The sequence below is a fragment of the Coturnix japonica genome, chromosome 9 (assembly GCF_054131305.1).
Source record: "Coturnix japonica strain WE chromosome 9, WE-NBRP24, whole genome shotgun sequence".
NCBI classification, from domain to species: Eukaryota; Metazoa; Chordata; class Aves; order Galliformes; family Phasianidae; genus Coturnix; species Coturnix japonica.
In genome coordinates this window covers 25640819-25869435 of record NC_140671.1, presented here as the reverse complement: position 1 = coordinate 25869435, position 228617 = coordinate 25640819, and the positions used below count along the sequence as shown (strand labels likewise).

The following is a 228617-nucleotide window of genomic DNA, read 5'->3' as shown; positions in this document are numbered from 1 at the left end:
AAACATGTGGGTCCCCAGCACTCAGCACTGCCCTTTGGAGAGCTGAATTCTGAGATTCACCCACCCACAGCCCCATAAGGTGCATTTATAGCCCTGGTGGTGTCTGCTGGGTGCCTGCCTGCCTTCAAAGCAGCTTTTTTTTTCTTAATCTTTCCAAAAGAGTTAAAAATAATAATAATAAAAAGAAATCCCTGTATTTTGCCTTCGGGGGCAGAAGCCCGTGGGACCTGCAGGCCGGCACTCGCAGTGTTTGTGTTGGATTTGCAGAGTCAGGGTGTCCGGGCTGTGCTATATGTCTGTGTTTGCTTTGCAGGCTCAGCTTCTGCCTACGTGCGCCGCCGGAGAGCCGGCCCCAAACCCGGCCCCAAAACGTGGCCCCAGGGCACTGTGATGCTCATCCCAAAATGGCCCCCGGGGCAGCAAGAGGTCCCCATGGTTATATACAGCCCAGGTGTGCAGCCCCCAGAATGGAAATACGTGGCTCATCCAGAGCCTCGAGCATGGGCATGGTGCTATGGGGAGGTGTTTTGGTGCGTTCCCGTTGTGCCAAAGCCACCTGCTCCCCATTGACATTTCCACCCGAAGGCCAAAAACCAACCAAGAGGCTCCAGCTTGGTGTGGTTTCTCAAGCCGGTATCCTGGTTGGCCTCACACAGGCAGACAATAGGGCTGGGGGCTGCAGGCAGGGCTCACCCCCACCCGACAGCTCCCAAACAAGGAATTTGGGGGAGAAATGGTCAAAGGTGGAACTTTCCCTGCTGGCTTTGCATGGGCCGCACCACTTCCCACGGCCGTGCTCCCGGCCCAGCTCCAGCCCCTCAGGGGGAGTCTATTTTCACGGCCCCCCGCAGCGAAAGCTTTTCTCTCTCTTCCCTTCCCCTGCCCAAGACTTCCTCCGCCTTGCCCCAGCTTCCTGGCCCGCCTGTTTATTCGCTTCCCGCTCCCAAACCCCTGATTTCTTTGTTCGGCCCCTGGTAATTTTCCATCACCGCTGCTGCATCCAGCTCACCGACACCATGCGGCACCACAGCATCAGACTGCATGGTTGGCATCCCGCATTGCCCCACTGCAAAAATCAGGGTCCTGCTTTTGGCCAGGTAGATGTTTCTCTGTCCACCGATAGTTCCTCCTCCACTGGTTTCCAAAGCGTGTCCAGTGTTGGGTTGCAGATGGGCACTTGGTTCCTATTGGACGGGGAAATGAGTTGTAGAGCCATGGAACCATAGAACCATTGAATCATAGTCATAGAACCATAGAATAGTGGAACTGTGGAGTCGTAAAATCATGGAATTATAGAGTCATGGAACCATGGAGTAGTGGAACCATGGAACCATAGCACCATAGAGTTGTAGAGCCACGGAACTGTGGAATCATAGAGCCACAGAATCATAGAACTGTAGAGTCATAGAACCATGGAGTTGTGGAGTCATGGAACCATGGAGCCATACAACAGTAGAATCATAGAACCATGGAACCACAGCATCACTGAACCATGGAATCATAGGATCACAGGATGATAGGGTGGATCAAAGGATGGCTCGAGTTGGAAGGGACCTCCACGATCATCCACCTCCAGCCCTAAATCTATCAGAAAAAATCCCAGGGGTTCTATCTCTAGTGGTTCTGCTCTGGGGGTGGTGGTGTCTCCATGCCACTTTGCAGCATTGCTCTGGCTCTGCAGATGAGAGGTTTTACCCTAATATTTGCCCACTGCCACCCAGCCCTGTTATGCCCTGCTCTAAAAGGACCAGACATGAGCCAGAATCTGGGGGAATCTATACTTGCAACCGCAGCAGCAGCAGCGGGCCTTGCTAATTCAGTAGATGTTATGAAACCAAGGAACATCATTCATGGGATCCATAGGTTTGAGAAAGGAGATATTTTTCTTTTTTTTCTCCCTTGTAAGAGCTTTAGCTTTCTAAGGAAGAACTTCAGGCCCACCAGGAGCAGAGCCTGCTGGGGAGGGAGGCAGGGTGCTTCTGCAAACATTGATGGAACCACACTTGTGCCAGAACCTCCTCTGTTTCTCCCAGAGCCCGGCACCACTCCTGCTCCATATTTCCAACCCTTCCCATGGCTAAGGACTCATCAGAACTTTTTCTGAGGGGATACAGAGCAAAACATCCTGGAGATGGGAACCCTTGGCTGGGGAGGTGAGGAGTCATGCAGGGGAGCTCATGGAGACGTAAAACTCAAACCATGGCCTTGCAGAATGCAGATCCATGGGTGGGCAATGGGAAGTGGGTGAGCGCTGCCCACAGGCCTGGAACTGAGAAGGAAATGGGGTGTTAGGCTGAGTTAAGAGGTAATTTCCGCACCACTCTTTGCTTGTTGCTGTGGGCACAGGCTGATGCAAAACATCCCACATTCCAATGGAACCGACCCTGTGTTGCCACATCCCTATGCACTGGGCAGAGCAGCAGCACCATTTGCCGCTTCTCCCATTGCATTTGTCAAGGTTTGGGGTTTTTGTTTTAGTTTGGTTTGGAATTATTATTATTATTACTTTTTTTTTTTTTTTTTCTTTCCAAGAGCCAGTCCCATCTCAGGGAGAAAATATTTGGCGGCCGTGCCCGACACCAGCTGTGTTTGCTTAGCGAGGGCTGGGCTGCAGGGTGCAGGTGTGGGTGCTATATGAGGGAGTGCTCCAGAAGCTGATGGAGTTGGATGGGAAGAGCATCAGTGCACCAATGCAAGGGGAAAAACGAGGGCTGGAAACAGCAGGCGAAGGGAAATGTGCTCTCAGCCCATAGAGCATCACTGCCTGGCCTGAGCGGCACCAAACGCGGCTCTCGATTGAAGGTGCACTGTGGACACAAGGATGGCCCAGCCATGAGTACGAAGCAGTTGAGATTTCCCTTCATCTTGGGAATTCTCCCTTCATTTTGACAGCCCTCCTGTCACCTTGTGCCTGGCAGCAGGGCTGGAGGTAGCACAGAGCATCCTCCTGCATCCCAGCACAGTGGGCTCACGCAGACAAGCTCCTCGGGAAAGACTAACGAGCTTTAATCCAAGCAGGATTTCGTCTCTCTGCAAGCATTAACATTTTTCAGATATTATTCTCTGCTGTCACCTGACCCGCAGAGACGTTCCAAGGCATTTTTGATGCCTTCATAGTGGTTTTTCTTTTATTTTTTTGGTCTTGTTGTTTTGGGTTTGTTTTTCTTTTTTCCTCTTCCCGGAATAGTGCAAAGCTCAATAACAAAATAAAACACACAAGAGGGGCATTCACAGGGTGAGGAAAATTCCAGGTCTGCAGAAAGGTGGGAGAAGAGCCGAGCCGCTGTTTGTTTAACTCAGGAAACGCCGTCCGAGAAAGCGCCGGTGCCATTGAAGCCGGGATGTGCATTGTGCTGACCCACTTCGGCACTCCGGTTCCCCGCTAAGGGGGGGAACAAAGCAGCCGTGCCCCCCACCAGGCTCAGCCCCATCAGTGCCGAGTGGAGAAACTGCATGGAAAATGCCAACTTGACACAAGGAGGAGGAGGAGGAGCGGAGCGATGCTCTCCATCCACTGCAGTGAAAAGCCTGGGCACTGCTCTTCCAAGAGCCCATGGGTACGCGTGTGGCTGGCTGGGTGATGTGGCCATTTCATGCCTTTTCAGATGGTTTGTTGTTTTTTTTTTTTTTCTGGGTGCCCAAAAGAGGTGCTTCCATGAATGGCAATGAGGTGTGCTGGTGGGCATCCTCCTGCACTGTGGGTTTGGGCTCTTGGGAACATGACACTGGTTGCCCAGAGAGGCGGTGGTACGCCAACCCTGGAGACCCAAGGTCAGGCTGGAGTGTCTCTGAGCACCTCTGTGTGTCCCTGCTCAGTGCAGGGGTTGGATCACACGGCCTTTAGGGTCCCTTCCATCTCAAGCCATTCTGCGATTCTATAAATATTTTCATCCTCCTGAAATGAAATGGGACCGAGCACGACATGAAGCACTAATTGGAAGACGCCACTTGCTCAAGATGGGCTGTGTCAGGGACACACCTTGCTTGTGGCAACGCGCGCAAAGGGCAATATTGGTTCAGAAATGGGGAAAAATGCTTTCAAGGCTTTAATTTTGGTTTAGGATGGGGTGGCTTTCCTTCAAGGAGGTGAGGTACGCCTAAGGATGGCGTGTACTTAAAAACTTCGTGGTTAATTATGGTTGTTGCAAAAAAGTGGATGGAATCCTCAGTAGCGGAAGGAGGAGACAAAAAAACAACGATGCAACATGAGTGGCCCTTCTGTGCCAACCCAATGGGGAGCACTGGAGGAAACACTTCCAAAATATATCATTATGGAAGAGCAGGGTGCAAAAAACATGTCCAAAAGAGCCCCAAGAGACATAGTTCTACACAGACCTGTGGGGATGCCGCTGGGCAGGGAGGACGCTGCGAGCCGGGGCTATCTTTAGTCTAAGTATATTCAGTCTGTTGTTATCTCTGCTTTGCTGCAAAAATATTCCAGTCCAGGGGCCCAGCGCTGCAAAACTTGCTCACTGTGGGGTCCTGCAATACAAAAATAGCCTCGTCTGGGGGCTCAGAACTGCAAGAGGGCCTCTCCCTGGGGGCCCTGTGTTGTGAAAGTATTTCTCTATCCGGATGTCAGGGCTACACCACTTTGCTTGAGATCCTTGGAGGCCCCATGCTGCAAAAATGTGTCTCCTGGGAGATTTCATGCTGAAAAAATACCCAGCAAGAGGCATCGCCCTGAACCCATCCCTGCCTTGCTCAGCTCACACAGCTGGGGACCTCTCACTTGAGATTTTTATAGCAAGGAACTGAAAAATCCTGCAGTCACAGAACTGTGAAACCATAGAGCCATGGAACCAAGGAGTCATGGAACCATGGATCCATGGAATGAAGGAGTCATGGAACCAGGGAGTCGTGGAACCATTGAATTATTCCATAGAACTGTGGAATCATGGAGCCACGGAACCATGAAATAATGGAACCATGAGATCATGGAACCAAAGAACCATGCCGTCACGGAACAACGGAACCATAGAATCAAAGAATCACGGATCATGGAACTATAGAACCATGGAACCCAAGAATCATGGATTCACAGAAACATGGAACCAAAAAGAATCATGGAAACACGGAATCCGGGAACCAAAGAATCATTGAACAATTAAATCATGGAATCCTTGAACCATGCTTTCATAGGACCATAGAATCACAGTACAGAATAATCATGGAAGCACAGACTCAAGGAATAGTGGGACAAAATAACCATGAAATCATGGAGGCATGGAATCATAGAGCTATGAAACCAAAGTTTCATACAACTGTGGAAGCACAGAGTCACGGAGCCATGGAGCATCTTGAGGTGGACCCTGGCTGCTTGTGCAAGGCTCTGGGTTGGCCCAGTTCCTCAATCTGAATCAAGGAGGCTTTGCTGACAGCTATGAGAGAATGGCAGCACATCTCCTCTGTTTCATATATTTTGGATCAATGGACCAACCCATCCCTGAGCGTTCTGCACAGTGCTGGGTTCGAGCAGGGCGATGTTTCCTCACCAGTCCCATGGCCACGGCGAAGAACAAGCAGCTTTCCTGCTATTGAATTGCTTTCCCAAAACAGCTCCTCCTTACATCAGAATCCCTTCACAGGGCATGGGGAGGATGCACAGGCGTTCATCTGCCCCAGCAAAGCTGTTTCTGCTCCAGAGCAAGAAATTTTTAGCACTCTCTGCACAAAAACTGCCCCTTTTTCTATTTTTTTTTTTTTCCCTGAAATACCAGCCCAGGGATCAAGTTCTTAGCAGATTAGCTGGGAAGAAATCACACGGGGATAAAAATATGGGTAGTACTCGTTTTCCTGGTACTCGCATCAGGGCAGCGTGACAGGCGTGAGGAAGAGGGGCCTCCACAATTTGTACCATCTTTGTACCAACCTGGGACCCCTTTTGGCTCCAAGTTGTTCCTTTTCTCAAACGTGGGGTCCCTTTTTGGCAAATGTGGGTCCCCGTGCTGCAAACCCAAGGCCCCTTTTTGCAAGCGTGTCAATGGATTTGGTAAGATGGGGAGCAAAAGTGGGATTCGTGCCTTTCCAAGTTTCCTGCATCTCTTGCAGCTCACAGGAGCAACTCTGTTAGTGCTGGGCAGCTCTTCCCCTTTGGCCAAGCAAAGTGCCAAGCACTTCTGTTTCCTATGCTAAAAGCAAAGCTGCGAGCCCCCATTCTCAGTAGGATGTTTCATGGCTTCAGCATGGATTTCCTCTAGCATGAGGGTCACATCCAGACCCAGAGGGATGTTTGCAGCTCCAGGGCTGCCAGGGATGGGTTTGTGGCCCCATTTCCAAGGGGAACCCAGCACTTGGTGTCAGCTGCTGGGGGCTCAGAGGTGTTCCTGTCCCTGAGACCCCCCAGTGCAGGTGTCCACAGGGGCATTTGTCATCTTCTAAACAGCCCACAGCCCCCAAAGCACTCTGGCTTATGGGGCCAAGCTTAAAAACTATAAACCTATTTACCAGCTTCACACTATACACGTCAGTTCCCGGAGAACACACATGCACTCTTGTCATTTCCAGGAAGGGGAAAAGCTTATTTTGCCCTTAAAAGCCCCAAACGTCAGCTGAAAGCAAGGGGATTTGGGGGCACATGCCACACGTCGGGAAATGTTTTTGAGCATCTGCAGTTTTCTTTCCTCCTCTAGTGAATAAGAAGCCCTTTCTTTGTTGGGGAGCTGGCCGGGATTAGGCTGATGGCAGCTCAGCTCCAGCCAAGGCCAGAGAAGGAGGCTTTAAAGGTGATGCTGAGATCAATACTGGAACTCATATTGATGTTCTGGGGCACCTGAAGATGTCCCAACATACACTGGCTCTGCCCAATACAAGCTGCTTCCCCTAGTTTTCCCCTTTCTGGCCCATTCTACTCCCATCCTTCCTGCTGCTCTGCTTTCCACCCCTGAAAAATTCATGTTAAGAAGTGAAATCCCCTCATAGCCCACATGGACTCTGGGGTAGACCCAACGCATTGCACACCTTTGTGGGCTCTGGCATTGTGCTTTGCTGTTTGCACCGTGGCATTCCACCCCAGGCTGAGCTGGATGTGGGTTTTGTTGCTTTCTTTCTTTTATTTTTCAGGCTCATTTCTCCCGCTGGTGCAAAGGGCTGGAAAATGCAAAGCGACAGCTCTGCCAGCCCAGTGCCGCGCAGCCGCGTCCTGCCCTCCTGCTGACCTGCTGGGCTGACATCATCCGTGGGGCTTTGATGGGTTACCCGCTTTTCTGGGGCCTTATCACTGCTTGGATACAAAATGCAAAGCTGAGGCTGAGACTGGAGATGAGGCGATACCTTCAGGCTTGGTACACTGCATTGCTTGGTGCTGGGGAGGTGCTGCATTGCTCAGCCTCCATCACGTGTTGGAGTACATTGAAATTGAGATTTTTGATGGGTTTTGGGGTTTGTTTTTTTTTTTAATTTTTTTTTTAATTTTTGCTGGGAAAGCGTAGAAGCTCCCATGGCTGCTTCGAAAGGAAGCAAAACCTCTGTTTCAAAGGGAAGGAAGAGGAAGAAGCCAAGTGGTGCACAAATAATCACCGTCGGAGAGACCAAAGCGGGAGGATGTGAGCCCCACGGATGCAGTGCTGGGAATGGGGCTGCTCTCCTGCAGAAACCCCCTGCCCCATTTCTTGGCTCCTGGTGTGGGCACCTTGCATTGAGGTTGGGCCATAGAAGCAGAGCATGGAACACGAGAGCTGACATTTGCCATCTCACATCGCTTCAGGCGCATGTGACGGCAGAGGGAGCTTCACACCAGCCCTGGGTCTCAGCTCTGTGCAATGGGGATCATAGAGCCTATGGTGGCTGGGTTGGATGGGACCTCACTGCCCCAAGTCCCAACCACTGCCAGTGGTATCCCCCACCAACCCTCGTTAATGACTGGATGCTTCCCCTGCTGGAAGAGTCGACTCACAGTGAAACAATGTGAAATCTTCCACCTTGGCCTTATCACTGCAGCTGCTGACAAATATTTGAGCAAAGCAGCCGCTGCTCTGCTGTTCTCAGGGCTTTGCTCAGCTGGAGGTGTTACGAAGAAAGGACAGGCTTAGCACTCACCGTGTCCTCTTGCCAGCCCCACTTTCCCAAGCCTGAATGTAGGTCCATGGCAGAGCAGAGATGCATTTCCAGCTAACCACAGTGTCACTGTGCCCATTCTGGCGCTGAGGACCAGCCTCAGCTGACCTAAGCCCAGCTTACTGCCCAAATCCACTGTTTACGTTCTGTAATTGGAGATAAGAGCCTGAATCCGGATCCGCTCCTGCCAGCCCAGGTGATGCTGAGCCTGGCCCACTGCCATGTTAAATAACCTGGAACCATCTCCCCACGTTTGTTTCCCTTGACAGTGTTCCCATCCAGGAAGGGCAGCAGGGGCAGATCCCAGGGATAGGAATATGGTTGGGATTTTGGTGTGGGCACCTACTGGGCTCCAGGCTTCCACATGAGAGCCAGGCTGGGAGTGTGCGGGTGTTCTGGACGTGGTTGTGTCCATGTAATTACTGATGGGCAGCATGAGAGGTGCTGGGTTTTATACATGTAGAAGCATTCCTTCTTTACTTTGGGTCTTGGGAAAGAAAACACGTAGTTGGGAAAGGCCAGGAACCTCTCAGACCAGTTCTGCCACCATGGAAATGGATGTGCAATCGCCTCTTCCCAACCTCCACCCCAAAGTGACCCCCGTGCTTCCATCTCTGCTTATTTTCCTGCAATATCTTTTCGGATGGCTGCTGCAATGCCTGCAAACCAGCTGATATCTGGAAATAGGGAAAAAGAGCATGAAGCTCTTTGTGAAATCTCAGTGGTAGAATAGACCTATTGAAACAGACAATCCACAACTGCATGTGTTAGATAATAGATTGATAGGATAGGTATAATGGGTGGATGGATGGATGGATGGATGGATGGATGGATGGATGGATGGATTTGGATGGATGGATGGATGGATGGATGGATGGATGGATGGATGGATGGATGGATGGATGGATGGATAAATGGATGGGATAAGATGGATGGATAGATGGATAGACAGGTAGATGGATGGATAGATAGATAGATGGATAGATGGGTGGGTGGATAGATGGATGGATGGATGGATGGATGGATGGATGGATGGATGGATGGACAGATGGGTAGATAGAATGGTGGATGGATAGACAGGTAGACAGGTGTATATCTACATCCATGTAGATATACATGAATGGATGGATGGACAGATGAAGGATTATTATTAAGTATGTTGCTTGCTTTACCTTGTCTTCATCTGAGCAAAACAATAGAAAATGGAGAAGCGGGACCAAGAGCGGGTTGGGTGGGTGGTGGTTGATGTGATATGGTAATGAAAGAGATGAAAGAGCAGTAAGCTGCAGCCTCAGATAGGGCAGTAAATCCAGGACAGCCCAAGGGCAAGGGGACAGAGAGCATGCATAGCATTAACTACAGGTGTTCTTGCTGGTATTGTCACAGCCATAGTTTTGCTTCAGGATGAAAAGAACCTCAGAAAACCCAAGGTGACCCTGCCAGTTTGAGCCAATCCCTGACAACACGTTCACCTGGGTTTGCCAGTGACTCAGTGCCTGTTACTCTCCATTCTGGGCTTTTGTGATGTTGGCTAAGCCACATTTATTAGAAGAGAAGCACTAGGCTCCTTTCAAGGGACAATGCAATGGTGGAAGCCAAATGGAATACTTGGATAAGTCAAACCCCTGTGCACTCAAATTTGTTGATACCCTTTATTTCTGTGGGGTTGTGAAGGGTTAATGAACATTTTAGAGCAGGATGATGGCTGTTGCTTATCTGCATTACAGATGGTTGCAGCAGCATCCTTCTAGGGACACAGATGGTTGGGAGAAAATGTGGAGCTGGTGGGGGATTTTACATGAAAACATCAATTCAGGGAATAAAAGGGGCAAAAAAAGAAAAAAGAATAAGAAAAATGAGGGAGAAAAACTGTAGGAAATGGCTGCAAAATACTTGGAAGTTGGGTTGGTTCGGTGGGGAATGGCTGCCCCAGCCCCAAGTCAGCACTTTGTCACACAGGAGGAGATGCTGTAGGGTTGTGGGCCACCTCGCCAGCTCCAGAGGCCATGGAAAGTCTGTAATGGAAGATTTGGGCTTGGGGAGATGTCTTCTGGCCCAGGAATTCTGTTCTACTTTGACTTTACAGCAAAGCTTTGGGGAAAGGCAGCATCGTCAGCAGGAGCTGCAGCTCAGTTACAGCCCAGCTGGTGCACGTAACAATCAGTAAATAGGCATTAGAAAATAAACTGATCATGTATTGAGCATCCTGAAATGCAAGGAAGCAGAGCCTTTGTCTCAGTGCACAACTGCAGCCATTTGGGATGGCTATCACCCAAACCTGGCAGTCAGACAGGCCAATGGTACCACGGGCATGGGATTGCTCATTGAGACAGGTCACAGTGGGACCTTCAAGGCTTTTTCATTGGACAAAAAATAGGGTTTTTTTGTGATCAGCAAGGACTGGCTTCCTCTGGCTGCAATGCATATGCACTGAAATATGTGTTTTAAGTACACATTGGCGTTCCCCATTTTCCTGCAGTACTTGGAGCAAAAGCAATCCCACAAGCAGGCTTCCCTCTTCCAGATGGAGGAACAACTCACTCTTATCTCCAACAATGCATGGGGGTTTTGTTAGGGCAGGGCTGGCTTGGTTATCTGATCCTCGATTTGCATCTCACTGCTTCTATGACCCAGCAGCCATCACCTTCAGCATCATGGTGCTTAACAGCCCACAGATCAGCTGGTCTTTCTGGAGGCAGCTGTGTGATGCGGAATGCAGTGCACCCCAGCAGCACAGTGCTCCTCAGCCCAGGTATGTATGAGATTGGTTTGCAAATGAGTCCCATTGATTGGCCCTAATCTTTCTGGGGTGTCACTGTTTTGCTTTGGGGGACATAGGGCCCAAGGGCAGCGCTTCCATCATAACTCCCCCAAAGCAAAACAGTGCGATAAGCAACAGGGCAAACATCAAAAACAGGCAGCAACAGCTTTTGGAGTTCTCCCAGAATCACAGAATATCCCAAGAGTTGGAAGGGACCCACAAGGATCCCTGAGCCCAACCCCTGGCTGCGCACAGCACCACAAAATCCCAAACCCTATGGCTGAGTGTCCCAGCACTCCCAGTGTGGGGCCGTGCCCATTGCTCCATGGAGCCGTGCCATGCCCACTGCCCTCCAGGTCACAGCCTTCCCCCTGGTTCCCTCTGTCCTCAAGGGACTGTGCAGCTCCTCCTGACTCTGCTTTGCCCACGAGCTTATTTAGCACATATTCAATGCCTGCAACCGGATCACTTATAAATACATTCAAGAGAACTGGCCCTAAAACCGAGTCCTTCTTGCCCTTGTATGGCAAGAAAGGGATCAAGTAGCAGAACACACGAGGAAGCGGACACGTCAGCACCCAAAGTAAATACACGCCAGCATCACGAGGCCAATCCGACAACTTCCCCAGCCCAGTGTTAACAGCCAGCAGTTCAATGCAGTTCACTCTGCCATTATCTCAGAGCCCCTCGCTGGGCACCAAATAGGCTCCTGTGAGTCAGTGCTGGAAAGGCCAGCAGTTCCCAGCCACTTGCTGTTGGATCCCAGTGGGCTGGAGAAAGAAAGGGCAACAGCAACAGCAGGAAAAGTTTGGGCTTGAGGCAAATGTTGGGTTAAGTGAAAGAGAAGGGTAAGGAGAAAGAAAGCAAATCAGAAGAAGGGATGCAAAGGCAAGATCCCGCCACCTCACATGGGGCAGAGCAATGCCAGGCAGTTCCTAAGCAGAAGAAAACCAACACCCAGCAAACCTGTGTATCCCCACACAGGCTGCTAGGAATACAGCCCCATCCCAGGCAGACCCAGCTCCCAAACCTTCTACAAAACCCACTGCCAGCCTGTTACGATCCCCTGTGAGCCCATCACATTCCCACCACTGAGGCTGGGAAAGGACACGTGGAGCCTGGAGCAAAGACACCACCTCCCTGGGCCCAATTCCCCCTCCCTGCTGGTTCCAGTGCATGAGAAGCTGCAGGGTTTCATTCATCTGGGGAAGGAACGCGGCCGTCCTGCCTCCCGGGCGCAGCCCCACGCAGCATCGCACCTCCCACCCCCCGCTCCCAAGCAGCTCTTTCGTCTGCCCCTCCTGCAGCTGCTTTGCTTTAAATCACTGCAAGCAAAGCAGAAGGCACAGGGAGCCAAGGCAGAGCTCTTCCCAGGGTGATGTGAAGCAAAACTTCCCCTTGGATGGCCTGAAAGAAGAGGCATCCAGCCCTGGGAAACGCCGCAGGCTGGAGGTAACAGGAGGAAAACAACTTTCTGGAGCCTCCAGCAATCGGCTGCACTGGATGGGAAAGCCTCACTGCTCTTGGGAAGAGCTTTATTAATAGGCTGACTTGCACACAGCCACAAATACTTCCAGAGATGCAATTTAGATCGATCTGCAGTGAGGCTGGGTGCTCCTGACCGACCAAGTGGGCAGATCTTCCCAGCTCCGGTGGCAAACAGTGGTGGGAGCGCAAGGAGCTGAGGACATCACAGGGATGGTCAGGATTCAGCCTATTTGATGGTTTTGCAGTGACAGAAATGCACAGTCTGGCCAGCCTGCTGCTCTTCAGGGCAGTGCACCGACACCGGGGGCTGGGATGGGGCTTCCAAAGACCTGCTAATTGCTTTGCTTTCAGTCAAAACATCAGGACAAAGACTGATAGAGGCCTTTGCAAGCTCTTTGAAGGCCCTTTGCAAACCCATTGCCAACACAATGCAAGACCATTGCAAATCCATTACAAACCCAAAGCTACCAGTTCCCCGGATCCCACCCTATTGCAGCAGACGTCCAAGCCCCCAGCTCGCCAATCTCCGGTCAAACCGCCTTCAATTAAACCTTTTCTCTTCATGAGGCCGATGCTACCAGGGAGGCAGAAGCTTGGCACAACCACCAGCTCTGCCCCCTTTGAGCATCCCCCAGGGCACCAAATCTGCCCTTTCTCCATGTAACCTCGCCCAATGGGATCCAGGCTGCACAAACAACATGGATCAGCCTATGGCCTCACCAGGAGTTTGTTAAACCCAAAGTAATTAAACCTAAAAAACGGGGCAGAGAAGGGATGAAGATTCCTTCCTGCAGCGCAGCTGTGCTTCCTGCTGCCAGATGTTGGAGGAACGACGGAGAAAGAGAAAATAAAAGCTGTTCTTCCTTCATCCCACCACTTGCAGAACTCCAACCCAATCCAGTCGGGTCAGCAGAGCCCACCGCCAGCCTTGCCAGGCCTCATTAGGGCTCATTAACGAAGCGTCAGTCTCGCCACGGTTGCAGGGGCTGCTGGCCCGAGCTGTCAGTGCCCATTAGGAGTTGGGTCCTATGGGCTGGGAATGGGACGGGGCTGGGAGGATCAAAGGCGGTGAGTGTCCGGCTGCAGTGGGGCAGAATAATTTAATAGAGAGGCTTACCCGGGTGTTTTACAGGATATTTTTTCCCTTTGCTCTTACTGGTGCTGACTCTGCCCTTCAGTCTTTGCTGCAGCCCCTCTGCTGCCCCCTCCCTTCCCAGCTGCACCATGAGGTGCAGTTTTTGTTTCCAGTTCAACCTGGAATCACTGGCAAAAGCCAAATCCCTGCTCCTAACACACCTAAAGCTCACTGCTTGCTGGCAGGGGAATGGTAAAGCTGGGGACCACGGGCAGCAGGCAGCCACAAGCACAGAGCAATGTGACCCTCTCCCAGATCACAGAATCATAGAATTACCCAGGTTGGAAAAGACCTTGAAGATCATCAAGTCCATCAAGATCCTGCAAGCCTCTTCCCAGCATGCCCAGAGTTGGTGCCCATTAACCAGCACTGCAACCTCAAGGGGTGCTGAGTGCCCTGCCATGCACACAGGTGCAGAAACATCACCCCAGCAGTGCTGGGCTCATCCTGCTTCCAATCCACATTGCATCAGCCAGGCTTTGTCTCACACCATGCAATTCCTGCCACCTTGCTGCATAACCCAACAGCGCACAGGGCTGGGATGTGCATCAGCTCGACTGTTTGCTCTAATGTGGGATATTCGTGGCGAGGAGAAGATGGGGCAGTGATTTATATGGGTAAAAGAAGGCTTTAATTGCAGTGAGGTTAAATCATCGCTCCGAGGAAGGTCAACATGACTAAGCCTGGAGTGATTTGGGACGGCGCACGGGGCTGGAGCAGGGGCTGGAGCTGACCCCAAGTGGATGGAAGTTGAAAGTTCGGCTCAGTGACAGCAAACAGGAGGTTTGAGTTAAAAGCTGGAGGACTGCGAGCAAACTCCCTGGCTGTCAGCACAGCAGATCTCACAGCCCACCGAAATGGTGCAAAAAAAAACCAACCCTGAAAACATTAAAAAAGTAAGAAGCAAACAAAAATAAACAACCCCAGTTTTGTCCATGCGGAGCCCTCCTCTCCTCTCCCACAGCCCATCCTGCAAGCATTCCAACCATGCACTGGGTTGGAGCACCCCCAAAAGAACTCCCGGGGGGTGGGGGGGGGGTGTGTTCTCAGTGCCCGGCCCCATAGAGCCCTTTCAGAGCCAACGTTTGCCAGACTCCCCCCAAGAAGCTGCAAACCCCAGCGGGAAATCCGCTCCTTCCAGCCCCCCGCAGGGATCCAGCGCAAGCCGGGGATGGAGGCGTCGGTGCAGGAGGAGCTGCGTCACCAGGCCATTTCCTTTGGAAAAATACCTGCATCCAAGGCACAGAAATACAACAAGACCCAAAATGTGACATGGCACACTTGCATAACCCACCCATCCCCTTCTCTTGCCTTCTCGCCAAGGCTCTGCCATCCCTGGATCCCTTCCAACAGCCTTCCCAGGGAGGGATGTTTAGGAAATGGGGGGGTTGGCGCTGCTTTGGGGATGGCACTGGCACCCATTGCAGTGCTTGAGGGGGAAGAAGCTGAAGGGAGAAGAATTTGGGAGTGATTTGCTCCAGAAAAGAGGTCAGGGGAAAAACAAACCCTATGAGGAGCAATGGTGATCACCATGGGAGGATGTCCCACGGGGGGGGAGGGCTTTGGGAGTCGGACGGCTCAGTCAAAGCCCCTTTAAAACAGGACAAACGGTGCCCATTGCAACTGAGATGTGGTGGTGCATCTCTGGACCTGGTGCAGGAACGGGGGTGATGCTCACAGGGAGACGGGACCACCCAAAAGGGCTTTTTGTCCCCCCTCAGAGCCCACACGATGCCTCGTAAGGCTGCCGGGCAGCGGGATGCCATGGGCCCACCCAGGGGCTGCAGGTAGACGGATGTGAGGCAGCTCTGGCAGCCGGCCCCGCTCACATCACCAAATATCCGGCCCCATTGTTTGTGGGGATGCGCCGCGTCCGTGCTTTGTTCCCCCCCGGCACCCGCAGGCCTTTGTGTCTGCACAAATATTTGTGCCCTCCCGGCCCACGCGCGGGGCGGCAGGAGGAGATGTGGCTCATAGAGAGACCCCAGACACGTCCGGAGGGAAATTTCCAAGTGGAAACCCAGCCCTCGGCCTGTCCCGGCCTGAATGGCCGCCCCACTGCGTGCACACAATGAGCCTGTGGGCTTTCAAGCTGTTCCCGCCCGACTCCCCGGGGTGAGAAGGGAGATGGCATCAGGCGCGAGGCCGGCCCAGCACTAGGCCCAGAACCGGGCCCAACACTAGGCCTAGAACCAGGCCCAACACTAGGCCTAGAACCGAGCCCAACACTAGGCCCAGAACCAGGCCCAACACTACGCCCAGAACCGGGCCCAGCACTAGGCCCAGAACCGGGCCCAACACTAGGCCTAGAACCGGGCCCAACACTAGGCCTAGAACCGAGCCCAACACTAGGCCCAGAACCAGGCCCAATGCTAGGCCCAGTGCTAGCTCCTGTACTGTGCCCAGTGCTAGGCCTCATGCTGGCCCTAGTGCTAGGTCCTGTACCAGGCCACACTGTACATCCAGGGGCACTCATCACAGCAATGGCATCTCACAGCACAGCGCTGGGGATGGCAGCTGTGGTGTGAGGACGATGCTGAGGTGTGCTGCCGTGCCCAGGCTGAGTTACTCCGAGCCCAGGGTGATGATTGGTACCAGAGTGACACTGACCCTGTGCCACTGTCCCAGCACGGCCATTGGCTCCCAGTACCCACATCGGTGGTGGTCTCACAGGTCATCTTCTTTTGGGGTTGAAAAGCACACGGTTTGGGACAGGTGCTGCTCTGGGACTGACAGGCAATGTCCCTTGGTGGGGCTGCACCCTCCACCGCTCCTCACTGCCCAGTGACAGCTGCTGGCTCCCTGCATAGGAAAAGGAGCCCCCCCAAAAAAAAATAAAGGGAAGAAAAGAGACAATGCTCAGAGCCCGCCGGCTCCATCTCAAGGCCGCTATTGCCCTCTGCTGGCTCCAATGCTCCCAGACCCCACGCAAGGCAACTCCACCCCCGAGCGCTGCGGGGCGGCAGCGGCACGAGCACCACGAGGACCCTGCGGGCACAGCCAACCCCGCCAGCTGCAAACCCTCACAATCCCAACCCCTTCCTGCAATCCGTGCATGCAGACCCGGAACTCCTACAAATCCCTTCTGCAAATCCTCCAGCCCTACGTGCAAAGCGCGGGGTCCCATTGCACATCCAGGAGCCCTTTCGGAGCTCATGCACTCCGTGTTTGCAGGGCTGCCTTCACTCGTGCAGCTTTGCCCTGTGCAGCCCGTTTTGCACCAGCTCTCTTTGCTGTGTTTGCACTTCGCCCCCCACCCACCCCGTCACTCCCCCCTCATTTCTTGCAGGGCTGCTCATTTCCTTTCTCACCCCGCTCCCTACAGGACCAGCACATCAACTCCCGGCCGCTCTTGCAGCGTGCACCCCATTCCTTGCTCTCTCGTGCTCGTGCTTTGCACACCCGCTTTTTGCACACCCCCTACTTGCACGCCCGCTATTTGCACGCCTGCTTTTTGCACACCCGCTATTTGCACACCCCGTGCTTGCACACCCGCTATTTGCACGTCTGCTTTTTGCACACCCCGTATTTGCACGCCCGCTTTTTGCACACCCACTATTTGCACGTCTGCTTTTTGCACGCCCGCTATTAGCACGCCCACTGTTTGCACACCTGCTATTTGCACCCCTGCTTTTTGCACCGCCACTTTTTGCACGCCCGCTATTTGCACACCCTCTATTTGCACGCCTGCTTTTTGAACGCCCACTATTTATTTGCACGCCCGCTATTTGCACACCCGCTACTTGCAAACCCGTATTTGCACGCCCGCTAATTGCACGCCCAATATTTGCACACCCACTATTTGCACGTCTGCTTTTTGCACGCCTGCTATTTGCACGCCCGCTGTTTGCACAGCCGCTATTTGCACCCCTGCTTTTGCACACCCGCTACTTGCACACCCCGTATTTGCACGCCCACTGTTTGCACACCTGCTTTTTGCACTCCGCTTTTTGCATGCCCAATATTTGCACTCCGCTACTTACACACCCGCTATTTGCACGCCCATTTGCACGCCCATTATTTGCACACCCCATATTTGCACTCCCGCTCTTATCACCGTACCCTGCCCCCCATCCCCCCCGTTGTCTCCTCTCCCGTTTCCGGCCCCGCCCCCTCCCGGGGCAGCTCCGGGGCAGCCCCTCCCCCGTTGCCATGGCAACGCCCCTCCCCTCCCTGTTGCCATGACGAGCTCGAGCCGCGGGCGCCGTGGGCGTGGCCTGCTGGCCGTCCCGCTTTCCGATTGGCCGCGCCGCGCACGTGACTGGCGGCGCAATGCAAATGAGCGATGGCCGCGCCGCCGCCCCGTCGGGATGGAGGAGGTTGAGGTTGAGGCCCCGCCCCCCGCGCTGACCCCGCCCCCCCCGGTGGCCCCGCCCCGCCCCGCGCCGCCGGCCCCGCGCGGCCGCAACCCCGGGAGGCGCCTCGGAGATGGCGGGCTGAGCCGGGCCCGGGGCCGCAGGTAACGGAGCGTCGGGCCGCGCCGCTTTGTCTGGGCCGGGGGGGGGCGGTGCGGGGGGGCCGGGCCGCGCACGCGTCCGGGTGTCGGGTGTCCGCGCGCGCCGTGCCTCGGTTTCCCGGTCACCGCGGGGCGTTGGGGCTGTTGGGGCTGTTGGGGCCGGACGCTCCGGTCCCGCCGCTCTCCCCGCGCTGCTCCCCGCGCTCCGGTTCCGCCTCGGGCTGAGTCTCGGCCCGGCCCCGCGCGGCCCCAACACGTGCCGGGAGCCGAGAGCTGAGAGCTGAGCCCGGCCCGGGGCTGCGGGGAACAACCGGCAGCTCCGCCCCGAGCGGGTTCGAGGCCGCGGGACCCGCCGCGCGTGGCACCGCCCCGGTACCGCACGCGGGGATGAACGTGGAGCGGCGGGGAAGCTCCGCGCTGCGCGTAGCTCCGTCACGGCCCCACGCGTGGGGACAGCGCCGGGATGTCACGGCACAGCGCGGGGATAACGGCACGGCCCGGCCCCGCGGCGCTGAGAGCGGAGCGCGGCGGGTGTCACGGGCACCGGGCGGCGTTTGGGCAGCGCGTCCAGCGTGGGGCCCGTCCCGCCGGTGCGTGGCACCACAGCGCCCTCCGGGGATGTGACCCCGCGTCCTCACGCCGTGTAACTCGGTGCCGTCTCGCTGCCGTGTCCCGCCGTGCCGCTACCGGAGCCCGGTGCCGTGTGTGTCCCCGCGGGGCCGGGCCGTGTCCGGGGGGGTCTCCTGGCGTTGCCACCACGACCACCCGCTGTGGGCACCGCGGCTGCTGTCCATGGTGGGCTCCCGGCGCTGCTGTCCCTGGTGCTGGCTGTGACACCCTCCGTGGGGGCACATCGTGGGGTTCCTGCTGGTTACCGGAGCTCTGTGGTGCCCACGGAGCCGTTGGGTGCTGGGCTGCAGCCTGGCAGTGTGGGCACGGCCCTTGCAGTGATGGTGGTGGTGGTTCTACTGCTCACCTCCAACCCCCAGTGGCACTCAGCACACAGAGCTTTCCCCTCCATCCCTGTCCTCATCCTTCCGTCCTTCCCTCACACCCTTCAATCCCTTTCCTCACTCCCTTTCCTCTTCCCGTCCATCCTGTTGCACATCCCTCCCTACACTTCTTTCCTTCTCCTGTCCTCCTTTCAGCCCATCTTTCCTGTCCCCTTATCCATTTCCTACTTCTTTGTGTCCATCCTCCCTCCTTCTGTATTTCTGTCTATCCTTCCTCACCTTTCCCACTTCCTTCCATCTTTCTGTCCACCCTTCCCTCCCTCCATCCCTCTTTGTCTATGTTGTCATCCGTCCGTCCATCTTCCCCTCACTCCTTTGCTTTCCTGTTCCCTTCTGTCCATCCTTCCCTTCTCCCTTTCGTCCCTTTAAACTTTACATCCATCTTCCCATCCATCCTCCTTCCCTCCCTTTGTCCTTCCTCCCATCCTTCTGTCCATCCTTCTATTTCTTCCTTTGCTGTCTGTCATTCTGTCCCCTATTGTCCTTTCCCCCCTCCCTATTTCCTTCTGTTTGTCCTTCTGCTCACCCCATCCCTACATCTCTCATTCTTTCCTCTTTGCTTCCTTCTATCTTTTTCCTGCCTGTTCCCATCTCTGTCCTCTGTCTCTTTGTCTTTTCTGTCTGTCCCCTCGTTCTTTCCATCTGTTCTACCTTCCCTTCCTCTCTTTCCATCCTCTTTCATTCCTTCATGCCTTTTCTACCTCCATGTATCCAGCCTTTCTTCCACCCATCCCTCTATCCATCCCTTTCATACTTGTGTCCTCATCTGTCTGTCCATCCTTCCCTTTGCCCATTCCCCTTTCTTTCTTTCTTTCTTTCTTTCTTTCTTTCTTTCTTTCTTTCTTTCTTTCTTTCTTTCTTTCTTTCTTTCTTTCTTTCTTTCTTTCTTTCTTTCTTTCTTTCTTTCTTTCTTTCTTTCTTTCTTTCTTTCTTTCTTCCTCCCTTCCCTTCCCTTCCCTTCCCTTCCCTTCCCTTCCCTTCCCTTCCCTTCCCTTCCCTTCCCTTCCCTTCCCTTCCCTTCCCTTCCCTTCCCTTCCCTTCCCTTCCCTTCCCTTCCCTTCCCTTCCCTTCCCTTCCCTTCCCTTCCCTTCCCTTCCCTTCCCTTCCCTTCCCTTCCCTTCCCTTTCCTTTCCTTTCCTTCCCTTTCCTTCCCTTTCCTTTCCTTTCTTTCCTTTCTTTCTTTCCCTTCTTCTCTTCATCTTTTTCCTCCTTCTGCCCTTCCTGGCTGCACTTCCTCATCCATCATCCTGTCCATCCTGCTTCCTTCCATCCCTCACTTCCTCCCCTCATCCCTTTCCTCCATCCCTGTCTGTCCATCCTTCCTTTGTCCATCCATCCACACTTCCTTCCTTTCCCTCAGGATCTGAAGTGCCACTTGCACCGGGCACAGGTCGGCTGGGGGCACGCAGGGCCTCTCCCATCTACCACCCTTGTGCCCCCCACCCCACGGGACCCCCATGCCCACCTCCATGTTCTCCCCCAGCTCTAGGCCACTCCAGCCACCCTGCGTGGCCCTGCCACTGCCATGGAGAACGAGCAGGTCCCGGCTCCTCCTCCCTCCAGCAGCGCTGGCGGCACCGGCACGACGCCCAGCAGCACCGGCACCACGCGCCCACCTGCACCGCAGATCTCTGTCTACAGCGGCATTCCCGACCGCCAGACCGTCCAGGTAGGGCTGAATGCACACCCTGATCCCACCCGCCACCCTACAAACGGGACCGTGGTTGGGGTGCTTGAATCTCCCATTGGAGCAGGAACGCTGTGTGCATTAGGAGGCTCTGCTTAAAGGATGAGGCAGAGCAGCATTCAGGGCGAGTGGCCTTGGTGTGTTGTGTCCCACGGCCCCGCTGCTGCCCCACAGGTGATCCAGCAGGCCCTACACCGGCAGCCCAACACGGCGGCGCAGTACCTGCAGCAGATGTACGCCGCGCAGCAGCAGCACCTGATGCTGCAGACAGCTGCGCTGCAGCAGCAGCACCTCACCAGCGCCCAGCTCCAGAGCCTGGCGGCCGTGCAGCAGGTACACACCCTCCCTGGGGTCACCCATAGGTGCCGCAGTGCAATGTACACGCAATGCTTTGCTCCCATCCCCAGGCCAGCCTGGCAGCCAACAGGCAGAGCGGCTCCTCTGGCAGCAATGGCACGCAGCAGGCGCCTGTGCAGCAGCCCACGGTGAGTCCCCAGCTCGCCAGGAGCGCCCCGCAGCCCTCACCCCGGCCCCAAAACCCACTGTCCCATTGCAGATCAACCTGGCCACGTCGCCAGCAGCCGCCCAGCTCCTGAACCGGGCACAGAGCGTCAACCCCGGGGCATCGGGCATCGCGCAGCAAGCTGTCCTGCTGGGCAATGCCGCCTCGCCCGCCCTCACCGCCAGCCAGGCACAGATGTACCTGCGGGCACAGATGGTAAGAGGCGCTTGGCCCCGTGGCACTGTGGGGCAGCTGGGACCTACTGGTTGGCAATGCAAAGTTAGCACAGACCCACAGGAAGCAGATGCTATAGGGTCCCCTTTGCCCCACAGCTCCTACAGCTGTGCTGTGGGGTGGGCTGGATGCATGCAGAGTCCGTCACTCCACCACAGGGTAACCACAGCCTACATAACTTTTAGATTTCCTGTCACCTCACTGTGGAGTAGCCAGGCCCTGTAGGGTGAGCCTGAGATCACAGGGCAAATCACCCCTTTGTGCTGCTGGGAGTTGCCTAGATTTCCCATTGCTCTGCCACGGGGTGACCAGACCCACAGGGTGCCCATCACCTGGCTGTGAGGTGCAAGGCCCCTGAGAGGGCACCTGACCCCATAGAGTGAATGTTGCTCTGCTTTGAGGTGCCCTGGCCTTATGGGGTGCCCAGACCCCACAGGGTAACCACACACTGCTCTGAGATCCTTGGTCTCCATAGAGTGCCCGCTGTCCCCACCCTGGGAGTGCCCAGACTACATGGGGTGTCCACATGGGCTGCATGGGCTTCATGGGGTGTCCCCACCCTATTGGTGGTACCGAGACCCCAAGAGATGCCCAGACCTATAGGGTGTCCCTCACCCTCACTGTTGGAGCCCACTCCAGGAGGGTACCCCCTGCTATAGTAGGGGGGTGTCTGGATCCCATGGGATACCTACACCCTGTGGAGTGTTTGCCCAGACCCCATAGAGGGCCGCTACTCTGAAATGGAGTGCCCAGACCCCAGAGGGTCACCCAAGGGACATGGGGAACAGCAGCACTAAGCAGGGACGTGGGCAAATGTCCCACGTGTCCCACACTTCTGCCATCACATGAAGACATGGGGGGACACTCAGGGTGCCCCCCACAACCCTCGGGGACACACACCCACCCTTCTCTCCCCCCAGCTCATCTTCACGCCCACGGGCCCCGTCAGCGCTGTCCGGCCCGAGAGCCCTGCACCTGTCCCACCGCCAGCCCCACCGCCCGCCCCACCACCCGCCACCCCCCAGGTGAGCCCTCCCCTCTTCCCCCGCTCCTCACATTCCCCTTTCCCCCCAGCCCACTGACCTGCTGCCATTGCAGGTGCACAGCCTGGCGCTGCGCCCCGCTGGTCCCCACCTCCCTGCCCTGGCCATGAAGCCCCCTGGCAGCACTCCACGGGCCGGCCCTCCCCGGGCCCCCCCACCCGAGAACCCCGGTGACCACCTCAAAAAGGCTGAGGGTCCCGATGCCCGCACCCACCCCCTGGCCCGCACTGCCACTGCCCCTGCTGCCGCCCACCCACTCGTCACCCCAGGTAAGGCACCGTGTTGGGGTCGGGCTGGGACACCGTTAGGTGCTGCGAGGGGCAGCAGGTATTCACTCTGAAACCTAATGACGGCCCTCCCTGCTGTTTTCTGGGCACCCCATCTGTATCGGGGATCTGTATAAGCCCCAGTGCCAGCACTGGTGGATCAGAGGGGGAGGAGGTTCCTCCTCATGGCTCAGCTCTGGGGGTGAGGGCTGTCCCCTTCCCCAACACCCACCAGCTCCCTGGGGTTACCCAACCTCAGGGTGCTGCTGTTACCCCCTGGGACAGCATCATCCCAGCCAAGAGCGAACGCCGCCAGGGTGAGGAGCAGCCTCGCAGGGAGGGGGCTTGGGGGTGGCAGCACTGATGAAGCCTTGGGCCTTATCCCCCCACCTCCCCCCACAGCCTACACCCCGCTGCAGCAGCCCCAGTTCCTGCAGCAGCCACCGAAGCCAATGCAACAGCAGCAGCAGTTCGTCATCCAGCAGCAGCAGCAGCAGCAGCAGCAGCTGGCGCCCCGTGGGCAGCCCCCTCCGGGCCCAGCTGCCCCCCAGCTCCAGCCGCTGCCCCCTGCCAGCCCTGGCCCTGCCCCACAGCCCAAAGCAGGAGCCCCCCACGGTGTGGGGACGGAGGGCACGGCCCCCAACGGGCACCCCGGCTGCTATGGGGCACCCCGCAAGTTCCAGCACGCCTCCGCCGTCATCCTGCAGCTGCAGCCCACGGGCAGCACGGTGAGGGACCCCCATAGAGAGCAGGGGGTGCTGGGGGTCGGGGGGCACCTGTGGGCACTTGGGTGCATGCACGATGTGCTGTGTGCATGTTGGCTCTGTGCATGTGTGCAGCTCTTGTGCTGGGTCCATGTGTGTGTGCATGCACGGCCGGTGCACACCTGAGCTATGCAAGCGTTGCATGTGAGCATGAGCTGTGCACTGCTGCCTGCTCCGTGTCCAGTTGTGCCACATGCATGTGTGTGCAACGGCCCTTACACAGCTGTCCGTATGCACCTGGACCGTGTTTGCATGTGTGTGCACGGCTCACACACAGTACGTGTGTAAGGTACAGGCTGTGTCCACGTGCACCTCAGTGCACTCCTGGCCCTTGTTCACATGTACCTGACCCACACACGTGTCGGAGCGTCACCCAGCCCCAACATGTCACACACTCGCGTGCCCCACACAAACACACGGCCCGTCCCTGCCGCCCCCCGCCCACATACGGGGTGGGGGCTGCCGTCCCGTTCCGCTGACGCTGTCCCGCCGCAGCCGCCGTTGGGTGCCGCCGATGCCGCCCGCCGTGACGCTCCTCCCGCGGCCCGGAGCCCTCCTGCCGCCGCTCCGCCCGCCGCCGTTGCCGCCCCCCCGCCCCCCCCCGGGCCCGAAGCGCCGCCGGGAGAGCGCGCCGGCGCGCACGGTAAGCGCGGGAAACTGAGTCACGTGGGGCGCGCCCCCGCTTTGCCCCGCCCCCTTCCCCGAAGCCCCGCCCACCGAGCGGAGCGCGCGCGCGCGGCGGCGGCCAATGGTGGCGGTGGGCGTGGTCAGCGCCCGGCCCCGCCCCGCCCCGCGCAGCCGCCGCCGCCGCCCCGGCCCGGCCCGGCCCCGCTCCGCCTTTGTCCCCGCGCCGCCGCCGCTGCCGCCGCCGCCTTTGTCCCGCCATGGGGCTGCCGCGCCGCTGAGCGCCGCCGGTGAGTGCGCGCCGCCCCGCTCCGGCCCGGTGGGCGCTGACCTCACTTCCGCATCCGCCCTCGGCCCGGAGCCGCCGCGGCCCGGTCAGGTGAGGCCGATGTGTGGGGGCGGCGGCGGGGCCTGGCGCGGCCCGGCAACGAGCGGCGCGGCCCAACGCGGCCTAACGGGCCCTAACGGGGCCTAACGGGCCCGGGGCGGCCCAACGGGGCGGGGGCGGGCGGTGCCGCGTGGAAGCTGACGGTTCCCTCCTCCCGACCCCCCCCCCCCCCGCAGAGCCGGGCGCGGAGCGCGTGGATGCGCCGCCCGCCGCCCCCGCCCCCGGCATGACCTCGGGCAGCGGCAGCGCTGCCTCCACCGTCGCCGGCGCCGCCCCGCACAATGGTGAGAACAAACCGCCGCAGGCCGTGGTGAAGCCGCAGATCCTCACGCACGTGATCGAGGGCTTCGTCATCCAGGAGGGCGCCGAGCCCTTCCCGGTACGTTGTACGTTCCTTCCCCCCCCCCCGCCGCCCTTCCCCGCTCCCCCGCCGCCCCCCGGCCCCGCTGACGCCGCAGCCGCCCGCAGGTGGGGCGCTCCTCGCTGCTGGTGGGGGGCCTGAAGCCGCAGTATGCGCAGGAGCTGCTGGCAGAGCGTGCCCCGCAGCACGACAACACCACCACCACGGACTCCGAGATGGAGGAGCCCTACCTGCAAGGTGAGGGGTTACACCGGGCTGGGAGCACCGGGAGGACCCTGCCCCGCCCCGGCTCAGCCGCCCGCCGCTCTGTCTCAGCAGAGTCCAAAGAGGAGGGAGCCCCCCCGAAGCTGAAGTGTGAGCTGTGCGGCCGCGTTGACTTCGCCTACAAATTCAAGCGCTCCAAGCGGTTTTGCTCCATGGCCTGTGCCAAGAGGTAAGGGGTACATCCAGCCCCCTGCACTTGCAGCCCTGCCTTGCTCTTATCTCACACCCCCACCCCGCCGCTGCCCACAGGTACAATGTTGGCTGCACCAAACGCGTGGGGCTGTTCCACCCCGACCGCAGCAAACTGCAGAAGCCCGGAGTGCCCCCCCACGGCCGCCGCCGCGCCTGCAAAGTGCCCACGCTCAGCAAGGACACAAAGAAGCAGGTGAGGGGAGGGGGTTGTGGGTCCAACCCTGGGGGCGCATTGAGGCGCAGGACCGGTGCTGCCCGGTGGCTCCGTCCCGCAGACGCCGGTGTCCCTCCCGCCGGGCTCGGGGCCGCTCTCGGTGACGGCATCGCTGCAGCTCAACCACAGCCAGGAGGACTCGAGCCGCTGCTCGGACAACTCCAGCTACGAGGAGCCGCTGTCACCCATCTCGGCCAGCTCGTCCGCCTCCCGCCGGCGTCAGGCTGAGCGCGACCTGGAGCTGCACGACATGGAGCTGCCCGACATGCACGTGAGGGAGCTGGCGGGCATCGGGCACCGCTTCCTGCCCAGCGAGCCCAGCAAGTGGAACGTGGAGGACGTCTACGAGTTCATCCGCTCGCTGCCGGGTGAGGAGATTTGGGTCACACCACAGAGGTTCTCCATTGGCTTCGGGGCCGTGCTGTGACTGTGTTGTATCCGTTTCCCCCGCAGGCTGCCAGGAGATCGCAGAGGAGTTCCGTGCACAAGAGATTGATGGGCAGGCGCTGCTGCTGCTGAAGGAGGACCACCTGATGAGCACCATGAACATCAAACTGGGGCCAGCCCTCAAGATCTACGCCCGTATCAGCATGCTCAAGGACTCCTAGAGCTGCGCTGCCGGCTCGCACGGATGCTCCCACCGGGTGGGGAGGGGGGGGACAGACCCGCGCCCCCCCCTCAGCTCTGCCTGTCCTGGTTGGGGGTGGGGGGGGACCCATCACTGAGCACAAACCCCCCCCTCGGCTGCGGGGTGTGTACATAGAGCCCGTAGCGATAGTGGCCCCACTCTGGCAGGGAACTCCCCCCAGCACGACGGGGCGCAGCAGGATGGTTGCCTTAATGCGTGGCCCCGCCAGGACCCGGCTGCCCGCCCCGGTGTGGGGGTGGACATGAGGGGGTGCCTGCAGAGATGGCACTGCCCCCAGCGGGCACCTCAGTAAAGGACAGAGGTTGGTGGGGGCTCAGTACCCCCAGCAGGTAAGGACCCCCCCTCCCCCTCAGCCCACACCGCCGTGTCCGGCTGCCACAGTCTTTCTAAGAAAAGGAGGAAAAAAAGGAAAAAAAAAAACCCAAACCACAGACCCCACAACCCCTTTTTTTCCCCCCCGTTTTGTTTCTAATAAACACTGAAAAAGAAAACTTGACCCCCCCCCATACTTTGCCTCCTTCTCACACACACTCCCATTCCCTCTGCATTAACTGAGGTGTATCCCAGGGACTGAGTCTGTGTCACCTCCCACCCCCCCACTGGGACACCCCTGTCACACACTGTGCTGCTCTGTGCTGCTGGTGGTTCCCATGTTTGTCCCCCTGCCCCACATCCCTGCTGGCACCCAGAACCCAGTAGGTACCAGAAGTGACACAGCAGCAGTGAGGTCCCTGTGCCTGGTTGGGGTCCCAAAAGGGGGGAGGTATGGGGGGGCTGGCACCCTTGGAGCCCATGGCCATGGTGGGGAGGAGGCCCTGGAGCTGGTGCTCACACCATGACAGTCCCAGCTCTCCCAGAGCTCTTTACACCCCCCCCCCAACAGACCAGAGCTGCTCCCTTCCCCACTTCATCATCCACCATCCCCACATTGGGGGAATGAGGGTTGTGAGCCCACCCAGGTGCCACCTTTGTGACCGTCTGCCCCTCGCCTTGTCCCCAGTCCGGTGGCAGCACACAGAGCCCAGCTTTTGTTTCCTTTTCTTTTATTCTTTTCTCTTGTTTTCTTTCCTCTCCCAAACGGGCGCTGCTTTGCAGGGGGACCTGGGGGGGGTCCCTGCTGTTTCCAACCGTGGCCACAGCTGCCCCTCCATCTCCTCCATGAGCCACAATGCAAGACACTGGGGGGGGGGGCATAAGGGAAGAGGTGGGGAGAGAGGGTGTCTCTTCTCTCTTTCTCCTTTATTAAGAAGGCAATCACTAGCTCTAGGGACGCGTGGCCTGGATTTCCAGCTAGGAACATAAAAAAAAAAAGGCCCCAAACGGGCTGGTTGGGGGGTTGGGTAATAAAGGGGGGGGGGGGGAGAGGCGTTAACAGTGTGTGTATAAGAGGCGTATTTACACAGTATTAACATGCTGACAAAAAAGGTTACAATATTGAGTATCGTACAACACCGAGGGGGAAACAAGGAGCCAGAGGGTGGATGGATGGGGGGCAAAGGTGGAGGGGGGAGGGGAAGGGACTCAAATGAATAAACAGAAGGTAATAAACACCCTGGCAAAACAACGAGTTAAGGCTTAAAAAGTGTATAAAAAATAACACAGTTAATATCCAAAACGGAACCAAAGAGTACATAATATAGATGAGTTTCTGTCGAGTCTCTCTGCGGGGAGCAGGGCCCCCCCGGCTCTGTACACAGGGCTATGTACACACAGAGGCACGCGGACCCCTGGCGCTTCCCCGGCTGCTCCCAGCAATGGAGTCCGGTGTGGGGGGAGCAAACCCAGAGGGGAAAACGTCCATAAAATCAAACGCAACCCAAAACAAAGCACCCCCCCCCCCAAACCCTACTCTGCTCCAAACAGTCCTGGCTGGGAGGAGGGGGGGGGTCTGGCGCCCGCTGCGCTCCGTTCCGCGTCTGATTTACTTTCTGTGTTAGCAGCACCGACTTCTTGGCCAATAAATATATATATATATTTGTATCCAAAATGTGGGGAGGCGGAGGGTGGGGGGGAGCGGAGCGAAGGAGAACAACCCCCCTGCAACACCCCCCCCATGAACACTCCCCAACCCCAAGAAAACTGCAGATTCAAAGTGCTCTGAAACCGTCTTTGGATGTCACCAAACCTGCAGCCCCCAGGGTGGAGGCCGGGCCTGGGGGTGGGGGGCAACACGGTGTCATCCCCCCCCTCCGGCAGCAGCGGGGTGGGATGGAGCCCACTTAGATGAGCGAGATCCGCACGGGGATGCCGGGGGATTCGGTCCTTTGAGGAGAGTGCTGGCTGACCAGGTGCTCCACCACCGTGTGTTTGGACATGTGCTTCATCAGGTACGTCTCCTATGGGCAGAGGGACAAAGGGTGAGCAGTGGGGCGGGGGGGGAGGGAGGCTGCACCGTGCCGGGCCCCCAGAGCCCCCTCACCGAGGTATAAGCGCGGCCACACATGCTGCAGCAGTAAGCCTTGGCGTGCTTGATGGCGTGTGCCGAGAGGTGGATCTGCAGCGAGGCCGAGTCCGTGTAGGCCCGGTAGCAGTTCGGGCACTTGTAGGGCTTGTCCTTGTTGTGCTGTCGCTGGTGAGACTGACAGAGCGGCACAGGGTTGGGTTAGGGGGCACGGGGCCGGGAGAGCACTGAGAGCCCCCGGCTTCACACCCCCCATCTGTGGGTCCCGGCACCCTGTGCCCCCTGTCCCCACTGTCATCCGGGTGCAGCTGACCTGGAGGTTGGAGAGTTGTGTGAACGCCTTCTCGCAGCCGGGGTGCGGACACTTGTAGGGTCTGTCGCCGGTGTGGATTCTGCACAGGACGTGGGTATGGGGAGGGGAAGGTGTCAGGCAGAGAATTCAGCATGGCTGGAACCCACAGCCCTGAACCTATAAAGCCCCCAGCACCTACATGGCCACTGAGCTCAGCTGAAAAAGCGGGACTGGGCAGTGACAGCCACGTGCACAGAAAGGACCCAGCGATGGGGCACAGGGGTAAAGGAGACCTTGGACAGACTCATAAGAGCCACATGGGCTGGAGACTGCAGCTGGAGATCGCCGAGGTAGGCGGCACGAGATGCTGAGTGGACACCCCACCTTATCACACCCCACCCCATTGGGGACCCCCAACCCCACACAGCCCCTCCTGGCACCTGGTGTGCTGCTGGAGGTGGGAGAGCTGGCGGAAGGACTTCTCGCAGTACGAGCAGTGGTAGGGCTTCACACCCAGGTGGATGCGCAGATGCTGGGCCAGGTAGGAGGCGTTGGCGAAGGATTTGGAGCAGTGGGGGCACTTGTGGGGCTTGGCCTCTGTGTGCGACTTGGAGTGGATCTGCATCTCCGATTTGGTGAAGAATGTCAAAGGACAGACCTTACACCTGCGAGGAGAGCCCACAGGGGCTGGGCTGGGGCCCTGCACCCCTCATCCCCTCCACCCCATAGCACCGTCGCAGCCCGGCTCCCACACCAGGCACCCTCCTACCTGTACGTCTTGCCCTCTTTGGCCGTCTCCCCTGAGGCCAAGATGGGGTATGGGACCACGAGGACGGGTGGCCCTGAAGGGTTTTCCGCCTTGATCTTCTTGCGGCCCCGCTCCGTCTTGGGTGCCCCCAGCAAGCTGTGGCCCTGGATTGTCTTTATGGAGTCGAGGAGGGGTGGGCTGGTGATTCCTGAGATAAGGGTGGGCGAGGAGGCGATGAGGCGGCTCTGGCTGGTGGAGGTGGGTGTGGAAGGGGTCGTGGTGCCTGTGCTGGACTCGGAGGTGCTGACTGTGGGTGCGCGGGATGCCAGCCCCAACCCTGGCAGCAGAGACAGGTGGATCTCAGTGGGGCACACGCTGCCCATCCCACGTCCTCCCCCCATACCTGAGTGTCCTGCAGGCAGCAGGTCCCAAAGCAGGACCCGAAGCAGCTCCCAGTCCCCTCGGACGCGGTGCCGGTACCTGTGACGGTGCTGGTGGCTGGCCGAGCGTGCAGAGCCACGTCTGGCTGCGGGACTGCCTGCGGGTGGAGGCCGGGCACCTGCTGCAGCTTAGGGAGGGACATGATGGACTGGCCGCTTTCAGCTGGAGAGGGAGGCACCAGGAGGGGCTGCTGGGAGGCCACGGAAGTGGGGGGCAAGTGTGGGGGCCGGATCTTCTCCGCCATCAGCTGCTCCTTGATTTTGTTGATCAGGACGAGGTTGTCCAGCTGGCAGGGAAAAGAGGCAGAGATCAGAGTTGCCCCCGTTCCATCTGTTTTCCCTCCTCCCCCAGGGCTGGGAGGGAGTGTGGTCTCACCTGGCTGGGCATGGTGGGGGGAGGCGGCCAGAAGTAGGGGTTGTTGAAGCGAGGCTCCGCCATCCTGCAGGGAAAGATGGTGGTTACGGGGGCAGCAGCCTGGCAGCCCCATCCAACCTCCCCATGGGGCTTTGCAACAGGAGCCCCCAGGGCCCACCACTGGGCTGAGCCACACCGACACCAACACAGCAACCACCAGGAGACACTTCCAAAAGGACCCTTCCAAAAGACGGAGCACGGAGGAGCAGAGTGCAGTGGGGCAACCGGCCCTTTGGGCAGCTCATACCCACAGCAGAGACAGCTGCTTCCAATGTCACCCATGGGTTCCCCCAGCCCCACACCCGCAGGTATCATTGCTCCCCCCCAGCACCTCGGGGAAGGCTGCAGGACACAGAGCACGGCGCAAGCACGGCAGCGACGCACAGACCCTGAGGAGCCCCATTAAGGGCACCTGCAGCAACCACAGACGGCTCAGCTCGCTCCAGGACAAGCCCTGCTTGCAAAGGGGCTGGGAGATTTATAGAGACGCTAAATACTTTGGAAAAATGAATCCTAAAATCCATCTCTAAGTTAATAGGAAACATCTGAGAGGGGACGGCAAGAAAACGATGGCAGCGGAGCAGCTTGACATCAGCAGGCATCACTGCTGCCCACATCACTGCCAGAGCTGGCGGGGCACAATGAGGCACCAGTGCTCCTGATTCCTCCTCACCCAGCACCCAGTGCTGCTTCAGCCAGAGCTGCCACCAGGCACTGAGCAGGTTATTTTGTCTGCACCCTGAGCTGGGAGCAGCTGGGACCCCCCATGTCTGTGTGCAGCTCCATGAGAAGGAAAGAGTTCCTGGGCACCTTCCCAAGCTCAGCAGGTGACAGAGCTGCAGGGAGGTGACCTCCATTTGGAGCAGAAACCAGGACACGGAGGGAGAAACCAGAACGGCACAGACCCATCCCCACCACAGCCAGCACCAGGAAGAACCAGGCCCGAGATCGGCACCGGCTCCCTGCAGAACAGAGGGCAGGGAGGCCAGGGACAGCGAGGTGCAGAGTGGGACCTGCTGACCTGCATGGCACGTGCTGAGCAGCTTGATGTCCTGGGAGCAGCAGCCCTGCCCCAAGGAGCTGGAGCTGAGGGCAGGATGGGAGCTGCTCATTAGGAACCTCAATCAGGACCTCAAACAGAGCTCCAGGCTCTGGCAGCTCGAGGCACCTGCATCTGAATACCCCCAAGAAACACTTCTGAGCATCCCCTCCTCTGGGGTCAGCCCTCTCTTGTGAAAGCAGAGCCATGCACAGAGTCACAGGGGACCTGCACCAGTCTGTGCCAGCAAATGCTGTCAGAGGTGACAACCCACTGCTTACAACGCCTGTACCACGGCTTGGGATGAGCACAGTACCCTGATATCCCCAGGTTGGAGTTCTCCTGCAACTGCCAGAACAACAAACCCACCACCATGGCCCTGAATCCCACCACCATTATGGCCTAAGCTCCACCACCACAGCCTGAATCCCACCACCACGGTCCAAGCCCTGCTATCACAGCCTGAATCCCACCATTACGGCCTGAGCTTTACCATCACAGCCTGAATCCTATCACCATGGCTCAAAATCCTACCACCACCTGAATCCCATGATAATGGCTCAGAGCTCCACAACCACAGCCAGAATCCCACCGCTACAGTCAGAATCCTCGCACCATCACAACCTGAACCCCACCACCAGCACAACCCGAATCCTTCCACCACCACAGCCTGAACCCCACCACTATGGTCCCCAAATCCCACCACCATGGCCAAGCTCCACCATCACAGCCCAAATTCCACCACCATGGCCCAAGCTTTGCCACCACGGCTCGTCCAGCGGCTGCCCCACAGCGTGGGAAGCTGCAGTGCCCCTTCGATCCTTGCCTGGCCAGAGCAGGAAAACAGGAAGCCAGAGCTATGATTAGAAAAGGTTTTTTGGAGCAGACCCAGTGAGCCGCTGCTCTGCCCTCGCAGCAGGTGCCCTGTGTCCCCATCCCGGACCACACAAAGCTCTGCCCACCCCATCTGCTCAAAGAAATGGAAGATCCCGGCACAGCCTGCAGCTGTGGGGGGGAGAGGAGCACAACCTGCTGCAGCCCCCCACTCCCACCCCAGGAGCTCAACACTGAAGCTGCCACAACCACTGTATTCAGAACCTGCCCAGAATAAAGGGAAAAGAAACAGCCAAAAAAATCCATGCTCCTGTCCCAGCTTCATCTCATCAATTGTGCAGTGTTTCATCTGGAACACAGGGGGAATTGCTTCCCCCCTCCCAGGGCTGAGCTCGGACGGCGGGGGAAGGGGCCAGAGGGGATATAAAGCAGATGGAAAAATACATAAAGTCCCTTTTTCTAGATTCTCAGCTAACTATGAAAAATGGAAGCTGACACACAGCAAAAAAAAAAAAAAAAAAGAAAAAGAAAAATCCATTAAAATGGAAATGATGAAGGGTGGGGAATGGCGCAGCACGTCTCCCCCCGGCTGTGTGCCCTGTGGGATGGAGAAGGTGCTGCTGAGCCCAAGGCGGCATCGTGGACACCCAGCAGAGCTCCATGGGTGCACAGAGCTCCCAGGTGGGGAAGGAAGCGGAGGGAGGTGGACAGAGCAAGCAGCAGATGCACGGGGAAGGGAGAGGCGTCGTGGCGCCGTGTGCAGGGTTAGGGGAGCGCAGGCGGCTGCAGCGAGGCCCGGCGATGGCCCGGCACAGACAAGACATGGTGCACGCCGTGTTTGGTACTCACAGGCTGGCCTCAGAAGCCAGATGGCCGCAGCTGCCTGGGGAGACGTGTCGATGAGGCTCCAGATTGATGGAGGTAGATGATGGCACGGGTGGGTACGAGCGCCAGGCCCCGCAGCTCACTATAGCCTTCCAACTTCCTACCAAACTGCCGCTAAGTCAAGCTACAGTTCTCTAGGGAACGTCTCTACTTTGGCAGCCCTCTCTGTCTCGCCTTGGCTGAAATAAAAAGAAACAAGAGATTCTTTTCACGGACACGGCACGGCACCGCTGCAAGAAGGGGTCGCTCCCAAGGACCGGCGCCGCTGAGCCCCTCAGGGCCAGCAAGCGACCACAGGGCCCACCTGGCACAGGTAGGGCAGCACATGGGGCACGGGGAGGCAGGGAGGGGACGGGGTGAGCCCAGCCGCATGCCTGGGTAGCGCGGGGTGCCAACGGCCAAGCAAGAAGCCAGCAGCCACCAGCACAGCCTCGCTCTCCCAAGCAGGGTCCCCAGCTGACAAGTGTCCATCAGGAGCAAGCTGGGCACGGAGCAGCAAGCGCAGGGCAGCGCCAGGAAGCAGCACCCAGTGCTGGGCAGCACAAGGAGCCCAGACAGCCTCAGACTGCAGCAGGAGGAAGCGAAGGGCCCGGTGTCTGCGGCTGCCCCTGAGCTCAGGGCGCTCACCGCCATCACATCAGGAGGGGACGTGGGGACGTGGCACTGGCACCGCCGTGCCCCCCATGGCCCCTCATCCCGTCCCATTTGTCAGCAATCCATCTGTTCTCATGCCACCAAGCTCCTCCTGCACGCGTCTTCCCCCAAAAGCGCAAAGCCTTCTCGCCCCATCTCAGCCCTGCCACGGCTGCACCATCTCCACCTTCCAGCACGCAGCCGGCACCGGTCGGAACCCATTGCACATCAGGCTGCCTGCAAGCAACCCCATCCTGCAGCAGCTTTACAGGAGAAACCAAAAGCCCGACTGCAAAATCCCCAGCCCCGAGCTGCCGGGTGGGAAGCAGCATCAAAGCCACCCACAGGCCCGTGGGCTGCGGTGCCGTGCCCAGGCGGGCTCCCCGTGCCACAACGCACCGTCCTGCTGCCAGCTCCAGGGACCGTCCCGCGTGGGCTCTGTGCCCACAGGCCCGGCTTTTCCTTAGCAGGAAGAATTTACCCTAAGGCAGAAGGCAGCAGAAGGAACGTGAGCCGGGAAAAGCAGAAACAACACGTGAAACCCGGGGCAGGAGGCTCAGAAATCCCCGTGAACGGCTCCGAGGCGTAGTGTGCCAGAAGAATTCACCCAAGATGGAACCAATTAAACCCCACGTTTCCGCCCCCCGAAGGGCTCTAACTGGTGTTTCTCATTCAGATTTCCTTCCCCGAGCAAAATCAACTGAAAGCCAACGGCAGCTGGAGCAGAAAGCCCATCCCAAAGGGGTGGCGGTGCAGGACGGGGCCCCGAGGGAAGGGGTGCAAGGAGCCGGGTGTGTGCCCACACCACAGGGGTCTGCTCTGGGAATGGAGTCGGACCCACATCCTGCCTGCAGGGCCCCAAATGCCACAAGAGCCCCAGTGTGCGAGGAGAGAGCGGGATCCCAAATGGAATGTGGGACCCAAGGGCTGCACTGCTGCCCAGGGTGAGGTCCCCAGCTGCCCCGCAGGTAGAGGGGGAAGGAAGCGGTGCAAAGGGTGGGCATGGAAGGAGCCATGGAAGGTACTGCTTCCCTCGAAGCCACCCTGGAGACCGAAACGGGGAGCAGGCAGCACGGGACCTGGCAGGCAGCACCTGGCTCACAGCCCCTGAAGGTGGGGGCAGAGCTCACCTGCCCAGGTAGATGGCAAAGCAGCACAGTGTGGACCCAGCTGTGCCATCGAACAGGGACAGCGGGCACCGAACCCCCAGCACCCCACAACACCACACTGCCAACCCAGCACCCACACGGCACCGTGACAGCAGCGACAGCGCGACGGCGAAGCAGAGCTTTGCCCCAAGGCCAGGCAAGGAGGCAGCAAGCAGCTCCTCCCCCCCCCCCAACAAGCCCACTGCCCCAACCCCACGCACACATGCACTTGTCACAACGGCACGGCCAGCCACCACTCTATGGGGGAGAACGCATTGCTCTGCGCAGAGCAGCACACGGAGATGGGGATGGGGCTCATGCGGTGAGTGGGACCCCTGTGTACCCACTGGCAGCCCCTCCCCACACCCCCATGCAGGCGACCCAGCTGGCAGCCCCGTGGGGGGCTCTCCCTGCTGCAGCGCGGTTTGCTTCCCTCCGTGCCCACCTCTGGGAGTACTGGCGTTGCTTCCCCTTCTCCGCGTCCATCTCCAGATCTAGCTGGGAGCCGGTGCCACACGCGGGGCGTTTCTCTACGGGGGGACAAGGAGCACAACTTCACACACCCCAAAAAACACAGACACACGGAGGAACAAAAGCGGAGCGGCTCCCACCGACCCGACCCGTGGGAACGGAGGGTTTGTTCCTGAAAGCAGACAAAAAGAAAAGCTGTTTTCACCCCCAACTCACCCCAGTCTGCGCTGCCAGCAGGGCCTGCACCCACCCAGCCACCCACCCCCCATCCACCCTATGGGCTGCACACCAGGAGGGGGCCCGAAACTTTTTCCTCTCCTCTCCAATCTGGTTTCCATCCCCAGGCCTTGCTGAGGGCTGGGAGCGCAGCCTGCCCCGCCGTCCCCATGCAGAGCATCCCATAGCACAGGAGGGAGAAAAAAGGCCTGGGGATGGATCCAAGGCCAAACCGCAGCTCGCCGCCGGCGTGGCTGGGGATGATAGATGTATAAATACGGATGTGAGCATCCCCAGCCAAACCTATGAGTGCAGGAGGACACTGAGCTCTCCGGGCATTGCTGCTGCTGGAGATGTGGGTCCCCTCTATAAAGCTGCCAAAGCGTCATGTAAAATAATATACCCCACCACCACCACCACCATCACCCCCTCCTCACCAACCAACAACCCTCAGCCGGCTCTGTCAGACCGAACAAAAATGCAGTTAATGGGGAGGGGATGAGACGAAGGGAAAGGAAAAAAGGAGGGGAGCAACGAGAGGGGGGGGATAAATAAAGAAAGCAGGCAGCAGCCCCCCCGACACACACAGCACCGCCACCGTGCAGGATGAAAGGCCCGTAAAAATAAAAGGAAGGCAGAAAAATGTGAGGAATAAAAGGAAAGAAAGCGGGAGGAGGAGGAAAGGATGGGGGGGGATCGGATCAGAAATAAGAGAAAAGCAGCGGAGGGAGAAGCGACCGAGAGAAAGGCAGCCGAGCCCCCACGCTGCATCCGCCGCTCCTCGCCTAGCACCGCACGGATGGGGCCGTTCGGCTGCAATTAACTTTTCCATCAGCCCCTCCGGAGGAAGAAAAAGACAGAATCCAGCAAAGCGGGCATCTTCCTGGCAGCCCCCCCCAACCAACACCCCCCCACCTCTTCTTCCTCCTCCTCCCTTCCTCCTCCTCCTCCTCCTAATGGGTTGGGAGGGATGGGGGGGGCACACGCAGAGGGGTGCCCCCCCCCACAACCCCGGGGAGGGGGGGGGTGAGAAGAAGAGAAGAAAATAGAAGAGAAAATAAATAGATGGGGGGGAAAAAAAAAGGCAAAAGCACGAAAGCAGAACGAGAGAGCGAAGTTGGGCGCGGAGTGAAGTTGCTCCTGCCTGGGGGGGGGGGGAACCTCCGCAGACAAAAAGGCCGAAGGGAGAAGGGGGGGATGGGGGGGATGGGGAGGATGGGGGGGGGGGCGGCCCCGCTCCGTGTCCCTCCGCCGCCTCTCCCACATTCTCAGACGGTTTTATTAAAATTCGCAGACAAAAGGAAAACAAAAATGGCAGCCCGGCTTATTTTTAAAGCGCGGGTCGGAGCGGAGCGGGGGGCCGCCATGTTCTGCAGAGCAACGGGGACTGGGGGGGAGGGGGGGGGATGGGGGGAAAAAAAAATAATAAAAAATAATAAAAAAAATAATAAAAAAAATAAAGGGAAAAGGGGGGAAAAATGAGAAACGAAATAATAACGATTTGGATCTCGAGGAAGAACGCGGCAGCACCGCCCTGCACCCCCCCCCCCCACCCACAACCGCTGTTTACCGGAGCTCGCACCGGGGGGGGGGGTGGTATTAGTTTTTGAATGCGGGAGGAGAGGAGAGGAGGAGGGGGGGGGGGGGGGGAAGAGGAGGGAAAGAAGGAGGAAAAAAACCGAGACACTTCCTATACCGACAGCCATGCTCCCGCGTCCCGCGTCCCTCCGACGCCGCACCGACAAAATGGGCGCCCCGCGCCTCCGCCCGCCCCCGCGCCTCCGCCCCCGACCGCCCAGACACGGAGCCGGGCAGCACCGGGCCGCCCTGCCCCGACCGACCGAACGACAGACCGACCGACTGCCCCCCTGGCACGGCACGGCACGGCACGGCACGGCACGGCGGCCGCGGGGCTCCGTTCGGTTCCATTCGGTTCCATTCGGCTCCATGAGCCCCCCCCCTCCGGCTCTTCTCATCTCCTCTCCCCCATCAGTGCCCCCCAGTTCTTCTCGGTGTACCCCAGTCCTCAATCTCCAGCCCCACAGTTCTCCTCAGCCCCTCACGCCCCTCCTCAGTGTCCCCCCAGTCCCCCCCAGTTCTCCCCATCACACACCGGTTCCCCTCAGTGACCCTCAATTCTCTTCAGCACCCCCCAGTCCTCCTCAATCCGGCCCCTTTCAGTGTCCCCCAGTTCTCCTCACCCCCCTCCTCAGTCCCCCCCCAGCCCCCCTCAGTGCCCCCCAGTTCTCCCCATCACCCACCGGTTCCCCTCAGTGCCCCCCAGTTCTCTTCAGTCCCCCCCAATCCTCCTCAATCCGGCCCCTTTCAGTGCCCCCCAGTTCTCTTCGCTGCCCCCCATTTCTCAGCCCCCCGCCCCTATCGGTGCCCCCCCCAAGTTCTCCCCAGCACCACCCAATCCCCCTCAGTGCCCCCCTCAGGGCTGTGCCCCCACATTGTCACCTGCCTCCTTCACTCCCATGGCCCCCAGCCCCTCTCTGGGGCAATTATTGGATTGGAAGACCCCCCCAACATGGATGGGGCAGCCCCAGCTCTGCAGGCAGCAGTGCCCCTCATCTCCCCCCGCTGCAGACCGACGTTGGGGTGCAGCACTGCCCCAAGTTTGCAGCGACGGTGCCATTGAAAAACAAAAGCAAAAAGCCCCAATTCCGGGCTCTACGTGCTTTCCCAGCCCCCCAAGAGGACCCACAGCAGACGGAGAGGAGCAGGGTTCTCCTCTCCCCCCCCAAGGCACGTTGGAGGGCGGTTGCGCTGTCTCCCCCCATCCTGTTCTGCTCCAGACTAAACAAACCCGGCCCTCCCGCATGGCTGCAGTGCTCTCATCTGCCGGTCCCACTCGGAGCTGTGTGCGGGGATGGCAGAGAGGTGGGCGGTGGGTTCGGAGCGGTGGGGCGGACACCTCCGAGCACACGGGTTGTGTGTTCCTGACCCGACCGTGCACATCTGGGTGCCCTCCGGATGAAGCACATAAAGCCCTTCTCCCCACTCCGGGGGCTGGAGGAGTTGAATCGTGGGATCATAGAATGGCCTGGGTTGAAAAGGACCGTAACCATCATCTCGTTTCACCCCCTCCACCACGGGCAGGGTCGCCAGCCCCCAGACTAGGCTGCCCAGAGCCACATCCAGCCCGGCCTTGATGTACAGCATCCTGCAGTGGAGGTGGAGAGTCCGTTCCCACCTGGGCGGGGAGATGGGAGCGTGTAGGACCCTCCCTGCCCACCCTGAGCCTCCCGTTGTCCCTTTGTCCCCTGCCACCCCCGCCTGCATGTGAGATACATCTCCACCACCGCTTTCACTTCTGTCTGCACAGCCGGGGGGTGCTGGGCTGCTCAGTATCCCTAGGAAGGCTCTGGGTGGCTGGAGGACACCCCCAGACCTGCAGGAAGGGCATCTCCTGGGGATGCTGCGTTTTGCTGAGGCTGCGGGGGCTCTTCCAGCCGCATCCTGGGTGGATTCCAACACCCCCCACCTCGCTGGGTGCAGGCACGGACCCCCATCCTCATCCTACAAGACCTGGGGGGGGCTCCGGCAATGCCCACCTCGCCATCCCCGAGCTGCAAAATGGCACCGCGGAGAGGAAGCGGAGCTGGCTGCTGCAAAGCTCACGTTCAAAAGGAGGTGTTCAAAGGCTCTTCTGCCCCCGGGGCAGATCCAACCGCAATTAAAAGGGAAGGAAGGCAGAGGAGCGCTCGGCGCTGCACGGAGATGCCGCCTTTGCCATAAATCACCTCTGCGGGCGCTTGGGCGGGCGGCAGCCCCGCTCCACCTGCTCTCCCCGAGCCCGCAGAGCCGTGCCCGCCGGCAACGGGAACGGCAGCGGCTTCCCCGAGGTGGGAGATGGGGCAGGGATGCAGTGAGGAGCCGGGCTGGAGGGGTAGGGGATGCTCGAGAGGGGCCGCCCGCTGCCTCCAGGGCACAGAGCTGAGCCGTGGTTACTGCAGTCCATGGCGTGGGGATGGGGGCTGGAAGGAGGTGCTGGTCAAAAGAAGTGTGGGGTGAGGGTTAGGGGTAGGTTAGGGTTAGGGGGCAGGTTAGGGTTAGGGGGCAGGTTAGGGTTAGGGGTATGTTAGGGGTAGGTTAGAGTTAGGGGTACATTAGGGATAGGGTAGGGTTAGGGGTAGGTTAGGAGTAGGGTAGGGTTAGGTTGGGGTTAGGGGGTAGGTTGGGGTTAGGGGTAAGTTAGGGTTAGGGTTAGGGGTAGGTTAGGGTTAGGGGCTAGGTTAGTGTTAGGGGTAGGTTAGTGTTAGGGGTAAGTTAGGGTTAGGATATGGTTAGGGTTAGGGTATGGTTAGGGTATGGGTAGGACTGGTCAGGATGAAGGTTGCTCCTAGGGAACAGTCTGGGAAAGTTGGCTGGGAAAGCTGCATGGGAAAACCCCATTGAGAACTCAGCCCCCACACACCCCAGCTGTCACCACGCTGTGCTGAGGATTGCATTGAGGCCTTTGGTGCCAGCCAGCCCTTCTGATGGGGTCTTTGTCCCTGCCAGCAGCGGCAGCAGGCACCGAGCAGGAAATCCTCCAGGAAATGCCTCTGTCCATCCTAACCTCCTATTTGTTTCTTTTTCTTTGCAAGAAAGCTCTGTCTTTCAGTCAAGTGAGGCTGGAGGGTTGGTGCTGGGCTGAGTTCAGCAGCAGAGCCATCAACCAGCAACAGATGGTTCCTGCCCCACGGAGCATTCCCTGCAACACCCCACGAGTGCTCTCACAGGAGGCAAATAATTACAGCAGGAGGTGGTGAGGGCTGGAACAAGTCGGTGCAGCACTTCCCGAGGTGTTTCCCAAGCAGTGGGACGCACAGCAGCTCGCAGGCAATGACTCACGGGCGACCGCGTGAGCACTGGGGTGGGCGCAGCTGGGGGTGGGAGCGTGGAAGTGCTCCATCCTGGCTCAGTGGGATGCTGTGCGGGGTAAAGCAGAGCTGCAATGTGGGCTCTTCACTGTGGGTGAAGCTCTTGGCCCTGTTGGCATTGAGGCTGTGCACACACATAGTGCCTGGGGCTGCTGGCTGGGAGCTGGCGGTGGTTTTGGGGTGAAAGAAAGCAACCGTGCATTTGTTTCCTTTCTCCCCGTGTAAATGGGAGGGACATTTGGTTATAATTAGGCAATGAGTTAATTAGGATTAATTAGTTAATGTTTGCAAAGCACTCAGGAGATGAAAAGCGGCGGCGCAGCGCGGCTTTGTGCATCCTGGAGGGCTGCGGGACCCCGCTCTGTGCAGGGGCACGTTTGTGTTAACCCTGAGTACAAAATCCTTCAGGTCCCAATCCACAAAGAGGGGATTACAGTGGGAACAGGGCTGCATCCTACAGCCATGGCAGCAGCATGGCACCAATCAGAGCACGGTGGGTCCCCAAACTCCATTGGTGTGGGCTTATCCAGCATCTCCCCGTAAACCCCCTGAGAACATCTTGGCTTTGTAGCTCTGTGGGAAGGAGAGCCCCAAAGCCTCACCTGCCCTGAGCACGCAGCTCCCAGCCCTGCCTATCTGCTCCTTCAAGGCCAAAACCTGCAGCAGTGCAGCGCTGGGACGCAGCTGTGCGTGCTGGGATCTGCCTGTCCCAGCCTGCTCTCCCCGCCTGCACCCCTGGCTGCACCCTTTGAACCACCGGGGAAAATTCCAGCAGCTTGGGGGCCTCCCTTCCTGCTGGCATCCTCTGTGCAAGGCACACGGCGCAGAGCTGAGCGCTCATGCAGCACACAGCAGTGCTTCCCAGCTCACCCACGCTCTGCTCCCTCCCTGGGGTGACTCAGTCTCTGATGGCCCCTTCCAGCCATAACCATAACTCTAACCAACAGAAATCCAGAACAACCCTAACCCTGATCCTAACCCAAACTGTGATCCTAACCCTAACACCAATCCTCATCAAATCAAACCCTAACCCTGATCTTAACCCCAGTCCCAACCCTGATACCAGCCCCAAATCCAACCCCAACTCCAACCCTAATCTCTACCCCAACCCTGATCTCAGCCCCAAATCCAATTCCAACCCTAATCCCAATCCCAATACAAATCCCTGTTCCCTCCTCTTCCTTTCCCTGTTCCCAGCAGCAGAAAGGCATGACCCAAAGAAGCAGGGGATGCACGCTCCCAACTTGCCAACTGCAGCAAGTGCCCGCCGGGTGCTCATACAAAGGTAAGGAGGAGATAACGAAGCCAATTTAACAATTAACTGGGATTAATTTCCCTGTTTGCCCTAACACACATGCCCTGCTGTGTGGTTTCCCTTCATCCACATGTGCTGATACAGCCACTGCTCCCTCCCCTGTCTCACCCACAAGAAGGCTCCGGGCAGGGCATGCTTTCCTTCCTGCAGCACTAATGAAGACAGCTAACCAGCGCCAGTGATGTGATGTGTGCTGGGGGATCCCAGCTCCTGCTGGATCTGTGTCATCCCCTGGCCATCCTGTAGTGAAGTTCCATATTGCCCAAGTTTCTCAGTCCAGTTGCTATGATGAACTATAACCAACCATTAACCAACCCCTCAAAGCATCACAAACCCTAACCCTATCACAAACCCTAACCCTATCACAGACCCTAACCCTGCACCCAGCAACCCCATGACATCTCTCAGTCATTCTGTGTCTTCATGGGCTCGTGTCTGCATTGCTCACGTTTCCCTATCCGGACCCTATGAATAACACTAAACAAAACACTCAAAAAGCCCCAAACTCAGACCCTTAAATTTACCCTAACCCTAAAACTAAGTCTAACCTGAACTCTAACACAGTCTAACACAACCCTAACCCCAACCCTCACTCTAGCTGTAACCCTAACCCTAACTGTAACCCTAACCTGAAAGTAAACCCTAACTAACCTGATCAGCTCTATCCCTAACCAGTCCTGACCCATACTCTAACACTTAACCCATTGCTAAGGGGGAAAACTGAGTCATGGGAAGATAGAGGACAGGGGAAGTGTGGGACACCCAAGTCCAGCCCCAAACCCACAGTGCTGCTGCTGGGTCCAGCCCACACCAGTCAGTGCAAGTTGGGGTTTGGGTTAAAGATGGGGTTGGGATTCAGGTTGAGGAGGTGGAGTGGGTGTTGGGTTTGAGGGATGGGGTTAGGGTTGGGCTTAAGGTAAGGATTGGGGTTTGGGTTAGGGTGAGGGGTTGGATTTGGCTTGGATTTAGGGTCAGGATTAGGGTTGAGTTTGGGGTAAGGACTGGGGTTGGTATTAGCACAGGGGCTGAGGATTGGGGTAGGGCTGAAGTTAGGATAAGAGCTTGGCTTCAGGTTGGGGTTAGGATTGAGATCTGAATAACTGGGTTTGGGTTGGGGTAGAGTTGGGGCTCACGTTGGGGTTGAGGTTGGGGTTATGTGTGTTGTTGTTGATGATGATGATGATGATGATGATGATGATGATGATGCCAGCCGTGCCGTGCCGCCCCTTCCCCGCTCAGCTGGCGTTCTGACGATTGAATTCCAACTTTCCCCGGTCCCCAGCAGGTCCTGGCAGGGCGAGCAGCCCCGCATTCCTCCGGCAGAAACACGGGCAGAAATAACAAACCCCCGTTGGTCGGGGCTTATTTTCCCCCCTCCTTTTCCAGCCTTCGGGGCCGTCCTCCTGCCTGGGCAGGAACAAAGCGGGCGGTCATTCCCTGCGTGGGGTGGGGGCGGGGGGGCTGAGCGCTGCCATGTTTGCGTTGGCTCCCAGCCAGCCGTGGGGCTGCGTGCTGCCCCCAAACGTCCCCATCCTTCCTCCTGCACAGGGTGGGGGGCACAGGACGGGGAACCCACCCCCAACTCTTCCCATTGTGCCTCCGTGGGGGTCTCTGTCATTGTCTGGGGACGGTGAATTGGGGGCTGTCGCTGTGTTTAGGGGTGATGCTCAACTTGGGGGGGGGGGGATGTTTTGGTGTAAGATCGGAGCTGCATTGGGGACATTGGTTCTGCTCGGGGGCAGGGCTGGATTTGGAGGCGATGCAGAACTTGGTGCCAGTGTTGGATTTGGAAACACCGCTTCGGGTTGGGGGCAATAGTGAACTTGGGGACAACGCTGAATGCGAGGACAATGCTGAACTGGGGCTCAGCACTGAATGTGTGTGTGTGCAGGGTGATCCCTGTGCTGTTAGATGCCGCCCTACATCCCCATCACTGTGTGTGCCCGCCCCCCCCGCGCCCCTTGTCAGAGATAACAACACGGTCCAGATGGAGGCGGGACGTGGCGCGGCCCCTTTAAGGCCCCCCCCGCCGTGCGGTGGTACGCGCCGCAGGGCCGCGCCGCGCGGGGGACAATGGGGCGGGGCGGTACCACTGTGTGCGCGGGGCGGGGGGAGGCAGGAAGTGCGGCCTGGCCCCGCCCCCCGCTCCTCGCCCACCCCCCGCCCGGCGCGGCGGGGCGCGGTGTGTGCGGCGGCGGCGGGGCCGCTTCCCCGGGCACGGCAACGGGCAGAGGCGGCGGCGGCGGGTGAGGCCTCGAACCCGGGTCCCGAGCGCGGCGGGGCGCGGAGCTGCGGGCGGGATTCGAACCCGTGTCCGTCGGGAGCGGCCTCAGCGCCGGGTGCCCCCGCTGCAGCCCCGCGGGTAGCGGCAGCTCCGGGCCTGCGCCGCAGCACGAGTCCTCCCTATGGCCCGACCCCAGCCCACCCATTGCATCCCGACCCCCAGCAGCACCAACCCCGTACCGCCCTGCTGCCCACCTTCACTGCCCCCACCATCACCTCCATATCACCCTGACCCACGCCCCCACTTATCATCTCGACCCCCAGCATCTCTAATACCAACCAGAGTCCCCAGCTATATCCTCCTCATCCCCAGCATCACCCACATCTACTTCAGCCCCCCCATATCCCCTGACACCCAGTCCCCCTATTACATCCTTCCCCATAGCCCCCTCGTATCACCTTGACCCCCCACCCCCTTACCAACCTGACCCCCATATTACAGCCTCGCCTCATTACAGCCCCGCTGCAGCCCCCCATTCTCATCCTGTCCCCTTTTCCCGCACTCTCACCCCTTCATCCTCCCCTATTTTGCAGCCCAGCCGTCCCACTGCAGCCCCAGCCATGGCCTGCAGCCTGAAGGATGAGCTGCTGTGCTCCATCTGCCTCAGCATCTACCAGGACCCGGTGAGCTTCGGCTGTGAGCACTACTTCTGCCGTCGCTGCATCACGGAGCACTGGGTGCGCCAGGAGCCTCAGGGCACCCGTGACTGCCCCGAGTGCCGCCGCACCTTCACAGAGCCCACGTTGGCCCCCAGCCTGAAACTGGCCAACATCGTGGAGCGCTACAGCGCCTTCCCCCTGGATGCCATCCTGGGGGCTCAGCGCAGCCCCTTCCCCTGCAAGGACCATGAGAAGGTGAAGCTCTTCTGCCTCACCGACCGCACCGTTGTCTGCTTCTTCTGCGATGAGCCGGCTGTGCACGAGCAGCACCAGGTCACCAATGTGGATGATGCCTTCGATGAGCTGCAGGTGGGCATCTGTCTGTCTGTTTGTCCCTGAACTTCCATCCCCCCCTCACTCCCGGGGTTGTGGTGTCTGTGGGATGTTCTGTTCATCCAGCTGTGTGCACCGTGCAGCACAGTGTCCATCTGTCCACATTCAGGACAGCCAGAGCTCCCTCTGCCTGTTTGCACGTGGCTCTGGGGTGCTGCTGCCCATGCAATCCCCTTGTCTATCCCAACAAGCGGAGTGCGATCCTCTGTCTATCTGTCCATCCGCACTGTGTGGTCACCCACCCACCCACCCATTTGTCTGTTCCTCCATCTGTGTGTGGCTCTGCTGGGCTGCTCCCTGGGGATCCCCAAGCAACCCCAAGACAGACCCTCTCCTGCCCCACACCGGACCCCACCTCCCACAATAGCACCAAGTCTCATCCCCAGACTTGCTGTGCCAGGGCAGCTTTGTGCCATGGACTGACCCTCTTGGGCTCCGATCACCACAGTGTCAGCTTAGACTCACGATAGATATCTATGGGTCTGCCTCACAGCTCTCCCAGCACTTCAGTGTCGTGCTGCTGGTGGCTGGGAGCACAGCCTGAACGTGGGGCAGGCACAAAGCTATGCACTTTCCCCACACCCCCGTGGAACATTGCTGCTGTGGGGTGGGGAAATGGGCAGTGCAGCGAGGCCGGGGCTGAGCACGGGGTCAGAGCACTCTGTGTTGCAGCGGGAGCTGAAGGAGCAGCTGCAGGGTCTGCAGGAGAGCGAGCGAGGCCACACCGAGGCTCTGCACCTCCTCAAGAGGCAGCTGGCTGACACCAAGGTAGGAGCAAGGCTGAATCCCTCCCCGTGTCCCCTCCCCGTGCGCTCTGCCAGGATGCTGATGGTCCCGCTGTGGCCTGGCCCTGCCCCACACCTCCTCAGTCCTCAGCCAAAAGCCTGAGGGCCACCATCGCGGAGGCCTTCGAGCGGCTGCACCGTCTGCTGCGGGAACGGCAGAAGGCGATGCTGGAGGAGCTGGAGGCCGACACAGCGCGGACGCTGACCGACATCGAGCAGAAGATCCAGCGCTACAGCCAGCAGCTGCGCAAGGTGCAGGAGGGCAGCCAGATCCTGCAGGAGCGTCTGGCTGAGGCCGACAAACATGCCTTCCTGGCTGGTGTTGCATCTCTGTCCGAGAGGTGGGTGGGCGCAGAGGGGCCGGGGGCTGCCCGTGGAGCTCTGTGCCCATCGCTGCCCGTCCTGCAGGTTGAAGGGGAAGATCCATGAGACCAACCTGACCTACGAGGACTTCCCCACCTCCAAGTACATGGGGCCGCTGCAGTACACCATCTGGAAGTCACTCTTCCAGGACATCCACCCCGGTAAGCATGAGACTGGCAGGGAGGCGGGAGGGGGACGTGGTGCCCCCCGTGCTGGGGTTACTGACACCCACCCTTCTGCAGTGCCCGCTGCATTGACGCTGGACCCTGGCACGGCCCACCAGCGCCTCATCCTCTCTGACGACTGCACCATCGTGGCCTATGGCAACCTGCACCCGCAGCCGCTGCAGGACTCGCCGCGCCGCTTTGACGTGGAGGTGTCGGTGCTGGGCACGCAGGCGTTCGGCGGTGGAGTGCACTACTGGGAGGTGGTGGTGTCCGAGAAGACGCAGTGGATGATCGGGTTGGCACATGAGGCCGTCACCCGCAAGGGCAGCATCCAGATCCAGCCCAGTCGGGGCTTCTACTGCATCGTCATGCACGACGGGAACCAATACAGCGCCTGCACCGAGCCCTGGACGCGGCTCAACGTCAAGAGCAAGCTGGAGAAAGTGGGCGTCTTCCTGGACTATGACAAGGGGCTGCTCATCTTCTACAATGCTGACGACATGTCCTGGCTCTACACCTTCCGGGAGAAGTTCCCGGGGAAGCTGTGCTCCTATTTCAGCCCCGGGCAGAGCCACGCCAACGGGAAGAACGTGCAACCGCTGCGCATCAACACCGTGCGCATCTAGAGGGACCCGTGGGGCGGCAGCGGGACGGGGCCGTGCTGATGACTTTGGGTAGCGGGCACTGCGCGGCTGGTGTCCCCGTCCTGTGCTTCCACGCGGCCCTAAGGGCCCGGCCCTGCAATAAAAGGTGCATTTGGAGCCGTGGGGCCGTGCTGCAGCCCCTGCGTGGGGTGAGGGGTGCCGTGCTGTCCTATGGTGTGCCATGCAATAGGCACCGTGCTGTCCTGCTCTATGGTGTGCCATGCAATAGGCACCGTGCTGTCCTGCCCTATGGTGTGCCATGCAATAGGCACCGTGCTGTCCTGCCCTATGGTGTGCCGTGCCGTCCTGCCCCGTGCCACGCGTTGTGGGGGTGCGGGGTGTGCAGCGGGGCTGTCAGGCGCTGTGCCGTGCTGGGGGCGGGCATTAGGGTCGTTAGGGGTGGGTTTACGGGGCCGATGTCCCGCAGTCCGTCCGTGCGATCCCGGCTGCGCTCCGTGCTGACGGGCTGGGTTCCGCCGTTCCCCTCCCGCCCGCCAGGGGGCGCTACGGCGCCGCGCGCGCTCTATCCATCCGGTCTCTTTGGTCGCGCATGCGCGGGGGCGGGCCCCAACCGCCGCCATCTTGCAGTGGGCAGCATCCCGCCGGTAGCGGGGCACGGCCCGGCCGGCCCGGCCATGGAGCCGAGCGGGGGGCGGAAGGAGCGGCCGAAGGGGCGGGAGCCGGCGGCGAGACTGGAGAAGGCCAAGCAGAGGTCGGCACAGCAGGAGCTGAAGCAGCGGCAGCGGGCGGAGGTGAGATGGGAGGAGCCGGGGCCCAACTGGGGCCTACTTGGGGCCTATTTGAGGCCTATTCGGGCCTATTGGGACCTATTGGGGCCTATTCGAGGCCTACTCGGGCCTCGCGCGGCGCCTGACGCGCTCCGTGCCGTCCCCCCGCGCAGATCTACGCGCTGAACCGCGTGATGACGGAGCTGGAGCAGCGGCAGTTCGACGCGTTCTGCAAACAGATGCAGCACGGCGCGGAGTGAGCAGCGTCCCGGGCACAGCCGGACCGACAGCACCGAGCGGCCCGGCCGCACCGCCCGGCCCTTCCCCGGCTCAGTATTAATGGCCCGGCCCTGCGGAGCGCCTCGTTGTTGTTGTTGGTTTTGATTTTTTTCTGCTTTTTTTTTTTCTTTTTAACCTTTTTTTTTCTAAATAAAGCAGTGCTCGTTTCACCCTCCTCCACCTCCTGCTCGCCCTCAGACCTTCCTCTGGAGCAGCCCCGGAGCTGCAGCTCTGCCCGACCCCGCCGGGATCGCGGGGCTCTGTGCCAGAGCAGCTGCAGGCGGTGGCTGCCAGCTGCACCGAGCCAATAGCCCCGAGCCAACAGCACTGATCCAGCAGCACGGAGCCTCCCGCACCACGCAGCCCCTCCCGTTGCCAGCAGTACAGCTCCCCGGGGTTCTTGCCCCGCGATGGGGTCGTTGTGTCCGTCTGCAGCTGCTGGCGCTGCAGGATCTCCCTGGAGGTTGGAGCGATGGATCTGCTCCGCTTCCTCTGCTGCTCGCCGAGGTCTGACCTTCGTTTCCTCCCCCCACCCACAGCTCCCAGTGCGGGCAGTGCAGTTGTTCTCCAGCTCTTTTATTTCCAGAGAGTTCGGCCCCAGGGTTTCAGGTTCCATTTTTCCCTTCCACGTCCCTCTCTCCCTCCCAAACCTCAGCGACCGGGCGCAGAAAGGAAAAAGAAAAAGAACACGCTTCAGATATTATTTCACTATGGTGGCACTTCAGGAGTAAATACCGGAGCATTCCCCGTGCCTCAGGGCTGGGCTCTGCAAGGAAATGGGGCACCCTCGGGTGTGATGGATGACCGTCTCCCATCCCGCCGTGGGGCGCTTGCTGCAGGGGCTGCTTCCTCCTCATGGCGAGGATTTGGGGGACATAAAGCCGCTGCAATTGTGCCCTCAATAAATTACTATGTACAGTGGGAATGCGTCGGTCACACTGCCATCTCCTCCGTCTGTGTCCCAGCTGGTGGGACTGGCAGGAGGCACTGGGTACGGATGGGCAGGGCAGGTTGGAGCCCGGCCTGAGCTCTGCTGGTGCCAAGTTCATCTCTGCGGGAGCTCAGCTGTTTTCTAAGCAGGCTCTGCCGTGGTAGGAAACCCTGTGGGGCCGCAGTGTTGCGCCTGCTGGGTTTGGGACTCTGCTGCTGTGGCTGTCCTCTCTGGGAAGAGCTAACGGAGGTGGGGGTTGAGACAGCCTGGTGCTGGCATCCGAGAGTGAGGCAGAGGAGTGCTGTACTATGTGTTCGGTGGAGGTTAAGGTGGAGCAGTCTTTGCCAGGGCTGTCACCGCTTGGCCATTAGGCTTTGCAGCTCCAGATGGCAAAGGGGAGTAAGATGTACGACGCCGACCAGGCGAGGTAGTAGATGGGAGCAACAGTTGTGGGCGAGAACAGGATGGCCACAATGCCTGCAGGGGGGAACCGGCACCGTCAAGGGCAGAGTGTCACTCCCACACCTCCCTGGATTGCTGCTCCATGGGACGGCTGAGCACCCACTGTGAAAGCAGGATGGGTTTTACCTCCGCTCCTTACCTCCGGCATAGATCACTTTCTTCCAGCACTGTGACTCCAGCACTTTGTCGTGGGGGTAGAACCCGCGGTCAACCATGAAGAGGACCATGGCAATAGCAGCAACGCGCAGCAGCACCACGTGGCCACCCGTCAGCAAGAAGGTGCTGGCCAACAGCGACGAAGCGTAGGGGCATGGCAAGCCCCGGTAGGTGAAGGGGATCCCTGCGGGGTGCCATGTGCTCAGCCTGGAGCCCTGTGGGGTGCCCAGCCCCAGAGCAAACCCTGATCCTTACCACTAGAGAAGAAGCAGAGGCGGGCAAAGACAGCCAGCACGTACGCGATGACCAGCAGCCCGTCCAGCATGCCGCGTGGCTGCAGCAGCAGTGCCGTGGCCAGCCCGAAGGATGTGAAGTCGGCAAAGTCATCCAGCTTGGCTCCTGCAGGGGGTGAATGGGTGAGGGGGCGTCTCGCAGCTGGTACCCCCAGCACATCCCCAGCCCTGGGGCTTACCCAGTGCTGAGCAGGCGTCAAGCTGCCGGGCGACGGCTCCGTCGGCCAAATCGAGCAGGAAGCCCAGCAGGAGCAGCCAGCAGGAGCAGTGGTACTGGCTGTGGGGGGAGAGGCGTCAGCCCCATACTGCTTTCACAACCTGCCCCCTCAGTCTGTGCATCCCCCACCTGTTGAGGCTGCAGAGGATGGAGGAGAGCCCCACCATCAGGTTGGCCATGGAGAGCGCGTTGGCCGCATTTTTCCGGATGAACTCCAGCACCTGCGCCCGTCCCGCCGGCCTGCTCAGGAACAGCTTCTTGGTGTACTGGAAGATACCTGCAAGCCGCCGAGATGCTGGTCAAGGGCACAGGTTTGGGGCTGGGAGTTTATTAAGTGCCCAAGGTAGCAGGTCGGTGCTCTGCCCCCCTCCGACGATGGGAAGGGGATGGCGGAGGCTTGTGGGCAGGAGCCTTCGCGCAGCGCTTTCCCCCTCCTCCTCATGCTCCTGCACCTCTCCCCAAACCATTCGGGTTCTGCAAGCCCCTGCCTCTGTCTGCCCGCAGGAGGCAAAGGAGAAAGCAAAAGACTACCAAAATAACAAACAAACAAACAAACAAAAAAAGAAAAACCAACCAACCAAAAAATAAAAAAAAAAGCCAAACCCAAAGCTCAGAATAAAAGCCAACCCCAGTGTTAAGCTCTATTGATCTTATATACCTATAGAGCTACGCTTTAGAGAAAGTGTTAAGGGTCATGTCCTACTAGTGTGTTTTGCACCCTGCCTTTGCCGTGGTCCCAAAGCCAGGCAAGCTGGTGAGATCCTTCATCTGAAAGAAAACAGCACGTCAGAGCACAACAAGAGCCACAACCGCTCCCCCCCCGCCGCCCGGCACGGCCGGGTCCCCGCGCTCCCTCCTGCAGGAAGGAAATATTCCAAGTATTCCTCCTTTCCGAGCAGGGTGGGGGTGCTGCTGCCGCTGACCTTTGGCCACCCCACCCCAGGCCACACTGCTGCGGTTTGGGGCCGGGCAGGTGTGCATGGAAAAACACCCTGAGGAGGCGGGCACGGGGAGGTGTTCACTTCCAGCCCTGGTTTTCTGCAAGAAACGGCATTTTTGGGGCACGCAGCCCATGCACCGCACTGTGCCCTCCCTGAGGCTGAGCAATTTTAGGCTCTTCCTGTGCTGTGGGGAGAGGAAAAGTGGGCAAAAGGTGGCATTTTGGGGTCTGACCAAAGTGGCCACTGGTCTGAAGCAAAGCAATGCCCAGTGGGCAGCACTGTGTTCTGCCGCATCACAATGCTGCACAGCGCTGCACCTGGTCCTGGCATTCCCAGCCCCAAAGGCACAGTGATATGGGGAGAAAGAATGGGGTTTGGCCCCACCGCTGGCAGTGCTTTTATTACTGTTCCGGGGGGGGGGGAGAAAACATGGATTTGTCTCTTTCTGCGTTGACCCTGTGTGTGTTACGGGCACCTGCTCAGAACAGGGAGTTCCAGGGCAGGTTTAGCACGAAGGCAGAGCAGGGTCAGCTCTCACTTCTTCCCATCACAGCGCTGCAGTGCACCCGGCCGCGCATTGAGCCGCACTGTGCCATCACCCTGAACCACCCCACATCTGCAGACCTCACCCAGCCGACATATACCAGGAAACCCCAAAACACCCAAAGCAGCCCATTTCCAACAGGAAGCCTCGCGCTGGGCCAGGGGATGTCAAGGGCATTGAAGCAGGACTTACCAACCGGCGGTGACACCATCCACATGGCTGCGGTGTGGGGAAACTGAGGCAGCGGCCAGGCAGGCGCTGTGTGCGCGACGGTGACACCGTGTTATATAGGGACGGGCTTTGCCGGGAACGGGCTGAGTCACCCGTGGGGGTGGGTCCGGCCAGAGGACACGGGGGTTTTGGAGGCGGATGGCACCGCGGTGAGGGAGGAGCTGCCTGGGGCTGCACGGCCGCGTGCCCGTGCCAGGCTCACGGTGTCCATGCCAGCCTTGCATGAGCCGTGCCAGGCCCTGCAGTGCCTGTGCCAGGATCAAAGTTCCCAAGCCCGGCTCATGGTGCATGTGCCAGCCCCATGCTGCCCTTGCCAGGCATGCAGCACCCATGCCAAGTTTGCAGTACCCGTGCCAGGCGCACAGCACTTGTACAGCCTTGTACCACTCGTGCCAGCCTTGTAGAACCTTGCACCACCCATAGCAGACTTGCAGCACTCATGCCACACTTGCAGCACCCACATCAGCCGTGCAGCACCCATGCCAGCTGCCCCCTGCCCAGCCCACCCACCTGTCCCAGCTTCATGTGGGTGGCACCACTTGCACAAGGGTGTCACGAGCTGAGCTGGCCTCAGCAGCAAGAGCAAAGGGCCCCCCTGGGGAGCAAAGGTCCCCCTCACGGTCACCGGGCCCCATAAAACCCTGCAGCTTTGCGCCTGCAGCAGGACGTGATGGGATTTTCCATCTGGCTCAGGGTGGCCTCGTCCCCACAGGGATGTGGGGCTCCCAGCGGGATGTGATGGGGGCAGCGGGGGCCCCATGCGTGCCGGGCACAGTCAAAGGGCCCTTTGTTCCTGGTCACGCGCTGCAGACGGTGGTTGCGAGGAGACAGCCAGGCCAGGAGGGCAGGAGGCGGCGGGCGAGAGCTGGGCACAGAGCTGCTGCCATGGCCATGTGTGCAGAATGGGGTGCCCAGAGGGGACCCCTCCCCGTGGCATCGGGGCACCTCGGGGCACTTGTTCCATAGGGCTCAGGTGTCGGGTGCCTGTCCCTGTGGCATCTTGTGGGACCATCACCACCGTGGCCTCAGGTGCCTTTGGGTGGAGGTTGGAACCCATCCCCGTGGCATCAGAGCACCTCGTGCCCACCCCTCTGATATCTGAATGTCTCCAGGTGCTGCTCCTACAACATCCCAGGACAATGAGGGGACCCTTCCCGCAGTGCATGGCATCCCATGTGCCCATCCCTGCGGTGCCACCGCGCTGCCAGTGCCCGCTCTGCCAGTGCCATCTGCTGGCAATGCGGCTGCTCGCACCAGGTGTGTGCCTGGCTGTGCACCATCACCCCCCCCCCCATCCCCCAGCACACAGGACACTCGGGGTCAGCTCTACAGGTTTATTTGCGCACTGTGATGCATGGAGGTCGCTGCTGCTCCACTCAGCTGTTGTTTGCCATGGTCTGGGAGAGAAAAGTGGCTCAGGGTGGGCTCAGCACCCCAATATCAGAGCATGACGGCACCCCTGCACCTTGGTACCCCAATATCTCAGCATCCCTCAGCCCAATACTGTGGAACTTTGATCACCCCCTCCCAGTGTCCCAGCACACTGGAACCCCAATATGCTGACAGCTTGACACCCTGCTACTCTGACAAACCAGTGTCCCAGCCACCCAGTGTTCCAACATCTCAGCACCCCAACACCCAGCACCTCAACATCCCAACACTACAATATCCCAGTATCCCATCACCCGTGTCCCAACATCCCAGTGTCCCAGCACCAAACACTCCAGTATCCCAACAACCCAACATCCCAGCACCCTGACACCCCCCTGTTCCAGCCCTGGCAGCCCGGTAATAGTAATAGTAATAATAGTAATAGTAATAGTAATAGTCTCGTGCGGGTTGGAAGGGACCTTAGAGATCATCGAGTCCAACCCCCGGGATTCGAGCCTCTGTGCTGCAGAGCGGCACTTCTACCACTTGCGCCACAGGGGATTCAAACACCCGGGCCCCAGTGTTGCAATGCGGCATTCCTACCACTGCGCCACCGGGGCACACCCCGGGTGTTCTGCCATCCCCACCATCCCAGCAGTACCCACCTCGGCAATCCAGTCCTCAAAGGCAGAGACACGCGTGAAGACAGTCGGCTTCTTCGGAGCGTCACAGCCCAGAGCAGACACAAAGCTGGCGATGCCATGCACCTCCCATTGCCCATCCTCAGCCTGGCAGTTCAGGGGGCCGCCCGAGTCGCCCTGGGGACAGGATGAGGGTCAGGGTTGTTTGGGGTGCTCCAGCCCCTCGTTGTTGTGCGGTGTAGCACAGCACTCACGTTGCAGCCGGCCTGCTCAGCGCCACCAGCACAGATCATGGTGGTGCGGATGGAAATGCTGCCCCACCAGTCGGGCTGTGTGCACTGCTTGTGATCCACCACCGGCATCAGAGCGTCCTGAAGTTTGTCTGGCAATGGTCCCCCCGCTGGCAGTAGGGGATGTTTAGTGACCCAGGTGGACAACATGGTACCCAGCATCCTGCTCACCAGCCTCAGCCGTCCCACATCCATCCCACATCTGCTCCACGTCCATTCCATGCCCATCTACCCATCCATCCATCCACTCATCCATCCATCCATCCATCCATCCATCCATCCATCCATCCATCCATCCATCCATCCATCCATCCATCCCACAACCACCCCATGTCCATCACGTATCCATCCCACACAGAGTCAGAGGGACCTCAAGAGATTGAGTCCAATCCTTCTGTTAAAGCAGGTTCCCTACAATAGGACACACAGCTTGGCATCCAGACAGGTCTTGAATATCTCCATAGGAGACTCCACAACCTCTCTGGGCAACCCGTTCCAGTGGCCCACCACCCTTAACATACAGGTAACACCTACCCACGCATCCATCCATCTCTACAACCCTCATCCACCCATAAACCATCCATCCACCCATCCAGCACCAACTGTCCTACCTCCGTCCCACAACCATCCATTCATCCTACAGCCAGCCATCCCTCCACCCACCACCTACCCATCCCTCCACCCCATATCCCACATCCATCCATCACCCTTCCAACCAGCCTCCGTGCCCTACACCCTCCCCTCTCTCCCCACCCCCCTCCTCCATCCCCGCACGCACTGGTCAGCCTCCCCCAGCCGCTCAGATAGCAGGGGTAGCCATTGGGCAGCACGGTGCCTGCAGGCGGCAGCCGCCCTATCTGCACGTAGTCGTTGAGCACAGCGTTGCGCCGCAGCTTCAGCAAGGCGATGTCATTGCTGCAGGTGGGGACACACGTGTCAGTGGTGCGAGACCCCCAGGTGGGCACCGCAGCCCTGTGCCGCCGCGCCGCGCTCACCCGCAGGCTACGCAGAAGCTGCTCCACTTGGGGTGCACGAAGATGTCATCGGCTGCCACGGGGATGCGCTGCTCGGGGCCTTCGGAGGAGCTCATGTCGTACTCACCCAGCACCACCTCATAGGTGAGCGATGAGCTGCACGGGGACACGGTGCCTGCTGAGCCCAGCAAATGGGGCTGACAGCCCTCCCGCCCCCATCCTCCCCTGCTGCTGTGCTCCCCCCACCTCAGTGCTGCAGCTCCAAGCAGAGCTGCATCGCCCCGTGCACTGCACATCATCCCTGCGCCCCATCCCTGTGCCCACCCTGCAGCCCACCCCATGGCATGTGGCTCACGAGATGCAGTGTGCGGCTGTCATCACCCAGTCGGGAGCGATGAGGGTCCCGCCGCAGGTGTGTCGGAAGGTGCCGTCGCGCTCGTACTGCAGGGAGATCTGAGGGGCCACAGGGTCAGCGAGGTGTCACCCACCGCAGTGACCCCATCCCTGTCCCCCAAACACCCCTAACCCAAACCCCAGCATTAGCCCTAACCATAACTATAAACATAATGATAACCCCAATCGTAGCCATAAGCCTCATTCTAACCTTGGTCCTCATCATAACCGCCACCCCAACCCTAGTTTCACCATAACCCCAACCCCTACCTCAACCACAACCCAACTTCAACCCTGATCCCACCCCTAACCCTAATCCCAACCCTAACCGTAACCATAATTCCTAACCCCAAACTTAACCCCAACCTCAACCTCAACCCCAACCCTATCCCCAACCTCAACCCCAACCCTAACCCTAATCTCAACCCCGACCCGTCCCATGCTGCTCACCTGCCATGGCCAGCTGTACGGCACCGCATCCTGCCCGTTCACCACCCGTGACGAGTCGGGCAGCACGGCAGCACGGCAGCCTGCACGATGGGGTGACCGTCACCTGGAGGGGCAGCAGGACCCCAACCAGGGGACAGCGGTGGGTCTGGGGGCAACTTACCGACATTCAGCAGCAGCAGGGGGACGAGGAGCGCCAGCATTGTGCTCAGGGTTTGGCCAGGTGGCACGGGACGCCCTCCGGCCTTAAATCCCCCCCTTATCAGAGCCCCTCCTTGGCCCCAAGGCCACCCCTGGGAGCGGGCAGCCGGTGCCCAGCTGGGGGCTGCACGGCGTGGAGGAGCCGTAGGGGCTCAGGGCTGCGATCCTTCCCTACGGGCACAGTGCTGGGGGATGGGGTGGTGTCCCAGAGCCCCGCGGGGGGCACAGCAGGGCGCTGCCCCATGGGAGACGTGCAGGTGTGGGGCCGGAGTTAACCATTAACGCCCAGCCTTGGGGGGCACAAGGCCTCGTGCGCCCTGCAGGGTGGGTGTGGGTGCTGCCACAGCCCCGCACAGCCCCATCTCCCCAGCGTGCCCCTCTGCAGCCCGTTGTCCCCCGAGCTGCGCCCCGCTCTCTTCTCACCCGCACCCCCGCAGCCCCCACCCGCCCCGCACCCCCCGGCTCCTGCTGCCCCCCGCCCCGCATCGCCCCGCGCCCCACGGCCGCCCCGCGTCCCGCTCCCCACGCAGTTCCACGCCGGTCCCCCCGGGTGTCCCCACGCGGCCCCGCTCCCGGCGGTGCCCCCACGTGACCCCGGCTCTCTGACCCCACGCCCCCACCCCGCGCCCCTTTCCCCCCGTGGGCGCGTTTCCCGGCGGCCCCGCCCCGAAGCTCAGCGCGGTGGGGCGGAGCGGGGCCGGGGCGCGGAGCGGGGCCGGAGCGGAGCGGGGCGATGGGGCGGCCGGTGCCCGCCGCGCTGCTGCTGCTGGCGGCGCTCGGAGTGAGTCGGGGGGCGGCACCGGGACGGGTTGAGTTGGGGGGGGGGGGCACCGAGTGGCGTCCCGTCCAGCGGTTGGAGTCCGGGCTGGGGGGGGAGGCGGGGGATGGAGTCCCGCGTGGGCCGGGAGCGGCGCGGTCCCGGGGAGGAGGTGGGGTCTCCGCGAGGGTCCCGTCCCGTTTTGGAATGGGGGTCTCGCGTCGGCCCCGCGTGACCCCGCGGGGTGGGGATGGGGGTCTCGCTGCTTTTGGGGCGCTGTTACCCCCCCCACCCCCCCTTAAGTCGCAGCCGCTCTATATTTACCGGCTGACGGAGGAATGCAAAAATAGCGCTCCCGAAATACGTCCGGGGGGCGCCGTGGGGGGGTCCCGTCGGGTGTGGGGGGGTGAAGGCGTTTCGGGTCCCCCCCACGCCCCGTGTCTCTGTGTGTTGGGGGGAGGTGTGGGGCTGGGACGGTGCCCGGGGCGGAGAACAGAGCGCCTTTCTGCTCGGGGCCATGCTGGCACGGCCCCCCCCCGTGGGGATGGGGGGGGCGCACGGGGGGGTCCGTTCATATGGCCAAAGAAGGCCCGGCCGGGCCGCGCGGGGCGGGGGGGCCCGAATCGGGATAAATTAGGCAATGCGGAGCGGGGAGGAATGCACCCCCCCCTTTGCCCCCCCTCGGTCCGTTACCCCCCCGTGTCCCCGGCCCAGCGCTCCCACCCGCAGCTGTTTCGCCCCCATATCGCTGGAGGGGGCAGGGGAGGGTCATGCAGCTGTTGACCCCCCAGGAGGGTCCCGTCCAGCTGTGCCCCCCCCCCTCCTCCACGGCCCTTGGGAGGAAGCTGGACGGGACGGGGAGGGGGAACACCACCTCTTGGCCTTGGGGAAACAATGGGGGGGGGGAGGGGGGCGGCTATTAATAACGCCCCCCCCCCCCCCCGGTTATTATTCCCGGCCCCTCCGGGCCCGGCCTTCCTGTGCTGCGTCACCCCCCGCTTCCTCCTCTTCCTCGCCGGGCGGGGGGGGCCGGGCTGTGGGGCGGTGGGGGAGGGACCCTCCCCGCATCGGGGCGTCGAGCGGAGCCGCACGTGGCGCCGGCGGACGTGACAGCGGGGTGGCGCTTCCTCCTCCTCCTCTTCCTCCCGTCCCGCTCCCCCGGGTCCGGCCGCGGCTCCGGGCGGGATCATGGGCCGGCAGATGGAAAATGTGAGCGGCGGTGTCCGGCCGGAGCCCGACCCGCTTCCGGAAACCCGAGAGGGGACACGGCTCCCCCCCCCCTCCCCCGCCCCGACTCCGCGCCCTGTTGGCGGCTGGACCCGCCGCCGGGCAGATGGGGGGGGGTGGGGGGGGATGGGGGCATCTCCCACCCGTGGGGGCAGAGCGGCCGCAGTTCTGTGCACAGCAATGAGAGCCGAGCCCCAAACTGCTGCATGCGTTGGGAGCGGCAGCTGAGCACCCGCAGCTCAGTGCATGCATGGGTGCACTGGGAAGGGCTGCACTGCAACGGGGGGCACGCTTGGAGAGCGGCATTAGAGCTCCCGGGAGTGCAGTGCATGCACGGGGAGCTGCAGCAGAGCACACCCAGTTCGGTGCATTCAGCACATGCACAGCACGGCCCCGTGCCTCAGTTTCCCTGCCTGCAGCTCTCCCACCAACAGCAGCTCCCCCTCATTGCTGCCTTATTTTGGGGTGCTGCTCTGTGCCATGCAGGGGGTGGGAGGGGGCCCATTTACACCCATTGTGTGGGTAAATCCCCCCCCCCCCCCCGGGCCCTGTGTGCAGCGCCCGCTTAATCCACCCGCTGTTGTTTGCACAGCAAAGTGCTGCCCCGACGGATTCCTCCTGGGCAGCGGGGGGGGGTCCAGCCTTTACTGCCCCCCTGCTCATGCAACATGACTGCACACTGCTGTGCACACACACACACACACTCACGGGGTTGTGCTGTGTGCAGCCCTGCGTGGTGGTGCCAGACTCAGGAATGCGGTGGTGGGCGGCGAGCGGAGCCGGGGGGGCAATGAGCTCATCCCCCCCACCCCACACACACCACCCCCCCCTCCATCACCCGCCGTGACCGCAGCACACAGCAATGTGCCCCGGCTGCGGGGGGAGCGCGGTGACGTGGCCGTGCAGTGATGGCTGTGACCCCCCAGGTGTGCCATGCCACCATCCCGCCCGAGAGCTCCTTCCCCGAGGACACGGTGCCCGACCACGTTGGCAGCACGTGGCGCCGGCGCTACTACGCACAGCTGTCTGACGATGAGGACCTGCTGGCGGATGAAGCATCTGCAGGTAATGTGGCACCGGGTGGCACCTGTGTGTGTGTGTATGTGTGTGTGTGTGTGTGTGTACTCCAGCTGCTCACAGTGTCCCCTTTTGCAGATGGCAGTGGGGAGCTCGGCAGTGGGGATGTGGAGCTGGTGGCTGCGACACCCCCGGTGCCCGGTACAGTGTTGGCACCCACCGGTAAGGGAACATCACCAGGTGACACCGTGGGGTGACACAGCTGCGCTGCTCTGTGCTCACGCTCTCTCTGTTCTCCATACTCTCCGCTTTCCTTCCTCCTCTCTTCCTCTTCCTCCTCCCCTCGGCGGCAGCGGCCGTGCCCCCCCCAGCGGGCATGGTGGTGGCTGAGCCCGAGGATGATCCCCCAATCAGTAAGTGGCACTTTGGGGACTCTCACTCTTACCTGTGGCAGCGGGGCGGGCTGGTGTTTTTGGTGGTTTTGGTGTTTTTGGGGTGCCGACCTTCCCCCCTCCCACACTCCTCCCACAGTTTATTTCCGGGCGCTGGTGAACTTCACCCGCAGCATCGACTTCAGCCCCCGCCTGGAGGACCCCAACTCAGAGGAGTTCCGTGAGGTGTCCGAGGCTGTGGTGGACACGGTGAGGGGCTGCGGGGCCGTGGGGTTGGGGAGCAGCCGGGGGGGCACACCCTGACCCCGGGTCTCTTCCCAAATCAGCTGGAGTCAGAGTATTACAAGATCCCCGGGGAGCAGATGGTCAGCGTGGTGTTCATCAAGTGAGTGAGGGCACAATGGGGGCTTGGGGGAGGGGGAGTTTTTGGGGGTTATGGGGATATTGGGGGTGTAGGGGAGACTTGTGGGTGAAGGGTGGTCCCAAGGGATGTGCAGGGGTTGAATGGGGAGGTTTGAGGTGCCGAGGGAGTGGGGGGGATGGATGGGGAGGTTGAGGGTGCAGAGAAGGATGGGGGGGTGATGGGGAGTCTGAGTGCAGGGTATATTTGAGGGGATGGGAGAATCTGGGATGATAGGAGGGTTTTGTGCGTGCAGGAGTGGTTGGGGAAGGATGGGGAGTTTTGGGGGCTCATGGGAGGTGTGCGGGTGTGGGCTGGTTGAGGGGTTTTGGGGGGCAGAGAGCTATGGGGGGATGGGGTGGTTGGGGGGAATAGGGTGGTTGGGGAAGGATATGAAGTTACAGGGTAGACGAGAGGTTTGGGGGCTGTGGGATGTTGGGGGATGTGGGGATATAGGGGACGTGTGGCTCTTTGTGGGGGGGCATGCGGGGTCTGTGGGGCAGTACTGACCCTGTGCCCACAGAGAGCTGGAGGGCAGCGTGTTCGTGGAGCTGGATGTGGGCTCAGAGGGAAATGGGGACGAGGAGCAGATCGGCGCCGTGCTGCGCAGTGTGGTGAGCGCCGGCTCCATCGCCTCCTACGTCACCTCACCTGCTGGCTTCCAGTTCCGGCGCCTGGGGGCCGGTGAGTGGGGAGTGGGCAGAAGAGCCCCGTAACCCCCCATGGGGCGCAGCGTGTCAGCGTGCCTCGAGCCCTTCTTTGGCACCGATGCCCTACAGTGGCTGCGTGTCACCTGAATTCGGGGACCCCCCACCCTGACCGCTGCTCCTCCCTCTGCAGTGACCCCCCAGCTGCGCCCCTGCACCCCTCTGGAGTTCTCCTGTGGCAGCGGTGAATGTATCGCCCGCGAGTACCACTGCGACCGCCGGCCCGACTGCCTGGATGCGTCAGACGAGCAGGGCTGTGCTGAGCTCCTCCCCAGCACTGCTGCAGCCCCCAGCTCTGCACGTCCTGCCACCACCCCCCGGCCGGCCCTCACCACCCCCCCCGCCACCCGCCGCCCCCCACCGCCGCCCCACGGCTGCCGCCCTGCTGAGACTGCCTGTGCTGATGGGCGCTGCGTACCCCGCGATTACCTCTGCGATGGAGAGCGCGACTGCGCCGATGGCAGCGATGAGGAGGGCTGTGGTGAGTGGCCGGGGAGCGGGGATGGCAGTGGCGGCCCTGCAGGCACTGACCCTCACTGTGCCCCCCTTAGGCACCCCGTCACCCTGTGAACCCAACGAGTTCAAGTGCCGCAATGGGCACTGTGCCCTGAAGCTGTGGCGCTGCGATGGGGACAACGACTGCGGGGACGGCTCAGATGAGATCGGCTGCCGTGAGTGTGGTGTGGGGCGTGGGGACGTGTGGCACGGCGCTGCCTGACGGCCCATGTCCCCACAGCCACCAAGGTGCCCGGCATGCCCTGCAGCCCCGACCAGTTCAGCTGCGTGGTCAGCGGTGCCTGCATCCCCGCCAGCTACCACTGCGACGAGGAGCCCGACTGCCCCGACCGCTCTGACGAGGTCGGCTGCAGTAAGTGCCACCTGGGGACACGGGCAGTGCAGCGTGGTGCGGTGCTGGGCTGGATGCTGGGCTGGGACTGACATGCATCGCTCCGCAGTGCCGCCGCAGGTGGTGACGCCGCCGCAGGAGTCGGTGCGGGCGGTGCCGGGGCAGACGGTGAGCTTCACCTGCGTGGCCACCGGGGTGCCCACCCCCATCATCACCTGGCGCCTCAACTGGGGCAGCATCCCAGCCAGCCGCAGGTCGGTGTGCCCGGGGGAGGGGCTATGCTGAAGGGGGTGGGGCTTATTGCTGGGTGTGGCCCGAGGTGGGAGGAGCTTTGTGGCGATGGGTGGGGCTTCTGCTGGGGGTGGGGCTTGGGGCAGGCAGCGCGGGCAGGGTACCATGCTGGTGCCGTGCTGGTGCCACGTGCCGGGCGTGCGGTGTGCTGACCTGCTGTGCAGGGTGACCATCGTGAGCGAGGGCGGGCAGGGCACGCTGACCATCCGAGATGTGAAGGAAACTGACCAGGGCGCCTATACCTGCGAGGCCATCAACACCCGCGGCATGGTCTTCGGCATCCCCGACAGCATCCTTACTGTCACCCCGCGCCCTGGTGAGCATCCTCGGCTGCCACCACCTCCCTATCCCATCCCATCCCATCCCATCCCATCCCATCCCATCCCATCCCATCCCATCCCATCCCATCCCATCCTTGCGCCCTCACCCACATCCCACCTTTTCCTGCAGGTCCCTGCCCTGAGGGTCACTTCCAGGTGACAGGCACATCCCGCTGCCTGCCCTGCTTCTGCTTCGGTGTCACCTCCTCCTGCCATGCCACCACTCGCCACCGTCACCGCATTCACCTGAGCTTCAATCGCCCCAATGACTTCAAGGGTGAGTGATTGGGATGGGGGGGAGGGACACAGCGTTTGGGGATATGCAGAACTGAGTTTCTCCCTGCAGGTGTCAACGTGACGGTGGCATCAGCCCCATCCGTGCCAGCTCTGTCAGCCACCCAGCTGCACGTGGACATGGCCACTGAGGAATTCCAGCTGCTGGACCTGTCCCGGCGCTTCCTGGCCCTCGATGCCTTCTGGGCATTGCCAGCCCAATTCCTGGGTGACAAGGTGACCGCTGTGGAATAGTGATGGGGCTGGGGGACATGCTGTTGCTACTGCTGACCCCATGCTTCTGCTGCCAGGTGGATGCCTATGGAGGAGCACTGAGCTACGGTGTGCGCTACCGGCTTGGCCGAGGGCCTCCTGAGCCAGCCCCGCGCCCCGACGTGCTGCTTTGGGGCCACGGCCGCCAACTCCGGGCACACGCTGGGGCTGCCCAGCCTGACATCCTCAACCGCCGCCGCATCCCCTTCACTGAGGTGGGTGTGCTGGGGATAGGTGCTGACTGTCACCAGTGGTCGCAGGTGGTGCTCCTTGGTGATGGCGGTGTCACCATCCCCTGCAGGACAACTGGGAGGATGAGACGGGCGCGCCAGTGAGCCGGGAGCTGCTGCTGATGGTGCTGCAGAAGCTGGAAGGCATCTTGGTGCGAGCGGTGTATGATGGGCGCATGGCCAGCGTGGGGCTCAGCGACGTGGCCATGGATATCACCGGTCCTGGGGACACTGGCTTGGAACCCGCTGGGGATGTTGAGGAGTGCAGGTGACTGGTGGTGGCAAAGCAATGATGACACCAGGGTGGTGGCACCTCTGCAGTGCCACCATCACACTGCTGTGTCCCCAGGTGCCCTGTGGGCTACACGGGGCTGTCGTGCCAACGGTGTGCTGCCAACTTTGAGAGGGTTCCTCATGGCCCCTACCTGGGGACGTGCTCCGGCTGCAGCTGTCATGGCCACTCCAGCACCTGTGACCAGGTCTACGGGCATTGCCTGGTAAGGATGGGGATGTGAGGCACAGTAGCTTGGCTGTGGGACAGTGCTGCTAAACCCTGTACCACCCTCCAGAACTGCCAGCACAACACCGAGGGTCCCCAGTGTGAGAAGTGCAAACCTGGCTTCTTTGGTGATGCCACGCAGGGCACGGCCACTGCCTGCCGCCCCTGCCCCTGCCCCTACACAGAGCCGGCCCGCAGGTGGGTGCCACCTGGGGATGCCTGGTGTGACGTCCTGGTCCTGCATCACTGTTCTCACATCACCATCCTCTCTCTGCAGGTTCTCCGAGTCGTGCTTCCTGGACACAGATGGCCAGGCCACCTGTGATGCCTGTGCCCCTGGCTATGCTGGTCGCCGCTGTGAGAGGTGGGTGTGCAGGGTGAGGATGAAGCACCATCAGGAAGCGAGTGTACCCAGCTTCCTCCCACCACCCCTTGTCCCCACAGGTGTGCTCCCGGCTATGAGGGAAACCCCATCCAGCCTGGCGGCAAGTGCACCCGCATTGGTGAGTGTCCCCCACGTCCCTTCCATCCTCTCTGGCTCTGCCCACCCTCACCCTCCTCTCAACACAGGCCAGGAGCTCATCAAGTGTGATGCACGTGGGGGCAAGGACGCAGTGGGCGGCACATGCCGCTGCAAGGTGGGTGTGTGCTGGCCCCAGCCCTGCAGCACCCAATCCTGACCCCCATTAGACTCTTTCCATTTCCCCCCCGCACCCAATCCAGTCCCTTGCAGCACCCAGTTTCCCCATCCCCGTGGCCACCAGTTTCCCACTGCCTGTCTCCCTCCCGCAGCCCAACGTGACGGGGCGGCAATGTGACGAGTGCGCCGTGGGGACCTTCCACCTGAGCGATGCCAACCCTGATGGCTGCCTCAAGTGCTTCTGCATGGGCGTCTCGCGGCAGTGTGCCAGCTCCTCCTGGAGCCGCGATCAGGTGGGCTGTGTTGTGCTACATTGGGCAGTGCCATTGTGTGCCATGTTCTGTTACACTGTCTTGACGTGTCATGCCATGCCACATTGTGCAGTGCCACATTGTTCCATGCTGCGTTGCGCTGTGCCATGCTGTGCTGTGCTGTACCCCAACACGGGTGCCCATGACCCTGTCCCCCACCACCACAGGTCCGTGTCACCTCTGAGGAGGTGGCACCACTGCACCTGGCCAACCTGGCGGGCACAAGGACAGCGATCGAGGGCTCGCGCTTCACCGCCCCGGGGGAACTCATCTTCTCAGACTTCCACACGCTGCCTCGTGACGTCTACTTCTGGGTGCTGCCCTCATCCTTCACTGGAGACAAGGTGCCACAGGCAGGGACAGGGGGCTGCTGGGAGCCCCCTGAGCCCGGCTGAGCCCTGTCCCTGTGCAGGTGACGTCATATGGGGGTGAGCTGAAGTATATGGTGACACACCATGCACCGGCGGGTGCCCATCTGCTGAAGCACCAGCCCGATGTCCTGCTGCAAGGCAACGGGATCTCTCTCAAGTACTTCTCCAATGCCAGCCCTATGCTCGATGTCCCCACCACTGTCACCGTGCCCTTCCGTGAGGTGAGAGCCAGTGTCCCCCTGGGGTGGGTATGGGGGCTTCAGGAACGTGTTGGTCACCACAGGGTTGTGCCAGCAGCATGCCTGGCGCAGAGCAGATGGGCGCGATGCCACCCGGGAGCACCTCCTGATGGCCCTGGCCGACATCGATGTCCTTATGATCCGTGCGTCCTACTCAGAGCAGCAGATAGAGAGCAGGTAGTGGGGCAGGTGACACTGGCTGGGGATGGGGAATGCACAGAAAGGGCGGTGGGAACGTCCTGCCTCGCCCTCCAGGCTCACTGATGTCCGTCTGGATGTGGCCGTGCCCCATGCCACTGGCCGGCCACCGGCATTGGAGGTGGAGGACTGCACCTGCCCCCCTGGCTACCGCGGCCCCTCATGCCAGGTGAGCTCCCCACCATCCCCACAGCCTTGGTGACACAACTGGTGGCCCACACCTGTTCCTGTCCCTGCAGGACTGTGACGTGGGCTACACGCGCAGCACCAGCGGGCTCTACCTGGGCACCTGTGAGCGCTGTCAGTGCCATGGGCACGCCACTGAGTGCCACCCCGAGACCGGAGAGTGCCAGGTGAGCATGGCACTGTTGTGGGGATGGTGTGGGGGACACGGTGGGGACCCTTCTGTTATGCCAGCATCATCCTCTCCCCACAATACCAGGGCTGCCGGGACCACACGGAGGGTGTTCAGTGTGACAAGTGCCAGCCTGGCTATTATGGTGATGCCACCCGTGGGACCCCAGGCGACTGCAAGCCCTGCCCATGCCACGGTCCCCGTACTGACAGCCAGTAGGTGCTCTCCAGCCCTTTCTGTGTCCCCAGCGCAGCCAGCTGGGGCGCACCCATCACCCTTGTCCTCCTGTCCCGTGCAGGAGCTGCTTTGAGGACACAGACGGGCAGCCCACATGCAGTGCCTGCACTCCAGGACACACCGGGCGGCTCTGCGAGAGGTGCAGGGGACAGTGGTGTCAAGGAGGTGCGTGGGGGTGTTGAGGACCCCCCTCACCACCTTATTTCCTTCTTCCTCAAAGGTGCTTGCCTGGCTACGTGGGGGACCCACTGCGGGGAGAGCTGTGCCGTGGTGAGCCTTGGGGAGGGGAAAACGCAGTGTCCCCGTGCTGATGCTGGGGACCCTAGTTAACCTCTTTCCCCCCACTGCCATCCCCAGAACCAGGTGCTGCTGGTGGCCAGTGCCAGTGTGACATGCAGGGCAGCACCAGTGAGCAATGTGATGCCAGTGGGCTGTGCCAGTGCAAGGTGAGTCGTGTTCCCTTGCTGCGCCCTGTCCCTGTCCCTGTCCCAGGACGGGGATAACAACGTCACCTGCCCCATCCCACAGGCCAACGTGGAGGGCCCGCGCTGTGCCACCTGCCGCCCCCACCACTTCCACCTGAGTGCCGAAAACCCAGTGGGCTGCCTGCCCTGCTTCTGCATGGGCATCGTGCAGCACTGCACCAGCACCTCCTACTCCCGCGACACGGTGAGTCCCCCATCCCCTCAGGTCCCTGCTGTCCCCCGGTGTCCCCGAGGCACTCAGCCACTGTCCCACAGGTGCGGACTCCATTTGCTGCTGGGAGCTGGCAGGGCTTTGCGCTGGTGAACCGCCAGCGCAGCACCCGCGTGACCACTGGCTTCAGCGTGGAAATGGGCACCCAGGGGCCCCAGCTCACCTATGGGCGCTTTGGGGAGCTGTCCCCTGAGTCCTACTACTGGCAGCTGCCCCAGCCCTACCTGGGCGACAAGGTAACTGCTTGTGGGCATCCCTTCCCTGGGGCTGGTGGGGACCTTTGGCCCCAGCTGCTCAGATGTGGTGAGGACTCCCAGTGCCTCCTCCTCCCTCCTTCCTTTTCTTTCATTCTTCTTCCTCTTCCATTTTCACTTTCTCTTCTTCTTTTGCTCTTTTCTCTGCCCTTTTTCTTCTTATCTTCTGCTTTATCTTTTCAGTTTCCTTGTCTTCTATTCCTTTTTTCTCTTTTCCTCTCCTCTTTCTACTTTGCTTTTCTATTTTCTTTTATTCTTCTACTTCTTGTTTCTTTTCTCTTTTTTCCTTTTTGCCCTTTCTTCCTCTTTCCTTTTTCCTTTTTCCTTTTCTCCTTTCTCCTTTTTCTTTTCTCCTTTCTTTTTTCTCCTTCCTTTCTTCTCCATTTCTCCTTTTTCCCCTTTTCCCCCTATTTTTTCCTATTTTCCCCCTATTTTCTCCTCATTTCCCTTTATTTGTTCACTTTTTCCTTCCCCTTTCCATGTCCTCCTTCCCTTCCCTTTCCCCCTCTCCCTTCCCTTTCCCCCTCCCCACGTCCTTTTCCCAGTGGCAGCCCCAGTTTCCTCCCTACCTGCTGCTCTGAGCAGGGGCCCACACTTGCACTGGGCACCCCCAATTCCCACCACCCCTTTCCCACCCACAGGTGGGCTCCTACGGTGGGCGGCTCCGCTACACCCTGACCTACACCCCAGGGGGCCGGGGAGGCCCCCTGCCTGATGCCGACATCCAGATCACGGTCAGTAGGTGATTATGGGATTGCGGGGATGTTTGGCACTGGGATATGCTGACCCCCCCCTCTTCACCCACAGGGCAACGACATCACACTGGTCGCCTATCAGCCTGAACTGCTGCCCCGCACACCGCGTGCCTTTGAGATTGTTTTCCGGGAGGTAGGAGAATTGGGCTCAGCTGGTCCTCATCCTCCAGGGGGGTGCACTGAGGTGGTGCCCCCCTGACATCACCCCCTGCCTGCAGCACCACTGGCAGCGGCCAGACGGGCAGCCGGCCACACGGGAGCACCTGATGATGGCACTGGCGGACCTCGACGAGATCCTCATCCGTGCCACCTACGCCAGCAGCATGGCCTGGGCTGCCATTGCCGCCCTCAGCATGGACACAGCTGTCCCCCCCCGGCCCGGCCTGCCCCCAGCACCAGAGGTGGAGGAGTGCCGGTGCCCGCCGGGCTATCGCGGCCTGTCCTGCCAGGTGAGCTGGGATTGCAAGGCCTGTAGGCCCAGTGCAGCCTGCACTGCCCTGCACGCCGCATGGGGCCTGGTGCGGCCTGCGTGGTCCTACCCATCCTGCGGGCCTTGTTGTGGCCGTGGCACTGACTGTCTTTCTCTTCCCCTCAGGACTGTGCTCCTGGCTACACGCGCACTGGGGGAGGCCTGTACCTGGGGCACTGCGAGCTCTGCGAGTGCAATGGCCACTCCGACGCCTGCCACCCCGAGAGCGGCCTCTGCTCCGTGAGTGGGGAGGGCTGCTGGCAGCACACAGTGCTCTGGGATGGGGGGTCACCTGGCAGGGACATCCTCTCGTTGCTGTGTGCCCCACAGGGCTGCCTGCACAACACGGCGGGGGATTTCTGCGATCAATGTGCTCCTGGTTTCTACGGGGATGCCACCGCTGGCACACCTGAGGACTGCCAGCCCTGCGCCTGCCCGCTGCTGCACCCAGAGAATCAGTGAGTGCTGGGGGCTGTGGGCACGGGGAGGGGTCAGCCCCATGCTACCCTATTGTCCCTGCAGGTTCTCGAGGACCTGTGAGAGCCTGGGAGGTGGCGGGTACCGCTGCACTGCCTGCGAGCCAGGATACACCGGGCAGTACTGCGAGCGGTGAGCAGCATGGGGGCACCTGATGGGCTCACCCCAATATACCCATCCTGATAGACTCACCCCTGTGTCCTCACCCTGATGGATCCACCCCATTATCCACACTCTGAAGTACCCACTTTGGTATACCCACCCTAATATTCTCAGCCCGAAGGACCCACTCAGATACTTGCACCTCAGTGTACCCGCTTTGATATGCTCACCTTTACGTTGTCATCCCAACAATCAACTTGGCTCTCCTCACCCTCTGTCCACATCCTGATATCCCCACCTGACTAGAATGTATTCTATATTCATATCCTCTCCTCAACGTTTCCACCCCAAAACCTCCATTCCAGTATCGTGACTCAAATATAATCATCCCAATATCTCCATCCCAATATCCCCCCCATATTCTTATCCCTATATCCACACCTGAACATTCCCAACCCAATATCATCACCCCAATCCAACATCCTTCCTGTATCCCAACCCCAATATCTGTACTCCAACATCCACACCCCAGTATGGGCAACCTGACATTCCCATATCTTTGCCCCAACATCCTCACCTTGATTTTTCAGACCAATGTTGTCACCCCTTTTCCCCTCCCCAGCCTTCTCACAACCAATATCATCACATCCTCACCTGAGTATTCCTTACCCCAGTGTCCCCATCCTGATATCCCTCCCCCATAACATCACCCCCATATCCCCACCCCAAAATCCTCATCTCAGCACAGTCATTTCCTCACCCTGATATCCCCATCCCTATATCAACCCCAATATCCTCCTCTCATGTCCCCCCACAGGTGTGCTCCAGGCTATGCAGGAGACCCCAGTGTGAGGGGCCAGACCTGTGTCCCGCTGGGCTCACCGTCCCTGCTTGCTGTCCGTGTCCACCCACCGCGCACGGCAGTGCCGCAGGGCAGCGCAGTCACACTGCGGTGCCAGGCCAGTGGGGAGCCCCCGTTGTACTACCACTGGTCCCGGGAGGATGGACGGCCCCTACCCAGCAGTGCCCAGAGCCGGCGGCAAGGCAAGGTCTTGGGATGGGGATGGGGGTGGAGGCAGTAATGGGGACAAGAAAATGGGATAGGAGTAGGGCAGAGATGGGGATGCTTATAGTTGCCAACAGCCACGAGGAACTGAAGGGATTGGGACTTGGATAGGGCAGGGGTGGGGATGGGGATGAGAACGAGAGATGAGGGTGGGGACATGGGAGTCTCACCCACCCCATTCCCCCAGGTGAGGAGCTGCACTTCGCCAGCATCCAGCCCTCTGAGGCTGGTGTCTATGTCTGCTCCTGCCGCAACCTGCAGCACAGCAACACCAGCCGCGCTGAGGTCATCGTCACTGGTAGGGGATTGGGGGTGGTGGGGTGGTGACAGGGAATGAAGACACGGATGGGGCTCAGCCCTCTTGTCTGTGCACAGAGACCCCCACCAAGCCCATCACTGTCACTGTGGAGGAGAAGAGGGTGCAGAGAGTGAAGCCTGGGACTGATGTCACCTTCATCTGCACAGCCAAGAGCAAGGTGAGCAGGGGGCACAGGCACCCCTGAGAGCTCAGGAGGTCTCAAAGGGGAACCCATGAGTGCTTTCTGGGTCATCTGGGGAATATGGGCACTCATGGGTGCTCTCTGGATCCTTCAGGCCTTTTGAGTGCCCATGTCACCATACAGCCACCCTTAGGCACCAACATGGCCACAGGGACACACAGACACCCCTGGCCACCTCCCTGGACCCATGGTTCAGTGGCACCCTTGAGTGTCCACCAGGATGGCACACAGACACCCCTGGTTTTCCACACAGGGGTGGAAACACATTTAGATGCCCATCTGTCCCTGAGTGGGTCCTCGTGGTGCCATGCAGGGCACACAGACACCCCTGGGTGCCCATCCAACCGTGTGGGTCCTACAAGCACCCTTGAGTATCTCCTCACTCCCTGTCCTCCACCAGTCCCCTGCCTACACCCTGGTGTGGACACGACAGAACCACGGGACGCTGCCATCACGTGCCATGGACTTCAATGGCATCCTAACTATCCGCAACGTGCAGCCTGAGGATGCTGGTGTCTACGTATGCACTGGTTCCAACATGCTGGACATGGACGAGGGCACAGCCACACTCTACGTCCAGGGTGTGTTCCTCTCCCCCTAAAGCCTTGAGGGGTGCCTCCAAATGGGCAGGAGCTGAGCAGTGGGAGCCCCAAGTGTTGTTTGGGTGAAAGCTCCTGGAAAAGCTGGAACCCAGACACTGGGGTGACGGGCCCCATCAAGTTTAAACCTGGTCTTGCCCTTTCAGCCCCCTCGAAAACCCAGATGTATTATGGACCTGTGGAGTTTATGGAGGGGCACAGACCAGGTAAGTCACCGCAAGGGGACCTGTTTGGGGCCACGCACACCCCCTGCCTGCTGCATGCTGGGCTCCACCGCTTACCCCACACCACGCCATTGCTCTGCTTTGTGCCACCCCCTGGAGGGCACCGGCGCACCCTGAGCCCCCGCCACGTGTTACCACAGCTGCCACTGCCACCGCCCCCACCGCCAGTGTGGAGCCAGCGCAGCTGAGCGTGGCACTGGGGCAGCCAGCCGAGTTCCGCTGCGTGGCCACCGGCAGTCCCACACCCGCCCTCGAGTGGCTCGGTAGGTGCTCACCATGTGTGGGGACATGGGGACTGGGCTGGGGGATGCATTGGGGGTGATGTGGTGCCCGTGTCCCTGCAGGTGCACTGCCACCGCGAGCGATTGTCCAGGGTGACACGCTGCGGTTCAGTTCTGTCGAGCCATCTGATGAAGGGCACTACGCATGCCGCGCACGCAACAGTGCCGGGCAGGACATGGCACGGGGTTACCTTCAAGTGCAAGGTGAGCATTGCACCCCAATGTCCCCAGTGTCCTCTGATGTCCTTGATGTCCCCATTGCGGTGCTGGCACTGAACGCATGCTGCCTGCAGGTGCCAATGAGCCACGGGTGCAGGTTAGCCCAGAGAGGACGGAGGTGCAGGAGGGCTCAACAGTGCGGCTGTACTGCCGTGTGTCCGGGTCACCCTCTGCCACCATCTCCTGGGAGAAGCAGGGTGGCACTTTGCCACCCCAGGTGAGCTGGCTACAGCACCCAGAGGTGTTCTGGGGTCTGGTGGCATGCTCTAGGCACCACTCACCCCATCCCCATGCTGCAGTCCCGCTCTGAACGCACTGACATCGCCACACTGGTCATCCCTTCCATCACTGTTGCTGACGGTGGCATCTACCTCTGCGTGGGCACCAGTGCTGCTGGCACAGCCCGCGCCAGCATCGAGGTGGTGGTGGTGCCAGGTAAGGGTTGGGGATGCTGCTTTGGAGATGCCACAGGGTTTGGGGATGCTTTTGGGGTGCCCTGGGTGCCTGCTGCTTCTACAGCCCACCTTGATTCCTGTAGGAGCTGCACCACCTGTGCGTATCGAGTCCTCGTCACCTTCTGTCACTGAGGGACAGACCCTGGACCTAGACTGCGTGGTGGCAGGATCTGGCCAAGTCACTGTCACCTGGTACAAGCGTGGCGGCTCCCTGCCAGCAGGCCACCAGGTAGGGCACAGGGAACAGAAGGCCACTCCGAATCCTGCCCTGTGCTCCTCTCTCTGATACTGATGTGTCCCCGCCAGGTATCAGGATCCCGTCTCCGTGTCCCCCATGTCACTGTGGCTGATTCGGGCGAGTATGTGTGCCGGGCAAGCTCAGGGACCAGTGTCCGGGAGGCATCTGTCATCGTCACCGTTGTGTCCAATTCTGGTTTGCCCTATGGTGAGGCTGGGCCCTGCACTGCAGGTGGCCATGGATGGCCCCAGGTGTCATGCCATCATCCGACCATCACTCCTTCCCTCTCCAGGACGACCAGCCTCAGGTGGCCAGGCTCCCGTCAGGATTGAAGCATCCTCCTCTGCCGTGGCTGAAGGACAGACCCTAGACCTCAACTGTGTCGTTGCCAGCTCCTCTCAGGCCACTGTCACCTGGTACAAGCGTGGTGGGTCCCTGCCAGCCAGACACCAGGTAGGGCATGTCAGAGTCTGTCTCCAAGGTGGGGAAGGTCAGGAATGATTCATGTCCCTTGCAAGCCCAGTTATTACTGTGCGAGCCCAGGTGGACCCATGGAAGCCCCAGCAACACTATGCAGGCTCCGGTGTTCCTCTGTCCTTCCACAGGTGTCTGGTTCCCGCCTGCGTCTGCTACAGGTGACAGCGGCCGACTCGGGTGAGTACGTGTGCCGGGTGAGCAACGGGGCCACCACCAAGGAAGCCAGTGTCATGGTCACAATCGAGCCCAGCGGGGCCGGCTCCTACTGTGAGTGGGGATCAGGGGTTACACTGCCCACGGGCTGTCCTCATGAACTGCAGCACTGAGCTGGTGCTTGTGTGTTCCTGCTGGTGGAGCTCAGCCATTGTCACAATGCCACCCTCCTGTCTCCATCCCCAGCCTCGGGTGGCACGACACCACTACGCATTGAGTCCTCATCCTCCACTGTCACCGAGGGGCAGACCCTGGACCTGAACTGTGTCATTGCCAGTCCTGCACAAGCCACTGTCACCTGGTACAAGCGCGGTGGGTCCCTGCCTGCCAGGCATCAGGTAAGGGATGCACAGGGGACTGTCCTCAGGGTGCGATGGCTGGGTTTGACCCGTGGTCACATGCAAGCCCATGTGATCCTATGCAAGGGCAGATGATGCCATGCAAGCCCAATCAGCTCCACATGGAGTTCAGTGACCTCCTGCCTCCTCCTCACAGGTGTCTGGCTCCCGCCTGCGGCTGCTGCAGGTGACTGCAGCCGACTCGGGTGAGTACGTGTGTCGGGTGAGCAGCGGGGCCACCACCAAGGAAGCCAGCGTCATAGTGACAATCCAGCCCAGCGGGGCCAGCTCCTACCGTGAGTGGGGATGGGGAGGGAACAGGGATGTTTCCTGCAGGCAGGTGATGCTCCTTGGAGCTGCCACCCATGTGCGTACTCATTCTGGGTTCACTGTCACCAGGTGCCACCTGGTTACAGCCTTTGGGGGCAGCCCTGCACGCACACCTGTAGGGGTGCAAAGCTGCCATGCAGCCATGCAGAAAGCACCGAGCAGGGAGAAATGGAGCTGAACACCCACCATGTCCCTAGTAGCAGGGAGCATGACACAGCCTGAGTCCTGCTCCTGGTGGCCTCCCAGGATCCTGGTGCCCTTAGGTGGGCCACATTTGGTGGTGCATGATGCTGTCTGTAACTCTCCCATCTCGGTCCTCAGCCCCAGGTGGCACAACGCCACTGCGCATTGAGTCCTCATCCTCCACTGTAACCGAGGGGCAGATCCTGGACCTCAACTGCATCATTGCCAACTCTGCACAAGCCACTGTCACCTGGTATAAGCGTGGTGGGTCCCTGCCGGCCAGGCACCAGGTAGGGGACACAGAGGGGACTGTCTCTAAAGTAGGGAAGGTTGGGGCTGATCTACGGACCTATGCAAGGCCACATGGCTGTGTGCAAGCCTAGATGTTCTCAGGCAAACTCAAACATCCCCACACAAGCCCAGATTTCCTCAGGCAAAACCAGCTCTTGATTGGTCCTGTCAAAGCACAAATGGCATTTGTGCAAATCCAAATGATCCCATGTAAGCTCAAATGGCACCATGCAATTCCACATGTCCCCATGCAAGCCGAATTGGCAACCAGGCAGTTTCAAGTGGCCATATGCATGCATTGTCCTATGCAAGACCAAATAGCGTTTGCACAAGCCCAGATGGTCCCATGCAAACTGTCTTGGCTCCATGCAGTCCCAAGTCTCCTTGCAAACCAATGGCCCCTGTGCAAGCCTACAAATTCTCATGCAAGTCACAGCAGTCCCACACTGGCTCCAATGTCCCCCTGTCCCCTCTGCAGGTGTCTGGCTCCCGCCTGCGGCTGCTGCAGGTGACAGCGGCCGACTCGGGTGAATACGTGTGCCGGGTGAGCAGCGGGGCCACCACCAAGGAAGCCAGCGTCATGGTGACCATCCAGCCCAGCAGGGCCGGCTCCTACCGTGAGTGGGACTGGAAAGGGATGGGGACATGGGATCGTGTCACTACATGTCCCCATGGAGTGACCATGCTGCCTTCATCCCCAGCCTCTGGTGTCACACCCCCGGTACGCATTGAGTCCTCATCATCCTCCGTGTCTGAGGGACAGACTCTGGACCTTGACTGCATCGTGGCCAGCCAGGGCCAGGCCACCATCACCTGGTACAAGCGTGGCGGGTCCCTGCCGGCCAAGCACCAGGTAGGTGGGAATGTCAGTGAAGCACATTGAGGCTGAAAGAAGGGTTTTGGGGTGTCAAGATGTTCATCTGCTGTGTGTTCCTCCAGGTGTCAGGCACCCGCCTGCGCATCCCCCAGGTCTCAGCGGCCGATTCAGGCGAGTACGTGTGCCGGGTGACCACAGGCAGCGTCACACATGAGACATCCCTCATTGTCACCATCCAGACTGGTTCTGGCTCCTCATATGGTACTGGGAGTGTGGACTGGGAGGGCACACAAGGCCATGACCATGGGGTGTCTGCACCCACTGACCCCGCTGCTCCTCAGCTGTGGGCGTCACACCACCTGTGAGGATCGAGACTTCATCCGCCTCTGTCACTGAAGGACAGACCCTGGACCTCAACTGCATGGTGGCCGGGCAGGGCCACCCCCAGGTCACCTGGTACCGACGTGGTGGGGCTCTGCCCCCTAACAGCCAGGTAGGGTGCAAGGAGCTGGTGTCACTTGGAGGGCTTAGCCCTACAACTTGCACTGTCACTGCTCGCTGGTACTGACGTGTCCCTGCTGTGTCCAAACAGGTGTCGGGCACCCACCTGCGCCTCACCCAGGTGTCGGTGGCCGATTCGGGCGAATACGTGTGCCGGGTCACCCTGGGGACTGCCACGCAGGAGGCCTCCGTCATTGTCACCGTGCCCAGCAGTGCTGGCACCTATTACTGTGAGTGCAAGTGAAAGAGCAGCACTTGGGATAGACGTGTACCACCACGGTGCTGAATGTCCCCATTCCCTGTTCCCAGCCCCTGGAGCCTCCCAGCCTGTACACATTGAGTCTTCATCCTCTGCCATCGCCGAAGGACAGACCCTGGACCTCAACTGTGTGGTGGCAGGATCTGGTCCCACTACTGTCACCTGGTACAAGCGTGGTGGCTCCCTGCCTGCTGGCCACCAGGTAGGGCATAGAGAGTGGGAGGTCACCCCAATATCCTGTCCTGTCCTCCACTCTCTGGTACTGACATGTCCCCATGGTGTCCCCAACAGGTGTCAGGCACCCGCCTGCGCATCCCCCAGGTGTCAGCAGCCGATTCGGGTGAATATGTGTGCCGGGTGACTACAGGCGGTGTCACACAGGAGACGTCCCTCGTTGTCACCATTGATGATGATGCTGGCCCCTCCCGCTGTGAGTGCCATGCTGTGGATGGGGCTATGTGGACTGTGCTGGTCCCTGATGCTGGAAGGGACCTGAGCCTTAACTCTGCCCATGCAGCCTCCGGTGTCACGCTGCCTATCCACATTGAGTCCTCAGCATCCTCTGTCACTGAAGGGCAGACCCTGGACCTTGACTGCGTGGTGGCTGGCCAGGACCAGGCCACCTTCACCTGGTATAAGCGCGGCGGGTCCCTCCCAGCCAAGCACCAGGTAAGTGGGGATGTGGCAGGGTAGAGGCTGGTGGCCCCACGCATCCAGCTGATGCTACCCCTTGCCATCCCCCAGATGTCAGGGTCCCGCCTGAGGCTCTCCCAGCTCTCTGTGGCCGATTCGGGCGAGTACGTCTGCCGGGCAGACTTGGGCAGCACCTCCCGTGAGGCCACTGTTGTTGTCACCGTCACCTCACGTGACAGCTCCAGCTACCGTGAGTGCATCCACAGGGCAAAGAAGAGAACTGGTGCCAGGGGCAGTGTGGGTGACCTCAGTGGCTTCCCTGTCCCTTGTCCCCACAGGGCTGCAGAGCCCCATCATCTCCATTGACCCGCACAGCATGGCTGTGGCCCCGGGCGAGGATGCCACCTTTAAGTGCCGCATCCATGATGGTGCTCGGCCCATCAACATCACCTGGCGGATGGGACCTAGCCAACACCTCCAAGGTACAGTGGTCCCTTGGGTGGCCCAGGCATGGTCCCTGTGGTCACCCAGGCACTGAACCTTCTCCTTGCCCAGATAATGTGAAGATCAGTGCCAATGGTTCTGTCATCTCCATCACTGGTGCCCATGTGGGCAACCAGGGTGCATACCACTGTGTTGCCTCCAACCGCTTTGGCGTTGCCAGCAGCGTTGTCAACCTCCTGGTGCAAGGTACAAGTTGGCTGGGTGTCCCCATCTCTGTCCCTACGTCCTCATGCTTCACATGCTCTTAGGGTGGTGATGTCTCCATCCTTGTCCCCATATTGTCACCCATATGCTCCAGGATGGTCGTGGTGCCTCCATTTCCATTCTGATGTCTCTATCCCTATATTGATATCTTCTGTATCTTGTGGTGTCCCCATCCCCTTATGGCCTTGGTGCCCAAAGGGTGGTAGTGATCCCGTCCCTGTCCTTTTGGGATGTTCTTCGGATGCTTCTGGGGTGGTGGTGTCCCCGTCCCTATGCTGACATCCTTCAGGTGCCCTTGGGGTGGCGGTTCCATGTTCCTATGCAGATATCCTTCAGGCACCCCTGGGGTTTCAGATACCCCTGTATCTCCACCTCCTTCCCTGTGATGTCCTCCAGGTGCCCCTCGGGTGGTGATGTCCCCGTGCCCATCCCCACACTGACTCCTTCCCCACCCTCCAGGTGCCCCCACAGTGTCAGTGATGCCACCAGGTCCTGTGACAGTGAAGGAAGGCAAATCTCTCAGCCTGGAGTGCCTGGGCCGGGGTGAGCCACGGCCCCTGGTGCGCTGGAGCCGACTGGGTTCACGGCAGAAGGTGGAGCACCAGACGCTGCTGCACATGGACAGCCAGGCTGTGCTGCAGGTGAGTGGGACATCCCAGGGTGCTGCATACTCCAGGACATGTGAGGTGCTCACTATGCACTCTCTCCCCTCACTAGCTCTCACCAGCCAAACCAGAGCACGCTGGGACCTACATCTGCACAGCACAGAGTGCCCTAGGTTCAGCACAAGCTCGTGTGGATGTCAGCGTGGAGACGGCACAGAGGCACCCTGGGGCCCCCAGGGTCACTGCACCACCCTCCGTCACAGTGGTGGCTGGGGACACTGCCATGCTGCACTGCTCAGCTACAGGTAGGGGATGGGGACAGTCTCTATGGGAACCTGCCTGGACCCCCTGCCCTGGGTGACATGGGGTGATGTGCCCACAGGAGAGCCAGAGCCCAGGATTGAGTGGTCGAAGCTGCGGGCACCACTGCCCTGGCAGCACCGCGTGGTGAATGGCACCCTGGTGATTCCCCGTGCTGCGCAGCAGGACTCAGGCCAGTACATCTGCAATGCCAGCAGCCCCACCGGCTTCACTGAGGTTTTCATCACCCTGGATGTGGAGAGTAAGGGACTACGGTTTGGGTCCACACTCTGTCACCGCCCTTTGCTGCTTTCCCTCCATCTTTCTGTCTAACCCTTCCAGATCTGCTCATGTCCTTCCCCATCACTTCTCATACTCTTCTCACACATATTTCCATCCTCACTCTTCCATCTCAGCATTCATTGTCTTCTCCAGCACTTCATGGACACCTTCATTCACCCCTTCCCCTTGATGTTTCCATTGCCTTGTCCATCTCTGCACTCATCATCTCACCAGCTGTGCTCACACTCCTCTCCATCCACTGTCCACAAATCCACTTGTTTCTCAGCCATCCCAGCATTCATCCCTGCATACAGCTCTTACTGCATCTGCTCACACTCTTCCATCCTTCCACAACTCATGAAGCTGTCATCACTCACCCACCCTGGCACTCAGCTGAGTGTACGTTGCTGTTCACATCCATCTTTTCCTGTGGCAATACAAGAAAAGCTGTTCAGAGCAGCAGCTGTGGAGCAAGATAAACAGCATTTTCCTTGTGGATCCATCCTTTATCCCTCATCTGCACAGTTCTCTCTCTTTTGCTGCTTACTACTCCATCCATCCCTTCTTCACCCACTTTTATCCCGTCTATCACTTATCCATCTCAGCTGGTTCTGTACGTCCCTTTGTCTTGGGTGTGTCTGTAACGCATCCATCCAAGCACTCATCCCCACACACATCTACCTTCCCCCACAACCATTCCTTGGAGATCAGTCCACTTGTCCTTCCCTGCTCATGTCTCTCTTTTCTCCATCCATCCCCTTCTCTTGCTTACATCCCTGCACCCATCCCTGCACGTATCCAGCTTCACCCACACCCCTCCATCCATCCCTTCCTCTCATCCATCTCTCACCCATCCCAGCACAGCTCCATTCCCACCCCACCCACACCGTCCCACTGCCACTCTGTGCCCCTCTGACACCTTCATTCCCCATCCCGTCCTCACCGCGTGCTGACTGCTCCACCCCACAGCCCCGCCATACGCCACAAGCTTACCAGAGGACAGTGCGGTGCATGCGGGTGACACGGTGCAGCTGCAGTGCCTGGCCCATGGCACCCCACCACTGCTCTACACTTGGGACAAGCTCAATGGCAGCCTGTCGCCCCGCGCTGTGCCCCGTGCCGGTCTCCTGCGCATCAGCCCCACGCTGCCCGCTGACGCCGGCACCTACCGCTGCATGGTCACCAACCGTGTGGGCAGAGCTGAGACCTTCGCCCGCATCGCTGTCCATGGTGAGTGCCCGGGTGCCCCACATCACGCTGGGGCTGCCCGCCATGCCCAATGTCACCTTTACATCCCATGCAGGTGATGGTGGTGGTGACAGCCATGGTCCTCTGGCCGTGCGGGTGACACCGGGGAGCTTGGTGAGAGGGGTGGGCAGCACGGCTGAATTCGCCTGCACCGCGTCAGATCCACGGGCGCACCTGGAGTGGCTGAAGGACAGTGGGGAGCTGCCCCCCCGGCACAGCGTGCGGGATGGGGTGCTGCGGTAAGGCAGGACAGGGTGGTGTGGGGTGCAGGCAGTGCCCCACAGGTCCCACAACTCATGTGTCCCCAATGTTCCCGCAGGATCCCAGAGTTGGCGCAGGGAGCACAGGGGGTGTACGTGTGCCGGGCCAGTGCTCCGGGTGGGCAGGCGGAGGACAGGGCCACGCTCACCGTACAGGGTAGGAGCCACTGACCTGACCCTGCAAACAGCAGCACCTTGCTGCCCCTGAGCCCCTGCTGCACCTGCAGGTGCCTGCTGACCCCAGCCCCATATACCCCGGTACCCCTCATTGCCCCAAACCCATGGGCACTTGCTCAGCCTGCCTGCTCTTCCCACAGGCTCCCTGGTACCCTTATCACCCCATGCCCCAGGTACCCTTGTTTTCTTCCTGTAGGCACCCCAATCCCTCCCCATACACCTGGGCATTCTGATACCTCTTATTTTCCCCATGCCCTCAGATACCTTGGTATGCCCAATTTTCCCTCATGCTCTGCAGCAGCCTACAGGTCAATCTCTGCATGCCTACAGGCACCACAGAATTCATGTTTCTTCCCATGCCTACAGTCAGCCTGACACTCACCTATTTCTTCCCATTCCCCTTAGTGCCCCGCTACCCTCTGTTCTCTCATTGTTGCCCTCAGGCTCCCTGGTGTCCCCCATCTCCCCCCATCCATGTGCACCTTGGTACCCCTCATCTCTCCCATGGGACACCTATGGGCACCCCAATGCCCCCTGTTTCTCCCCATGTACTCTGGTACCCCTACTTCCCCATAACTATGGGTACCCCAAAATTCCTTATCTCCCTGTACCCGTGGACACTCTGGTTCTTCTCACCTCTCCCAACAGGCACCCTGGTACCCCCAGTCTCTCACTTTGCTGGTTCCCTCCTCAAATCTTATGGTGCTTCCCCATGCCTGGGGTCACCCCTAAACCATCCTTTCCCCCTTCAAGCTCTGCCCAGGGCCCTGATTAACATCCGAACGGCGGTGCAGACAGTGCTGGTGGGCATGGAGGTGGAGTTGGAGTGCCTAGGGCTGGGCGAGCCACGGCCCCATGTCACCTGGAGCAAAGTGGGGGGCCAAATCCGCCCAGGGGTGCTGGTTCACGCTGGCACCCTGACCATTGAGCGGGTGGAGCGGGCGGATGCGGGGCAGTACCGCTGCACTGCCACCAATTCTGTGGGCACCGTGCAGTCCCACGTCATCCTCCATGTGCAAGGTGAGCAAAGATGGGAACTCAAAAGTGGGGAGGGTATCCCCAACCCCAGCACAAGGGGTGACGGCTCTGTCTGTCCACAGCTGCCCCACACATTGCCGGGCAGCCGGAGGTGAAGGAGGTGTCAGTGGGCTCAGTGGCTGTTCTGCCCTGCTTGGCATCTGGCTTCCCTGTGCCGGAGATCAGCTGGAGCAAGGTGAGCAGGGATGCAGGGACATGAGGCTGTGGGAAGTCAGGGTTGGGTGCCCTGTGGGTGCTCACCCCTGATGTCCTCACAGATGGAGGGGGAGCTGCCGGAAGGCGCGCGGGTGGAGGGCACAGCCCTGATGCTGCCAGCCGTGCGCCTTGAGGATGCTGGTGTCTATGCCTGTGCTGCCAGCAACAGCCGCGGCCAGGAGAAAGCTTTCTATGTGCTGAAGGTGCGAGGTGAGTACTGGATTGGAAGGCTGGGGGGGACTACATCCCTGTCTGTGCTGAGTCCCATGTCCCTGCAGAGCACCTGGTGCCCTACTTCACGCAGACTCCCCGCTCCTTCCTGCTGCTGCCCACCATCAAGGATGCCTACAAGACCTTTGAGATCCAGATCACCTTCAGGCCTGATGCTGCCGATGGTGAGCACTGAGGGGGCCCCTCAACCCCCTGAGCCTGACTATGCCTCAATGGCCTGCTCTCATTTCCTTCTCTTTCCTCCTCTGTCTGTCTGTCCTCCTTTTCATCTCTCTCCCTCCTTTAGCTCTCATTCTGTACTCAGGTGAGCTCTCACCCCGGGGACCTTTGTTCTCCCTGCTCCCCGGGGTGCTTCTGTGCTGCCCTGTGCGGTGGCTGTGCTCACCCTGCTGTGTCCCCATAGGGATGATCCTGTACAATGGGCAGCGCAAGAGCAGTGGTGCCGACTTTATCTCCTTTGGGCTGGTGGGCGGGCGCCCTGAGTTCAGGTGAGAGCACAGGAAGGTACTGCTGGCTGGAGGGGCAGCACACCCCTCACCCCATATATCTCCCCATTTGATGGTAGGTTTGATGCTGGCTCTGGCATGGCCACAATCCGAGACCCGACGCCGCTACGCCTGGGCAAGTACCACACCGTGCGCCTCTTCCGCAACCTGACTCGTGGCTCGCTGCAGGTGGATGGGCAGCCCCCTGTTAATGGGACTTCACAGGTACAGGGTGCGGGCACCCCACAGCTATGGGGGGATTTGGGGCGGCTGTGCTCACCCCCCTGTGCCTGCAGGGCAAGTTCCAAGGACTGGACCTGAATGAGGATCTGTACCTCGGCGGGTACCCCGACTACGCTGCCGTGGCCAAGACGGGGCTGAGCCGTGGCTTTGTGGGTATGCAGTGAGACAGTGGGAGCAGGGGGCCAGCACTGGGGTTGGGGCTGAGCATGTGTCCCTGCTGTGTCCCATAGGCTGTGTGCGCCAGCTGCGCATCCAGAATGAGGAGGTGGCCTTTGGGAAGCTGGACCTGCAGGCACACGGTGTCTCCAACTGTCCCACATGCCAGGACCAGCCCTGCCGGGTGAGTCTGGGGATGATATGCACCGTCCCCTTCTGCTGGTCCCATTCCTGGTGCTTATCTGTGTCCCCAACCCACAGAATGGTGGCATCTGCGAGGATGCCGAGAGCAGCACCTACATCTGCCGCTGTCCCCAAGGCTTCACCGGCAGCAACTGCGAGTACTCGCAGGCCCTGCATTGCCACCCAGGTGGGTGCCCACACCACAGGGACATCATCTGCTGCTCTCTGTGTGCGGGGAGCCCCAGAGCTCATCTCCTGTCTCTATCCCCTGTCCTTGGGCAGAGGCGTGTGGACCCGATGCCACCTGCATCAGCCGGCCAGATGGACAAGGCTACAGCTGCCGTTGCCACCTGGGCAAGACTGGGGAGAGGTGCACTGAAGGTGGGCACAGCCAAGGGTGGAGCACGGGGTGGGGACAATGCCAGGGACAGTGGTGTGGGGCTGGGACCCTCCTGGGGGTGTGCATGGGGATGGGACCAACCTGGGGACAGGACCAACCTGGGGACAGGGACATGGGGAGCAGGAGGACCCCTTTGACGACACAGACATGGGAATGGGGATGAGAATGACTTTGGGGACAAGGGCAAGGGGCTGGGAGCCCCTGGGGACACAGGTATGGAGAATGGGGATGACATGAGGGGCTTAATCATTGGGGTGGGGATGACACAGTTCTGACTGCCCTGGGGATGGAGGCATGGGGCTGGGAACAACCCCAGAGACAGGGATGTGGGGATGGGGTGGCCCTGGAGACAGGGGCATGGGAGTAGAGCAACCTTGAGGGCACTATGGAGATAACTCTGGGGACATGGGCACGGGGATGGGACCCCCTGGGGACATGGACATAGGGCTGGGACCACTCTGGAGACACAAGCATGGATCTAGTCTGGGGCAGAAACATGGAGATGGAGGTCACCCTGGGGACACGGACATGGGATTGGGACCAACCTGGGGAAGCGGGCAGGATGGAGACAGGGAACTAGTTGCCAGCCTGGGGATGTGGTCATCATGGACACAACGGGGATGGGGAATTGGGGACCACCTTGGGGACACAGAAATGGGGCTGAGTACCATCCTGGGAGATGGGGATGGTGGAGACAGGGGATGAAGTACCAGCCAGGGGAATGGGGGCACTGTGGGGATGGGTGCTGAGGTGTGGGTGCTGCAGGGGAAGCAGTGAGCGTGCCGTCCTTCGACGAGGTGGGCGCCTTCGTATCGTACCCACCCCTGACCAACGTGCACCATGAGCTGCGGGTGGAAGCTGAGTTCCTGCCACGTGCACCTGACGGACTGCTGCTCTTCAGTGCTGGCAAAGCCTCCCCAGTTGAGGACTTTGTCGCCCTCGCCATGGTCGGTGGCCATCTCGAGTTCCACTATGAGCTGGGCTCAGGTAGGCTGGCACAGCGCGGCAGGGCGTGGTGTCACGGAAGGAGCTCTGGTGTTACCGTGAGGGCTCTGGCCTGGCTGGGATGGCCTGGCATCAGTGGGGTTCCCAAGCTTTATGGGATCCCTTGGTATCAGTGGAGCCCCCAGACATCGTTAGTGTCCCCAGGCATCACTGATGTCACTGAGGGTCCCAAGCAGTACTGCCTCCTCCCCCTTATGATCAGCTGGGGTTTCTGGCTGTCACTCAGGTTTCCAGGCACTGCCAGATTCCCCAAATTTCACTAAGAAACTTGAGCATCTCAGGGGTCCCTCAGGATCTTTTTTGTCCCTGGGAGTTGTCAGCATCTCTGGGCACCATTGGGTCTCCTGATGACCGTGGGCTGTCTGGACACAGCTGGGGTCTCTGAGCACCATGAGGGTCCCAGCATATCCCTGGGGTTCGCAAACATCAACAAGGTCCCCAAGCACCACCAGGGTCCCCAACTCCTGGTGCCCCTGGGCTTCCCTGGGGGCAATGGCAGTGCCAAGTTGTGGCATCACCCTGCCACACTGCAGGCACGGCGGTACTGCGGAGCATCGAGCCAGTGGCGCTGGGCCGCTGGCACCGGGTGACAGCTGAGCGGGTGCACAAGGATGGGACGATGACGGTGGACGGCGGCGCCCCAGTGCAGCGCTCTTCACCTGGCAAGAGCCAGGGGCTCAACCTGCACAGCCCTCTCTACCTCGGGGGAGTGGAGCCCCCACTGCGGCCCCCCACCAATGCCTCCTTCCAGGGGTGCATCGGCGAGGTGAGCCCCCCAGGCACTAATGTGGGGTCCCCCTGGTGCAGGATGCCCTGGGTTAAACCCTCATGTCTGGTGCAGGTCTCCATCAATGGGAAGAAGGTGGATCTGTCGTACAGCTTCCTGCGCAGCCGGGGTGTGGGGCAGTGTGGGCAGAGCTCGCCCTGCCTGCACACACCTTGCCTGCACGGCGGCCGCTGTCTGCCCCTGCCCACTGGCAGTCCACCGTTCCGCTGCCTCTGCACCTCTGGCTTCAGTGGTGAGCGCTGTGGGGCTGGGTGTGTGTGCAGTGTACATGTGCTATGCTTGCACACTGTGCATGCGAGTGGGTGCGGGAGGTGCTGAGACCCCGTGTGCCCGTGTCACCATGTGCCACCACCGTGTCCCCAGGGCCACGCTGCGAGCGGGAGGCTGACCGGTGCCTGGAGCACAACCCCTGCCTGCATGGCGGCACCTGCAAGGACAATGGATGCATCTGCCCCGAGGGCTACGCTGGCCCCTACTGCCAGCACGGTGAGCTGGGGGTGTGGGGACATGGGGATGCGTGGGGAAGTGCCACCAGTCCCCATCACCCTCTCACCCGCAGGCGCAGCGCTGTCAGAGCTGGACCAGGACTGGCAGGAGGGCAGCGGTGGCAGCGGTGAGCTCCGCAGGGTGCTGTGCACCCGTTTTCCCTTTATGTCACCCAAACCTGCTGCTGGGATGTGCTCAGTGGTGCCTCCTCTCCCCGTCTCTCTGCAGACACCCCTGGGCAGTTCAGCGCCATGTTCCATGAGGGCTCCTACCTGGCCCTGCCCGGCCACCTCTTCTCCCATGGGTGAGTGACAGCAGGGACAGGGACCCTTGTGGCATCACACCCATCACAGTGTTGCACCTCTTCCCACTGCACCCACAAGAGTGCTGCACCCCTTTCCTGCAGCATTGCACCCATTGCTGCATTGAACCTTTCTCCTGGTGCTGCATCCATCACAGCGTTGCATCCTTCCCAGCATGCTGTACTCTTCCCACTGCATTGCACCTTTCCAGTGGCATTGCACCCTTCAAGGCTGCTTCACTCTCTCCTGCAGCATTGTACCCATTATGGTGCTGCATCCTTTCCTGCAGCATCACAGCCATCGTGACTTAGTACTCCTCCTGCCATGTTGCACCCATTGTATTCTTGTACACATTGCATCCTTGCACCCACTGTGCTGTTGCACCTGCTGCATCCTTGTACCTGTTGCATTCTCGCACCACACGCATTCTTGTTTCAATTGCATTCTTGCACCCATTGTGTTGTACCTGCTGCATTCTTGAACCCACTGCATTTCTGCACCCTTTATTTCTTGTACCCACTACATGCTTGCACCCATGGTGTTGTACTCTCGCAGGCTCTGTACCCATGCCCTGCCCCTCTTGTTGCAGCGCACCTGATCTTCAGGACACCATTGAGCTAGAGCTGAGGACAAGCAGCACTGAGGGGCTACTGCTGTGGCACGGGGCGGTGAGCAGGGACACGGCCAGGGCATGCAGCCCTGGGGAGGGGTCGGGGTTGTCCCCATCCCGCTCACAGCCCTGATGTGCCTACAGGAGAGTGGCAAAGCCAAAGACTTCGTGGGGCTGGGTCTGAAGGATGGGCACCTGGTGTTCAGGTGAGGGGTAAACCTGTGTCCCTTGGGGCCCCACAGCACTCATGTGTCCCCATGCTCAGCCCGGTGTCCCCTCAGCTACCAGCTGGGCAGCGGCGAGGCCACCATCATCTCCGAAGACCCTGTCAATGACGGCGAGTGGCACCACGTGATGGCAGCCAGGTGGGGTTGGGACACGACGGTGTGGGGATTGGGGTTGGGACACAATGGTGTGAGGATTGGGGTTGGGACACAATGATGTGGGGATTGGGGTTGGGACATGGGTGCTGATGTTGCCCCCACAGGCAGGGCCGGCGCGGGTGGCTGCAGGTGGATGGGGAGGAGCCGGTGTTTGGAGAGTCCCCTGGAACCAACGTCATGGCCAACACCCAGGGCAACATCTACATCGGTATGGATATGTGGAGAGTGGGGACACGGCATGGGAGGGGCACAGCACAGACAGGACAGGATATGTGATGGGACATAGTGGAGTATGGTGGAGGGAGAACACAGGAGATTGTATGGGATAGGACATGGTGTGGGAACAGGATGGGACACAGGGCAGAGGATGCTACAAAGTATGGGACATGGTGGGACACAAAACACAGGATGGGACACAAGGGGATGTGGTTGTGGGGTGGGACATGATGAGGCACTGGGGGCAGTGGGACAGGACACGAATGCAAGACTGTACGTGATGGGGCATGGAATGGGATGTGAGACATGGCGTGGGGTGGGATATGGGAGAGGACATAAGAGACATGATATGGGACATGGTATGGGATGTGGGACAGGACAAGAGAGTGGACATGGGAAGGGGACATATGGTGCTGGGATGTGACATGGGGCAGGACGTGAGCAGCAGACCTACATGAGGATTGTGGGGTGCTGCGTCCTCCTGTTCCCACACTCACGTGCCCCCCGTTCTGCAGGCGGTGCCCCAGACCCCCGCAGCCTCACAGCCGGCAAGTTCCTCACCGGCGTGTCGGGATGTGTGCGGGGCCTGGTGCTGGCGCCCGCGGGGACCCCCCGGCACCCCACTGACCTGCGGCACGGCGTGGTGGGCGGCTCTGCCGTTGCCCCCTGCCCCTCGTAGCCCCCCTCCTACCCTCCCACAGCTCGGGGGGATGAATTTTGTCGGGTTTATTATTATTTTTCCAAAAAGCCACGAGAAAAAGGTGCTTCGCTGCCCTGGGATGGCTCCGGGGGGGCCGGGACCCCACAACAATGTTTACACCCCCCCTCCCCACTCCCGACCCGAGCCACGCTGGGGCGGCTGGGCCGCTCAGGTGCCTCCTGGGGTGGTACCTGGGTGGGGGGCGCAAGGGACAATCGTGGGAGTTGGCGGGGACGGCGGGATCCCCCAACCCCCCTGTGCTGGGACAACTATTAAAGGAGAGAGAACCAGCGCGGGGGTCGGGTGTGGGTCTGTCATTGAAATGGGGCACGGGGCTCCAGGCCGCACTGGGGGCTGTTGTGGGGGTGGGAAAGCTGCTGTTTGGAGCGGGGGATGGAAGCGTGGGGTGGTGAGGGGACACAGGGAGGTGCGGGTGTGGGGTCCAAAATGTGTCAGAGCCGGGAGCAGCTGCTTATGGTGGGGGGATGTGTGGATTCGGGTGTGGTGTGGGGGGATCGGGCGGGCGGCTACGGGGACACGGGACAGGCCTAAGAGCACGGGAGGGACCGGAGGGGTCCCGGGGAGCCGGGACACAGACATGGAAGGTGTAAGGGATCCAGAGCGGAGGAAGTTGGGCGTAGGGTCGGAGTAGGGATGGAAGGGGCTGTAGGGCCATGGGGGCGGTGCCTGGGGCGGGGCGGGGCGGAGCTGACGGCCGCGGTGATCAAACCGGCCCGACACGAGCGGCGCCGTACGGCTACAGGGCGGCTTAATGGCGGCCGGAAGTAGGCCCTGCCGGAAGCAGGCTCCACCGGAAGTAGGCCCTGCCGGAAGCAGGCCTCGCCCACCGCGTCGCGCGGGATGTGACGTCAGCAGCTCGCGCCACGTCGGGCGTTACCGCGTCGCGCGTGTGGCGTCACGGGCCGTGACGGCGGCGGGAGGGGCCGGGCGGAGCGGGGGCCGCGATGGCGCCGCGGCTGCAGTTGGAGAAGGCGGCCTGGCGCTGGACCGAGACGGTGCCGCCCGAGGCGGTGACGCAGGAGCACATCGAGGCGGCCTACCGCGTCGGGCTGGAGCCCTGCCAGCGCGGCACCTGCCGGTACGGACGGGCCCGCTCCGAGCTCCCGGCCCCGGGCCTCGCTTCCTTCCCCCGCCCTTGTTCCCGCTCCCCGCGCTGCTCCTCCCTCGGCTGCTGTGCGGAGCGGCCTTCCCTTCCCTTCCTTTCCCTTCCCTTCCTCTCCCCTCCCCCGCTCCAGGCCCTGCAGCACCGCGGCTCTTCTCCCGGTCCCTCCGTTGTCCCCCCCGCTCCCCGGGCGCTCTCTCACGTTACCCCGGAGATGGGGGGGTCCCTCCCCTGTCTGTCTCCGGATACGCGGCTCTGGGGAGCTGGGGGCCCGCGTCCCTCCCTCTCCCCCCTTTTATTCTCTCAGCACACCCCCGGGGTTCCCTTTCCATCCTCTCCTTGTGGCTTTCCCAGTTCTCTCCCAGCCCTGTGTTGTGGGGAGGTGTGGGGCCCTGTGAGTCCCCCTTGTTGTCCCCACAGTCACCTTCTCTCCCCGTCCCCCCATCTCCCACCCGAGGGGCTCTGTCCCTTTGGTGGTTGACGGATGGTTTTGGTGCTGTTCCTGCAGGAGGAACTGCCGGGGGAACCCCAACTGCCTGGTGGGCATCGGGGAGCACGTCTGGCTGGGCGAGATCGACGAGAACAGCTTCCACAACATTGATGATCCCAACTGTGAGCGACGCAAGAAGGTACAGCCTGCACCCTGCCCCAGGATGAGGCGGGGGGGACATCTCTGTGTTGTGCCTGTCCCAGCTGTTACTGGGATGCACCGTGACTCGGCTGCTCCCACCCCAACTGCTGCATTTCTACTTGCTTCTTGGCAGTGGCAGCTGATAACTGTTGCTTTCTTTGTCATACCAGAACGCATTTGTGGGCTTAACGAACCTCGGCGCCACGTGCTACGTGAACACTTTCTTGCAGATGTGGTTTCTTAATCTAGAGCTGCGGCAAGCCCTCTACTTATGTTCCAGCAGTGAGCACACAGCTGGGGAGAGCATCCCCAAAGACAAAGGTCAGTGGGAACTTACCACAGCGTTCTCTTTTTGGTGTGAATGAAATGGTCTTCCTTGTTTTCTTCTAAAACCTGGCGGCGTAGACTTTGAGAGTACATTTATGGTGTGAATCAGTGGCTGATGCTGCAGCTGGTGGTTCCGTCTCTGTGAGGCTCTTCAAGTCCTTCACTCAGTTTTTAGGAGCAAATCAAGCTAAGACATCCTTTATCATTTCTCAAATTGCTGTGATCTGATTTGGTTGAAAACTCCTTGGGTTTCTAGTCAGAAAGCTGCGCTTGGTGCCACAGATGGTGAGGACTTAGGTGCTGGGTGTGAGGGGCTGTGGTGCTGCACCTTCTTCATGGTGCTGTGCTGGAGTTGTGCTCTGAGCCACCCTGTTTTTGAGGTGTGTAGCGAACAGCATCTTGTTGTTTGGCTCAAGCTGTTTTCTGACAGCTCGTGTTGGGTGCTGCGAGATGTTTGGCCCGTGCTTGGTGCTGTGTGGGCACCCAGCAGCAGCTCAGCTCTGATTGCTTTGCTCACTGCTCCTTCTCCCAGTGAGATGAGAGAAAGAAGTAGAGCTCATGGGTAGAGATAAGAACTCTTTACTAAGGCAGAAAAGGAAGGAGGAAATGACTGTAATGATATTTTACTGAGTATTTATAAAACAAGTGGTGCACGAGGCAGCTGCTTGTCACCTGCTGATTGGTGCCCAGAGCAGTGGCTTCCACTCCAGCCTCAGTTTTCTAGTTGCACATGATGCCATTTGTCATGGAATATCCGTTTGGCTGCTTTAGCTCAACTCCTGGTTCTGTCCCTCCCAGCATCTTGCATCCTCCAGCCCTCTGCTAGCAGGGCAGAAGGAACAGCTGGAAAGCTGAAATGTCCTTGGCTTTGTGCAGCACTGCTCAGCAACAACTTAAACACTGGGATGTTATCAGCATTATTTTTTCTCCTAAACATAGCGTTGTACCAAACGCTGTGGAGAAGATGAACTCTGTCCCAGCTGAAACCAGGACAGTTAGCCCTCATTGCTGACATTAACCGCTTCAGATCTCATGATGGTTTAAAACAGCGCTACTAACGGGTGACTTTTAGTTGTACAAGTTAACCGTACAAAGAACAATTTCTATTTTTTTTAATAGACTATGAGCCTCAGACCATTTGTGAGCATCTCCAGTACTTGTTTGCCTTGCTGCAGAACAGCAAAAGGCGATACATCGATCCCTCTGGGTTTGTCAAAGCGCTGGGCTTGGATACAGGCCAGCAGCAGGTAGGCCTGAGTCTTGTCTGTAATTACTTTCTCTAAAGAAGTGTGAAACTGTCCTTTTAGGTGTTATTTGAACAATCTCTGAGCTGGGATCTGCTGCTCAGCCTCATTTGTACAAACACAAAGGGAGAAGAATTGCTCCAGGCCCTCCTTGGGGCGAGTGCAGGAGGAGCAATGAGACCAGCACCTGCTCCACAAGCACTGAGCATGCTTGGGAGTGAGCCAGGACCGTGTTTCTCAGATCATTTCCCAGGTCCTTCCCTGGAGCTGAGAGGCACAGGGAAGGGCTTTGTGCTGCTGAACTCCTATGGGAAGGGGGGGGGTGAGGGGGGGAAGAGGGGGAGCTGAGACCCCAACGGGATGAGAGCTGTCTGAGGTCCTGCATGAGGCTGTGAGCAGAGAACTTGCTTTTGGGAATGGTGAGCACTACGTGGGGCTGTTGCAGAAGCTGAAGGGGGCTGTAGAGAAGAACCGAGCTTGAAAATGAGCTTTGAGTAGTAAGGGAGAACAGCTGGAATCAGAGCCAGAGTGCAGGTATGCAGTGCCAGGAGAGGATGAGGGAGGGGAATGTCGCTCCTCATCCCTGGGAAGGAAGTGTCTGTTAGTGACTGGTGAGGTTAAAGGCTGGCCAAGTGCCATGTGCCATTGTGACAATGGTAGGAACCAGAGAGAGGAGCTGTGGGACCACAGCAGGCACAGCAGTGAGAGGAGAGCTGAGGCCTGGGCAGGCGAGCAAGGTGAAAGCTAGCTTGTTTTCTGGAGGAGAGAACAGTGCAGGGCTGTGGAAGCAAGGAGAAGGGAGGCAGCACAGAAGGCAGAGAGCCATCTCAGGGGAGAGGGCTGCCCTGTGGTGCGTGGAGCAGCTCCCATGCCTTGCAGGAGGAAGGGAGCAAAGCCACAGTGCAGCTTCTCAGTTTTATTCTTCCTCCCGTGTCACTCGATGCAGGTAGTTTGTGTTGTGTGCTGGGGCTTTGACTAACGAGCGCTAACAGGGTAGAAATCTCTGCAGGAATGGTGGGCTGGAGAGATTAACTTCCACCCAGCCGTGCTGGGGCAGGGGATGATTAATGCTCTGCGAGCTGCTCCTGCATCCTTTTCAGAGCTGCTGTGATCTAGCAGGGCAGAGCAGCGTGGCCGGGCAGCAGGAGCTGATGTCTGCACGCCAGGTGGAGCACGAAGGGATTGAGGCGGTTAACAAGCTGCTGTTTTCCATCCAGAACCCCTGCGAGCAGCGGGGCAGAAGTCAAAGCCACCCGGAGCTGCTGGCCCAGAGCCAGCCTCACTCCTGCTGTGCTCTCACGCTGGGGGCCTTGTGCTCCTTTTAGGCAAATTCCTCTTTTCTTTAGTTCTCCAGCCTGGTCTCTTTCTATGCAGGGCACGCTGGAGTCTCTGCGCAGGCTGTGTGTAGGGCTCTGTGTAATTGGCAGTAAATTAGCAGTGATTGTGCTTTGTGCCTCGGCGTATTGTTAAAAGCTTTGGCTTTCTGTTTCAGGATGCCCAGGAATTTTCCAAGCTGTTCATGTCGCTGCTGGAAGATACTTTATCCAAACAAAAAAATCCAGATGTTCGAAACATTGTTCAGAAGCAGTTCTGTGGGGAGTACGCCTATGTCACAGTGTAAGTGTGTGGTCTTTGGGAAGAAAGATTTACACATTTCAGGAGGATATGAGGGGAAATTTCCCACCTAGCAGCTGGAGCAGGCAGGTGAGCTGCTGAAATGCTGTGCTGGAGGTTTCTGGAGTAGTAAGCAGGTGCTCCATGGTTTCCTGGTAGGTGCTGTTATCCTGCACACGCTGTCCTGCATTGTTGTGACGTAGCACATTAGCTGTTACATAGCTACAGGGGGAGGGTTACTAGTGGCTGAGGAATTACAGCTCATTGCCTGGTGAACTTGTCTCACGCATTTGTGTTTTCTTTATTCTAGTTGCAACCAGTGCGGTAGGGAGTCCAAACTCGTGTCTAAGTTTTATGAGCTGGAGTTAAATATCCAAGGGCACAAGCAGCTGACAGACTGCATAACAGAGTTTCTCAAGGTACGGTCTGATTGGTTTGTGAGCTGTGCTGTCCTTAGTGAGGTGTTCTGTTCCCTTCATCAACCAGCAGCTTCTGAGGTTGGTGTGGGCTGCTGGAGCTGAGCTGCCTCATTGAGATGAATGCAAAAGGAAATGCTTTTCTGTAAACCCGGAAAAACAACCCAGTCATGAGTCATGCACTCCACAGGGGAGGGAGAAGTGGCTCTGGGCAGGATTGCTGCACATGCGCATGTAACAGCTTTCAAAAGCACTTGGAAGATGTGTTTAGTTGTAATGCCTTCCCAGGAAAGCTGGGAAAGCCCCGGAGGCCTGAGTAAAAGTGTCTGAATGCTTTGTCGTGGATAGCACTGGGAGAATGGCTGCTTTTTGTGTTTTCCATACCGGTGCTTATCTGCATAGCAACGGGAGGCATTTCCTGCTCTAAAACCTGCTCTCAAAAATACTAGCAAGGCCCTGGAATAGCTGAGGGAACAGCTGCAAGTGCTTGTTTGTGACTTGAAAACCTGCTGGAATCCAAAGTTGCAGCTCTGGTAAAGGCTGGAAGCGTGAGTGTAGAGCTAACCTGCCGTGCGAGCTGGTTGCTTTGCTCCTGGAGTGTGTGCTGGGAAAAATGGCAGCTCTGTGTGCACACGAAGGGGCAGCTGCATGCAGACAGCAGTGCTGCTGCCCTGATACTGGTAGCTTCCAACTGTGTGTTTCTCCTCTGAATGAAAAGGTTGGAGTTGGAGTTCTCAGGCCTAATCCTGTCACTGGTGCTACCCAAGCTCAGACTCTCCTTTCCCTGGCTGATGTGTGTTTTGCTGAGCCCAAAGGACTGTGATTTACAGGCTAAAATGTGACTGTACATTAACTTAGTCTGCGTGATCACATAAAAGGGCAGTTCCTTTTTCTCCTTAGCCCTAGTGGTATTAAACCAACTTGGTGCACTTTGGTCAAGTGGAGAGCAAACTTGGCAGCCTTCTAAGCAGCCTGAGGTCTGGCTTGACATTTGAAGTGACAGCACAGTCATAGCAGACTGCTGTAAAGTGCCATTATTAGCCCAGAGGATTGCAGATTTCCAACCTGTAGATTATTTTGGAAGGCAGCTGGGCAGAGACTTCAATGGTTAAAATATTTTCAGTGCTTTCCAGTCTCCGGTGGGTGGCTTGGGTAGAGGGGCTGACTGCAGGGTAACCTGTTCTCAAGATCTTTCTTTCTGCCCCCCTCCCCTCCCCTGGTCAGGAAGAAAAATTAGAAGGGGACAATCGTTATTTTTGCGAAACTTGTCAGAGTAAGCAGAATGCCACAAGGAAGATCAGGCTGCTAAGTCTTCCATGCACACTCAACTTGCAGCTGATGCGTTTCGTGTTTGACAGGTAAGCCTCTCGCTGGAGTGCGTGCTGTAAAAGCAGGAGTGCCTTGGGTGCTTGGAAGCCCTTTGGAAAGCCATCTGCTCTGCTCTTTCCACATTGGTTTGAGATGTTGAGGATTGAATGCGTGCATGAGCTTCTCTTGGGATGCTCGGTGGGCTTCAAGGAAAGTTACTGTGAGATGTGAACTATTAGTGCTGTCCCCTGAACTGAAGCTTGGCCATTTGCCTTCGCACAGACAAACTGGTCATAAGAAAAAGCTGAACACCTACATTGGCTTCTCCGAGCTGCTTGACATGGAACCTTTTATGGAAAAAAAAAGTGAGTAGCACCCTGTGGTAGTTGGCAGTTACCACTCAACAAACGAGAGGAGGTCTTGTCTGAATCTGCTCATGGTTGTCCAGAGCTGTTGGAAGCCGGAGCAGCAGCTGTCTGTGCCCAGCTGGGCAGAATGCAGGAGCTCTAACTAGCAATGTGAAGAGGGCTTGGGGAGATGGGCAGCTAGGTGTTGCCTTTGCATGCTGCCCTGCAGAAAGCTGAAGTGCTAGGAAAGAAAGCAGGAGCTGAATAACCACTGTTTTCCTTCCAGATGGTGTCTATGTGTATGAACTGAGTGCTGTGCTCATACACCGAGGTGTGAGCGCGTACTCGGGGCACTACATTGCCCACGTGAAAGACCCACAGACAGGAGAGTGGTACAAATTCAATGATGAAGACATTGAGAAGATGGAGGGGAAGAAACTGCAGCTGGGGATTGAGGAAGATCTAGGTAAAACCTTTAAGTTGTGAGTGTATTTTCACAATAACTCATTTCACGGAGGCCCAATACATGGAGGCTCTGATGCTCTTAAAAACAGAAGTGCTCCTACACGTGCTATCACATCTTAGGAGTAAGGTGTGAAACAGATTCTGTTAATTGCTGCTAGATCTGCTTCACTGTGCCCCGTGCAAGTGTTTATGTGCAAGTGTTTACGCAAGCCTCATGATTATTCCCTTTCCTCTGGTATTTCTCTTGCTGCCACATGGCAGATAACACGCTGATAAGCTGGGGGTGCTATCAGGGTGGAGCAGCTGCTTCCTTGGCCAGAGTGCAGGAGGAGGCTCAGGAGCAGATAACAGCATGATTTTCAGTTTCCTTAACATGCTGTTTTCATTTCCGCTGCATTGTTTTGCTCTTTGGCTCTATTAGGAGGCAGCAGAGAGTCTTCATACAAATCTCAGTCCAGAAAATCCAAGATGGCCTTTTTGTTTGTGCTTCTTTCTTTTTCTTTTGTTGTACTGCTGTCACCTTGCCTTCTGCTGGTGTCCTCCTACAGTGCCAGTAACCCATTCCCAAAACACTTTTCCCCCTGGGTTCTTCTGTTGTGCTGCATTTCCAGCACCAGTCATTGGACCTGATGAAACACTGCCTTTTTTTGAAAGCATCCTTAAACAACAGCTTAATGAAAACATACCCTTAGATTTGTGTTCAAAGCTGTGGGGTGTTGGCCTGCCTGTCCTCTTGCCTCCCATGCAGCACCTGCATGATGCGAGTTTCTTTTCAGCTCTCTTGCTAGTAAACACCTTGCATTTCATCATGGCATGCATCAGTGCAGACTGCTGCCAGAGCAGCCTTGTCACCCTGTTAATGTTTGACTGCCGCGCAATCTCAGCCCAGTTGTGAAGCTGGCTAGACATCTAGTGGTGTAAGGGAGGAAAATGAGCCCTGAGAGGAAATAAAACGTCCACATCCTTTTCTCTTTAACCTCCCAAGCTGCCCAGAAGAGCAGAATAAGATGCAGATGGACTGCTGTGGCCTTGACCCTCTAAAAGATTGTGCTTAACTGCAAGAATGTGTTCTTGTTTGAAGCACAGGGCTACTTGGGTGGAAGCAAAGCATGTCTGGAAGCTTTTTCAGGCTGGAAGCCTTAGCATACTCACTAAATGTTAAGCAAAATAGGAAAGTGCTAATTTGCCTGCTCCACGCAAAACTGGATTTTGAGTGTTGCTGTCTTCGTTACAAATGCATGCAGCAGCAGGAGGAGGTTGGCAGTGCAAAGCAGAGGTCTGTTGTAGGGATAGTCCTGAGGCCTGGTGTTGTTGATGGGAACAGCCCAACATATTTGGAGAAAATGCAAAACAAAGACTGTCTTGGAAGTCCCCTGGGTGGCTTGGTAGAAAATGCATGAAATTTTTCTCCAGAACACGAGAGAGAAACAAAATGACACTTCTTAAAAACTATTTCAATATTTAGTTTATAGTTTGAACTCCGGAGGGTTGGGATTTTTTAGTATTTTTGTTTTTGCGTTAACACACACGATGAATTTTGACTCTGCAGCTGTAGGAAGTTTGCTTTCCTTGCCTGTCAGTCTGGAAGCAGTCACTCTTGCAACATGAGCTTGCATCATACGACAGCTGCTCTGAGATGAGCATTTCCACGGCTGTTTGCCTCAGCAGAACTGCCCAGCAGAACTGTCCCAGTGTTGTTTTTAAATCCATGATCCTGTGCAAGTAGATCTCTTCCCTGAGGATGTGACCCTGTTCTTTGGTGTCAGGACACCAGCACTAACAACACAAGGCAGAGGAGGAATGTTTGTGCAAGAGCTGCTTTTGGCTTGGCAGGGCTGGTCTGGGGAGAGAATAAAGCCTCTCTGGAGGAGCATGGTTTACAGCAGGGCCCTCATTTAGTCCCTCTAGCTGTCCTGCCTCCAGGAATGCTGGAAGGAGTTGGGCTTGCTTTGGGCTCAATGTTGGGCTGGTGCCAGGCTTGCAGGAGCATTGCTCATCCATGTGGCCAGCTTGACCTGTTAAGAGAGTCCATGAGCAAGTTTGTGTGTTCACTGTGTTCTGCTTCTGTGCCCCACAGCGGAGCCTTCAAAATCTCAGACCCGTAAACCTAAATGTGGGAAAGGGACTCACTGCTCACGCAACGCTTACATGCTGGTGTACAGGCTGCAGACCCGGGAGAAGTCACTGACAGTGGAAGTACCAGGTAAGGAAGAGCACTCCTGACATCTGCACCTCTTCTCCTGGAGCACATCCCTGCTCATGGCTGTGCTCGAAGGACCTTTTGCTGTCTGGTGCTGCGTGGTGACTTGCTGTCGCAACATGGGCAAAATCTTTGGGCTTCCCCAGCACTCTGGTGGTGTAAACCTGATAATGTCACCTCTGGGCCTGCTGGGGGCACCTTGTCCCCACCTCTGTGAGAGGGTCAGGAGGAGGTGATGTCCCACTCGGACTGACCGTCAGCAGGGCAAGTGCTGTGCTGGAGGGGTATAGTGCTGATGTCTTCTGCAAGTGCTTAATCTCTGCCAGACTGAGGATAGATGGCATAAAAATGAGAGACTGCGAGCCTTCAGCATGAGCTCTGTGCAGGCACGTTTGTATCTTGCTTTAGAATTACTGGGGGTGGCAGAAATCCCCGAAGGTTTGCCCTGTGGATTTAATGATGCTCAGTGTTTGTGTGCTACTTGATCTGAGGTGTTAATTAGGCCCCTGGTGCTGGTGAGGCTGCAGGTGTGCTGCTCCTTCTCCTTTTTCTGTGGAGCAGGGCTGATGGAGGTGTTGCTTCCCCTCAGAGCTGAGCTGTGTGTCAGCATTCTGTGTCACTGGGTGCAGGGGTGGGACTGAGCTGTACAGCTTCCTACAACCCTGCAGGACCCTTGTGATCACAGCATCAAAGCTTTTCAGCCCTTCTGCCCCCCCCACCTCAAAGCCCACCCTCCAGGCCTTGCGGCTCGGTGATGGTTTGTGCCTCCCATCGGCGTTTCAGCCTCTTTTCTGAGCTCTCTTAGGCTCCCTTCCCTCCCACCCCTCTGCCCAAAACAATACTCGGCAAAGCTTCCCCACCCAGCTCCGAATTCCTGAGCAGCCCTGCGGTTGCCTTTGTTTCACATGGAGGCGTGCCAGGTACACAGAGCAAAGGGCAGCCGTCAAGCCTGGTGGTTTTGGAGAGGCTTCATGCAACTGCAAATTCAAGGCATGTTGCTTTGATGCCGTTAAAAACGGCTCTTCCAGCACGGCAGAGAAGGGCAGCTTGGCTCCCCAGCGCTGACCTGAGGGCAGGCAGGTCTGGCTGATGGTTCATAGTGCTGTGTTTTTCCAAGGTGGGTGCTGCATTCTCTGGCTGCACAAGTGTTCACCTCTCTGAAATATCTTAGCTCTACAAACAACCTCTAAATAGGAAAAACCATGCAGAACCCCTCTGTCCTCCCTTGCAAGGGAAACGCTTTATCTTTCTCCACTCCAAGTTTTTTTTTCCATTGGTGACAACAGAATTTCCCACTACCTCCACCTCTGCAGCAAGGTGAGGGTCTGCCCCACGTATCTCTAGTCTCATCAGGGCTCTGTGCCCTTGTGTGTGCAGCACAAGGCCTGAAGGTGGGACAAGGAGCTCTCAGTTCTGTCCTGAGAGCAGCTGCTCTTTGTCAGCAGGAGGAGCTGCTGGGCAGCAGGCAGGGCAGTGCTGGGCTCTTCTGCCCTGCCACAGCATTCACAGCCTCTGCACTTCATGCAGCCACCAGCGCTCGGCGTTGGCTGCTCAGCCAGCAGAGGTTTTCTGCAGCACAGCAAGTGTCGCTTCCCTGCATAGCGCTGGGTAAATGATTCCCTTGGGTGCCTTGTATCCTGCAGGATGGCAGCATTTAATCATCTACTGCCATAAGTATTGGAAAGAGCAATGTCCGTGTGCTTTGCTTCCAGAAAAACCTGATGTGTTGGTTGTCATGGGGGTGGGGGAATTCTTGGGCTTAGTTGTTGTCCCTAGTAACTAATTGTGGGGCCAATGACCATCACTGCATTTCTCCCTGAGGTGACAGGTGGCTTTTTCTTTTCCCCTTTCCCTACAGCTTTCCTGCAGGAGCTGGTGGAGCGCGATAACTGCAAGTTTGAGGAGTGGTGCAATGAAATGGCCGAGATGCGCAAACAGAGCGTGGCCAGGGGCAAAATCAAGCACGAAGAGGTGAAGGAGCTCTACCAAAGGTTACCTGCTGAAGCTGGTCTGTAAGACATTGTGGTAGTCTTTTGTAGTAGCCCCTTGCTAAGATTAGTGATGTTGTGTAACTAACCTGCAGCCCGGCCCTCTGGCTGTGGCCCTCTGGGCGAGGAAGGCGATCACTGACTGTTGTTGCTGTGTGCATGCTGAGGATTTGCTTCCCTTCACTTGTTTATCTGCCTTAACCTATTTTTCTCCCTTTTCGCTTGTTCTAATGGCCTTTGGCATCGCTAATTCCCTTCTTGCTCCATTCCTGTCAGTCTCCTGTGTGCTTCCATGCATTGTGACTGCTTGCTTCTGCCTGGTGAGCAGCTAGTCTCGTTAAGAGCTCAGTGGCATCGAGGCAGAATAACTGCCCGGTCTCAGATTGCCAACTCACGTCAAGCTGCGGTGCTGTTGGTCTAAATTAACCTGCAGGTAACAGGGTACAGGAATGCTTGGCTTCCAGCAGAAAACAATTCGATTTATCATTGCTGAGGCTTCAGAGCTGCTTGCCTGAGCTTCGTAGCCTGAGTGACTGAGGTTAATTCTTTCCTCCTGTTCCCTGCATCTTTTTGCCTTAGCGTATCTGAGCACCAGGATTCTTATCCCCCAATGCCTTTCTCTCCCATCTTCCTCAGAGTAAGCAGATGGGAGCTCACTGTCTGCCCAGCACGGGGGAAATCCTCCCACTCTGCATCTCCTAAAAACTCCCAGCAACTGGAATTAAACACTTCCAGATGTTTGTGCGGCCTGTTAGACAGTTTGGATTGTTTCTAGCTTTTAGCTTGCTCCGTGCTCAGAACCAGCAGCAGGAGCTGAGCAGCAGCCTTTGGCTGAGGTCTTAAACCTCTCCCCTGTGCGTGTGCCTGCTCAGTCCATGAGCCCACGTTGGGAACACAGGAGCATAACTCACGAACCAGGGGGTGTCACAGCTCAGCTGTGAGGCTGAGGGGTGTTAAAATGTCACCCATAAATCAAAGCTGCGGTAGATGGTCGTGATAGAGGTATGAATATGCTGTGAGTCACCATTAGAAAGGAGTAACAAGAGCAGTCCTGGTGAGTTATCCCCTTCAGCAGCAACAGAATAGCTCAACTCTTGATGTTCCTACCGTGATAAAGGAATAAAACTCAGCTCCTCTGCTCCTGCTTTAAGGTGCTGCCCTGGGGACAGAGCTGCTGAGTGGGGCAGAGCTGCTGCAGGCCCAGTCCCTCGGGAGCTCTGCTTCTCCCTGCAGCTGTGCAGACACATTTTCTGCCAGCTTTGTAGAGCGTGCCTCAGGAAAAAGAAAAGCCCGTCCTTCCTGGGGGAGGCGGCTTTCATCCCAAACTAGCAAAGCCTTTCTGACAGCACTGCAATTCTCCAGAGGTCACGTCTGTGAGTCTCAGCAGCATTGTGTAAGATGGAAACGCTGCTGCTGGATTTTGCAGGAGGGAGAGTTGAACTCGCAAAGCCCCTGTGCATGTTTTAGGGCTGAGTATTTTGCTGGAGCTTCTCTGTTGCTCCTTGGTGTGAAATGACGGATGTGTGTTAATTTGAAGCGGGCAGAAGCACTGAGATAAGCCACCTGCCCATGTGTGTTGTTCCACACCAATCCCAGCAAGCAGCTTCACAATGCACCACTCTTCCTCTCGGTGTAACCAGATGTGTTCTGTGGGTGTGTGCGTCAATATGAGTCTCAGGGTGGAGATGTAGGGGTGTCATACAAAGCCATCTCACAGCTTGTACTGACCTGACCCACCGCTGACCTGAACCCTGGCTCTGTGCTTCCCTTTGGGCAGACAGGAGTGAGCCTGCTGCTTTGCTTCAGGAACAAAACGAATTCATGTTTGGACTAAAAAAAAATTGACCAAGTTACCGTTTGCACTGTATGTAAATCACTTCTGCCTCCCTGGGCCAGGGTGGTAAGAGAAGCCCAGAGGGCTGGGCAGAGGAGCTGTGTCACTTGTTTGCCAGCTTGTACCATGGATATATCACCAACTGCCATAGCCTGTTCGTTTATGAAAGTACCATTGAATGTCAGAGTAATTATAAAATGCCAACCACTGTGTAGTGTGGTGGCTGACACGTATGGGCTTGTTTCTCTCTGTGTTTTTCTCCCCCAGGTTCCCCGTACGACTTCATCTCTCTTGAATGGTTGCAGAAGTGGCTGGATGAGTCCACCCCTCCCAAACCCATAGACAACACAGCCTGCCTGTGCTCGCACGGGAAGCTGCATCCAGACAAGATATGCATAATGAAAAGGATATCGGAGTACGTGGCTGACTTCTTCTACAGGAGATACGGCGGGGGACCCAGGCTGAACGGTGAGGCTCACAGGTCTCCCTCCTGCTGTGCTGAGCATGTGCTCAAGCCTTATTCTGGGCCATCCTTTGTTACCATAATTTTATTTCTGTGCTGCTATTTCCGAGTGCTTCAGGTTGTTGTTATTATGATTTTAAAAATCACTTAATTATGTTAACGTCCATATAAATACAGTTAGTCTGATGGCTGGGCTGGTTTTGGGCCTCAGTTCTGCTCCTCCTGAGAAAGCAGCAAAGTGAATTCTGTGAAATAGCACAACTTGCGTGTGTTAAGCCCTCAGACTCTTCAAAATGATTTTTAAAATGCCTGATAAGAAAGTCTCTGCTCCCACCCACCCACCCACCCCACAGCCCGTCCTGGGCTGATTCATTCGCTGGGAGCACACACCTATCAATAAACAATGCTGGTGCTGCACACATCTGCCACGTGTGTTATCTGTGGGCAGGGTTGGCCTCTGCTGTCCCTGGGCATCTCTGAACTGAGCTCCAGGCTTGGTTCCTTTTATAAAGGAGCTCAGTAGCTCCCACTGAGACCAAATTAGCTTGGCTCCTGCTAGGCACTTATAGGGAAGAAATACAGCCAGCAGAACATTCTGTGATGCAGGCAGGCCTTGTAAAAAAAGGGCAGCCGTTATCAGTCAGCTGGAAAATCCCCTGCAGTTTCTTCATTGAGGATGATGGAGAGGGAAGGATTTGATTGTGACCCCCCTGCTCCCGTCCAAAGGTGTAAGGCCACATGCAGGGCTGCCCCTGCTTCTGGATCAGTACAGCATCACAGAAGTTTTGGAGCTTTTCTGTGCTATTAGCTGGCTGCTGGCTGGAGTTCCCTGCACTGGGTGGCAGGGAGCCCTCTCATCCCATGAAACTCCTTGGAGGTGTCTGCACTGTACCTTTGTGCCACAGAAGGGCAGTGACGCAGCCTTTGGGGTACATGCCTCAGCCCCCTGCCTTCTGCCTCCCACATCCAAGTGTCAGTGTGAGCTCCCTCACAGCTCTCTTCATTCTGGCACCAGCCAGCTGGCAGAACAGACAGCACCTCAGCTGAGGAGTTGTACTGTGGCAGTTCCCCTGCTTACATGCCACATCTCAGGTTGTGATGCACAGTGACCGATGCACACCTTCCACATCTCTGAGTTCTCAAACCAGCTAGATGCTGAGCTGAGCATGCTTGAAGCATAACAGTGTTTCTTTCCTCCCTCATCCCAGTCAAAGCACTTTGCAAGGATTGTGTGGTAGAAAGATGTCGAATCCTGCGTCTGAAAAACCAGCTAAACGAAGACTACAAAACTGTAACCAACTTGCTGAAGATAACAGTCAAGGGGTACGTGAGTCCTGGTGCCTTCAGACACATTGCCAACGTGTTTTTAGCTGTGCTAACTAATGTCTAAGTTAGCTGTACCACTTGGGCTGTGACTTGCATTTCTAACGCTGCTGTTTCCCTGCAGGAGCGATGGGTTTTGGGTTGGAAAGGCGTCCTTGCGGAGCTGGCGTCAGTTGGCTCTGGAGCAATTAAATGAGCAAGACGAAGACGCAGAGCACAGCAATGGGAAACTGAATGGAAACACACCAAACAAAGGTAGTTCTGCTGCTGTAGAGCTCTGCCAGCTCTGACTGATTCCCCCCTTAACAAAAGACACGTCAGGTGTTCTGGCGTGTGTTGTTTTACTTCCCTTTTATGAGCGGGGAGGGAAAGCACTTTGGGTGGTTTGATATCACACAGCCTTAATTTCAGGAGCTTTTTATTTGATAAGCTTCAAAACTGCCAGGTGATCTTCGTACCCAGAGAAGAAGATGAGGTAATAAGTAGTTTTACAGAGCTGTGTACAATTACCACCCCAGGCACGTGATCTTTTCATCTCCTTTTATCTGAATGAGAGTGTGCAGGGGAAGGAAGAAACATGAACATTATCTTGGGGATGTTTACTGCAAAGGCCTACGGATGAAACAGCACAGCTGGTGGAGCAGCACTGGCAAAACATGGCTTAGAAAAAAATACCATGCGCTGGGTTCTGTTCTATCCGTGTATTGTGTTTGTAACAACTGGTGGGGATTTTTATTTGCCTTCTGTTATTTTATTTACTTTCCATTAGAAACCTGATTCCTTTTGAATCCTTTTTTCCTTTCATAACTGAGGGCAAGGAGCTCATTTGAATGGAAGTGGAGATCAGTTAATTGCATCGATCTTGGGCTGGAAGGCTCTGAGAACATCAGATACTGCAGTGATGCTGTCTGTAGGCTGCTGCTGGGGCTTGTGGCATCCACTGAGAAAAGGGCACTTCTCTTCCCTGCGTCAGCAGCTGAGGGGTCGTCCCACGTGCCGTTTCGTGGGGGTGCAGCCTGCTCTGAGAGCAAGGTGACCTCACGAGCCAGCTTGCTCCTTCGTCACATTGCTGCACTGTGATGTTGCTGGTTTTTCTGTTACTCTCACTCAATGGCCAATGCTTCTGTCTGCAGAGCAGTTCTGAACTCCAGTGTAGCAATGCTCACGCTGGATATCAGAGCGTGGAGCAGAGCACACTGTGCTGTGATGCTCAGCCCTCGCCTAGAGGTTTGAGTTAGCTCTGAGCAGTGAAGCCCTGTGGTGCTGCAGCTGGAACAAATGCACCCTTTGTCATATCACAAAAGATGCTCTTGTGCTCCACGTGCTTCAAAGCGCTTCAAAGCACTCCATGCAGCCTGGCCTGCAGGCACAGGCCCATGTGTTAGAGAAGAACAGAATAACACTTCCCAGGTTTCCCCTGGGCTGAGAGCTCTGCTGAAGAGAAACCAGACTCCTCCCCCCAAAGGTTTCCCCTTTTCTTCAGTGAGAAATGATACAATCTTCTTAATTTTTCTTTTCTTTTTTTTTTTTTTTAATTAGATGAAGCGAACGAGGAAAAGAGAGAGGAGGAAGAAGAGTTAAATTTTAATGAGGACATTGTTTGCCCACATGGTAAGTCTCTGCGGGGGACGGAGCTGAACACTTCTGTTGTTGCCCACTGTTCCAGATGTTCACCTCTTAGCCTGGGACCAGCATGAGCAGTTACCACAGAAACATGTTTTTATTCTCATTTTCACATTTCCTGACATTTAAAAACATGAAGCAAGTGGTGCAAAGGGCACGAGCACAGCCCAGCCCCTGAAGAGGAACGTGGGTGCTGCGTGGGGCTGCAGCATTGCTCTGAGAGCAGTGGGAGATGCTAGAGAAAGCAGACAGCGTCAGGTTGTTCTCCCTGTATCAGAAGCACTTACCACCACAACTGCAGAAAATCCACTGTTTCTATTTGCATCCGGGGCACCCAGGCATATTGATTCCCCCACCTGCTGTGCTTTGGTGTCCACTTACATCAGGTTGTGACCTGATGTTGGCTGTTTTGCTCCGTGCTTTGCTTGGTTAGCTATGCTGCTGCTTGGATCTCACTGCTTGCCTGACCTGCCTGTGTTCTGCTGGAGGCTCCTGTTGGCAGGCATCCATCAATTAGCAGCACACCTCCTGTCATTAGGGCTCATCAAGGCTGTAGGGTAATGGTGTTTGAACAGTTTGTCGCAGCACTACCTGCTTTTCAGAGAGAGTTGTTCCCAGTGCAGAAAAACTGCTGCTGGCAAACAGGAGCACCTAATGCCGGCAAGCAGCGTGGAAGCAGGCTGCTGGGGTTGTGGCAGTGTTACGCTGCTCAGCTGCTCATTGATCTGATACTTTGGGCCATATTGGAGCACATGGGCGCCTGGCAGGTTTTGTTTCACCTGCTGGAGGTAACCTTTGGCTCCTTGTGGAGAACAGCCCCCTTTCACCTCTGCATGCTTCAGATGTTCCTCTGCAGCGTATGGGCTGAGGTGTCGGTAGGGTAATTATGCCTTTATGGGTTGCTGGCTGTATGGTGCGTGGGGCAGCTGAGGTTATGCAGCAGAGATTTTGTTCGCTGAGGCTGCAGGAAGCACTCAGCTCCTCTTCCACAGGGCATGGGTTTGTCTGCAGCCCACAAAACAGAGTCACCCTGACCTCACAGCTCTGTAGCCATGGTCGGAGAGCAGCAGCCTGGTGCCCCCACTGCAGTCCTTGCTTCTCCAGGCATCTCCCCTCCCAGCTTTCCTGTGGTCTGTATTTACCCGCTGCTCGAGTCTCTGAAACCTGAATGTGAGTTCAAGTCTGTTTTTTTGGCAGTCGGAGCAGAGAAACGATAAAGAAGTTGAAGGTGACTTTGTGTATTAGTTGGGCTCTTTTTGCTGACACGGCTGCCTTCCACCACGCTGATACCCACTAATCTCCTCAATCTGGTTTGGTTGCTGAGCACAGTGGGGCAAAGCCCTTCTCCTGCCTGTCTCCCTGCAGGTGACCTGTGCATATCCGAGAACGAGAGGAGGGTGGTGTCAAAGGAAGCCTGGAAGAAGCTCAAGCAATATTTCCCAAAGGCCCCTGAGTTCCCAAATAACAAAGAATGCTGTTCCCAATGCAAGGTATCCAAATAACAAACAACACTGCTCCTTTTCTGGCTGTAAATATGTGGCTGCATTTCTTGTTTCCTCTTCAACGCTCTCCAGTGCAGTGGGGAAAAACAATGTCACCTTTGAATAGCTGCTAGGAACTGAAGCACCAACCTGTTTTGGACAGATTTTGGAGCGCGAAGGAGAAGAAAACGAAGCTCTGCACAAGATGATGGCCAGTGAGCAGAAGATGTCCCTACAGAACTTGTTCCACGACAAATGTCGACCTTGCCTGGGCAGCTGGCCACAGGTAGGGGCCGGGATGAGGTATCAGGATGCAAGCTGTATCCCTGGTTAGCTGCTTTGGCACTGAGCCTTGCGTTTGGTACGCAGGAGTCCTCATGTGCCAGTACAGCTGTTGCTGGCCTGGAGTCAGTTAGATGAGTAGGGATGGTATTCTCGATGGTTACATCCATCCCTGGAAATACTGATGCGGCACAGCCTTACTGATAGTGCTCAGAAAGTGGGGGCAGGTGGGCTGTTTTCACCCCATACTCGGGGGGATACAGAGGGATCTGCTTCAGAGCCCCAGTCCAAGGAGTGGTACTCGGCCACAGGAACCCCAGTGCCAGAGAGCTGCTCTGGGGAAATGGCTGTTTCCTGCTATGAATTAGAGGTAATTGGATCTAAAGCTAAATTAACTTTGTAATAAACACAAGATTAGTAATGTAAGTGCTTGGTACTTGATCTCAAATTATTTTACTTGGCTTTCCCAGTGTGCTTGGTTGGAGTTGTCATGGTAAAAATGCTGAGGTCTCAAAGAGAACAAGCACTGCAGAAAAAGCTGAACAGTCATTGCCTCTCTATTGTTGGGTTGATTAACAGAAGGTCGTGGGTTTTTTTTTTCCCCCTTCCAGGAGACAGACGAGCTGTATATCGTCTCACAGTTCTTTGTAGAAGAGTGGAGGAAATTTGTCAGGTAACTGGGCTTAGCTGTTCGGTGCTTTCTGTTTGGTTTTGAGGCTTTGAGTCGGTGTTGTGCAGAGCTGCGTGCGTAGAAACAGGGAAGCTGATTTGGAAGGACCTGGACTCTGCCTTGTAGCAATTGTAATACACTGCAAGAATCCAAATTTCCTTGTTTACTGTGCCTTAACCAGATGGTCAGATTAGATAGTAACCTGATTAGTTTTCTCATCTGCCTGGAGCTGTATCCCAGGCGGAGGTCACCGTTACCGTGGGCTGCGGATGGTGCGGGCTGTGCGGGACAGGAGCACAGCCCTGATTCCATGTTGGTGGCAGTTTCACATTCCCCATTGGAACACCATGTGCACATACTCACCTGCAATTTACCTTTTCTTGCTGCCTGCAGACTTGTGCTTTCTTGCTCTGTGCCATAACCTCCCCCATTTCCCTTTGCCCAAGCAGGAGGCCGACGCGGTGCAGCCCCGTTTCCTCCCTGGGGAACAGCGCTCTGCTCTGCCCCCACGGGGGCCTCATGTTCACCTATGCTTCCATGACCAAAGAAGACTCCAAGCTGTGAGTTCCTTCTCCTCTCACGTCTGCCTTGCCGTGCAAGCCCCAGGGAGCTTCTCAGAGCTCACTGAGCTGCGGTGACGCAGGAGCACACGCTCCCCCCAAACAAAGGGAATGCATCCGTTTCCTCAGGCGTACCTTAGTATAAATCTCCATGCAGGGCGAGACCCAAATTGTCCAAGGATGCTGGCTCAGGAAAAAAGAGCTTACTTAAGCTTGGCTAGTTCCTAACAATAGCCTACCCGGAGCCTGACTGGGGTGTAGCAACATCTAGCTGCTGAAGCTTTGCTTTCCCTGAGACTTGCTCCTGGAGCACCAGGCACTGGGCTGGAGCTAATGCTCCATAGCCTTGCTTCTGCAGCGAGGCAGAACTAACAGCAGCAGATCTTCCACTTCTCTCCTCCTCCCTCTGGCCATGCACTGGGCATGGCTGGAGCTCAGCAGCGTCACTAAGGACGTGCTGCTGTGCCCCCGTTACCTTGGGCACACCGGCCCTCTTGTAGCTGGGGTAACCAAGTGGGTTCTGCTGCTCCTCTTGCATTAGCAGACTGGAAGGGAGAGGGGAGGTGTTCCCATGTCATAAAGCACGTTCTTGTTTCTTTGCACAGTATAGCTCTAATATGGCCCAGCGAGTGGGAGAGGATTCAGAAACTCTTTGTGGTGGATCACGTCATCAAAATCACCCGCACGCGAGCTGCTGGAGAGCCAGAGAGTGCACTGTACAGCTCTGAGCCCCGTGAGTGAGCTTTCCCTGCTGCGTTGCTTCTCAGTGCTGCAGGACCTGGCCCTACTTGGGCATATCCCTGTGGATCCCACTGAGCTTGGCTGGCACTTCTGGCACTTGTGGGTTAGCGAGGAGCTGCGCTGGGCAGGTGCAGTGCTTGGTGTCTCCAAGGAGCTGAAGCAATTAAATGCCTTTTCCTTTGTGTCTCCCCAGAACTCTGTCCAGAGTGCAGAGAAGGGCTGTTATGCCAACAGCAGCGGGACTTGCGTGAGTACACCCAAGCAACCATCTACATCCATAAAGTGGTGGATAATAAAAAGGTATGGATCTCTCCTTTGGTCCTCCATCATCCCAGCACCATTTCGTTGTTCAGAAGCTGCCCCAGCTGTGAACCTACATGGCCAGATGAGTGGCTGCCTGCAGGCAGGGCAAGGCAGCTCACAGGCTTCTACTGATTTCTCTCTCCCTCGCAGCCCTGTTCTGGGGGGTGGAATGGAACCCAGAGATCTGCTCTAAGCTGTCAGAGCAGAGCACAGAACGTGGTCTGGAGCCATGGCCGTGGTTTTGCAGCCTGCCTAGGGGCTGAATCCCAGCGTGGCGCTTGGCTCCAGTGTGGAGGAGGGCTTTTTGTCACAGTGCTGGACAGGGCTGTGAGAACAGGCTGCTATTTTTCACCTGGCAGCTGGGGCTGGCAGAGGGGGGCGAGAGCTGGCACGCTGATCCTTCATTGGTGGGGCAGTGCCCGCTGCAGTGCTCAGAGCCACTGCTACCCTCCTGCCAGCTCTGCCTCGCAGTCAGGGACTGTTTCCCAGCGGGAAGCCCCAGCCCCATGCAGACAGTAGTCAGCATAGGGCGGCACTGTTGGAATCCAGAAGGCTCTGGGGATTCTGCCGTTGGTGCTGGACAGCTGGGAGCTGCAATCTTGAACTGCAAAGACATGGTTGGGGTTTGGCTGTTAGGCAACTGGGGGTGGAAAGCACAGCTGGGCTCCTTGCAGGCAGATTGTGGCCATGTGAGCACCCAGCAGAGCCATGCAGCCTGCAGAGCTGCGGGCGAATGAGCAGGGTGTTACGTTCTGCACATCGGTGTCAGTTATTTAGGTTTCGTTTACTTATGAACTGCAGACCCATAAATAACAGCAGTGAGTGCCTCTTGTCGGTCTGCTGCAGGGAGGATAAGTGTATAATTTACAGATAATACTCCTTTCTCTGGGTTAGGGCTTTCATAATAGACTTACTTGAGCAGAGGAGCAGCCAGTTAATGGGAAAGAAATCAGTGCAGGCCCCTGGAGATGTTCCCTTTGCCTGAAGAGGTCTGGAGCTGCAGGAAGTAGGATGTCCCCAAGTGGGGTTTGCTTGGCAGCCAGCAGCTGCAGTCCAACAGAGCTGCTCCAGAGCTGCATCTTCTAAGCCTGGTCCCTGTGGCTCAGTGCAGCCTGGGGGGGGGAGAGCGTTCCCTGAGCACGTGAAGTGGATCTCCAGGTATCTGTAGCTCGGTTCATTTGATCAAGGTGGCATCCTTGAAGACTTGAAAGCTGTTTGCCATGATGCGACAGTCTGGGTTAGTTATGGAGAATGATTTTTATGACTTCAGGTAATGAAGGACGCTGCTCCAGAGCTGAACGTGAGCAGCTCAGAAGCTGAAGAGGAAAGGGAGGAAAACAAGCCAGAGGGGGAGCAAGACCCAGATTTTAACCAGGTAGAGATCAAAACACTGTGAGGTTCCTCTGCACTGCACCAGCCTCTTTGAGTCAGCATGATGGAACAGCTCTCCTCTGTTTGCATCTTACGGGACAAAGGGAAAGCAGCGATGCCCATGTGTCCCATCCTGGTGGTCATACCACATGTTTTGTCTCTGCATTACTGCGGCCACTTTTATGCCTGTGCTTTTTGGTTTTAAAACCAACAAAGTCAGAGGCCTGTGCTCAGAGACCTGCCCACCTGGTGTGTCCTCTTATTCCTTATGCCACATCCCAAATAAAGGGACACTGAGGGTTGTGCCTCCCAGCACTGGGGTGCTGTCGCATGGTGCAGGTGATGCTCTCTTTTTGGACAGGAGTGATCACTGCAGCATCAGGGTAAGCTCAGTGCTGGTGATAGGAGCAGGAATTGAAGTTCTTTTGGTCCTCCTACCTTCCTGGTGGCATTGCATGTGTTGGGTGCTCCCCTGGGGCAGCGCCGCAGCCTGGGAAGGAGCTGATATGCTGCATGGTGCCCACACCAAGCTCCTCATCCCCGCTATCTCTCTTTCAGAGCAACGGTGGCACGAAGCGCCAGAAGCTTTCACACCAGAGCTACATCTCCTACCAAAAGCAAGGCATCCGGCGAAGCACCCGGCACCGGAAGGTCAGAGGAGAAAAAGCACTGCTTGTTTCTGCTAACCAGACATTGAAAGAGCTGAAAATACAGGTAAGGCTGTCATGCTGCAAGAAATGTGTCTTCTGGAATAAAAAAGACTCATGAAGTTAATGGTCAGGAGAGTGAAGCTGGGAGGAGATGGAGGGAGTAGTTTGAACCCCTGCGGCGCCGTGTGTGTGTCTGTGTTGCACGTGGTCTTTTTGTGTAGTTCAGCAGTGTGTTTTTTCCTCCGCACAAAACCAGCATGTCTCATTGTGTTGGCACAGATCATGCATGCATTTTCAGTTGCTCCCTTCGACCAGAACTTGTCCATCGATGGGAAGATCCTGAGTGACGACACAGCGACGCTCGGCAGCCTGGGCATCATCCCTGAGTCTGTCATCCTGCTCAAGGTAAGGTGTGAGCAGCACAGCTCTGGGAGGAAGGAAAGCAGAGAGCTGAGCTGCTTTGCCGAGCTCTTCCCTCGCAGCTTTTTGGGGCACAGAGAGCCTTTTTAAGGAGCATGACCCCATGCAGCTCTGCCAGGTGCTTGCTAACCTTGTCTGCTTTGCTTTGCAGGCTGATGAACCGATTGCAGATTATGCAGCGATGGACGATGTGATGCAAGGTGAGGGAGGTGGGTCTGTGTGTGCTTGGGGGGAGGTGTGGGATTTGGGAGGCTGCCTTGCTGCCGTGCTTCCGGCAGGGATAGGGGCAGCTGCGTTGTGCTGTGTTGGCTTTGGATTGAAATGTGAGGGGGAAAATAGAGATGTTGAAGCTTTCCCATGGCTGTCGGCTGGAGGTACAGCTGAGCTCTGCAGCGCACTGCTCTCACACAAAGGATTCTTTTAGAAGTGACTGTCAGGAGACTTCTAACGTGCTGCCTCTCTCTTTCCATCCCCAGTTTGTATGCCTGAAGAAGGATTTAAAGGTGAGAATCTTCCCCCCCACCCTTCTCCCCTATTACTGAAGCCCACGCTGACTTCAGCTCCACCTCGCCAGCGCTGTAATTGTGGTGGTTGTCTCCTTGCTCCCAGGGACGGGCTTACTCGGACACTGATGGCTTTACAAGCACTGGCAGACCAGAAGGGAAGAGGATTTGACATGGTAGGGCATTTAGAAAAAAAGGTGGATATGGGACTGAGCTCTTGATTCTTCAGAAGGCAGAAACCCATTCTGAAATGACTGCCCCCAAAATGCCTTATGTCAAAGCAGATTGCACTGAAGGACACATCCTGACTTCAAGAGAACGTTCCCCATTTTATATTTAATAAAGCAGCAGTAGGGTTGGACAGTGTAGCAGCAGAGGCAGCCTGTGCCCCATTCAGGCAGATGTTTCAAGCAGGGGAGGCGGGGGCATCGTCTGTCCCCAAAGGAGTTGTGATGCAGTAGATCAAAACCATCTTGATCTGTTCTCCGGTAACAATTTAGGCGTAACCTGCTTCCAGATAATCCTCTCTTTGATCCGCTATTCCTCTTTCAGTACAGCATGAAAGTAAAGAAATTATTCGTTGTGAGGAATGTCTTCATCCATTTCCCTGCAGTGGGAGCCCTGTGCTCCCAGGGCTGGGCTGCCCTCATTGCACCACTCGCCTTCGCAGCTTCACTTCCAGCCGTGAGCGCTCCCAGTAGCCGCACGGTCCCTCTCTCTGTGAACTGTGTTTTTAGAAACGTGGGCTGTTTTAATGACTTTTGATACCATCTTTCTCTGGTCCGTTACTGCCAGGAGCGCTCTGTGCCCGTCTCTTTGGATCCGTGGGGCCGCGTGGGCCCCTGGTGAGAGGTTTTTCCCTGTTCTCGTTTTCAGGAATGCACTAATTAATTTTTGTACATCTCCAGCTCCTAGGAAGGATCTCTCCCTTTCCCCAGTTGTGTGTTTGTAGCAGGGGCCAGTGAGGGGGCCAAAAAAAAAAAAAAAAAAAAGGGGCACTGTTGAGGTATCTTCATAATAAAGTTAGACGTTTCCTGTTCTGTTGGAGCTTTGTGGCCATTGCTCCCCTGGATCTGCCATCCTCCTGGCTCTTGACACCTACTGCTTTCCCTGACTACAGCCCACGTGCTCCCCTGCCCTTGGCCAGGCACTGCTTGGCAGCCCTTTCCCAGCAGATGCGGTGCTGGCTCGTGCTGTGGGATAGAGCTGCCCGGGTGGCTCTGGGGCTGAGCCTTCACTGTTCTCCTGCTGGCACTGGGCCCCGGGGGCAGAGGCTTGGTGCCAGCCCCTGGCACCTGGTGGCCAGCAGTCTGAGCCAGCCCTTCCATGAGCCGCTACCTCCCTCCTGCAGCCCCAGCCGTGGCTCTGGGGGATGCAGAGGGGTCGTGGGGGACAACCATGGCATGGGGATGGGTGGGTGGGTGGATGGATGGACTCCAGGGAGGGGAGGTCAGATGGACTGAATGGACATCAGCGTTGGGAAGTTGAATGGGTTAAGGGACAGACAGGTGAACTCGGCTCCAGGGATGGATGGACTCATTTTGGACACCAGGGGTGAAGGAACAGATGACTGGGTAGAAGTATGGACTTGCCAATGGTTTCATTCTGGGCATCAGGGATGGGAGGAAGGATGGATGGGCAGACAGACAGATGGACTCTGGACACCAGGGTTGGGAGGATGGATGGATGGATGGATGGATGGATGGATGGATGGATGGATGGATGGATGGATGGATGGGCAGACAAATGGACTCACTCTGTCCTCAGGGATGGGGGGACGGATGTGAGAGCACTGCGGGTACCGATGGTGGGCGGACGGGGGCAGCTCGGCTGCTCGGTGGTGGAGGCACAGAGCAGCTCCGTACACGGACGGATGGATGGAGGGAACGTTGAGCGCCCGGACGGAGAGGATGGAGCCGCCGGGTGCCGCTTCACCGCCCATCCGCGCTCCCCCCGCGAGTCTACGCGGCCGCTGCAGGTTACGGAGGCGTTTGCTCCGCTCCTGGGGCCGGGATGGCGGTGCCCGGTGCCGGTGCCGGTTCCGGTGCCATTCCCGGTGCCTGCCACCCCCGTGCGAGCCGCCCCGCCCCGTGCACGTGACGCGGCGCGGCGGCTGCGAGCGGTGGGGCGCCGCGCCGCTGCGCTCCGGTACCGGTACCGACCCGGCCCCGCGCCGCTCCGCTCCGCTCCCGCCGCCCCCGGTAAGCGCTGCGCAACCACCCCGGGGCTGCCCCCACCGCCGGTGTCACCGGGGCCGCGCAGCAGCGTGGAGGGCCGGGCCGGGCCCGTGACCTTCAGCCGCTGCCGGTACCGGGAGGAGGGGGGGGGGGAATCTGGGCGTGAGGGGCTTCAGCCCCTGTGTGTCCCCAAATCTCCCTAGTATGTATGTATGTACGTATGTACGTATGTACCCTACAAATCGCCTCCCCCTTTTCAGCCCCAAACCTGCTCCCTCTCCCTCCCTCCCACCCCCCCATCCCGACCCCATGTTCTGCCCTCCCCATCCGTATCCCTGCAATCCGCTCTCCTTGTTACCCCCAGCCCCAGCCCGGCCCCATATTTGGGTGTCACCCCCCTCCCACTTCCAGAAGGCCCCATGGGCAGGTGTGTGTGTGTGTGTGTGTGTGTTGGGGGGGGTTGCACCTCTCGGGCTTTGCTCGGGGCGGGGGTCGCTCTTTTTGCACGGGGCGGTTGGGACGCGCTGCGATGCGCGTGGGGTCCCCGCCGCTGTCCGTGGTGCTGCCCCGCTCCGCTCCCTCCTGCCCGCAGAGGGCGCCCCGCGGGGTTCCGGTGGGGAGGGGGAGAGACGACGCTGTTGGGGAGGGGGCGGTGATGGTTGAGGGTCCCACCACAGCCGGACACCGCCAGGGAGCAGCTCCCAACAGCCCCGTCTCCCCCAGGCAGCGCCACGATGCAGCCCTCCTGCCCGCCCTCGGCCAGCTAGCTGCGTCCCGCAGGCACCGCCACCCCCAGGTGAGTTGTCCCGATCCCATGGGTGACTTCCCGGCACCGGGATGGATCACGCAGCCCCCGGTGCCCCCCTTTGCCTGCGGGGAGCCCCATGGCCATGTCCGGCAGGCAGCAGCATGGCCCAGCAGCACCGCGCCGCTCCCCCCCCACTCAAGGTATGTGTCAAAGAGGGAGGGATCAGACAGCACCCATGGGTGCCAGCAGAGCCTCACCTCCCCCCCCCCCCCCATTGCCTTGCAGACAGAGGAGGACTACATCCCATACCCCAGCGTGCATGAGGTAACGTAGCCACGCTCCCCAGTTTGGTGGGGTTGGGTGGGTCGGGGCCAAGGAGCACCCAGCTCAGCTGTGGGTGCAGGTGCTGGGCCGGGAGGGGCCGTTCCCCCTCATCCTGCTGCCGCAATTTGGGGGCTACTGGATCGAGGGCACCAACCACCAGCTGAGCGGGGCCCCTGAGTCCCCCCCGAACCTGGCACCTGGCACCCGTGTACGACTGGAGGGCAACCACATGGCCAAGATCTACCGCAAGCACTTCTTGGGCAAGGTGAGCACTGGGGAGCGTGGTTCCCATCGTTGTGCATGGGTGCAGGCGTCCTGTGAGCGTGGGTGCACGTGGGAATGGACACTGATGGACATGGGGAGGCCAATGGGTGCTTGTGGATGAGGTTCTTCATGCAGATGGGTGCATGTGGTGATGGAGACCCTGTCCCAGCAGGGCTGGGTGGTCATGTGTATGGGGAACCAGTGAGGATGTGTGCCCATGGGCCCACAGGCATGTGCTCATAGGCCTATACTGGAGATCATGGTGAGACAGGTAGCCACATTGCACGCGTGCCTGTGGGTGTGAGTGTCCACTGTGAATGCCCCATGTGTGAGCACCCATGGGTGCCACCCTGACTGCTGGCAGGAGCACTTCAACTACTACTCCCTGGACCCCGCACTGGGCCACCTTGTCTTCTCCCTCAAGTACGATGAGCAGGAGCACCTCCACCTGCTGCTGCGGTGAGCAGGGCAGGGGGCACCTATGGGTGCTGGTTGAGTGTGGGAATGACACCTTCATTCCTCCCCTCACCTCGCAGCACCCGTGCCCGCACCCTGCATGATGTGGTGCCCATCTCCTGCCTGGCTGAGTTCCCCAATGTGGTGCAGATGGCCAAGGTTGGTAACCCCCACCCACCAGCAGCATGTGTAGGTGCCCCCCCTGCACCCACTCCTCAGCACCCTGCCTCCCCTCACAGCTGGTGTGTGAGGACATCAACGTGGACCGCTTCTACCCTGTGCTCTATCCCAAGGTGAGCGCAGTGCCAGGGGGGCAGCACTCACCTCAACCCCAACCTTAAATCCATCCCTACCTCTATCCCTAACCCACCACCCCACACTCCCCCAGGCCTCCCGCCTCATCCTCGCTTTTGACGAGCATGTGCTCAGCAACCACTTCAAATTTGGTGTCATCTACCAAAAGCTGGGGCAGGTACTGGGGTGTGGGGCCAGGGTGGGGATCTGGGGAGGGGGTCCGGGGGGCACCCACTGCTGTCCCCACAGACCTCAGAGGAAGAGCTCTTTGGCACCACGGAGGAGAGCCCTGCGTTCACCGAGTTCCTCGACATCCTGGGGCAGCGGGTGCAGCTCCGGGACTTCAAGGGGTGCGTGTGGGGGGGTGCAGGATGGGGGCATCCCACAGGGTTCCCCCCCCTTTCCTTTCCCCCACATTTCCTCTCCCCTTCATTCCACGCAGCTTTCGGGGAGGGCTGGATGTGACACATGGGCAGACAGGCAGCGAGTCGGTGTACTGCCACTTCCGGGACAAGGAGATCATGTTCCATGTCTCCACCAAGCTGCCCTACACCGAGGGCGATGCGCAGCAGGTGGGGGGTAACGGGGGTCATGGGGTCATTGCTGCGGTTGTGAGGGCTAGGGGGGGCCGTTTTGGGGTGTATGGGGATGCCAGCAGGGCACAGGGGTTCCTGGGGTGGAACTGGGTGCTGGAGGGGATATAGGAGCTGCCAGTGCTCCCTGGGTATTAATGGAGCATTAGTGACCACAATGGGGCAACCCCAGGGCCTGGGGGTCGGCAGGACCCAACCTCATCCCTGTGTCCCCGCATCCCCACAGCTGCAGCGAAAGCGCCACATCGGCAACGACATCGTGGCCGTCGTCTTCCAGGACGAGAACACCCCCTTCGTGCCCGACATGATCGCCTCCAACTTCCTGCACGCCTTCGTGGTGGTGCAGTTGGAGCCGGGAGGCCCCCAGGGGCCCCTCTACAAAGTGTCGGTCACTGCCCGCGATGACGTCCCCTTCTTCGGGCCGCCACTGCCCGACCCCGCCGTCTTCAGGAAGGTGAGCGCCCGTGGCTGCTGCCTGCAGCAGAGCCACATTGGCACCCACCCAGTGCCGCCGCCGCCCCGCAGGGTCCTGAGTTCCAGGAGTTTCTGCTGACGAAGCTCATCAACGCCGAGTACGCGTGCTACAAGGCCGAGAAGTTCGCGAAGCTGGAGGTGCGTGATGCAGGGCTGGCAGTGCTGGGTGGGCAGTGCTGAGCTAGCAGTGTTGGGTTAGCAGTGCTGGGTTGGCAGTGCTGGGTTAGCAGTGCTGAGTTAGCAGTGCTGGGTTGGCAGTGCTGGGTTGGCAGTGCTGGGTTAGCAGTGCTGGGTTAGCAGTGCTGGGTTGGCAGTGCTGGGTTGGCAGTGCTGGGTTAGCAGTGCTGGGTTGGCAGTGCTGGGTTGGCAGTGCTGGGTTAGCAGTGCTGGGTTGGCAGTGCTGGGTTAGCAGTGCTGGGTTGGCAGTGCTGGGTTAGCAGTGCTGAGTTGGCAGTGCTGGGTTAGCAGTGCTGGGTTGGCAGTGCTGGGTTGGCAGTGCTGGGTTGGCAGTGCTGGGTTGGCAGTGCTGGGTTAGCAGTGCTGGGTTGGCAATGCTGGGTTGGCAGTGCTGGGCTGGCAGTGCTGGGTTGGCAGTGCAGGGCTGGCAGTGCTGGGCTGGCAGTGCTGGGTTAGCAGTGCTGGGCTGGCAGTGCTGGGCTGGCAGTGCAGGGCTGGCAGTGCTGGGTTAGCAGTGCTGGGTTCGCAGTGCAGGGCTGGCAGTGCTGGGCTGGCAGTGCTGGGTTGGCAGTGCTGGGCTGGCAGTGCAGGGCTGGCAGTGCTGTGCACTCAGTGCAGCCCCGCTCAGTGCATTTCGTGCCGTGCAGGAGCGGACGCGTGCGGCGCTGCTGGAGACGCTGCACGAGGAGCTGCAGGGCCGCAGCCAGGCCATGCTGGGGATGGGCCCCGACGAGGAGCGCCCGGACAACGGCTCCGCTCCGGGCTTCTTCGAGTCGTTCAAGGTGGGCCGGGGGCTGCTGGGGGCGGGGCCTGACGGAAGGGGCGGGGTCACAAGGAAGAGCCCCGCCCCATCCCGGGCCACGCCCCCTGTCACTCAAGGCCGCGCCCCCCGAGCGCGGAGCCCCGCAGCTCCACGTGCTACGCCACGCCCCCCTCCCCAGCCCCACCCACCGCGATAAGCCCCGCCCCTCGCTCAGCTCTGCTCTCCCATTGGCCCCGCCCCTGATAAGCCCCGCCCCGTGCCGAAGCCCCGCCCACCTCTCCTGACCCCGCCCCTTGTCGAGGCCCCGCCCCCCGCCCCCGTTCTGTCCAATCCGCTCCGTCCCTCACTCCGCGCCCTCCCAGACTCCGCCCCCTCCGGCCCCGCCCCCAGACGCTCCCCCTGGCCCCGCCCCTCCGGCACGATCCCCGTCTCCCCATTGGTCCCCGCTCCCAAGCCCCGCCCCCCGGCCCCGCCCCTGACACGTGCCCCGCAGTCGCTGCTGGTTCCCGGGAGCCGCCGTGGCCGCCGCGGCAGCGCCATCGGTCTGGGCTCCGTGGAAGAGGTGCGTGGCGGAGCGACGTGACGGGCCCCCCCCGCCCGTCCCCCCCACCTCCCTCCTCTGACCGCCTCCCCCCGCCCGCAGGCGCTGCTGGTCCCCGGGAAGAGCCCGTCCCGGCGGCGGCCCGGCCCGCTCGGCTCGCGCCGCTCCAGCGCCATCGGCATCGAGAGCATCCAGGAGGCGCCGGGCAGGTGGGGGCGGGGGGCGGGGGGACGCGGGGTGGGTCGGACCCCCCCATCACCGCCCAACGGCCCCGCAGGGACGGAACCGCCACGGGAAACGACGGCAACTCCTCCGCTCACAGCTCACCCGAGAGCAGGAGGAACCACGACAGGTCCGGCACCGGGACACGGACACGTGGGGACACACGGACACTGGGATGAGGACATGGGGACATGGGGACGGGAGACACGGGAACACGGGGCCGTGGGATAACTGGGATATGGGGACACAGCGCTGGGGGATACGGGAACACAGAGGCACCGGGATGTAGCGAGACTGTGAATGGTGGCAGTGGAATGGGGACAGGGCAGCAGTGCCCAGCAGGGATGGGGGCGGTGTGACACTGTCACCCAGTGGCACAGGAACTGGGCAGCGTGGGGACAGGGTGGTACAATAACACAGCGATGGGGACAAGGCAGCGTGAGGACAGAGTGACACCGGGACACGATGGCACCTGGTGGCACAGGAATGGAGTGTTGTGGGGATGCAGCAGCACAGGGATGTGATTGCTGGTGGGTGCAGTGGGGCGGGGACAGCACGGCACTGGGTGGCACAGGGACGAGTCAGACAAGTTGGTAGAGGTGGGATGGGGCGGCACAGGAACAGGGTCTCACCAGGGTGGGGTGGCACCAGGATGGAGTGGTGCTGGCACAGGGTCCCATTGGCAGCCAACGGCACAAGGACGAGGCAGTGAGGGGGTGGATTGACACGGGGGTGGGACGCATCCAGGGGTCCGGGGGGGCACGGGGCCAGCTCTGTCCCTCACAGGGCGGAGAGGCCGGAACCTCTGCAGGACTTCTCCCGCTCGTCCTCCAGTGCCAGCAGCTTCGGCAGCGTGGCCGAGGAGCCAGAGGAGAACCCCGTGAGCGAACCGGGCAGGGTATGGGGGTATGGGGGCAGGGAGCTGAGGCCGGGGGGAGAATGTGGGTTTTGGGGATGCTGCACCACGTCACCCTGCCCTGTGCCCACAGGACGGCCGCTCGCCCTCAGGGACCCCCCGGCAGCGTGACACCTCTGCTGACCCCCCCTGGCCAGAGGAGCCCCCCGGCACCCCCCCAGGTACCTGTTCCTGTGGCATTGGGGTGCTGGCATCACCCATGGGTGCTCATGCTCCCCCCTAAACAGGCAGTGCTCGCCACCCTGAGATCAAAATCCAGCTGGAGCGCTCCCCCCCAACCCCGGTGAGGCTGAGATCCACCCCCCAACCCCGTGACCTCCCGGTGCCTCCAGCACAGGCACAGCCCTTATTCTATATTCTATTCTATATACAGGGCTTGTAGCTGACCCCCAAACCCCGGGGTGGCACCACTGGAGGAGGGTCCCCGCTGTGCCCCCCTGCCGTGCCCCCCACCGCTCACATCCAGGAGCCGAAGCCATCATCCCCACTGTGGGATTGGGGCCCCCCGTGGGGTCACCCCCCCGATTCCAGACAATCTCCTTCACCCCAATGCCCCCTCTGGGGAGGCGGGGGGGGGGGATGGGCACAGGAACACACACAGCGCAACCCCCCTCCAACCCCAAAAGCAGAGTGGGGCCAGACCCGGTGTGCCCCCTCCAAAAAAAAGAGAAGAGAAAATCCCACAATGTGGGGGCTCAAAACTCAGCAGGGGACACGTTACTGCCTCCCCCCCCCACACACACACACTCCCCCCTGCCCTTCTCCCCCATTTTATTTAGGGATAACAGCTCCAGATTGGAGGAGGGGGGGGTTGGTGCTGTGGGAGTTTTTTCAGCACCCCACCAGGTTGTGGTTGTGTTTCCCATATCGATGTACAAATAAAAGTCTATTTATCGCTACAGCTGATGCTGGGGGGCAGGGGAGGAGGGGGATTCTCCACTCTCTGGGGGCTGCGGTGGGGCCCAGGGCTGCAGGAGGATGGAGATTTTGGAGCCGGGTGCCCACGTTTGGGTTTCTCTTTCCCCTCCTTTTCCCCTCTCTGAGCCTTTTTGTTCCAAATCCCCCATTCCCTCCGCAGGGTTATTTTAGGATTTTTGGTCTATCCCCCCCCCCACCGGACCCCCCCCGACCCCAAACCCTGCAGCGGTCGCACCACTCAGCGCTTCCCTCTGACCCCAAACCACACACAGACCCCAAATTTAGCACAGCGCCGCCCGTTCTGGGAAAGCCCAGCGCCGTGGAGGGGGAGATGGGGGGAGGTTGGGGGGATGGTTTGGGGTGGGGACACCGCAGCCCCGCTGCTGTGCCAACCGCCATGCGACAGCGCTCTGAACTTTGGGGGTGTAGGAAAAACGAAGGGAAGGTTTTATTTATAGGGGATTGGGGGAGGGGGATAAATAATGGTGCTGGCAGTGGGGGGCTCGTGGTGCTTTCAGGGTGTATCTGCGCGGCGCTGTGTGCAGCTGCAGCGCGGTGCTGGGTTGCACGAGCACGGTGACATTTGCACATCGGCGCAAGGCAGCGCTTGCTCCCTCAGGGCACGGTTTGCAGGGCTGAGCTGGCACACGCATGGCTGCATTAGTACATGCAAGGCTCCATTTGCATGAGCACGCGTGGCAGCGATAGCTCACCCAGGGGAGCGATACAGAGTCCCACATGCACACCGAGGGGCTTCCCCCCATACTCCAAGACCCACTGCATGCATGCATCCCCATTTGCACACCCGCATCCCCATTTGCACACCCGCATCCCCATTTGCACACCCGCAGCACTGCTGCTCACCATTTGCACCCCCAGGGCACCCCTGCTTCCATTGCACGCACACAGTCCCACGTGCACGCCATCTGCACACCCGTGGCACCCTTCGCACACCCTGGAGCCCCTCTCTGGCTACGCCCCACCCCCACATCACCCCATCTCCCCTCCCTCTCCCCCCACCCCCTCCCAGTTGCCCATTCCCAGCCCCTAAGGGGTGGGTGCTCTCCCCTCCGCGCCCCTCTCCGTGCGGTGCTGAGCCCCAGAACCGTTCCAGAGCTGAAGGAGCCCTATGGATGGATGCCCACACGTGCAACGAGTTGGGCACCGGCATCGAGTCTCAGCCGATCCTCCCCCCCCCCCCCCAGCTACCATTTGGAGGGTTTTGGCTGCAGCTCCGAGCCAGATCCCACAGCGGGCCCAGGACTCTAATGACAGGGGAGGAAGGCTGTATTTACAGGGGCACAGCCCAGCGCGCCGTGGCGGCACCGAAACCACCAGCGCTGCTTTGCTTTGCTGCGCCGAAGTCTTTCTTTTCACTCTTTTCCCCCACAAAAAGAAAACCTCTCCTCTCCACCCCCCACCCCCTCCCCCCGTTTCCCCCTCCCCAAAACAGCTTTGCTTTAGCAGAGGAGGAGGAAGAGGAGGAGGAGGATGGGCAAGAGCGCAGCGGTGGCGGAGGGGCGGGCGGCGGAGCTGCAGTGCGCACGGTTGGGGCCGATGCAGGCGGCATAGGCCATGGCGTGGGGGATGTAGTTCTGCTCGTGCACGCCGTGCAGGAGATGCGCCATGGGACCGCGGGCGAACACCGCCACGTCCTCCCCACCGTGCGTCTCCTGCCGCAGCGGGACGGCCGCCTGCGCCTGGTAGTTGGCGTGAGCTGCAAGGGGAGGGGGATAAAAAGCGTCAGAACCCACCCGTTGTGGCACACGGCCGCTGTGGGTCTCGGCCCCATCGCACGCACCGAAATCCACAGCGGAGACGTTCTCGCGTTCGCCCCCCACAATCTTGTAGCCGGGGCCGTTGCCGTACAGGATGGAGGTGAAGGGTTTGCGGTCCACGTCGCTCTGCATCGGGGCCAGCCCTGGTGGCACAACACGCATCGGTGACATCCCCGTCCTGGGATGGAAAGGGAGATGGGGGGAGCGGGGGGGGGATGGCAGGACCTCACCGAAAATGGGGTTCCCTCGCGGTGTGTAACCGCCGAAGGTGAAGACGTGTGAGTGGTCGGCAGTGACGACGCTGAGCGTGTCGCGGGGGGAGGTGAGGCGCCCGGCCAGCCCCACGGCGCGGTCCAGCTCCACCGCCTCGTGCAGCGCCTGCTTGGCCTTCCCCTCGTGGTGCCCGTGGTCGATGCGGCCACCTGCAGCCGCCCCACAGCGCTGTGCCCCGCGGTGCCGCCCCGCTGCAGCCCCGCACCCCCGACTCCTCCATTCCCCCCATCGCTCTCTTAGCCCCCCCTCCCCCCCGCCCCTTTGCATCCCACTTTTGCAACACACCGCCTGACTTCTACCCTCTTCCCTTCCTCTTTTTGCACCCCATCGCTTCCTCATCCTCCCCCCACCCCCATAGGCCCCCTCAGCCTCCCCACCTTCCACCAGCAGGAAGAAGCCCCGCGGGTTTTTCTGCAGCATCCTTATGGCCACGGCCACCATCTCGCTGAGAGACGGGTCAGTCTCGTTGTTCCTGTCCAGCTCATACACCATATCCCCCGGCTCGAAGAGACCTGAGGACAGCAATGCTGGAGGCGGGGTGGCCCCACAGAACCCAGCACCACTTTTGTGCTGGCTCAGGCACTTCAGCCCACACCGGATCCCATTCCTGGGCTGATTAGATAGGAATGGGGATGCTCCCGGCCCTTCCTTCCTCCCTCCCCAGGTCTGACCCAGGGAATGGCAGTGGGTTGGGGCGAGGAGTAGGGGCACGGGTAGGGTTTGGGTTAGAGATAGAGATAGGGGTAGAACCTGAGTTCAGATTAGGGTTAGGGCTATAGTTCAAGTGAAGGGCAGGAGTAGGGATTGGGTTAGGGGTAGAGGTAGGGTTTGAATTGGGGCTAGCGCTAGAGCTGCAGTTATGGTTATGGTTGAGGGCAGGGGTTGGTTTAGGGCTTGGTGTTATGGTTATGCTTAGGATTATGGTTAGGGTGAGGGGTAGACACAGATAGGGTTGTGGTTAGGGATAGGATTAGGGATAGGGGTAGGAGTTGGGTTATGGTTAGGGTTATGGTTAGGTGTGGAGTTATGGTAATAGTTTGGGGTAGGGATAGGCTTAGGGGTAGGGTTACGGTGAGGGGTAGAGGTAGGTTGAGGTGGAGCAAAAAAGACTGTGCCCCCAGTGGGGTAAAGATGGCTCCCCTATAAGGGTGGAAATTGTGTCCTTCAGAAATCCCACATCTGTGGGCTCACTGTGCCCTGGGGGTGTCCACACATCCATGGGGCACCAGGGGCCACTCACCCAGGAGGAAGTCAACGCGGCTGAGGTTCAGCGACAGCAGCTCCCTCCGGTGCCACACGTACTTGGCGACCTGTTGGGGCCACGCGGGGTCAGCTCCCCATAGGGACAGCCCGCCTTCCCCAACACGGGGCTGCTGGGTGCCCCATCCCACACCTTCCCCGCAGGCTTAGCGTCGTGCCACGCCTGCACCAGGTCCTTGCCATCCAGACGGGTGCCGCGGTGCCGCTCCTCCTGCGGGTACTCCACGTCGCTGGTGTTCTTGGGGAACATGTACTTGCGCCCACCCCCCAGGATCACCTGTAGGGAAAATCCCAGGCATAGAAATGTGGCTTTTTTTCTTTTATTAATGTTATTATTTTCTCCTATAAGAGAAGTGGAGAGAGACAACCCCCAAAGATGCTCCAAGAAATGCGGTGCCCAGGAAAGCCCTGATGCAACCACCCCGAGGAATTTCTGGCTAGAAATAACTCTCTCCCTCTTAATCTCTGTTAATTACCCCAAGGACAGAAATAGCCATTTCCAGCAGCGGCACTGGGCAGGGATGCTCCTGTAGGGTCCCCATGTGACCCCGCTGGAGTGGACCCCATCCCGCAACCTCTGTTTGCTTTGGAGCACCCAATGTTTGCCTGCTGGTATTTATAACTGGGCTGAGATTTATTTCTTTTTTTCATTTCCCACTCCCTCCCCTCCCCATTCAGAAGGTGAATTATAAAGCAGCAAAACAACACCGCCAAAATTATTAAGGGAAGAAGAAGGAGAAAGGGAAAAACAAAAAAATCCCTTCCCCACTATATAATTATTTCCAGGCTGGGACAGAGTTAAAATTATATTAAAGGGGAAAAAAAAATAGAGAAGAAGAGGCTATTAACCAGCTAAATAACAGGCTGGGATGTTTTGCTTTGGGGCTATTTTGAAGTACAGAAGCGTATTTATTTACAGGGCTGAATTTCTGCACAAATCCACAGTGAGGGGCAGAACCGAGGGGACAACGCGGCTTTTTGGGCACAGGAAGCGTGAGAAAGGGGTTTGTGTCTCACTGTGAGAGCGGGGCAGCTGCTGCAGTCTCAGCCCAACATCTCCTGAAACCTCAGCCCTGCACCCATCAATGGTCCCAGCACAGCACCTACTAGATCCCTACTCTTCACCCACAATCAGCCCCAGACATCATCTCCTGGAGCTCCAGCCCTAAACCCAACCTACTGAGGATCTCAGCCCTACATCTTCTTGGGCTCCCTGCTCTGCATCCTTTGGTGGACCCAGCCCTACATATCCCAGCTCTTCCCCCATGAGCAGTCCCAGACCAACATCCCCTGGAGGTCCTGACTCCACTCATGGGTGGTCGCAGCCCAACATCTCTTGGAGCCCCAGTCCTGCAGCCATTGGTGGTTCCAACCCAACGCATACAGAGGATCTAAACGCTACATCTTCTTCTTGGGGTCCTAACTCTGTACCCACTGTTGGTCCCAACCCAAAACCTATGGGGGATCCCAGCCCAACATCTTAACTCTGAACTCTTTGGTGGTCTCAGCCCTCTATCTGCCAGGTCCCAGCTCTTCCCCCATGAGCAATCCCAGCCCAGCATCCACTGGAGGTGCTGACTCTTCACCCATGAGTAATCCCAGCCATCATTTTCTGGAGCCCCAGCCCTAAACCCATCAGAGACCATAGTCCAAATACCTCTTGAGGATCTCAGCCCTACATCTTCTTGGGGTCCCGACTGCTCCCTTCAGTGGTCCCAGCCCAACATCCACCCCCTTCTGTGCACCCTTGATGTGTGTGCACTGCACCCCCCTCACTGCAGTTTGCTGCTTTTAGTTGTTTTTCATCCCATTTTCATCCCTTTGGTGGTCCCAGCCCAGCATCAGTCCACCCACAAGTGGACCCAGTCCCTCCTGGTCCCGCTGTCCCCGCTGCCATCCCCACCTCGATGTCAGGGATGTTCTCCACCAGCTGCCGGGCGATGTCTTTGCAGCCACCCTCCAGTGCATCCAGGGGCATCTCTCCATCCGAGTACCAGTCACGGTTGGCTGAGTGCGCGTAGGCAGCGCTGGGCGTCGCGTGGGTCACCCGCGTGGTGGTGACAATGCCCACTGCTTTGCCTGCACCGGGAATTCACAGGATGACAGTGGGGACGTTCCAACAACTTGGCATCCCCAGAACCTGGCTTCTCACCTTCATCCTTAGCCCAGCGGAGGATGGAGGTCACCTCCTGGCCCTTGGTGGTGTTGCAGCGGTCACGGGTGACACCTGCGCTGACGCCCACAGTCCCCTCGTTGGCTTTGACACCGCAGAGGTAGGCAGTGGCTGTGCCTGCGCTGTCAGGCACCTGTGCATTGGTGTTGTAGGTCTGGGGGAATAAAGAGACCTCTACCGTTATCCTGACCATCGTCATCCTCATCACTGTCACCGTCCTCAAACTAGGACTCCCCTCCTGCACTGTCTGGCACTCGACACCTTCTGAGGATGCAACTCTGGACCCTCTGGTGTTCCCAGCCCTTGGATACACCAGGTCCCAGCTCTTCCCCCATGAGCAGTCCCAGCCTGGCACTCCCTGGAGATACTGACTTCACCCGTGGGTGGTCGCAACCCAGCATCTCCTGCAGCCCCGGCCCTGCAGCCACTGGTTGTCCCAACTCAACACATACTGAGGACCTGAGGATGTGCTACTGACTCGCTGATGTAATGAAATAAGAGAACATGTAATTTATTCCTGCAGGATATTTAACAAAATTACGCTCTAAACTCAGCCCTGCATCTTCTTCTTGGGCTCTCAGCTCTGCACCCTTCAGTGGTCCCAGTGCAGTAACTACTAGATCCCAGCTCCTCACCCATTGGTGGCCCCAGACATCATCTCCTGGAGCCACAGCCCCAAAGCCATCAGTGGTCCCAACCCAACATCTATGGAGGATCTCAGCCCTGTATCTTCTTGGGGTTTCAGCTCTTCACACTTTGGTGGCCCCAGCCCAACATCCCTCTTTTGGGTACCTTAGATGAGCACCTGCTGCACCCCCTCATCATGTTTTGCTGCTTTTAGTCCCTTTCAGCCCATTTTTAGGCAACCAGAGAAAAGCCCAACCTCTGCAACCCCACAAGCATCCCCTGCAGGGACCGGCTGAAGGAAGGGGCGGGGGCTTGCAACTGCACAACAAAAGGAGCCTTTTCTCCAGCAAAACAGCCCTGGGAGGAGAGGAGGGGTCCCAGCCCCCCACCCCTATTCCCATGGGTGAGCCCTGGCACAGCACTGGGTACAGGACACCAGCCAGTGCTGCTGGCCGCCCATGACCTAATTTCAGCTCCGCTCGATGCTGCCCGCCTGCCAGCGACCTTGCAGCGCCCGCCCCCGGGCTCACCTTGGCCAGGGCGACATATGGGAACTTGTCCATCTCCAGCAGGCTCTCCTCTCCCTTGCGGTGCTGCAACTGGCCCTTGAGGATGCGCGCAGCCGTCACGGTGGAGACACCCATACCTGCAGGTGGGCAATGGTCACCACCACACCAGGATGGGATGGCATGGGCTATGGGGTGCAGCACCCCATGCACTGCAGCATCCTGCACACTGCAGCACCCAGTGCAGTGCAAAGCCCAGTCGCTGCACCCTGGGCAGGGTCCCCCCTCACCGTCGCCCAGGAAGAGGATGAGGTTCTTGGCCACGTTCTGGTTGAGGTGCTGCAGCCTCAGTGCGTCCTGCAGCGTCTCCTGTGCCTGCCGCCTCCAGTACTCGGGGTCCTTCTCCCTCTCTGCGGGGTGCAGGGTGCTCGGTGAGCTATGTGGCCCCAAAGAGCACCCAGCTGGGGTGCAGTCCTGACAAGACACCTACCAGGGACCAGTGATGCCGAACAGAGTTGGGCCAGGAGGGTGAGGAGGAAAGCCTTCATTGTGCCCCTTCAGTGCTCCTCTTGGGGAATGGACAGGAGTAAGCTGTGGGGGAAGCACCCACTGTGCCTCAGTTTCCCCACCCAGACCTTTGTCCCAAGGCTCGGCCAAGCGAGAACAGAAGGGGATGTCCCCTCCCTGTGCAGTCACACTGTGACCCCACTGGGCTGTGGGGCAGCACAGCACTCCACCAACCGCACTGGGGAACAGTGTCACGGCCCCACTGCCCACATCCCATTGCACACCGGGGTCCCCATTGCATGGCTGTGTCCCCACATTGTGTCCCTCTCCCCATCGCACTGTGTCCCTGTCCCATTGCATGCACGTGTTCGTAGCACTTTGGGATCCCCACTGCATGTCCTGTTCCCCATTTCACATCTGGGTCCCCCTTTGCATGTGTGTCCCCATGTGCTTGTGCATGCCTGCGTCCCCACCACGACTATGTTCCCACTATGTGTCTGTATCCCCTTTTTATTATCTGTGTCCCTACTCACGGCATGCTGATGTCCCTCCATTGTGTCTGTGTTCCCATCTCACACCCACGTCCCTGTCCCATGGCCGTGTTTCCACTGCACACCTCCAGCCCCACTGCACATCTCCGTCCCCATTGCACGCGATGACCCCACTGCACGTCCACGTCCCTGCTGCCCCCTGTGATCCTACCGAAGTCCCCCTGCACACCCACTTCCCCACCGCCTGCCCGTGACCCCGTCCCACATCTGCACGCATGTTCCCATCAACGGTTCCGCGTCCCCGCCAAATCCCCGTGTCCCCACCGCATATCGATGTCCCCCGGCACAGCCGTGTCTCCACGCCCCCCCCCGCCGCTCGGGGTCCCTGTGCGGGGGTCCCTTACCCACACGGGGACGGTCCCGCACAAAGTTGGGCGCAGTCGCGGGTCCCTCCGGGCGCGGAGCGGAGGAGGCGGGGGGGGGCAGCGGCCTTAAATCCCCCCGGCCCGGCTCCGGCCCTCGCCTCCTCCTCCTCCCCTTCCTCCACCCGCTGCCGGCACGGGGGGGGAGTGAAGAGAGGGGGGGGGAGACAGCAAACTGGGCTTACTGGTGCCCTCTGCCGGGTCTTACTGGGAGGACTGGGAGCACTGGGGGGGCTCGGCGGGACCGGCTGGGTCGGGGCTGTGGAGTCTCCGGGGTCTGCTTTGTAGTTGTGCTCGGCCCCGCTCCCCTACAGCCCTGTAGAGCAGTCCCCGGGTGAACCCTCGTGGACCACGCGGGGCTGGTGACGGTGCGGTAGGGGCGGTGGGGTCGGAGAGACGGGGTCGGGGCGGAGGGTTCGGGATGATGGGGTCGGGGATCCAGCGATAGGGTCGGAACCTCAGGGTCGGGCGGTGAGATCGGAACAATGGGGTGACCGGGACGGGGACACCGCGTGGAGCCGTGGGGCGCTCGGTGCACCCCAGGAGGGGGCGACCTCGGCCCAAAAATGCGCTTGGCCGGCGGCGGGGAGCCCCAGCCCCGCGGGGGATGCAGCCCCGGGGACCGCACACGTGCGTGCACGGCACATCGCGCCCCGCCATCCTCGCACGTGCTCGTCTGCGTGCACCGCGGCGTGTTTTTGCACCCTGGCACGCTCGCTTCCCCCTCGTGCAACGGCGGGACCTCCGTGCACCCACGCGTGCCCCCTCCCTTGCACGGCTGCACGGCCACGTGCTCGCAGCGCTGCACGCTCAGCGTTGCACACTCGCAGCGCCGCACATCCGAACTCGAACCTCGTCCTCCCCCTCTCCCTCCCCCCGCTGTGGGGCGGTGCGGGGCGGTAGGGGCGGTGCGGGGCAGCGCGGGGCCGGGCCATCTCCGCGGCCGCCCCAGGTGCACCCCCGCCCCGCGCCGCCCGGGGCCGCCCCGCACCGCCGCACGCAGCCATGGTGAGCGCGTACACCCCCCACCCCCGGCTCCGCACTTCCCTTCATCAGCGCTAATTACCCCCCCCTCCCTCCCTCCCTTCCCTCCGACCTTCCGGGCATCGCGATGAGCAGGGAGCACCCGTGGGTGCGGGGGGGTCCCCGGCCGTGCGGGTACCGGAGGGTGGAGGCGGGGGGGGGGTTGGAGGGGGAACGGGGCGGGCGGCGCCGCGATGGCGGCGAAATGGCGGCGGTCTCGCCCCGAGGGCGCGGTGAGGGGCTGCCCCCCGCTGCCCACCCATCCTCGGGTTCGGATTCACGCGCGGGGTGGGGGCGGCGGTGCGACGGGGGGAGGAGGGGGGAGGGTGAAGGGTCGCGCGGCCGAACCCCGCGTGGGCTCCGCGCTGTGCGGGGCGCAGCGGCGGTTGTGCGGGACGGTCCTGCGGGAGCGGTGCGGCGCTGCCCCCGAGCCGTGCGGGGCTCCGCGCCCCGAGGGGGTCCCGGGGATGAGCGCTGCCTTCCGCCGCTCAGCGCCGCGCTCCCTCCGCCCCGCAGATGTCCACCTACAAGCGGGCCACGCTGGACGACGAAGACCCCCTGGACTCTATCAGCGAAGGCGATGGGTACCCCAACGGGTTCCAGGTAAGGGCTGGTTTGGGGGGGAAAGGGCAAGATTGGGGTCCTGGCAGCGGGAGGCCGCGTTCCCCTGGCTGGTTGAGACCCCCCCCCGCCCCCCCGCCGCAGGACGAAGTCCGGTGCTGCTGCTCTGCACTCTCTGCTCTTTGCTCCCGTCCCCGCTGGCACCAGTGGGGCTGTGCCTCCGGGCTGTGGGGCATCGTGTGGAACATCCATCCCCTGGGGGATCCATGCTGTAGGGCATCCATCCCATGGGATATCCATCCATCACGGGGTAACCATCCATTGGAACATCATCCACCATGCAGGGTACCCATCCTGTGGGACATCCATCCCGTGGGACATCCATCTCATGGGGTCAGGTCCACCTCAGCCATCCCCGCAGAGCTGCAGACCCCTCCTGGCCCAGCAGGGTGGGCAGTTACCGCGGGACAGAACTTCGTCCCCACATAAAGAGGATTTTAGGCTAATTCCTTCCTGAGCAGCGGGAAGGCAGCTTAATGAGGGCAGCCAGCAGCAGGAAAAGGGCTCTGGCAGGGAGAGGTTTGGCGCTGGAGCCGTGCTCCTGGCACAGTCCCTTCCACCTCAGCTCACAGCAGCATTTCCACCCCAACATCAGCGCTTCTGTCCCCATGCCGTCACATCGCCCACCCTTCCTGGGGCTGTTGTTGGGCACAACGGGACGATCCTGCTCCCGCACTCCAGTTCCCACCCTGCCGTGTGCTGCGACCATGGGTTGACGGTGGCTGTGGGGTGGCACGAGGTGGCAGGTGATCCTGCAGCCGCGGACGCGCTCTCCCCATTCCCTTTCCTGCCATTGTGCCGCCCTTCCTGGCGGCTTTCTGGAAGGCAGCTGTGGCTTTTCCCAGCCTGGGTTGCGCCCGCTCCCTGTCTGGGGGCTGCTCGGGGTTTGTTAAGGGGGAGGATGGCGGATGTGCCTGTGGGGTTTTCCCTACGTGATGGGGAAACGGCGCTGCTCTTCCCGCAGGTGAATTTCTCCCGGAGCAGCGCAGGGTGCTGGGCACAGCGCAGCCGCACCGAGAAGCAGCTGGTGGCCGTGGTGGCTGTGCTGGCTGCTGTGCTGGGAGCGTGTCTGCTGGGGCTCATCCTGCAGTACCGAGCCCGTGAGTCCTGCAATGTGACCTGACCCCTTGGGGGGGTGCTGGGGGGCAGGAGGGGATTGTGGGGGGGTGAGGTGGGGTGCTGGGGGTAGGTTGGGGTGCGCACCTCGGGGTGAGATTCCTACGTACTTGCAGCTTATGGGGTGCTCGGGCACAATATGGGGCACCCCAGGGCAAGGTTCTCTGATGGGATGGGATCTTTCACCCCAGAGGGGAAGGGTGGAGCGCAGGATGGGATAATTGGGTACAAGACAAAGTGCTCAGCTCCAGCACCCCAGGGCGAGGTGCTTTGGCAGAGGGCTCACCTGCATCCCTAGTGCCAGGAGGGGATGTTTGGCGCTGGACAAGATGCTTGGGTGTAGGGAAAGACTTCTGGCTGCACCCCTTGCTGTGGGGTGGGCCTGGAACCAGGCAGGCTGCTTGGGTACGGGATGGGATACTCCCTCTGTCTGTCACCCAGGGTGGGATGTTCAGGTGCAGGATGGGGTCCCTGCCCATGTGCCTTGCTATGGGGTGGGATGCTCGTGCATGGGGATGCTTGTCCACATCATGGATAGAATGGATAGGATGCGGGGTGAGCAGTGGGTGCCCTCTGGTGCAACTGGGGGCTCCTTGTGCTGAGCTCGTGATCCCCCCCAGGGCCACCCGCCGTGTGCCTGTCGGAAGCCTGCATCTCCGTCACCAGCTCCATCCTCAGCTCCCTGGACCGCACAGTGAACCCCTGTGAGGACTTCTTCAGCTACGCCTGCGGGGGCTGGGTCAAGGCCAACCCCCTCCCCGATGGCCACTCGCGCTGGGGCACCTTCAACAACCTCTGGGAGCACAACCAGGCTGTCATGAAGCACCTGCTGGGTGAGCGCGGGGCTCTCTTAGGCAGCTCTTTGCAGTGGGGCTGCTCCCAGTGTGGCTGTTTTGGGGCCGGGCCCTGGGTACTTCCTCTGCATGCAAACACTGCAGCACAGCGGCTTATCCAGGGGATGGTTTGTTCAAGATCTGAGCAAACAAGTGCCCCTTATCAGCACTTTCCTCTGCGCTGGGCACTGGGGTGCTTATCTGGGGGCAGAGCTGCCTTTCTGGGGATGGCTGTGTCCCTGCTCTTCCCGCAGCAATCTGAAGGCAGTGGGCTGGGCCCCGGCCAGTGGCTGTGCTCGGCATTTCCTTGCATTCCTTGGAGCCAAGGGACCCAGCACACAAACCCATGCAGCTGGGGAGCCAGAGGTGCAGGCTGTGTTGTGAGGAGAGGAAAAACCTCGAGGAAGCAGGGCTTTAGGGAAAGAAAATAAAAGATAGTTTTGGAGGCGGAGAAGAAAAATGGGTTTATTGTTCTTTCCTGTAGAAATAAATAACGCAGCCCGGGGAGCAAGCTGGGACTGCCAGCACAGGGGCAAGGGCAGCGCGGGGGGCTGGGATGCTGGGAACGGCAGAGCGCTGGAAAAATACTTGTTGTTTTTCTTTCTTTATCTCTGTCTTACAAAGAACTGGAGCTGCTGGAGAGGGGGCAGGGGCAGGGCTGGGGCTGTGGGATGTCCCAGGGGCACATGGAGTGATCCGTAGCATTCTTTTGGAGCTGTTGTCTAAGCTGAGGCTGAGCACTCGGCAGAGGACCAGGGGCTCTGCAGCCCCCCACCAGTGCTGTGTGCCCCCACAAGCCGCCCTGGGTGTATTTTGCAGAGAACACCACGGCCAATGTGTCGAGCGAGGCAGAGCGCAAGGCACAGCGCTACTACCAGGCCTGCATGAATGAGAGCAAGATCGAGGAGCTGCGCGCTGCCCCGCTGATGGAGCTCATCGCCAAGGTGCGTTCTGCCGTGCGGGCACCAAGAGCTGCCAGCTCCTTGTCACACATCCCCATGGTGCTGTGCCTGACTGAGTGTCTCTCCTCAGCTGGGAGGATGGAACATCACTGGGCCCTGGGCCGGGGGGGACAACTTCAACGTGACTCTGCGGGAGGTGACGGCGCATTACCGCGTCTCACCGTTCTTCTCCGTCTACGTCAGCGCCGACTCCAAGAACTCCAACAGCAATGTCATCCAGGTGGACCAGTCAGGGCTGGGGCTGCCGTCACGGGACTACTACCTGAACAAGACAGAGAATGAGAAGGTCAGGGTGGTGGGGGGGGTTGGAAGAATAGGAATGATTGGGAGAGTTTAGGTTGGTTGGAAGGGCGAGGAGAGCTGGAAGAGTTGGGAGAGCTGGAAGGGTTGGGAGGTGTGGAAGGGTTGGGAGGGCTGGGAGAGTTGGGAGGATTGGAAGGGCTGGAAGGGGTGGGAGGGTTGGGGTTGTTGGGTGCCCTGATCACACTGAGCTATGGGTGACACTTCATCCCCTCACAGGTGCTCGCTGGATACCTGAACTACATGGTGCAGCTGGGCATGTTTCTGGGTGGCACTGATGAGGAGTCAACACGGCAGCAAATGCAGCAGATATTGGAATTTGAGACAGCGCTGGCCAACATCACCATCCCGCAGGAGAAGCACCGGGATGAGGAGGTCATCTACCACAAGATAACAGCTGGAGAGCTGAAGGTAGGAGCGCAGTGGGGCTGCTGTGTTGCTGCAGCCCAGCCTGGAGCAGGGCTGGTGGAGAGGTGATGCAGCTCCCCTAGGGAAGGCCTGACTGGGAAGTACTTGTGCAATAGCTTGGCCTGTTCTCCCACCTCAACCCACTCCTCCCAGACTCCAGAGTGCTGCTGGGACTGGCAGCCATCCCAATGAGGCGCAAACGCCCTCCTGGCTGTGCTGCCCTGCAGACGTCAGCCCAACTACCTCCCCTGGTCCCCAAAGGGCCATCATGTGACTCCCCCCCACCCCACTGTCAGCATTTTCACACCCGCCCAGCTTTCTTTTCCTTTGTGGGAGGAAATTGTTTAGTTCCCTGCAACCTTTGGAGGATGCTGCTGCTATGGGAAATGGTTTCTTCAAAATCAGCTAAATCCATCAAGCAGAGCTGATGTAACAGCCACCAGCTCGGGAAGAGGCTACCATTGCTGATAGCTCTTAAGTCCGTAGCAGCAGCATGGCTTTTGCAGGATCTGGCACCAGCTGTGGACTGGATGCCCTTCCTCTCTACGGTCTTCTATCCTGTGGAACTCAATGAGTCAGAGCCCGTGGTGGTCTATGCCAAGGAGTACCTGGAGCAGGTCTCTGACCTCATCCTGGCCACAGATAAATGGTGAGAGCCCCCCACCTGCATGGAGAGGTGCCTGGTGTACATCCTGCTCCCTGCTCACTGCCTCTTGCCACAGCCTCCTCAACAACTACATGATCTGGAACCTGGTGCGTAAAACCAGCCCCTTCCTCGACCAGCGCTTCCAGGATGCGGAAGAGAAGTTCATGGAAGTGATGTATGGGACGAAGAAGGTGAGTACCGATGCCTCCAAGTAACTGCATTCCTACAAAACAGCATTTTTTAGCAAAGTCCCCATCACATTGCACCCAGGCATGGACATGGGGTGGGTTTTGGGGTCATAGCTCTGGTTGGTGATAGTGATCTCATAGTGTGAACACTGGGGAGCTGTAGCCATGCTGTGCTCCCACTCATGGCCTCCTGTTGCCCTTGCAGACCTGCCTGCCACGCTGGAAGTTCTGCATCAGTGACACGGACAACAACCTGGGCTTTGCCCTGGGGGCCACGTTTGTCAAGGCGACCTTTGCAGAGGACAGCAAGCAGGTGGTGCGTCCCCACTACCCCACAGGCAGCGTGAGGCCCTGATGCTGAGAGAGCTGCCCATTGTGTTATCCCAGTCTTCTTCCCCTCTGTGCAAAGGGTTCTGTGTCAGTCCTTGGACTTATTCGAATGGGAAGCCAGCTCTCCAGGCCAAAACATGCTGCTTTCTTTTGTCTAGGCAGAGGAAATGATCGCAGAGATTAAAACAGCCTTCGAGGAAAGCCTGGAGAACCTGCAGTGGATGGACGAGGAGACGAGGAAGTCGGCCAAAGAGAAGGTAAGGTGCCGGCAGCAGCAGCAGGGAGACCAGCCCATTCTCCCACCTGGCACCAAATGCACCTCCATCCTTGTCACCCCAGGCGGATGCCATCTACAACATGATAGGCTACCCAAAGTTCATCCTGGACCCTAAGGAGCTGGACAAAGTCTTTAACGATGTGAGTTGCTCTGATAGATGATGTCCCTTGGGTCTCCCCTTCCAGGATGTGCAGGGTGTGTGAGCCCATGGCCACAGCCCCAGGGCTGCCTTGACCCCACATCCAAAGGGTCTCGCTGTGCCCTTGGACCCTCTCTGGAGACTTCCCAGATTGCTGCAGCTGGTTCTGGGATAGCCGGGCCTCTTGGGATCCCTGCCCAGACACTGAGGAGCTGGTTTCCGTAATGGTGATTCATGGTCCTCCTGGAGTTCTGCAGATGTTTGAGGGGAAGAGAAATGAGATTCAGCTGGCTCCAGAGGCTCAGATGTGACCATGCGGGGAGGAGTGGGGCTGGGCCCTCGCTGCGTGCTGCTCACACCTTGCTCTTTTGCAGTACGATGCCGTGTCTGACCTCTACTTTGAGAATGTCATGCAATTTTACAACTTCTCAGCCCGGGTCACAGCTGACCAGCTCCGGAAACCGCCAAACCGGGACCAGTAAGTCCTTGTCATGGTTTTGTCCTCTTCGCTGCTTGGCATGGCCATACTCTGCTTCTCTGTTGTGGTTGGCGGAAGGATCACAGAATCTCCTCACTCGCCGCAGCGCTGGAATTTGGTCTTCCCCAGAATGGTCCTGCTGGACCATGCTGGTTCTGGGAAATTAAAGCTGGGCTGATATCTCTGCGCTGTGATAAATGCGTGCAGCGATGCTTTGTGCTGCCACATCCTTGTCCCTGCAGGTGGAGCATGACGCCTCCAACAGTCAATGCGTACTACTCTCCCACCAAGAACGAGATCGTCTTCCCTGCCGGCATCCTCCAGGCCCCCTTTTACACCCGCGCCTCTCCCAAGTGAGTTCCTGGGGAAAGGAAGGGAGGGCAGCAACCCCAAATTTCCTTCTTTGCCACAAGTCAGTGCCGAACTGCGTGGCTGGGGGAGCAGTGGCTGCTCTCTGAATCTTGGTGTCGCCGTCCCACAGGTCGCTGAACTTTGGTGGTATTGGTGTGGTGGTGGGCCATGAGCTGACACATGCCTTTGATGACCAAGGTATGGCCATGGGTTGGATGGGCAGAACGCTGGTGGGGCAGCCAGCGGGGTGACAAAGAACCCAATGTGTTTTTGGCAGGCCGGGAATATGACAAGGATGGCAACCTGCGTCCCTGGTGGAAGAACTCCTCAGTGGAGGCCTTCAAGCGGCAGACGGCGTGCATGGTGGAGCAGTACAGCAACTACACCATCAACGGGGAGGCTGTCAATGGCAAGCACACCCTCGGGGAGAACATCGCTGACAACGGGGGGCTCAAGGCTGCCTACCGGGTAGGGCTGTGGGGCTGGGGACAGGTGGCACGCTGCAGTTGGGTCTGTGCTGTCCCCTGAGCCCATCACGCTCCTCAACCTCCAGGCATATCAAAACTGGCTGAAAAAGCATGGGGAGGAGGAGGCTCTCCCGACCCTTGGCCTCACCAACCACCAGCTCTTCTTTGTTGGCTTCGCGCAGGTAGGCAGCAAGGATGGTTGTGTGGGTTTTTGGGGGTTCCACCCATCCATGGCTTTCCTTCCATTCATGGAAGCGTGTGCCCAGATGGTTTTGGGAGAGCATGACAGCAAGGCTGAGGTCTCTAGAGATGCCCCAGAGAACGAGATCAGGGAGGTGCTGGTTGAAGAGCAAGCCAGGCTTGGCAAGAGTGGGGTCCTGCAGCTGCGGACATCAGCATTCTTGTTTCTTGTTCTTTCTCACAGGTGTGGTGCTCGGTTCGCACACCGGAGAGCTCACACGAAGGGCTCATCACCGACCCACACAGCCCCTCACGCTTCCGTGTCATCGGCACCGTCTCCAACTCCTGGGAGTTTGCAGAGCATTTCAGATGCCCCTTGGGCTCCCCGATGAACCCCCCCAAGAAGTGCGAGGTCTGGTGATGGGTGGGTGCTGGGATCCGGCTGTGCCGTCCTCTGCCAGTGGCCGAATTTTCCCCATCCCTTTGAGAGGCTCAGACCACTTAGTGCAGTGAGCTGCCCAGCTCTCAGCGGAGCGGCATCCCCGCTATCATCCGATCGATCCACTGTGAAAACTTCTCTTCCCCTCACTCATTTGTGAAATGACTTCAGTGTGGGGAGGTTTCTGTCCCACGTGCTGGGGCACTGCCCCGTATTTACACACGCAGAGCTAAGCCTGGTCCTAACAGGAGCCCTAACCCTGAGCCCGGCACTGTCCTCCTCTGAGGCCATAAAGGGAAGCCACGGCGCCGGCAGGTTGGGCTGTGTCTGAATACATCCAGCACACCCTCCTCTCTCCAAAGATGCGCACACAAGGATGGTAAATATTTTAAGATATATTTTGGGGTGGGGGGTGGGCGGTGGGGGAAATATATATATATATATATTTTTCATGCGTTTTGGAACACACTGGAAAAGTTCAGGGAAAAGACATTTTAAAGCCTTTTTTTTTTTTTTTTTTTTTTTTTCTTAATGCAAAGGATTAGTATATTTATTATTGTGTTGTTTTTTTTTATACTCAGTGCAGCTGTAGACAGAACACCCTGTGGTGACAGTTCCCAGCTGGGGAGTCCAGATGGGCTGCGGCCAGTTGGCCCCACAGCCTATGGATCTCCAGGAGGGACCGTCCTCGGAGGATGCTGATGGGGACAGTGGGGACAGGGCCCGGGGATGGGGTCGGTAGAACCCTGTTAGGAGCTGGATGGCAGGAGGGCTCCGCTGGGATGCTACAGCTCCTGGGGTTAGCTTTAATTTCTGAGTGCAAAGGGAAAAGTCAATGTGCCAAAGCTGTAAGTGAGGTGGGGGTGGTGGCGGTGAAGCACCTGGGCATGGCTTCTACCTGTCCCAGGTCTGCAGAGCACTAAAACTGCAGCCTGCAGTGCCTGTCCCTGCAGGAGAGGGGAGCCCAGGAAGCAGCAGGAGCGGCCCTGCATCCCTCCCATCCCCGTAACAGGATGTTGCTTGCAGCGCCCCAGCTCAGTATTGCTCCAGACAAATGCAAGCAGTGCTTGCTGCCGCTTTGCTTGCTGCTGCTCCCCTGTGCACAGTCCGTGCTCCATCCCAGCGGGGCCGGTGCAAAGCTGGCAGGGTGGGCACAGCATCCTCCGGGGCTTTTTAATACTCTGCGGTTTAGAAAAGAAACCACTGACAGCAGCTCAGGTGCCACACGTTGCCTCGCAGCACCTCTAGACAGAGAGCAAAGACGTAGAGGGATTTTTAATATTTATATGAAAAAGGGACATGGGGGGATTTTTGGTTTTTGTTTTTGTATCTATTTTTTCACCCTACACATGGAGCTTATCATAACTGAAATAAATACTTTTTACTGGGTCTGCAGGTGCCTGTGACTTTTTAATATGTATTTATTTTTACTTGCCGGTAGCTGGAGTATCTCGCATCCCACCTGTGTTTTCCTCCCTGTTCTCACTGTTTTCTGTGTTTCCTTTCCTGCTCTGGACAGGAGCGTGAAGGCAGACGTGCTGTTGGCTCACAGGCCCTTCTTGTTTTCCTGCAGAGCTGGAGGCCAGCTGAGCTCTGCTGGAAATGGTGGCACAAACCCGCAGAGGGCGGTGGAGCCGAGGCAATGCCATGCACTGCAACCAGCAGGATGGAGCAGAAATGCTTCGGGCCTGGATCATAGATGCAGCCCCAGCTGCTGCCTGCTTAAAACGTGGCAAAACGCAGCGAGCTCCACAGTATCTCCACGCTTATCCAGAATGAGCTTTATTCGGTGCACAGCTCACTCGTGTCTGTTTGCATGGAGCAGACAGCCCAGCACAGGAGGGCGAGCAGCAGCTTGCACCAGGCTCCCCAGCCCCACTGCGGCTGTTTGCCCATCTTGGGGCTGGCACAGCCCAGGGGTGACTCAGCCCGCTGTGGGCCTGCCTGGTTCTGGGTGGTGTGGGTTTTGTTCTGCATCAGCTGTGCCCTGTGGGGCTGAGCCCAGGCAGGAGGGGGAACTAATACCCTAATTTCCAGTGGTTTCCCAAGGCTTACACTGTCTTTTGAATCACAGAACTCAACTCCCTGCTATGTGCAGGGTCACCAACCACCAGCCCAGGCTGCCCAGAGCCACATCCAGCCTGGCCTTAATGCCTGCAGGGATGGGGCATCCACAGCCTCCTTGTGCAGCCTGCTCCTTTTCCCAAGGCCATGGTAGCTCTGCAGTCCCTGTTGAACTCCTCTGGCTCGCTGCTGCTGGCAAGGAAGCACCAAAGTGTCGGTGGGGCTGCAAACCCGTTGGCGGTGCCCAGGTGCTCATCCAGCAGCAAAACACGCAGGACTAGGGGGAGGGCACGGATCCAGGCTGCCCTTGCTGGGGCTGGCCGAGCCTGCGGGCTGCATTGGGCGACGAGCGGCGGGTCCCCGCACCGCCGGGCGGTACCGAAGCGTCTCCGGAGCCGCTCGGCCGCCCAGCCGAACACGCCCGAAGCCGCCGCCCGAGCGGCTCCGAAAATCCCCGAGCGCAGCCCGAGTGGGCGGGAACATCTGCTCCGAGCCGTCCGAAACTTCCCGAACTCCCCCGCGCCCGCGGCCTCCGGAGCGAGCCGAAGTTTCCCGAGAGCGAGGGGTCACGGGAGGCGCCGGGGGGGGGCGGGGAGGGGAGCGAGGCGCGTGCGCCCGCGAAGGTCTCCGGAAGAAGCCGAGGTTTCCCGAGCGCTCGTCGCCGGCGAACGGCTCCGGAAACAGCCGAAGGTTGCCGAGCGCCGGCGGGCCGAGCGGCTCCGGAGCGGCCCGAAGGCGCCCGAGCGTCCGTCCTGCCGGACTGCTGGAGGCGGCCGCAGCGCCATGTTTGATGCTCCGCTACTTCAGTGAGGAAAATCCGCCGGCATCGCCCGAGAGCCGCCACCGCGAAGGGCGCCGCCGCCCCCGGGGAGGGGCACCGAGACCCCCCGCCGCCGGCGGCCCATGAGCATCGCGGCCTGAGCCGCCCCCCCTCCCCCCTCCCCGCCGGCCCCGCGCCGTCCCCTCCCCGCGCCGAACCCTCGGGAGCCGCGTTGTCACGGAGACCGGCGCCGGTGCCGGCCCGCCGCGCTGCCCCGGCCGCCGTCCCGGCCCCCGGCCCGCTGCCCGCTCCCGCGGCCCGGCTCCCCCCCGGCCCCGGCCCCGCTCCCCCCCGGGGGGTGGTGGCTCCGCTCGGCGATGAGTTTACCGCAGAAGGCGGCTTTGAAACCCGGCGCGGCGGCGGCGGCGGCGGCAGCGGGGCCCGGCCCCGGGAGTGGGGCGACGGCTGCGGCGGCGGGGCCGCCTCCCCCCCCGGCTCCCCCTCACCCGACGGCGGCGCCCGCGCCTCACCCCGCCATCAGGGCCCTGCCGCCCGCGGCGCCCCAGCAGTATCCTTTGCCCCGGGCGGAGAATTGGGGGGGGCGGTGTGGGGGTACCGGGCTGCCCTCCGCTCGGCGGGTGGGGGCGGGGAGTGGGCCCGGTGGGCCGCGGGGTGTGTGTGTGTGTGTGTTGGGGGAGGGGGGTGCACCTGCCGGGGGTGGGGCCGCCCCCGGGGTTGGGGCTGTGTATGTGTGTATAGGGGGGCCCTGTGTGTGTGTGTGTGTGTGTTGTTCATCCCCTCCCCCCCCCGGTGAACTTTAAGTTGGAGGATGCTCTGCAGGTAAGTGCCGTGTTGTGTTGTGCTGGGGGCTGTGCCGTGGGATGCCCCGACACCCGTGACACTGGTGGGGGAGAAGCTGTGTTCTAACTTGCCGTGAAGAGGCTGAGGCCCTTCCTGGGGGCGTGAGGGGCTTCGGGGAAAGCCCGTGTGCTCAGCAGCACTTCGGGTGTCTGCTCTGCCAGCCCCCGCTGCCCCATCGCTGGGGGATCGCTGTAGTGCTTGAGCGTGGTTTGGGCCTGTGTGGGGTGACTTCTATCCGAGCGTGGAGCCGTGGGATGTGTTTGCTCAGCGTGTTCCCTGCGTGGAAGCGTTCCATTGCTCTCACTTTCAGTTTTGAGGTAGGAAAGCAGAGCCCTGCTGCGATCGGTTCAGATCCATTGTTTTGATGAGCTTCCGGCCGGGCCTGACCACAAATAACGCTGCTGAAGTCACGGGGCTGCTGGCGCTATGGAGTGTTTGGGTCAGGTGAGAGCTGGGAAGGAGTGAGGCTGTGCTGGAGGGTTGTGCTCTGCTCCCAGCGTGCTGCTGAGATCCCCATGTGCTGCTGGGATCCCCATGTGGGCTTTCGTGGGGGAAAGCAGCGCGGAACTGCTGTCACTGCCATCAGCAGCGTTTGGTGAGTGAAGGTGCTGCTGTGGGAGCCTCAGTTTAGGTGCAGGCATTATGGCTTCTCTGGAGGGGCCCTCCCAGCACAGTGGGTGCTGCTGGGTGCCTTGGGCTGGGAGCGCACTGCTTTCCCCAAGCACACACCTCCAAAGAGCTGTGAGGGGTTTGGGTGCTTCTCTGAGCTTGGTGGTGCTCTGTCGTGGGCAGGGCAGGAGCACACTGCCTTGGGGTGAGCTTTGTTAGTGGGGTGTGTGTGTGTAAGGGGGAGGGTGGGGGGTTGAAGCCTGGTTTCCCTCTGTGGGTAGAGCATGGGGGGGAAGGCGTGACCCCAAAGTGAGACAGAAGTGGGTGGCCAGAGGGCAGTGCTGTAGGTGGGATGGCAGCAGCACTCCTGAACTATTGGATTGGTCACCTGCCCTTGTCGCAGACACTGAGAATTCAGCCACATCCTGCTCTGGAAGTTGTGCGCTTCCAGGTGGGAAACAAAAGCTGTTGCCTTTTTATCAGTGCTGCTCCGAAGTGAGGCTGGAGTTCACTGGAGCTTTACTGAAGTCTAGAGGGTCATCTGAGTTCAGCCTTATTTTTAGCTCCATTTGGTTTGGGGCTTTTTTTTTTGCTGTTTTGGTTCCGCTGTTGAGGCAGAATTACCCATGGCAGGTGAACTGGAGGTGCAGCTCTGTACAGCTCATGGCTGGGCTCTGCTTGTCTGTGTGGGGGCTGTTGGCTGATAGGAGCCATCGTGCCACCACAGATGAAGGTGACGTGTCTGTAGGTAGATGGGTGGTGGTGCTGGCTCAGGCTTTTTAAACTACAGCTCTTTGCACGTGGTGAACTTTGTGTCTTTGAAAGCATGTGGTTTCAGCGTCACATGGAATTAAAGGGCTGTATGTATGACTGGAAAAGCAGAATTGGGGGGGAGAAAGCCATGCAAGAAAAAGGTTTTCTTGCTTTGTGTGCCGCCCTGGTCCTGTATGGGATGGATGGGGTGGGTCTGTATTGCTGTGAAGTGATGCTTTGGGAATGCTTTTATCAAACATCACCTTAGATCTGCCCATTTTTGCTTGGCTGTCAGGCTGTCCCTGAGGAGCAGGTTGTTGTGCAGCAAGGCTTCCTCCATAAAGCCTGGCACCAAGGAGGTGCACTGCGGGCTGCCTGCTCCCTGCAGCCCTTCATGTTTGCAAGTTGCTTTGTGTTCAATGCACAGCGCTTCTTCCCTTCCCTCCATGCACCCACTTACGCACTTCCGAAGGTACTTTTGTGTGTGTTGTAACCGTTTGCTCTTCAAAAAGTCCTCGTGCTGTGAATAAATATGGCGGATCAATATAATTAGGTCACCAGTGTCTTCCCAGTCCAGACCTGTGCTACAGAGGGCAAATAGATCAGTATGTGCCATACTCAGGACTGTTGCTTAAAAGTCTGTCTCTGTCCTTTGATTCCATTTCTGAGGAGCAGAAAGGAAGGGTTGGCATTTGTGTGTTTGCAGTACCTTTCTGTGCATAGAAGCTCTGGTTTTGCAGGTGTTCTTGGCTAACTTGATGTGTGTTTCTGTTCCTACAAGGTGCCCTGGCTGGCTGCGCTCAGGCCCTTCCAGCAGTAGCTCTGTCAGGATACGTGTGCAGAAGTGGAGGAGAGCCATGTGAACACAGGATGGGGATGGGATGTTGTTCATGATCTAACTGGAGCTTTGGGATAAAGGTGTTTGAAGAACTGGTTGTAAAAGGAGAGAGGTGGGTAGGAAGGGAGGACTGGGGTGAGCTCGGAGGTAATTCCTCAATTCCTATTGGCAGTATGAGCCTCCTTGGCTGAGCAAAGGGGCACAAGGGCCAGCTGTGTTGCCTGTGAAATGTTTCTGTTTTAAATATATGTGAAGCCTTGAAGGCTGTGGAATCGTTAAGATTGGAAAAGACCGTTAAAATCATGTAGTCCAATCATCAACCTGTAGTCCAACCATCAACCCATCTTCATTCTTAGGAGGGTTTGCAGTAGGAGAGCATCCTCTGAAAGCACAACAAGTGGAGGAACTGCTCTGCAGAGGAGGAGCAGGCACAGGGCGTGAGTATATAGCCAAATATTGAGTGCTTTTAGACCTCGGCTGTCTCCCATGCTGATATTCCCCAGCCTTGGCATATCTCAGAGTCCTTTCAAGCAGAAATAGCTTTAATTTATTTAACGACAAAAGCTGATCATGTTATAGCGCAGATGTGTCACTTTACTGGCTTTATAAGATTTTGTGGTGCAATGTCTTAGAGAAAGCCATTCTTCCAAAAATGGGATTTGCAACAGCTTGTTTTCTTCTCATGTCTGGAGCTGTGCCGGCCTGTGTTCTATGGCAGAAGTCTGCAGGACGAGGTTGCTTTACTCACAGGTGTATCTATTTTGTTGTACCCATTTCAGAACGTGGTAAGAAGTTGACTGGGGAGTGGTGGGAGAACTAGAAGAACAAAGTGCCCTGCTCAGCATTGGGACGCAGGATGCCCATCTGCATGTGCGGGCTTTGTTGCTGTGTTGGGCCTGAAAGGCTCTTTCATGTCAGCAGCTCGTGCTGGGCTGTGTGGAGCTGGTGCATTTGCTCTGGTTTTGTTTCATGGGAAGAGTTAGCAGCGAAGGCCTCTTTTTAGAGATAACCTATATTTTCTTTTTCTCCCTAATCCAGCATTTTCAGGGCTAGTCAACTGTCAAGTTTAGTTGTGCGTAAATCCTCTAATATGATTAGAGTTGCTGGAATTTTCACTCCGAGGAATTAGAGGTGGGTAGTATCGCTGCTTTACAGGCATTTCTTTAGTGGGAAGCTGCATCTGTGACTGGATGTCTGCTTGTAATTGCACAGGCTTTTCTGGTGTGAATGAGCAGGAGGGTGTTTGCTGCAGGGCTTGAGGTGCCGTGCTCTGGGCAAGCTCAGGAGCTTATTTTCCCATTCTGAAAGCTGGTGTGACTTCTCAGTGTTCCATGTTTGCACTTGGAGGTACTTCCAAGAGCTTCTTGTAGGCACAGTTTTCCTTTCTGGGCTGTGGACTTGGTTTTGCCTCCCAAGTAGGAAATGATGTGGGGCAGCTGGGAGGAGAAAACAGGATGCGTTCTTAAAAAATAAAGTCAAATAAAGTAAAGGATGAAAGGGAGGAGAACAGAAGGAGCGTTTAGGCCAGTGATGTTCTCAGGTACGTGTTATCCCTGTGCTGTGTTTTGTGACTCGGGGAGGTGTCCTGGAGCATGCTCTCTCCTCATAGCAGGTGATGGCACACTGTTGCTGATGGGACTTGAGTCAAATTGCTGCCAGGCACGTAACTGGGTTAATGGGGCAGCGCTTTTTTATTTCGTGAAAGGAAAATTACATGTTCTCTATTGTTAAAAGTTGTTTTTATGTCCGCTTTGCTCTTCAGTCATCTGAGATGGCCAGAAATGGGCTGCTTTCCTACACAGAGCAAGGCCCCAAGGCTTCCCTAGGTTATACCAGATCTAAGTCAACCCCACCACGAAAGTAATGCGTGTCTGCTGTTGGTTGTAATGTCTCTTTGTGTCCTTTATCTGGGTGGGAGTTGATGTATTTCTAGAGCTCTAAACAAGCCTGAGGAAAAGCAAAGTGACTTCTAAACTGCACGTCTCGACAGAGGAACACATCTTTGATCCTTGCCCGGTGCCAGGAGCGTCCTTTGAAACCATTGGGGAAGTGTCGAAGAGCAGCAAGAAGAGCTCACACAGCTGAACAACTGAAATAATGCAAATATTCCTGGGCTGTAAAGCCTTTGCGGGGTGGAAGCTGCTACAAGTTGCGCTGGTTCTCTCTCAGGTTGCCAAATAATGATTCCCTATTTGTTTTTGTTTCGCTTTGATTTACACCCGAGAGTGACCATGTGTGAGTTACTGAATTACCAGGAGCTTGATTTAAATGCCTGCGCTCCTGGTGGCTTTTGAGAATCTATTAGAACTTGTGCTACGGCTGTGCTAATAGCAGCCTGAAAAAGATTGCTCTCCTTTACTCATTATTATGAAGTCAGAGAAGTTGCTGTTTCTTGAGAATGGTGTTTTTCTGGGCTTGTTTTGGCCTCTTAATGGAAAGGAAAACTGAGGGAAGTCACATGTATGGTGAGCTTCAGTTTGTGGCATCTCTCCTTCCCAGTGCTGACACAGATACAAGTACCAGTTACTGAATGGTCTGTCTTCAAATGCTTTATTCTGAGCTCTGTGTTTTGGATTCTGGAGCTGTAAAATGCAAATAATTCGCCTGTCAACCTGGCTTCAACTCAGGCTGCGTGTTTCCTTCAGTGGAAGTGTTTTAAAGGTAGATTTCCAAGTGCTTTTATGTCTCCTTTTGCAAAGAAAAAAGATGCAGGTTTTGTCGATACGCAGATATCGCCAAGGGGAATCCTGTGGGGTGCTCTGTGAGCTTCAGCTGCTCCACGTCCAGTGCACAACTGAACTGCTTCATTTCTAAGTGTTTAGTTCTGAGTTTGCACGCTCAGTTTGGCTGTGCAGGATTCCTGTCCTGGATCCAGCTGTGCTGCAGGGCAGTGGCACCTGGTGCTGCAGGCCTATCAGAAACGATTGCTGCTGCCAGTTGGCACTATCCCCATCTCTTTGCTGAAGCCAAAGTGTGCTTTATCAACTCAGGCTGATGTTAAGATCAATAAAGAAATGAATTAATTGTGCCGTCACCAAATTCTGATCCTGGCAGACTAAAAACATGTGAATTTTATGGTGGAGACCTCTGTCCAGAATGTCTTATTGAATGTCGGTAGGGGGAATAGTCAGCAAAAGCTTTCTAGTGAAGTGTGTGTGTCTTAATGAGGGTTCTGGTGAGGAGAGGTGCAGGAGCTTCTATTACTGGGCTGTGGGTCATTGGAGATGGGTGTTAGTCAGCCTGGGGAGCTCCTATGGAAGAATACAGAGCTCTGCTGACAGCGTAGGGCTGCCTCCCTCTGTGCTGGGATGTGCTGAAAGCAGGGATGGCTCTTTGTCTCTGCAATGGAGCTGGCATTGTCATGGCTGAGCCAAAATGCCCCGAGGTCACTTGGGAGCAGCTTGGGGCAGCCTGCTGAGCTCTGCTTCCAGGAGAAGGCTGAAGTGCTTCCTGAGAGGAGGAGCTTGGGCTGCTCTTCCTTAAGATCTAGCTCCATTCTTAGCTTGATGTGCTTTTCTTGATGAATAGAGGACATCAGAGATCTGTCATGCTTGATGGGGGTAGGTCACAAATGTTCCTGCATTGCACAGGGAGAAGCAGAAGTGTGGTTTGATGGAGTGATGTGTCATATAACTGTCCTGCTCATACCACAGCTCCAGGGTCTGCCATTGGGGTGTGGGACCTCTGAACATCTGCAGCTGTGGGGTGGGAGAAGCAGTGCCAGGGCTGCTGCGTGCTGGAGCTTCTGGGAGGTGCTGGGATGCCTTTAGAGCTTGCTGCTGGAGGGAGGAGCGATGTGTGGCTGCCTGGCTCCTCTCTGCTCTGCACCACAGGCAGCCTGGGGTGTTTGCTTCGGTCCCCTCCTGTTCTGAAGCATCCAACACAAAGCTCAGTGCTACCAGATGGAAGCAAACCATTTTCTTCCTTTCCTCCCTGCACCTGAGTGTTTGTCTTGATGTCTCCTGCATGCAGAGAGGTCTGAGCAGGCAGAAGGTATGGATGGGTCCTGAGCTTCCTTCCATGGGGTGGCATATCATGTCCATACATCTTCGTGTGTGAAGAAGTGGATGTTCAGAGCATTGGATCACAGAGGCCTGGACCTCCTGTCCAGCTGGAAATAAAGATTCTGAAGGGGAATGGCGAGGTATTAGGAAACTGGGAGCTGAAGTGCACGTTCCTTCTCACAAGTTCTTGGGAGGACAGTCAGTCTGGGTGACAACACTGCTGTCACCGTGATGGTTCCTGACAGACTGACCAGCAGGGTGTTATGTTTTCATGTGAAGTTGCAGTGTGAAGTATTAGAGATGTGGTAGGAAGCACAGCCTGGTGAGTGGGGCACACCATGAGGCTGGTGAGTCCCGATGGCTGTCCCTGTAGAGCAGAGAGGTGTGTCTGTGTGGTGGCCTTGGCAGCTGGAGCAGCTGATCTGCGTTTGTATGGCACGAGGAGGGCAGTGGGTGGGCTGGGAGCAGTTCTGTGTGAATGAAATGTCTAGGAGGGTAAAAATGAAATCTGGGCTTGGAGGTGAAAATCACTGAGCATTGCTGCAGTGCTGGAGTCTGGCTTGGAAGCTTCCTTTCCCTTCTTATCTTGTAACGACGTGCCCCAGATGCAGGTCATTGCTATACTGGAGGGGAGCTGGAGATGGATGGCTTCACTTGGTGAGTTTTGTGCTGGGAAGGCAGATATAGCAGCACTGAAGGTTGTGGTGGGCTGTGAGCTGGTGGGCTGAAACTGAGGTGGTGGGGCTTTTGGTTTTGTTTCCTTCTGGGGTATCTAATAATCTCCCACTGGAAAAGCACAATGTCGTATCTTTCGATCAAGCTTGGTATTGCCCTTAGTGCCCCAGTCCCTGCCCTGCTTTGCTTTGGGATGAGCAGGGCCTGCTGCTCTGTGCTTCTCGCCTGGCTCTCACCTGGCCCTCTGCTTTCTCTGCTTGAACTCCAGTGTTCTCAGCTAACTGTGTGTCTGCAGGAAGAACTCAGTATAGAAGTAACTCAGTGTGCATTAAGTAACTGTTCTGAAGAAGGAAAAAAAAAAAAAAAAAAAAAAGGCAAAACATGGAGTGAACAATCCCAACCTGTTGTTGCTGGCTGCGGTGGTAGTGCTGTCCTGGGGGACATCATGCCATCTCCCTGCTCAGCCCATCCCTAAATACAGCTGAGCGGTTACCAAACACTTGGTAGCCAGAGGCTGGTCTAGAAGGGCCTTGGAGAGGAAAGCAATGCTAAGATAGCTCTCTCTTCCAGGCAGTGTATTTATTGATTTATTTTTCTTTTTTCCTTCTGTTGTAGCCAATTGCAAAAGTAAATGCCGTTAGCAGGATGCAGAGGACCTTCTCTTGCTGCACCAAGCTGAGAAATGCCTCGTGCCGGGTGGTGGTTTCTTGCCTCCCAGCCTGGTTCGTTTTTAGATGCCCAAGGGCATTTTGAGACTGTTGCAACTTCATTTTACATTGTGTTTATATGAAACAGACCAAAAAAAAAAAAAAAAAAAAAGATGCAGTGCTTTGCCAAGTGTTTCTGGAAAGAACAAGCTTGGTGGATAATCGTTTTCATGTTCTACCTGTTCCTTGGTGTGTTAAAGCTACAGAAGAATCTTCTCTGCCCTGAATGAAGGCTTTGAGGGATTAGCCTTCAAGTAGTCACTTGAGGTATGTTGATTAAGAAATATCCTCAGTGCTAGATTTAATCAAGATTTGAATCATGGAGTTACAACTAACTGTTGCTCCTGGGATCTCATGAACTTCCAGGCGTGTTGCTCCCCGGGTTATCTGTGCTGTCACTCTGGAGTGGACTGAGCTGACTGCCCTGTGACAGCTCAGAGCTGCTCCAGCCCTGCAGTGGCTGTGGCATGGCTCTATGGGAGCTCGGTGAGTCCACCCTGCTGGAGTTGGGCTTGCTTTGCTGAAGTGCCCTGAGCCTGCAGAGAGCCTGGACTTGGGAAATTGCCTTTAAGAATATGGGAAGTGCAGCAAAATGGTCCTTGCACCAACCCAGGAGTGGTTGCCCCACAAATAGCAAAGGGCAGCACATGTGCCTGGCAGATGCTCCTTGGTAACATCACTTGTGTAGTGGTAATATCAACTTCCCCTTAGGAACATTCAGATCTCCTTGGGGCAGAAGGCAGCTGAAGCTTGTGTGGAGTTAACCATGTGGTGCTCTGAATCGAAGAGTTCTTTAACCATCAGTTGGAATAGGGGTGAGATCTTGTTCCCCTCCTGGGGAGGGCTGTGTGCACGGTGTCTGTGCCACCTTGGGTGGGACAGCAGAACTTCCCATCTCAGTGGGCTCAGGCAGCTGCAAAACGTGACCGAATCAGGACGAATTAGGTGGTTAAAAGCTCTGTGCCCCTTGGTTCACAGTTCAGTAAAAACATGGGGTGTAAAGGCAGGAAGCCATTCCTGACCATGCTTTGAAGGGGCTTACTCCGCTCACAGTGTTTGTCCCTGCTGTCCTGTCTGTGCTGTACAGAGAACGCTGCCCCGCAGCCTCTGTCCTCATCCCGTTTGATATCTGAACACTGGCATTTTGTTACTGCAGCTCAAAACGTGTGTTGGCCTCAGCTGGTATTTCTGGGTTGTATGAAGCTAAAACAAGTGGGACAAACACATTGAGATTCACCTGAAGGCAGAGCGTGCTGCCACGCGGACCTTCCTGGAGCTCGTGTGTCTGTGGTGGCAGCAGTACAGCTTTGCAGTGAAGGGGTTCAATTGAAGTTGCTGCTGGAGCTGAGTGTGTAGCAGACGTTCAAAAAGGCAAAATGAAGAGGTGATGTTAGAGCTGGAAAACCCCGCTCTGAGCAGCCGCAGGTACCGTGTGCAGCACGAGAGGTTTTGCTTCAGAAGCTTTTTATTTAAGTTCCTCTTCCCCACATTACGGCCCTCTCCACCTGCAAAGAAACAAAGGAGGGTTTGTGCCCGGAGCACGGGGATGTCCAACACCAGGCTGCCCTTAATGAGGCCCTCCCTGCTTCGCAGCGCTCCAACAGATCGGCGCTTCCAAAAAGATCTTTATCGTAGCAGTTGAGAACGGGAGTCCTTTTAGTATAAAACAACCTGAAAGGAAGCGGCATCCTGTGCAAACTGCGGCTTTGTGCGTGCTCACGTAATGGGCTATCAATCAAAGTTAATTAAAACCAGGGTAACCGTGGAGTTTTGCTCCCTTTTAGCTCAGCCGTGGCACAGAGAAAAAAAAGTTTCATCTTTACAAGCTGCTCTCCCAGAAGTTATTGCTGCGATTGCAGTTAAGCCCTTGCCTTAAAGGCAGTGAAATTAATTTGCTTGTTTTTATAGAGAAATTTCTTGCCTGTTGGCCAACTCCAAAAATAACTGTGGAGTCCCTAGAAGCGAAGTGTGTGCTTCAGTGCAGCATCAGTTGGTGCAGAAAGACAGGGTTTGCCAGGCAGCGTGCACTGCTTTGCTCCTGCATCTCCCTGAGCAGCAGAGGGTGCACGATGGGCTGCACTGTGTGCCAGGACCCACATCCAGCTCCTGCAGCCCTGCTGGTGAGCGGGTGGTGCTGTGCTGCTCAGAGCTGGCTGTGTTGGAGCACCCCGCTCCCCTCGCAGCCTGGCAGCTGAGGAGTCGTCCCCTGAAGAGACAGTACCCTTCTTCCTCCCACCCTCACTTTCTTTCTGCTATATATTGGGCCGCTGAATAGGCTTGCATTGACCGGGTAACAAAGAAGTCTTTCAGGCCCTAGCTTTAGCCACAGCCAGTGTGCTGTGGGCTTTTGTTAATACTTTCAGTCCCCGCTTTCTCTTTCAGCAGCCCTCACTCTCATTGTTAATACATTTCAGGAGCTGCGATGATATTTCTGCATTCATTTTGTTTGCTCAGTTTGCAGGAAAAGTTGCAGAGAGCTGAGAGGGAGCAGAGAGCGGTGCGTGCTGCGGGCAGATCCCCATGGAGCAGGATGTGGGTGAGAGCTGTGGGGCTGCTCACTGGCCTCCCTCTGCTGCTGGGTCTGTCTCCACGTTCTCCTGGTTAGTTCTGGTCTGGCATTGGGAAGCGGAAGAGGAAGGCCCTTCCTGGCACAGCTGGCTCTGCTAATTGGCTGTGAGGTGCATGGAGAGCATTGTTCATGAGTTGTAAATTCATTCAGTGTCTTCCCAAGTGGATGGAACGTGTGGCTTTGTTTTGCAAGTGGAGGATGCGTGTGTGTGCTCCTTCCTACCAGCAGGTCGAGATGAGTGAAAACCAGGCTACTTCTCTGTTTCTGTGCTAGTAAATCTGAAAGCTGCTGGAAGGTGCTTTCTAATCATTCTAAAACATCAATGTGGGAATTAATTCCTGGAAATCAAACGTTAGGAAGCAGCTGATTGAAGGGCTGATGCAGAGCAGGCACGCAGAAATAAAGATGAATGCATCCAAGAGGGAGGTGGATGATGTTAAGGTTGTCTCTTCTCCACTGCAGCCCATTGCTGGGGCTTGGAGACAAACCGAGTGGTGATGGGGATGGTGGTGGCAATGAACTCCTGCCCTCAGCGCTGTCGTGGTGCCCATACTACCATATACTATCATGTACTTTGGAGCTTCTCAGCACACCTCCTTTTTTCCCCAAATTAGGTGGATTTTCAGCACTCTAAGCTGCTGTTTAATGGAATGAAAAGCTGTGTTGTCTTCCACTCAATGAGAGCATAAATTGTGGTGCTCGGAGCGATAAGTGTGACTGTATTTCTGCACCTTTTAAAGGGTCGTGTGAGTGAGGCCAATATCTCATGGCACCATTCTGTTAAATGGGATAGAACAGATTTGGAAGCACTTTGCACAGTAGAAGGTGGAGATGTGGTGGATGCCATCGCTCCTGGGAGGAAGCTCCCAGCATTATTGCAGATGTAGATCATTGCTTGGAAGGTTTCCTTAGCCCTGTGCCCCCCCCCCCAAATAATAATAATAATAATAATAATAATAATAAAAATATATATATATGTATATAATAAAAATCTGCTATTTCCTTAATTATTCCAAAGGAGTTCTTGTAGTCAGGGCCAGCCTTACGAGTGCTCAGCTGCACACTGTGAACGCCCCTCCTGCCCTGCTAAATGTTGTCTTTAGTTCTGTTTTTCTTGTCATAGGGACTGGTTCTGGTTTTTCAGTTGTTCTTTTGTTATTTTTTTTCAGCTTTTGTAAGTAAATGCCTGGGGTGATCTCACTGTGTGGCAGTGTAGCGCTATAGGGGGAGTCTGAATGTTAAATAAAGCACCATCTGAATTCCTCCCAGTTTCCTGTATGAAGAGATGGGCCTTGCCCAGTGTCTGGAAGGCGAATGAATTCAGGCCCTCACAGATTGAGGGGAAATAAATCTGAAGGCCGTGGGGTCTTCACTGTGCTTAGGGGTATGGAACGTGTCTGTGAGACAGCACTAAAGCTGTCCTTACCACTTCTAGTTAATTTGGTGCCGAATTTTCCCAACTGATAATAAGAGGGTGTTTTTCCTTGCATCTTCAGCCAACTAAATGCAGTGGCAGAGGGTTTTTATTGGTATGTGTTATCCTGACCCTCTGTGCCCCTTGCTGTGAGATCCCTGTTCACGTTGTGCAGCTCCTGTGGGCCTCAATGGAAGGTTCCTGTAATCAGAGTCTTGGGCTGAAGAGCCTTGGCCAGTGTTTTGACCTTGGGTGCCCCTTTCATTGCTGCTCTTTTTGTACCTTTGATGTTAACAATGGCTACTGGAGTACAAAGTGTGGGAGATGCACTGGAAATAAATATGGATTTGCTTGCTGTTATACGTCCTCACGCTAGGTGTCTTAGTACTGCTTTTCGTGCAGACTCTCCCATCTCAAGTGTCTGTCCTCTTGAGATCTGCTTACTTTTTTTTTGGTAGTATCATAGAATGACTTGGGTTGGATCCTCAAGGATCATCAGGTTCCTGGGCTCTGCCACATGTAGGGCTGTCAGGCACTAGATGAAGTACTTGACCAAATTGCCCAGGGCCCCATCCAGTGCGGCCTTAAATGTGGTGCATCCACAGCCTCTCTGGGACTTGTTTGAACATGGGAGCCTTCTTGGAAGTAGGTGCTTTGTGTGGGGACGTGGATGGTTTGGCGCAGCCCCACACCAAAATTCAAGCTTCAGAGATGAGATTCAGGAGGTTCTGTCACTCCTTTGCCAAATAACCATTGCATTTGAAAAGCTTTTCCAGGTGCCAGAACCCCAGATTGCTTTCTCTCTTGATGAATATCACGAATGTCCACTTCTTACGTTCCTCCACAGCCATCTATCCACATCTTCCCAAAGAAAGTGCAGCTCAGCTGTCCCTGTTTTGAGGGTGTTACTGCAGCTGCAGGTGAGACCTTAGCCCTGCTGAGATCATCACCAGCAACCCTTGTGTAACCTAGTGCTGGGACTGCTGTGAGCACAGGGACAGCTCTGATATGCACAGCAGAGGGGTTGAATGCATTGGAAGGAAAAAATGTGGTTATTATTTTTAACTTCAACTGACTGTAAGAGCCTCTCTTTCTCCAGCGAGGTTATGGCATACCTGGTAGGGGTAAAGACTTACAAGAGCTGATCATCAGTGTGTGTTTCACTCAGGTATTTACAAGGTAAAATAATGCAAAATTAAAACAGTTGAGTGGAAAGCAGGCTGTCTCCCTGGTTGGCTGAATGGCTCACAGTAACACTGAGCAGAGGTTACAGGTTGGGATGCGGACATTGTCGCTCTGCAGCCTCAATGTTTCTTTTTCCTCTTGGCTGCCAGGGCTGCCGTGTGTTGTCCTCAGAAGAGGCATCTCTAAGTATTTTGATGCAAGTCACCCTAATGTCTGGGTAACCACCAGCAAAGGCCTTTGATAGGGCCACGCTGAGTGCTGCAGGCTGTGGCAGGTGCGGGGAAATGAATCAGAGCTCAGGTCTGCAGATCCCGCTGGGGATTTCCACTTGGGTTTCCCCTTCAGCAGAGCTGGTGGTTGTCATTACCATGCAGTGAAGGTTAATAAGAAGTGATATGAAGGGGAAGTGAGCCCACCATAGATTAAAAGTGAAGTTACTTTGACTCCTCCAGGGGATCAGTCGACCCCTGCACGTGAAGAGCAGTGAGAGGCTCAGCTCGGGCTCCTGTAGAATCTTTCATTTGGCGGAATTCTGACTTACAGGTCCGTACAAGTTAATTTTTGAAACAAAAGATGAACTGAAGCACTTTGGATTGTTGTGAGGTTGGCCCAGGTTCAAGGCAGCGGGGTGTTTGGTTGTATTGCTTTGCATTCTGACAGTGTGGGTCTCAGTTGGGATGTGTGGGGGGGAGGTTCTGGCTGTGCTCCTCACTGGAGCACTCATCATATGGCATTAGGGAAGGTTATGGAGCAAGAGCTCCCTGCAGGGATGGGATGTGAGAGCTGTGTGCCGTGCTTTGGGAGTCCTTGAAAACTTGCTCACACTTAAATGTGGTGGAAGCCTGGGGAGGCTTTTACTGCTCCTGAGTGCAAGAGGCTTCAGTGCTTCCCCATTCAGCAGATACCCCTGTGGATGACTGGTAGGGCTTCTTGCTCTGTGCTGGATGGGCCCCTGGAAACACTCCCTGCCCGCACCAGGTGGGCTGCACTCTGCTGAGCAGCACAGGGCTGCTTCCAGACTCTCAGGGCCTTCCTGCCTAATGAAGGCCTGGGCCCAGCATCCATAACACACTGTATCTTGCATAAATTTAGAACAGAATACAGCAAATTTTCACAGGCTGCTGCTAAATGATTCTTTCTCAAGCTATGCCAGATAACTTCATGCACCTAAGCAGCGCCGGCTTTGTGAGTGAAGGGTGCTGGCATGGCTGCAGAGCCATCTTCCAACGCTTGAGGAGCTGTGTGCACCCCTCCACCGCAGGTGTTTGGGAGCTGCTGAGGTGAAGGGCTCCCAGTGCCATACATCAGAGGAGTTTCACAAGGAGGGTGGCTTCTTAGTGACTGTAATTATCTCCTGGCTCATCTCTGCAGGGATGAGGTGGTGTGAGGACTTCACCAGTGACACCCCATCCCTGTGGGCATGGCAGGTGTGATGACTTTGAGAAGGTTCCTCGCTATTATTTTATTTTCCTTTGACTGCTGCCTTTTGTTAGTCCTATCCATTAAAATTGTGCCTTGCATGTAAGTTAGAGCCCTGTGCTCCAGTGGTATCGCATTCCTGTAACTGCTCTGCCTGCACGGACCAGGATGAGGGCTGTGCTTGTTCCTCAGCACTCGAGCTGCTCCTACCTGTGATCTGTCACTCCCCAGCGCTCACGTGGGTGCCTATAGACTCCTTTCCCAGGGCACTTAATGCTTAGAACAGAACTACTTGTCCTTCAGGCCGGATATTGCTGGGGCAGTGCTGGAAAGGTGAGGGTGTTGCCTCTGTGTTTGTAGCCATGAGCCAACCTGTACAGGTTGTACATGAGCCATGAGCCAACCTGTACAGGTGTAGTACTATGGCTCCACAGATCATAAACGTTGCTGCTGAGATGAAATGGAATTTTAAGGCTGCAACCCTTGACGTGTTCTCTGTGATGCTGCAGCTTGCCAGCTGAAGGGAGCTGATGAAGTCTATTGACTTTTCCATCTCTTGAAAGAGCCTGTGTATTGTAAGAATAAAATGTGAATTTAAGAAAAAGCAGCAGCTGCTGTTTGATGGAGGAAGATGGGCCAGTGAACAAACATTTTCAAGCAAGCTGGCTGCTGAACAGTTGTCCATAGATGGGCAAGAGCTGTGCTACAGCCCCCCGTTCTCCTTGCTGGCCTGTTACAGGGCACAGCTGTAATGCAGGGGGCATCTGTGGTGCTTACAGCTGGATCCCTATCTGGCTGTAGCCCTGTTCAGTCTTTGCTTTGATAACTTCCTTTTTGGAGATGCTTCAGTGTGAGCTGCGGTGGGACAGAGCTTGGGGCTGTGCTGGAGCCAGCTCTGTCCTTACAAAGAGCTTCTTCCACCTGAAGCACCCTGTCCAGGCCAAAGAAATGATTTCCTTTGGCATCTGGGTTGACAGAGACAGGCTGAGTAGCACAAGCAGATCTCCCTGCGCTGTGTTGGGTGCATGGTGCATTGGGTTCTGCTGCATTTGCATGGCTGTGGTGCCCATGCTTACAGCTCTTCCTGCTCAGGGCTCGGTGAGGTGAGGGCTGTGGGTGATTTACGTGCTGCTGAGCCATCTCCAGTTCTCCTTAATTTAGAGATACAAAACTGAGCCTGAAAGTAATGAGCTCCAGATAATTAGGTGCTTGTCTGCAGGTGTAACCAGTACGTCTGCCTACAGCTGCTGCCCCTAGTATTGCTGATTATTATTTGGAAGCATTGGGGAATGAATGAAATGCTGGAAACAATTCTCATTCACAACAAAGATGGGTTCTGCTGTACTCTTCCTCCCACCCCATTCCCTTGGCTGATGGTGAGGCTGAAGGGCAGTATAGCACAGAGCAGGATGCTGGAAGAGGGGTTTGGTGGAATGGGCTGATTGGGGTGATCGTTACACGTGTAAAATAGCCCATAACTGAAAACTTAAAGAAAATTTGGTTTTACCATTTAATACACAGAATAAGGGGATGGATTAAGAGGCCAGTTTATACAAACACTTTGTTGATCCACTTAAATTTTATAGGTCCTGACAAACAGCAATACGGTTGTGAGCATTGACTCCACATATTGCAGTGAGGGTCTTTCTATCAAGCAGTAAAATGTTGAAACAAGCTTAATAATAGCATTTGCTTGAAGATCCTTCTGGCTATAAGTAATTACAGCAGGTGGTGAATCTCAGAGCATGGTTTGCATTTGCTTGCAGCAGTAGGGCTGTAGAGATGTGCTGCTGTAGGCAGCCTGGTAGTTCAAGTTCCCCTCAGCCATGGACTGCTCATGCTGCCCAGCACCACCCGGCTGAGGGGCCCTTCCATTCCGTGCACCAGAAAGCTGCAGGTGGTGCTGAAGGTTTGGGTTTGCTGTGGTTCCAGGCTCTGTACACTCACCTGATGGCTTTGTCTCGTATTTTCATTTATTTAATGCACATTTGTGGTACAAGCAGGGCCATACAGTGGGGTTGTTTAACCCTGGGGCTGGCAGAGGGCTCACTTGTGTTGTACAAGAGGGAGATTTCAGCAAGAAATTCCTTCTGGCTGTAAGTGCTGTGCATTTGTTGTCGTATGGCATGGCAACATGGACATGTGGCAATGGGGGCTGAATTCCCCAGGTAGCAAGGAGTGCTGCAGGCAGGCTGTACTGAACTACCTTGCTTGTAGCCCCTGGAGCACTGCTCTGCCTATCCCATCCCATCAGAGCCCCAGAAGCACCACTCTGCTCATCCCATCAGAGCTCTGCCTATCCCATCCTATCCCGTAGGAGCCCTGGGAGCACTGCTCTGCCCATTCCATCCCATCCCTTTGGAGCCCCAGTAGTGCTGTGCTGCCCACCCAGTGCCTGCATTTGCCAGAAGCCAGGTACAGGAAATAAGCACTTACTCCAGCCTTTGGATCTCATTAAGACTTACTGGAACTTAAGGCACTTCTGTCTCCATCTGTCTTGTGCCCAGATCAAGTCTTGTAGCAGAAGGACTTAGAGGTTTCCTTTTAATCTGATGAGAACCGTTGGTTTCCAGAAGTGATCTGGAAGCAGCCCACCCTGGGAGCAGCCCACCCAGACCTGGGTGCAGGCAGTGAGTTAACTGCTCAGAGAAGATTATTTTCCCATGGCTTATATAAGTTCTAAAATAAGAAAATAAATCCTAACCTGCTTGAGGATGAAACAGTTTTTCCAAACTCGGGAACGGTCCCTTTTGGAGCAGAGATTGCTCATTCATTTATTCCTTTCCCCCTTTATTTATTCTGGGTACCTTTCCAACTCAGGGGAACTACAGTGGTCTCCACACCGAGACTTAAAACCTGTTGGCAGCAGCTTTGTTGAGTGGGCAAGGAGGGGACTTACTGCCATAGGGAAGCAAATGCAAATGGGGTGATGGTGGCTGTGGCTCTACGTGAGGCGGGGGGAGGAAGCAGTGCTGCCCCCCACATCCCTCTGTGCTGCTTTCCTTAACGTGCTGCCCACAGGATCCCCCGCGGCCCCGTGCAGCAGCCCCTGGAGGAGCGGATCTTCACGCCGACCGTCTCCGCCGTGTACAGCACTGTGAGTATCTGTGTGGTGCTGCTGGGTGCTTCCCAGCACTGGAATTGCCTGGTTTCTTGCATGCAAGTAGGTAAGCAGTGACACTCTCTCCAGGCTTTGGGATCCCTTCCTTTCCTGCTAATTCAGCAGAGAGCAGTGGGTTTCCTAAGATGGAGTTGGCAGTGAGATGAAGGCATCTTGCACGCTGTTGGTTGACTCCATCCCTCTTGCCTCGTGCTGCACATCCTATCACAGGAGCAGCTCAAGGAGATTGGGGTTTTTGCATTGAATGCTCTATTTGAAGCTGCAGAGAAATGTTATGATGGCACAATGAAAACCTGGGGTAGGTGCTTTGGTTCACCGCCCCGTGCTTGTTGGTAAAGCAGGGTCATCGGGGAGTCTCAGCTCTGAAGCACAGTGGTGTTTGTCAATGTACGACACCATTTTCCTTTGATTCATTTCTTTTGTTTCCTGCATAGCAATAGCGGGAAGCCCGGTGTTATTTCTAAGCTATGTTAAATCAGCAGGGCCCTGGGAAAGCACCGCTTTGCTTTTCTGGTGGGAGAGTGCAAATATTTGGAATGCCAAAAAGGTTCTTCCTAGCAGCTCCTTATTATTTGGGAAACAGGGAGAAAAGCTGTGGTTGCCGGGAGTTCCCTCTGAGTTTTTGATTCTAGAAGAACTCAGGCTGCTGCACAAGGGCTCTTCCTTCCCTCATCACCTCTGTGCCCAGGGGATCCCCTCAACCCACTTTTTTATTTCAGTTCTTTGTGAGGGTATAGAGCAGTTGCCTGTGGGGGGAAAAGGCGACTGTAAAAATGTAAATTGATGTAAAACGTCTTAAGTAACAGTAAAGAATGAGCTAAAATGTATTTTCAGTGTAGAAAATACCCCTCCTTGGTGTGGTGCAGGAGCAGAAGGCAGGGCTGGAAATGTCTCTGTGCTTTTAGGAAACACCTCACCTTCTGTGAGGTCCTTGTCACCTGTGATAAAAGCCCTGGGCAGCAGGTTGTCCCTGGTGGTGGGATGAGCACATCCAGCCCTCCTTGGTGCGCTTAAAGGGATCCTGAAGGCAGTCATGGAGAAAAGAGATTACAGAGGATGAGCTGATGCTGCGGGCTGATGGGCTCTGGAGGCCACTCCTCCCTGTGGGCATCCTGGGGGTCTCTGTGTTGGTCCGGTGGTTAGGCTGGGTTATGGGAGGAAAGAGGTTCTGCCCAAGTCAGTTTTTGCTTCATCTCTGGGATGCTCGTGGTGTGCCCCGGCCCTTGTGGTCTTATCTGAGGGTTTCCTGGGTGTTGCTGTGTGCCTGAAGCTGTGGACTCAGAAGGGGAAGAATAGTGCAAAAACTTGCTGAAAGCAAAAGATTTAAACTCAAAGAGAGAGTTGCAGCCTGAGTTTGCCTCACATGTTGTCTGTTATTTGCTTTAAAACATGGGATTAAGGCTTCTGAAAAACAAAAGATGCAGACAACTTAGCAAATTAGTATGCAATTTGCTGTATCTATTTTTAGGAGAATTATTTCAGCTCTGGATTTATGGACGGCTGCTTCCTTAATAACCTCAGCCCAAGTTTGTGTTGTGGAATGTCCCCTGGTAAACACCAAACCAAACCCCAGGCACAGTGGGTCGAGCGTCCCGGGACAGAAGTTGTGCCCTCATGGTCTTGTTGCCTTTTAGCTTGTTATCGTGCAAATATCTAACCTGACTACAGCTTATCTGTAAATATGCTGTGTGCAATATTGGAGGGGCTCAACCCTGACCTCCCCTCAAGGGGAGCCACCAGGGTGCTGTGAATCTCTGGTGTGAACAGTTCTGGGCTGTTTCCAAGCCCTGGGAGATTGCACCTTATCATTCTTGTTTTTGGTGCAGCTGTTTCAGCGTTGGAAGTAATGTTTAAGAAAGCATCAATATTTGGAATGTAACAGCATGACTTTGGAAAGCGTGTAGTTGAACTCAGTGACTTCTGCTGTTGTGCTGTCTTGCCACTTGGCGCTAATGCTCAGCTGCAGGTGAAGAGCCAGGGCTTTGCTCCTGCCTTTCTGGTGATGCAGAATCAGTGAGGTTGGGTACAGTGTCATGGGAGGCTGGGAAGGTCGCAGCCTGGAGCCAGATGGGTGGGTGCTGCACAGCACGGCCCCAGCATTCCTCCCCATTTCCCAGTGGCTCTGGCTGGTGCTCTTGGTTTTTGGTCCTTCCCCATTTTCCTTATCCGTATGCATTGACTTGTATGGAGTGTCACTAAAAATAATAACGATAACAATACTGTGTTGCTAGCTGCTTTCTTAAGAAGAGGACAGCATCTCTACGGATCAGATTACTAATGTTCTGTTTTACTAACAGTTTATCTCCACACAGGTAACACAAGTAGCAAGACAGCCGGGTCCTCCTGCCCCATCCCCTTACACTGCACATGAAATAAATAAGGGACACCCAAATATCGCTGCAACGCCACCGGGACATGCATCGTCCCCAGGGCTCTCACAGGTAAGAGCACTGGAGCAGCACATTCCCAACCGCACGCTTTTCCTCTCATGTAGTTCTTGGCTTTGCTGCTCAAATTCAATGTACATGTCTTGTCTGTGGCCAGTACAAGTTGATGGAAGGACATCTCAATCTGGCTGTTGTGCTGGGTGACACGCTGGGATGGGATGGAGACAGCTGCGTGCTGCTGTGAGCTGTTGGTAATGACTGTACTGGGGGAGGTGAGATTCTGTCCTTCCTGCCAGCGTCTTCAGTTTGGGTGAAACATTAAACCCCAACCGACCTTTCAGACCACAAGATGTGTGAAAACAAACGAGGTCATGCGAGGAACACTTCACCTTGATGTTGTGAGTTCTGGATAAAGCTCAGTGATGCATGACTGATGGTGCTCGGTGGGAAAACTGGAAACCTGTGGTTGTGGTTGAAAATGTGCAAATGTTCGTCTTTCATGAAGTGGGAAGTCAGAGGCTGAAGTATCTATTCAGGATCACAAGTAGCTTGTGGGCGTTAGTCAGCAGGCTGGGCGGTCTCTTGTGCTTTCGGGGCATGGCTGTTGGTTAGGAAGTCTCTGGTTTGAAGGCTGAGCTGAAGGGCACAGCAGGACTGCAGAGCAAACCCTGCATGCTGGCCGGCTTGTGTCAGGGATCACAGAGCTCATTCCTGGTAGAGCTGTAAACAGAGGGAAGCTAATTGTGGTAGATAAGAGGGGAAGAAAGAGGACGTTCTGGGCAGCTTCTTAACAAGGAAACCCTAATCAAGGCTTTTTTCTTCCCTTAATATTTTCCTGTTGAGTCAGTGCATACGTAGACAGCGGGCTGTGTGCCAGATCAGCGCTCTGGCAAACCGGGAAAACACTCGTTTCCTGTTCTGCTGGCTTTTATTCTCTTGGAAATGAGGGTCAGGCAGCTTGTGTCACCTTGGTGCTACTAGCAGGACCCCGACCTCGTATCCTGCTCAGGATTCAACCATAGCAGTGTTAGTGTTCTCTCCTATACCTCACTTCAGCTGTGGTCAAATGTTGAGTCACAGTGTTACATCACAATAACCAATTTTCTGGCTTTGCAGGGTGTGGGGTGGAAGCATTACCTATTTATTGCATCTATCATTTTTCTCCTCTGGGTTTCTCTAAATGCCATCTTGTGTTTGCGTTAAGAAATGAGGTGAGTAGAAGTCTTTTGTTTGCAGACCACATTTTTGGGGAAATTTTGTCACAACTGAAACCATTTTGCCGCAGCACACACATCACTGGTATGGTTCCAGACTGTGCCAGTGCTGTCAGCCCAGCGCTCTGCAGAGGGGTCTCTCCCTGTGCAAAACTTGGGTGCTTTGTAGCTCTGCAGATATCTGATGAGCTGAGAGAGGTCGCTGGGCCTAGGAAAGCACATCTGGGATGGCACAGGCTGCAACAGCATACGGGGCGGTTAGTGTCTGCTGTGGGAAGAAGAGCCAGGTGCAGATGGATGCTGTACTTCTGTAGCTGTCTTTCCTTCTCCATTTAAATGAACAGAAACAGATGGCTGTGTGCTGCTGTTGCTCGGTGTCTCTTTTGCTTACTCTTCTGCCTTTTCCACTTAACATAGCCAAACAGGAGAGAGGCTTGCTGTTCAACTTCTGCAGTGACCTGCCTCTGGCACTGTGCTGCCCTTCAGAATTAGTTCTGCAGCATGACAGGAAGAGCTTGGCAGCACTGAGAATTGCTCCCACAGCAAGACCAGCACTTCTGTTTCCCTCAGCTTCCCAAATTCCAGGGCCTTGAAGTCACACTGCTCCGGAATGTGCTGAGCTCTGCTTGCATTTGGGAGCAAACAGCACATGTTGCTGCAGTGATGCTACAGCAGACATGACATCTCACCTCTCTGCACTGTGCAGCTGTCCCTGTGCAGCAGGTGAGGAGTCCTCAACTGGGACTCATCTGAGACTTTTTCAGCATGCTGAGATAAGGAGAAATTGGCAAAAGGCAGTAGATAAGTTTCTCCCTGAGCATGGTAACCAGAGCAAGTTCTGCTGGGCTCAGGTAGGGAATGGGGCATGGTGGGGTAGTACTTGCTGGAGCACACTGATCTCATGCTGGATGTGAGTCTGTGCAGCGCGGCGTTCACACGGGCTGTTAACGCAAAGCAGCTGAAGGGTTGTAAATCTGCAGCCTGCTCTGACTCTGCGCTATGGTAATATATTGTGCAGCCGTGCCTTGTGAAGGGAACAGCAATAAAGCAGAGATCTTCCAAAGCAGCCAGAATGGGACTTGGAAGGAGACAGCAGAAGAGCGTTTCCCTCTGTCTGCTGAGCGCTGAGAGGAGGAAGAGGGGCTCCTGCAGGCAGGAGGCAGTGAGCAGATCTGGGGCGTCAGGATGGGGATGCTCAGTCTTCCTCCCCAAGGCCTAGGAGTGCTGTGAAGGATCCCAGGGAGCAGGGGAGCAAGTGTAGTGGATTCTGGTGTGGGACATGAAGGAACACAATGGGGGAATGGTTCTGAAATAGGTTCCAAAGAAGATTCTTTGTTTCTCTGCTTTAGTTTTGAAGTGATGGATTCCTCTGGTTTGGGATGAGGGTGTGCAACACCGGCCAGTGACTCTTGTAACAAATGGCCTGGAGTTTCATCTGTAATCATGAAAACTTCAGGTTTTGCTCCCAGAACGCTGTGCACTGCAGATCAGTGCTCTGCTGGGCTGGCACTGCTGAGCACCCTGTGGCATCCAGTAGAAGCTCCCTCTGAAGCTGCTGTCCTCATTGACAGCTGTGTTTAATAATGCCTTATCTGTTTGTAACAACGTCAAGATACACTCACAGAAAACAAAAGTGCTGAGAGCTGAATTCTTAGGATCCCAGTATACAGAGACCTTGACTTCTAGGTGGCTGATTGAAATCCAAAACAGATTGTACTAGCTGAAGCTTGTTACCATCTGGTTCTTTGCCTTAAGTGAAAAGAGTTTTGTGGTCTCATTCTGGTCCTCAAAAATGTCACCATCGTGAAATTAGCATTTGTAACAGCACTGAGACATTCCTTGGTACCTCACGGCCTGGGAGGCTGCGCCAGGCGGTGTCTGTGTGCCATCTGTGGCATGTTACAGGCAATCCCCGCACCCCTTCTTTATTATCTTGGCTTCTTCCTGTGGGAGCTGCAGTTCTGTTATAACCATGGTGCTTATTCAGTATTTCCCTCCCATCATCATTTCAGATATTACATGCTTTTAATGAAGTAACAGGTCGTCTGTCCATAGCAGATAGCAGGGATAAAGAGCACTGGTGTAGCTGTGCTCTGGTGGTGCCAGCAGCACGTCCTGTAACATGCTCATTGTAACACTCGTTTGTAATGCAGCTCACTGCTCCTGAGCTTGTGAGGAGTCGATGGCTGCAGGTGGAGGTCTGAACGGTGAGTTATTTAATAGCTGATAAACCTGGGAGAGGCGTAAGCTTCTTCTGGCCTTTGTGTGGAAAGGCTGCTGGAAGGGCAGCCGAACTCTGTGTTGTGTAATAGGATTAGGGGCGTTTTGATGGGGTTAACAGCACAGGAGATGTTTGCTGGTGTAACATCTCTCTGTGGGGTTGGTGAATCTCTGTGCCTTCTACCTCCTTAGACTTTGAATTTGGGGAATGTGGCTGTGTCTAAGAAGAGCTGCAGGCTTTTGTGGATCTCTGGATCCATAGCAGGAAAGGCGCAGTATGGCTTCAAGTGCACGTCGATGCCATTAACTTCCATAATTATTTAGCCTTGGAAACAGTTAATTTTTCAAAGCCCTGATGAGGAGGGGATGAATGAGTTGGCACTTGGGAGGGACTGAAAGCAGCCTTGTTCTTCTTTTTTTCTTATTCTAATAAGGAAGGAGGAGAACCCATTACAACTTGGTCACCTGCATGTGCACGGTGAGGGCTGCAGTACAGACTGGGCCTGCACAGGATGAGCTCTGTGCTGAGCTGCCCCTTGGGCCAGAGCAGTGCTCAGTGCTGTGGTCTTGGCTGGCCAGCAGGTGAAGGTCAGTGTTTTTCTCCTTCTTGAGCTTGCTTGCTGTCAGGTGTAAGCTGCCCTGGCTTGGAGTCACCCTGGCCTGTCTCCCTGCTGCGGACACAGAAGTTTGAATGTGGAGCTCACCCAGTGCCATCCAGCAGGAGGGTTCTCCCTAGGAGAGTCACAGCTCCCTTTCCTCAGGAGGTTTTATATGTGCTTTCTGTTATCAGTCACATGCACTGTGCTTTACGGCAATGCTTTTCAGACTCTCCCACTTGTTGAAACACATTTTTTGATAACATAAAATAACATGAAGCGATTTGCCACTTTCTTACGTTTAATAATTTCTACTGTGGTGATCCTTCTGTAATAACACCTTCTGTTCCATGCTATTTAGTTGATGTTTTCTTGCACACTCTGGAAGAAGACGTCGTTCTCAAGCAAACATAATGCGTTGCAGAAGGCGCTGTGTGCTCATAAACACTGGAGTTAGCACAAAAGTCAGAGCTTAACACAGTCTGCATTTGTAAACAGAAAGGGCAAAAATAGCTTTGCAGCGAGATAAATCTTGGGAGAAACAAGCTTGTTGTTGTAGTGGGTTCTGCTGAGAGTTCCAGGTCTGTTCCCAGCAGGAGAGGTGCTGGAATTTCTCCCCCTAACTCAAAGTATTGTGAGTACCTTCATTATGGAAAATAGGAGTTCACTTGATTACATCGTGGTGATGACCAGACCACCCCCAGGTTCCAGCCTGTGTGCTGCGCTCCAGACAGGGACTGGCATTTCAGCTTCTGTTAGAAGTCAACTCATTCCACACCGCTACTTACAGATGTTAGTAAATGTTAGTAAAAAGATGATCATCTGCTGTGGCATTATCCCTGCCCTCATGCCTTCCTTAGCAATAGTTTTGAACTTGTCCAGGTGATGTTCTGTATGGGTGGGCTGTAATGGCCACGGTGAGGAGCTGCCCTGCCTGGCAGGATGTTTGTACCCCAGTGCTGCAGAATGAACATCTCGCTCTGTGACCACAGCGCCGGGATCAGGTTAGCAGCTGGGATACCTCATCATTTGGATTTCTTAAAGCAAAAAGCCCAGGGGTTGTCCTTTGCTTCCCAGAGCCATGTGTTGAGTTTACCTTCATTCGAAGCACTGGTGCTGAGGGCTGCCCGCCTTCAGCAATGCGGGTGCTGAGCAAAGAACTGCGATGGGAATGTGCACGGTGGTTAAAAACACAGGGTAATCAGAGCTCCTAGGAGGCAGCACGTCCAACAGGGACACTTTGTCTCGATTTCCCCTTTCACCCTTCTCCTTTGTAACATCTCTGCAGGAATAGTAACCACAGTGTCTTAAGCAGGAAGGAAAAGAGCGTGTATCTTGTGTCTGTGTGCCCTCCGCACAAACAGCCTTTGTGCAGGGGACAGGAAACTGTTTTCTTCGTCTTCTTCCCTCGGTGGGAATGTGATTTTTGGTGTTGAAGTCGGAGCAATGCCTACAGTGCTGTGCCTGCTGCCTGGGACTCTGCTTTGCCCATTCAGCTTGCTGCATCGGCCCTCTTAAAAGTGTGATGCTAAATCATACAAAGCCATAAAAAGGCCGTTAAAAATTGAGTGGGGATGGTAATGACACAGATGAGATACTCTGAGATAAATTGCTGCAGAGCAGTAAAGATAACAAAGGTTGAGCCACGCTTGTGAAAGAAGTAATTCCTCCCAGGTCAGGATATTTTTATCCTTTTCAAGTTTGAGTTTGCTGCTTCCCAATACTTCGCAATGCAGGGAGGTCTCCTGAAGGCAGGATGCCACGATGAGGATGAGCTGATTGAAGTGATGCATCATTTGCAAATGAGTTGATAAAAATGAGAGGTTCTCATTGTGCTGCATACCGAAGAATTTCATATTTGAAAACAGAGCTGTGACTGGGGCTCTCTGTTCGAGCAGAACAATCTGTTGGTGTGTTTGATTATCTGCAGGTGAAGTATCATTGTAAATAGGAGCTGGGAGTATGTAGACGGGAATGGCCCATGTTTATCAGGCTTGGCGTGAGGGGACGACGACAGGACAGCTTATTCTGGGGACATTCAAGTTCATGACAGCTTACACCTTTCTTAGCCTAAAACTGAGGCTGTTCCGAACCTGAAGGTTGGGAGGAATCGAGGTGCTCTTCTGTAGGAGAAGCAGTCTGGAGGAATACTGTGGCTACCTATGGGTGAAGTCAGTAGGTAGAAATTGAGAGATGGGATTGAAATGGATATCCTCTTAATTCTGAGAGCTGAAATGCTGAGGAACTGCTGATTAGCAGCACTACACGCTTGCAGTCATTCAGGTAGTAAAGTGTTTTTGCCGTGGGAGGGCAGATTAGAACCAACTCACCAAATGAAGGATGATTCAGGATTACAAGCCACGTCTCTGCTGGCATCCATTTGTGCTTGTGAACCATGCCATTGTTTGTGCTGCCACAGGGATTTCCACCTGCAGCTGAGGCCAAACTGCTGCCATGCAGGCTGGTGGCCCAGGGGAAAGCTTTCTAAGAGGCTTTTCTGTGCTGAAGAGCAACCTTGAGTGCTGCTGCTTCCATACAGCTGGCCTGCGGTCCCTCTTGTGGTTTTCCTCCAGGAAAACAGTTCAGCAGCTGGAGGGGATACCAAGTCTGGCTCTTAGAAGTAGGGCAGGCAGGAGAAGGAGGCGGGCATGCAGTGATGTTGTGCTGTCTTGTTTCTCACTCCTGGAGCAGTTAGGTTTTGTGGCAGGGAGCTGGTGTGAGAACTTGCCCATCTGGAGTTACTTTGTGCCCACCTGGAGTGGCCTGGAGGTGGCTTAGCTTGTTGTGGGCTGGGTTGTAACCCTCCAGATCAGTAAGAAGGGCCTTTGAGCTTGCTCAGGGATAGCTGAGAGCCACCTTTGGCCCCATGCGCTTTGTATAGCTGTAACATGTTTTGCTTCTGCTGTCATGTTCCTTCCAAAGAGATGAAAGCATTTTGCTGGCATTCAGCTGAGCTCCAGCTCACCCCAGCGAGGAGCACAGCCACTGCTGCTGTTACTGGTGAGTAACTGGAAGTCCAAAGGTTTTTCTCACCCAAGGTCAGGTTGGGGTTCAGTGACAGAGAAGGAAACAGCAGCAGGCTCCTGAGTCACGGGCACATATTGGAACTGCAAGACCGTTTGACCTCCTGCTACATAACTTCAGTAAATATAAACCCATCCAAACTCCTTCCGCGAGTCAAAAGATGGCTCAGGGAGTGGTAACAGAGCTGAACTGTGTCTCACCGGGCTGCCAAAGGCGGGGAGCTCAGGAGCAGCGCCTTTCTGCCTGGAGATGGGAGAGTTTTGCTCCTAACAAGACAAATTGTCACTGGCTGCGGGAGGCAGAGAGCTGCGTGACTCAGCTCTTTCTGAACCTGATGTGTGTACTTTGCCTGTTTATTCCCAGTACAGTCAGTACTGAGGGCGTCATGTTACGCAGCAGGCAGTGTTTACTAACTAGCTCGGGAGCTGATCTAAGAATAACTTTTTTCATTTGTTTTGTTGGTAGCAATGATTTCTTGTTTTATTTTTACTTTTTGCTTTGCGCAGTCGGCAGCCTGAAGCTGGAGCTCTGCACAAAAAACATGGGAAGGGTTTCCCCCAGCAAGCTGCTGGAATACATAAACACTAATATTATCGCCTTTCTCTCCATGGATAGCAACATTTCAAACACAGAGCCATGAGGATGAAAGCTTCAGGAAAGCAAATTGCTGTGCCTTGGAAGTGGAGCAGCTCTGCAGCCATCCGTTCTGTTCCCCTCAGGGTGCTGCAGCTGCTGAACTTCGTGGATCTCAGTGCCAGCATCTAGATGCTTCTCAACCAGGATTTATATGCAGAGCAAAACTTGTTTCCCAGCCTTCCCTTCTGTGGTAATTTATTTAGGGACTTTCTGGAGCATCTTTTCCATTATTCACCTCATGCTCAGCATTTCAGCCGTGGTGCTTAAAAGCCACACATTTCCAGCATGACAGAATATGATTATAATTACCTTGTGTACCTGTTTATATACTTGGCACAGGAAAAGTCCTTCTGACAGATGAATACGTGCAATACTTTTAATCAGCCTACTTACAATCAAGTGACGGATTGCTGTGATTTTGTTCTGGTGCTCCTTTTGGTTGTATTTTAGGCTGCTGATATCTACAAAGCACTTATTTCTCCCCCCTCCCCCTTTTCCCATGATGCTGTTTAACACAAATTCCAGCTACAGCACACCTCCATCTGGATTGAAGCGTGCCATTAGCACGTGTTGTTGTGTAAGAGCTGTGAAACATGTTTGTTTAGATGATGTTTGTTAATTCAGGTCCTTCTGTAGGGCCTTCCCCACCCCCAGGCGGATAGAAATCTGCTCCCATCTGGGTGTCATCTGCAAACTTACTGAGGGTGCACTCAGTGCTCTCATCCAGCTCATCAATGGAGATATCAAACTGGATGCGCCCCAGCATCGATCCCTGGGGAACATGGCTGTGTCCGGCTGCCAGCTGGATGTAACTCCATTCACCACCACTCTGTGGGCCTGGCCATCCAGCTAGCAAAGAGAGCACCTGTCCCAGCCATGGGCTGCTGCTTCCCCAGGAGAATGCTGTGGGAGACAGAGTCAGGGGCTTTGCTGGAGTCTAGGTAGACTACAACCTTTCTCTGTGACTCCCAGACGGTCACCTGGTACCAGCGGAGATGAGGTTGGTCAGGCAGGACCTGCCTTTTGTGAACACATGTTGACTGGGCCTCATCCTCTGGTTGCCCCTCAATTGCTGAGTGAGTTCACTGAGGACCATCTGCTCAATGACCTCCTGTGATTCATGTCACACTGATGGGCCTACAGCTCCCCGGATCTTCCTTCCAGCCCTTGTAGTTAAACATCACATTAGCAGTTCCAGTCATGTGGGATCTACCCTGCTGACCAGAACTGCTGATAAATGATGGAAAGCAGCTTAGCTGTCACCTCTGTTCATTCCCTCAGCACCCCGGGTGGGTCCCATTAGCCCCATGCACTTGTGGTAGTCCAGATGGAGCAGCAGATCTTTGTTTCCTCCTGAATTCTGGGGCTTATTCTGCTCCCCATCCCTCGAGGTCAGGGTGCTGAGTGCCCTGAAGATAGCTGATCTTGCAAGGCCCTCTCTTGCAGCTCTCTAATTGTGAGTGTTCCCCTTGCGTTTTGGTGATGGCAACTAAGTCAGATTTTGCCTGCTGTACAGTGGTTTGAGCTCCTCCTGTTTGCTGCCTGTGCTGTGGGTGTAGATGTGCTTCAGTTATCGGCTGTTGTGGTTGGGAACAGTGCCGGCTGCCCAAAGCATTACCTTGTTTTGATGACAGTTTAATAGCAGAAGGAGCCCATCAGTAGCTGCCGTTTGAGTTTTGATACAATTGTTGTTTTTTTTTTTATAACTTAATGCTATACTGACTCTGATAGTGTTTAAATGCTTACACAAATTAGATACTGTGCTGCAGTGCCTTGTATTTGCCTCTCAGCCTTTCAAGTGTCAGAACTGACATCTGTTCTCAATGAGATGGCTGTACTTGAATGTGGCACTGTGTTTTGAAATGCCTGCTTTGCAGTCGTGCTGGCTAAATGTTGAGTTGTTAGGCTTAGTGTTCATAGGGATCCCTGTTTAGAGGTGGGTTGGGATGGTGGTAGTAGTGTGGAAACTTTCTGACCTTTTTTTTTCTGTTGCATGCAATGTAAGCCTGAAGAAAGCATGTTTTCCTGGGCCTGAAGAAGGGGAGGAATACCTGATACTTCCCCCTTTTGTCTGGGAGGAGGAGCGGTTGGAGCAGTCTGGGGTAATGCCTCTTCTCATGAGGCACAGGGAGTTTCCATCATGTAGGATGTGAGAGGAGCACCCAGATGGACACGGAGCTGTTGGTCCTCCCACAGGAGAAGATGGGCAGAAAGTCCCGAGTGCGGCAACACAGCTGCAGGCTTTACTCAATGGTGGACTGCATTTTCCCTGCATCTTGTTAGGCCTTGATTGTTTGATTGACTGAGAGCCCTCACTACAGTTACTGCTGTGAGTTATGTGAGATAGTTTTTGATATGAACAGCTCAAGCAGAATCACACTTGTCAAATAAAAGGGAAAATATTTGATGCTGCATCTGACATCTCAAAAACTAGAAGGCAAATGACTTGTTAATGTCAATTGGAGACTTCGCCAGTGGTAAAAAGGGAAGGAAACACTGGTTTGACAGGATTGGTCTAAGTAAGTGAGCTCCCCAGGAGGAGGGCAGCTGCAAGCCTGCCAGAGGTTGCTGCTTCCAGAGCAGGAGCTGATGAAAGCATTTAATGGCTCTCAGCCCAGTCTTTTCTGTTGTGTTGGTATGAGCTGCTGCAGAATAACATTTTTTCAGCTAAATATTCTACCCGTTATTCTACGCTGACAGCAAAAATCTGACAATATGCTTGGGGACAGGGATTTTTATTATCTTCTTGACCCAAAAAGCAATGTGAAAATCAGGTGGAAAAGAACAGACTGTCCTCCTGAATTAGCTTGTGCAGTGAGAATGCTGTCCTTCAGTGCCTGTGTGCTTGTACTTGGGTTTTGCTCAGTGATGACCAGTTTGGCTAAGTGGGGCAGTGTGGGACCAGACAGCGTGATGCACCTTGAATCTGGGAGCTGGGAAATATGTGTGTTATGCAATCAGCCATCAGTAAAACTCCTAGTACACCTTGTAAGGACTGGCTGATCCTCTCTTCAAGGCCAGGGCAGGCCTGCTTATCCTTGGAGTGGTTTACTGTCTTAGGCACAGAAGGTTTGTAGGCTTCAGCCCTGCATTTCAGGGCTTTGTGCTGTTCCTACACCACAATTTGCCTGAAACTGAGCTTCAGGCTTTATGCTGGATCACCAGCCAGCCCTGCTGCAAATCCTGTCTTGATTGCTGTGGAACTGCTGTTGCACAAGTTTCTTTTTTCTTTCTTTATTACGTTATTATTTAAAGAAAAGGTAGGTTATAATTGTAGTTGCTATTTTTTAAAGGGAGATTACACCAAGGAAACATCCTCAGAAAGGAGGAATGTCTTGTTAGAGCGGTGATTGGTGTAGCTCTAAAGCTGTGGTTTGTTGTTACTTCGGGCAAATAACGTGGGGGGAGAGCATCTGGTAATACAAATTGTTATAGCCCATTGAAATCAGCGGAACTATGAAAATATATGCAGCCAATGGTCTGTCTTACAGCTGTAACAATTTTGAGAGGTTTCATTGTGTTGCAAATGCTTTATAGCAGCAGCGGCTTGTAGTAAATGCATCTGAACTTCTTGTGGATTGTGGAGGGTTTGGCAGCAGTGCCTACGGCTCCATCTCTCCTTGGAAACAGGTTCTGAGCAGCCTTCTGGGAGCTGTGCTGCCAGAGGGACCAGGCCACAGAGCTGTGGTGACAGAGGTGCTCTGGTGTGTGCTTGTCGCTGTTTTCCATGGTGGCACTTCTGCACTTAAAATTGATTGGATCCTTGATAGAGAAGTCTTTGGCCATGGTAATCACCTAGTCTGTGTGTGTGTTGTCTTTATCTTAATGGTAATAACAGTCTGCCTTGATGATGCTTTCAGTTCCTACCTTCTGGCACAAGTCCTTGGGTACACTCATGTTGTGTTACTTTCTTGTTCCCTGGCAGGCTCCTTACCCCTCAGGACAGAATGCAGCTCCAACCACGCTGGTGTACCCTCAGGCCCCACAAACAATGAACACTCAGCCTCAGACCCGCTCACCGGTAAGGCAGCCCATCTTTGCTTTATCTCCTCTTCTTTCTTCCTCGTTTGTGTGGTTCTTTTTGTGTATGTGTGTCTGTAGCACTTGGCCACTTCTCTGGAAGGCTGGTTTTACTGAACTGGAAGCACATTCCAAATGGCAAATCTTGACTGAATATGCAGGCGCTGTCCTCATAGGATGATTTTCCTTATCAGAAAAAAGATGATGGAGGGATTCTCATCTACATTCAAATAACATGATTTATTTTTAGCATAGTTGCTTTCAGGTTCACTTCATTTTAGAATTAGATTCATTACCAGAATCTTTCTCTTTGCTTCATTTTTTTCTTTTTTTTTTTTTTTTTCTTTAAGGAAGTATTTGCTAAAGTGGTAGCACAAAGATCGGTAAATGAAAGCACTTCTCTCAGTCACACTCAGTCCCCAGTGGCCTGTGGGCTTTACTCAGTGCCACTGGATCAGTTCTACCCATTCACTTCTTAGCACTAGGTAGGTGCTTGTGCATGGAAGGTGGAGCTTTTGTGTCCCCCCCGATCTTGCTGTGGCAAGCCCCCCTTCCATCTGCCTTCAGGTTTTGTTGTCCTCTGTAATCTTTTTGTACTGCTCTACTATGACAGGCCTTTGGTTCCCTGAGCTCTTGTTGGCAGATCTCAGCTTGTAGTACAGTCCCACGTGGTGCTAGGAGACTTTTCTGTGGCATCGCATGCTTAGCCCCGTGCTGCAGGTCTGCTAGCATGCTGCCCTGATGCTGGAAGCCTTGGGTAGCCAAGGGAGCAGGAGTCCCTGCGCCTCTTGTGAACCTGCATATGCGTCGCAACACTTCAGGTTACCTGTAAAACCACTGCACCATTCCCAGCACTCTTCTCTTTTTAGAGTAAGATGAATGCTGCTGAAGCGTGGCAACTGAAAGCCTCCGAGACAGAAGCCTTCTGTTTGCCCACTTAACAGGTACAGTACAGGGCTAGCTTCCCCCCGTGCGGCTGCACTGATGTGTGTGCCCCACTCCTGGGGGTTCTGCCTCCAGGGGCTGCAGGAGGGTTAGTTCTGAGAGCCGCTGACCTCTGTGCCATGGGTTAGCCAATTAATGCCAGGTGTGATGATGTGCTGGGGACCCCACTAGATCCTGCTGCTTTCCTAGTCCCCTGTTCTGGTCAGTAACGTGGGATACTGATGGTAGAGCTCTTTGCTCAGTAAGTATATTCAACGTCTTTGTCTTTAATTGTTGAAAAGCGAAAATAAATTGATATGGTTAGAACTGGAGCAAAACCTGACTGAAGAGCTGCATCTCTAAACCAGTTTTTTTGACAGCCCAGCAGAACAGTGCCAATACATTGCACAGACAACTGGAAGAGGAGGAAGGTTTTGGAACAGAGTCCGGTTTACAGGTCCCTGGCTGGAAGAGGCTGGATAAAATACTGCATTGTAAGCAATATAACAAACTGTACTCCTTCTTGCAGGCGATTGTGCCGATGGCACTGTTTTATTTCTTTATTTCTTTATTTTTTTACTACATCTTTTTTGTTGGCTGATCTACAGAAATGCACTGATTTGCTTCTTTGCTAAAAGCATGAGCTCCCGTGGCAGTTCCTGCCAGGTTAAGTGGCGACAGAACATCCAAAGTTGAATTGCAGTTTGGAGGGTCTGACCTGGTAGGACGGAGACCAGAGTGACTTTGGGTTTTCTGCTCAGCAGATGATGTTTTCAGGAGATTTGGCCAAAAACGTATCAAATTGTAGGGGCTTGTCTGTTACTGAGGAGGTACTGAGGAAGAATTGACCTGCAGTTGTCAGCCATTTCTCTGTGGTTGTGAACCTTTTTTTTTTTAAAACTCTCCTGTATGCAGTTTTTTCCATCTGCTCTGTTAGTGACCATTTCCACCCCCATTACTAAAAGCCACGCACATAACATTCCATTCCACCTCCCCACCCCAAAATAAATGCAAGACTGGCCATTCCTGAGGTACTCTTGCATTTTGTTCTGGCCTTGGTTTACTTTATTATTATTATTATTATTATTATTATTTTTCATTTATTTTTAACGTTCTTTTTTGGTGGTGAGGGGAGGGCGCAGGGGGCAGAGGAAGGTGGCAGGATGGCTCTGCCACCCACATGTGGCCCCGTCGTCCTGCTGTGGTGATGCTGCCAGGGTGGCTGGAGCTCCTTCCATGCAGTCTGTGCATCCCAGGGCCATTGGCAATTGCACGGCTCAGGCTTTTCTGTTCCTCCCAGAACAGCTGCCTTTGCAATCCCAACTGGTTTCACGTGTTGTCCCCATTACCTTCCTAGCGCCGCTGCTGTGGGGTAGTGTGAATGTCAAGGTGCAGCTCCAGCAGGGGGAAAGAGAATGAAATCTGAGTTCTCTCACACTGCCGCAGATGACCCGTTAGGTGATGGCAGCACCGGCTGCCTGTTGTACATCTGCCAAAGCCCACGCTGGCGTTTGTGCCATCCAGCAATGGCTCTTTCCAGGTAGGTGCTCCCTGTGCTGGACCACCAGCAGTAGATAGTGGCCATGCCCAGGTGTGTGCAGTGCTGCCGCCAGGTTTCCCTGCCAAGCTGCCCTTCCATCCTGCAGCCCTCAGAAGAGCAAAGTGCCCGTTTGAATCTGAGCCAGCAGTGACTACAGTTTGTTCTGTTGCTTACAGCTGCTAATAGGAATGAATCCTGTCAACCTGAATTGTTTTCTTAAACAAACAAACAAAAAATTAAAAAAAATCAATAGCCAATGGTGACCAGTGCAAACAGATCAGGGTGTTTTTCACTAACTTTTGAGGTTTTGTTTTTATTTGTCTATATTCTTTTTCTCCTAACACATTGCTGTTCACGCTGGCATAGTCCCTGGCTTCCTAAGGTGTAAGCATCAGTTCTTGTTGAGAACAAATCTTTCCTGCAGAACAGTGATAAGAGAGAGGCTTTTTGGCCCTCAGATGAAGCAGCACAAGGTTTTTGTAACCCATTATGCTCTTTTTACTGCTTCTAAAACACATCTGATGCATTTATTTTTCACTGACATACAGCAGGGCACGCAGCCCCGCCAGAAAGGCCCCTCTTGACCTTTCCAGGGTCAGCACTATTCCTTCTTCTCAAACAATGTTGCGTGTTTGAGGAGTTCTTCCTGAGGAGCAGGGACCCAAAGTGCATCCATCTCCACTAGGCTCCCATAGGCCAGTGTTTCCTGTAGCAGCCGCTGGTCAGCAGGTCTTTGAAGAGCTGAGAATCTTGTGTGTTTTTTCTTATCTGGAAAGATGAGGGATATTGTTCAGCAGTGCCTGCTGGGGGTGGGGATGTCATGGGGTGAATCAGTGCAGGTGATTCCGTGTGAGCTCTCACAGTAATCACTGTGTGTGCGTTTCCTCATTTCTGAAGGTTTCCACCTTTCCACCCTGATGTTTTAGTGAAGTGAAGGTAGAGGGAGTGTATGAACGCTGGTATTGGAGCCTGCTTCTTGGAGACATGGGAAGCGAGTGATTAGGATGTTTATTAGGGAGAAAATCAGCTGGACCAGTGAATATTTAAACTTGTCTTTTGTATTTAATGCTACTGAAATAGCAGGGATGTAGGGCTGGAAGTCATTCCCACTCCACTTATTCTGAGAAAAAAATCTCTTGTTGCAGGAGTCAGTAATTAGCAGCCAGTTTTGATTGCTTTTCTTGTTAGTCCTTCTCTACCGCAGAATCCATGGCAGCCCTCAGGGTCCCAGCAGGGGCAGCGAAGGGATGTGGGGCACCTCTGCACAGTGCCGGGCAGAGGAACATCACAGTGGGACCCAGTCTCATTGCTCCCTTTAAATATTGGAGCTGTCACCCATAGGTGAACCTGTTCTCATCTGATAATTCTGCTGGTTAGGCTGCAGATTGAGAGCTGAAGTACCTAACTTGGCTTCTGAAAGAGGATTCCTTGTCATCTTTATTTATATTTTCCATTTCTTGCATTCATTTTTATTTCTATTTTAACAACCTGTTACTTACTGGAAAATGCTTTAATGTTGACCAAGCATGTTAAATTCTGAATGCTTTCCTCCCTGTGAAACCCAGGCGGGTGGGAAGCGATGTGCCCCATGCTTGGGGCTGGGGCCCTCCTGTTGCTGGTGCCAGCAGTGCCTTCAGATGGGGTTGACAACCCCTCCCCATAAAGACTGGGGAGCAGCTCCGAGCCCAGCTGCTTTCACCATTTGCCTCCACTGTAAACTGCTGCAAACCTTCACTGCTGCTTCTTTGAGTTTTTCCCCAGGCAGGGCGATGAATGCCTGCACTGCCCCCGAGCACCTCTAAACGACTGGCAGCTTTGGCTGTTTGTCCGCCAGCTCCACAGCAGCACACACTCCACTCCCCATAGCAGTGTTCACCCGTTCTATCTCAGTACCTGTCTGTCACTGTCCTGCAGCAGAGCTTCGACTGTTTGTGGTTTTCCTTGTGGGTTTATTTTTGCATAGAGTGTGACATTTTGGTTTCGTTGTGGTGTTTCTGACTCTTTGTGCCTTTCCTTTTGTGTTTGTTTCTCCCGCCTTTCCCCAGTTTGCAGCGGGGCCTCGACCTGCCCATCACCAGGTACAGTACCCCGCCCCTTCATTACCATCCTAAACTAATCTGCTGGGGGAGGGGGTGGTCAGAGGCTGTCACCCACTAACCTGGGGCGGAGGCCAGCTGTGGAGCCCCGTTCGTAGCTGCTAGCACCCGCATAACCCTGCTAACAAGCTGCCTGCAATGCGGAGTAACACATAGCTCCAGTTTGGTGTCACTGCAGTCATTAACCACCCCACTTACACCATTTCCATAGGAATGGAGAACGTGTAGAGGTTGCCAGGTATGTGTGAGATTTGCTTGCCTTTCTGAGTCGCTAGGAGCTCGTGTTTCTCAAAACGCCCAGTGCATGACGTTGCCTGAGCTGAAGACTTGGACGTGAGCTGGGCATTCATGTCTTTCTGAAAATTCTACTCTTTAAACTCAGAAATTCAAGTTCATTCATTCCTTGTGTATATTCCTGGTTATCTGTTATCCTTACATTGCGCAGTGTTTTTTTTTTTTTTCCCCCTCAGTATGTGAAATCCAGACACTAGGAATCTTTGTAGTGTTCCTGCTGTATGACTTGGGTATCTTTAGGAATCACTTGGCTAAGAGGAACAAAAATAAAGAATAGTTCTAGAAATCAAGGGGAGGACAAAATGGCAGAGGAATATGGACAGACACACAGCTCTGTTTTGACCTGTCCAAAGTTGTCTTCTCCATCAGCTCCAACATGGTTTGTGCCAAAGCTCTTTGTTGGTATGTCTGGGGACTGGTTTTATTCCCCATTGTAGCTTTATTGGGGACAGAGGTGGCCTGAGCCACCTGGATGTGTGGGACAGCGAAGCAGGGGCACAGTGGTGTGGGAAGGCTCTCCCACCTTGGTGTTTCCATGGCACTCTTCCTTCTCCTTCCTTGAAAAGAACCCATTGGTTTGCAGCATGTTAACGGAATAAAAATAATTTGGTTCACTCTCGCAATGTTGGGACAGGCTTACGTCACAGAAGGTGTGTTCCAGGAGAGCTGTAGTTGTCACATCACTCCTACTGGTTTGAGGGGCTTGGTGCTACAGCAGTGCATGCCTTTGGGACAGCAGGTAAGAGGGACACACTGATCAGCTTTGTGCTGTGTGCCTCAGTGAGCAGCAGGCAGCCATGCACCCTTCCAGAGCAGGACAAAAAAAAAGAGGCTTGAAGAGTAGAACAGGGTGTTTTCTGGACTTGCAGGGAAATGTCATGTGAGAGAGAGAAATGATTTCTTGCATGGTAAGGGATTGCATTGACAGACAGTGGTGGAGGAATGTTTGCAAGGATTATTGTGCAACATGCAGAATGACAGAGTATCTTGTTCAGGTATTGTTGTTCTTCAGCTCTGTGTTGATATTATATGATAATGCATGATGGGAGACTTCTGTCACCCTGATGTTGGCTGGAAAAGCAAACAGAGTCCAGGAGGGTCCTGCAGCACAGAAGGCATGACTTTCTGAGGCAGCTGGTGGGGCACTCAGTGAGGAGAGAGCACTGCTGGACCTGGTTCTTACAAAGCAGGACTGGCAAGGGATATGAAGGTTGGGGGTAGCCTTGGATGCATGTGACTGTGGGATGGTGAAGTTCAGGATCTTTCAAGGAAGAAACAAGGCAATAAGTAGGATTGCAACCCTGGGCTTCAGGAGAGCCAGCTCTGACCTCTTCAGGGTCTGCTTGGAGGTATCGCGTGGGTTAGAATGCTGGAAGGTAAGGGGTTTGTTGACTCCCAAGCACCATTTCGTCCAAGCTTAAGATCTTTGCATCTCTGTGAGTAAAAAATCAGGCAAAGGTGATAGAAGACCCATGTGGATGTGCATTTCGCTCAAGGAAAAACTTGAGCAGAAGAAGAAAGTTTCTGGAGTGTGGAAAAAGTCTTTAGCTGCCTTGGAGGAATATAAGAACACTGCCAGGGCATTGCAGTGAGGAATGTTAAGGCCCACTTGGAATTAATCCTGTTGAGGGAGGTCAAGGACATGACGAAGGGCTTTGTTAAGTATGTCAGTAGCAAAAGGAAGACTGGGGACAGTGTGGGCCTGCTGCTGAATTAGTGGGTGCCCTGGTTACGGGGGCACTGAGAAAGCAGAATTACTGAAGATATTGTTTGCTTTGGTCTTTTCTACTGAAACTGGCACTCAGGAATTGCAGACCCTGGGGATAAGTGGGAGTCTGGAGGAAGGAAGATTTCCCCTTGTTGAGGAGGATCTGGTCAGAGGTCATTGAGGCAGACCTGACGCATGCAAATCCATGGGCTCTGTCTGGCTGCAATCATGAGTGTTGAGGGAGCTGACAGAGTGACTGCTGAACTGCTTTCTGTCATCTCTGAAATGTCATGGGGAGTAGGAGGTGTGCCTGAAGACTGATGGAAATCCACCATCACTCCAGTCTTCGGAAAAGGCAAGAAAGAGGAGCCAGGCAACTCTGGGTGCCATCCTTACCTCCATCCCTGGGGAGGTGATGGAACGGCTTATTGTGGGTGTCATCTCCAAGCAAGTGGAAGAGAAGAAATATCAAGAGTAGTCAACATGAATTCAGCAACAGGAAATCATCCTTGACCGTGATGTCATGGCCGGCTGAGTAGACAAGAGGAGGGCAGTGAATGCTAACGTAATTTCAGCAAGCCTTTCAACACTGTTTCCCTTAACATCCTCATAGGCAAGGTTGGGTAGTGTGGGAAATATAAATGGACTGTGAGGTGGATTGAGAATAGACTGACTGGCAGAGCTCGGAGGGCTGTGATCAGTGGCATGGAATCTCGCTGGAGGTGCGTAGCTGGTGGTGTTCCCTGGTGGTCAGTACAGGATTTAGTCATGTTCAGCATCTTCATCAGTGACCTGGATGAAGGGATAGATGCACCCTCTGCAAGTTTACCATGGTCCAAAGCTGAGAGGAGTGGCTGACACACCAGAAGGCTGTGCTGCCATTCAGTGAGTCCTGGACAGACTGGAGAGTTGGGCAGAGAGGACCCTGATAAGGTTCAGCAAGAGCAAGTGTAGAGTCTCACACCTGGGGAGGAACAGCTGCAAGCATCAGTGCAGGCTGGGGGCTGTGCTGCTGGAGAGGATCTGAGAAGAGAAGGACTTCAGCAGTGTCCTGGTGGCCAACAGGGTAACCACAAGCCAGCAATGTGCCATGGTGGCCAGCAAGGCCAATGGGACCCTTGGGTGCATTGCACGGAGCGTGGTCAGCAGCACGAGGGAGGTTCTCCTCCCCTCAGCTCTGCCCTGGGGAGGGCACATGGAGCACTGAGCCCAGTGCTGGGCTGCCCAGTTCAATGCAGGCAGGGAACTGCTGGGGAGAGCCCAGTGGAGGGCTGCAGAGAGATCATGGCCTGGAGCATCTCCTGTATGAGGAAAGGCTGAGAGCCCTGAGGCTGTTCAGTGTGGAGAGGAGAAGGCTGGGAGGGGATCTGAGCAACACGTAGAAATACCTGCCGGGCAGGAGGCAAGTGGATGGGGCCAGGCTCTTTTTGGTGGTGCCCAGCAACAGGATAAGGGGCAGTGGGCACAAAATGGAACCCAGGAGTTCCATCTGAATGTCAGAAAAAATATTCTTCTATTGGAGGTGTCAGAGTCCTGGAACAGGCTGCCCAGAGAGGTTGGGGGAGTCTCCTTCTCTGGTGATATTCACAACTTACCTGGAAGTTTTCCTGGGCATCTTGCTCCAGGAAATTAGCAGGTGATCTCCAGAGGTCCCTTGCAACCCCTATGATTCTGTGATATTTGTCAGTCAGTAGTTATTTCACAGGTTGATACTAATACAAACTGTGAGCTGTTAATAAAGCTTCTAACGATTACTAAGTTGGTGGAAGCAGAACCTGGAAGAGAAAGCTCTGTGGTGAGGCAGGTCAGCCGACTGGGCTCAGTGATGGTAGTGCAGCACCCTGCTGTCATAACTGTGGTTAAGGCTTTCTTTGGGCTCAGCTGTGACCCTGCCACCAGTCAGCATTTGTGATTTCCCAAGTGTTTTCCTGACTTGGGCACCCCATAACTTTTAATCCCAACCTCAGTCATTGCCCATCATGCAGACCGGGGGTGGAAAAAGGGATTTTTGCTATCTAGCTGTGCAGAGGAGTGACAGTGGTTGGGGTGAACTCATTGTAGAGCCAATATGAGGAGGAATTTTAGTCCGATGTAAATTAATGTAGCACAGTAAAATAGAGAAATGTTATGGAATATGAGCAGCAGACTTTGAGGCTGATTTTGTACCCTAAAAACCGCTAAGTGCATCTCCCACAGTGGTGTTGCTGTGTGTTACGGCAGTGTAACTTGTTCTTGTAGGAAGGCAGCAACACAGCGAGGTTTGTAATGATCTGTGTGATGCCATTAATAAGCTTGTTATCGATCCTGCGTCTTTTGCAGTCAGGGGATGGATTGCTCCTTAATATCATTTCTTGTAATTATTCAATCTTTGGAGTCCTCAAATTAGCGCGGTTCAAGCATCTGAAGATGGTGGGGGCAGCAGTCTCTTCTTGGTCAGGGACGCTCCAATGGCCCCAAGCCAGCCAGTGCTATAGGTGGTGTCATTGAAGCCTGTGTGACAGAAAGTGTTAAGATGAGATTTAAGATGCTGTGCTGAGTGAACAGCAGCTGAAGTCCAATGGGAACAACCACAGTGTTTCTGAGTAAAAGTTAAACGTGCATAACTGATCTTTGCTGCTGGTAATGCAGCTATGGAGGCACAGCTGGGAGGCCTGTCACTCTAGCAGGGAGCAGATGGGTGCCATTGAGTGTTTTGCAGTGGTACTTTTACTTCTGTTGTCCACTTGCACAGCCCAGGGGATGCTGCTCTGCGGCTGGGATTGAAAATCTCAGCATCCTGCTGTGTGCATATAGCGTCCCTGTTTGTGTTCTTCCTGTTGGTGTGAGGCTGTTGGGTCACCTTGTTGCTTTGGATCCTCACAGCTGGGAATAGCAGTTTTCTTAGGAGTTAGAGTCCAAAAACACAGAATAACCTTTAATTTGGGAACCAACTTCAGGAGGACATGGAATATTTTAGAATGGATGCTTTGAAGAGCCCAGTATGATTAAAAACAGAAATCAGTGTAAGTATAAACTCAAAGGTTGTATGGCTGTAATTGTGTTTGAGATAAGTTTACTAGCTGTGGCAGACTGGTTTAGTTTGAGGTTGCAGTTGTAGCTCATTGCAGTTTTATTTGCGGTGATGTGAGTATTGGGATGTCTATAAGGAGTGATTAGGTAAGTGGTAGAGTAGTGCTGAGAGGGTAGGCAGGAGGTTTGTAGTGGATTTCCTTCATTGGTCACCCTGGCACGAAGAGCAGGTAAGGTCTGCAGCAAACCTAATGAGTACAAGGCTGGGAAGTACAGGCAGCGTAGGGAGCCTGTGTGAGAAGGGCCACTGCCGTGGAAGCAAGGTATAATTCAGCATTGCAGAAAGCAAGTTGTCACACTGCTGTGCCCAGGGAAATACCAACCATCAGCTGGGACCGCCTGGGTGATGCCATCGTTACATGAGCAAGAGCAGTTATTTCCAGTTGAAACTGGGAGTTATTACTGCTGCGTTAGGAAATAGTGGCAGTATGTGTGTGATCATCCTTCTCTTGTTTTCCAGAAAGATTTCCTTGGGCAGGTACAAGGAGAGCTGCTAAATTGATGAAAGCTTGTTGAGCCAGCAGAGGTGGGCAGATGAGGGATGAGACAAGGACTTGAGGACCACGGCTCAATTCTTCTCTGCTTGCTTGTTGACTGGAGAGTGTTTTGCATTAATTTGACCATCGCTGAGATACAGCAGGGCTTTTTGAAGCAGTGGTCCAGGAAGGGTTCTGTCAGAAGCACCAGGGCACCTTCATTCTGGCCCTGTGTGGGCACTGTGTGCTCTGGGCCAAGTGCTACACTTTCTGGAAGAAAGAGGGGCAGAATGTCCGTTTTTAACCTCCTGGCATTCTCCTGTAGGATGCCATTAGCGTTACCTGAAAATAGTGTCTGTGTGGGCACCTCTTTGACCTTTCAGGACAAATCTTCTAGCAAACCAAAATGGTGTAGTAAAATATTCCTGTGAATGACTCTGAATATTGCTAGTTTAGCTTCAAAGGGACATAAGAGAGAAGAAAGGATCAAGAAGTCTGACAGTGCAGTGTTTGGGCAGTAAAACCCATAAACCAACAGTGCTCTGAAATCTGATTTTCTTGTGTATTTTAATTCGACTTACAGGAACTGGAATAACTTCAGGTAATTCAGACTTTGCTGGAGACCCCTGTGGCTGGCCCTTCCACATCCTCCAGTTGTCTTGTTTGGAATAACGGATCTGCTTCTTTTCTTTCTGTATCCTCTTCCTAGAAGTAATGAGAACCTTATTTTTTTTCCTTCCTCTCTGGATCCAAGCTCCCTCTGTGATGGTGTGGGCAGTGTTGTGGAGAGGTTGTTGGTTTGCTTGCTTAACCCCGGGTTTCCTTGCTGGAGGTTCTCTTTCTGCCATAGAGCATCTCTGCACTCCTCTGGTGTTACTGAGTGCTCGATGGAAGGCCAGTCCTGCCTACCACCACCCTACTTGGTGTACGGAGCGTGCTTTCATTCCATCTGCCAGGACAGGAAGGAGAGCTGGCTTGTGTTCCACAAGGAGCTGATTTTCCAGCATGTCTCCTCTACCCCTTGTGTTTCATGCTCTGCCAGAGGCAGAAAGTAAAAGCTATCCATAAGCCAGCACTTTCCATTACTGTCAGGTTTTTCTCTGCCATTTCAGTGCTGTGTTACCAGCAGGCCCCTGACATGTGTGCAGGAGTGTGGGATGTCACCTGCATGCACCGCTGCAGGATTCCCAGCTTCTGCCCTGTTGCTGGGGAGCATCTGTCTCCACCACTTTCACTCTAGATGGATGCAGAACCATGGTGGCTATTGCCTTCTCTTCTCCTCTCTCCTTCCCTTCCCTTTCCTTCCTCTCCCTTCCCCTCTCCTTATTCCCTACTGCACTCTGGCTCTCCCAGAGTTCTGCAGCCTGTTCACAGCGTAGCAATGGTCATTGCTCAGCAGTTGGCAGTGGATGAAGAAAGGACATGATTTCATTAATTCCCAAAGCTTGGGTACTGGCCCTTCCAAGGCATCCCTCCTGATGGGTCTGCACGTTTATAAGGAGCTCTGAGAGTAGTGAAGAGAAGCAGCAATAAAAGAAAATACTTTAGAATTCTTTCTGCACTTTTTGATGTCTTCAGGGATTGAGGAATTGTAGAATTCAGTTAATCTCATTACCAATTTAGCATATAACCTGATAGTGGTTCCCCTGCATCTGTAGAGCCACACAGCTGTGTCAATGGAGGAGCAGTGCAGCGTTGCTCTTCCCATTCTCTTCCTGCACCCTCACTTCCCTTGTAGCTGCCTTCTGTCTGGGTCTCATGGAGCGCAGTGATGGTTCTTCACCCAGGCTCACAGGGTTGGACATGTCTGGATTCCTGCAGCAGGGAGTGGCTTTTCTGGAGCCGTGTTTTGGTATGGGAGCACTGTAGGTATCATAGAGTGCTCAGGAGCACCAGAACGACCGCTTGAATTTCATTGTCATGTCATGTAGAGACATCACAGCTTTCTTCCGCCCTGCCCTGTTCTCTCTGAATGCCGAGGGAGACAAGCCCAGCTCATGCTTTCCATCAATTATTAGCAACAATCCATCAAAAATTAGCAATCACCATCAAAAATTTGCCTTCAAAAATTAGCAGTTACCCTCTATTTTTTTTTGGTTCTCACCATTCATGATGCAGTTACTCACAGACTATTTGCATTAATGCACTTCATCAGTCAGCTGTGTTCAGTGTGATGTACAATTACCTAATTTTATTATTGTTATTTTTTTTGCTTAGCAATTAAATACGCGGCATTTCTTATCCTTCCAGTCTGGATGCAGAAGTGGAGACCAAACCCATGATTTGAGCATGTGTTACTGCTTTATCTACTTTGTAGAGAGACCGGAAAGGAAAAGTGTTTAACTTAAGAGCAGAGTAAATACGGAGTCTTTGTGTGGCATCACAATTCCTACAGTTAATTATAGGGTTTCTTTTCTTTATTATTACTATTAATTTTTGTACTTCCGTATGAAACTTTTCAAGAGGAGTTTCTGCCCCCGATGTGGGGTTCTGGTAGGACAGTCCTGCACCAGTTCAGTGTCCTTCTTGCTTTTTGTGTATGAGCTCAGTCACAGTGGGGCAGAAAGATGAATGGAGCTGCGTACAGTTAGGGTGCATGTTAAATCCTATTCCTTCCTATTGATCTGTAAGCTGTTCCATTGGCTTTCTTTCTGTTTCCTGCTGCTTTCTTGCTTCGTTATTGAAGGGAGGATTCAGACCTATACAGGTAATTTTAACTCCTGATTCTGCATGGCGTAAGTGTCTCTTTATCACTTGCATCATTATTCTGTTAGTGAATGCCTGACTGTCTGCATACCTTACCAACTGGGTCTGAGGGTTGCCAAGGCTCACAGCTGGAGCAAGGGCTGCTGTTAATGCTCCATCCCGGGATGCCGATGCCTTTCTCAGTGCTTCCAAGTCGAGACCTGAGCACGTTCCAGTGGGTTCCTTGGTTTCCTGGACCTGTTACTCTCGTTTGGGGCATCACTTCATGCAAACATGATAGAGGAGTTTGGTGCTACCTGGAAGAGGTTGCCATCCTTCTGGAAACAGAGCTCAAGACAAGTCCTATGGCTTTGTTTGCATGGGGAATCTCTGGCCTCAGTAAAGCCGGGGCTTCATCTCTTCTGGAGTTAGATTGGAACAGCTTTTGATCTTTGATTTCCTGATTCAGGTGGCTTTTGGCATTCACCCACCTTATGCAAGTACATTTGACAGAAGTCACGTTTCTGATAGTTGCTGTGAAAGTCGGGGTGTATAATTCAGTGGATGCAAACTAATAGCTGGATGTAAATTATTACACCTGGCAAAAATCAAAGGTGTGAGCATGAACTTGTTGTTTACAAATAGTCAGAAATTGTCCTGCTGTTTTCTGAATGCGTGGCAACCCTTTGGAAGTAGTACTGAATGGCAATATTGTCTGCCTTTGTAATGGTGCTGCCCATCCTTCCTCAGAAGGACTGACCGACTCTTTGTTCTCTCTTCTCTCCTCTCTCTCTCCCTTCCCTGCCCCAGTTTTTTCAGAGGCCTCAGATCCAGCCTCCACGAGCCACCATCCAGAACAGCAGCCCTTCCATCCGTCCTGGTGCACAAACACCAACCGCAGTGTATCAGACCAACCAACACATCATGATGGTTAATCACCTGCCGATGCCGTATCCCATGCCTCAGGCACCCCAGTACTGTATACCACAGGTACAGATACCTTTCCCAGGCACTTTAGAAGCAACCTTTGCACTGTCTGGATTTTCTCCATGCCTGCTGCAGCATCAGGGAGGTTGTGGATGCCCCGTCCTCGGAGGTGTTCAAGGCCAGGTTGGACAGGGCCCTGGGCAACCTGATCTAGTAAATGTGTATGTTTGGTGGCCCTGCCAGGCAGGGGGGTTGGAGCTTCATGATCCTTGAGGTCCCTTCCAACCCGGGTCATTCTGTGATTCTGTGATCAGGAGGAAGAGAGAGTTGTAACATTTGTTGTGGATTTAGATGCCAACCTTCTCCTTCATGAAGTATCTGCTCATCTGAGCATGGAGGCATTAGGAATAAATTATCCCTTTAGTTTTTGAAGTCCTTTCAGAACCAGTGTGAAATCAAACACCTGGAAAATGCTGTAGGTATATTTAAACTGACACAACAGCTCTAAAACCTCGGGCTTTATGAAAACGCAGTATTAGTGAAAGCAGGAGAGCAACTTGTCTTTGTAAAGAAGTTTGACAACCTCATCTTTATTGATTTTTTGAGGGTTCTGCCACATTTCCTTCATGCAGCAGCACACCATCCCCTCACTCTTTGTAATCAGCTGGTTGTTTTTCCTCCTAGTATCGCCACAGTGGCCCGCCCTACGTCGGGCCCCCCCAGCAGTACCCAGTGCAGCCGCCCGGGCCGGGCCCCTTCTATCCAGGACCGGGTCCTGGGGAATTCCCCAACGCCTATGGTGAGTTCTGCTGGGAGATTTCCTGGGTGTGTTTTCTGCACTTGTCAGGCTGCAGATGTAGAATACCAAACTGGGTTAGCGTTTGTTTGAACTTCAAATAGCTGCTCGATTAGGTTGTGTCACAGCCCTTATTATTCACTCCTGAAAAAATGACAGTAACGGGGTTTTGTTTGTATGAATTCTCAAGGAAAGGCTGTAGCTCATAGAACTGCCCACAGTCACACGTGAACAAGAATAGTGGCTGGCTGTTAATCCCTGCTAAATAATCATTATTGATTAAGGTGTTGTCAATACATCCCACAGCCCTGGTTTCCTCTGAGTTATGCCCTCCATGTGTGCGCAGCAAGAGGGGGTTTAACATCTTTGCTTCCCGTGTTCCTCATTTAGAAAGGGAGAAGGGCAAGCCCTGTGCCTTACCTGCTGTCTGCTGCTGTGCGGTGCATGGTTGGCCTGTGCCATGGCTGTTTGCACGTGGTGCTGAGTGTGTGTGACCCATTGCTCAGGCAGTGAGGCTCAGAGCCACACCACAAAGCAGAGGGGCATCCTTCTCCATCCCCCAGCAGCTCACAGCTGCCTCTCTTCTCGCTCCCCGCATGCGGATGGGTGAGTGTCTGTCTATCCCGTGGCACCTCTTCCTTTGGCAGTGGTCTTCTGTGTAGAGGTAGTTCAGCCCTTTGTCATTTCTAGCATGCTGCCATATGTGATACATACCACACTTGCAGCGCAGTCCCCTCCCAGACTTTCTGCAGGATCTGAGAGCACAGACAAACCAGCTCTGTTGGAATGACAGCATAAATCAGTGTCTTGCAGTAATGTGTATCATTACTTTGCCCACTTTTGAGAACCCTGGGAAATGCCAGGATGGTCCAACAAGCTCTTCCCTTGGAGCTGCAGCAATGGGGCCTGCTCTCAACTGTTGCTTTCCAGCTGACAGCTTGAGGAATGCATCCTTTGAAGCCGCAGATCAGATTGTGCAGGGTTGGGTTCACTGGCTTTCGTGAGTTTCTCCACTTGCTTGAGATAGCAGTAACCTCCTGTTTTGGTTACGGCGGTCACAAAGATGTCAGAAGTACAGTGCAGATATTCATTCCCATTTAAAGGTTAGTTCAGATGAAGAATAAATCAAGTTACTTTGCGGGGGGTGTGAAATCAAGTGCCCATCCAGCATCCGTGGAAAAACAGATAACAGCCCTGCATTGCACATTTGCCTGCTGTCTGGTATATGGGCAGGAGGCAGCTCTGCTATGACACTCCTGTTTGTTGGGCACTTCTGGAGAGAACCCATTCTCTGTGAGCCAGTCTCACTGCATAGAGAAAATGCAGTTGTGTTGGATGTCAGGCTTGCAGTCAGCAATGCAGTGTAATTTTGGAGCGCTGTCTGCGGCCATGCTTCTTTGCCTCACCAAGCAGAGGAGCCCAAGGGGGGCACATTGCTTTTCCTGCTCGACGGATTTCAGCAGCCACTGAGGCACATGCTAAGCCCTCACATGAAGAAGTGGCCTCATCTGTCTCGCTAGTGCAGCAGCTCCCATTTAGTGGAAGTGGGGAAGAGTAAAACAGACTGGTTTGCAGCTGGAAGTTGTGTTTGTCAAAAGAAGGGTGGGAAGAAAAGGTGGGCTCTTGCACTTGCTTTTGTTTCGTTAACAGATGAGCTGAATCTCTCACTCATTTCTGTGCTGTCCTTCCCCAGGAACACCTTTCTATCCGAGTCAGCCGGTGTATCAGTCAGCGCCCATCATAGTGCCTACACAGCAGCAGCAGCTTCCACCAGCAAAAAGAGAGAAAAAAACGGTATGGGTACCTCTGTGACAGCACGTTGTCTGTGGGCACTGTCCTGCTGCTAAGGCTGAAGGAAGTGGATGAGGGCTTGAGCTGAAACCTGAGCTTTATCTAAAGAGAGGCCAACTCTTCCCTCTCACACCCACACTATGTTAGCACCGCGCAGCACTGACTTCATTTCAGTTTGCCTTTCTGTGCTGTGTTCTGTAACGTCACAGCCGGATGGGAAGCAGCACACTTCTGCAGCTCATGGGATCCTACAGGTTGCACACTGAAGAATATGTGCGCTGATACTTCATTCCACATGACCAGACGAATTCCCACCCACAATGACAGGGCTTCAGGCATTGGTTGAGCGCTCAGTCAGTGTGTTCTCAGGTGTTTGGTTTTGGATTGCATGCTCCATCTCAATGTGGAAGAGGAAAACACAAAGGCTTTCCCCTGTCCCAGCAGCTGGGCTGCCAAAGCCACTGCATCTCCTATTGGATTTCTGTAGCTAAACTGCTGTCCAGCTTTCACCATAGATGCACAGTAAGGCATGTATTTCTTCTTAAAGTTGTGCCACACTTGCTTTAGATCTAAGGGAATTTGAAGAGGTGCGTATATTTGATGACCATTTTGATTGAATCCAGTTTTAAGATGGATGACATACCATGCATTTCAGGTTGCAGTGGTCCCGCAGAGCATCAGCTCAGTCCAGAGCATCTCGTGCTGAGTGTGATGGCAGCATGTCCTGCCCTGGGCCCCAGGGACAGTGTGCAAGGGAAGACTCGCTCTAACTCTTTCTTTGTTCCTAACTGTAGATCCGGATCCGGGATCCAAACCAGGGGGGCAAAGATATAACAGAAGAAATAATGTCCGGTGGGGGCAGCAGGAACCCAACGCCACCCATCGTCAGACCCACCTCCACTCCGACCCCACCTCAGGTAATAGCATCACGGTATGGCTTTGCCCTTTGTTAGAGCTGCTTCTTTATCTTCCATATAGACCAGCAGCACCTGGATGGTCTTTCCCTAAGTTGTCCATGTACTTAAGCATTTTTTTCCTCAAGTTTGGACATGTTTAGCAGCCCTCAGCCTGTGACATGTGGAGCTGCAGTGCTGCTGGCAGTCCCTCCCCTTGTGTGTGTCAGCAGCAGAGTTTGGAGCTGGTGAAGGCTTTGGGGAGAACATGGTGTTTCCACTACTGACTCGTGCCCCCCATGGGTCATGCCTGTGGTTGGCGGTACATCTTAGATCATATTAGTGTCCATACTAAAGCCTTCCTGCTTTAGTCTTGCTTTAGGGTGCTACACCGACAATAACTTGGGCCATTTATTATGGAATTTCCAAATCTGGTCTTGGTGTATTCAGCCTCTAAAAAGAAAGAAACAAACCGACCAAACCAAACCAACAGGCATTTTTCTGACTAAGATAAAGCACAAATATCCCAAATTGTCATTTTCCATAGTTCATAAGTCCTTGGAAAAATTCTGCTCTGAACCCTTTGGAGACTCTGCATCACCTGAGAGGTCTGTTTGCCATGGCCAGCAATGAAGCTGATTGGAAACCTGGGGCTGTTGGGTCCTTTCCAGACCAGGAGAGCGGTGCAGATGGGCAGCGCTGCCACGAGCACTCATCCACCTTGACATGGACCCAGAGCCTGAAAGTGGAAGTGTGGACGAGCTGCAAACAGCCGTTTCAGTGCTTATGGGTGGTGCAGCTAATGCGGGCACTCAGCAGGTTGCTTCTGCATTCAGAAATCTATTTTAAGGTTCTACAGTTAAGTCAAACAGGACAAAATAAATGCTTCTCAAGAGGAAGTTCATAAGCTGGGATTTCTTATCAGCTGCTCTTCTCATCTCCCTCCCCTTCCCTTCTTGCATTTGCATTGCCAGTTTTTCTCTTCTCATGTTCACTGCTGCCCTGTTTTGTCCTTCCTCCCACAGCAGCTGCCCAGCCAGGTCCCTGAGCCCAGCTCTGCTCTCTATGGGCCAGTGGAGAGCACCCACCTCACCGCCGGCACCCCCAGCCCTGCGGCCATCGCCCCAAAGCAAGGTTGGTCATCGGATATTTCCTTTGCCGTTATTTTTAGTTATTTTTCTCCTTTCTTGTTGCAGTTGGAATATTTTTGGCAGAGAGGGAAGCAGGGTGGCATTCAGCAGCAATAGAAGGGGAGGGGCCGTCTCTTCCTCCAGTGGAACATGGAACAATGTGTTGCTAAGGGCATTAATTGAAATTTGCTGATGTGAAACTGCTTAACAAAAAATGGTGTTAAAGCTTATATGTCCTCAACATTATTCCAGAGCAGTGAGAAGTGTGAAGCTCCTCTCACCCACGTGCTGCCCTTCAAAAACAAGTGTACATCAGGAAAGGGCTCTTAACAGAGAGGATTGGCATCTCTGCTGCCATTCATCATCCATAGCAGAGCATCCCAGGGATGCCTGGAGAGCTCTGGCCTGTGGGCACAGGAGGGAGTCATTAGAAAAACTCTGATTGGGCCAGGAGTCTCAGAAATGGCTCATCAAAAAGAAACCAGGGCACAGATGGAAAAAAATTCCTGAACTGATTGTGTTTCTTTCCTTCTTCTTATATTCTTACCCCCCAGAATGCATGTTTGAAGGGGGCTCTTCAGCTGTCTCTGTGAAGAGATGTCAGAGGAGGGCAGGTGCTGTGCACCAGGTCCCTTGGTGACACATTAGGGCCATTGAAGGCCTCACTGAGTGATGAGCGTGGTGCAAGGCTGGCACTGCTGTTGGCAGCCTTTAGAATCCTTGGGCTTTCTCTGCAAGATGAGCTGTCCATGCTCTGCGCTCACAGCTTTTACAGCTGTCATGGGCTGTAAGGCTGTGCAGGTCGTGCAGGGATGCAGGCAAGCAGAGCACACCCTGGCATCACCGTGTGGGCAAGCAGTGTGCAGTGCTGTCAGTGCCCTTGGTGTGTGTGTATTGCTGGCACTGCAGTGTGCTCTGGTGAGCTGCAGCAGCAGCTCTGCCACACAAATATCTGCGCTGGGACAAAGGGTGGAAAAATGGCAGCAAGCCCAGCAATTATTTTTGGATAACAGTGTGGGGCTGGAATGGATTCCTGTGTCCAGCAGGATCTCACCCACCGCTCACTGCTTCACCCAGCACCCCGCTGCCTCCCCTTGGCACGCTGAGGTAAGGTAAGCGGGATGAATCAGTGCAGTGAGTGGCTCCCATGCTGTTGCTCAGCCTTCCCAGCTGTGTATTGGTCTGTATGACTGTTTCTGTGGTCGCTGGTGGATGGGAATCCTCACCAGGCCTTATTGGAGGTTTGGTCTCCAAGGAAAGATGTGCTTCTCATCAGCCAGGTTTTCTCCTGGCTCTGAAATTCCCCCCTGATTCTGTCACTGAATTCTGCACACACAGAGGTGCAGGTTGAAGGCTGTGTGTTTGGGCTGCCACTTTTCAGATACAGCTCTATGACTTTTGCTGTGTTTTTACCTTGCAGAATGTTTTTTTCTGGGCTCTTCAAATGTTGGTTTTTGGGTGTTTTTGTTTTTTTTTTTTTCAGAGCAATCACATTTATCTCTGGGGAGAGAATCCCCAGGCAGTGTTTATAGCGAGCTGTAAATGTCAGGAATGCTCCACAAGTTCTCTGCAGCCACATTCCAGAATTGGAGGTGATGCATTTTCTTCTCTAAACCAATTCTGGGTCATTTCACAGAGCCTTCAGAATCCAAATCCAACCTTCCTGAGCCTTTGGACCGCAAACACGTGGGGTAGTGGTGCTGTTTGATGGCAGCTGTGCTTCACCTGCCTTCGCTTTTTTTGGAAAAGATATCTCCTCTCGACTGAAACTTAGAACAAAAATGGGATTATGTCCTTCAGTCTGTTGTGCTGGGGGGTGCTGGAGCTTAGAACTGACAAGTCCAGAAGAGGCTGAATGTGTCTCACACAGTGGTAATGAAGTGATGCATGGCAGCCGTAAGGCACAGCCCGTCACCAGCTGTGGGGCAGCATCCCCTGGCACTGCTGTCCAGAGCTTGGCTGCCTCATTCCTGGAAGTGCCTCAGGCTCTGGATGGGCTCTGGGCAGCCTGAGCTGGTGGGGGCTGCCAGCCCGTGGTAGGGGTGGGGCTGGATGGGCTTTTAAGACCCTTTCCGACCTCAGCTGGGCAGCTCTTGGTGCTACAGCCCCATATTTCTCTGAGACGAAACCCAACTCAGGTGTATTTTTGACTTCTTTGGAGTTCCTGGAGCAGGGGAGCTGGGCCCGGGAGGGCAGCTACAGTGGGAAATGGCGTTCTGTTTGTAACATTGCTTTTTGTTTTCCTTTCCCAGAAGAGAAGCCAAAACCAGACCCAGTATTAAAGCCGTCTTCTCCGGTGCTCCGGGCAGAGCCTGCAGCAGAGAAGCAGGAGCTGGCCATGCCTGTGGCTGAGCCCACCCCACCCCACAGCCCGCCGGCCCCCACTGCAGCCCAATCACCACCCCCTGCCCCACTCACAGCTGCTGCCACCACCACTCCTGCTAAACCCTCACCTGCTGCCAACCCCGAGGAGAGATGTGAAGTCACTTCCCCCAAGGAGGAGGCGATGCCTCTCCCCAGCACCGTGCCCTGCTTGGACATGTCAGACCCTGTGCCTGCAGAGGAGCCCCGTGGAGAGACGTGCCAGGAACCAGGCAGCGCTGCAGCACCTGGTGATGTGCTGGTGACTGTTAGCATGAGCGCGATTAACGAATTGAATGGAGTGAATGAGAGCGTCGCTGCTGCAGAGAGTGGAGCTGACGTGGCTGCAGGGGATGTTGTGCCGCTCGCTGCCGACCCGCAGGAACCAGGGGCAGCTCCTGGGGACCTGGGCACAGCACCGCTCCCCAGCACCCCCTGTGCAGCCCCATCCCCTCCTCCTGCCCCAGCTGCCAGCCCTCCTCTTCCTCCTCCTCCTCCTGCTACTCTGACCAGTGCAGCCCCTTCCCCACCGCTGCCTCTGCCTCCCAGTGCCCCTCCTGCTCAGAGAGATGTGGAGGGAGAGGAGGGTGCAAGGACTGCTCCTAGCGAAGAGCTGACAGATACTGAAAAGAAGGAAGAGACGGAGGCAGACGGGCAACCAGAGGAGAGCATGGAGGCTGCAAGCTTGAGCTCTAACAAGAGTCCTGTCCCAAGTGAGTGCTTGGCAACGTGGGGCTCTTTGGGGCTCTTCTGTCAGGTGTTCCCATTTTGTATCTGTCCCCGGGAAGTCTGATTCTGCCTCATGGCCATTGCTTTGATCACAGAACACTAAGCTTTGTTTGCAGCGACAGAACCCTGGGTAATTGTTCATAAAAGGGGTAGCCAGCTTTGCATGTGCATACTGGGGTTCGCGTCTGTTAGCCAATACATGGGCTTTCACAACTGAGAAAGGAGAATTTCTCAAGTCGTGTAAAGCATCGATGGAACAGGCTGGTGCTTCAGGGAGAGTGAAACGCTCCCAGGTCGGGTTTGTATTGTGCCTCTGCTGTCAGCAGGATGTTGTTGGTCAGGTGGAAGTGGTAAAGAAAGGAAGGTGCTTTTCCACAGTATTTGCTGGAAACCAAAGGCTTGAGCAGCAAATCCATCTGCTGTAAACTTCAATCACAAAATCAGTTCTGTTTACACTGTTAAATATGCATGAGTGCTTGTGTCAGAATTTAAGCTGGTAACACTGGCAACAAATTATGAGCATGTTGGATTAATAGTTTTGTATCTTAATATGCTGTGTGGTTTCTTTTACCCTTCCTAGGAAAAAGATGATTAGTGTAAATCACTGCAGATCCTAGAAATATTAGATGGTATTTTCTTTGAATCAGTTGTCCAGAGAAATGAATGAGCAGTGGAGCTGTTAACCTGCTTCAAAATCAAAAGATAAACCCATCTCACAAGGACTGGGCTGCTGGAGCAGGAGGTTTCTGCTGGGGGAGCTGCCGTGGTTGGCCAGATGAGGGTTGTGTGTCGGGTGGTGGTTACCTGTTACGATGCACCTGCTGAGAAATGCCTCCCCAGGACATCACCTCCCGAAACTCTCTGGTTTCTGAGGTTCTCTTTTGCACTGCTCCATCCTTGCAGCACTGGTAGTAAACTCCTCGCTGTCAGAAGGGCCATTTGGAGCTCCAGCAAGCAGCTGTGGAACAGTTCTCTTGTTTTAATGTTGCTTGGGTGATTTTGTTAGCACTGCATTGAAACAAAGCCTATGTGAGGCTGCGGCTGCTCTGCCACCCTGCGTGGTTAACGCCGCCGTGAAGGAGGGAAGCACGTTGCTCATTTTCTAATGGATGCGTACTTGTCTTTCAGCTTCAACTGCTGTAACTGCACCAAAGACATGGAAGAAACCAAAAGAGTGGACCCAGGGCACTGAGGAGCTGACAGAGGTGGAGGCGGAGGTGAGGCAGCGCAGCGCTCCTATTCAGTATTCAATGATAAAGCTGCTGTCTTCAAAGGTTGTTTAAGACACGCTGCTTCCTCCATCCCGCAAGGATCCAACGCACATTTTTTGGAGAACGTTTCCCAAAACTGTGATATTCCCCAGCATCTCTTAGAGCGATGCCCTTTGGCTGTTCCCAGGCCTTGAAGCTCCAAGTTTTCTTCATTCTTGCCTTATTGAACACTCTTAGCATTCCAGAATGTGGAGTCTTTAACGCTGTCCCAAGGGGAAATGGGTTTGAACCCTTTAAATGTTCACCATTTGGGGGTCCCAGGGGCACTCTGGTGGCATTTGGGACATTCTTTTGCCGCACAGTGATGTCATTGTGATGTCATGGCCACAGAATGACTATCTGATGGAGGAGCTGGGGAGGAAAAAAGCTGACATCTGTGCAAAACCATCACGCCTGCACTTAGACAAACTGAGGGCGTCACCTGTGCTGCCATTCTGGTAGGGATGGCGCAGGGAGAAGCTCTTTCTTATTTGTCCTACGTAAAACTGGTAATAGAACTTATCAGACAGGGCGAGGGAACTGTAACCAGTTCAGAACATGCACTGTGGGTATGTGGAGTGGCACTGGCTGAGCTGCCTCTGCCCGTTCTCTCTGCATGTTCCCCCCTCAGTGCTGGAGGAGTCCCATATTTGCACCCTTTGGTATTTACACCAGTGCTAAAGCAGAACATCATACCAGTTTAACTTGTAGATCTGCTAAAAGTGTGAAAGGGTTCAGTGCTTGTAGGTTGGGAGGAGAGAGTATCAAGAGCCTTTCCTGGAGCACCCCAGGGTCTTTTTGTTTAATGGCTGCAGTGTCCCTGTGTGAATTCAGAGGAAGGCTGTATTCTCAGAGAGCTCTAAAACTAAGAGCAAGAGTGTCAGTAAATGGTGTGGTCAGGTTGTGTGTTGGTAGGGATCTGTGCAGCACATGTGGGAAGGGTTGGGGTTAGGATTAGGGGTTAATAGAAGAAGCACACACGTGGCTGTTAGGCTGCGTGGGTGAATGGGGAGCCATCTGCAGGGGTTCTGACATCACCTCTGTGTTTGTGTCTGCTTTAGCCTGAAGTAGAAGAGGAACTTTCGAGTGACAAAGTATTTGAATCTGAGCAGGATAACATGAGCCATGGGTTTCATCTGGAGAGAGACCCCTCCGAACTTAAAAAAGTGAAACCTGTGGAAGAGAACGGAGAGCAGGAGGCAGAACCTGTCCGTAATGGTGCTGAGAGCATGTCGGAGGGAGAGGGGACTGATGTGACCTCAGGCTGCATGGAGGGCTCTGCCGAAGGGCCCGCGCTGCAATACAAGCCAGGTAAGCACGCTCTGGGCTGCTGCATTGGGATTCACAAACCAGCGGGCTCATAGAAGCTGCACATAAGCAGACACTGTTTCTAAGTAAGCACTGTGAAAGTTTTGCCTGGGTGCTACATGAGAGTGTGTGTATTGTGTAGATTCAGTTACCTGGCCAAACAGATCTCTGAAATTGTAAGGAAAGGGAAAGAAGCAACGCTTGATCGTCAGCCCAGGCTCTGCTGCTGAGCTGTGGGCATGCGATTTGTCAGATTAAAATACACAGCCTGGGCTTAGAGGACAGTGGTGAGTGCCCCGTTTATTCCCAGAGGTGGCCAAGGCTGAGGATGGGCCCTGGGCTGCCTGAGCTGGTGGGGCAGCCAGCCCATGGTGGGGGTGGATCACTTCTGAGCTAACCCAGAGCCTTTCTGTGAGTGTGACGCTGTGCTCTTGGTGCTGGTCAGTACTGGGTACAGTCTGCCTGGGGCTGTTATTCATTGAGACCTCTCATGGGCCTGACGCTCTGGAAGTTCACTTTATTAAGAGGGACCTTGAGACCATCTCACTTCGCAGTTGCTACCAATTTTTAAGCTAATTCTCTTTCAAGTGGAGCTTCCTCAAAATAAATTAAGTCATTTGCTTAGAAGCTTGGAAATTAAGTGTGAAACCAATTAAGGAAGGAACTTGAGAGGCAGTCTGCTTGAGAAGAGGCTCCTGCAGGGAACAGGGTGCAGAGAACCCAAAACCAGTGATCAGGGACCGAAATAAGCTTTAACAGCAGATCTGAATGGACAGGTCAAAGCACAGCAACACTGCCTAGCATCCATGAAGCAAAGGTGACATCTCCTGCAGGTGTGAAGGGTAAAGTGAGATGATGTGGGCTCCAGTTGGGGTTGGTTATTAGTCCTGCATGGCACTGGACTGGCTGTGTGCCCCCAGTTGTTTATGTTCCTTTAACATGACTTCATGTTCCTCTTTTCACTGCCTGATGGGCTTCAAAATTGAAATTCAAGTCCGACGTCCTGCGCAGCATTAGCTGACTCTCCCCTTTGGATTTAACAGAAACGCGTCTTCGAGAGTGGAGGTTTTGCTCCCTGTGAATCTCAGCAGCTTCTCTCATTATAGAGCAGTGGAAGCCCCTGGACCCGGATGGAAAGAAGCAGTACGATCGGGAGTTCCTGCTGGACTTCCAGTTCATGCCCGTGTGCATCCAGAAGCCAGAAGGGCTGCCTCCCATCAGCGATGTGGTTCTCGACAAGGTGAGAGGAGAGCCCATCAAACAGGTGCGTGCAGTCCCTTTGGTTTCATAGTTTTTCTTAAGATCTCTGATGCATGCTTTGTCCTTCACCTTTTTGGCAAAGGTCTTCTGTTAGGAATGAGGAATAGTTGGCTTGTGCCACATCAGGAGATTTGTTGAGTAGTGCATGAGCACAGACGATTTAAAATCAGAAGCACTGGTGTTCTTAATGGTCTGTATCCTGGATTGAGTTATACTGGCTAGTTTTAAAATTGAAAATGCTGTCTTACAGCCATTAAGACCCAAGGATATTAGCAAAGCAAGAGCAAAAGGAGAGCTGTTGTCTTTTAAGAGTTCAATCCTGCCACTAGGAAAGCATAGCCCTGCTAGTGTGCAAGCTGTTGTTTTCACCTGAAACAGTTGTGTTGGTACTTCTGAGCAGGTCTAATGAGTGATGATTAATACCTTGGCTCTCAGAAGGCTTTGTGATTGTAAGCAGCCTTATTACAGATGTGCCTTTCCCTCTTGTAAATCTGTGCCTATTGAAGTAGTTGTTATCTGGGAGGGCTGCCAGCAAGACCCTGTTCCACTCTGTTAGAGCTATGTAGTTTGGTATAAACACTGCAGGCTCATTCTTAAGGTTCAAGCACAGCTCAGGGTGTAGGTGATTCTCACGTGTGGAAATGTTTCTACTCTGAATTTCACGCCCAGACAAGTAGTGATACACAGCATTGTTCCCAAAACGATTCCATCCACCTGCCAGTTTTCTGTGCTGGCTTCTTGTGGCTCTGGTTGCTCTTGGGCTGCCTGTCTCTGCATTAACACCCCAGGGATTTTTTTGAGGGAGGGTTTCAGCTCTGGGATCCCAAAGCAGGATTGCTGCATTCATTGCTCACAGAACGGGCCTGTGCTGGCATAGTTTTATCTTCCTTAAATCATGATCAGCTTTAAAATGTTTCTGAGCACCACATATTTCCACAGTAACCTCCTGTGGAAGGCATACAATGTGCTTTCAGAGCATAAAACTTGCCTGGTGTGTTAAAAGAGTTATTTGGATATTAAAAATGAATATTATGGTTTAGCAGAGATTGTCGAGCTGCGGCAGCTGCAGCACGCACTGATGAGGCCGTGTTTGTCTGCTCTGCTTTGGAACGCAGGTCAACCAGCCCAAATTGCCACTGAGAACTCTGGACCCTCGGATACTGCCTCGAGGCCCAGACTTCACGCCAGCCTTTGCCGATTTTGGGAGGCAGCCTTCGGGTGGAAGAAACGTATCTGGAAGTGTGAGTTTTCCCCAGCTTGCTAATCTAACAACTGGTCTTGGTGCTCACAGAGTCCATCCTCACGTGTTTGGGCATTTTCCAGTATTCCAGTTGTTCTGGTGTTGTCTGGCTTGAACGCAAGGGAGATATTTTCTTGTCTGTCAGAGTTTAGGAAAACGGGCAAAACATTGTGGATGTTTGGTATGTATTGCTCTTAACACGGACTTGATCTCCCCCTTCCGCTTTTTCTTCTTGAGAAGTGTGGAAATGTATTTCCATGCTGTGGTTTTGTCAGTCGTGTGCAGGCGCCCATACCTCGTACAGCATGTTACCATCCTTTGGTCACTTAATTTTCCTTTTTTTGCCTTTTCCTCCCCTTTCCTTTCACATTCTCTTCTTTGCCCTTTGGTCTGGCTTTGCTCAAACCCTTGAACCTGCTTCTGAATTACTCCTTTCTGCCTGTGCTGTCGTTGTTCTTTGGGCTGCAGCCGGGTTGGAGTTGCCTCATGTACCATCACTCATCTTCCATCTCTCTCTCTGAGTTTCAGTTTATCTACCTGTCTGCATCTAATGATGTATCCATCTCTCACCATTCAAAACCGCTGGTTCCAAAGTCCTTTTCTAAATAACCTTGACTTCTGAGTGTGCAGATTTCCAGGTTTCGGAGATGAGCCCAGTGGTTGTGCTGCAGACTTTGAGTTGCTGTAGTGTTTCCGGTTTGGGAGCAGTCTTTGGCTGGTTCTTCAGTGCTGGGGCACGTGTCTTTGTCTTGGAATAGCTTCAATGTTGTGGTTTGTCTCAGAGCGCGGCACAGTCCCGAGGTGGTGCTGCTCTCTGAGGTCACCATCGCTTGCCATGTTCAGTGATGCTGCAGTGGGCTGCAGGTTGTGCCCGGCACTGTCGGTCCTTCCATGTGGCACCTCGCTGACACTGTTGTTGCTCTTTCTCTTTTCACAGGCCTGCAAAGTGCAGAGTGGCCCTGGATTGCAGTCCCTGGCTCGGTGCGGTTCCCCAGCATGCCCTCTCTTGGTCTCGCCTCACCCACCATTGAGGAACCTGCCAATAGGGGTAAGCCACATCCCCCTTTTTTCCCCATCTTTGCACCTTTTTGTAGAGTTTGTTTTTTTTCCCCATAATGCCCGCTGTTGATAATGAACCACATGTAGAAAGCTTTACAAAAAGGTGCAACATTGTTTTCAAAGAGAAAAAAAAAAAAAAAAAAAAAAAAAGAAACAAGACTTGCATTGTACCCCTCTAGGCAGTCTTCAGTGGTGGGTGGGACAGCACCAGCTGAGGGCATGCTGGGACGTTGGCCTGAGCGGGATCCGCGAGGGGTCTGCACTTTGCAGACCTATGGAAAGGGGGAGAAAAGGTAAGTGCTGCTTGCCCCGTTCATTTGGAGCATCCTGCACATAACATGCATCCTACATCTGCGCCTCGAAGGGCAGCGCCTCTCTTTGCATCTTCCCGAGGAGGGCCGTGAGGGGACATTGCTTACCGAATGGTCCTGCAGTGTCACTGTGAAGGAGGAGCGCTTCTTGGCCTGAGCAGAGGCAGCCATTACCTCGTGGTGCAAAGCAAAGCCCGCGTGTGTGCAGTCTGCCGGCTCGGCCACCCCGCCTCTGCAGAGGCCATGCTCATATGCCATCCCAGCCCACCGCCTGCTCCTTGCCTTTGAAGTAACATCGAGCGGCTCTGTGCTAACAAGCTTACGGCACATGGAAATCTTTTATTTTGCTTCCTTGGCTTTGTCTTTCATCCCTTCTTTTTCTTTAAATGTTTTGTGTGACTGTTTTCAGACCGTAACAAACATCGGTTCGGACAGGATCAGGAGTGCCGTCACACAGCAACGAAACACTTTTTGCTGTAGGGAAGAAGGTAGAGGTAGAGCTGGTTGCCACAGGGTGCTGCTGCTGGGAAGTGCATTGCCAGGCTCTGCGCTCCCCGGGAGGTCGGCTATCCCAGGCTCCCACCTGTCCCTGAGGGAACAGCAGCTCCATAATTTCTTGGATGCTGTTGCACAATTACTACAGGTGGAGAGTAGGAAGTGTGAGGCTTTGGCTCCTCTGCAGGGTATGTGTCTGTGCCTCTGTCTGCTCTCCTTTTTGCCCCTGTTGATCTGGAGGACAGGTAACATAGGTTAATTAGCAATATCTGCTAAATGCTTCTCCGTGCCTTTGGCAGAAAATGTGAGTGCAGCACAAGCTGTAGTGCTGCAGTCACAGGTGTTACGGAACTGTTATTATTGATGGGGAGTGGGCTGTGACGGGAGGCCAGGCGTGAGCTCGGTGCCTCTTCCACTTGCTGCTTAGTAAATCAGGAACAAAAAATAGACAACTCTTCCTGTTCATAGTTTGTGATTTGTGTATTTCATTTCACATTCAAAGGAGGCCTCTGTTCACTTTTAAAACCTAATCCAACACTCAGCTAGTTTGAACCAAATTCACGTTCACATATTAAAAAAAGAAAACAAATCTGAAAGCTGTTGTTTTATCGATGACTGTGGAGGTCCGGAGTTGGAGGCAGGCAGATTGCAGAGAGCTGTGAGCACAGCCTGCATCTTCCCCTGCACCATGCTGACATCCCCCAAAGTGCACCATCACTTTGTACAGATGCGGTCAGTGCCTGCAGGGCAGCTGTGTGTCTTGGTGGTCCCTTGCACCAGGGGCACCTCAGTGTGAGACGTGGGACAGCTGCTGCTTGTCTCTCTTCTGGGGCAGAGACTGGCCCAAGCCTTTGGCTCCTGGGGTGCGTGGCCAGCTGGAGCCTTCTGTGGCCACACAGGTGTGTAATGAGGCCTGGTGTGTCCGGCTGGCAGCAGCTGCTTGTCTGTTGCTTTTCTTGTCTGGTTTTTCAGTGGGAAGGAAGCTTCTTCATCACATGGCTTGCACATTCATGACGTCGTGTTTGTCTGGGCAGCGCCCATGGCTGCAGACAGCACCGAGTGGTGTGGGCACAGAGCTGTGTGCCTGCTGAGGGAGGGTGGACATGGAAGGGGCTGCAGGAACAACCCACAGCTGCTTTGTGTCCGACTCCAAGGGGAGCCGCGCTGCGTTGTCGTAGTGCTGTGTTCTTGGGAGCTTGGTTTCTTGTATGGTGCTCAGTGATACGATTTAGCAGAAGGTTATTAGAGTTAGGGTACTATGGTTAGGCTGCGTTTGGACTTGATGATCTTCAAGGTCTTTTCTAATCTGGGTAATTCTGTGATTCTATGATTCCATGGCTTCGTTCCGATCATGGTGTGCACCTGGGAAACTTTGCACAGAGCCCCATGTCTGTGCAGTGCAACAAGACCTGTGCACACGCAGCCCTCTTCCATCCACGCCTGCAGTGTGTGTCATGGCACGAGGCCGTCACCCTCCAGCAGCATCTCATTTGCTCACATCTACCTCACAGATGGAAGTTAACAGAGGGTGGGTTTCTTGTTTTCAGTTGTGCAAAAGTGAGTTTGGGGCCATTATATGGCACGTGAGGCAACATCTGAGATCACTTCCCGTGTGTATTCAGTGCAGCTGTTAGAATAACGGAGATGGTTGGGCCTCTGCAGTGCTGGCTCTGTCGTTTTGCTGAACAAAGACGTACTTTAATGGTTTGCACAGAGCTTCCTTCTGGCTGGTGAAGAGATAAATTACTTCTGTTGAACAGAACGAGTTTTGATAACGGAATTCTACTGTGCTAATTTTTATGTCGAGTTAAGAGGCTTCTAATAAATGAGTTTGGAAATGTGAGCACCATGGGGGGAAAAACAACCTCAGTAGTGTGTGTGATGTGTTCAGACCCTGCCGGTTCCCAGGTCAGTGTGCGTCTCTTCCTCCTGTGAAGCTGCAGTGCTCAGTCCGTACCTATCCGCAGTGCAGGAGCAGCTCTGGTGCTCTGCTCATTGCGTTTTATGATGTAGCTCCTGTCCTAAAATGGCTCTCTTGTCTGAAGCAAGTTCCAGTAAGACTTAGTGTTTGGGCAGAGCTGCTGATTAATCGCTGCCTAATTGTAAGGGCGTACTTAATCCCTCAGGACCTGTTTGCAGTGTGACATGGTTCCTGGTTTCCATGAGGCTGGGCTCAGTCTCACAGTGTCTGTGTAGCATCTGGGCACAGCCGAGGTGCAGAGCTCAGCCCTGTAGGCAGCAGTCAGTCCTGGTTAGCCTGTCTGTTTTGGGAAGAGCTGCTGACAGAAGCTCAGTGCACACATGGTTCCTGGGAGCTGTGTGGTGCAGAGGGAGCCCTGAGCATCCCAGGATGTGCTGGTGACTGACCTGCTGCCTTCAGCGCCCACTGTCGTGTGCCTGGAGTGCTCTCAAGGCATGTGTTTAAAAGGGGATATAACAAGGAATGTTTTTGTCCTAGTTGTTGAATGTTGGACCGAGGAGATCTCAGCCAGGCCAGAGGAGGGAGCCCAGGAAGATTATCACAGTCTGTGTGAAGGAGGACGTCCACCTGAAGAAGGCAGAGAATGCCTGGAAGCCGAGCCTGAAACGGGAAAATCAAACTGAGGACCCCGAAAATGTCAAAACCCAGGTGAGAATGAAGCCAGCGCTGCTCCGAGCATGGCTGTCTGTTACTGAGGAAAGGGGAGAGTTTGCCTTGGCTGTTGTGTAAGGGCAGTGAATTCTACTCTGAACTGCAGCTTTCCTCTGCCTTTATGTTTTTTTTCTCATGTGTTTATTCTTGATTTAGAGTTTAAATGGCAGTCCTGTAAATGGAGAGTATCAATGGAAAACACCAGACAACCTACTACCTCTCATCCAGGGTTGTTATTCTAATGCTGTTGAATGTTTCTGACTCCATTCTAAAGCAAACAGCCTCAAACTTCCAGCACAGGTCTTGCTTTTCATCCCCTTTTAGACTGCATTTCTGTACCGAGCATCAGCCACACTGAGGTTCCTCTGTGGGAATCCCCCAGCTCGCACTGTCTGGCTCAGTCACACTTTCACTGAAGCTTTCTCTGTGTCTCTCTCCCCCTCCTTCCCTCCATGGGGCAGCCGCTGTAGGTGAGGTATTTGCCCGGTGGTAAAGCTTCTAATTCCTAGGATAAGTGGAGGTAGTCATGGAGGACACTGGGATTCTGTCCTCAGGACTCACAGGAGCTTCGTTGACCTTATTATCATCAGGATAGTTTTTTCCTTAACGCCTTAAATACAGAAAAAGTTGATTGCCTCTGGATGAGGGAAGAGAGAACCGCTCCCTGTTCATTTATGTTTTGTAGCTGAACTGATAACAAAGAAGAATATTTCAGTTGGGTGACAGCAGGGCTTTGTGCCTCAGTTGTGCGTGAAAAGAATGTGCTTGGATGTTGGCAGAACCCCTGTAAGGCAGCCCTGAGCTGTGGCAGCCCATAGCTAGCTCAGGGCTGGAGCTGAAATGCACACAAATGTTTGTGCGTACCTCAATATTCTAAAAGCTCCTACAGCATTCTCTTCTCTGTTCTCCTCAAAAATGCATCCTAGCTCGTTCCTGAAAGCCACGTGTGCCTGTTTGGTTGGTGCTGCTCCTCAAAGTTTGTCTGTTGTTTAGGAGCTGTTCCGCAAGGTACGAAGCATCTTGAACAAGCTGACTCCCCAGATGTTCAATCAGCTTATGAAGCAAGTCACAGACCTGACAGTAGATACCGAAGAGAGGCTAAAAGGAGTCATCGACCTGGTCTTTGAGAAGGCTATTGATGAGCCGAGCTTCTCAGTGGCGTATGCAAACATGTGCAGGTGTCTCGTGACGGTAAGAGCTGCCCAAGGCCAATGGGAGTCATTCCTTGGGGTGGGCGCACTGATGGGCAGTAATGTAAGTGTGACAAGAGCAGTACTGGATGTTAGTTTCTGAACTTGAAGCATTTACGCTGTGGATTTCTTCCTCTATGTTCATTAGCCATGGCAAACTTTGCTTGGAATGACACACTGTTTAGAGTGGAGGACACGGAGCACTTTGCTGTGCCTGGCTGTGAGATGCTACGAATCATGTTTAGAAAGTCCATTTTCTCCCTCCCATTCAGAAGGGGAGCCCAAGGTGCAGAGCCAGGCTAGATTTCAGATGCTGACGCTGGGACAAACCAGTCTGTCCTCCCCCAGCAGTGATTTCCTTGGCATGTCGGCCCCGAGGCCTTCAGTGTGCAGTAGCAGTGTTTTAAAGCAGTGAGACTTTTTAAAGGATTTAGTGAATGGAAAAGCAATCTGTCTCTGGGCAGAGGTGGTGTCAGCAGAATTTTGTCCATTTCCAGATGGAATCTAAAACTGCTGGAAATCACTTTGTGGTGCTTAACTGTCAGGGCCGTGTGAAGTCGCTGCTGAATACAAAGTACATAATAAAATGTAATGGGTGGCTTATAGTCCTCACTTATTGGTGGACTTTATCTGTATTTCTGCTGATGTTTTGCTTCTTCTTCCTGCAGCTGAAAGTGCCCATGGCAGACAAACCTGGGAGCACGGTAAATTTCCGCAAGCTGCTGTTAAATCGCTGCCAGAAGGAATTTGAAAAGGACAAAGCTGACGACGATGTCTTTGAAAAGAAGCAGAAAGAACTTGAAGCTGCTACCACTGTGAGTGGCATTTTTCCCCACAGACACTCAAGAGAGAAGGATCTCTTTTGAAGGCTGCAGCCAATTTGGGGGAAATATCAGAGTAGTTTTGTTCTGTTGCTGTGGCTGAATGTAATAAATATTTGCCTTGATGAGTGTGTTCAGAGCAGCCACTTTTTGGCTCTTAGGAGAAAAAGAGTAAACAGGAACAACAGCTTCTGTGGTTGTAAAAACCGGCTCTTCTGAAGAGTCCTGTGCTCTTTGAACATGCTTTTTAGAGCTGTTTTTTTTTGCTTTGCAGCCAGAGGAGAAGACACGGCTCCATGACGAGCTGGAAGAGGCCAAGGACAAAGCCCGGCGGAGATCCATTGGGAATATAAAATTCATTGGTGAGCTTTTCAAACTGAAAATGCTGACGGAGGCGATCATGCATGACTGTGTGGTAAAGCTGCTAAAAAACCACGATGAGGAGTCCCTCGAGTGCCTTTGCCGCCTGCTGACTACCATTGGCAAGGACCTGGACTTTGAGAAAGCAAAGGTAGGGCAGGACCAGGAGCAAGAGATGAGGCTGTCTGGGCAGGGGTGGAAAAATGGGTGTGGGGTGTTTTTGTTTGAGGATCTTTTTTTCCTTTGGGTTTTTTCTTGTACGGCACGAGGAAATCATCTACTGCTCTGTGCATGTTTCGTCACTGCCTGGCCTTGCTCCTGCCTCCTACCCCTTGCTCATAGATTCTGCACCATTTGCAAAGCTGGTTTCCAGTTGCAACTTGTTCCCAGGCATTTCATCCAAGCTCACGTTCTTAAAGTGCTCAGCGTATGCTGTGGATTCCTAAAACATTACGTTGTTTCTAAAAGATGAAACTGGTTTCTTTTCCATGGAGGGTTTATAGAAATCTGCCATTAAACGTATTGTTTTGGGTTACACTTTAAAAAAAACAAACAAACAAAAAAAAGCCTTGTGAGCTGCCCAAACCTGAAACTCTGAAACTTGGCGGGTGTGTTCACTCTGTGTCATCATCTCCAGCTGTGCTGGAATGAAGCAGCTGTTTTGCAACTGCGCTGCTCCAGTGCCCTCCTGCTGACTTCCCAACAAATGTATAGGTTACAGGGAGTATTGAGCACTCCTCGAGCTCCTATTGGTGCAGGCGATCTGCTTCTCCTTTGCAAAAGCCTGGGATGAAAAAGCTCTGAAGACTTTTGCCAGAGATCATCAGACTCAGCCCTGGAAACAAACTGAGCTAATTGCTTTCAGCTGCTCTGCAGAGCAGCGCTGGATTGCAGGGATCGTCCTGCAATCGTCAGTCTTGATCCACACAGGGTCTCCTTGGAGAAGCAGTTTCCCAAACTGCAATGTGGGGCATGGCCCGAAGCAGTGGGACTTGCTGCTCATCCCCCAGACCTGCATCATGAAATAGTGGCATGTGCACTGTTGGTGCTGGTCTGAAAGTGCCAGAAAAGATAGATTTAAATTTCTGCATGTGCTTTGAGAAGAAAACAGGGTCTGACTTCTGAGCAGTAGCTGAGGTCATGCTGGATGACTCCTGGATGCTGTTTCAGCCTTTGTTAGCAAGGAAATGCGTAACAGCGGCCTCGGTGTGAAGCCAGGGCTGCAGCCCCGTGTCCTGTCCTTGTGGTTGTTCTTCCTACCAGGACTGAGTGAGGATCCCTCATTTCACAGAGGAGATGCTGTGTTATGTGTTGCTGTTGAAGCTGAAGTGGCAGTGAGTTATAATTAAAGTTTCTGGAAGAAGCCCACTTCATATATTTTTGCCATTATTTATGTCCTTGGAAACCTTTGCTCATATGGCTGAAACTTTCCAGAACAAGGCTGGAATCAAATTCTAGTAGAGGTTTTCTTGTTCACGTAGGGGAAAGGGGAAACATTTTATAAAAGGGCCCTTAAGTGATTTAAAACAGATATAGCTGCCATAGAGGGGCAGAAAGTTCTGTGGAGCCTGGCAGGCCAAGTGCAGACCTAGTTAAGGCTTTCCAGTGATGCCACTGTGTCTTAACGAAGATTTGGTTTCTTTACTTTGTGACTTTTTGGAAGAAAAGCCATAAGATGGCATGTAACACTTGTGGGATTCTGAGCTACAGCTCCGTCTGTGAAACAGCTTCATGCTGTGTGTCTGCTCTCTCTGTTGCCTTTTGACCTCAACTGGGATGGGCTGGGGAGGTAAAGCAGCAGAGCAGTGCAGGGGTTTGTGCCCAAGCACACTCGGGGGAAGGGGCTGGGTCCCAGCTGTGCTGCTGGCATAGAGGTGCTGCAATCCAGAACCCGCTGTGTCTCTACAGAGGGAGTGTTTTCATTTTCTTCCAAAGTTTACACTGATGATGTTTCTCTTGTATAGCCTCGCATGGACCAGTATTTTAATCAGATGGAGAAGATTGTGAAAGAGAGGAAAACATCTTCAAGGATTCGGTTCATGCTGCAGGATGTAATAGACCTTAGGCTGGTAGGTACCAACCCAGCTAGTAACAGAGCACTTCCATCACACAAGATCAGGTACTACTGTATTTACAGGTTGACATCTGTACCTTTTGTCATTCAAAAGTTTGGCTGTTCAGTAAGGATTGTCTTTTTTGTCCTAGCGAAGGGCAGGGCTGGCTGACAGAAGTGTTGCTTTACTAATACTGGCTGCTCTGGTTCAGCCAACTAAGCTGCAGAAATGACGAACTGGAGACCATTTGGTGCAGGCTTGGCTTGAATGGGGACCTGCCCCTGTTGTAATCAAGTGAGGGTTTTGAACAGAGTGTTAGACCTGGGCTCTCAGTGTAGAGGGCTTCTCAGCACAGGGCTCCTTATATCAGGTTGCTCAGGAGGGCATCTGGGCGAGTCTTGAATGTCTCCAGAGGAGACTCCACCACGTCCCTGGCAGCCTCTACCGGGGCTCTGTTATTTCTGTATTTACAGATGTTCATATTTTTTGCTCAGCCTTGGAGGAAGGGCTCCAATGGATGCTGCCAGTAGTAATCAGAGAGAGAACCACAGCACCCTCCTTATAGGCCATCTCTTTCCTCTTAACCTAGAAAAACTGGAAAACTGCAAATGTGCAAGATGCAAGGGGTTAAAAAGTGCAATTCAGTTACGTCTCCTCACAGTCAGGTCTTCACTGCAGCCTTCAATCCAATAGATGAGCTACAGCCGATGTGATGGAGTGCACAGCTCTGACTTTGGTGCTGGGGAAACCATATCAGCAGTACAACCCAACCCCACAGAACTTCCTGCGGTCCCTTGGAGTGCAGCCTCACAAGGTTTAGGGAGGTTTAGGCCTCATTCAGTGTGCTCAAAATAACCCATTTTCAATGCTCCTCTCCCAGAAATGTCACGAGTACATTTGTTTCTCTCTAAGTGCAACTGGGTTTCACGGAGAGCAGATCAAGGTCCGAAGACCATTGAGCAGATTCATAAAGAAGCCAAGATAGAAGAGCAGGAAGAACAGAGGAAGGTCCAACAACTCATGACCAAAGAGAAGAGGAGACCAGGTAAAATAAAAGTCAGGTTTCTCACTTCACTCATTTCACATCCAGTGACCACAGTCAGAATCCTATAGAAAAGAAGTAAGTCTTCTTTTTCCAAAACTCAACGAGCAAAGGGATTTAGGGCCGTATCATGGCTGAGGCTGGAAGTAGAATGGGCGCACCATGGATTGGCTGTGTTTTGGACAGCTCCCTTGGTAGAAAAATAAACACCACTGGCAAGTAGTGCTTGGGTTTTTCATGTTCATGCAAGCCATGCCAGAAATCTGTTCTAACAAGTTACTGTTAGAGCCAGATTTGCCATCCATTTTTGTGTACAGCAGCATTTCATTTCAAGAGAATAGGATCTGATTTCAAGAGTAACCATGTTGTCTTCAGCAGTTAAAGTTGTGAGGTGTTAACTCTGCATGAGAAAGTGTTTTAGCATCACCTTAGATTGCTACCAGCCCTTGGAGTTGACACTACCTGAAGATGAATGTAAAAGTGGCTGATGCTTCAGAGGCGTAGGACCAAAGTAGGCAAACCTGTTTGGTTTCTGAGGCATTGTGGTCCCTTCTGTGAAAACAGAGTATGAAGAAAATGTGCACAGACTATGTTTCTGTTGGCCCGAAATTGTTGTCAGTAGAAGGCAGGGAACTGCTTGGATGGTTCTGCGCCTTCACTGTCTCTGGCACTGTTGAAATCTGTGCAATGAATGCAGGCTTTGGTTAGCCAAGGCACGTCTTCTGCTCCTTTCTTGAGCTGGTGAGCACACAGGGTGTGTGCAGCTGAAGGCAGTTGTGTTTGTCGTTGTCTGCAGGTGTCCAGCGGGTTGATGAAGGCGGATGGAACACTGTGCAGGGTACAAAGAACAGCAGAGTGCTGGACCCTACCAAGTTCCTTAAAATCACCAAGGTAGGTGCCAGCACAGGGCTCATTCAGAGTAACAAGGTGCCAAGTATTACCTGGCTGCATTTGTCTGTCTCACCTAGGAGGATTCTAACATAAATGGGTGTTTCCCAGATGTTTCTGTGTTCATGGCTCTGTGCCTGAATTTTGCCCTCAGTGTCCAGATGCACAGAGAACAGTAAAGCAGATCCTGGACAGGCTGCCCTTCTGCAGATCAAGCTCAGTTTGTTTCTTGTGAAAGTCATAAGACAGACTTCAAAAATCAGTTCACAAGGGCGATTCAGCCCGCTTTTATTTAGGCTTACGGCTCACCTGGGAAAAGTCCTGCTCTGTTTAATGCAGGTGCAGTACAAATAGACCAAGGTCCACAACTGCTGCATTGTTGGAAGGTGAGAAGAGCTCACACAAAGAGGTCTTTAGGATTGTGACCTCTTCGTCAATAAATTCACCTACTGAGCTCTGTAAAATCAATGTTCTCTTCTTGTCAGACGCTGCTGTTCCCTCCAAATTCTGCAGCCTATTGTCGTTCTTTGTCCTCTGAATCCTATTACTGTGCAGATTCACCCCAAGGCCATTCCTGGTATGTGGGGTGGACTGTAGAGCTGTTCTACTCGTGGTAACAAACTGAATGCCTTCCAAGTAGTGATATGCTGTACTTTTTCCTCCTTATGGAAATGAACAAAAATGAAGTCATGGTCATTCTGAATGTCTTTCACTGATGCTTTGGAAGAGGCTGTTTGTAATGACCTTTGTTGGTTGCATCCTCTGTTCTTGGCTAGAGATCAGTCTTCCAAAAATGCATTTAAGCATGTTTCAGTATTCACAAGGTGGACACTTTCATAAAGAAAATACTCCATTTATAAATAAGAAGCAAAACTTGTTAACCATATGTTCTGATGTGTTTTACAGCCCACAATAGATGAGAAGATTCAGCTTGTGCCTAAAGCCCAGTTGGGCAGCTGGGGAAAGGGCAGCAGTGGTGGAGCAAAGGCAAGCGAGATGGGTAAGTAGGGACAGATCCCCACTCTCTGCCTTGCTACCAGCTGTCAGAGAACACCTTCAGAATCATGGAATGGTTGGATCCATTGGCCTCAGCCCAGTCTGACCAGATCCCTCTGTTAGGGCCTTCCCTACCCCCAGGTATGTTGATACTTCATCCCAACTGGGTGTCATCTGCAAATGAGGGTGCAACTCAGTGCTCTCATCCAGGCCATCAATAAACATAATAAACAGGATGGACCCCAGTATCAACTGTGACTGGCCCCCAGCTGGATGTAACTCCGTTTGCCATCACTCTGTGGGCCTGGCCCTCAGGCAGTTCTTTACCCAGCAAAGAGAGCACCTGTCCCAGCCATGGGCTGCAGCTTCCCCAGGAGAATGCTGAGGGAGACAGTCAGGGGCTACTCTAGGTAGACAACATCAACAGCCCTTCTTTCATCTAACAGGCAGGTCACTCCACCATAAAAGGCTGGTCAGGCAGGACCTGCCTATCACGAACGCATGTGTAACTCAATCCCAAAACTTTAGGGTGGGAGTGTTGATTTGGGGTGTTTTATAAGCCATCAGATGGAGAAGGCTCCACCAGCGCTAATTAGCTAGTGTTCCCCCTGCTTTGCCTCCAAAGGACAGGTGGAGCAGGAGCTGCCCTTTCCACTGGTTTCCTTCCCATCTGCTAAATGCCTTTGTGATGCTGCAGTGTCAGCAGATACTGACCTTGCCTTTCCTCTTCTCTGTGTTGTCTTTGTGGTCTCCCAGACTCCTTACGACCAAGTGCCACTAGTTTGAACAGATTTTCTGCTCTGCAGCCTCCAGTCTCATCTGTGTCTGCCTCATCTGCATCCTCAGAACTAGATTCTCGCAGGGCCTTAACAAGGTAAGGTTTGCTCTGCCAATGAGTTTTCCCTTTTGCTGTTTGTAATGCCCTTCTCATTCACTGCTCTAGTTTCTGGAAGCACACAGAACAATGAGAATTTCATGGAGCTTCCAGGAATGGCAGGGTCATTTTACCCTGTGTGTACTTCGAGCTGACTTAAAATTCATTCATCTTTCATAGTATTATACGAGAGGAGGCGAGTGGTATTACATTTTAAATTAGTTATGAATGTTTTAGCTTCCACTTTGCAGTGACCCTTTTTAAAGGATGTGTGTGAGCAATTTGTAATCCATTCAGAAACATTCAGATAAAATGTTTGCAATAAACAGGTATAGAAGTTGAACTCGGTGGTTGTATGTTCAGCCAAGTCACTGGATTTGTTGATCCATCAAACGTGCTTCAAGCCTTGCACAAATGTACCAGTGCTCTTAGAGCACTCTGGCTGCCCCTGACTCCTTCCCATCTGCTGTGACCACACCGGCCTTTGCCTCTGCCTCATGCTTGCATGGGGCCACGCAGTTCTCACGCACCTGATTATGCTGGGACTGCAGCCATTCCAGGCTGTAGCATGAAACATCAGTCCTTAATAATTTATTACCTTGGGACGTACTTGATAAGTGTGTGGTTCATTTGAAGTGTCATGAGTTCTTCCTTGCAGTACACACCAAGTAGCACGCTGTTGCGTTGATTCTTTGTTTGCATTCCCTCCTCCTTCACAGACAGCTCTCATTACCTGGAGGCTGTTCTCTTTTGGCTCTGTTTGAGGTTCTTTTTCAATAAATGAGTAAAAACACACCACTACTTTACAGAGAAACAGTGCCTTTACATCACAGACTTCACCACTGTGCATTCAAAATGGGTGCTGTAATGACTTCAATGTTTTTCCATGTGTTCTCTGGCGCTGCCTGCCCGCTCTGTGTGTGTTGGGTGTGTTCGTGCATCTCTGAGACTTGTGGTTATTATCAGCGGAGCTACATCTGTGAAAAGTTGAGGCAGCAGTTCTGGGCTGCGGGTCTGTCATTACCAGGACTGCGAGCTGGGGTTACTCATACTGTGACTGTCAAGTACCTGTGTTTTTGTTCTGCAGTCGTGGGAGCACGGGCAGGGAGAAGAATGATAAGCCTCTCCCACCTTCCCTGTCCCGCCCCAACACCTTCCTACGGGGCAGCAGCAGTAAGGAGCTGCTGCTCGACAATCAGGCACAGGAGGAGCAGCGGAGAGAGATGCTGGAGACTGTGAAGCAGCTGACAGGTGGCATGGAGGTGGACAGGAACAACACGGAGGCAGAGAGGAGCAAAGCCAAGGAGCCTGGTAAGCAACTCTTCTGCACTCGGGATCAGAGGTTGTAAGCAGCAGTGATGGGTGTCTGTGTTGTGGTGTGAATATTTGGCCCATGGTAACGTGCTTTTGTGCTGTGATAGCTAAGAACCACCCAGAAGTTTATAACACAACTGATGCATACAGGTTTTAGCATCATTTTCTGCCACCATATCCTCTTTGGAGTTTTGGATGTTTCCTTGGAGCTGGAGGCTGCAGGGAGCAGCAAAATGCCAGCATGTGGCATTGTCCTTCCTGCTGGTACCCTGCTGCTGTTGCCACCTGTTTCTAGGATACAGGTCTCCAAAATCAGTGTCCAGAAGCATCTTCTCAGTGTATATTGTCTCCTGTGATTGGTCACAGAGGTAGGGCTTGAGCAGAATCAGCATATGGCATGTTGTGTTTGTTTAAGGGAGGTTTGCCTTTCACAGAATCAAAAAATGGCTTGGGCTGGAAGGGATCTCAAGGATCATGAAGCTCTAACTTCCCCACCACAGGCAGGGCCGCCAACCTCCACATTTCATACCAGCTCAGGCTGCCCAGGACCCCATCCAACCTAGCCTAGAACACCTCAAGGGATGGACGGGGCGTCCACAGACTCTCTGGGCAGCTGTTCCAGCACCTCACCACTCTCATAGAAAAGAACTTCCTCCTGTGTCTAGCCTTAATCTTCCCTCCTTCAACTTAAAACCATTTCCCCTTGTCCTGCTGTTATCTGCCCTTTTCAAAGAGTTAGCTCCCATCCTGTTTGGGATGGGAGACTCCCTTTAGGTCCTGGCAGGCTGCAATGAGGTCACCCCACAGCCTTCTCCATGCTGAACAAGCCCAGCTCAGCCTGTCTTTGCAGGGGAGGTGCTGCAGCCCTCTGAGCATCTTTGTGGCCTCTTCTGGACCCTTTCCAACAGCTCTCTGTCTTTCTTGTACTGGAGGCACCAGACATGGGCACAGCACTGCAGATGGGGCCTCATGAGGGCAGAGTAGAGAGGGAAAGGCAGAATAGAGAGGGATACTTTGCATTTGTTCATCTCCAGCTGGTTACAGAATTGGCACAACCAGAGGATAAAACCAAGCACAGGTCCAGCCCATAGGCACTCCCTAGGGTGTAGGCTCCTCCCCAGGCCAGAGCAGAGGAGGGAACTGGTTGTTACCAAGGCAGAATCCCTAAGTGGAGCTTTTAGCTCTGCTTGTTGCCAGCCCTGGTTCCATGCCGGGCCCGGTGCAGCATGGTGCTAACACCCACTGGGGTGAGCTGTCACAATGTCAGAGCTGCAGCTCCCAGTTTTGGATCCTGTTTTGCTTGTGAGGACATACTGAGGACATTTGAGACAATGTTCCCTATGGACGCAGCTTTTGCAATAAGTACCAGGTTCTGGTTCTTGCACACAGAAACTGGTACCATTGTAGGAACTGTGAGGAGTGCATCTCAGCCCATACAACGCAGCACACGCTCACTGCTCTGGGAGGTTTGGGGATGCACAGCCCCTCACAGCATGTTTTAAAGGTACAGCATACCCTCAGAACTGCTGTAATAGCTCAAAGTTTAATTATTTAATGCAGATAGAGTGCTTTGAAGGTGTTGCATCCCGTGTCACTACATAGTGTCTGCAGAAAGGTCGATTTACAGAGTTACTGGATATTTGTAGAGGGGAGAATGTAACCAAGGAAGAAGTGATGTGTGCCTGATGGCGAGCCAGGAAGCACACCCTGCACAGCCCTCACATTTCTGCTTGCAAATCATCTTTGTTTTGGTTATCACAGTAAAGCTTGCTGTGGGCTGTGGCTGGCCAGCCGGCAGGGTTGGCTCCGTGACTTCTGTTTTCAAACTGTCATCTTTGGAAACAGTTCTGATTTTCCTTTCCAAATGCTGTTTTTCTGCTTCCACCAGCAAAACTAGAGGCTCCCCCAGCTCCAGTTCAAGAGAAGCCTTCGCTATCGGAAGAGGAAATTGAGAGAAAATGCAAATCTATCATTGATGAGTTCTTGCATATTAATGACTTTAAGGTGAGCAATGTGAGATCCTTGCTTAGCAGAAGGGTCTGCAGCTGAGGATGTTTCTCTGCAGAAACAGTGGTACCCACTGCTCCCAGGGCTCACAGCAGCAGTGGGTGCTGGTGAGGCTTGGGTGGCAGCAGCTCCATATAGATGTTCTCTGCCTTGCTAGAAGCAGGGAAAATGGGCTGGTTTGTGTGTTGTAAGCAGCAAGATGGATGTGTATCTGTCACGAATCACTGAGCGGCTCCATAATAACAGCAATTTTGGAAACAGAAGAGCTAGTGGGAAAATAAACTGAGGTTTTCATTTAGTTATCAAAGCATGTGCTGTTCTGATCCACAGGCAGATAAAGCAATAATGAATATTGAGCAAACCACTCCAGAGTATTTTTAATAAACATTGAAGATTATTGAGCAGCTGTCATCACTTCTAGTTATAGGTTCCCATGTCAATGGATTTTTAGCCTGTCCAGGGAGTTTGCAGGAAGGGGTGCTGCAGAACTGATGGGTTTGATCTTTTGCTGAAATAAAATTCAAAAACAAGCAGAGTTTGAAATGACAGTGCTAGGGGTATTCCTCACTTGGCACCCTTCAAACAGAATTGGATTTTATAGTGTTTCTAATTAAAAGGGGAAAAGGGAATATCCTTATAATGATTTGTTTGGGGTTTCCTTGTGTACATCTGGTTCAGAGGTGCATCAGACTGGGGCAGCTCATTTGCAGTAAGGGGTTACTTTGGATTCTCAGTGCCCTTCAAATGTGGTGACAAAGTTTCTGACGAATGCAGCTTTGTCTCACATTAATAGGCCAGCTCTTGTGTTAATGGAGCACTTGGCTAAGGAGCAGAGCTATGGCAGTCTGTATTTAAGACTGTTTTATTTGCATAGGTTGCAAAATGTACATGCCAGAAAGTGGAAGCTTTATACAGAGGAAATTTCCCTCTTGACATTAACTGTGTTTTCTGCTTTTTTGTATAGTGTGCTGTTGTAACGTAGGCATTCCTGTTCAGCCAGCCAAGTCAGTAGTGAAGCTAACCTGATGTCCTCTTTTGAACTCATCTTGATATGTTATGGAATAGTGGAGATTCTGGTGACATCCAGAAGACAACCTCTGTCCCTACACTTGGCTGCCAAGCACTGCCCTGGAGTGTATTTTAAAAATTATCTTGCTTGCAAAGTGTAATTTTGGTCTTTTTTTGATTCCTGATTGCCATTTCAGTGGTGATCTGTGATGAAGTTCCACAGCCTGGTTTGACTTCGCTATATATTTATTCATGAAGTAGAACCGAAAGGCAGCGATCTCCTGAGCTGCTGTCAGAACAGCTCCAATGCTGTGTGCCAGTTGCTGAGCAGGACACCCTGAACTGGCAGCAGACATCATCCTGCAGTGCTTTTTGTTTCGTTTTGGGATCTTTAGATGTCTGCAGTTCAGGCAGCTGACCCTGCATGTCATTCAAAACAGGAAGCGATGCAGTGCGTGGAGGAGCTGAGTGCCCAGAGCCTGCTGCCTGTGTTTGTGCGAGTGGGAGTGGAGTCGACGCTGGAGAGGAGTCAGATCACCAGGGATCACATGGGCCAGTTATTACATCAGTTGGTGCAGTCGGGAAAGCTGAGCAAGCAGGATTTCTTCAAGGGGTTTGTATTCTGCACATAGAAACTGATGCTTTTTTTGAGTGCTCGGTGCAGCTGAGCACTATTTGTGTTGGAGAGGAATGATTTCTCACCTCACGTTGGCATCCTACCCTTGCCACGCATCCTTTTGAGAGGAGCATTTCTACCTGGGTGTGCTTACAAGTAATACAAATATTTTAGCACATTTTTAATTATTTCAAATGCTTTAATGAATGTAAGTATTTGTGTATTTCTAACACATAGGTGTATATTTTAATGTGTGTGTTGAGATTTCTGCTTTGCAGTGTCAGTGTTTGCCTTCTGGCAAGCCATTGAATGTGATTAAAAGGGGAGGAGGAAGATAAAAATCTTGATGTGACACTGCTGCCTGGAAGCTCAATAATCCAAAGCGCTGTGCACAGCTGCTGACCTGCTGATAGAACAGGCTTCATCCACACAGTGCCAGCTCAGCTCTAAGGTGTCAGCTCTAAGGACCCTTAAGGGTCTGAGAATGTACATCCAGGTCAGAATTGGTATCATACAAGGTGCTCCCTCTGCACTCATGTCTGGTGGTGAATTTCATTGTGATGAAATTGAGTGGCTCCTAGGAAATGTTTAGGCGGTGTAAGTTCAAACCGTGTGGTGCAGCAGTAAGAAAATACGTGTGCAGGGAGTACACGTGTTTATGTCCATGCAGTCACTGATGGCTGTCTGAAGTGATACATTTCCATAATGGATTGTGATTAGAGCCATTCCTGTGCTTCCTCGGTTGCAGAGAAGTGGTTGTGATGCCAAGTAACCTGGGATCATGTTGAAACGGTGGAATGTGTGGTTTGAAAATGGCATAAATAAAGCAGAACAGCTCCCGAGGATGCTGAAAGGGCAAGTGCCCTTTGTGGTTTCCAGTGGGCACGTGAGAAGAACACTAAAAACCACTACACTTATCGATGCACAACAGTTACTTTTGTTACTTACCCTAACCCCTGTGTAAGGGGTTATGGGATGAGTGATGGTCACAGCACAGGTCTGGAGAGATACAACAGGAAACCAGTTGCAGGCCCAAGTGTTTGAATAGAGCTGGATTAGTGGCAGAGCACATGAGGAGCAAAGCAAAGGAGACAGCTCCTGCTTAGAAGTTGAACCTCAGAATCTTCAAGCTTTTAAGAGAGAAGTGAACTATGATCAAAACAGGCAGGAGACCAGAAAAATCATCATCTTCTGTCAGGCTTGGAAAGTGAAGCCAACTACCAGACTTTTATCTGGAAAAGCAGTTTTGAGCTATGCTGGGAACTGTATCCAGAACTGGAGAATGGTTTTGTGACTCAGCCTGATGCATTTTCTGTTCTGCAGCTTTAAACAAATAGCTTGTGGAGGATGGAGCCAGCCCCTTCTCCTTCTGCATGGGTTTTTTAAGAAGGCTCCATTTATTTGGTCTTGTAAATGTAAAAAGCACTTTTGTCTGTTAAGTTTTACTAGTTAGCAAGCAACACATTCATGGGATACAAAAGCTACTGTCCATGGAGCTTTTCTGAATGCATCATCCCTAGCTGCTGGATTTACATGTTACTGCCTGAAGAAATCAGCTCCTGGTAGATTCAAAGCACTTGCAAGCATAAGATGTCTTTGTTATCTTTGTGATTTGCTTTTGTTTTTAACGGAGGATTTATAAAATGCAGATTTACTTTGCAGGAAGAGTTGCAGTTTGAGTTGTATTTAATGCTTGACATTTTTCTTTTCTTTTTTAAGGTTTTCAGATACCTTGGAGATGGCAGACGATATGGCCATAGATATACCCCATATATGGTTGTACCTAGCTGAGCTGGTGACCCCCATGTTAAAAGAAGGAGGAATCTCTATGAGAGAACTTATACAGTAAGCAGTGCTGTTCTTTTTCAGTGACAGCCAAGCTCCAACTGTCTGCCTGGCTGTGTCATATCTCCACAGCATGGTTCTTGTCAGTAGATAAAAGACAGAGCGTGTTAAAGGTGCACCTTCTCATATTGGTTGCTGGATATCCCTTGGGACTTGGGATTTGCACCAAAAGCTGGGGTGGGGAGCTTGCTGCTCTTCAGACATGGTTCAGGGGTGAGAGTTTTAGCCATAAATGTATTTCAGTCTTTTTTACTCTGGCTGAAGTATTCGTTAACCTGATGTTGCACAGTCAGTGCCATTCAGAAACACACTGATTTGGAGAGAGTGGGGTGTCGCGCAGGTGTCTTTGTGCCCCAGGGTGTAATAACAGCTGTCTGGGCAGTGCCTTAAACACAGACATAAACCTGGCCGGCAGGGCTGGAAGCTGTTCCCAGGACCGTGGTTCCTATATTTTGTACATTTCATCATATATTTGGGGATTAACTAGAAGTCAGTTGAATTGTTCCCTTCTTAAGTAGGTAGTTTATTGAGACAGTCATAACTTTTTTCCTCAAAAGCTCTTATGATGTAGGGTTCTGCTACCTAAATGCAGCACCCCATAAAAATTGAATGGATTTGGCCTCAAGCAAAAATGAAGAAAGTATTTGTAATTAACTGTTGTGGCAAGCAGGCTTGCGTCACCAAAGTCTGTTCTATCAGCCTTGCTAGCTAGATTAAATCCTTTATCCCTGGTAGAAACTACAGCTTTTTTCCTGCCTCCATTTGATGATACCCCTTGCCTTGCCTTCCAGACTTGGAACACTGTTATATGAGTATTTAACTCTCTTCAGGAAAAAAAGAAAAAAAAAAAAAAAGAATTATGATCAAAGATACCTGTTTTTCTCTTATTCTAGAGAATTTAGCAAACCTTTACTTCCTGTGGGAAGAGCCGGGGTCTTGCTTGCTGAAATCTTGCACCTTCTGTGCAAACAAATGGTAAGTGTCCAGGAGCATCGTTCCTATGAGCTGCAGGCAGGAAGTATGTGTCTATGCATGAAACCAACTGCTTACATTTCCCACTTGAAGATACTTAGGGATGGGCCGGCCAGTCCAGATAACCTAGGAAACTTGCTTCTTCATCCCCAGTTTCAAACCAAGCCTTGTGAGGTTCCAAAAAGTTAACTTTTTTTTTCTCATCACTTTTCCCTTTTGCAGGTACCTTTGCACCTGGCTTCTTCCAGAAGCTAGAGTGCTGAAATACTGCAAGAGGGACATTCTCAAGGTATTTCTGGGCTGACCAGAAGCAGCAAGTGCCGGAAATCTTGCGAGAGAGCTGTTCTTGCAGACCGGAGAGGTTCTGAGAGTTCGGATAAGCTCCAGATGGCCTCTCAGACTTCTGGGTGCTTATCCAAACTAAACCTGCCAACTCTTAAGACTCACCCATCACTAGGGGGTAGTGACACCTTTTCACCCTGTGACTTTTAGAGCTCTCTTACACATTTCACAGTTGTGTGTCCAAACAGTTTGGTGGTTTCCCTATAACTCTGTCTCCATTTTTGTCTTTTTTTTTTTTTTTTTTTTTAAATTTATTTTTATTTTTTAAATCCAGCTGAATATACACTTGGAATAGTGTCTATTTTAAATGCTGTAAAATCCTGCACTTGCCTTTTCGGTTGTTTTTAAGCATGTGTTTAAGTAAGGGTGACTGTTCCTAGAGCATTTCAGGCTAGCAGTGCAAATAGTGATGTTTTATTGATTTCTTTTTGTCTGATGCTTGTTTGGACAGCGGTGGGGTTTTTTGTTCTGTTTGATTCTGGATTTTGTTTTTTCTCCTCTGTTCTGTGAGAGCTGCTCTGCTCTGGGGGCTGGGAAGGACAAGCTTGGGTTTCTCTTTCTGTCTTAGCTTTATAATTCTCTTGTCCAGGCCAATATTTAGACTTGGTTATTTCAAGTCAGGTGTTTCCATGCAATAGCAGTCCTCATGAATAGTCTGATCCTGATGAATCATAGCAGGAGCTACGCACCATTAGCATTTAATAGTCTGTATTCTAAATTTAAGATTCTAATCTGCTTTGTAAATGGAAAATCAAGCTGCTTTTATCAGTGTTTAACTTGGGCTATGCAGTGATCTCCCGTGTGCAGGTGCTATGGGGTCAGTGATTTTGCAGAGCTTTCGAGTGAAAAGAGCTGATTGTGTTCTTGTTAGAATGATACCCATGCTGTGCTAGGCAGGGTACCAAAGGGTCAGCACAGCATTGGCTGTGCAGTGTGTGCTGCAAATGAGATTTTCCTCAACACTTGCAACAAATTCTCAAAATTGAACAGTTGGGTACTGTGTACACAAATTGGAGGTTTTCTGTGAACAGAAAACAGCCATGTAAATAATAATTTTCTAGAAGTCGCTAATTGGCCGGGGCAGGGTGGAATGTGTTACGGAGGAAGTTCCTGACAGAGTCAGAAGAATCACACTCCTCTGTCTGCCAGCTCTGTCGCGGCCATGGGAAACTGTGCCTTACTCAGGCATGTCTTTTCTCATAGGTGATCTCTGGCTGAAGCTGTTTCAAACCCCATGTGTCACGTTATGCCTTGTTTATTACCCATCACCATGGCATCTGACCACTTTACAAGTTACATATACATGTGGCAGGACTGTGTCTATTTCTCTTGCACGGGATTTCCAGACATTTTCACATTATCGCTAGGCATCTTGTTTGTAGCTGAATGGTTCTTTATTTCCCCTGACACAGCTGCACCACTCCAGCTTGTGTAAGCTCCCATGGTTATCTCTCAAGTCTTTCAAATGGGCAAACTGTTTGTATTTTAGAGCCATAAGAAAGTGGGAGCCTTATGGAGGGAGACTGGCCTCAGTTGGAAGGACTACTTACCTGAAGGGGAGGATGTACATACCTTTCTCATGGAACAAGTGAGTGAAGAGCAAGCCTCTGCTTAATGACTTTGTCATGCTGACTTGTGTATCGTGTTTGTTAATCCCCTTCCAGTCCCATTCTTAGGTGTAGTTGCTATGGGATGAAATGTCTCCATTTCTGATATGATGTTATATGATTTCAGCACCTTTCTGAAATGCCAGCAGGACTGGCTTCTCTGATCCTAGGCATGCATGTCCCACCAGCTGGTTTCAGCTAGTAGATGTATTTCTTCTAAAGAGAGGAATAAGTTCAGGAATTAGTTTTGCAGCAAGCAGGGCAAACTGTGTGCAGAAGCGTCAGAACAAGTAATAGCATGTATTCACCAGTCCCACTGAGTCCCAGAGAGTTTCACAATGAGGAGGAGCCAAGGCTGACAGCGGGCACCTTGCAGCTGGTGGTTGTGCTCCTGTGTAATGAAGTACCTGGAGGTCATTTTTGGGAGCCCCAGCTGACCCACTGCCCTGTTTTAGGACATAAGAAGTATTGTGCTGCAGGCAATGAAATGGATCACCAGAGCCTGGCAGTTGATGGGGCACTGCAGATCCTCTGTCACATTTTACAAGAAGGGAGGCATTAGCTGCAGCTTTTCAGAGCAAATGCTGACTCTGGTAATTGCATTCCAGTTCCCTGTAGTTTTAGCTGAGCAGCATGCACTTTATTTTGTGCACACTCCTACTGTGCAGGGCTGGAGTAGTTCCGGGATGCTGGGATGTTTTTGCTGGATAATGAAATTCCCACTTTTGTAAAATGCTTTATAGCATTTGGAACAGTATTATAGATCATTGCAGTGTTAACTTTGCATTTGAAAGATGCAGAAAACAATGAAGAGTAGCTTGCTGCCTCGGCTTGGCATAACTTGATGTGGAGAAGTTTGTTTAACTAATCTTTATCATCGCTTCTGATGTTGCAGAAGTTGGAGTTCATGGAGTCCGACTGTTCCAGTTCCTCAGAAGCACTTTCAGAGAAAGAACTCTCTGCGGAAGAGTTGAACAAGCAGCTAGAAAAACTCATTGTTGAGGACAAGGCGAATGATGAACAAATCTTTGACTGGGTAGAGGTACAAAGACAGTTTTAACCCTCTGGGCACAGTTCATTGACAGCTTTTGTGAATATTTTCTCATCTAAAGCAGCATCTCTACAGTCTCTCAGGTCCTCTTACATTTATACAATGCTAGGCCTGAGGTATCTGGAAGGAAAACTGCCAGGAGACAGCTTGTAAGATCAAGTAGCTGGCACAGAGCCCCTTCCTTGTTGCTGAATTTGTGCCGCCAAGGTGGGAAACTATCAATCAGCATTTACAGCTCTCACCTGTATTGCTCTGACTAGACCAGGCACTGCTCTCTGTCTTTGGCTGTGTTATTTAAGGGCTGTGTTGAATCTTATGCCTGAAATGATACTCAGCTCAATTCAGTTAGCTCTCTGCTGACAGCTAAGTCTTGGTCAGCTTCATTCCACTTATTTCTGTTGCTGGAGGAATGTGTGAGAAATGGTATTTTCTGTGGCTGTTAGAGAATTAGAGAGCAGAATGAAAGAAGCACTGAAAATCTAAGGAAACCCGCAGGTTCTCTTTGTAGTCTTGGACGACTTATATAGCTATTCTCTGAGTGTCTTCTGCAGAACAAACAAGTCTCCATCCATGGAGCATTTTGTTTTAAAAGCTCACAGCAGATGCATAAGGGTACTATAAACAACAAGTGTTATTGTTTTACTTTTGTTTTTTGGGGCATATGATGGGTTGTGGGAGTAATTAAGTGGTGTATTGATTATAGGAGAACTTTTGTTGCATGTTGATGTACCTGAGCTGTTTCCAAGAAGTGAATGGGGAAGTTGAGTTTTTGCATGGGGTGAACTGGATTCCTTCTGCAGCAGCTTTTGTTGAGCTTCAACTTCCTGCCAAATTCAGCGGTAGAACTTGGAAACGGTTCCTCTTATGCACCAGCATGTTTTTAACTGGTCCATTTACTCTTGATTTCAGGCTAATCTAGATGAAAGCCAGATGAGTTCACCTACATTCCTTAGAGCTTTAATGACAGCAGTTTGTAAAGCAGCTATTATAGGTGAGTAACTTGCAGTGTAAACACCATACCAACTGACCTTGCAAGGAGTCAATAATATACTTATTTTTCAAGTTTATATCACTTTTTTTCTCCCCTATGAAACTGCTTTTTGTAATGCAAGATTTGAATTTTAGTGTTCAAGAGCAGGATGTCTGTTCCCCTGCAATGGCCAAGCGCTTCCCTGGTTGTGGTGCGCTCAGGCCCTGGCATGGCCCAGTGACCTTGCACGCGCAGATATTTCAGGTGACTGAATAATACCAGATTGTTCATTGATTATTCTAGTGAATGTGGAAATACTCTAGACGATATTAAAGGAATCAGCATTTCTACTCCTTTGTCAGCAAGCTTGCATGGGCACTCTACCATTGCAGATTGCCATGTGTGAGTTGGAAATGCAGGTTGCAGAACAGAAGCCAGCTTGTATTGCTGTCTGGTTAATAGTTTTATGTCCAAATCATGTTGCATTTTCCAAAATACAGTTTATAGGGCTTATCTGAAGGTACAGCAGTTGCAGTGCTCTGTTTGAAATAGAGGATTTCTATTTCTATTTCTAGTGGGTTCCTAAGTCATGAGCCTCAGTCTCGCAGGGTTGCTCTTGCAGACTGATCAATTCACGTTGTTTTCCTTAATTTTACTCTTGGTGTCTGGTAAAGCAAAAAACTGCTTGTAAAGCACCCACTTCTGCTCCTAATGGTAAGAATTATGGCTCAGCACAGGGAACAGGCTGAGCTTCATCTCATTGCAAGGCACAGCTCAGTACCTTTTCTGAGAAGAGAACCTTTCTGATGCCACCTAGTGTTAATGGGGAAATGATGCAGGATTTTATGACAAATGTTGGAGAGTTACCTGGTGAATCTTTGCTGGGAGTGTATCAGAAACATCTTCTGTTCTGCTTTTTGGCCTTGCTTCTAATGGAGTATTTTTTCTTCTCTTTTCAAAAAATCACTGAATCGTGTTGTCTGATCTACTTATAAAGCTGCTAATGTATCTGTGTTACGGATGGACTTCTGACATGTATTTTTGCATATTCCTGACATCCTGTGTCATGTGCAGCTGGTGATTCTGTTTATGCATTAGTATTTTCGGGGGAGGGAAAAAAAAAAAAGAAAAAAAAAAAAAGAAAAAAGGAAGTTATCTAAAGACCTTCTAGATAGTTGAAATGTTAGCTCTAGCCATTGTGCATTGTCTGAACATCCATCTGTGTGAATTGTGCTGCAGAGCTATATTGAAGTGTTGTTGTGTGTCCTTGTAGCCAAAAAAGCCAATGGCATACTGGGGTGTATTAAAAAGAGCGTGTCCAGCAGGTCGAAGGAGGTGATCCTCCCCCTCTACTCTGCCCTGGTGAGGCCTCATCTGGAATATTGTGTCCAGTTCTGGGCTCCCCAGTACAAAAAAGACAGGGATCTCTTGGAAAGAGTCCAGTGGAGGGCCACTAAGATGATGAAGGGCCTGGAGCATCTCCCCAATGAGGAGAGACTTAGGGAACTGGGTCTGTTTAGACTTGAGAAAAGAAGGCTGAGAGGGGACTGGATCCAGGTTTATAAATACCTGAGGTGTGGGAGCCATAGTGGTGAGTCTGGTCTCTTTTCATTAGTGCGTGGGGATAGGACTAGGGGTAATGGGATGAAAGTACAGCATAGGAAGTTCGTGCGGAAGAACTTCTTTACAGTGAGGGTGACGGAGCACTGGAACAGGCTGCACAGGGAGGTGGTGGAGTCTCCTTCTCTGGAGATATTTAAGACCCACCTGGACGTCTACCTGTGTGATGTGGTGTAGGGAGCCTGCTTTGGCAGGGGGGTTGGACTCGATGATCTCTAGAGGTCCCTTCCAACCCCTACAATTCTGTGATTCTGTGAAGCAGGCTGGTTAGTGCCAGGATCACTACAGATAACAGCTGCCTTTGGGGAACTGTAAAAAATCAAGACTTCCAGAAAAAGACATTGATCAGAAATACTTCCTATTGTTTCTTTTCTCTTTGTCTCTCCATGCTAACCAGTAGCAGTGATTTCTTTTTGAATAAAGATGATCGAAGATTTACTCCTGCTGCCATCTACCACAGCTCACCCTATTTTCTTCTCTTCCCTTCAGTGGACTCTTCTAGCTTCCGCGTGGACACTGCTGTTATCAAACAGAGAGTGCCGATCTTACTCAAGTACCTAGACTCAGACACAGAGAAGGAACTACAAGCACTTTATGCACTACAAGCATCAATAGTAAAACTTGATCAGCCTCCTAGTAAGTGTTGTTCGTGTACTGGGGATTCAAACCCTTGACAGTCTGGCAGTAGTGTCTGGAAAGAGGTGCTTTCCTGACAACAAAAACAGAATTTTACCGTTGTACATGGCAGATGAGATAACACGGTGTACAGTGGTTTCTGCTTGTCCAGATTCTAGCTTTTAGAGAAGTACAGCTCCCCAAATGCATGGCCAGAGGTGGGCTCTTCTCTTGTTTGCTCCTACAAGCGGCTGCGCAGAAGAAAAAAATCTCTGTAATGCAAAGAGAACAAAAAAAGAAACAGTAGAAGGTTAACCCTTATGTGGAGGGAGCTGCCTTCCCCCTTAGCTCTGTCTGAGCAGCCAGGAAGCAATAATTCAGGGGCAGATCTTCCTTTTACTCATGTCTGCATCTCTTGCATTAAAGACCGCATTAATCCCTTTATCCATAACCTCATCTTTGCCTGCTGGCTTCAGCTGCACAGTTCTAACAGCTGTTCTCTCCCCTGATTCCATTATTGCAGATTTGTTGCGGATGTTTTTCGACTGCCTGTATGATGAGGAGGTAATATCAGAGGATGCCTTCTACAAGTGGGAAAGCAGCAAGGACCCAGCAGAGCAGAATGGGAAAGGAGTAGCGCTGAAATCCGTCACAGCGTTCTTCACATGGCTACGGGAGGCCGAAGAGGAGTCAGAGGATAATTAAAACTTAAAATACAGGAAAAAAAAAAAAACAAAAAAACAAACCCACAAAAAAAACAATTTAAGTATTTTTTTAAAAAGTTTCACGTCTTCGCCAATCACAGTGCAGCAAGGCCAATTCTCGCGCAGAGCCCCCCTTCCCCCACACATGCACGAGTGGGAGAGGTAAAAGTAGATAAACACAAAGGTGATCATGGAGGAAAGAAAAGGTACTTGAAAAAACAGTAAACTTCAAACCTGGCAGGAGCACTAAACCAAAACACATGTATTATTTATAGAAAATATTTTCTGTTTTAATCTTTGGTTTTTTTTGGTTTTTTTTTTGTTTCCTTTTCTTTTTAAACGAGGACTCATGAAAACACGAAGCAAAACAAACCTGTTTAGCAAAAAAAAAAAAAAAAAAAAAAAAAGGTTTAAAACTTTTAATTTATTATTTTAAGGACTGCAAATGCCAGTGTAATTTTTAAATTTGCAGTTTCTGTAAACAAATTGTATAATAGAACAAAAGCAGAGAAATAAATTTCCCTCCCCTTCGTATGCACCTCAGTTTTGTTTCAAAGCATGATAAATAGCGACAGCTTTTCAAGGGGGTTGGGGTAAGCTAGATGAGGAAGAGATCCTTTTTTTTCTTTTTTAAATTGTCATCAGATTTTTCTGCCTGCCTCTCAGCTTGCTTCAGAAACATAAAAGGACGTAGTGCATAACCTTGCATCGGAAGGAAGTGAATTTGAGAAAACGGCTGTGGACCAGAGTGCTCCAAAAATAACTCATTCAAAACAGTGCTACCCTGGGGAAAAAACAAAGTACTAGTGATACTTTCAGAACCTTTAGAGCAACTTTAAGGCTTGTAAATACATAGAACAAATATTTAAAAAAAAAAAAAAAAAAGAAAAAAAAGAAAAAAGAAAAGAAAAAGAAAAAAAGAAATTGACTCGGATACTATTTCTTTTCACTTTCAAAATATAAAGAACAAAATAAAGACAAGCATTGCAAGTTTAAAAGAAAGTAGAACGACTTCTCCTTTGACAGCTGCTGAATGTGTGCACCATCACAGCGGTGCTGGCTTCCCTTTCGTTGTGTAGATCCTCGATTCCAAATCGTGTACATATAGTGTGTGTATGTATGTGTGTCTACCAAAAAAAGAGGGGTGAGAGCAATTGTTTTTATAACAACAACATGAATGTGGGGGGTTGCTGCGTGGGAGACTTTCTGCAGAGAACTTAATGGCCAGCAGCAGCTGGCTGCTTGCTGCATGCTGCTGAGAGGCTGCAGGTGGCCACAGGGCCATGCCTGTTTCCACAGCCGTATGAGTGTGGTGCCTCGTGTGACTTGAAACAGTGGTGTTGTCCTGGGGACTTATGACACAGCGACTACGGAGGTTGCAGCTGTTGGAGCAGAGAATCCTGATAGCCCTTCTCCATGGCTTGTTTATCTGTTGCTGCCCAGCTTCCAGCACTCTTTTCCTCACCTGCTGGCTGCCCTGGTGTTCGTTAGAAACCCAGAAACCCAGAAGGGTGAAAAGGAACACGACCTATCAGAATCAAGAGGTGGAACAAGCGCAGGGAACAACACGGTGCTCTTCCCAGCCTGCCCACCCTATGAGGTGCCTGAGGCCTGCTCACCAAGTGCCAACTGAGCTGCTGCTGGGTACATTAAGTCTCCTGGGTGTCTCATCAACAACCAAAGATGACCTGCTGGCTCTCACTGTGAAGAAGCGTCTGCCATCATCGAGTTTGTGAAGCCCCAAGATGTAGTTTGTGAACTGTGGTCTGTGGACCACGAGTAACCTGTGGAGCATTTGCTGGTGGTCTGTGCAGCTCTAGCTGTTCACATGATGCTGTCTTTTTTTCTTTCCAGCTGCTAAATCACTACTTTTTAATCTTAACAACAACAACAACAACAACAAAAAAAAAAAAAAAAAAAAAAAAAGAAAAATGAGAAGAAAAAAAAAAGGCAAAAAATAAATTAAATACTTTCCTAATTTTACTTTTACATGTAAACAGTTCTACTTTTACATGTAAACAATTGCTGTACTCACATAAGGATGTTACTTGATCACCAAGGGGAAGGGAGTAGGGTGCTTGGTTGTGGCTGGAGGGGGAGATGTCTGTGTGACACTTTCCCTGTTAATGTGTGTTCCATGCCATGCGTCTGAGCTAGAGAACCCGTGGCCTAAATCACTAGAGCATTGTTTAGGTGTTTTTTTTTGTTTGGTTGGTTGTTTTTTTGTTTTGTTTTGGGTTTTTTTGGTTTTTTTTTTTTTGTTTTTTTTTTTTTTAGTAACAATAAAACACTTTTCTCTGATGTTTTGTTAAAAAAAAAAAAAAAAGAAAAAAAAAGAAAAAAAAAATCCTTCTTACCCTTATTATATGCATATGTATGTATCTGCTTGTGTGACACCCGGAAATTCCTCATCCACGGCTGCTTCCCTCTCCACCTCCAGCCTTGGGCTCACTGTTTCATGTTGGTTTGCTCAGGCTGTGTGGGTTGTGTGTGTATTCTTGCAAAAACTGATTTTTGAGCCAGAACAAGAGTGGGTATGTGATGGTTTGTAGTAGTGAAATAAGTCAGTTTAGAAGATGCGAGTTTGTATATAAATTAGGCCAAATATTTTCTAAGTTGTGCAGCAGTCACACCTGATGGATTTTCTTTTGGAGGTTGGGCAGTGTTCAGACCCTGCTGGGAATGTGTCCTACACCAGAGCCACCACATGCCACTACACAAGGGCTGCGATTTGTGTGTTGATTGCCTTGAATCAGAGAAGTAGAAATTGCTGGAACCTTTGAACATTCATTTGAATCAGAGTGTGCAAGGGCATAGATAGTGGAGAGCTTGGATCTTCAAGACTGAGGGAGCTAGAAAATCACTGGAAGGAAGGGGATCAGCAAGCACGTGGGTGGAGGAGAAAAGTCCCTCCTCATTTGAGCCCTTAATGGTAAATGTGCCTAGGGAATGGAAATTTGCCTTGTTAGTTTCTTGCAGAAGGAAGGAAGGTTTCAGAAGTTTTAAGAATGTTTTCAGAATTCCCA

At 54.8% G+C, this 228617-nt stretch overlaps 12 protein-coding genes and 2 long non-coding RNA genes across 119 annotated transcripts; 9 read left to right on the top strand and 5 right to left on the bottom strand.

The window, feature by feature from the left end:
• Nucleotides 1-14050: 14050 nt before the first annotated feature.
• On the bottom strand, nt 14051-17480 carry LOC116652599 (uncharacterized). Its single transcript, XR_014931788.1, has 3 exons — nt 17369-17480; nt 16050-16241; nt 14051-14668 (listed from the first exon to the last, which is right to left on the bottom strand). It is a non-coding gene; the product is annotated as an uncharacterized LOC116652599 (long non-coding RNA).
• Nucleotides 17481-17757: 277 nt separating this feature from the next.
• Nucleotides 17758-26592, top strand: PHC2 (polyhomeotic homolog 2). Of its 6 annotated transcripts, none has more exons than XM_085508861.1 (15): nt 17758-17898; nt 20392-20577; nt 20770-20928; nt 21003-21080; nt 21152-21313; nt 22252-22356; nt 22430-22643; nt 23043-23368; nt 23900-24047; nt 24593-24795; nt 24885-25014; nt 25096-25210; nt 25291-25426; nt 25566-25815; nt 25901-26592. In XM_085508861.1, exons 2-15 carry the CDS (start codon nt 20434-20436, stop codon nt 26053-26055), a joined length of 2325 nt encoding a protein of 774 aa, XP_085364987.1. In that variant the 5' UTR covers nt 17758-17898; nt 20392-20433; the 3' UTR covers nt 26056-26592. The 6 variants fall into 6 exon arrangements, with proteins under 6 accessions (XP_085364987.1, XP_085364985.1, XP_085364986.1 ...); XM_085508859.1 differs by having other exon boundaries at nt 25509-25815; XM_085508860.1 differs by having other exon boundaries at nt 25093-25210.
• A 530-nt stretch (nt 26593-27122) lies between these two features.
• Nucleotides 27123-38484, bottom strand: ZNF362 (zinc finger protein 362). 10 transcript variants are annotated; one of them, XM_085508867.1, is made up of 10 exons: nt 37315-37358; nt 35547-35574; nt 35377-35461; nt 30354-30417; nt 30018-30264; nt 29559-29874; nt 29230-29454; nt 28811-28889; nt 28516-28674; nt 27123-28432 (listed from the first exon to the last, which is right to left on the bottom strand). In XM_085508867.1, the coding sequence occupies exons 3-10, from the start codon at nt 35415-35417 to the stop codon at nt 28316-28318; spliced, it is 1248 nt and encodes a 415-aa protein (XP_085364993.1). In that variant the 5' UTR covers nt 35418-35461; nt 35547-35574; nt 37315-37358; the 3' UTR covers nt 27123-28315. The 10 variants fall into 10 exon arrangements, with proteins under 10 accessions (XP_085364993.1, XP_085364990.1, XP_085364994.1 ...); XM_085508864.1 differs by having other exon boundaries at nt 37319-37358; XM_085508868.1 differs by lacking the exons at nt 35547-35574; nt 37315-37358 and adding an exon at nt 38326-38484.
• A 5491-nt stretch (nt 38485-43975) lies between these two features.
• TRIM62 (tripartite motif containing 62) lies at nt 43976-47153 on the top strand. The gene is made up of 6 exons (XM_015882255.3): nt 43976-44047; nt 44619-45053; nt 45750-45845; nt 45947-46203; nt 46271-46386; nt 46468-47153. Exons 2-6 carry the CDS (start codon nt 44646-44648, stop codon nt 47016-47018), a joined length of 1428 nt encoding a protein of 475 aa, XP_015737741.1. The 5' UTR covers nt 43976-44047; nt 44619-44645; the 3' UTR covers nt 47019-47153.
• Nucleotides 47154-47615: 462 nt separating this feature from the next.
• Nucleotides 47616-48218, top strand: SVBP (small vasohibin binding protein). The gene is made up of 2 exons (XM_032448708.2): nt 47616-47788; nt 47938-48218. Exons 1-2 carry the CDS (start codon nt 47672-47674, stop codon nt 48022-48024), a joined length of 204 nt encoding a protein of 67 aa, XP_032304599.2. The 5' UTR covers nt 47616-47671; the 3' UTR covers nt 48025-48218.
• A 512-nt stretch (nt 48219-48730) lies between these two features.
• TMEM269 (transmembrane protein 269) lies at nt 48731-51925 on the bottom strand. 11 transcript variants are annotated; one of them, XM_032448706.2, is made up of 8 exons: nt 51780-51903; nt 51026-51140; nt 50826-50870; nt 50232-50379; nt 50065-50162; nt 49848-49991; nt 49576-49776; nt 48731-49451 (listed from the first exon to the last, which is right to left on the bottom strand). In XM_032448706.2, the coding sequence occupies exons 2-8, from the start codon at nt 51081-51083 to the stop codon at nt 49342-49344; spliced, it is 804 nt and encodes a 267-aa protein (XP_032304597.1). In that variant the 5' UTR covers nt 51084-51140; nt 51780-51903; the 3' UTR covers nt 48731-49341. The 11 variants fall into 11 exon arrangements, with proteins under 11 accessions (XP_032304597.1, XP_085364998.1, XP_085364997.1 ...); XM_085508872.1 differs by having other exon boundaries at nt 50761-50870; nt 51780-51847; XM_085508871.1 differs by lacking the exon at nt 51026-51140 and having other exon boundaries at nt 50761-50870; nt 51780-51913.
• Nucleotides 51926-53138: 1213 nt separating this feature from the next.
• CELA3B (chymotrypsin like elastase 3B) lies at nt 53139-56316 on the bottom strand. The gene is made up of 8 exons (XM_015882256.3): nt 56098-56316; nt 55938-56017; nt 55450-55547; nt 55116-55250; nt 54899-55035; nt 54085-54230; nt 53855-54007; nt 53139-53215 (listed from the first exon to the last, which is right to left on the bottom strand). The coding sequence occupies exons 1-8, from the start codon at nt 56135-56137 to the stop codon at nt 53195-53197; spliced, it is 810 nt and encodes a 269-aa protein (XP_015737742.1). The 5' UTR covers nt 56138-56316; the 3' UTR covers nt 53139-53194.
• A 444-nt stretch (nt 56317-56760) lies between these two features.
• HSPG2 (heparan sulfate proteoglycan 2) lies at nt 56761-87387 on the top strand. 10 transcript variants are annotated; one of them, XM_085508808.1, is made up of 93 exons: nt 56761-56916; nt 59046-59184; nt 59275-59358; nt 59490-59549; nt 59668-59777; nt 59855-59913; nt 60452-60612; nt 60769-61116; nt 61187-61306; nt 61372-61503; nt 61592-61736; nt 61938-62089; nt 62224-62370; nt 62440-62603; nt 62678-62854; nt 62941-63137; nt 63219-63366; nt 63439-63566; nt 63646-63732; nt 63813-63871; nt 63939-64006; nt 64161-64301; nt 64487-64663; nt 64732-64911; nt 64988-65106; nt 65185-65296; nt 65367-65480; nt 65570-65697; nt 65781-65858; nt 65940-65989; nt 66077-66165; nt 66248-66388; nt 66460-66651; nt 67311-67403; nt 67477-67557; nt 67643-67873; nt 68020-68133; nt 68224-68351; nt 68416-68502; nt 69290-69521; nt 69731-69836; nt 69914-70014; nt 70439-70619; nt 70784-70843; nt 71002-71124; nt 71206-71346; nt 71436-71578; nt 71661-71796; nt 71900-72045; nt 72123-72261; nt 72347-72507; nt 72660-72798; nt 72931-73082; nt 73240-73378; nt 73734-73885; nt 74365-74503; nt 74588-74739; nt 74826-74964; nt 75045-75196; nt 75296-75434; nt 75514-75665; nt 75755-75893; nt 75981-76132; nt 76208-76346; nt 76435-76578; nt 76652-76786; nt 77264-77445; nt 77522-77714; nt 77792-77971; nt 78961-79221; nt 79295-79478; nt 79559-79656; nt 80430-80696; nt 80777-80889; nt 80972-81119; nt 81188-81304; nt 81544-81628; nt 81706-81850; nt 81922-82021; nt 82099-82208; nt 82286-82394; nt 82490-82588; nt 83373-83594; nt 84146-84378; nt 84454-84631; nt 84763-84885; nt 84959-85012; nt 85114-85189; nt 85777-85855; nt 85942-86003; nt 86079-86162; nt 86285-86388; nt 86912-87387. In XM_085508808.1, exons 1-93 carry the CDS (start codon nt 56869-56871, stop codon nt 87073-87075), a joined length of 12591 nt encoding a protein of 4196 aa, XP_085364934.1. In that variant the 5' UTR covers nt 56761-56868; the 3' UTR covers nt 87076-87387. The 10 variants fall into 10 exon arrangements, with proteins under 10 accessions (XP_085364934.1, XP_085364933.1, XP_085364932.1 ...); XM_085508807.1 differs by having other exon boundaries at nt 59260-59358; nt 66260-66388; nt 69290-69516; nt 69726-69836; XM_085508806.1 differs by having other exon boundaries at nt 59260-59358; nt 69290-69516; nt 69726-69836; nt 84965-85012.
• Nucleotides 87388-88016: 629 nt separating this feature from the next.
• Nucleotides 88017-112030, top strand: USP48 (ubiquitin specific peptidase 48). 23 transcript variants are annotated; one of them, XR_014931783.1, is made up of 27 exons: nt 88017-88195; nt 88728-88848; nt 89021-89171; nt 90297-90424; nt 91914-92038; nt 92346-92454; nt 93676-93809; nt 94042-94124; nt 94393-94572; nt 96649-96774; nt 98630-98779; nt 100861-101061; nt 102265-102379; nt 102504-102634; nt 103919-103990; nt 105368-105492; nt 105647-105769; nt 106377-106438; nt 106885-106995; nt 107606-107728; nt 107930-108036; nt 109310-109414; nt 109969-110124; nt 110340-110465; nt 110632-110680; nt 110957-110983; nt 111090-112030. XR_014931783.1 is itself a non-coding variant. In XM_015882240.3 (27 exons), exons 1-27 carry the CDS (start codon nt 88062-88064, stop codon nt 111110-111112), a joined length of 3102 nt encoding a protein of 1033 aa, XP_015737726.2. In that variant the 5' UTR covers nt 88017-88061; the 3' UTR covers nt 111113-112030. The 23 variants fall into 23 exon arrangements, 17 of the variants coding, with proteins under 17 accessions (XP_015737726.2, XP_085364959.1, XP_015737725.2 ...); XR_014931781.1 differs by having other exon boundaries at nt 105611-105769; XM_015882240.3 differs by having other exon boundaries at nt 107601-107728.
• A 461-nt stretch (nt 112031-112491) lies between these two features.
• RAP1GAP (RAP1 GTPase activating protein) lies at nt 112492-119831 on the top strand. Of its 12 annotated transcripts, none has more exons than XM_085508849.1 (22): nt 112492-112563; nt 112751-113184; nt 113884-113956; nt 114062-114108; nt 114194-114232; nt 114312-114497; nt 114861-114955; nt 115033-115111; nt 115192-115245; nt 115341-115424; nt 115496-115596; nt 115689-115818; nt 116066-116293; nt 116365-116451; nt 117138-117272; nt 117747-117815; nt 117897-118003; nt 118072-118146; nt 118851-118896; nt 119006-119093; nt 119160-119215; nt 119306-119831. In XM_085508849.1, the coding sequence occupies exons 2-22, from the start codon at nt 112861-112863 to the stop codon at nt 119312-119314; spliced, it is 2112 nt and encodes a 703-aa protein (XP_085364975.1). In that variant the 5' UTR covers nt 112492-112563; nt 112751-112860; the 3' UTR covers nt 119315-119831. The 12 variants fall into 12 exon arrangements, with proteins under 12 accessions (XP_085364975.1, XP_085364973.1, XP_085364970.1 ...); XM_085508847.1 differs by having other exon boundaries at nt 118851-118914; XM_085508844.1 differs by having other exon boundaries at nt 118803-118896.
• Nucleotides 119832-120274: 443 nt separating this feature from the next.
• On the bottom strand, nt 120275-129625 carry ALPL (alkaline phosphatase, biomineralization associated). 4 transcript variants are annotated; one of them, XM_032448703.2, is made up of 12 exons: nt 129439-129625; nt 126958-127058; nt 126758-126877; nt 126492-126607; nt 125314-125488; nt 125065-125240; nt 123295-123438; nt 123142-123211; nt 122279-122413; nt 121859-122050; nt 121652-121771; nt 120275-121567 (listed from the first exon to the last, which is right to left on the bottom strand). In XM_032448703.2, exons 2-12 carry the CDS (start codon nt 127013-127015, stop codon nt 121311-121313), a joined length of 1563 nt encoding a protein of 520 aa, XP_032304594.2. In that variant the 5' UTR covers nt 127016-127058; nt 129439-129625; the 3' UTR covers nt 120275-121310. The 4 variants fall into 4 exon arrangements, with proteins under 4 accessions (XP_032304594.2, XP_015737739.2, XP_015737738.2 ...); XM_015882253.3 differs by lacking the exon at nt 129439-129625 and adding an exon at nt 128984-129061; XM_015882252.3 differs by lacking the exon at nt 129439-129625 and adding an exon at nt 127870-128025.
• ECE1 (endothelin converting enzyme 1) lies at nt 128097-138034 on the top strand. Of its 7 annotated transcripts, none has more exons than XM_085508842.1 (18): nt 128097-128255; nt 129427-129513; nt 130496-130631; nt 131268-131480; nt 132300-132424; nt 132513-132728; nt 132962-133153; nt 133657-133799; nt 133873-133987; nt 134190-134300; nt 134473-134571; nt 134654-134731; nt 135105-135208; nt 135451-135561; nt 135690-135757; nt 135837-136027; nt 136113-136208; nt 136451-138034. In XM_085508842.1, exons 2-18 carry the CDS (start codon nt 129427-129429, stop codon nt 136625-136627), a joined length of 2262 nt encoding a protein of 753 aa, XP_085364968.1. In that variant the 5' UTR covers nt 128097-128255; the 3' UTR covers nt 136628-138034. The 7 variants fall into 7 exon arrangements, with proteins under 7 accessions (XP_085364968.1, XP_015737735.2, XP_015737737.2 ...); XM_015882249.2 differs by lacking the exon at nt 128097-128255 and adding an exon at nt 128764-128895; XM_015882251.2 differs by lacking the exon at nt 128097-128255 and adding an exon at nt 128850-129015.
• Nucleotides 138035-139650: 1616 nt separating this feature from the next.
• EIF4G3 (eukaryotic translation initiation factor 4 gamma 3) lies at nt 139651-226593 on the top strand. Of its 31 annotated transcripts, XR_014931779.1 has the most exons (38): nt 139651-140037; nt 157525-157600; nt 159922-160065; nt 171627-171722; nt 173026-173139; nt 176231-176263; nt 184515-184535; nt 185324-185503; nt 186125-186239; nt 187930-188030; nt 188822-188944; nt 189946-190054; nt 192303-193124; nt 194269-194357; nt 195452-195701; nt 196805-196962; nt 198074-198199; nt 199136-199246; nt 202522-202692; nt 203689-203886; nt 204554-204700; nt 204981-205217; nt 207031-207135; nt 208033-208165; nt 208959-209053; nt 209957-210050; nt 210803-210920; nt 212008-212231; nt 214123-214238; nt 215690-215862; nt 217585-217710; nt 218604-218685; nt 218905-218971; nt 220514-220612; nt 221527-221673; nt 222592-222673; nt 224762-224908; nt 225411-226593. XR_014931779.1 is itself a non-coding variant. In XM_015882237.3 (37 exons), exons 1-37 carry the CDS (start codon nt 139847-139849, stop codon nt 225590-225592), a joined length of 5520 nt encoding a protein of 1839 aa, XP_015737723.3. In that variant the 5' UTR covers nt 139651-139846; the 3' UTR covers nt 225593-226593. The 31 variants fall into 31 exon arrangements, 29 of the variants coding, with proteins under 29 accessions (XP_015737723.3, XP_032304574.2, XP_032304573.2 ...); XM_015882237.3 differs by lacking the exon at nt 218905-218971 and having other exon boundaries at nt 159937-160065; XM_032448683.2 differs by lacking the exon at nt 218905-218971 and having other exon boundaries at nt 189949-190054.
• Nucleotides 142505-144070, top strand: LOC146759876 (uncharacterized). Its single transcript, XR_014931787.1, has 4 exons — nt 142505-142642; nt 142887-142967; nt 143569-143661; nt 143950-144070. It is a non-coding gene; the product is annotated as an uncharacterized LOC146759876 (long non-coding RNA).
• Nucleotides 226594-228617: the final 2024 nt, after the last annotated feature.

Coding starts and splice junctions, on each gene's coding strand:
- SVBP (XM_032448708.2), top strand. CDS start 47,672: ATGGAGCCGAGCGGGGGGCGGAAGGAGCGGCCGAAGGGGCGGGAGCCG. Junction 47,789..47,937: donor AGCAGCGGCAGCGGGCGGAG/GTGAGATGGGAG, acceptor CCCCCCGCGCAG/ATCTACGCGCTGAACCGCGT.
- ZNF362 (XM_015882749.2), bottom strand. CDS start 37,324: ATGGCTGTCGGTATAGGAAGTGTCTCGGTTTTTTTCCTCCTTCTTTCC. Junction 35,462..37,188: donor CCCCCCCGGTGCGAGCTCCG/GTAAACAGCGGT, acceptor GTCCCCCCGTAG/AGAAACGCCCCGCGTGTGGC. Junction 28,890..29,229: donor CACCTCCAGCAGCACACCAG/GTGCCAGGAGGG, acceptor CGTCCTGTGCAG/AATCCACACCGGCGACAGAC.
- USP48 (XM_032448697.2), top strand. CDS start 88,062: ATGGCGCCGCGGCTGCAGTTGGAGAAGGCGGCCTGGCGCTGGACCGAG. Junction 92,455..93,675: donor GCATAACAGAGTTTCTCAAG/GTACGGTCTGAT, acceptor TCCCCTGGTCAG/GAAGAAAAATTAGAAGGGGA. Junction 93,810..94,041: donor ATGCGTTTCGTGTTTGACAG/GTAAGCCTCTCG, acceptor GCCTTCGCACAG/ACAAACTGGTCATAAGAAAA.
- TRIM62 (XM_015882255.3), top strand. CDS start 44,646: ATGGCCTGCAGCCTGAAGGATGAGCTGCTGTGCTCCATCTGCCTCAGC. Junction 45,846..45,946: donor GGCAGCTGGCTGACACCAAG/GTAGGAGCAAGG, acceptor ACACCTCCTCAG/TCCTCAGCCAAAAGCCTGAG. Junction 46,387..46,467: donor CTTCCAGGACATCCACCCCG/GTAAGCATGAGA, acceptor ACCCTTCTGCAG/TGCCCGCTGCATTGACGCTG.
- ALPL (XM_032448703.2), bottom strand. CDS start 127,015: ATGAAGGCTTTCCTCCTCACCCTCCTGGCCCAACTCTGTTCGGCATCA. Junction 123,439..125,064: donor AGAACATCCCTGACATCGAG/GTGGGGATGGCA, acceptor TTTTCCCTACAG/GTGATCCTGGGGGGTGGGCG. Junction 122,051..122,278: donor CTTCTTCCTGCTGGTGGAAG/GTGGGGAGGCTG, acceptor GGGCGGCTGCAG/GTGGCCGCATCGACCACGGG.
- PHC2 (XM_085508857.1), top strand. CDS start 20,434: ATGGAGAACGAGCAGGTCCCGGCTCCTCCTCCCTCCAGCAGCGCTGGC. Junction 24,048..24,592: donor AGAGCGCGCCGGCGCGCACG/GTAAGCGCGGGA, acceptor CCCCCCCCGCAG/AGCCGGGCGCGGAGCGCGTG. Junction 24,796..24,884: donor AGGGCGCCGAGCCCTTCCCG/GTACGTTGTACG, acceptor AGCCGCCCGCAG/GTGGGGCGCTCCTCGCTGCT.
- EIF4G3 (XM_032448682.2), top strand. CDS start 139,847: ATGAGTTTACCGCAGAAGGCGGCTTTGAAACCCGGCGCGGCGGCGGCG. Junction 188,945..189,945: donor CCACTCCGACCCCACCTCAG/GTAATAGCATCA, acceptor TTCCTCCCACAG/CAGCTGCCCAGCCAGGTCCC. Junction 205,218..207,030: donor TGGACTTTGAGAAAGCAAAG/GTAGGGCAGGAC, acceptor TCTCTTGTATAG/CCTCGCATGGACCAGTATTT.
- CELA3B (XM_015882256.3), bottom strand. CDS start 56,137: ATGCTGGCGCTCCTCGTCCCCCTGCTGCTGCTGAATGTCG. Junction 55,548..55,937: donor CGTACAGCTGGCCATGGCAG/GTGAGCAGCATG, acceptor GTGGCCCCTCAG/ATCTCCCTGCAGTACGAGCG. Junction 54,008..54,084: donor CTGAGCAGGCCGGCTGCAAC/GTGAGTGCTGTG, acceptor TCCTGTCCCCAG/GGCGACTCGGGCGGCCCCCT.
- HSPG2 (XM_085508804.1), top strand. CDS start 56,869: ATGGGGCGGCCGGTGCCCGCCGCGCTGCTGCTGCTGGCGGCGCTCGGA. Junction 67,874..68,019: donor ATCGCGGCCTGTCCTGCCAG/GTGAGCTGGGAT, acceptor TCTTCCCCTCAG/GACTGTGCTCCTGGCTACAC. Junction 82,209..82,285: donor GCCAGGACCAGCCCTGCCGG/GTGAGTCTGGGG, acceptor CCCAACCCACAG/AATGGTGGCATCTGCGAGGA.
- RAP1GAP (XM_085508843.1), top strand. CDS start 112,861: ATGGAGGGAACGTTGAGCGCCCGGACGGAGAGGATGGAGCCGCCGGGT. Junction 114,109..114,193: donor CCGCTCCCCCCCCACTCAAG/GTATGTGTCAAA, acceptor ATTGCCTTGCAG/ACAGAGGAGGACTACATCCC. Junction 114,233..114,311: donor CATACCCCAGCGTGCATGAG/GTAACGTAGCCA, acceptor CTGTGGGTGCAG/GTGCTGGGCCGGGAGGGGCC.
- ECE1 (XM_015882246.2), top strand. CDS start 129,105: ATGGCGGCGAAATGGCGGCGGTCTCGCCCCGAGGGCGCGGTGAGGGGC. Junction 129,180..129,426: donor CGCTGCCCACCCATCCTCGG/GTTCGGATTCAC, acceptor TCCGCCCCGCAG/ATGTCCACCTACAAGCGGGC. Junction 129,514..130,495: donor GGTACCCCAACGGGTTCCAG/GTAAGGGCTGGT, acceptor CTCTTCCCGCAG/GTGAATTTCTCCCGGAGCAG.
- TMEM269 (XM_032448704.2), bottom strand. CDS start 51,176: ATGGGCTGCGTGCCCCAAAAATGCCGTTTCTTGCAGAAAACCAGGGCT. Junction 50,163..50,231: donor ATCCTCTGCAGCCTCAACAG/GTGGGGGATGCA, acceptor CTCCCCCCACAG/CCAGTACCACTGCTCCTGCT. Junction 49,992..50,064: donor TGACGCCTGCTCAGCACTGG/GTAAGCCCCAGG, acceptor CACCCCCTGCAG/GAGCCAAGCTGGATGACTTT.